The sequence below is a fragment of the Strix uralensis genome, chromosome 1 (assembly GCF_047716275.1).
Source record: "Strix uralensis isolate ZFMK-TIS-50842 chromosome 1, bStrUra1, whole genome shotgun sequence".
In the NCBI taxonomy this organism is placed as follows: Eukaryota; Metazoa; Chordata; class Aves; order Strigiformes; family Strigidae; genus Strix; species Strix uralensis.
The window spans coordinates 33,040,323-33,266,525 of NC_133972.1; the positions used below are offsets into that span (position 1 = coordinate 33,040,323).

General features: G+C 40.4%; 2 protein-coding genes across 3 annotated transcripts; both read right to left on the minus strand.

Annotated features, from left to right (window-relative positions):
• Positions 1 to 37,182: 37,182 nt before the first annotated feature.
• On the minus strand, positions 37,183 to 40,890 carry PRR15 (proline rich 15). 2 transcript variants are annotated; one of them, XM_074891866.1, is made up of 2 exons: positions 40,745 to 40,890; positions 37,183 to 40,189 (listed from the first exon to the last, which is right to left on the minus strand). In XM_074891866.1, the coding sequence occupies exon 2, from the start codon at positions 40,178 to 40,180 to the stop codon at positions 39,815 to 39,817; it is 366 nt and encodes a 121-aa protein (XP_074747967.1). In that variant the 5' UTR covers positions 40,181 to 40,189; positions 40,745 to 40,890; the 3' UTR covers positions 37,183 to 39,814. The 2 variants fall into 2 exon arrangements, with proteins under 2 accessions (XP_074747967.1, XP_074747958.1); XM_074891857.1 differs by having other exon boundaries at positions 37,183 to 40,192.
• Positions 40,891 to 50,271: 9,381 nt separating this feature from the next.
• On the minus strand, positions 50,272 to 214,154 carry CHN2 (chimerin 2). The gene is made up of 13 exons (XM_074861854.1): positions 213,750 to 214,154; positions 147,570 to 147,608; positions 140,279 to 140,334; positions 124,539 to 124,570; positions 121,282 to 121,395; positions 119,001 to 119,286; positions 75,888 to 75,965; positions 69,202 to 69,286; positions 66,622 to 66,795; positions 64,743 to 64,820; positions 57,756 to 57,893; positions 55,768 to 55,873; positions 50,272 to 52,143 (listed from the first exon to the last, which is right to left on the minus strand). The coding sequence occupies exons 1-13, from the start codon at positions 213,796 to 213,798 to the stop codon at positions 51,972 to 51,974; spliced, it is 1,407 nt and encodes a 468-aa protein (XP_074717955.1). The 5' UTR covers positions 213,799 to 214,154; the 3' UTR covers positions 50,272 to 51,971.
• Between the last annotated feature and the right edge of the window lie 12,049 nt (positions 214,155 to 226,203).

Here is a 226,203-nt window from a genome sequence, read left to right on the forward strand (position 1 = left end):
AGATTTGATTTTAGATTGCTAATGCTGAAATGGACTTTGTCCACCTTTCTGTTTCGATCAAAAAGGAACTTCAGAGGAACAAGCTTCAAGAATGCTGGAAAAAATTGGTTTCATCCTGTTCCTATGACTTTTCTTTCACTCACTTTCTTTCACGTCCCAACGAGGTCCACATAATGATAGCAGAATTTGTACAGTCCAACAGTGACCATTTCCACCTGTGAAGCTGGACTGACCTGCTACGAAGTTTATGCACTGGTCTGGTCTGAAACAATCAACTTTACCAGCAGTATATGGTTTGCATACATTTAATACATTGAAGCACGTAATACTTGCCTCTTGGCTAGTGGTAGTTACAGAAACCTGTTGTGCATTAATTAAAAGAGTCCCACGGGCCTGCACGCCTAGGAATTATAAAAGTCCCCTCTTTCTCTTTTGTCTTTGAGAGGCATAGGTGAAAAGGAAAGAAGTGCTCCCTTTCCGATGCTGAATTGGAATGAAGGCACTTCTGGAGCACACAGTGGTAGTGGAAGAGGCCAAAGATTTCCGTACAAACTGCAAGGAGCTCTGTGAAGGCTGGTGCACTGAAACCCCCATTTTTTTCTGGTTCCCCACATGAAGTCCTCCTCCTCCTCCTCACAGCTGCATCCAAGATCACAGAAAGGGCAATGCAGTAGGGACAAAACTGACCCCAAATTAGAATAATTTGGATGTGCCTTTCCTGGGTTTTATTAAAGATTATTTGAAGTGTTTCAAATACAGAAAACTTCCCTCAAACATGTTTGTAGCTAACACTGATATGTTTTACAAAGGATAGTCATAAATACAAGTTTATTTTCCAAACATTCCACCTGCATAACTATTAAAAAAATATGTTGTATACTGAAATGATATTTTTACTCTTGACAAATACATTTTAACATGTATCCCACAATGTATCCATTTCTCCAGAAGAGGAGAAGCTCTGCATCTGTCCTAGTCTCAGGCTACTGGTGTGACATTCTCTGTGGTTCCTTGGTACTGTGTTGCAAGCAACTGCAAGGCTTGCTTTGGGTTTCGCCACAGGTTGGGAACGTGTCTCTCATGTTGGTCTGGTGAGTACTTTCTGAGTGGCTGTGCTGAGCAACATAACAGCCCCAGTCTGTCATCTTTTTATTTCAGCACAGGCTGCTGCGATACCTCGTATTTTTCTCTTACATTTCCTTTCCTTGCTGTATCTTGCACAGCTGAACCCCAGTTCATACCTTCAGCCTTGACAGCCTAAGTGAGAAATTTTGCACCCTTCCATTTCTGGTCCTAGCCATTCTGTGGAAAGCCAAATTTGTTATGAGCCTATAATTTCTAAGAGATTACAGATGTGTAGTCTAACGAGTACAAATGAATGACAGCATAAACCTAGCCTAAAACAGGAAGGATACTCTGCCCACTACAGCAAGAAGCCATGACCATCAAAGACAGGAGAGGTACAAATGGCCTGTGGTGACCTGCAATAGGATGTGGTGGGTGGGTGAGCGATGCTTTATAGCGAGAGAAATTTCATTTTGATTCATCTGGTTTTGCTACAAACAAGTGAAAAGAAAATCAAAACAAATTTTAAAATCCATGTTACTTAGGTGAAGATTACTCCCATTCATATCTTGTTCAATACTAGATAATAATTATTCTTAGCAAATATATAGTTGACCATTTCTTATTTAAAAATATCTTTCTACACTACATGCATGTTTATGACAATGTTGTCTTCAAGGATCCTCGAAACCCCATGCAAGAAAGTGAAAAATACCTGAAATAAATGAAACAATTTAAGAGGCGATAAAGAGTCTCCCAAACAGAGGAAGAAGAACCAGATCTGCTATTGGGTGTATTGTTTCTGATTTTGAGTAGAACAAGCTGGGATCTTCACTGGCATGTGTCAAGATAAATACTTATACCCATCATAAGTACTTACACTTTTTTTCCCTCCAGACAATATAAGAAAAAGCTGAAAATCTTCAGTCCCTTACAGCATTTGTACCTTTGTATTTTGAATAAGAAGCACATATAAAGCTTTCTAGTCACCACTGAACATAAGTAAAAAATACTTAACTTTGAAATAAAAAAAGTTACTTTAAGCTTTGGTCAAAGCCAAATACATCTGTCAGAAAATATGAATTGGTTTGTATTTGTCATTATTTATGCATTCATTTTTAAGACATAAACTACTTATAGGTCAAGGCATTTGTGCATAATGTAAAAAGTAGGGTTTGAATAAAAAAGCAAGAAACTTAAAAGCTTAAGATCAGAAATAAAAAAAAGTTTCTTGCTTTTAGCATGCCATTTGATTACACTTCTGAATAGCTTTCAGCACTTGGAAATTCTGTTACAATAATAGTCTCAGCCATTGTGTTTGATGACTTGTTAGCTCTAATTCCACAATTAACTGAGACATTCCCATGTATGAGCAGCAATATTACTATATATTTGTCTTCAAATATTGATCTTTTCATTGTTATCTGTACAAATTCTGTCCTTTCCGTAGAGAGTCAATAATAACTCAAAACTTTAATTTTGCTCTAATACATTTTAGTACGAAATTCCTAAAAGTGACTGAGTTGCTTGTTAAGAGCAATGGAGTGATGTTTACAAATGCAGTTTAGACTGCTATACTGAAGAAAGCTGTAGACAAATAATTAGTAGAGATAATTTCCCTAGAGGGGAATATTAGTGTTTACTTTTTGCTGTGTTTTTAATCCAAACCCTAAATCCTTACTCCTGATCTTGTTGAGCAAGATGTTTGCTGAGTTCATTGGAAACAATATCTAAGTATGTTCAGGCTCATAGTAAATAATTAGTACCTAATGTCAATTCCTCCACTAATTATATTTCTTCTGCTTATTTCTCTTTGTGCTGTGGGATGTCTTAGAAAGTATCTCTTAGTAAAAAAGGCTTTGGATTTTCTTCAGTGCTTGGTTCTGCCATTCATTTTCTGCATGACCTCTGTGAAAGTACTTAATCATTCTTAATAGCGTGAGTGGAACAAGAATGCATTCATTAATATTTGTGAGGCTGCCAGATACTATGCTGTTGCAAGCATTTACAGTACCTTAAAAAAATTATAATTGCACTATCCAGCTGGTTAATGTTTATCCAGTTACTGAACGGCTAAACAAAAAGCAGAGAGGCAGACCTACTGTTTGCACTCCATCAGTATTGAATTTGAAAGGAATTTCTCCATGTTAAAGCTGTAGAATTAGGCAGTAGATGAAATACCATTAGCAGGACTCTGTAGAGAATAATGAGCTGAAAGCATGCCGGTGCTACTCTGCAATTAGGGTGAAAAGTGAAATACGGCAAGAATCAGAATACCATTTTCGAATCTCACTTTTCAGAGTATAACCTTTTCATCCCCACCAGGGGGAGTGTACTTGAAGATAATAATTAGTAGGCACAAATAGCGTGTTTGAAGAGGATGGTTTCCTTTGCTGCTTTCTTGAAATAGAAAGGTACTTTGTGATCTTTGTGAGCAATTTTTCCCCCCTCTGAAATTCCTTTTGCTTCAGCTATCACATTATAGCAAAGACACAGCATGAGTGTTTTTCTACATCCTGGGCTTTGAATGTATTATTTTGAACACTTCTTTTTTTTAAGCATTGATGTCAAGTACAAGATTTAGCTCAGAGTTTACCTAGAACAGGATGCTGAACAGCAAATGAAAGTCTCCTACATCATGGCATACACAGCTGTTAACGTTGCACGTGCTGCTTAGGTGTTAGCATAGTCAAGGAGAGGTGCGAGTTTCTATCTGTTCAACTTGGGTACAAGTGCCTAGGTAGTCTCTACTGCTCCTGACGGTAATTCAGGCATAACTGGCTATTCTCAGCAAATTATTATACTTCCCTTGTACTCTGCCTCTGGACTGCCCCTCTTCTCTGTCGAGTTCACCACCAGTCAAACCTGAAATACTGTTCAACTCTGCAGTCCTTAAAATCAGGCTTGTATAGAGGGGACCAGTCTACATTGTTGGGTAGCAGGAGATGGGCAGGCAGCAGGTCTCATGATTTGTTTGCATAAATAAATCTGCAGCTTTAGCATGTGGATATATTATTGTAAATTCTTCAGTTTTTCTTTGAAATAATTTGGTCTTTTGTATCTAAAGAAAGGTATAGCCTCATTTGAAACCAAGGTTTAAACACACTGTTAGTAAATGCCTATTCAGCTTTTCAGCACTTAACAACAAAATCTGAAATATTTTACAGCTTACTGCGCAAGAAAAATATTCATGTAAGTCCTGTCAGAACAAATAGACATATTCTCTACAAGTGGTGGTATCACCATTTTAATAGACATTTAAAGGTGTTTTTTCTCTTTGAAATATGGTTGATATCTCTCCCAGGCCATGAAAGCACTTAAAGTACTTTAGACTCATTGTAGGGATCTGAGGAAGGGAATGCCCTTTGCTGCTCTATATGCAGATAGGAGTTTCAATCAAATTGTTAAAAGGGGGAAGATTACACTTGAAGGACTATCATCAAATTCACTGTCAATATTCTCAGCAGCAGTTACTGATACTATCACTGTCTGGTTTTGTCCAAAGTGACATTATTATTTTCAGTCATTCAACAAGATAAAATTCAATAATAATTTACTGTCATGGACTACTTCTGAGCGGAGAATTTCTTCTCAGTGCATATGAAGCAAATGATACAGGTTATGGTGTGACATTCAGGTACTATTACTAGCCACAATAGGGCAGGGCTGAAAAAGATTATAATGGATAATTTCAGGAGGAATGGCTGCTAAGGGGGAAATAAATGAGAATCACTGAGAGTAGAACACACATCTTCTAAGTGAAAAAACAGTAGACACAAACTGTGAGCAAGAGGGAATTTTACAGCTGGGAATACAGTGCTGGGAAGCTATTGCCACTGGCCTGGGCAGCTCATCAGAAAGGCACTGCCTCTGCAGAAGGGAGTGTGTCGCAGTGGTGAGGAGAACCGGAGAAACAAGCCCACTGAGTGCCAGAGTGCAGAAATGCTGCTGGACTGGAGTCTCAAAGGGATAGGACAGCTCTAGATATTCCTGGGAGGAACTCGAGTGGTTTGCCTTGTGTTTATGTGGTTGCTGAAGGCACCAGGCTGGAGGAAGCTGTTGGGAAGAAGATTGTTGGGAAAGGGAAGCAATCAGATAAACAGATGGAGGGAAGTAATAGTTTCTGTTTGTGATATTCATTGCTTACTTTTCTTTCTCTGTAGTTATATCCCTGTCATACCAGACTTTCAAAGTACAGAGGTAGCAGAAAAATGGAAATGAGGAAATACAGCAAATATCTATGACCAAGAGTATTTCTCTCTCCCACGCCAATCTTGAGCTCACTCATGCTGTAGAAAGCACAGGAAGCAGGGAGATCAGTATAGAATGCAGTGCACTGCATGTTTTTTCCCATAAAACCTTTTAGAAAGTCTTCAGAAAAGGTGTTCCAAGCCTCAAATATGTGGCAGGAGCAGTGTAAATTTTACTGAAATTTTTATCTCACTGCATTTTTTTCAGAATAAAACTTGACAGCATATTGGCAATAAGCATCAAAAAGAGAGGGCTGGATTCTCCATTCTCTTTCTCCTGTAATCTTTTTTTTTTTTCCTTTCTCTTTTTTCTCTTTTTTTTAAAAAAATCTTTTTTTTTCTATTTATGGCAAACTGACACGATAATTTCTGGGAGTTGGTGGTGTTCCCATAGAAACAGCCTTGATTTGATGATATCACTGCAGGTTGCTGCTGTTATTCTGCTATGTTCTAATTAAAATAAAATCTTCCTAGATACATTGCATTTAAATCTTCAGACATTTTTCTAGGTAATTGGACTGGTATAATCTCCATTTTTCTTTTGACCATGTCTGTGCGGGGGCCAAAAGACTTACCATGATCAAGACACCATTCTTTTCAAACCAGTCTTTTTGTCTCAGTTCTCCAGTGTTCATAAAACCCAAGTGGGCTTTTATAGCTAATAATAGTAGTTATAAGTGGCTTTAAGTGATTTGTGGAATAAGAGCTGTAACTATTACATGCCACTGAGGAGCTGCTTCTTTTACTCAATGTTTAATACTTTGCAATAACAACTGTTTTTGTTTCAGAATCTCAATGTACTTTCTGTTATTATGACTTAAAGTGCTAACGAATTCTGCATTAAAAGCCACATGTTCAAGTATCTGGGATAAAACTCTCCAGAGAAGGAGCTCAGTTGCCTTGGAGTAACTGTCCTGGAAGTGTTGTAAAACGCATGGTGTGTCAAAACCACTCTTTTTCATCTTGTTTGCATCCACTTCCCCTGTAGGACATACAAAAGGCTTCATTGCCAACTCATCTTTTCTAGATATGGAGATGAAAATAAAATTGTGGGGTTTGTCTAGTTGTGAAGTGAATATTAAAGGATGGAAGGGAGAGCAGAACGTGGTTACTGGAACAGCAGGGTTGCTTTGAGTTTATGTGAGTTTCAGAGACCCACTACAGTTCTTACTGATGCAGACAAAGATGCCTCACCTTCTTTGGCAAGCGAAAACTGCTGTTGTGAGATTTGCTACCACCCTGTTTGAGGAGACAAAACACAAAGAAAATAACCCAGCTCTTGTTTTCTGATTTCTCCACCTGTGGCAACCTAACCCACATAACCACGTGCATTAGTACTTCTCAGTAGAAGGCAATGTGATTAACACTGCAATTTTCATCTCTACCTAGGAAAAATAAGATTAACCCTCTTTTGCAGAAGAGACAGTAATTTATAAAAATGTAGGTTTTCTATGAACAGAATGTTGGGTAAGATCTTTTTTTCCACTTTCTCTATTATAGACTTGTCATCAAATTCCCTTTCATTTAGTGCTATCATTGTGCTTTGTCATTTGTTTTTGATCATATATTTATCAAGTCACTATGGTCATCCTCAGATAAACTCTCATAAATAAATAAAATTTACCTGAATATGAGGTAAAAGCCAGACACATTCTTAGAAAAGACTGGGAGGTGAAATGTATCAAGGCAGAGATCACCTTTTTATTTTGAGGCTGAAATGTGTGTTTTACAGTAGGATCAGAGAAAGCTGTCTGAAGATCCTAGATGTTGCAAGAGTAAAAAAATATAAGTGTATTTGTTCCCTTAGAAAGTGTTGCAGTATTCAAGACTGCCCAATCAGTTCATCTTGTAAGCATGGCATGCACTTCAGCTCAAAAGCTAAATGAATAAATAAACAGAACAAGCCCAGATGAAATAATTTCTAATTGAGTTTCCAAGGTTTGCAAAGACATGCTGTGCAGAGGAGCAGCTTAGTACTAATCAGTCTGATTATTCTGGTGTTTAGCACGAGAGGACTGCAGAATGAGGAAGTCTTCCCCTGAAGCCACCCAGGTAGCCCACAGTTTCCTTTCCCTCTAGAAAACTCTGCAGCAGGGTGGGTGCCAAACTCTGCAGGTGCTCTGCAGCAGCAAACCCCGTGCAGCACATTTCACCAGCTGAATTAGTCTCGATACAAAGGGCAGAATGACCCCACTGAAAACAAGCCAGTGGCACATGGCTAGCAATCAGCCAACACCTCTGGGTTGCACTGGGCTGCCAAGTCTACCCCAGCCAACTGGAAAGTCACTAACAAAACACACTTTAAATGTTTCCAGGCAACAAGGTCACCATGTCTTCACCCTTTATGTCATTTACTTTTTACCCAGCAGGCAGCTACTTTGTTTTAACAGCTAATTTCTGCCTTTTCTTTGCCTTCTAGTACTCTCCAGCATATTTAATACCACTCTCTTCTCCAGCTGGGGGCCAGTTTTGGAGTCCCCATTAAAAAAGGAGGGATTTTGATGTAGAATTTTCTGAAATCAGAGATTTCACACCAAGTGGCTTCTACTACAGCTATTGCTTTTAATGTAGTTAGTGTTCTTTCACAGATCTTTTTCTCTACTCATCTTTGAGGTCACCTGTGTCTCTTTCATTGTGATTTATAAGAGAGTGCCCCTTTATTTCACTTCTTTCTAAAATTTCCAAGTTTTATTTGAAGCAAAGGCAGAAAAAATTCCTTTTGATTTGACTAGAAAACTACTTTTTAAATTTACAGTTCATAAATATCCTGTGAATTAAACAAAACTTTTCCTTTTTGGAGGATGGTACATTTCTTTGTGAGTTTTGATAAAAGTAGATACAGTTTGGAATAAAATGATATTTATTAGGCAAAAGTGTTGTGCTTACACCAGATTCAATTTAAGGCATCTTATCAGCATTGGCAAAAATTAATTTCGCTGCCTGGAGGAGAGGTCTGGGTTCTCCCTACCACAGGAAGGGAGAAAGGGAGGGAGGGGAAGGACAGAGCTATCTATGATGAAGAGCAGAGAGGACAGTTCAGGAATGCCAGACTTGCTGCTGCCAGGGGAATGGGTGAGGATGACAACTGCTTATTCTGAAATGGCTCATTCCCTGCCCTAAGCAACAGCTCTGACTGGGTTTTCAGGCTCTGGCTTTGACGAAGCAGGAAGCGGGACCATGGATGCCTGCTGCCCACATAGATCTCATTGTCTCTGCTCTGTTGACCCATGTACATATCTGGCTTTCACTCAGGGTACAGGAAGATGATGTTCAGATCTCTTCTGTGCTTAATTTGGAGCAAAGAATTCAGGTCTGATATTGTAGGAGAGTACCTCGGTCATTGACTCAGGGAGTGTTTGAACATCTGCTCTTGAAACTGTCCACTTTGTTTAACTCTGGTCATTGGAGCTGGCCCTTGAAGTCACACAAGTGCCTTGAACAGCACCATTGCTTGCTCTCTGACCCAATGAACATTTGAAGTGTATGATCAACTCCTGCAGGAAAGACTGTGAGAAAACAGCCTTTTTTCCATGACTGGCACTAAACCTGGATGTTGTTCCTGGTTCCCAAAGTATAGAATTATTCTTGATTCTCACCAAAAGACCCATTTCCCCATTCTGCTTTTCACCCAGTTCATCACCCAACTGAAATTTATGTTTAGTTTTACATTACTTTAACTACAATGTGCTTTCACAGCATCAGCTCCCACGCTTCTTGTAGTGGATCCCTTCTTATATGTCACACTACCGCAAGGTTAAGGTGCTGCAGAAATTTGAACTGAATCTACAAAAGACAGAAGAAAGTGGTTTTCTCTATTTCTGCATCAAATTCTGTTTTCTTTTCCTAGTGTTTAAAGTTCTGCATGTTTTTATGGAACTCTGCCAAACTGATCTAGTGTCTATTTCTGCAACTGTACGGCTCACACACGTGATCGAGGTATGAGAGCTTAAGAAGTTACTGCACATCAGCTAAGCCATGGCAGCTGTCCTGTGTTCAGGCTTAGCCCACAGCAAATGCGATGTAATGTGAGTTATCTTAAGCCTCTTTCATGATGGACTTATCTCTCCTCTGTACTTTCCTGGGTGTCATTATTCCAGTTACACTGATTTGTCTGTTTGGGCTCTCTATCCCCCTATCCTGTAAGTAATTAAATCACTTCCTGCTATACATTTAACCTTTAAAATCTTTCCTTTTTTACTTCACTTTAGTTGGCTGTTGCTGCAGATACCTTATCATACTTTGCTCTTACGTAGAAGTCTGTACTAAACATTACAGGCTGGTTAGAGGAAGGTTTTCTGTACAGAGGAAAGAAAGAAAGAACAAGAGTGGATGCAAACAAGTCTGTACACAAAGGCAGAGAATGCCTGCTGTATAACAGACATCTCATCTTACCTGACTGCTGATGCACGAGACTCCAAAGGTCTGATCAAAAATGATGAATGAAGAGGGAAGTGTAATGGGTGCATGCAAGAGCATGAAGCCGCCTGACAGATGTGAGATTGGGGTGTGCAGCTACTGCTTTGGGGTGACCTTGGTGCATTCCTCCTTTGGTTATCGGGCAACTCTCAGAGGTACTGCTGGGGCTGCAGGCCACGCATCAGGTACATTTGTATTGCAAATGCTAGAGATGCAGACTCTGCAGTGAGGCATAGGTTAATGCAATGCAAAAAGGGCCTGGAAAACAGCAAGTCTAATTATTACAGCTGTGCAACTGAAGTAAAGAGGAGAGTGCGACTGCTAAGGGCTCAGATACCAGACAAATGAGCAGAATGTCTGTAGTCCATCCAGGGACTAAGAATGGGCTACAAATGGCACCTGTGATATTGCATCTGCTGACCAGGACAAGTCCAGCTACAGCATTAAAAGAAACAGCCTGACCTGAGTAGCCACCATTTCTGAGACCTGGAGCTTGTGTGCCTCCTTAGGGGTTGGGTTAAATCTGTAAACATTTAGAAAGGGCATAATAAAAAATAATACACAACAATATGCTACAAGATATAAGGAACAAAATAAATGTATACAAAGGAGACTTGCAGTGTCAGGGTTATGGGATTCAGGTAGCTGGACAACTGACCACTGCTTGATTGACAGTAAACCATTGCTGTTTGTTATCCTGTCTTAATAAAGTAAGGCTAGTGATAAATCTGGTGTCAAGTTGAGCTCTGGGGCTACACAAAGCTGTGAGTGAATTTGGTTCCTCGAAAAAATAGGATTTGAAATCAATTTAGGAGCAGCCAATTGTGGCTTAGCCGCTGCACCCTGGAGAGCCAGAAGCAGGAGTGAGGTGTACCCTGGGAGAGCAGCCAGTGCAGGGAGAGCCTGTGGGAAGAATTCAGTTCAGAGGACTTTGTTCTCATGGCATGAAACATAACAGGTCTGAAATAAATGAACAGAACTGTTTTTGAACAAATGTCTTACCCATGTTTTCAGCCTTTGGGGCCTTGGCTTACTCTGCTAACACACAGAGGTGGAACTAAAGCAATCCCAACATCCAAGCCTCACTAAAGTCCAAACTCAACCTTCTTTCCAAAAATGAACTAAACATGGACCAAATGTGGATTGGATTTTTGCATCTCAGGGTCTTCCCTGCAGTTAATAACTTTAGAAATATTCTTCCCTCATCATTTGTGTAATGAAATGTAACAGTTATTTAGTAGCCTACTGTGAAATGAAGAAGACCACCTGTCAAAGGCTGGTGGAGCTGGGTGCAGCAAAATTGTCCTGCCAAATCACCAGGAGGCTGCCACATGTTCAGAAGAGATTAGTGCAATCATGGGACACCTACAAAATCTGCCCTGAATGTCTGCAGTCAGGTGATTACTTTCTATAAGAGTTTTTATCTCTTTGACAGATTGTTCATTGCAGCATTGGGTCTGTAAAGAGAAGACAGTTGGCCTACTTCACTATTTCATTACTTTAACATTAATGAAATTGTATAAACACATTATAATCAAGGGAGTTGCACAGATTAAATGGAAACAACCAAACATTGCCTTAGACCCATGAGCAGATCTTTATATTCTGAGACAGTTGCCAAAATTGTGATTATTTTCATCATGCTCTCCTACACAGAGAAATAAAATCTGTGCTAAACATGTTAAATTTCCATCAATGTATATGAATATGTAAAAAGAAAAAGGGTTTGTCTTGACATAAATATGATTGTCATTACTGTAGCAAAGTATGCACACATACCCAAACACAGGAGGATGCTGGAAAAGAAGGCTGATCCTCGTTTTCTGTTTCAGTCTCCCAACATGGCTTAAGCTGACAAAAAGATTAATAAACTTGTCACATCACAGAGGTTAGAAGTCACAAACTGACACGGCTTCTACTGCAATAACCATAGAAATGAGAGTAAAGACAAAGACACTAAGACACCATTTCAATAGTGTTGTTCATGGCTATTTAGTCATTAAACCAGTACAAGTTGAAACACACCAGTTCACCCTCCTGGCCAGATTTGCTTGAAGTAGGCAGACTTGGTTGAACTGAAGTGCAAACCCCTTGTGGTATGTGATACAGATCCCATCTGTGCTGATTCACAGAGGCATTTTACAGCTCACAGCTACGACGCCGTTAACTCTGCAGCTCAAACTGCAGCAGCACATAGATCCTTGAGGTTTTTTCCTCCAAGGTCAGTGGTTCATTCCTCAATGTATCAGTCAAGGCAGCAACCTGCACATGAGCTTCCATTGCAGAAAAGAAATTGCATGTGAGGCCTTGATATGATTGAGAAGATAGTCTAGTAAATATGGTTAGACAACATCACATCCTAGGCAGCCAGCATCAGCAGCTTTTGATGTATAAATTGTCCATGTAGTGGACTGGGGCATTAACTTTAAACGGTACCTTCACCAAGAAAAGCTTTACACTAATCAAGGATTTGCAATTGTGTGATCAATTTGAAGGCATAATTATTACAAGGTGCATAAATCAGGCAGTTTAGTCCAGCAACAGCTACATGAGTAGAGTACAGATAATACACTGATATTGAGGTGCTTTGCATCTTTATTCCCTACTGCTGCCCAGTTTACCTCTAGTTTTTGTACTTTTTAAACTGTATCAGCTTAAAAACAAAAACAATTAACATGCTAACCATCATCCTGTTAAAACAAGGCTGATCTAGTTCCTTGAATTTAGAATTTAATCCCAACCAGTGTTCATTTGCACCAAGGTCACAGTCATAATTTAATATAATCTTCACGCGTTTGTATGCACCCATGAGCAGTAGAGCCTTACATCTCCCACACTCTTTAGGACTGCATACTGCTCACTACACAACAAATTTCAACTGCACCCTGTTCCTTTAAGCAACAGGAAGCAGGAAAATACAGATCTGGCATTCCTCCCAGGTCTTAAGCAGACACATACCTAGCTACATGGTTTTATGAACATATTCCAACTCTGAGTAATGTTAATGTCATGCATGATAAAGCATCGCATAATTTAGGTTTGTCACAGTATCTTCAGGACATGAATTCTACATGCCATAACAGTGTGACTGTGACACCGGTAGTGCCATATCCTGAGCAGAGTCTGCTCTGATACTCATGGAGTGGCTGGAGTTGGAGCTTACTTTCAGGTTTGACTTCCAATGCAACTAGAAGAAGTTGGACTTAAGTATGTAAACTGTCTTGAAAGATAAAGTTATTTTTACAAACCAGCAATCTTTATGTAAAATTTCCTTTGTGTCTGCTTCCTGAGAGGCACTTGGTCCTTGCTGCTCAACAGGAAGCCTCTTGGTATCAGTGGTTTGGAGAACAGTCTTTGCTGAAACACAAGCCAAGGTTGTCTGTGCTGGATCACTGGCTCAAAACAGGGAACAATACGGTTGCAGGAGGCTCTTTATTCCAGAGAATGAGGGGAAAGTCATCTGTATGTGTGTGTTTTTCTGTCTTTGGAGCTGATTGCAATAGGTGATGTATGCAGTTGGTCACATCGCAATGAATTACCAACACGAACATTTTGTGATGATAAGGTTCATGGATCACTGGTGACATAAAAGACTTTCTTTGTTTAAGTGCCCAGAAAGAAGTTGCTCTTTGGCATTTTTTTCATTGAATAAATCATGTGAAACTAGAGACTAGTCCCCCACCTTGTGAGTGACATTTTAAAAAACTGGGATAAACAGGAGAGGATTAATGATTATGTAAACACTGCATTTCACAAAGGGCAGGATCCCAAACGCCCTTGCTTTTGTTAGGTGGCAGATCACAGCCTGCAGAAGTTCTGGGTGAAATTACTTCTCATGAAGCCCAGGAACATGAGAGGGACACACCACAGGCCAGGATCTGGCCACCTCTGATGGTGGATTCTGTAGCTGCACCTAAACATGTATTTCCTGAAGACCATGTTTTCCTTCTGCATAGCTGGCTTTTACAAGCAGTAAATAATGTGGGACCAGAGAAGGCCTTTTGATCGCAGAGCCCTCCAATGTTACTGTGGAACACAGAATCAAGTTGGTCTGAAAATACTATTTAAAGATGACTTTAAAGAAATTGCTAGTTGTGATCCCAAGCATTAAGATAATCTAAAAGTGACGTAACAGTATCAGTTTTGCAGAAGAATCAGTGATGCTAAATTTGTGTTTTTCTGACTTCTGTCATAGAATACAAAAAATATTTTTGAAAGGGCAAGCAAATAAGAATGGATAAAGTAACTGCAAAGTGATATTCAGTGGACTAAACACATTGACCACTATGTAGACATAGCATATGAAGTTCCTGTTCTCCCTTCTTTTAGCACTTTAAAGTTGACAGTTTCCTTTTGTGAATCAAGAACTCACTTTTAAGCAATAGCTTTTGGTAAGCTTGGTGTGGCAAATGGAGACAAACCAGATGGCTACCTACAACAGAATCACAGAATGGCTGAGGTTGGAAGGCACCTCTGGAGGTCATCTGGTCCAACTCTCCTGCAGGGTCACCTAAAGCCAGTTACCCTGGACCATGCCCAGACAGCTTTTGAATGTCTCCAAGGAGGGGGATGCCACAGCCTCCCTAGGCCACCTGTGCCAGTGCTCAGTCACCATCACAGAGATGGCTGGACTAGATGATCTTTAAAGGTCCCTTCCAACCCAAACCATTCTATGATTCTATGGAATTGTCCTGTGACTGGACACCACTGAAAAGAGGTCCAGCTTCTGTATACCCTCCACTCAGATATTTTTACATATTGATGAGACCCTTCCGAGCCTTCTCTTCTCTGAACAGTCCCAGGTCTCTCAGCCTTTCCTCATATGTGACATTCTCTGGCCCAGGATACTGTTGGACTCTTGCTGCAAGGGCACACTGCTGGCTCATGTCCAACTTGTTGTCCAGGACCCCCCTATGAGGAATCCCGTTTCCATTGCAATCATGCAGCTTACAAGTAACATTTATTAGTCCAGAAAAATTGTGACTAAATAATAGCACGCTAATTTTTAAGAGACTTAGCTACTTGAAACCCAGCCAGCTAAAGAAGTAGATGTGTTAATGCAATCACTTCTATTGAGTTTTCTGAATGGTGATAAGTCAGACTTGTGCAGTCCAGGTGGTTCTTGTCTTCATAATAACCAGTGTCAGTAGTTCAAATAATAAGTTACCTACTTAGGGCTGTTTCTTTTACAGCAGAGTATGGTAGTGAAAGCTATGTCATCTACATTTCAAATGGTTTACCTCCTTGATTAGTCCGCCCTAAAATAAGAAATTCTTTTGATTTCATGATTCTTAATATTTGCTTTGAATGTGTTATTATGACTATATTTTAATCTGCACCGTCATTTCTAAGCATTGATATGCACACTGATGCTGCCTGCCTGAGCTGAGAAATGGTATTAATTTCTTTTACCACTGGGTGGCGATCTCTTAAAAATTATGGAAGCTAATAGTATCTTGCCTGATCTTTTTGTTTCGGTGTAACTAAAGGAAAGCTCAGAGATAATACTGTAATACATCTGAATAGCAGCGGTAAAGTCAGTCTAAATGAAAACAATATCCAAAAGCCTACTTTCTAAGCATAAGACATTCCAGCAGATATGACTACATTGAAAACAATACCTTTATTTTATAATGTCACCTGTGCCAAAGTATTCAAATGCTGCAGCGTTTATTACAACTTCTTAGAAGAAGCAAAGGGCTTTCTACACAGCCAGATGTAACTCACAGCTTGGGAGAAATGTTTTAGGTGTAAATCCTCTCTGACTGACATGATTTTGAAGTGAATTGTAGTTGCTTTTCAATCACTGGCTGGGATTTTGTTGATTTACACATAAGCAAAACTTTTCTGCTTGTACCCTGAAGGGACTTTGTCATGTCAGCAAGTTCCAAATGTATACCTATTTAGTATAAGACTTAATAAAGATTTCAACACACCTAAATGACATCAAGCTCTCTAGGAGTGCAATGTCACATTAGCTAATCTATCTTTGAATTTGTCTTTCTTTTTATAGAGTTTTGCAGATTTTGTAATACTGAGAGTGAACTGTGACCATTCTCTCACAAAACAGCGCCGCTTCCTGAAGTCAAAGTCCTTCTGATTTTTACCATACTTTCAATACATGTAATGCTGCTGTGCTTGTTATTTACTATCCTTCTCTACATTCTACAGTCAGAGTAGTTGCTTAAAATACATGTATTCTCATTCTTTGATTATTGTCCAGATTAGGAAGCCACCAGGAAGTCTTTACCTTCAACGGTGGCGTACCAAGTGCACTTCTGCAGATACATTCATTCCTTTATCATGCCCTCAGACGTAAAAGTGGAGGAGCAACATGAGCAACAAGACAGACAAAAATAGAGAAACTTTTTTGAGAAACCTAGTAATTAGGGTTTTCAGTATACTGGGTATATGTATTGTCCATAATTTCTAAATGGGTTTATCATGTAGTCTTAAAATGGCACTGTCTGTATAGAAGCATTGCTGAATACTCCAAGTTCTCTTAACTAGTTTAACTAGCAAGTTTTTCAAATGAGAGTTAGGTTTAGGTTAGATACAAAACTAGCAGCCAGTCTTGCATCCCTAGACAAGAAATCTCCCAGGTTTGTGAAGGCTTACAAAAGTGATACCTCACAGATGTGTGTGTTATTGTGCTGCATCTATTTGAAAAAGTACTTGTAGTGTAGAAATAATTCTGATTAATGTTGAAATACGACTGAAGAAGTCTTTTATATATAGCTATACTTCTGTTAAAGTTTTTAGAGACTGTTTAAAAACTCCAGTGATAATCAGCTCCAAATTTGGCCTGGATGGCACCTCAGTCCTGCAGCAAAAAATTTAGATTTAATATAAGGTGACCACTACCTTTTCCCAACCCAGTCAGGAGCCACAAGACATGCCCATTTCCTTTCGACAACAATTAAATACAGAGATACGATTTTCAGTGACTAAGATAAATAAATTGAGCCTGGACTCTGCCAACTGCAAACAAAAGCACATGACCAAAGGTTGGCACCACACCTGGCTACCCTTAGCTCTTTTATTTTCATTTAGTTACAGCTTAGTTACAGCTGAACAGCTTGTGATATGCCTTCTTGCAGTTACAGGACATGCTGGAGAGGTCAACAGGATCAAATAGACAAGGGTCTTTGTGTGTCCACAATCTGTCATCTGTTGCTTATCCTAACAAGATAAGAAAATAAGTGCCATAATTTTTTGAGTTCGTAAGATAGTGTTCAAAGTATGAAACAATAAAAAAGCAATATCATAGAAGGGAAGAAAAAGCCCTTAGCTTAGCTTCAAGACTGGAGGAGTGTGGGTCCTCTACTGCAGAACTGTTTCCAAAATGTTTGTCCATATGTAACATGTTATTAGGATAGTAATGACTTCTGCCTTGCATATCACAGACTTACTTCTTCCTCGCTGGCTTTTGGATTTAATCAGGAAACTTAACCCTCTGGATGCCACTGAAATGCATAATCACCCTTCTGAGCAATCACTTGGCTTGCAGCCAAGACATTCTTGCCGTTGCTGAGTAAAATGGAAAGGAATTATGACCACAATAAAGCATTCAGCTTACTAATTGCTATTTAATTGCTGTTCAGCATTTCCAATGCATTAACTAGCAATGACGGTGTTACATAAACACTTGAAAGCACCAGCCGACTCTTTAGGACGCTAGGAAAAGCATAGTGTGTCTGAGCGTGCATGTGTGTGTGTGTTCACGTGCGTGTTTGGAGGCACGAGACATGAAAAGGCTTCTCTTTGCCACTCTGCATGACATAGCCATGAAGCATATGGATGTCTCCACCAAAGGAATAGCCACCAAGTCTGGGTGACTTTTTCCTACAGGCTTAATGACCCGGAGGATGTATATACACATTCCAATACTAGCTGTACAAGAGCTCTCTGACAACGGGCCTCCATTTTTCAAGTGAAACTCCTGGCTTTTTGCTTCGTCCCCCATCCAGAAACACCCCTCTCAAAATATTCTTCATTAGAAATGCAGTCTGAAAATGCAGGGTGAAAAAAATTAAAACAGAGGCAGAGAAGAATCATTTCCTCTTCTGTAAATAGGGAGAAGAAGGAAGACGGAGAAAAAATTCAAACCTAAAGAGATTAAATATTTTTAGGAATAGCTGTCAGCAAAAACCAGTTCCCTTCAGCTCTTGAAGAATGCTCAATTTTCCGTGAAAAATCTTTCCTGCATTGCTGCCTGCCTGCCTTGTTCAGGGCTGGTATGTGCCAGGCCGTCCATACTCACAGGACAGACCTGGAGCAGTTATCATCTCAGGATGGGTTAAAGACACTTGCAAAGGCCGTGCCTTGGGAATACATCAGATGTGCTGTGCTGGGGGCAAGCTGGTGCGAGCCCTCACTGTGTACCAAGCCCCTCTGCCCCCATCCCCTTTCATTGCTGTCAGTGCACAGGGAACAGCGCACACAGAGAGAGCTGGGGGAGGTAATGGGACTGGGACCATAGGGCACCTTGCAGTGTACATCCAAAGCTGAGATACAGTCAGTCTGACGCAACGGCTTCCCATGAGCAAAGTGCGGTTGTGGTTATAGTGAGCTGAGACATAGCTGCTGGGCTGCATTTCAAGTGCTTTCAGAGCAGTACAAATCCTGCAAATGTTCTCAGCTTTGTGAACATCAGCAGCACAGACCTGCATTTCCCATGCATCCAACTCTGTATCTCTGTATCTGGCATTGGCAGGTTAATAGCTAATTCACATTATGTAAATATTATTTTATTGTCCTCTGCAGGCTCTAATAAAAAGCAGGAACACCTATCCAGAAATCCTATCAGGATTGTTCCATCGGCAATGGTCGAGATGCCTTCCCCATGAACTGTGTGCACATGCCAGTATTCCTTGTCCCTTTCCTTCTGCACTCCTCCAGCACCGTTTTGCGGCACAAGGCGTGAGCAACCAGCCTGTGGGCATTGCAAAGATCTTACGAAGGGCACTCACTGTGTAAGCACATAACATCAGCAGATGTCTCAGTGAAACGTGGATGACATTTTGGTTAAGATAGTGTTAAGGACTATGTAGATTCAAATCCGTTTTCTGCCACAGGTTTCCTGTCTGATTTTGGTCAAATTACTTAATCTACAAAATAGGGCATAAAATAATTTCTTTTAGAACCCCTTTAGCACAGAGACTTTCTCTCTGAGACATAGCTGTGTAGTATTGACTACAAAGAAACATGAATTTTATTGACAGTCCGTTGACATGCTTGTAACATATAATGAAATAATAACGTAGTGGTGGAAAATTTTCTTAATAACCCATAGATTATCTGTTTTGAGGGATTATTTTGGTTATTGAATCTGATTTCATATATACCATGATTTAAGAGGTTTCATTAACAATTTCTTGCTTGAACTAGAGCCTCTTTTCTAGAAATAATTCTATTATTAGCTTAAAATGGCAATGATTTTATAAAAAAATTACATTTTATTTATAATCTGGGTTTGCTGCTATCCTGTCCCAGATCTTGTTATATCTTCATCTGCTAGATCAAGGAGCCTGAGATCAAAGTTTTGTCATGCTGTGGCTCCTTTGTTAAGCTAAATAGATTGACCTCCTCTTGTTTTACGCTATGAGGTGTGTTTTCCAGTGCTTTAATCATTCTTGTATGATCTTGTATCATCAGTCTTCTCTCTAATCATTCCCAGATAAACGAACTAGATGTTCTTTTAGAAGTGGCTACACCAGTGGAATGAGGGAGGCAATATGCCTTCCCCACTCATTCTCACCATTCTCCTGCTAACACATCAAGGTTTACAGTAGATATTTTGGCCACTGGAAGCTTGTGAAGAGGGCTTGCCCTTCATGGTCTGGGTGTCCTACGATCTCTGTAAGAATTAATTTTTGTTTGTATGCATTGTTTGATGTGACCACAAGACCCAGATTGGTCTCTATCCATGACACGTCTTCTTCGTTTTTTACCCGCTACCTCCAGTCTTTGTGTCAGCTCAAGTTTTCAGTATTTGTTAAGACTGGGAATTATTTTTTCTTCCATGTGACTGATGAAAAATGTTAAATGGCATAAAAATAAGAGCCAATTCATGTGAGATTTTACTGGCAACACAACCATGCTAACTTCCCACTGACAGTGAGATTTTTTGACCTGTCAAGTTGTAACTATCAAAAACATGTACAATTTTTTTTGTATTCCTGTGACTCTGAATAAAAAACTAGTGTCTATCCATGAATATTTCTGCATGCAGTGGTTTCTGTATCTTATAGGCTGTACTTTATAGTCAGGGTATTTAAGGAGCAATTTTTTTTTTTTTTCCTGCAATTTCTCCATCCAGTGCTTAAAACTGAAATCTAAACACCTTTGGAGGGGAGAGGCTACTCCCAGTCTCCTATCTCCTGTAGAGGGGCAGGGAGGAGTGAGGCAGGGGTGTACCTCAGCGAGCACCAGGACAGTGCCCAAATCCTTCTGTCTAGAAGGAAGCTAGACCAACTCCACATCAGCTACAGCAAGAGCAGCTGGAAGCAGGCTCTTCTTGCTGATGTTGTTCTCCCAAAGGAGCACCTTGGTCTCCCTGCTCCAGGGACAGGCTCTTTTGCAAGCTCCCTCCCACTTCACAGTTTTGGCTTGCTCTTGGACTGTCACTCATAGTGCAAGCAACTCCTCTCCCTCATTTTTTGAAGTCTTATTTGAAGATGCTGGTATTTTGGTATTTGGACAGGACAGAGGTTTACCCAGACAATTTTTTAACCTGCTCTCCTTTTCCCACAAAAAAAAAGTGAGAAATCTGTGAAACCTGTTGACAAGCAAGCCGTGAGAGCCTCTCCTTGTCTTGCTGTCAGGAGACCCAGCCACATTAGGCGAACAGCTGAACCTCCTGCTGAACCAGGTGGCCAGCAAATGCTGGCTCTTGCTCCATGCTCTAAAACTTCTCAGCCAAAGCCTTTTGGTGCTATTTAATCATTGAATCTTTGTTGCTAATCGCTAATCTGAGTTGGCAGATTTACTGCTCCAAGGCTGTGCTTGCTGCTGACAGATGTGAATGTGAATATTTGCTGTCTCCTCGGATTTGTGCAGCTTCAGGGTGGGTGGGCACTGTGTTGCCCGCTGTGAAAAGGAAGCATCCAGGGACTGCTGCAAGGGGCTGAGCTGAGGCATTCCCTCATGTTGATTCATGCCTGCTTTAGGGTTCTCTAGCTGCAGACCAAACTATCTGAACAGCATTTTTTCTTGGTTAGGAAACGATTGGCTTCAGCTCAGGCTGGAAAAGGTAAATGTTTGTGGGCACACTGTGAGAAGTGCTGGGAGAGTAAAGCACATGCGCTGGCATGAAATTTGGAATCCTCCCCATGCTGGTTTGCTCTGGACCCTGGAAACATCTGTGCTCGCCGGTTCTTATGGAGCTTTTATCTACTACTTCTTTATCAGAGCTACTAATTCCTTTTACCATGCACTTTGCAGAAGTCATTTATGACTTCAGTTTCCCCAAGGCCAGATGGCTGCATTCCTCAGAGTCATTCTGGAAAGGGCTGAGTTTTGGCATCTACAAGCCCTTACAAATCTTACTGCTGAGAAAGATCCTACATCATCCCCAGTAAGAGGCTTTTCTTTATATTACTGTACCTCCCTGTAATACATACCAGGTATTGTGAAGGTGGGTACGGGATTGCAATCATTCAGCATGTTTCCCAGGACCAAACAAATGTTTTCAGCAAGATCAGCTTAGTATAAATTTCTTTCCTTGGTGAGACTGCTTCTCCTGTGTCCATAAAACAGCCAACAGAGACAGCCAGCCATTATTTCTCTCTTTACAACCAACTGCTTGGAAGGCTGGAAGGAATCTGAAGAGCTCCCTGGCTCCAGCCTCCTGCCCCAAGGCAGTGTCAGCTATATTTCAAAGAGGCCCTTATCTTAAAGCCATGTATGGTGAAGGCAAGCCTTCCAAGCTTTGTTTTTTCAAATGTCAAATCTAAGCTCCCTTTTTGTAGTGCAGACCTATTACTCCCTGCGCTAGCTACCAAGGACACAGGAAGCAGATTATTCTTTCTTGCAGCAATTTTATAGGTGTTTCGAGACCGTTTCCTGCTCTTTCTTTTCCTTTCTAGATTAAAAAAACTCTAATTTCTTCGGTCTGTCCTCATATATCATGCTTTCTAGGCTTCTGTTCATGCATATTAAGTACCTCCTGTAGACTCCCTTTACTTATCCTCCCTCTTTCTTAATGCCTGAAGGATTCAAATCTGGATGCATGCTCCAATTGCAATCTCATCAATGCAGAACAGACATGAAGTATTGCTTCCCAGGCCAAGCTACTCTTGATTCAGTGCCTTTTATGCAACAGTTTAATAGCACTGTTGGTGGGTAAAAAATGAGACAGTGTTTAAGGGACTCCAAGTACCAACATGGCATTCTTGGTCACCAGGGTCAGAAAGCAACTTCAGGAAGAAAAGGACTCAGAGGCCTGGACACAGAAGACATAATCATTAATTACATAATCTACAGGGGTTTTTTGTTGTTGTTGTTGTTGTTGTTGTTTTGCTTTCAAAGAGACTTCCTGCTGTTTCTGCAATAAACTGGAGAACAGTACATCAAATGCATTGTCAGTAAAATTATAGGGTCCTTACACTCATTAAGGATATAGACTCTTTGGTAAATTACTGTCATTCTTCACTTTCATTGAGTTACTTCTGTGATGCAGTTCATCCAGACTGCAGCAATTCTCGCTGTCCTAGTTGTTTTGCTACTGCAGCCTGTCATTTGTATGCAGTCTTTGCACCACTTTCCTGGTAAGTTCCATACTAAAGCAAAGTTCTTCCTAACAGCCATATCCCCATGGTTCTGAACCGACTAGCCTTCTCCCTGTTTTCCTTCAGTTCCTTAAAGTCAGCGGGCTGCTTCATCTGAGGTCAACTGGAGGGGTTAGGAACATAGAAAGGAAATTTCAAGAATGGCTAGGGGAATTTCACACTCCTTTTTCCCAATGGAAGGCAGCAAAAGTTGCATGTCTAAAACTTATTAAAAAGTTCAAAAAATTATATAAGAATCTTGTAAAGCTCAGTTGTGAAGCACCCCTTGGCCTCTGGATTATGAGAAAGATTTTAAGCCAAGTGGTCAGTTGTTATTTATAAAAGATTTTTAATCCTAAAGGATGCTGTTTGTAACTCTCTGAAAATACTGTGATTCATTTCTGAATGTTTTGCCTATTCTCATGAGTAATTCCATGTTTCATTTTACAGAGAGCATAAAGTAGTCACACCATAAAAGGAAAAGGATTTTAAAGAGGGATAGGTTCACACTTTGTTCAGTCTTGCTCTGAAAGCACCTTTTTTTCTGTTGCTTTTCTTCATTGAAATGTTCTTCATTTAAAATAGAAGACATTGAAACATATCTTGGTACTTTGTGGAAAATACTCCACAGAAAACGCCAAGACATTTAAACAGATGTACAAATATGAGTTGATCACTAGCTAATGCAAGAAGCAGTGATTCATGATGTGGGTACTCAACTTGAAAAGTAGTTTAAAGGGACTGAATTTTCAAGGAGAAGCTCAGCTTTTCCTGAAAACCAGAACTGCCAAAAGAGAGTCAGAATTTAGCATTTTAGCCATCCCTGCCATCTCTGTGCCTGGCAATGTTAAGTTCTGGGATTGTTTTCACCTGCCTTTTAATGTCCCTTGGAAATATCCCATCTATTTGCTAGGAAGCCATGTTTCCCACCCACTTTGCAAAACTTGGCAGATGGCAAGTGAAGTATATGGCTGCCCAGGACTAGCCTTACCTCCATGCCCTCCTCCAGCTTTTCCTCCTTGCCCTTCCTTTACATTCACTGTTTACATTCACAAGCTATTTCACAGGCGCACAGACCATTTCCACAGAAAGTTTCATTGTGGGGTTATTTTGTTTGCTTTTGTGTTGGTTTTTTTTTTTTCTTTAAAGTAGAGTGATTCATTGTCTCTAACCCCAAAGCCTGTTTGCTAAAACATCTCCAGTTACTGATCCTCTAGGTGAGCCAAAACATCCATTTTCAGTAGCTCATAGCAAAGGGCAGAAGCAGACACCAGCTTTGCTCCACCTGAGTTGCCAGCTTCCAGCTTCCCCAGAAGGCCATACGCTCTCTCCCCTTTCCAAAAGGGAATGTAAGTTGATCAGTGAATAATGACTTTGCTATTGCGAGTATGTAAACTTGATCTACAGGGAATATTCCAGAGAAAGGAGTGATTTCTAAACTAGTGCTTACGATTTCAGAAGGTGGCACTGCTGTGAGTCACAAACTCATTGGAAATTCAATTGCAGAAGTGGAGTTTGCCAGCAGAAACAGAATTGTAGAGTGAAGTACAGTTGAACTCAACTACAGCTACAAAAAGGTGTCTTTTCTGACAAAATACAGTATTCTACTGGACCACCAGATATCCCTTTAGTAGAATATTTGGTCTTTTCTTAACTCAAAGTGCAACATATTAAAATAATGTGAAAATATAACACAGCTGAGACATGGATATAAGAGAAAGCTGTCTTCACAAAATTCACTTTTTGGTGTCTTTTGGAAGGGGAAATTTCTTGAAACATGTGAATTTTCTGCAGTGAAGTCTCATTCTAAAAAAGAGGTTACTCTAGTCTCTGCCTACTTCATAGCCCTTAGCTAATTCATGATTGTAAAGTACTTTGAGTTCCTCAGGTAATGAATGGTACTACATGAAGGGAAAATGTGGTTGATCTCTATTATAAACTACTGTTTAGTCTGGATTTCTCTATAATCATGGAAAAAAAAAATCCTTTTCTCAACCATCTCTAAGACATAAGTTCAGAATATTAATTCAGGTTTGCAATATTTTGTAAACTCTTAGTTCTTTGAAATCATGTTTTATTTTCAGAGATTCATCTAAAACAGTGAACTCTAATGCATCTCAGGCCTGCAGTTTAGTCATATCCTAATTTATAAGATGGTGTATATTAATTTATTGTTAAACCAGACCAATCAGTAGCAAGTCCTTGATCTCAAAGTAACCATCTGACTTTGAGAAATAACCTTTTAAACTATCATAAGTTCTGGCGCCAAGATTCTGCCATGACCTGTGTTATGAAAATAATATAATCTGTGGCAATACAACCATAATGAGTTAGTACCAGTGGTCTGATAGAGCCTAGATAATGAGCACATCATGCCATTTTATAATAGCTCCCTGCAATATATTTGCAAGAGAATGATAGATTGCTTGTATACTTTTTATGGGACTTTATAAGATAGCACGTATCATCCGGCACTATCTGACACATAAACTTAATTTCAGTGTATTTGCCTGTCAAGCAATCAGATTTATGGTGCCCAAGCACAGTCACACTGGATCTGCGCAAAGGTCCATCCAGGCCAGTAGCTAGCCTCTGTCAGTCCTTGGCAGATGTTTAGGAATAAAAATGTAAGAATAAAGCGAGTACAGAATTATACTTCCTGCAGTATATCCTCACAGACCGTAACAGTCTAGCTGGGCACTACCTGAGACAGAGATTTAATCTGTATCTTTGTATTGAATAGGTTTTGATGGATTTCTTTCATCTGCAAATTTATTCATAACATGTTTTTCAACTTGCTTATACTTTTTGTCTCCACAACACCCTATGACAAGGAGTTTCACAGCTTAATTCATTGGTTGTGAAGAATATTTCCCTATTGCTTTAAACCAGCTTTCTCAAGCTTTTGCATAGAGGGAGAAAATAATGGTGTCCTGCTCACCTTTCTTTGCTGTTCATGATTTTGGTTAGGTCTTTTCTCTGCTGAACTTTTTCAAAGCAACTCTGGCTAATTTCGTCTTGAACAAAAACCTTTCCGAACCTGTGATGATCTTTTCATCTTTCTCTATACCTTTTCTAGCCCTACCGTACTTTCCCTGAAATAAGGACTAGAACTGCCTTCAGCAGTCAAACTGTGGTCACATCATGAGCTTGCAGTTTTCAGTTTTGCTTGCTCTTCCTTTATTGATAAATCTTTTATCAATATCAAATTTTATTTACTTTTCTGGACTACCATGGAGTACTGAGCTGGCATTCTTGCTGGAATAGCCAACACACCAGTTTCAAGCTCTCTTTACTGAACAGTAATCATTTCTGGAGAGTTTCTCATTGTAAGGATTGTTTTCCCTGGATCTATCACTGTACTGACTTTGACTTTCATCTGCCATTTTATTTGCCAAGTATTAAGATCATAGTTTAAACTCTGACTATTCTGAATGATCTATAGTCTTGTCACCTCACCCTCCGCTGCCTATTCACTGAGAGCCACTTCCTGCACTCAGAAAATTGACTGTTTATTACCCTTTGGATGTTTTTTCTTGTTCTTTTAAACTATTATTGATTCATGAGAGGACTATTTCACTTATACAATTTAATAATTTATTTCCCAAGTAACAAGGAAATCATTCCGTTCAGGTCTGGTTCCTGTGGAAGACATAACTTTTTAATCCCACGCCCTTTATACATTACAGCCTCAGCCTTCACACTCCAAATTAAAAGGAAATGTCTTTCTCTAAACATAACAGCTCTGGATCCTGTAGTCAAATATGTATCATTTAAAAATACATACGGTGGTTGCTGCACACTCAAAGCATTGCTTTGGCTGTATAGTCCTATGGTCCAGTGATCACAGAATCACAGAATCGTCTAGGTTGGAAAAGACCTTGAAGATCATCCAGTCCAACCATCAACCTAACATTGACAGTTCCCAACTACACCATATCCCTCAGTGCTATGTGGACCCTACTCTTAAACACCTCCAGGGATGGGGACTCCACCACCTCCCTGGGCAGCCCATTCCAATGCCTAACAACTTGTTCTGTAAAAAAGTGCTTCCTAATATCTGGTCTAAAGCTTCGCTGGCACAACTTGAGGCCATTCCCTCTTGTCCTATCGCTTGTTACTTGGTTGAAGAGACTCATCCCCAGCTCTCTGCAACCTCCTTTCAGGTAGTTGTAGAGGGCGATGAGGTCTCCCCTCAGCCTCCTCTTCTCCAGACTAAACAACCCCAGTTCCCTCAGCTTCTCCTCGTACGACATGTGCTCCAGACCCTTCACCAGCTTCGTTGCCCTTCTTTGGACACGCTCGAGTAATTCAATGTCCTTTATGTAGTGAGGGGCCCAAAACTGAACCGAGTAATCGAGGTGCGGCCTCACCAGTGCCAAGTACAGGGGTAAGATCACTTCCCTGTGCCTGCTGGCCACGCTATTTCTGATACAAGCCAGGATGCCATTGGCCTTCTTGGCCACCTGGGCACACTGCGGGCTCATGTTCAGCCAGCTGTCAGTCAACACCCCCAGGTCCCTCTCTGACTGGCAGCTCTCCAGCCACTCCTCCCCAAGCCTGTAGCACTGCTGGGGGTTGTTGTGGCCCAAGTGCAGCACCCGGCATTTGGGCTTATTGAAACTCATGCAGTTGGCCTTAGCCCATCGCTCCAGCCTGTCCAGGTCTCTCTGCAGAGCCTCCCTACCCTCGAGCAGATCAACACTCCCACCCAACTTGGTGTCATCTGCAAACTTACTCAATCCCCTCGTCTAGATCATCAATAAAGACGTTAAACAGGAGTGGCCCCAAAACTGAGCCCTGGGGGACACCACTTGTGACCCATAGTGATGCCATAGTCTGAAAAACACAATAAAGGTCTCAGCATATATACCAGTAATTATTTGTTTTCCAGAAGCAGCAGGAAATATAGATTTTTCTGTGTCTAAAACTTGGAGAACAAAAGCAGAAAAACCTCAGAGTTGTTCTACTGTGGCTGAGGCCAGCAGAAGCCGTTGTTATACTCCACTGAATATCAGATATCAACAGTACAATAAGAAAGCTTTTCTGTCATTAGCAGCTTTTCTCAATTGGGAAATTAAATGTTCTTTCATCTAACAGCTACGGATCAGGATCAGCTTTAGTACATCACTACTTAAAATGCCAGTGTAGGATTTGTTAATAGGCATTGAGTTATGCTCATATTGAAAATAACAATAAAACACAGAATGAGTGTCAGCCCTTCTCCCAGTTTGTTATTGGGTTGTTTTCTCTGTCCACACCAAATCAGACTGCTTGCCCATCAAAGAGCATACAACATACATAAATATTTACGTCCAAACCTGTTTTATAATGGATGTCACTTCTGAAGACACACTGTCACGCCTTGTTCCTTTCTGGCAGGTTACCCTGCTGCATCTGTAACCAACACAGAGCACATTATGTCCTACTCCTCAGCCGCTGGTCTTCCTACTTCCTTCAACCTTTCAGCCCTGACACAATTTACAGTGCAAACCCAACAGCATTTGCAGCGCTCATTGCAAATGCACGAAGAATGAACTGTATTCCTCATGCTCTGAGTGGGGGAGAGAAGGACTTATCCCTGCAGATTTCTGGCTCCCCCTTTCAGGTGCCTTCTTGGACATTTTCAGAAGCAGACCATTGATCAGGTATTGGTCTTGTGCAGCATGCCATCACTTTCTGTGGAGCTGACAGCGTGTGTGAATACAGTGCGGGAGATATCCATTGATCAGCTTTTCTAAACCAGCAAAAAGCAGAGCTACGTAGCACGTGAAAGAGTCAGCTCCTCTCACATATGAGCTGTACATAGAAAATTCAGAATTTAGAGAGCATGAGACCGAAGGATCTTTCACCTATGCCTTAGCAGCTACATACAGCTGAGCAGAAGACAGCAGCAACCACACAATGTGAATGGAGTTACTAGGGAAGGCGACAGAGCAGAGATTAAAAACTATTTTGGTGCCCACTGATATTGCTCGGTGTCCAAGACAAAACAAGGCTGATATATTGAAATGAAGAGAGGCCTATGTTCTATTTCTTAAAGCTCTCCCTTCATCACTTTTGGCAGGGTGAAATGTTTGTCCCTTGTAATGCCTTGAGCACGCAGACATACTTTTGCATGAGTGTTAAGAACATCAGATTAACTCTCCCTGCCCAAGGAATTCAATAAAATTATAGGCTCATCTTACTTGTAATTTAGTTATACACAGTACTCTTAAATTTAAGCTAAATTAAGCTATTCCTACAGTGTATTATTAGTTGTGGATAGGAGACAGCTTTAGAAAACCTGTGAAAGCCGTGTCCTTAGCTGGGTCATCAGTCTCAAGAGGAAGGCCTGCAAACACAAAAATTAACATTTATACCCCTGTTCCTAATGAATAAAGCTTTAGGATATTTATGTTTAGCATAATTAAAAGCCTGATCAAAACCTCTTGGAATCCCATGGTTGTATTTTCCCTTGAAGTAGCAATCTGCAATTTCAGCATGCCTCTACGGACCTCGGAGGGCAAAGTGAGTGTTAAGACTGATGCGTCGAAGAGCAAAAGCTGTAAGTGTTACAGAAAGCTTAAATCCTCCAAGCAGGATCACTCCTGACAGAGAATCAGAATCAATAACAGCAGCTATTGTCAGTGCCCAACAAATAAAGCTTGCAAACTGCATGTTTTCAAACTGATAAAAGGGTAAGAAAAAACTTGTGTGAGCAGTAGATTGAGCCTGGGATTCACAATTCATATAGGTTAATATCTCAGTAGTTACTAAAAAGAGGGGACCTCTATAGTACAGTCAGTTGACCTCCTTGCCTGAAGCTGGTCATGCAAATTGCAATAGCCCTGCTCCAGAGGAACTTGTAGTTGCCTCAAAAAAAAAAAAAAACCCAAACCCCAAAACCTTGGAATTTTTTTCTTTTTTTGAACAGATCCTGAAGTACCTATGACAAAAGAAGCATTTTTAGTTATTTTTTTCCTGGGGCTTGTTACAATGGTGTACAAAGACAGCTAGTCTCTATCAGAGTGAGGCTGTTTCTAAAGAACATAAATTATAAGAAGCTACTATGTGCCAGCTCAAGAAATGATAAAAGTTAAGCAATTTTATGTATACACAAAAGGGACTATGCAATGGTCAGCCTTACACAGCTGGAGTTGTACAGGTAAAATTCTCACTCTTCTTGCAGATTAAACTTTTACAAGGGCGATCTAGATCATCATTGACACAGGGCACACCATAACTGACATAAAAAATACTTCACCTGGTAGGTGAGTTTAAAATCTGGAGGGTCACTAGAAAGTATGGGAGTGTAAAACCTGTCATCTACTTCAAAAGGAAAGCCCCTGGAGCTGACAGACTTGGATGTCTCTGTTGGGAAGGAGGCTGAGGATGCAAGTTCCTCCCAAAGGATGTGATTGAAAAGCTATTCACATCAACCCCTCCCTACAGCAGGAAGGACATTGTCTATTGCTGTGTAATTGTGAATATTTTATTGTTTGAACATTGGACAGTTTAACTGCTCAGAAAACAAGCATGCCATATCACCCTGCACATGCCTGGAGCTGGGTTGTTTGGTTTTTTCAAATGCTGAATATGACAAGGCATTTTAAAGAGACTTCATTTTCTGGTGCAGGCACAGGAACTCCTGCCAAGTACTCATTCACCCCTAGGAACAGAAAGGTCATCCCTTCTGCTCGTGCAGTTCCCATTCAGAGGAATTCAAAAGCATTTAGCAAATATTATCTGCCTAGAAATTAGTACATGATGTGCAAAAGTACAGCTGCATTTAGATAAAATATAGCAAAGATATAGCTTGTTGTAGCAGTTGCAAAAGGTGCCTGCTAGGTCTGAACCATAGAGAAATCAGCACTGACAAATGCAGACCTTTCTGTACTTCTGTGTAAAGGGTCCTTGCTCTGGCACAAATAAAATGCATGACTTTTGGCCTGCTAGCAAAGCCCAGATTCACTAAGGAGCTTTAGTTTCTGGACTCTGTTCCAGGCTGGGACTCCTCAAAGCTCAGGTGCTGGGCTCAGGTGGAAGTCCTGGGGACAGGAGTTTTTCATGTTCTCTCTTTCTGCTGGGACATGCTTTCATAAAGGCACACTCCAGAGTCCAGAATCCCCTCTTGAGCAGAGGAGCCAGCACCATTTCTTCCACAGAAGTGCATAGGACTTGCTTTTATGTTTTCATACCAAGAGAGACAGTTTTTTACCAGGTCAAATCAAACGTCCATCTAGTACAGTACTCTCTGACAGTAATTGATAGTAAATATTCCCTTTCCTTATCTCCTGAACAAGACTAACATGGCATATTTCCTCTGCTATGCTCTCCCACTTCTGACAAGAGATCAAGGCTTTCTGGTCAAGAAATTCCCATTGGGAGGTTACAACTCCATCTTTGTGTTAATAGCTCTCCATGGACTTCTCTCACTGGAATCTGCCTGATAGTTTTTGAGCCCCATCAACAGCACTGAGGTATCTAGCCTGACATTTAAAGCACTTACTAAGGAAGGTGGCTACCTCAATCATGTTTCCCTCATGCCTGCAGGGACTCAAACTACCTCTGTCAGGAGAGTTACCTGAGGCTGCAAATCGTCCCAGTCTGTTGGATGGGCAGGTTTCTCTAACTACCTGAGAGAGCAAAGCATCTTCATTCTCAGGCATATTTTTAATAGCCTCTGGGCAGATTCAGAGTGAAGATTAACAGCACAGAGTAACAGAGCAGCTGTCCAAAGCAGAGAGCAATTAGCTGGCCTAATGAGCAAACACTACAAGCAAGACTGATCAAAATGGCACAGCAATGGTACATTGCCATCAGCATAAAACAGGACTGTCAATGTGCCTTTCTTAAACCAATTATGTGAGTGAAAAGTCTGCACATTTCCTACACGTTGGGATCTGATCCATTAGCAAGGATAATGAGTCTCAGGTTTAAGGTCCCTCAGAGCATGCACCGCTTCCTCCTGGAGTGAAAGGGCATCTAGTCCCCCATAGTCAGCTGCATCTTCAGATAAGACCCTGCAGCTCTCATTCACAAGAATTTCATGGAAGTGTTTGTGAACAGATATGGACCTTAGACAGGGGGATTCCTCCCCATAAATTTAGCTTTATTTTATCACGTAAAAATGGATCTTCTCCACAAGTTCTTTCTTTAGTCAAGACTTCAGTGAATGACACTCCTTCTCAAATCTGTCAAACATATCCAAATGATATTACTGCACTACTTAAAGGTTGATGAAGGCAGGTGGGGGATCTGTCACAGCAATAGGAAACACCAACACAACTCCCACAAGCGAAAAACACAAGTAGCTTTGATTTGTCAAAGAACAGTAATTAAGACAGGCTCCTCCAGGATCCCTGTGGCATTAACTCCTCCAGCAGTAGCTCTTACTTTCCATTTTGCCAGTTGAGCAAGCCCTGTTTCCTCTGGAGGGACTACCAAGGTGCTCTAGGAGAGGTGTCGTAGAGTCAAAGCCTTCTCAGGTACGGTGCCACTGAGCAGTCATGCGGAGCATGCAGGGACACTCCAGCTGATGATACAATCCCCAAGCAAGACAGGAAGACAACATTTTCAAAATGCTTCCTGCATGTAATGGCCTATGTTGATTTGCACAGGTCCATGCCTAAATGCAAATCCTTCACACATACTGGCAGGTGGCATTGTATGTGCAGATACCAAAGGCTGGGTGTCACATACATCCTGAAAATACCCCATTTGTTAGCACACACTGGGCATGTTACCAATCTCAAGAAGCCCAATTTGCACTGCCATTTTTGCCTCTCCCCACATAGCAGACACTTCTTGGTATCACTTCTAGAAACCTTTATAAAGCATGCAAATGCCATAAAAGGCCAGCAAAGCCTTGGCAAGTGACCTTTCCCCAGCCTTGAGAACAAGCTGGGGATGTTTATGGTAACAGTTCAGAACCAAAAGTGAGTTAAAATTGTATTGCTGGTTTCTTCTCTGGATTGCAGGGTTTGAAAGAAAGGTGTCATATGACTGCTGCTTGACACGGGCATTTGTTGAAGCAAACATTTAAAAAAAGAGCTTGAATAGCTCTTAATTAAATGGGTTTGTATTGTGTTGGGTGAGTGTGTGCCCCATCCTGGCTGGCAGGTAAAGGCCAAAGCAGTAACTAACACCGAAACACAGGGAGGGATGGGGGGCTCCACACACCTCAGGATTTAAAACTATCTTCAACCTTTGGTCTTGTTCTCAACGCAGACAAAAAGCATGAGAGAAGATTTCGCTGAGCTTTATAAAGAAGCTGTTTAGCAGTAAAAGCTGATCTAGAGGTGGAGGACAAAAGAACAATGGTTCTGTCGAAATGCTACACGAGGCTGAGCCAAAACCACCTCACTGAGAGGTTCTGTAAGGAATAATTTTGAGTCAAGACTGGGAAAGATCAAATAGCAGCTGGAAAGCAAGAATATACCAGGGAGGAGGGGAGAAAGGAGCTACACTGCTTCAGCACAAACAGCTGAAAATACAGAATAAAAAATACATGTTATTAGGCAGCTCTTTTACATTGTTAACTCTATCAACCTTGGTAAATAAACCAGAAATGTACCTTTATAACTTCCCCATCTTAGTACAATTTTGATAGTTTCTAAGAGGTTTTCCTGAAGCTTAGATCCACAAAGGTACTGAGACACCATTGAAGCAAGCGGAATCAGACACCTCAATGCTTTTGTCAACGTGACCCTTTGACCACACTGGAAATCTGCAGCTGCACGAGGGAAGACACATACTCATACAACCACACTAGTTCAAATCCACATCTCAGGTTATAACTAAATGGTTTTTCCTGTGTGTACAAGTAGGATGCCAATGCCACAACTACAACTACAATTCCACTTCTGCCTGCCTCTGTGGTTCTCGTTAAAGTTCCAGCCATAGTTTACAATGCACAGCATCAGTAACTGTCCTGGGGGTAGCTGTGCAATGACATGTAAGTTTAAGTGATGTTAAAACTCCCATATATCTAAAGGTTCCTCTCAGGGATCTGAAACTTTTTGAATCTCTTGCCGCCACTTATCACAGTTTGGTTTTCTTAGGCAGTTTCACCATAGCCTGATTTCTGGTCTCAGACTAGATGCATCATTCTGTTCAGGTACCTACTTACGAGCCTTACTTTAGCCCTGTATCTTGAATTTCTTTTCTTTAAAGTAGGGATGATGCATGTTTTTTTTTCCAGGAAGATGAAAGGATCAGTCTTCAGCGGTGAGCTGACTTCTTCAGAGCTCTCCACAACTGCAAGGTATTATTACTAATTTGAGTTTAGTTTTAGGCATAGGTCATAGGAATATCTTCAAATTTTGTGGAAACATTTTTCAGGGGACAAGCCCAGACAAATTTCTGTCCAGCACAAAAAGGAGAAAACCCATGAATAAAACTGGAGAGGTAATATACAGTGAAAAAAACACTCATTAAAAAGGCAACTGCAAGGTAAATTATTATAGCAGAAAAATAAAAACATATGAATTAAGGAAGAATAGCTGTCTAGAACAATAACAGGTAATATTTTAAGCGCTTCAACTGATTATTTTAAATGGGACCTCATCTTTTCAAACCTGCTTTCAATCATGGTCAGCAACGTTTGCTGTTCTAATGTGAATCCTCACTTTCTCACCGTTTTCCATTTCAGATGCAATTCGGCAGATGTTAGTTAACACCTGCAATAGCTAATATATTACCTAGAGGCATTTTCATAGCTACTGTTAGCCAGTTGAGAACTGAGCCAGGAACAAACCATAGGTTCCTGGCCTTGCAGGAAGAATTAAACCACCTTTGAATGCCCAGTGTAATGTCTAGTCATTGGTTTGTCTCTTCCCCAGGAGAAAGCCATTGCAAAATTCTGGCCTTGTATATTCTGTACATCTGCCTGCTTCATAAATTCTACTTTTCTAGCTGCTTTAGGGTCTAGCAAGGAGACTGCTATAGCATTGGTATGTCAAGAAAAGAACCCAAAAATAGAGAAGCCAGAAAATATGTTTTTTCTCCTCCTCCTCCTCCTTGCAGAGGTCTGAGCTACAGCATTTCTAGGAAGTACTGTTGGCAGGATTTCTCTTTTAAGTTTACATCATGTTCCAAGTCCTGAACCTATGATGTTAAACAGGACAGGTAAACCAACTCTTGATTTTTGGAAACTTCTGTCACTGAAAGTGCATGCCAAGATAAACACAACCAAGGATGTACAGACTATGAGGCTCCTTCTGTTTCTCAGGTAGTGACATTTCCAGAACCAAGACTAAGGCTCAGTTCTGCTCCTGTTCATAAAGCTGAGCGGGAATGTTCCCAGAAGCACATGCACAAATGGTTTTATTGTAACTTTTCCTTTTTCCTTGGCCACTGAAGTGCTGCCCACTCTCCTGTCACTGGGCAGTTCTTGTGAGATCAGTGGACAGTTTATCTGCTCAAACATTTACAGGCTGAGGATAAAACAAAGACCTGGAAAGCAAAATGGATGGAAGTCAGCGGTGAAAAGAAAAAAACAGAGAGCCACCAAAGTTCAAGGATGCACAGTACCTCTAATTTTTCATTTCAGCAGACATACCTAGGTATGGTTACTTTCAGTAATGCAGAGGATCATGTTTTTTACCTCCATAGTGCAAAAGGAACTACCATGATAAACGGTAACTTTGGATCAGGGGAAAGACCCAAGGCATTGCAAACAGGCAGGGGAAGATTCATGCCACATAAAAGGCTTGCGTCTGAGAATCAAGCCTGCTTCACACTACCCAAACCATCTGATAGCCTGGTAACTAATAATACCCTGAAAAAACATTCTAACTCATTTTTACTCACATGAAACATGATGTCTAGACTTGATGAGAATTACTCACCAGAGTAAATTTTTCATTTAAAATCATGCCTTACAGCTATTGTGGAAAGCTCTTTGCTATCTCCCAAACACGTATTATCTAATGTTATATCGCTTTATCTAGATAAAATGGGCAGTAAATCAAATTCGTAAGCTGCAGCTGATAATCAATACGCTTTAGTTGAAGACTGTCTCCTAATATTGTTTCTTAGAGCTATTTGTGAATTTCAGATGTGTCATTAAGGATAAAACAGATAAACTACTTTGCTACTTCTGGTGTCTATAATATTGAGCAACTTTATCCCTTATGTTTTATTCTGAAATGAAAAATCACAGCCAGCAGGACTCCCATCTTATTTACAATAAATTAGTGATGAAGGGGAAAGGTTTGTTTTTCAAAATGGTGTAATTATATGGTCTCAAATATCATTCTATAACCAACCCTCTCTCACCCCAGCTTTTAAAAGACATCTTAGAAAATACCAGGTTTGGGTTTCTTTCTTTTGCTCTGCCAGAGAGGATCCCAAAAGGCAGCAAAATGAGCTTCCAGTTTATACCTGCAGTTGAAACCGGTTTTCTCCCAATTAGATATCAGATGTTTGAATGAGCTAAATTAAACATGGGCTTTTAACGTGAAGCATTCAGCTGCACTGGCCAGGCCAAGGCTGGGAGTTCTGTCCTTCAGATTTTAGCCCACATATGAGGTTATCTTGTTAATGGACAAGAGACTTGATATTTCAAATATAAAACTATCATTGGTTGCACTACAGTGGAGACAGAGCTTAAAAACAAAACGCAAAACCCCAGAAAAGACCCCTTTCCCTCCCACACCAGTAAGGTCCCATTTCCATTCTTTCAGTTCAGTTTAAGTCATATCCTGAGTTAACATCTGAGGTTAAAAGTCTTGAGGCTTTCAAGGCATTTTTTCCAGTTTCCAATTTAGGATCATTTTCTGCAGGTGCTCCCTATAATCTTTGTTGAGGTCCAGACTGACCAGCCTACAATAGCAGGGAATGATTCACCAAGCAGCAACTCAGAGATTTATTTTTAGTTTTGGCAAGAGCAGGAATAAGCAGGCATATACTTTGCAAGTTTATTTGAAAAGTTCACTCTATTTACTATAATTTATTTTTTGCCCCAAACCTGCAATCCTTAGTAGTATCTGGAATAATATTAAGAAAATTGCACTACAGCTGATGTAGCTGAGGCTGAACCTCTTCTGCTTATTTCCATTTATTTTGTCAATATGTCACTGCTTGCTTTTAAAAACAAACAGCAACTACTTTCTCAGCCGCCCTATTTCCTAAACTTACTTTGTGATGCATGATCATTATAAAGGAGATGAGGAAAATACCTATATTAAGAATGCTGACAGCCTTTTAATAATTCAGTGCACAGAAATGCACTATTGTTATAACTGAGCAAGTATTCTCCAATACAAAAGAAAGGTCGGACTTTCTCCACTTCAAGGGTTAAAAAAATAAATTCAGACGCTCCATAAAACACTGTCTTTTTCTGCATCAGCTTAATTAATTTACACGTCTATAGATTACTTAAAGCATTATCTGATGCTCAGACTGAGAAACAAGAGGACTATTTCTGCACTACAAGTTGGTTATGGCCAATGGGGCGTCTCACTCCTTGCTGTGGTACACAGGTCAGCACTAACCTAAGATATTGCTGTGTGGCCCTTGCACAGAGGGTGGGGAAAGTGAGACGAGGCAGTCAGCCAGTTTTCTCATGGATCTAGTTTTTCAGTGCCTGCTATCAAATTCATTGAAGCAAGGATTTGACTGAGCAGGAAGATAGAATTACGTCTCCTTCCCACAGCTCAAGGTCAGGATAAAGATGGAGGATGGCTGCGAGCGAGTCATTTTATGTGCATTTATTGACTTTGTATTCTGACCAAATTTCCAAGCTGAAAGTACCATGCACAAGGATTAAGACATGGCTAATGTTTAGACACATATTAACCAGTATTGATATCGAATTTTAACAGCAGCCATCTGAACAGCATACCAGACTTCTTCTCAAATAAACCCCAAACTGGTAGGTATCTTGTGCCTAGGTAAAGACTTGCAACTAATAAACCTGAGACATTTCCAAAGAGCAAATAGAGGTTCACTGTAGAAAGAGGCAGCTTGGAGGTACAGAAAAGGGGAAACTGGATTTTCACAACAGTGTAAGGCAGAAAAGCATCTGCATGAGATGTATAAAACACTAATCTGCATATTTGGGCCTCTGGATAGTTCTGAGGATCTGACCCTCACAGAGCTCACACTAAACGAGGCTCAGGAGTAAGAAATGCACCACTGCAGTATCCGCTTACTTGTTCTTCCATTTTGGGGACACACATACAAGAAAGGTTCTTTGAGCCCTCAAATACATCAATACAGGCAGATTTTTTTTTTGTCTGTGATAGATGTGATCATGTTGCCTTCCAAAGGTAGTATGACAACCCTGGCAGCAAAGTCACCGCTTTCTGCCTCAGGCTAACGGTAGCTGAAGTACAGTTCTTCATCCATCTCTTCACTCCCAGATCTAAATTTTCCTCCTTCTCTCTCACATGCCTTCATCTGGGGCTGGGTTTGCTCCTATTGCTTCTTCTCAGCAGAAGGATTTCAGATGCCCCTTGACTGGAGAAGCTCCACATAAGAAAAGCATCTCCAAGCAGAAACTTTTAAGAAGCTGCCCCCACAACCCCCCACCTCTCTGCTTGGTCAGCAAGTAGTCAGGAACATAAAAAAGCAGTCCAAAACCAGTACCTTGTAGCTTTACTAAATGAAATTAAAAAAGCGTATGCCTGAACATTGGGTAGAAAAAAGCTTTTATGGAAATAATTTGATGCTACAGTCCCCTTGTCCTTGCATTTCAGTCTGAAGGAGCAGCTCGGTGAAGGACCGGTGAGTACCTAAGCCAGCTAGGTTGTCAGAGTTTATTGCACAGGAGCTTTCAAAGTTCATTACATATTATTACACACATTGAACCATAAGGCACTTGCCCAGCATCTACTGCATCGTTTCAGTGATTGCCAGTGACTGGTTTAATCTGTATTTTCAACTGGAACTCAGCTCTCAGTTCTTGTTTCCTTTCAGGTCACTTTTTATTTTTAATTGACCTTAGATCATTAGTTACAACCAAACAAAATCATAACTGAGTAATACCTGCTAGGAAACAATTTTCAGTCCCCACCACTATGTAGTATCTTATATTTAGAAAAAGTCTAAAACCATTTTAACAATATATATTGTGAATGCATTTAAAATAAATAAATCAATTGTTGCTACATCACCTACTATCAAGAAATGTGTAATAGCCAACTGTTTTTAGCCAAGTTTGCTCTGTAAGGCACAACACCAGTACAAATCTGGATGACAGTTTACTTTTCCAAAAATCCAGGAGCTGTTAGAGGGAGCAGATAGCTGCTCAAGTTAAAGCACATTATCTTGCTATCAAAAGAAATCTTGGGAATCTTTAACCTTGCTTCACACGCATCAGACACAGTAAAGAACATTTGCAGTGGTGCCCAAGCCTACTTCCACGTTAGGAGTACAAACAACCCTGCCTGTGCTCTCTAGGGCTGGTCTCGTCTCCCAGAAGAGTATTTACATTTTATCACACAATTTCTTCGTTGGAGCTTCATTATGCCAGTTATCACCAATTATGCAAAAATCATGCGTTCCCTGCGTAAACAGCGTGAACTGCTAAGACAACAACAACCGGCCCCCCTCTGTAACAGAACTACAGGAGACCAGCCTCTGAAACACCTGCTTATCATTACACAGTAAGAAGAGGGAGAAAACCAGCACGGTCCTGTCTTTTGCATATTTAAATGCGATGTGGTGTGGGGTAGGGGCGAATGCAGGCGCCTGTCCCTCACGGTAACTCTCTTTTGACCCCCACAGGGGAACGAGGATGCGTTCATGGTGTGCCTGCTAACGCAGGGCATGGGCACACACAGCACCGCTGGAGGTCCTCGGCCCTGAAATTAGATAAGAGCACTTAGTTTCCCCCTTCCTTCGATAAGGCAGCGCGTGAGATGAGAGCAGCAAAGCGCCTCGTCGGCTGGAGAGCTGAGAGGGGCTGGGTCACAGGCCTGAGAAGTCAGCGCCTTAGCTCCTGGCAAGATACAGCGTCGGCCCCCGGACAGCACCTTCGAGTCCGCTCACCACAGTACAGGGAGTGGGGGGGTTTATTGGTGTTATTTTGTGAGGACAATCACATCGTCCGTCGTCGGGGGGGTTTGGTCTTGGCGGCGTTCACGTAACACAGCACGGGATCCCCTCGTCTGGCGCAGGTGCCGGGCTCCCCGCAGTGTCCGGTCAGGGATGGGGAGGCCACTACCACGCACCTCCATGTGGCCCACGGTGCCAAGCAAGGCCAACCAGCCCAGCCGCGGGGCAACCGCCGGCTCCGGCCGCCTGTCCTGCCGGCGCTCCGGACACCCGTCCGGTGGCGGCTCCTCCCAGGGCCGCGGCTCTGGGGGGCGATACCCTCCGGGGCTACTCGCCCCCCTGGGCGGCATGGCCGGGGGCGCCGCCGCCGTCGAAGACCTCGGGGCTGTCGGCCAGCAGCGAGGTGCGCACCTTCCGCCTCTCCTTGAAGCGGCCCGAGTGGGAGACCCGGAGGCTCCGACGGTTGCCGCCGCCCGCCCCCGCGGCCTCGCCGCTGCCAAAGGGGGGCGGCTGCTCCTCCCGGCCGCCGGGGCTGGGGGGGGCGGCGGGGGCCTCGCTGGCGGCGGGGGGCGGCGGCGCGGCCGCCGCTTCCTTGTGCTTCTTCTTGCTGGTCAGCGACTTCCACCAGGGCCCCGCCGAGCTGCCCTTCACGCCGGCGCGGGGGGCGGCGGTGGCCGCGGCGCTGTCCGCCATCTCGGGCTCCTGCTGTGGGGAGGAGTGCGGGGGGGGGAGAGAGCGAGGGCGGGCTGGCAGCCGGGCTCGCCGCCACCCCGCCCGCCGCGGGCCGGTGCCGCTGAGGGCGGCGGGGACCCCTCGTCCCCAGTACGGGGGAGGCGGGCAGCGCTCCTGGGGGGTGCTCTGCCCCTCACCCCGGCAGCTGCCCAGCAGGGAGGGACAGGTCGCGCACAGGCAGCCGGGGAGGGGGTTGCGGGGGGGGAGGATTCCGCGCTTTGCCCTGGCCGATCCCCGATGACCGGCTCTGAAGCGCCACCCGTCTTCCCGTGCGCGGCTGGCGGGGAGAGGTCAAGGTAAATAAAGCCCCGGAGCTGCTGAGCCGCCGGACCCGCTCCCTGCGCTCGCCAGCCCCAGAAGGGGACCGCGAGGCCCAGTGCCCTGGGGCTGCTGCCTCCCCGCGGGACGGGGCCGGGAGCCCGCGCAGCTCCCGGGGGCTCCTGCGATGAGGCGCCGCTCCCTCCCCCACCCTTCCCTTCCCCCGCCGGCTCCCGGCGCAACAGGTACGGGGGAGACGACACTGACCTGCGGCCGCCCGCTGCCGGGGCGCTCTCCTTCTCCCCCTGGGGAAGCGCGGCCGCTCCTCCCGCCGCACGCCCCTACGGCTCCATGGCCGCGGCCGCGGGGCAGGAGGGGAAGGGAGGGGCGGCGGGGAGCGGCGGCAGGTGGCGGCCAGCCCCGCGGCTCGGCCCCGGGGGCGGGGCTGCTCCCGCTCACCTGCCCGGCTCCGCCGGGGCGGGGGGGGGGGGGGGGCGGTGCCGGGGCCTTGGGGCTGCGGCGGAGGGAGGAGGTGGGTGACCCCTGAGGGGACACCGGGCGGAGGAGGAGGAGGAGGAGGGGGGTGTTTAGGGCTCGTCACGGAATCCCGGGCTACCGACGGTGGATGCGGTGGTGTCAGCGTGCGCGGCTGAGGCAGCGACGCGTTTCGTTGGTGCGCACGGTGGATGCGCGTGGGTGTATCTTTGGTAGCCGCGAAGAAAGTGGAATTGTCTTTAATTGCCCGTCTTTAAAAAATAAATGTAGCGTCACTAAGAGAGACAGTGCCGTCTAATATTACTGGCTTAGAACTGGGACTTTGAATTTCTCTGTGATGATGGATGTATGGCCAAACAAATGTCTTTTATTTACTCAGAAAGGAGAAAAAAGATTTGCGTGTACCACACTACATGTTAAAAACGGTGATTTGTTGTTTGGAGAACTATGCCATGTCACACACATTTGATCCCTAACACCCCTCCCGTCAACTGCACAGTCAGTTACTGAAGGATGCCTGTGATCCTGTGGAGGAGTTCATCAAAGCGGTGATATTTCAACCTCATCTTCTTTTGCAGATCAGCTTCTGCTGCTTGCACCTTCCCTGAATAGCCCATAAAGACAAGATGTATGGGAACTGGTGAATGCAGGTTACTGAGGGACAGGAGCCTGGGGTGGGCACTTACTCTGTAGATTGTTCCCTTCAAACCCAAAGGCTTTTGGATAGGGAAGCATGCATGCACACACACTTGAAAGTACTCTAGAGCATCTGTCATGCTAACTAATATCAGCAGCAAAAAAATATCTTCTATGAAATAAAACAGTGACTTCCAGTGAGAAAAGATGGCCTTTACATTCCCTCCTAACAAGTAAGCAACTAACATTTTCTAAGATGCACAGCACAAGGGTATCAGGCTCTGTTGAGCCAAGGACAGCAACAGGCCATAGGGTCAAGTTTCCCCTAGTCAGTAGAACCTACTGCTTTGTTACTCATTTGTACCTATAGAGAAGGAGAACAGCAGCATCTCTCCTCATCTTGTGTCCCAGGGAAGTGCCTGGGAAAAAGGAAATTTATGGAGGAATAAAGGTAATTATTATTTTTAAAAGCCCTTTTCACAAAAATATTACTGGTTGACATTTGTAGCTTTGATTCTGGTTATAGGCATATACAAAACATTTGCTACTATATTACCTGTTTATATTATTCTGATTATCATAGACCTGACATCTTCACTCACATGCCACTTACATCAAATCAGCATGCTTTTCCCAGTTAAACCTGTTTCAAAGAATCTTATAATGAAAGAGATTTGTCCTTTTTGACACTACTAAAAGCAGGGTCTACTGAAAAGAGACAGGCAGGTTGGAGGGCTTTGTAAGAGTCGTGAGAGTGGGAGGGTGTGCCTGCATGTGTATGTGGTGGCACAGGAGGACAGCAAAACCTGCTCTGCATTTGAAAGTCACTGCTACAAATCAGTCACAACATGCTGTTCCACAAGATTGCCACTGAGGTTAGTGTTTATATAAAAACAACTCTGACAGTGAAAATGTATGTTCTGCCCCTTTCTTACTGCAGCCGTACTTGCTGCATTCCTTCAGTATGCATATATTTACAGCATTGATATGAAAAGTAGAAGAACCCATTGACTCTTTCAATGCATGGAAGTTAGATACTATATTCGTTTAATAAGGCTGCTGCTGTTAAATTCTGTCTTTGCAGGAGGACAAGATAAAAATTAGTGGGGTTTTGTAGTCCCAACTGGGGTGACTAGTGTAGACTTCTAGCAGATGCCCCAGTACACTGCAAAATAAAACTGTAGGGCCTTTTCTCCTATATTCTAACATGCTCCTTTTGTGTAAGGTTGACCATACTGACATCAGGTCTCTTCATAAAGCTGCAGGCTCTCCAAAGTTCAGAAATACCCTGGTATTCTCAAGATTTAGATTCCCAAAGACTAACTTTAATGTTAGCTCTCAAACTAATCTTACTTGCAACACCTAAACTGTTACTGTCGGGGAAAAAAAAGGGAAAAAAAAAGGTGTTTGCTGCACTTCCTGCTGTCCTTTTTTCAAACTTCGCAGACCCTACTGTGTTCAAGTTGAAACTGGGCTCTGGAATCCTTAGATTACCAAACCACACCCTTACCTAATTGTGTTGAGGGGACCCATCTCTACTCGCAAGATAAGAGAGGCACCGTCCACTGCAGACATCAGCCTTCCTGACACCATGTACCACGCAGTGTCCAGCTGTGCTCTGGAACCTTTTGATTTCCGAAACGTAACAGCAACTTTAACCCTGATATTAAATGCAGTTATAATTATACCAAGGGGATCCAGTGATGACCTCAGAAGCATAAAGGGCACTAGTGAATATTGCTATCAGATCGCTTCTTTACCCTGAAGCCCCAGACCATCCAGCAAATATTCTGGCCTTTTGAAACTTGGGATTCTCAAATGCAAACCATAAGGCTAAGGACATGTTTAAGCCTCCTGTAGAAAAGAACATATGGCACTGGCACCTAGAAAGAGCAGAGCTCTTCTTAGGTCCATATGCCCAGCAATATTCAACAGCACGTTTGATTCTTCAAGTTTTGATTCATAAGCTCTAAGCCTGATCTGACATACAACTGAGCAATTGGCCCTTAGAAGGAAAACTGCAACACTGATACCCGCTGGCACAAGTGGGTCTTTTAGTATTCAGCAGTAAAATCAGTTCTTGAAAATCCTAGATCTCAAAGCTTAAATGTCACCTTAATTTAAACCAAGGGACCTCTGTGTACAGGAAAAAAACACACAAAGAATTGGCTCCCATCTGCATCAGGCTGTCTGCTCACAAGAAGCCAGCAGTAACTTCAGTTCTTCTAGCTTTAGATTTCCAAGTGCTAGCAGCATCTCAAACCTGAGCCTTTACCATAACCACAGGAAGGACTCCAACCATTTCATAAAGGGGAAGAACATTTTCCCTGTCGACACCAGGCTGCTGCTTAAGGCTGTGCAACTGCAGCATCCACACCCAGGCTATATCTGTCCTGCCAAAAAAACATAGAGCTGGGGAGTGAGTTTGAACCCTGCACCTGGTCAATTCGCCCTATTGTTAGTGGCAACTCCGTGCCATGATTTTGGCCTATGTCAGTAAATACCCACTGGTCAGACATGGTTTCAAGGCAGTGAGAGCAAAGGATTACTCCCCTTAGGCAGAACTGATGAAAATACACCAGTTTGTCCCCCTCCATAGTCCCAGCTTTATTGCAACACATTTTGCACCCTCAAACACTTCAGTACACAACCACTCTCATGTAACAGTCTAGGGACGTGCATTGGACCATCTCAGCCTCGGTGTATGAAAACACCAGTTTGATGGGCTGCAACACAGCCCTTGCATTATTACAGGTGCTAGATCTCAATTTTTGATTGAGTGCCTCTAGGAAAAAAAAAAAAAACTCTCAAAGGCCACAGGTGACACCACAGGCTCCTGAGAGGACCTCAGTTAAGTACAGTGTAATCTGGACAGGGCAAGACTGTGCCACTTGGCAGGGAAGAGGTCCTTGACCCCATTTTATGGACTGATACAGACGTAGTCATAACTTTTCTAATCTTACCTCCAATGCTAGCGCAGACAATATCTTTACTTACATGGCTCTACGAAGGGAACTAGTCCCATAGTGGAATGCAAGACATTAGCTTAGTGCTAGTGCTCATGCTCATTCAATGGGAAGTTCAGCTTCCTGAATAAATCTGTCTCAGAACACAACAGATTCTGAAACTTTACCTTAAGAATACCCATAAGGAAGGCCCAAAACTTCATCAAAACAGACCAGAAACACAGCTCCTCAAACTTTCAATTCCCAGCCAGCCACCAGCCCTTTTTTATATCCCATGTATACCCACAGCAGAAGCAAACAGAAGAGTATAGGCCCCTAACACCAGCCCTTTTCTTACGTTTGTATATCCAGCAACAAACTCCATCTGATTCTTTGAATCCTGAATTCTAAACCTCATCTTCTCTCTCACCATTATATTGTCTGAAGATAAAACTTAAGATCCTGTTCCTATAGCAGAACAGAAAGATACAGATATTTGTGACTGTTGACACTAGTACCCTTCCTAGCTCTGCAGGCCTTGCAAAAAAATTAGTTCATCCAATATCCATACTCCTAACCAGAGAACCACACACTGAATAGAAAGACAAGAGTTGATCATTGTTGATACCAGCATGCTGCAGTTTTTGCAACTTCAAGAACAACTCAGTTCTTTAGGTTTTAGATTTCCAAAGTCTGTCCCTAAGACCTACCTTAATTATAACTGTAAGACTCATGTCTATAACAACAAAAAATGTACCATAAATAACTGTCCCTTGTTGACATCAGCCCTATTCCTAATACTGAGGGCTGTGCAGCATGCAGTAACAATACCAGTTCCTCAAAATTCCAATTCCTAACCTAACCCTAACTGTTACCTTGTTATGAATACTTGTGGACCCCAGTCTCCTAATGTTCTTGGGCAGCAGCATGCGGTAAATAATATGGATCTTCATGCACATTGGTCATACTCATACCTGACCTACAGTAGAACAGAAAATAAGGTATCTTTAAATATTGTCAGCAGCAATTTATGTTCTTCAAGATCTACAGTTCCAAACCCTACAGCTAACCCTACTCCTCATTCTAGCCTTCATCTTTGTAGTAACTCACAGTTTCAAGAAAAGAGAGAATACTTTGCCCCCCACCTCATCAGGCCCTGCAGAGCCCTCCAATGAAGGCAGCTTCCAGTGGTAAGCTTGGTTCCTGCCATCCCCAAGTCTACTGCAAACCTAATGCTGACAGTTTCTCTACTTATAACCTGCTGCTCATTTCTATTGTAGCTTATAAAGCACTGACTCCAGCTGACATGAGCTTTCTTCGTAACTGCAGTCCTTACAACATCCTGCAGCAACCCAGGTCCTTCAGGCTTTGAACTCCCAGTCCTGGCTCTAGCAGTAGCATCAGCATAATTATATCCAGAATACCATGCCTTCAGAGAAAGATAATGTAAAGTATGTCTCCCATGTAAGACCATTGATGTCCTAAATCTGCAAGCCCTAGAGCATTCAGCAATAATCATAGTTCCCTAAGGTTCAGATTTTTGAATCTTAACCATGATCTTTGCTTTAATCAAGGAAATAATCTCTACAGCTAAAGAACATAAAACGTATTGATGCTCTCACTCTTATCTCCATGAGCCCTATAGTCTCTTCATTCCCTTTAGATAGCTGTAGGGGATCTAGCAATATAATTCTGCTTTGAAGATCCAGTTAGATGGCATTCTTCTCCTTGCCTAAGTGTTTGCGAATTGCCTTCCTACTCAGAGTTTTCATCAGTTCCTGGTTATTGGCAGGGGGGGGTCTGTTGGCACTCAAATCTTCTTCCTCCCTTTGCTGCAGAACCTGACTCTGTACTTGTCAATAAAGAAATAAGAAGGAGGCCAGTCAGGCTGCTGTGGCTTGTGCCCTTTGAGAAAGATTCAGGGGGAGTGCAGCATCGAGGGAAAATGTTGTAGCCTCTCCAGCTGCTGCCACTTTGGGGAGCTTGAACAGCTGGAGAAGTCCCCATTTGTGGATCCTTCTGTGATCCTTCCTCCCAACCCCAACCCCAACTCCTTTCTGTGCTCTCTGGGCTCTTCTCAGACAGCAGGGCAGCACCTCAGCAGCCATCAGCAGGATCAGGGGAGCAGGCTGCCTTTGCCCTGCCTGTACCCTGCGTGGGGGAGTGTGATACTGGCAGCAGCTTGTGAGGAACTGAAGGAGTTAATGCCTCAAACATTCATCTAACTGTTTGCTGCACTGATCTTCTAAGGAGGACTGCTAAACATTGGCTCTGTTGTATAAGTCTGATACTTTGTATAAACGATGCAGGCCTTGCTGGTGACTATGCCCTTGAAGAAGAGCTAGAGGTCTGATAAGCAGGCAGCATCTGCCCCGGAAGGAGCCAAAGGCTGGATGGTTGCCTGAGAAGCACAAAGTCAGTGAAAACTGGCAGTAACTGGGGAAAGGTAAAGGTGGCAGGGGAAGATCGTGACCACCAACTCAGTTGGATGAAAGGGTTAATGCACCCCATTCTCCCCTCAGCGCATGTGCAGAACCCATACTCCACTTTTCCTCGCCTCTCATGCTAATGAGTTTATGGAAAACCTGCCTATGCAAATCAGCTGATAAGACGAACTTAAAAAGGTGACAGAAAACTTTACTGGCTGTGCACCCACCACCCAAGGTTACTGGACCTGAGACAATGCTGGAACCTGGGGTGGTGATCCAAATTCTTTGACTCTCTTTCACAGAATCACAGAATCATTCAGGTTGGAAAAGACCTTTGGGATCATTGAGTCCAATCATCAGACCTACTCTCTCTCCTTTCCTTTTCTTTCCTTTCTTTTCTTTCTTATAGATTATCAATAAGAGGCCACATTGTTTACTATACCTTTTCCAAGTTCAAGTTGTTTCTACCACAAGTAAAACATTTTAACCGGTCATTTGGTTAAGGTGGTTGCCTCACCTTAATTTAACCTGAGGGGATCACAAAACCTTTAACGACTCCCTGGACTCCCACTCTGGGTCCTAACACAGCTGAAGGCAGAGCAGAAGAGGCTGTTGGCTGTCTCCATCTCCAGGTGGGAGGGAGGGGGAGAGAGCCAGAGTAGAGCTGGGTTAGGAAAACAGTGTGAGTCCAGGCAGGGCCCTATGCAAACAGTTACTCATCTCCCAGTGTCTCATTTGTACAGATCTGCACTGTGCAGTGACTGAGCTTATCATAAAAGATACAGTTGCTCCACGTGCTCTGCAAACTGCTCTCAGTACCTACCTTCACTTTCAGCTCCTTGCAGTGTGACTTTAAGCCTTCCTTCAGCCCAGCTATTTGTTACCCCAGGCACTGCCGGCACCTCTCCCAGGTCTTACTGGGAGTTTTGCCCAATACTACACCCACAATCCCTCCTCCCTCCTGTATCCTAAATTTGACAGTAACACACAGCTCAGGTCTTTCAAGCACCTTGTTTCAGAAGAGATCCCAAACCTGATACATTCCTTCTCAGAGTCTCAGGTCAAGTGCCCCTGCAGCCCTGTCTCCTTATTAAGCTCAAATGCTGTGTGAGCTTTGAGACTGTTAAGTGTATAGGAAAGTGTAGTCTTACCTCTTGCTTAGAAATAAAATGAATGTGGCACCAATTCACCCAGTTTTGCGCTCTGTTATACCCGTTCTGTAGCTTAAACTGACATCAGCTCACAGAGTGGTGAGTTGAGAGCAAAGATGAAAAAGCAAGATGAAAAAAAATATTAACAAGACATTTTGGCTTACAAGCTTTGTCTCCTTTGTAACTTCATTTTTAAAAAGTTTTCCTGAGGAAACAGTATCTGCACTTATGCTCTTTCTCTTTTTTTTTGCAAATTATTTTCCTTCCTCAGTAACTTCTACATCCTTTGTCCAATTCCAATGGTATTTGACAGCAGGAGAGAGATAATTAAGTTTCACAACTGGTCTCTGAGCAGAGAAGCCCCCAGTCGGTGTCTCAGTTGAGGAAACAGTTCCCTGTTTGGTCTTGCCTGTCAGCTGCCTTTTCAGTACACGTGTGCTTTGCTTTGGAGTCAGATACAGCACGTGCTGCCTTGTCTCCAGCGTGGTGTTGTCAGGAAACAATTCCTTTGCTCAGTTGCCCTGGCAGGCTCGAAATACTTAAACCTGACAGAAATGAGTCTCACAAAGACAGAGGTATAAAGAAGAGATTTCAGCTGGTCCACAGCACTTAGGAAAGCAGCCACCTTACAAAGCATTAACATCGTATAATGTTTTACTAATCGTGGCTAAGACACTTCTGCTTTATGGAAGGCAAGTCGTCTCACCCCAGCAGCTCAAGGACCAGCTTAAGGGGGTACAGAGTTGCACCCCGCACACCAGGAGATGGGGCTAGCTGAATGGCAGATGGAAATCACGGGTGGATGCCTGCAAGTAGGGTACTGCTGCTGCACCCGCAGCACTCCACCAAAGGCCTTTGCCAGTAGTTGGAGGGGAACAAGGTTCCGGCTGAACACCTGGCTGCAGACAGGCTCCAATGCAGTCACACATAGGTATCTCACCTGCTTCCAGAGGACCAGAGCTGCGTTCCACTTGAGATGAAATGACCTAGCAGGGAAGTTACATCAGCTCAAACACAGCCTCCTGGAGCATCTTTCAAATGACTCTTAACTACTCTCTAGTAGCGCCTCATGTGAGATAACTCATCACACTCTTGCTGAATGCTTTGAAGCAAAGGGAAGGATTTGGTATAATCCAGTCAGACCCATCTTTTTTTTTCTGTGTACTGGAGTATAGGCTTCCGTTAAAGATAAATATGCTTTTTCTTCTGTTTTAGCAGTCAGTTTTGCAGAGTCCTCTGCCCCTTTACTTCCTTGAATGGTGAATCTGGAAGAGTGACAATCAGATCTTGGAGGTGCTGCTCAGCCCCACGTGCAGTGGTGATAGTCACACTAAATCTGACATAAGAGATGAAGAGTGAGCAGCACAAGGTGGCACTAATGAGGTATGGAGGGGACAGGGTCCTTTTGCCTCCATGCTCAGTGTGCCCCCGATGATGTTGGACATTGGTTAATCAGTTAGCCAAGACGAACATGAACAATTCATTAGATATTTGTGTTTTAAGATGTGGATTCATACTTCTCCTTCTGTCCAACAGATTAGAAACTTCTGCTCTCCAAAGACACTAAGCGTGGGTATTTCTAAACACACTGCTTTGTACTGTCATCAAATCCTTAGGATGGGACATGTATTCAAGACCCCAGACTGTGAGACATGTCAAAGCTACCAGTATGCTTATGGTAGAGGGAAGGGAAAAGCAGAAGCAGAATGGCTTGCTTGTCCTCCTACAAAAATAACAAAAAATGGTACTAAAATACTGTTCCTGCCCTAAAAAAAATAACTCCTTACTGAACTGACCAGAAAAAATAAAGAAAATCATTGTTAGTCAAATGTCTGTGTTCAAGGGAGTGGAAAAGTGCTCTGATGGCATTGATTCTTGGATATTGACTGGATTGATATTGCGATTCATTGCTTGTTTGAAGTTTTACACAGAGGTGGTTCAGGGGGGCTGCAGAAAATAAATGTGTGCATAGTAGGCTGTGGTAGTATGGGCATCCAAGTGCCAATCTGAAACTGCTGACATTCAGTAAAACTGTTCTAAGTTTTCCAAGTAGGAAAATTTCCAGCAATGTCAGGATGGTAATTAGCGATTGATTTTCATTTGGCAGCTTGCCATGTGGTCAGAGTGACAGACACCAGAACTCTTTAACACATTTAATGGGATTTTTCCTTCCATTTACACTATCATAAATTACAAAGCATATTTCACTTCACAAAATAAAACCATTTCCAGATCATTTTTATGACAGTATTAAGTAGTACATAACCTACAACAAGTAGTCCTGTACAAGGCAGGAGGATCTATGGAAGTATTGGGAACTCAGACTATTTAGCATTTGCTCTGCAATCTGGGTTAATCTATCTAGCCCTTAGTTACTTCTCTAGAAGACAACAAATTTACAGTCATACCCTCCATCTCCTTTCATTATCATAGTTACACATATTTTTCAATTTGAATAGAAACATGTGCTCCCTGAAATAATTCAGGAAACTGCATCACTGAGTTACCAAGCATATGATACAAACAATCAAGATGAGGGATCATTAGAATTTTTTTTGTATTGAAAATTGAGTTTGGTAGTAAAGTGTATTGATTTTCTATGCTTGCAGAAACATCTCATGCTGAGAAACAGTTTTAACATTAGGAATAAGTTGCAGTTAGACTATGAACTCTGTAGGTCAATGTTTGTGAGGGGAGAAAAATATTAAAATTTGGTAATAATTAAATTACCACTCCCACATTTCCTACACATTCTTTTTTTTTTTTTTAACAAACCATCAGGAAACACATTCAAGATAAATACCTACATTTTTAGCAGATTTACTGTACGTTTATAAATACAGAAACATGACAAAACATAACTTGATTTTTACAGAAAAACCAAATCCTTCATAATTAACCCAAAAAAGTGCTAACTTTTCAACAAGGCCAGAAAATATCCAGTGTCCCAGCATCACTTAACTTACATATTACTGTAATCCAAGAAAAATCTGGCATGTGAAACTGATACTACCACCAGAACTTTTGAAAAATTCTCAATACAAATTCTCAATACCATTATTTTACATGGGAGTAAAAAAAAAAAAAAAAAAGGAAGAGAAAATACTATATGTTTTTGGAACTGGCAAATGGCTAAAAGTGTACATTCTTAGGATACTAGTGCCTAAATGCAAAGAAACCTAAGGAAAGCTGGAATACACACAAGAAAAGAATTCTTCTTTAAAACACTTGCAATGAAAGAGGTATGTCAGGATAATACTGCATTAGTGGTAATTGTTTTCAATATATCATAGCAAAAATGCAGGAAAGAATCACGTGGAAAATAATCAATGCACCGCATTGATTTATAGTTTGCTAAAATAAAATGCCATTCTTTCAGCTAGGTAAAGTAAAAATATCTTTATAATATAGGTTTTGTTTCACAATTGACATATATAATTATGTCTCATGGAAAGGGAAATGTATAGGCGTATACAAGTAACACTGATTAAGTACCTTTTTGCTTCTCTAGCCATATTAAAATATGTTTTGTGTTTCTTAATAAGTTAACAATAAAATTGTTTGCAACTTCTCAAAACAAATATACATCTGAGGCAAGGCAAAAGATACAAGGTAAGAGGATTTTTTCTGACCTTTTTTTTTCCCTTCTACAAAGAGGCATATGTCTATGAGACATAGGCTTTCCCTAAACGTTTTGGCATCCATCTGCAACTTTGCAGAAATTGAAGTGCAGTCAAGGAACTTTTCCTTTATGTTTAAAAAAATTTAAAGAAATGTTGTTTTTCCTTCAAACTAATTATTTTAAAACAAATGGCTTTGAAGATATGCCTCTCTTTGTCTAAAAGAGAACATCTTCGTTTTCTATTAAAATCTGCACAATTAACTTCTGGTACCGCATGTCATTCAGCGTAGCAAGGGTACTGTCCTCTGGAGGTCTCATTAAAGTAGGCCCAAACACTATTCCCAGGTTTTCAGCATTCATAAAATTCTCCTTTTCATGCAAGGTAACCCTAAAATAGAACAACAAAAAAAAGAAAAAGAAAAAGAAAGTAGTTGTTTACTTCCCAGAAGAAAAGAATATATGCATCTTAATCTGTAGTCCCGCTTCACATCAAGCATTGGTAGATAATGATTTTTTCAGTAACAATTTTTACTTTCACTCAGTATAGTAACTGTTTCCACAGCAAGTACAATGCAACTATGGTGGGGCTGTGATTGCCAGTCCCTTTAAACACCCCTTACGTGACTCTTAAGTGATTTTTCATGTGGCTATCCATTAGGGTACAAGAATTAGTGGCAATTGGTTTTCTGAAAAGCATAATCATGATTTAAGGGATGATGTATGAGCAGTCCCCTATGCTACAGTAACTACAGTCCTCTGGCACATTGTGCTTGGTGTGCATCACACGGGAGGTGGGGCTGTGCTTCCCGAATACGAACCCAGATTTTCTTTTGATTACCAATGACCTCCATGCTCCCAGACATGCTTCCAGCCTGCAGGAACCCACCCCTTCACACATTTCTGCCTCGCTGGCTTCCTCAGGCCAACCAACAGCTGAATGATTCTGATTACTTGTTATACTTGAGGAGTAGGCTGAATCCTGGAGCAGCCTGGAGAGGTGGCTTGCTAAAGTCAGGCTGCTACAAATGCTGCCTATACTTGACAGAGAACAGAGGCACTTCTAGGAAGCAGCCCAGGCTGTTCTGTTCCCTGACATGGGTCATATAATGTAAATACAAGAATAGGTAGACTGTGGCTGGAGCAAACAAAGACCACCAAGGATTGGCCAAGCTGGAGACAAGTGAGCCCTGATGGGGCCTGCTGGAAAATGCAAGATGTGCTCAAGGTTTTCCTCCAGGTAATAAAGCTGGATCTCATAACTGTTATCCCAGCAAGCCTTTGGCATTTGAGTTCGGTCCTGAGAGTGCTCTTGCACTGCAGTGTAGAGACAGCCATGGTCCCTTGATCGGTCACGGTCCCTCATGGACCAGACACATGCTGTTACTAAGTACAGCATGGGAGAAGTTTCACATCTCCTCCACACACAACTCCTCTGCCAGGGTGGAGCACATCTGGTTTTGGAGCCAGCTCTCCTGGCAACAGCTGAGACTGCCCCTGGCCATGGCAATTCCCAGCTGGGCAGCAGTGACTTCACTCATGCCATCGGGGAGCACAAAGAGGCTGAAACCAGAAGTAATCTGGTCTTCCCTTGTTTTCAAGGTCCTTATATGACTAGGTTTTGCTTCTACTATTAGCTCTCTGCAAAGAGTAGCTCTGTCACAGAAAAACTGTTCTTCTTTGGTTTCAGGACAGAAGTCCATTAGTGCCCCTACTCACAGACACGTCCCCATCTTCTAGCACAGATATGTTAGCTGTGCTTTGCAAGGAGAAAAGACAAACCAAGGCTGCCTAGCCCAAGCCACCTCTGTGCAAATGTATGTGTAACACTATGCTTTCCATCTGTGGATGTATGCAGCTCGGACGTTGAATAGTTTTGCAATGCCACATACATCTTACTAGCACCTCTGTGCAGGAGTGTGGGGCTTGCTGCATGGCCTGAAGTGAACACAGAGAAGATTCACAGCTTCAATGCAATGTTGGCATGGATAGAGTTGTACATATTTCACCACAGGGGGGACTGCTCATGCTATTGTATTTCCTTCAATTTTGAGCAAAAAGTTATCAGAAAGATAACTGAAGAAAATAATTAATTGACTAACTAATTTTTCATTGCTGACATTGTCCTCTGCTGGATTTTCCTGTCCTTTTAACAGTAACTCAGTGCAGTTTCTTTTCTTTTGAAAAACAGCACTGGTGTAGAGGCTGCGATCCTGCAGTCTTTCCATAGACTCCTTGACATCGGTGCATGTTTTCTCCATGCAGGAAGAGTCCTATGGGGCTGGAGTTGGGACTCCGTGTTTAATCTACAGAACAGCATAGTCTGAACCTAAAGGATCCTTCCCTCTTTTGCATTCAGATTTCTCCAACAGATTCTCCATAGGAATTGACATGCACTTGATTTCCATGAAGATGCTGAAAGCTACGATTTGGGAAAGGAGAGGAAATTCATTGCGTGACTTGCAGGTATTTGAGAGAGAAAGCTTAATCAGCTGTTTGGACTATTTTTGTCTCATCAGTAGTTCAGCTCAACAGCTGAACCAAAGCCTGTACTGTAATTCATGAAAAAGAAGGAAGGCGAGTCAATACTTGCCTCTTAAAAATTTGCTGCCGAGACATCAAAGTACAGATTCTGTATGCAGGTCGCTTGTCTACAGCCTCCACGGGCCTTCTTAAAAGCCAGCATGGTTCATCCTGAGTTGTCTAGGCATATATGCTGACAAGGGTGGATATTTTCACATCTCATTTCTGCAGAAAAGCTCCTGCATGCCCACATAATGTCTCATTGAAAGGAAAAATTACTCAGTTGTAATGACCTGAGCCAATTCAAAATGAGGAAAAGTCTCTCCATAATGAGAACCTGATTGAGCATGAAATGCACTTCACACAAGCTCTCTGATGCAATTTTACATGAGTTGAGGCCTTTTTCTTTTCAAGATGGCATTAATAGTGAAGAACAGTGCAGATCAAACCCAGAAAATACTCCAAATTTGCAACTGTGTTGCAAGTAGCAGAGGACAAAGAAGAGATCAAGGATTTACTATATAAAAGGTGAGTAGTCTTATTCCTCCCTTATCCCCTTCTCTGTTGTTTCCAAGTAGCACCATAAACTTTAACCAGAGACAAGGGACATCTTGGACAATATATCCTTAAATGAAGGCCTGCTTTGAGATAACAGTGCCAGTCTTTACTCAGCTTAAAAACTTACAAAGAAGACTTCCTGAGGCATGTAAATACCCAAAGTAGCAAAGTAGAGTCAGCACAGTTTTGAAAAACAGTTTTGCTTGAAATCAGTGAAAGTGAGTAACCCTCTTTGGAGCACTTCATAATTTTCCTAGGTACCTACCTGAAAACTTGGAAAACTTGGCAGTACACTCCCAAGTCACTTTCAGTAATGAAATTTAGGCAGTTTTGAAAAGTTTGTATGCCTTATGAAGCCCTGTGTATGCTTTATGTATGCCTTATGTATGCCTAAAGTAGCTTTGGAAAGCAAATGAGGCAGCGTGTATTTAAAACCAAAAGAGATATAACTGGTAAGGATCTGTATTGCTTTTACTAGTCATCAGGCCCTGCCTGATTCTTGGCTTAACTGTGATGTGAGCAAACAACTTGTAAGAGACAGCTCTTTCTTTTTAGGGTTATCATTCAAGAAGACAAATCAGGAGGTAAGGGGAGGCAGAAGCAAAGCATGATCAAGTGACTTACTGCAGCACATCTAGCACATCTCTGAAGTACCTACCATTCCGGTATTTTTCAGATACTATCTGCCTCAGAGAAGCATGACAAATCTCAATTAACTCTCTGAAGGTTTGCAATGATCTGCCAGCAAAAGGATATAGGCTATATATATGCATAGCTTATATGCACTTATACAAACATAGTTCTTCTGCTTATTTGTAACATTGTTTTAGTGGCAGTGCCCTAATGGAAACTTTATTGGTACTTTCTGTAATATCTTTCAAAGCAGAAAATTGTTAAGCTCTTCAAGAATTATCCTGCATGCCAATTAACTCACTTTTTGAGATGAATCATTAGGTATCTAAGTGTCTCGTAGTGAGCAGCAGGGAGCAACATCAACACTTCATGTATTGCTTCTAGTCGTTCATCAGGATTGGAGATTTCTGTAAAAACACCAAACAGGATTAATGTCAATAGGGCTTTCCATTTGTAAACAGCAATAATTCAGCAAGCTAACTTATTATTATCAAGTCATTTACAAGCCATTGACTGTGCTTGGAGGGATAAAAAAACTTATAAACATGGAGCTTATCAGCAACTTCTACAGCTTCAAAAAAACCAAAGAAATCAGCAACAAAGACCACCCAATAGTTGTCTCTATGGTCTGTAGCTCTACCTACAGGCCTGTATAGGTACAGTACCCAAGCTTCATTAAGTGCTTCATAATACTATTCCCAGAACTGACTCTTTAAAATCTTACATGAGATTACTTCCATTAGCCTTCAAAACCAGATGGCAGTGTGGATATATGCTTTTAGAGACTATGCCTGAATATGTAAGTTTAGCTAGAGATTGAAATGGCATGGAATTACATAAACAAAGATTTCTGAACGTATTTAAATATGTAGGTATCGGTGATCAGAAAGCATGAGTGCTTACTTAAGACTGTTTGGCAATCACTCTAAAAATCTGAGCAGGATTTACATGTATTTTACAGGAAAAGTATCAATTCCTAAGCCGTGAACTGAGTTGAGTTATATTTGCTGCATGACTTTTCATACAAATGGCACCAGAGGCCCAACATTTCAGAAGATTAAGAATCTCTATGTCCTACTTTTAAGAGATTGGTGTATCGACATGATAGGAACTGCTTCCTCTGGACATGTTCTTTAGAGGACAAGTGATGAGCAAGAATAATTTCTCTGCCAAGGAGGAAGAGGAGAGTGCAGGAGAGAGGTATCTGTGGTTGCATGGGGAGTGCAAGGTCAGGTTAAGCCAGAGGGGAAGGGAAGGCAGCAAGTCACACAGACAGACCACTCTTCCTGCTGGTTATCAATATACTGGGTGCCATTTCAAAATTACTAAGGATACTTTTTAAAGAAGAAAGTATGCTACTTAGATACCTCAGGTCTTCAACATTTTTCCTAATAATCTGATTTTGATCTATCTGGTAAGTTTTCATTAGGGACTATCATTATGTGGAAGGTTGTGCCCCAGAGAGCAGAATTTGAGGCAAATCTCAGCTCCCTCTGCCAACATTACGGCAATGAATGCTGCTGTTCTCCCTCTCTGACAGCGTGCACCCATGACCTGCCAGCTCTGGGCGGGTGGTAACTGCACGTGCCTCCTGTCTGGACATGGGTTAGATCCTGTAGGACTAATAAACAGTGGATGCACCTGAACTGTGGAGCAGATGTGCTTTGTGGGGTGTCTCATTGCTCTGATCCCTCACTGACTAAATGATGTGCTTGTCTGCAGTGCATATTTGGTGCCAAAGGAGGCCCAGATATGAGAGGTGGGAAAAATGGTGGGGAAATGGGATGCACCTTCAAGGCTCACACTGTTCATTCAACCCTGAACCCTCACTGATCACCCAGGCTTGCATGTGTCTGGCAGCCAGCGTTGCCGCCGTGACACTGGCCCTGGGATCCTCCCAGTGCCAGATGCAGTCCTTGCAATGACACTGGACGTTCTGCCTCTCGGCACAAAATTTGGGTTGTTTACAAGAAAAGAGCAAGCAATTCCATTCAAAACCCCATCCCAGGGCATGTCATAGCTTCACTGACAGACACTGAAACCACACTTTCTGAAACTGGTCAGTTATTTTGATATCCTACATTTATTTTTTTAATCTGCATGATGTCCCATCCGATTAGCAATCAGGCAAAAGTTTCACGTGAAAGAAGAACAAGGCAGAGAAGTAATGAACAGAACAACACCCTTGCTTCCAATTTGTTGTCTGTCTTTTCTTATTCTTTAACATGGATGGCTTTATGGATGGGAAATGTAATTAAAGATCTGTACAAATTACTATGCAATACTTACTTGCTGCCTCTATGAACTTGGAATAGGTGTCATAGGTGATCACGGGAATCGGTAAGTCTCTGAAGTATAGCTTCAGTGCTCCAGCAATGATGTTTATGTCTGGATAAATACTGGCAGAAATATCAGCCTTGTCACCATCTAGAAGAGGAGGAAGAAATCTTTTTGAAACCAGGCTAATTCTGACTGAAGCAAGGCTAGGCTTCTAATTCAGATTTATTGTGTCCAACCTGACAAGAAAAAACAACCTGAAAGCATTTGGAAGGCTTAAATGAGAATATATTGCTACCAACTTTACAATATATGAATGAGGAATGGTAGTTATTTCAGTAAACAATTTATTTGCTTACATCTTTCAGAGACAATATCTGCAGTGTACCATCTCACACATAATGTTTTAATGTTGGATGAAAAATCATGTTAATAATGTATTTATTGAATTTGGCCCATTTATTCAGCGAAAATAAGCTACTAATAACTTGTTCTGATGTTGTATTTTGTATTCACAGATCAATGCATAGGAGTATGAATGATTCTTTTCATTTTTACTTGGGGAAACAGAGGCACAGAGCAATAACATAAATTTCCAATGACCCTCAGGAGACCAGCAGGAAAAATCAGAGTAAACGTCTGAATCTTTTAAGTCTCGCACCAATCTATCTATACTGACTAGCTAATAAGAAAGCCACCTTACTTTCTGGATGTCCTCTAATGTCTTAATATTTGACTTTTTTATTTATAGCAGAGATCTCAATGTAAATAGACATGCTGTGGCATTTAGCTATACAATTTATTCTGAAATGTGGATTGCAATTTGTTAAATGAATATGGATACTTGTAATGGATGAACAGCTAAATAGATGAATTATGCAACTGAAATGACATACATTTTGTTTGCCACATATTATGACACAGTTAGAACTCTGTTATGGAGCACTTTTAATCACATGAGCTTAACATTTATAAGTGTGGCTGGTAAGCCATTGACCAATGCATGGCTTGCAATGAGTGAAATTACAAGAACTAGCAGAGAGGCTGGATCACTATTATTTTTCAAGTTCAAATGACTACATCTGTTCTGTACTACCTAGTACCCTCATACCCACATTTTTCTCCAGACCAAGAAATTTTGCTGCCCTCCCCTCCTGTGGCCTGTCCTTGGTAGTCTTCCAGTAGAAAGATGGGGTAGGACACTGGTCAAGCAGGGGCTAAGGCTGTCTAGATTTACCTCAGGGTACTCTGAGATCAGTTATACCCCATAGTCCTTATTTCCCACCTTTCAAGTGAGGATAATACCGCTTCCCTCGCAGGAGGTGGTGAAGATTAGGACCATACAGTGAGTGGGGCGATGTGAGGTTATGCTTGCTTGAACAGTGGACAGGAGTTTGCTTGTATCTGTCAGGAGGTGCAAGCACAAGCTTAGGCTGTTACCATCGAGGCACTGACATGCTGTATAGCCATTGCCTTGCTTGTCTCGCTGTAGCTAGTGCTTGTAGACATGCTCTGATACAGACAGATGAGTGGGTGTGCTTGATACATGGCATCTAAGATGGTGATAAAGGTTTTCACAGCAGAGTAAAAGAGTTTATATTGATTGTAGACATTTTATACAAACCTGTGGCATTGATCTTGAAGGGATATGTCCTGTCCAATGTATGCACATAATTCTCATTAAGACTAATAGCACTACATGTTCTCATCAAGAGGAGATTATATGCTTAAGTGTTTAAAACAAGCAGCCTTTCTTGATGCAGCTGAACAGTCTGAATATATCCATCAGCATTTAATTTAATACAGCATCAATAAGCCCTAGGAGGATGTTTACACTGCCCCAATCTTTTGTTTAATCCACACGTTCCAGGCACGGTAGCATTAGTCTTGTAAAGCTTTGTGTGGAGAGCTCTATTTAATTGATGGACACTGAGCACTCAAAATGCTCCACTGAAAACAGATACCTCCAAGGAGCCAGCAGCTGCATCAGAACAGATATAGCAAAGCAGAAGGTTGCATCTATTATCCAGGTCACCAGTACACTAAATGGAAGTGTTATTTATTTAGTACTTTTACAAAGCAGCCCAGCAAGCTTCCTTAAAGGGGCACTTCAGCTAGAGGTACTTTCAGCTACAATGTACTTCAAACATACCTCTTATTTACATATTCATTTACTGTAGGAAAAATGCATTCATTCCTGAGTCAAAGATTTTTCTCTTCACTTCAGAGACAAATATACATCCATTGGAAATGCTCTAAATGCTCTGAAGAGTATTTTAAAGTGAGTGTAACAATACAGCTGTTATAATATACCTACACATTTCTGCAGTGTGTATGTAGGGGAAGGCAGATTTTTATTTTCCTTTGGTAGATTTTGGATTCTCTTTTTTTTTTTTTTCTTCTCCTTTCAGTTTCAGCAATTGAAAGCCCTTGGCAGGCTGCACTTATTTCCTATCCTCATCAAATTTCTGGATCTATATTTTTATTTAAACACACTTAAAATTCAAAGCACTTAAGAAAGAAAAGTTGTTTCATTGCTGGTAAAGTCATGGCACATTATTTCACAGAGGATCCTCTGCGATATCATACTGTATGAACTACATCTATTTTATACGGTACCACAATAATTTTTTTCACTCTTCAATACAGCAATTTTCCTCAGATTGTAATTAGCATTTTCAGTGGCCATGTGTTAATACAATCCCTTTATTTTACTTTTAGATTACACATATATAGCTCATTTCAGCTTTAAAAAACCTAATCCTACCCAAACCCCATCATTTCTCTTTCCTTGTTACTTGACTCAACATATCTTATTGCATTATGAGTATCTCAAGACAAAGAAAGTCTTTATTCTGTTCCTTAAAGGTTTCAGCTGACTTTGAATACCATAGAAATAGTTTATTAGAGAATGAAATGGAATAAGTATTACATTCTTAAAGCCTCAGCTATGCCCTCTGCATACTGAAATACTTTTCTACTTAAGTTCCTTTTTCCTTAACACTTTGTTTTTATTGCACAACCTTCAGCATGCTAACATGCTTCTTTGTGTTTTTTCTTGGATTTGGCATTTGACAGGGTTTCAGCTACACTGGCAAAAGACTGAGTATGAGTTAGGATGCTTCTAAGTACTCATGTAATATTTAACAGCATAATATTTTTAGCAAGTGCATTGTACCAGCCAGTCATGCAAACAAGTAGGGGGACAGAATGCACTGGTGACAATGGCAGCTCTGTGGATAAAGCGCACAATGAGTGTTTTCTGGATGCCACCACGCCACAGCTTAACAATGCTGACAGAGAGCAACTGTCATTCTACAGCACCAACATTCACCAGATTAAATAAATCCACATTATTCCCCTCCTTCTCATTACAGAAATCACTAAAATGGAACATTGTCAGTGCCTCAGAGAGCCTAATGCTAATTTACAGTAGGGGTATTTACACTGCTTTGGAAGGGGGTCTTAGTTTAAATGAGACTTCTGCCTGTTTTAAAACCAGCTACCCCAGCTTCATTGGGCCCAAATATTATGTGGGATGCCATTCTCTTCCCGAGATGTTAACTTTCAAACCTGCCTTTGCTTTTCTGTTCTCACTATAATTCTTTGGAAGCAACAAGTGAGTGCCCCTTTGGCAAAGCAGAATTAGTCAGAGGGAGGGCTGGCTTCTCTTCATTGCACCCCTTCAGCTGCACATGAAATCAGCAGGAGAGGTACCCTACGGCCGAGTCAGCCCCTGCGCCTCACCCCTGTATCATACTGTCTTCTGGCTCCTATGGCTTGAGAAAGAGCTTGGGAAACCAGAAAGCTTGATGTCACTATTTGAAGGAGGCATCCTGCGCATTAAAATGGGAGGACTCCTTGCATGTTTATTTTCAAACCCTTTTATTAAAAGCTGTATTTCCAGAGATGCAAAAGCATACTGGCATTCCAGCCAGATGCCTGGGGACTGACTCGGAAATGACAGGCAGGGAGGGACCTCTGTAATGGCAGAGTGCAGTGCTCTGCTACTGCAGGCCCCACACCATCTAACCCTTCTCGTAAACCCCTCAACTTCCATTTTAAAACTAGTTAAGGTTTTTATCCCTGCTCTTATTAGAAGGTTGTTTCAGCGTCTTACTTTCAGATGGTTAAAAAATGGTCTTTAAATTGTCAAACTATATTTATTCCTGGCCAGTGTACACCCTCTAGTACTGTGCCAAGATTATGCATTAGATTAAAGAGTTCTCTTCTTTGGTTCATACCCCTGCTCTCAGCTTCTCCTTTGACAGCTAACTATCCTAAGCTCTTTTAAAACACATTTACCTTCTGCTATGCAGCATGCTTCAGAGATGTCTGAGATAGTTATGTGGCCACAGATAGGGCTGTTTCTGCTGCAACACCTATCTATTAACCAGAAGTGATTAGGAATTTTCCATTTTATATTTGACACAAATTTTCGTGGGTTTTTTTTTTTTACTTTTGCAAAAAAATCTGTTAATTTCATGTAGTGAATGTGGAAACAACAGTTCTGTAAAACTCCCACAAACTTCACTTTCTGAGCAGAAAATGACATTTGAACAAAGACCTTCCAGGCATTGCTGGAGGTGAGACCTGCCACCTGGCTCTCAGCTCCCTTCTCTCCCAGCTCTGTCACCTGGGACAGAGATCTGGGATATTCTACATCCTTGGGATAGTCCATTCCCTGCTGCTCTGGCTTATAGGGCTGAGCAAGGGTAACTGGGCAGCAGAAAAGCGATGTTCCTACCTGTGGGACTGGGATGCAAAAGGGAGGGTGGGGTCCCTGTCTCTGTAAACTTGGATATGACAGGGAAGCAAGCCCTGAGCTGTCAGGTTGGAGATGTCTTGCCAATTCAACCTTCTGCCAGCTGACAACCACCTTCTAGCTGCACAGCCCACAAGTCAGAAAAAAAACCAAACTATTTTGGTTTTCTTTAAATCCCTTCCTGCAAAAAACCCCTAACTGCTCCTGCTTTTCCACCTCAGTTCAGGGAGAAAACATTTTCAAAACTGGAAGGTTTTTAAAGTTCTCAGCTTCTGGTCTCAGCAATACTCTAGTCATGCAATTGTCATAACAAGATTTTGTTCACTGTTCTGCTGCTTTTAGCATTATACATGGCAACAACCTCTCTTTCCTTTCTTAGCCTTTTCCCCTCATGAGATTATTAAAAGAAAATGAAGACACAGCTCTTTATCAATTTATGCCCAATGGTTTTCCCCACAGCCTTTGTATGCAAACCCGGTTCTTGCCTTCTCTGCTTCCATGTTTATCCATGGTTTTTTTCCTTTGGAAATCCAACAATGCTAGTGACCTTACTCTTCCTGTTTCTAGGTGCTGCCTTCTTTGCTGGTAAATCACACTTTCTTCCTTGCTGTGGGTCTAATTGAAGCGTGTATTGCCACCAGATTATGCCATGAGTATATGCAATAATAAAAGATATGCTGCCTGTAAAACTGAACCGTATCCAATGGTTCGAAGCATTTGCAAAGGAACTACAGCTGCAGCAGTATTCAAGTCATGCTCAGACATAAATTTCCATCTGCTTTCTTCAAACTCTTCCCTCTTCAACCTGTGCTTCTCCTTCTGGGTTTCATTCAGGTTGGTACACTTAGAAGAGAATTAACACAGAATAAAAGGGTTTGCCAGGCCAGATCTACCTGCAGGGAGCAGAGTGGGACCTACGGGGACTGTAGCACTGCTTCATGTGGCACATCTGCAACATGTATCTTCCTATGATAGCAGTCATATCACTGTGCATCTCTTTCGCCCAAATCACGGCTGAGCTATGTGTGTATATGCATATGTTCACAACTGCAGCATCCAACACATTTTAAAATATTTATTATTTTTTAAAGGATATTTTGGTGTATCATGAAAACATTCATTTTGGAAATTCCTAGTTGGACTTTCTCTGCCAGTGATGTCTGCATGACAAACTGTCTCCAAACAAAAAAGTATTCAGGCACAGTAAGTGTAAGACATGCCACCCATAGACCTTACTGGCCCTGCTCAGCCTCCCCTGCAGCCTTCACACCTCCTGCCCATGGGCCCTCAGGGCCTTCAGTCCCTGCCTGAGCTGCATCGTAGCTGTCTTCAGCTGCGCCATAGCCATGCCTGTGCCTGGCCATGCACCCTTCTGGTCCCACTGGCTGACTTTCTGACTTGACCTGGGCTTGCGATCACTGGGCTATGTCTGTCCCTATTCCCTAACATAGCAGAGGTAATACCTGAAAAAATTAAGTAGGAAGGAAAACACTGTTTATGGGAAAGGAGAAAAATATTTATGTAACTTCTTAAATGTACTTGAAAATGTTTTCTGTTGATGAAGGCCCTGCTCGGCACCCATTTACATATATACTTAAAATTAGTCCTGTGTACAAAGACTGTGTGCACAACCAGAACCAATGCAATCAGCTACATCAATGCAGGAGGCTTACTAGGATGGTAATTAGGCAGTGTTTTAATTATTAGTTTTTCAATATGCTATACAAAGAAATCTCCTCAATGCTCCTCTCATCTGTTGTACAGATGCAATCATGTGCACAATGGTGTGGTGCTTTCTACAAGGCTACACGCAGAATGACTTCCCAGTTGAAGTTGCTAGTTCTTAAACTCATAAAGAGATTATTGTATTGTAAAGCACTGAGTCTACTAAAGATAGGACTAAGAACTTTCCCCTGGTACTACCTAGGCTCATGCTTGAACTAGGAGCCTAGGCTGTGCTTCTAGGTTGAGCAATCATCCAGTACCCCAAGCATTTAGCCTTCTGCTTACCATCACTTACTGTTTAATTATTCCTTCCAACTATGAAATATGATTTCTTCTTATGAAAAGCACTACAGATTAATTTAAGAACTCAGAAAAGACAGGTTGCTTTCTGTGCTTGTGCTTATATGCCAGTTTCATTACCACAGTACCTATAGAAACCCCAAAAGAACTGAAAAGTCCTAGAACTGAAAGTTTAGGTTAAAGTTGTACAAGATTAAAAAATGGTATACCTCGATCAAAGGCCATTTTCACATCTTCAATATGCTCAGTGAAGCCTGAGACTCTATAGAGGCCCTCGGACTTTAAACCTGAAACAAAAAGTTCTTGGTTAACTTTGCTTCTGTAAACAACAAATATTCAGGCTTAAAAAAAATAAAGCAGGAACAACAGATCTAGTAAGTGTAGCAAACTACACTTACTTAGTAATGTGAAACTCTGGAGCACTTAAGGAAGGATCAAGATAATTTTAAATTGTTTTTTAAAGGATTAAAGAATTTTAGAGTTTATACTTTCTGATTTTGTTAGGTACACAGTTGATTATGTTAGAGGAAAATACTGTAATTTGCTAATGGTGGGGCATGTGATGTTATCATGATTTATTAATTTTATGTGGGAGATTTTCCTGGATTTGGCTACAATTAATAAAGCTTTAGAGGTCTCCTTTCCTTTTACCAGTTGCTTAATGATAAATAGCAATGCAACTAAGAGACTGTCTTTCCCTATGAGCACATTTATTCTCAGTTTTGCTGTCAGCTTTTACTTATACACAGCAGACAGACAGATGTGATGGATACTGTTCTTTTCTACATCAGTACATCCCTTCTGCAGTTCTTTCAGCACAAGAGACCTGCTCACTTGCACAACTCTCCCCGCATTGCTCCACACCAACATGAAATGCAGGGCAGCCCAGCAGAGCAGGCGGAGCTAGCCAAGCATAGTTACACACATATTATTTATTTTAATCCCAGACTCCTTATTGTGACTATGCATAGTGCTAACCTACTTATAAGATCCAATACTCTTTGTTTTCTTAAGAATGAAATCAGTATCCTACATGGTTCTTTGGCAATAAAAGAAAGAAATTTAAAGCTGTTAAGAAAACAGAGAGCGGGCAGCAGATTTTATCTTAATCAATAAATGTACAAGTAAGTGATTAGATCCCAAATGCAGTGTATCTTCCTGCTATATCATCAGAGGAAAGCTCTTATGTCTTAGTCCAAACTATTCTTTCTATTTGTCCCTGCAATGATGATATAATCCTGGTAGAGCTTTACGGAGCAGTGCAGGGGATTTACTTGTAAATCTTTGATTCATTTCAGTAGATGATGAGAGGCTTTGAAATCCCTGTGGTTAGTATCAGGGTGTTGCCATGCAGATTACTGGGATGAATTCAACATTATGAAATTGGTGTGTGAAGCTATAACTAACAGGAAAATTTGTCTTATTGGGCAGCACGACATACACATTTGCTATCCAAAGCAAAATATGTGATCATTACTGTGTTGTGTTGGAGTTGATACAGTATTTCTTCAATCTGGCACGTGTCTGCGTACCAAAAACCTGTCACAAGCTGGAGTTTTGGCTGAGCTGCCTGAGCCACAGTATCCATCAGTCAGTAGCTGAGCATTATGAGAAACCCTGTGCAGTTTGTGACCTACCACAAAACACACAGCCTGTGACCTCACTTGTCTGAGTCACTTCCAGTCACTTGTGTTCTCTTGCTCATAATGCCTGGAAAGGTTATTAATAAGGGATTTAATTTAAACTGATTACTCTGAAATTGGAAGTGTCCCTAGGTATGTTAAAAGAAAATAATGAAAAAAGACACGTGAACATGAACTTAAAGTTCACTTTAAAGTTCACCCCTTTCAGAAGTGTAACGTAATACATGTTTTGACATGTTTTCAGAATGCATTTCAGGAAATTGCATTATGAAATGCCATGATTTAATTTTACTAGCTAATGCAAAGCAATGTATCACCTACATTAAAAAAACCCTTCTCTCATTTTGTCTTCAGTGTGCATGAGCATACTACCATGTCCTAGCTTAGCATGTAATGTAAGTTATCTTCATTTAATTGTGTCCGCTGCTTTCCTAAGCACACAAACCTCTTGCTTCGATCTCTCGAATGCACGAATCCACAACCATCGGCCTCTGGGTATTGTGGGCTTTCACTAGTGTGGTGAGATCACAGCAGTAGACTCGCTTTATCCTCTTGAGGTCTGGTTGGCAGTCATTGGGCACGTATTTGGAGCACTGCTTATGTACGTTCAACCCGCAGTCTGTAAACAAAGTTACCTGTTAATTAATTAATACTAATGCTGATAGGTCTTGTCTAACAATTTATTTCCTTGGGCCACATCAAGCAAGGAGCATAGCTTCCCCATCAGTCACCAAAGCTACAATAAATAAGATGGACATGAGAAAGACGAGCATGGGAATCTGTAAAAAACTTATGGTGGGCAAAGTGAAGTCCAGCAGAGTTGTTAAAGAGCTATAAAAGCTCTGGATGTCCCTCATACCCCTCTGAGATGGAGGTGACCACTGGTGCGGTCTGGGTCAGTTCACTGCCAGACGCGTAGCTCTAGGTGTTGCATTTGAATGCGTGGGACTTAACTTCTGGGTATTTTAGTTTAGCCTTTTATAAAATTAGCACAGTAATGACTGTCTTCTGCTGGCCAGCTTGTGGCTTAGTGCTGCTAATGCTAACAGGTGAAGGACCTAAGATTCACCTGAGCACTCAGACTGGGACAGTGCTTTCAGCTAGCGTACCTCCCTTTCCCTTCCACATTCCTGGAATGTCGCATTTTTGCTCGCTCTGCCACATCAGCAGCCTTTCCATTCCTGTCTTATCACTTCACTGGTGACTAAAGCATCCCCTGTCAGTTTAGGTCAGTTTAGGCATATAAAATGCTGAGAAAGGCATAATGTGAAAAAGGGACTAATTTTACAGATGGTTGTTGGTGTCCTACTCGAGTCAAATCCTACTTGTTGTTGCATGAGTGGGTTTTTATTAACTTAAACATCCGTGCTTGATATCCACAAGTTGAATTTTTCTAATAGATTCAATATTCAGCCAAATTAATTTATAAGCCTCAGTAAAGCAAACACCACCATTGTGAATCACATTATCTCACATAACTCTGATTCCTGTTTTAATGCCTTCCCAGTCATGTCTATCACTGACGGTACCCTTTGGGATAACTTAACATGTCTAATATCATCACTAGCAAGTCACTTACTGTTTTTTTGTGTTGATTTACTGCCTGAGCTATGAAAAATGTAAACATGACTATTATTTGCAGCACATTTCAGTATTATTCTCTATAAAATATTAATCAAGCAAAATCATACAATCACTACAAACACACCTACACATTTAATTGAATTGGGTGGGGTTTTGTCTGTTTCTCCATACAGTTATTACTGAATAATATATTATTGTTTTGCAAAATCTAAACAAATGTGAGCAGCTGCAGTTAGATCCTCCCTGTATTGTTTTCAGTGATGTTCTCCTAGCATGTGAAGTTAAATCCAAATGCATCTGTCTACTTAGAGTTAAATGTTGGTAATTTAATGAGGGAGAGTATTATGTTTCATATGAAATAAATAAGCCTTTTCATAAGTTTAATATTTTATGTATGTGAACAAATACAGTGCTATGCATTAGTAAGGTCAGTTTTTGCACACTTGTGTTTAAGATCAACTAGCCTGAAAAGCAAACTACTATTCATTTTCCTCTTTTTTAATGCCCTTCTCATATTCTTTGTGTCACCATTATTCATCTACAGGCAGACAAGATGTAGCAGTAGCTGAGACTGTGCTTAATAAAACTGTGCACTTGTGAAACATATGTGATCCTTCAAACTGCAGTCTAAAATTTCATCCTCTACTCATGAAAGGCAGATGTCAGGGTCAGATGTGTTTGGTGCCAGTCTGAGATCAGGAATGTCTCGAGGTCAGGGCAGGGAGAGGTAAGACAGAAGCATATTCAGGTGAGACATGGAAGGGATTGAAGGGCCATAGAAAGAAGTTATGAAACTCCATTTGCAATGCACCAAACACTATTTCACTTGCTGAATCCAAAAGCTCATGATGTGATGATTATTCCATTTTTCACAAAAGAACAAACAAATTCAAAATAATTAAAACACCATTAAAATGCTAATACAGCTACAGAGGCACCAGAAAACTAATCTTTCTAGGAAAATGAAGGTCATATTTTTTGCTTTCCCTTGAGGTAGGATACTTCAGACTTGAAGCAGTGCATAGTATTTTTATAGGAAACAGGTGACAGTCTTTTTGCAGACAAGGGCACTTCTCAGCAACTGGTGGCAGAAAGATGAGTTAAGAAGCCTAGTTGCTGAATGGCTCTGCCATTTCCAGGGCTTGTTTCTTAAGACATAAAAACATTCAGGAATAACAGCCATAAAGATCAATGTATACACCAAGGCACACACATGACCAAGGTACTACCGAAAGGATGTCACCCTCAGTGAGCAAGGGCTGGTGGCTTCATTTCTAAACCAGCTAATGGGGAAAATGACAATGCTGTAACTTGTGCAGGAGGATTTCTTGCCTTGTTCTGTAGAATAACCCTTACCCCCACTCCTGCAGGGAGTGCAGGCTGGGGGTGGGAGAGGTGTATGAGCATTTCAAGAGAATGACAGAAAATGTTGCAGGGTTACCTGAACACCTCACTCCCTGAGCAATGAGACCCCACATGAAGTTGGCGCAGTATTCACACCAGTGTGGACCTCGAAATGTATGGACCTGTAATACAAATGGGGAAAAAAAAAGAAATAGGGTCATTGGGAGGCAGATGGTCTGACAGATGGAACAACTGAAATGGATAAACAACAGAAGACTCAGTAGGAGTAAATCTTTAGCACACAGTGCCCACATCTTTCCAAAGTCTAGATGAAATAAACCACGGGGACAGAAATTTGCTTTGATCTTGAAGTTTATCTTTCAGTAGGCTTAACATAACAGAGAACTGGGCTGTGTACCACACCAAAACCAAATCATTTGTGCTAGCTGACATTTCAGCTACAGTGGAGGAGAGGAAACCAGGTTCATTAGACAAAAAAGAAAAAAGTAAAACTAAAAATCCAAGGAACTGTAATCAGTGCTTTTATTTGACTAGTTTAACAAAACAGGAATGTTTCTGAGATTCAAATGCTCTTTATCACTTGAAAGTAGGGGAAATGCAGTGACAGAAAGTCCCTTTGAATGCACCACATTTTGGTTCCCACAGTGATCACAGATCTGGTGCAAGACCCATGTTCTCAGAGCACCACTCAGGTTTGAATGCACTATGACTGTGATGTTACATGTGCATTTCTATGCAACAACACTGAACAAAACTCGAGGTGATTGCTGTAAATTTGTATCAGGGATGAATGATTTGTGGAGCCACTCCAGGCAGTGGTTGGGTAATGATCTGATTTTACACACTGGAATCCGTTAGTGATAAAAGCAAACGACAACCTTCCCCACTCTAGTAAGTAAACTGAACTCACATAGGGAAAAGATGTCGGTAGGCTCTTTTTCAGCAGACTAAACTTCATTTTGCTACAGTCCACACATGAGCAAATAAGGAGGAATAAAATGACCTGCATGCTGACAGAGCCCACAGCTCCCCAGCCAGGTTTTGCATACCACTGCTGCTTCCTCCCCTGCTTTTCCAAAGGCTACAGTGGAAGACCTTTTTATTTAAGATGTATGTTCTGGTAAAGTAAGCATTTAATTTTCATTGAAAAGAAGAGTAAATAGTGAGGTCTATGCCTGTGAATGGACATGGTATGAGCAAGTTCTGACCAGAGACTTAACTGAGCTTAACAAAACATAAATCATGCACGCTCTGGCTGCTAATGCTTCCTTTTCCTTTTCTCTGCTCTTGTTTACCCATTGGGTGGATGGCTGAAAGGCCACTTCCACCCCCTGGGATGGAGAAAGCTGCTCTTTACTTTTCATAGAGTAAAAAAATGGTCACTGACCTTTTCAAATAAACTTGGCTTTGTTTTAAGCCAAGCATTTGGCTTGCTAATAGTTTTGCCTCATTTGTCTGCAGGATCACACGTAAACAAGCCTGTACTCTTCAGTCCATTCCCCAAGAAGATGAAGTATTGTGATTTTAATACAGATCTCTCTTTCTGATTTAGTAATAAAAATGTGAGCCTGACCACAAATGACTCCTGACCAACTACTCACAGTCAATAGTTGTGTGAATACGCTTAAAGCAATAGTAATTCTTCCTCCCTCTTGACAGTAAAAGGTCAAAACTGGAATGTCTGACTGGTCATATTTATTTTTTGAAATGGTGTTTTACCTCTCAGAAAAATGTGTATCTCTGGGAAACAACACTCTGCGATAAAGTTTGAGATAGATAGATTGATAGATATAGACACATACTTCTTTCTCATTTCATCTTATTTTATTTTGCAGGGTGGGTAGCATGAATTTCAGACACGGCTTTTAGTGGGGGTAAATGGCCATACCTAACATCAGCTGGTGACCTGAGTTTCAGGCATATATTCTATGTGACCTTCAGTGGATACAAAACTACAGATACAACTAATTATGCCTGCATCTTTACCATTTTTAGACTGATAACCACATAATTAGTAGGTCTGCACCTGCATTTAATTGTGGGTAAAAATAATCTGCTGTGGGAAGACAGCTAAGTATGTCTTCTGCTTTGCAGTGATTTACAAAAGCTAACCTTGTGAGAAGTGGCTGTAAAAGCTCATTCAGGATTTTTAAAACTGCACCATTTCACATTTAAAGTCTATCACAGTTGCTAGGATATGTGGGGCCTACTTGCCCACTTTACATAAAGCTTAATTCACCTGAGCTCGCTGTGGCATATTTAGAAAATGGTAGAAGATTATTTCTTGGTATCTCCTGTCGTTAATGGGAAACAATCATCAACACTGACTGAGGGCTTCATCTGTGAAGTGCTGACTGTGCACCCGTCCCTTGTTCCCTTCAGCTTGGTGGTCCTCAAAGGTTTACCTCTCTTTATTCATTCACTTATATTTTTTCATGGATCTGCATTTTAGCTCAAATGGCAAGTTCCCAACTGAAATGCTGAGAAAAGCGAGTCTTGGTGGTTTCTGGTCAAGCTGAAACAGGGAAATACTCACTATCTCTAACTGAAAAAGGAAGATCTTCAAAAGTTTCTAGCTAAAGATGGAAAAAAATCTCTTAAGATGCAGTTTTCAACTAAGTCTCTTATGGCTTGCCATTAATTTTAAAGAAATAATGAAAGAAGTTTGTTCTTTTGAACACAACACTCAAATGCAGCCTGAAGCTTGCACGCAACACTTTTGAATGGTAAATGGGAATTCTGCCTGCAAGATTGGCCTGTTACAAGGAGAAGTAACAGCAGGTCTTAGTTTTCTGAGATGGGCTTTTAGGTTTGCCCCATCCTTTGTAACCACATCATTACAAATGGCCTGGGCTTAGGTTTTTGGAAACATGATCAAGATCTATTTATTATTGGTCTCTACCCCATCCTGCAGTCTCAGGAGACCTCTCTGTGTACAAACAGCATAGGCTTGGGCTGCTTGGGCTACAGCTGACACATAATTCCAAATTTAAGAAGAATTTACAGGGAAGCATTTCTTCATATAAGCCAAAACCATGACTATACACTGTACTTTTCCTGTTCAGTCTTTCATCTTCTTTCCACAATGTTTAACTCCTAACTTCTTCACTTTATTTCCTTTCCAGCTCTTTCAATGAAAAGTAATTTCTTAGATTCATCCTCTCTTCTCTGCTGGACAATCTCACCCGATACTAGACTGTATGTCTCTTCTTATCGCCCTCCTGCGCTCTCACCTTTGCCCTTCAGCCCTCTGGTGCCCTGGCTTCCAAATGGCAGAATTTCCCCTCCAGGTGCTATGATCTCATGCAGCTTTAGTCTGTGTCTGAGCTGTGTTCACAGAGGGAGAAACTAAGACCAAAGTTAAGGAGTGCCAATACAGTGGCAAACCAAAATAATCCCTTAAGCAATATTGCAGAAACAAACTAAAAATTGCCTTGAATTGAAACGCATGGTTTTTATTGGCATTATATGGTGCTGTTTCTGAGGCAATTTTATTGCTTATCTGACTGGGTTTGAAGACTTTGCATCCAAAGAAAATAAGAGATTTTTCAGACTTTCACCTGAATACATGCACATTTGTACTCTACTGTGGACTCCTGCTGAACCTGAGCTCCTTGCAAGAATGAAAAGCTGACTCTGCTGTTATTTTTGTTTAAATACATACACATAATCTTCATGATGTCTGTAAAAAATGCCTCCCCCAAACCGTTTGTCTCCCAGAAGCAGTGTTTGTCTGCAGTGATTAACACAAGGGGAAATTTATCCCAGAGCCTCCTTTCTCCCAGCAGATCTTCTGACTTGTCAGTAATCAGCTGCCTCCTCTCCACTCACCCGCCTGCAAATGGAATTTGCCCATCCTATAGTGGCAAACAGGCACAATATTGTGGTAAATGCACATTATTCAACTGTATTTGCTCACTTGAAGCAGCACAGAGGCCCTCTCATGAATTCCCAGCCTAGAACAAAACATGTGGAGCATCCCTAAACTCCACACTACCACCCTCGGGCACGAGGTGACCTCACCACCAGCTGGGACCCCGCTGAAGTTGGCAGGTAAAGCACATCTCAAAGAGCCTGGTGGATCCTAACTGTAACAAGATGCAAGAGGACTTTGTGATCCAGTTAGGCTGACGCCCACATAGTTAAAGAAATACCTCTGTGTTTTTCTAAACAGGGCTTCAGAGATTTATTCTCTTTCCTGAATTACGGTATGTCTACACTGGCTTATGCAAAGTTGTCCCGCCAGACAGACGCCAGCTCCAAATCTAAATCCATGTGACTGTGTTGTGTGCTCAGGACGAACTCAGCTTAACAAATCAGTCTGGATCCTAAATCTTTTTTTGCTCATTTGCCTTGAGTACCTTGAAATTTGGAAGAGAGGCTGAAGGAGAAAGCACGGATGGTCAGAATGGTGTAACCTGGCACCCTCACTCTCCAAACGCCAGCGTTTCTTTTTAATTTTTATATTAGCTTGGAAAGGATGGAGGGAGATCCACCCTTGCTCTGAATTTGTGCCTCTCTTCTAGTAGATAAGATCTTTGGTATAAGATCTACAAAAATCTCATCAGCTTCGCTAAAAATGTGCCCTTCATTTTTAAGATTCTTCATGGCTAAAGGACAAGAGCTGAAGAATGTCTGCTTGTTCATGAAGAATTGCCTATGACAAGATTGTGAGGGACACTGTGACACATAACATTTGTCCCTACGAACTGCGATGAATGATACAATACACATCAGTATTCACCTAAAAATGGGGAAGACAACTCTTTGAGTATCTGCAAAATAGCGTTCTCCTTCAGATAAATCCCATATCATCATAGCCTAAGTGCTGTCAAAAGCCATTAAGAATTTTCCCCAAGACCCGTAAAGCCATTCTTTCTCTTTTAAAGAATTTCTTAAGCCTTTTATGTAATAAATATGGAATATATTAAAGATATTAGGCTTCAATTTAGCCATCTTTTAAATCTAAATATTCTACTCTAAGCATTGCATCCACATTTTTTGTTCAACAACTAGACATGTTCTAATATATTCCTCTGGAAAGCTACCTGTATTTGCATAGTGAACATATTTGGACATTAAGTAAATATAACACTTTTGACTGGTTTCTCTGGACAATTTTTGAAAAAATATTTCTTCCCTAAGTTTTTTATTGCCTTTACTAGGATTAAACAATAATTTTCTGCTGTCAAGCCTTTGAATACATATATATTTTAATCATGTGATTTTCCAGTTAAACTATGACTCTTTTGAAATAGAATGGAACAGAGACTGTACAACAGTTAGATTGTGCAAACGCAAAGCTAACTGGGCACATGTCCAATTATAAATCAAAGCCAAAACAAGGGGAATTTTGAAGAGGAAAGAATGCATGGGTCAAAGTGGAAAAAAGTCTCAGTCATGAGAAAATATTTTCTGGTTAAATTAAAATAGTTTTGATATTAAAATGATAATGAGTGCAAAACCCAGAAAGAATGAAGAAAGCTGGTTTAATCAAGCAAGAAAACACAGAGTATTTCCCCTATTTTCTTCAGTGCTGATCAGTGAGATACATATTGACTTTTCTGTAGACTGGGTCGAGGAGGGGGAATGAGAAAAGGGATGCTATTATATGCTTTGCTCACTAATATTAAATTATTGATTTGCGAACTACAGCAGAAGCACTGCAGAGGGGAGCAATGTCTGCACAGCAGAATACGTAGAAAAGTAAGAAGTGAAGGTTTTTTGCTAAACCAGGAAATGAGTGAAATCATTTTGATCAGTGCTTCTCCTTTTTTGACAGGCCTGAGATGACTATCAGAAAATTCTTTCTGCTAATGAGTTGAACTATTCTGACAGTGACCCAGATCAGCATCCTCAAGGAGCATTAAGTAAACTGAGGTTTCAAAGCTGAGATGCATTCCTTTCTTGTCTTGTTACTGCCTCTTATTCTCTCTGTATCCATCCCGATAAGCATCAAACCGCAATTTGACAGCATTAGATACAGTAACAGCACAGTCCTTTTGGCAAAACATTTTAGTACAAGCTGCCTGGAAGGTCCGTTTCCAAAGCTGAGTCACTTCCCTGCTGCAGCATGCCAGACACAGCACTTGGGGAAAAAAACCCCAAGAATCTGATTTTGTGTGTATAAGACAGCAAAAAGATGATCCATTTAAACATCCTTGTGTTTGTCCAGCTATTTGGTTTAGTTTGTCAAGCAAATACAAGCTCAGATCCTATAGCTCAGTGGGACTCTGAGAGCATTTCCTTAGCATATGGTGGTGGAACAAAAGCTAGGAGACAATAACCACCACTGTGCTCTGCTTTATTGTTAGGAAGCACCCGAGCTCCCTCAAGTTCTTCTGAAAATAGAAAAGGTCCGAAATGCTTGCTGGTAAAATGCTACTGGCTTCTGATAAAAGCTACATTTTTGTAAAGGGGCCTTTTTTCTCATTTTAAAAGGGATACACTTTAAGATAAAGACAATCAATATGAAGTACTTTGTTTCTGAACAAAAAAGAAAAATGAATCTGGGCAAAAAGAGCTAAAATGTCAGTCAAGTAGCGCAGTAAGTAGCAAAACCGTTATTTGGATTAAGTGCCTATGTAAAAGCATATTAAGAATGCAGTCAAGGGAACTTAAAGTAGAAAGAAAAATGCTTTTTTCAACACTTTTCTCAGAGCTAATATAGATGGGTGCGTGAAAAACCCATCACAGCAAAAAATAAAATGTGAGGCATCTCACAGAACTTTTTAGCCAAAAATAATAGGAAGTTGTGCTTACCTTAAAATTGTGTGCTTTTTCATAGTTGAAGTGGTTGTCGTTTTGAGTTAAGGCTGCTCTTCTGACCAAGGACGTGATCTGTGAATAGGCAAAGAGTTTCAGAGGTTGCCATAAAAGTGCCCCCTTGACTCCCACCTTCACCCCCAGGGCCACGGCCAGGAGCTCTTGGCGCTTCCTTCCTCGCTTCGACTTGTGAACAACAGCACAGTTTTTCTCATTTTCCAGCCACAGATCCTCTGAGAACATAGCGCTGGGATCCCAAATCTTTTCCCTGTCTTCCTCGGCGCCTGGGAGCCTGACTGTAGTCAGTACGGTACAGTTTGTCCAACTGCTTCTGATGTTAGACAGCAGATTTGCAGCAGCTGCAGCCCATTCTGTTGAGACCTCTGGCATGTGACTTGAATGGGCCGTCTTGTGGGACGGAAGGAGCTTCTGCATCTGAATAAGTAACGGCCTGTGCCGTGTGATTTCTTAAGGCAGATGTGTGCCTCAAACAATAGCCTGAATTCACACACTGAGCAACCTTTTGCCCTGACCCTCCTCCAGCGGTGGTCTCCAGCTAGGTGCTGCCGAAATACTGGCCGGGGGGGGACAACGTTACAGCTTCATGCCCAAAGACATTTCCAGGGACAGATCGTTTCAACTCCACAGCGTGTTAAAAATGAACAAACAAACAAAAAGCCCCAGGAAAGCCCACACAACTGATTCTGATGCTGCATCTAATTACACTCAGAGACTTATCAGCCAGCAGTCTGCATGCCAGCAGATTAAGCCCTTAAAACCATGATGATTGTTTAATCTTACAGGGCTAAAAATCTCTCTTTTTTTTTTTTTTTTCCATATCCTGTACAAGGGGAAAAATCCAGCAGCACTCCAAGCATTAATAGCACTTTTATGCCATGTTTTAAACTAGAGCATTTTGTCAGTGTGCACTTGGTAGCACGGAGCTGGCTCACTGTCAGGGGAAGTTAAAAGCCCAGCTGGGACGATGCAGGCTCGGAAGCCCCCAAGCCCTGTGCAGCTCAAGTGAAGGCAGCAGGGGACCTTCACATGGATGTAGGAAGCCCATGCACACAGCCCTGCTTGCAGAACAGGGTCTGTGAGGTAGCAAAAGCAGCAGTCCTTTGCTCTGGTTACATGCATCTATAGATTTGGTGGGGGGAAACTGATTTCTAGTTAAAGCCCAGGGACAGGAGGGATCTGGACCCTGACCAGTCTGTGCTACAGCTTGCTCCTCTGGTGAGTATGCCTATTCTCCACTCACAAGAGGAGGACAGGAGTTACCTGCTCGACACAGCACTGTGAGATCTAATTCTCTAAGGTGTGTCTTAATGCTTGAGGTGCTGCGACAGAGCAAATAGGGGGGTTAACAGCACTACTGGGGAAACTGTCTCTTTGAATTAGAGACACTAAAGACCACATCAGCCTTTTACAGTCTGCCCCACTTCAACTTACCCAGAAAATATGTGAAATTAAATTATTTAATTAACTTACGTTAACTTGTGAAGTTGAACTTGCCTCTACTTTTTCAGTCTGCTTTTACCTCATGCTGAAAAGTCAGAAGGTTCATCTAATTTACTTACTAAAACCTCCACCATATAGACTGCATGCTCTTAGTAAAAGCTATGCTTTTCTGATTTGAAAGCCCGGGGGGACAGATGGTTGGCTGTCACTAACATCAGGCTGGCAATTTCAGATAGTGCCCTACTTAGGGTTTTCAAGAAGTTGTGCAACCTGCAATATCAGCTTCTCAGTTATAAAATGATGCACTTACTTCTATGTATAGCATACCTAATTCCTTTCTTTTCCAGGTAACTCACAGCAGCTCTTTTTACATGCTCCCATACTCCAAAGCTTCTGCTCCCCAGTAGGGAGGATTTCCACACAACCCCATTGCTCCCCGAGCAGTTGCTGCTCGCCCAGCTTTTCCCCAGTGCTCAGCACTGTTATCTGACCACCGGTGACAACCGTCTGTGATGCATGTATGAACACTGCTCTGCCTGGAGGAAATCCCTGCTGCTCTTCCATATGTTCTCCCACTAGTGAGTCCTGATTTCTGCCAGCTCAGGACCTTTATCTGCTATAGCTCCCTGGGTCTCTCTCAATGTATTTCAAGAGATGAAGAGCACCGGTTTTAGGGACATCACTGACCCCATTGTCGGAAATGGCTTCAGTTTGGGCCATCACGAAGGAAACTCTGGAGCAGCTTGAAGTTCTTATCACACTCCAGTTTCTTTCCTCAGTACCATTTTAAATGTATTTACATTTATCTGGAACAAAACCCTCAAACTAGCTCTGAGTTAAGACAGCTCTGAAGCTACAGCATCTATATCTCCATATATACATAAGCTACTTTCTCTCTGACTTTCAGATCTGACTTAACAGATTCGAAGTCAGAGAGAGGTCAGGTTCCTAATAATGTTCTAATATTTGTATTTATGTCACTAGACTGATAAAAATGCCATTATATAACCAATATTTTTTTACATAACATGGCAGATTTGATACTCAAGCTACAGGCTTATGATGATACACCTTGGAATTTCTATTTATTAAACTGTTTTCGGAATATCAGAGTGTCATCCTGGAATCAGACATACAATACTATATTTAATGGAAACTGTTGAGTGTTCACACAGTCAAACCAGTTCATATGACTAAGGCAGATCAGTATTTACTGTTTATCATATACGAAATTTTATTTATCCCCTAGGTTGCTTTTTCTGCCTTGCTTGGGCCCTGTTTAGACAGTTGTTTAATGGGAACCCTTGCAAACACAGGATGTGTACAGAAGGCCAACAGTGAGTGCATCCTCTTAAGAAGCTTAACCATACAAAGCCCTATCAGGTTTGGTGTCTAAAATGGTACTGTAAAACTGAGATGAGCTGGACCACATATATAACCCCCTCCCTCTCTAAATATAATGAAAACAGAAGCAACAACAAATTCCCAGCAGCAATCAGTTCCAACTTACTGATACCGTAGGCCAACCCCAGTGCTCTCTTTTATCCATTTTATTTTTCTTAATAAAAAATTTACTGTACATGGTGTCAACTCATTCAAAGAGCATCTCTTGATCAAGTTTGCAAGATAGACTGCAGTGGGAGAATGCCAGCAGCTAAAAATATTATTGCTGGTTGTCACCAAACATCTAAGCTAGTGAAAGCTGAAAGGCAAATATGGGTTGTCTGCGTTTTCAGACCAAAGGATTTCTGCGTAACATACGATTTTAGTTTACTAGTCTCTTTGTAAAACACATGTACTCTATAGCAAATTGAGCATTTACAGCAAAATAAATGTCACTGAACCAGAATAATAAAATTAAAAAAGGGAGGGGAAGAGGGTAGACTCAGCTATTGCACCATTTCCAGCATGCCTTCTCAGAGTGAGCTGAACCACACCATTGTCTCTCCCCTCAAACACTGGAGTCTTGTTTGCTAACAAAGGCCTCAGGGGTAGGAGAGAACAAACTGTAGTATGAAAAGCTTTTGGTTTTGTACATGTGGTATGATTTCTGCTGTAGTCATGTAGGAAGCACTGAGGACTTGCTGGAAGCAAGAGGTGGGGGAACTTTGCATGCTGCCTGGCTCCTCTGTGCCAGCTCAAGCATGGTGGGAAGAGATGCTGCAGGAGCAATGGCTCCTCTCCCAAGCTGCCACCGTGCCCACCCGTGGCTGGCAGGGAAGGGGAGTGGCAGGTCCTTGGCTCACCGCTCTGCCTGCTGAAGGGCACAGCTACAGTGGGCAGAGGAGCCGCACGGGCATGTCTCCTTGGGCAACACCACAAGCGAAAGGGAGATTTCTCCGTGATGAGGAATTGTGACAAATCCATGACTGATCTCTAACTAAATACACTTAACACCACACACAGACACAGTCATAGGTCAAAGAGAGGCCTGTTTCCTCGCAGACACGGCACACTCAGTTATCTGCCAGACAGATTATGTTTGCTCAACTGCAGACACGCCATGGAGATGACACACAGTGCAGGAATGTCACAGATATTGGGTTTTTCCTGGTTTTCTCCCACGGAGCTCTTCCCACGATGTGCTCAGGAGACAACACCAGAGAAGGTGGCAAGGCATGCAGTGGTCTAAGTGTGCTTTTAGCAAAGCACAGGGCACAGAGGGGAAACAATGGCAAAGGCTCGTCAGCCAAAGGCCTTTGCCATACCACAATGCTGCCAGCCCGTACCTCCCACTGCCACGGCACTGGGAGCTGCCATTAAAAGGCTTCTGTGCTGCTGAAACAGTTAGAGGAAACAAGCTCCAAGCAGAAAACGTACTGAACACGAAGCAGAGCACAATGCCTGCCAACCCAATCTTGCAAACCTCTTTCCTAAGAAACCCTCCCTCTGGTGGGAAGGCTCCTGATGTCTGTTAGGTAAACAGAGACTGCAGAGGTGAGCAGGGCTGGGAAGTTCCACAACACAAAGCTTGGGGTTAGAAAAGGAGTCAAGACTGCACAGAAACTGTGCTGCTGCTGCTCTCTGGTTTCTTTTTTGGGGGGGGGAACACAATCTACTTGCTCCCAGGGAATCAAAAATAGACAAAAAATAGTTAGTGTTAATTGGCTGCCACCCTCCTCTGTTCAACAGAGCTCCATCTGCGATTGCTGAGACTTTCCCCCAAACACAGTTCCATCTCGACTCCTCAAGGGTGCTGTCTTGCTCACTGAAAACCCAACAGTGTCTTGTTGCCAGCACAAAACTTCCTTTCAGGTGAGCTGGAGCTCAGTAAACTGGACACTGTCATAAAAAAAAAAAAAAAGTACTGCTGTTTTTTTTAAAGAATTAAGATATATCTATAATTTTGCTTTTTACTCCTCAGAGTTTCAACTTTCTTTTTTTTAATAACCACCAGTCCCTCTGCAAATCATGAGTCTCAGGAGCTGTCAATAATATGTGTGGTTATGGCAGCAGATTATCTATGCTGGGCTCCTACACTGGGGAGCCTGGGTGCACTTCCATCACCACCAATCACACCTAGCTTTTGAGAAGAACCCACTTCAGAGCAAAAGGAACTGCTCATTTAGGAGGACTCCTGTAGTACAATTTTAATCTTTACACCTCTCCTAACTTAATGTGAGTAACTGTTTATTAGTATCGCAGTGACCAGTTGTCATTTATATGCACTTCTTTCTGACGGGGTATAAAGTCCCCTCCCCCATAGACAAAAGACATAATTTACCTACAGCAAATGGAAATAGAATCTCCCTTAAACTTCAGATCCCCTTTCTAAATCCTCCTCAAACAGATTTTTCTGCATGCATCATGATTATTTTTCTCAAAATAATGTAGTGAACCAAACAATACAACAGCCAAAGGTGAAATGCTGTAGGAAGGCACTAGAGAGACTATTATTAAAAATAATAGTTGCTGTAAGCCTCTTATAGAGTATTAATATAATAAAGTATTGTCTATTTTAGGACAAAAACTGGAGGTTACATTAAGTGGTATGCAATTACATAGTCATCTTCAATTAAAAAATAATGGGTTGACTAAAACCTTTTATTTTGTCAAGCAATTGTATCACTTAATGCATTGTGTATTTTACATCTGCCATTGCATTTGTCTGAAATAGTATTTTGATTTCTTATTTTTGTAAACCGTAATAAATTTGCATTGTGTTACAATTACATTGTCAGTATGAAGGAAGAAATAGTCCAGGAATAAGGCAAGGATCTAGGTATAAGATGAACTAATTCAGTAATTCCCTCAAATAACCTTGTAGAGATTAACATGGTCACAGCAGATCCAGCCTATTTATTGCCTCAACTTCCTTTCCTCCCACTCTCTCTTTTATCCTTCCCAATCCATCTCCATACTTGTCAAGGTTATTAATGACGTTTTCCTGGCCAAGTTCATGATCCTCTCCTCTGTGCTTAATATTCATGACCCAAACAGTAGCAGAGGGTTGAAAGAGCGGGGGCGTGAGGGCTAAGTGGGGCAGATGAGAGCAGAGTTGGACACCGCTGCCATTGCTGCCACCACAGAGGAAGAAAAGCACCAGGTCCCCTGCGGTGGGGCTGGCAGGAGCCACTTCATCTGCAAATAGGGCTTTCTCAGGAGAACTGTATTGAATTTATTTCTGAATTACTTCTTGTTCTCTTTGTGGATACAACACACGTGATGATTGACTGAATTTGACTGTCTGCAATGTATGTGAATGAATACTGCTATAACACCTATAAATTAAAGTGTATCTATGATAACATCTGGTCTGTAGGCAAACAAAAATTCAAAACACAGTATTTATCCTGATATTTGTAAAAAATTTGCAGTGATCCCATTATTCTGTCAATGATGTTTTTGCTGACAAAAAAACTAACAGTATTTTTCTAACAAACAGACATTTAAGGATAGGATGGATGGATGGATGGATGGATGGATGGATGGATGGATGGATGGATGGAAGGTATCTAATCTAAACCAGTAATCTGGTCTCTCTTTATAACCAAAGGAGAAAACCAGAAAACTCCAGACAGTGATTCATCCTCTTCTATGACAGATCAAGTTTAAAATGGGTGAGCTTGAATTGCCTTTTTGCAGCTCATTTATGGATCATATAAGGAAATTAGATGACCAAGGCAGAAAAAGATAGCTTACTTTAAGATATGAAAAACTGGGTAAATTAATCTCTCTCTGAACTATTTTTTATTTCTATTTTTCTATTATCTATTCAATTTTAGAATAAATTAAAGAAGGAATAATTTATTTTACCAGCCTCAACCATACCTAAAAGTAATTATAGAATAATAACTGTACTGTGTTTTGGTTATCAGCACCTCCCATACTTTAGACCTGGCTAAGACTCATGCTCTGGAAACATGGAATACCCAGTTTACCATATCATTTGTTACACAGCTGCACATACCTTTATAGGTTTATTTGGCCTCATTGGATGAACTTTTTCAATACGTATAACTATAGAGGAATCAGTCTGTAATTAATACAAATTTCTGATACTGACTATGTAGGTAGCCAGTATTTTGACATTTCACCCAGAGAGGAAATAGCCTAGCAACATAATGAACTTAATATGATATACAATGGCCTCTCTAAATTAAGAGGGAAGTGACTCATGCTCTCTGCAAGATATGGGACTATTAGTCAAGAGACAGAGATTTAAAAAAATATCCTAAACATTATAGTTTTTATCCAGACCCCCGGTGAATGCTGGCTCAGCACCATGTAAGCTATACAGGTATATGACCTGTTCATCTTTTTACATTTTTGCTATGAAGCTCTTGCTTTGTGAAGAAACAGCACTTTGCTTAGGAAAGCCAGCTTGCTATTGATTAAAGCTGTCACTGCCCTGCAAGGAGACTGCAGAGCTTGAACTAGAGCCAAACCTCCTGAGCTACCACAATGAAGTGGAGAAGTTAACACACTTACTGCCTGGTCTGGGGAGAGAGAGGAAGGCAAGAACATCCCCTCTCAGAAAGGTGATGCCTGTGAGCACGGTGCAGTGTCCTTGAAAGGATGGGAAAGGGGCTAGAGGCACCACAAGCGCAGCAGTCCTGCCCTTCGGGCCCTTTCAGGTTCCTCGCGTGGGGTTGTCATTAACCATAACTGCTTGTGCGCTGAAGGAGCTGGTTGGGTGTCATGCTCAATCACAGGGTTAAATTGAGGACCATATTTTGTGAGACTGCATTAAGTCTGTTTAATGTCAGGCCATCAAATGAATGAGCTTGATAATAAATCCCAGGGCTATACAGCTACTGTGTTGTATAGCTGGTGGTTGTAAGGCCTGGATGTTTGACCGTGTGCCTCATCACACCTCCATAGGACAGTACACAAACACCTACCTCCACACAGGCAGGTGTTATTTCAAAGCAATACAGTAACAGGCTATCTGCTCCATACACAGTAAAACTTTACACAACAAAAATAAATACAGTACAAAAAATAAAATACAGAAAGTCTTCTGTTTCTCACTTTCAGTTCTGATACTATACGCTGGTGGGAGTAAGCTTCTCTCGGAGTGAGACCAGCTCAGCCTTCCAGCATATGCTCTAGGCTGAATCTTATGGACCACAGTCAGAGCTTCTGTTCATATAGAGAAGCAAAAATCCACCCCTTCCGGGATTATTTCAAAACATGGAAGAAAACAGGCTTCAGAAAAGTTTCCCAGAAACCACACAGTCAGACAGCAATGGCATTTATGTTTGGAGCCACTAACCGCTCAGCAGAGCCAGCTGATCTCTGGAGGGTCTGTAAAGGATGCCGAGAGAGCTGCCAGAATGTAAAGTATGCTGTGGCAGTCTTGGGAACCAACAGCAGCACCCTAAGTTTTACCCAAGCTCAAGACAGCTTAAAACAAGAGACTTTAATGTGGGTTAAAGAAGACATTTATGTAAGTGAAAGAGCACAAATAATTTGCAAATCAGTGAGTCATGAACTGGTCACCATCTTGTCTAAAAACTGGCAATCTATAAAATTGTTCCTAGACAGTAACAGTTCAGGAGTGGATTCTCAATGGTGCGATGCTCTGTTTGTTTAGTACTCACAGGGAGATGGAGATGATAAGCAATTTACAGGGAGGACAGTGCCAATATCAGCATGAAGCAGCAAAAGGATTTTTCTCTAGTTTTGGCAGTTTCTGGGTGGTGTGAAGGAACTCTACAGCTTCAGTCTCAAACTTACAAACAGCATGACCAAGTTACACTGCTGCTCAGCAGTCATGACGCCTTCAGGTAAGCTACACAGTGCAAAGACCTAGAAATGTAATCATGTGTTTTCCATCGTTAGTAATATTTTTGTCCACTTTTACTGCAGTATCTTGTGACTTCTTCCTGCAAAAACGCATGAACTGGGTAGGCAATACAAGATGAAAGGAATTATTCGTGACATTTAGGGCATAAAGGAGGCAGTTAGCAAATAGGAACACAACATGTTTTCAGGTTGGAAGAATACTTTTAGCAAGGCTGAGCCATTGCACTTTACCTAAAAAAAAAAAGAAACGTTAGTTTTATAAAAATGCTGTGCTTTATGACTGGGAACTTCTATTTCAGAGTTCTTTATGAAATGCATAGCAAAAAAGAAAAAAAAGAGGGCAATAGGGAACCATTCTCCATGTGCATAAGTGGAACTGTGTCATGGAGGGGATCTCTGGTTTTGGTGCTGGGCCAGCCACGGCTGTCTTATGACTTGTCTGAGCTCAGCTGTGTAGCCACAAATGCCTCTGTGTCCCAGGACATGGTTCCCTGAGGTGGGAGCATACGGTGCTTACAGCTTACCTGTTTGTGAAATACTCGCTTCTGTCCCATCAAACTTCAAGGAATGTCACCCTGTGCGTGAGAGACAGGGTCAAATCCTGGACTGTCATCCCACAAGAAGTGGTAAGGCTGTATGATCCCTGGTATATCACTAACGGCTCCAAAATGTGTGTTTGTTTAGAAACTGAGCAGGAATCCATGCAGACAAAAGTGATGTGAGGTTAAAGAAAAGATAGGAGGCTCTGTACTCAGCTGTGATCACTTATGTCCATGCCCATGGCAGGGGAGTTGGAACTCAATGATCTTTAAGGTCCTTTCCAACCCAAACCATTCTATGATTTCATTCATTATATGCATGAACTTTACCCCATATATTACATTCCCCCTTGGTATATAATAAAGGTTCCTATTGCTTAAACCTGTATCAGCTTCTGTTCTCCTTACAGACCCAGCACAGAAAGAGAATAGTTCGGCCAGGACTAGCACCACTTGTTGAAAAGTAGAAAGCCACCTGCAGGAGCGGGCAATTTCATCCTTTGAGTACGTACTCTCCTCCAGCTCCTTATAGTTCACCCCGCAGAAAAAGCAGCTCAAAGCATAACCAACTTCTTCTCCTGGATGAGGCTTCTGTGCAGCATTCGACCCTCGCTCAGCTTCCTTTTTCTGACAAAGAAGCCAGGGAACTACTGTATGCTGCAGCCTGCACATGAAAAGCATGGTTCACTGAGCTTTTATAAGGGTGTGTTACAGGATACACAAACCACTTGAGATCAAACACTTTGAACTTGTATAAAGTACCAGAATGTATCCAAGTTGTTTTATTTTCCCTTCGAAAGAATTGTTTTGTGTTGTGTTTGCTTTGCCCACTGCTTGAAGCTGGTTTTGTTACTCCATTACTTGGTGGGTGAGTAGAGGTTCAGCTATCCTTGAAAACACATATGCATTCCCATGTCCATTAGAGAAAAACTCACACAAAGACTGACCCTACTTCTCTGGTAGTGAATGAACACATAAAGCCTGTATAATCCCAGTTTTATTGTTCTATACAGGTGTCATTTGACCCTGATATCCTTATAACTCACTGCGACCTGCAGCCCGCTGCCCTCTGGTATGAAGCAGCAGCTTTTGTTCCTGATGGCACACCATGCACAGCTGCTTCCGTCATTGTTTGGAGAGGGACAGATGGCTGTTCTCAGCACAAAAAGGAGATTAAAAAACAACCGAGGGAATGACATCACTATCCAGCCTAGGATTTAACTCATGGGACCCGTGGAGCTACCACCAGTACGAACTCAAACTGCAGTTGAGTCTGCCCGTGGAAAGGTAAATGTTTGTATTTTGCAGAAGAAAAGACGTTTATTTTAAAAGAAGTAGTTGCTACCACTCTAATATTTATATTCTTTTACAGCTGTTTAGCTAATATGAATGAATATATTCTTATTAGCAGCAGCACTTTTAAAGTACTCAAAAAGCAAGACTTGTACTGTACCCTACCTCTATCCATACCCATAGTTCAACTGCAGTAACTTGGTTTACAGCTTATTTATTTTGTTTCACTTGTGATGAGGAGTTCATAAGAAATGGTTGGGGAAAGATGAAACAGAATAAATAAGTTTCACCATGAGGACCAATCCTGCTAAGACATTTTGTAGGTAAAGGATTTAATCTGTATCTCAGAGCCCCACATAAATGAATGGAACTAAATAGCACAAAACTTTAGTTCTGGAAGTAGTTAACTTATTCTTCTGCCTTGAATTCAGCTCCAGATCTATGAAATCACTCTGAATTCATCCCTTTCTGATCACCAGATGCCAAACAATGGCAGCTGTTGTGGTACTCTAGGACAGACACTCTGGGGAACTATGAACACCGTCAATGGACTGTGTATACAGTGATCTTGTCCACTGAAGTATTTTCTGCAGTTTACCTAACTAGTATTTATCTGAATTTAGATATTACCTTAAGTACCCTACCTGATTATTATTTGGAACAGGGGAATTTGGCCTCTGTATATGTGTGGTACTTGGTGACATCATGTGAGCACAAATTTTTGCTTTGCAACAGATGAGGTTTCTAGCAAAACCATACAAAAATCATGAAATAAAAATTCCAAAATGGAAATAACAGTGAGATCTTTCCAAAGTGTTAACCATCAAGAGAAAAGTTAGCATTACAAATAAGGCACAGTATACATAGTAAGTGTCATATATTATGTCATCAGCAGAGCACTATTTCTGAATTCTGCTTGTTGTAATACTGTTGACCTCACAGTCTAGGATAAAATAATTGACCTTTCTGTGCCTCTGTTTTTTCATCTGTAAAGCTGACATAATGCAAGCCTGCCTATGATCTGGGGCTTCTGTAAGATGTAATTAGTATTCTGTTAGGGTGTAGGGGGAATAACACAACAGAAGTATAATTTTATAAGGAATAGTAATAGTTTGGTAAAATTTGTAAAATTCAGCAAACCTCTTTTTAAAATATAAAATTCAAACAGGCATATGCTCGATCCACTGTGGTACATTTGCATGATGTTACTGCTTTTAGGAATGTCTCATTGAAGACACTCATCACCGTGGCCACGTAGCTACTACTACTCTTTATGTTACCATCAATAGACATTGCCAGAAGGACCAGAATTTATTTTTCTAAATTGTTTTATTTCACCCTCCCTGTGAAACAACTGACAGACACTAGACATGCAGGAATGCTGTCATATGAAGATGAAACCATTCCACAGAGAATAAAAAGCTCCTTCAAGGTGGGTTTTTTTCCCTGAAAGGAAAAAAAGGAAGGTATTGAGCACCTTCTGTCTCCTCAGAGACAACTGGGAGTATAACACATGGGCATTACCAAGATCAAGAAAGCCCCCAGCATCTTCTGTCAGTGAAGCAATTTCTTCTTTCCTTGAGTGACTGGGAACAGCAGAGAAGCACTCCTCCATGCAGTCTGAGTTGGGGCTGGGACCTGTCACCCAACAGTGCCCCACTGCAGCTCCTGCCCCAGCCCTGAAGATGGTTTTATTCCTAAATGCAGATCAGCATCTGTGGGAGACGTCACTGTCTATTTGTGGTTTTGCCTGAAGAACGAAGCTGAGCTTTTTTCTTCTTGCATCTAACCACACAGAGTAAGGTTCAGATTATTCCCTTGTGCACAGCTGTACAAACCAGCTCTATCCGGGAGATTTCTGGAGCAAACGCACAGCTTTCAGCAGATTTGCACAGCTGCAGCCAGTGGATGGGAGCGTAGAAAGCCATGATGCTGATGAGACGAAAGATGTAAGAGCTCCCATCAAATGTGCTCTGAGCTTTACTGTCTCAGCAATGCTGATGGCAGTACCAGTGTACACTGGAAGGGCCCAAACCAATAATGTGCTGCATGTCTTCTATTGCCACTAATTCAGACCTGAAGGCATTCAGCACACCATAGAGTTAGACCAGAGGTTATGATGAAAAAGGAGGACTCATTTGCTTCATAAAGTACCAACATTTTTTACTTTGCTAATCTGAAGAGTAGATCAGCATACCAGTCAGCAGGTTTGAATCGGGGAGGGGCGGGGCACTTTTCAGGGAAACATTTTTTGCTGCAGAATACGTGACTCATCAGACTGGGAATTTTGCACAGGGAAGTTCCGACCAAGACCCAGATTTCATTTTTTTTTAAACTGTGAAAACATTTAAGTTTGTAAAATTTTAAAAAGCAATTTTCTGTTTCCAGTGTGAAACACTTTGGGAAAAACAGTTAATAAAACATTAAAAATAGTTGGAACCATTTTAGTCAATCTAACTCCAATCTTCCGCCTTTTATCCTGCTTCCTCAGTGCTCAGTCGTGAAAAGTTGAGTTTTTTGCTTTTATCACAATTCAGAACAAAAACAAAAATGCAGAAATTTCCCACTACTATTATAACCCTCCACTATAGTGCTTTGATAAAATGTTAGTTTCAAAGGTGATCCTCTACTGACAACTGCCAAGTAAAGTTGTATTCCCCTGTATGAGCTCCATACAGAGACACAGGGGCTTTGCATTCATTTTCGTTCTGTTAATCAGTTGTTCCCCAGGGCTCTTTTAATCTGCAGTGACAGCCTCAGTCCTGCCGAGAATGGCTTTTCTGCTACTAAAACAAAAGGTACATCTCTAAATACTTTATCATTTCAAGCAGAAAAGAATCTTATTCTTCTAGTTGAAGAAAGCAATAACAAAAGACTCATGCCTTAGCAGGCTGATGTGAATCAATCATGGCCATCTTCTGCTTTCATTTTTGCTCTCTTGGGACTTCAACTGAAAGACAGACTTAATCTAGCCAGTACGGGAACAAGGAGCCTTGCCACAGCCATGGCCTTGCAAAGGCCGCCCAACAAGAAGCGCCCCTGAAGGAATGCCGTAGAAAGACTCTCAGCTGTTTGTAAAGTATCGCACTTCAGCCCTGGTGGAGGGAACACCCATACTTAATATAGATGGCATTAATGAAGGATTTACTCAGCCAGGAGCAGACAATGCAGTGTTTTAAACTCCACGTTTACACAAACTAGTCAAAGACTTGCCAGTGCAAAAGACAAAAGCTAAAATCAGACTTCACTGCATTGAAAGAAAACCATGTCTTTTTGGGTGGTACATTTTCACACCACACTAATTGCTTCCATTTATATTAAGTTAATTTCCAAATTAGACAAAACCTTAAGGTTTTTTTTATTGCAACATTAAAAATAACAGCGAGTCAGCTCTACAGTTTGAAAAATAGGCTGAGCACTCTATTGCCCATTCAGACAAAGTAAGTTAATTTATCACTTAAATGCATTTTCACTTCATTCTAAAACCATCTAATTTGCTTTAAGAAGTTTAACAAGTTGGTTTACTGTTGCTGTAATACAGGGAGATTTCATTAAACAACCTGTCATCTTCTATCAGCATCATCATGATTACATGCTGCCCTTGTTTTATTTTAATTTATAGCAATTTTTTGAACTTGCCAACATGGGTTCTTAGTAATTTAACAGAAGTACAAGATTGGCATGGAAAGCAAGCCAGTTGCTTCCATTTCCCCTGTGCTGCACATTTCATTCGCACCCCAGTTTCACAGCCTTCAGTGCTGCATGGTACGTGCAGGGCACCAGAGCTGGAGACATTCCTGATGTGTAAGGAGAGGTCTTCCCAGCTGGGGGCTTTTTGCTTTCTTACTAATCTTTTTCATTAACTTCAACAGTGGCAAAATGTTGCAAAGAGAAAGGTTATCTCTCCACAGGCAACAGTTCACGAATCACCTCAAGCTTCACAGGTCAAACCTCAACATCCTAAATTTATTTGCAAACGTGCAAACAGGCAAAATGTGCCTCACAACAGATGTACCACTTGCTCTGCAACGCATAAGCCACTGAAGAGGCTGTTGGTCTACACCAGTTTTTAGCTTGGTTTTTAGGAACAAGCAGCTGGTAGCAGCAATGGGACAGATCGTGGTGGCTATGAATGTTTCTAAAGGAAACCACTGCAATCCCCAGGTGGATGCAGGTTAAAAAAACCCCAGTTTTACTAGATACTACTGCCTATAAATGCCAAAGAGCAGCAGAGGGTGTAGCAATACCCCCAGCAGCAAGCTCTAGTAACATGCACCAGGCAAACACCAGGAGTTGAAGGAGCAGGTGTAATGACTTTCAAGTTGCTTCATCGCATCACCCAGATTCAGCTCCAAGTTATCTAGAGCTTGACTGTGCCACTGACTTCCACACTGCTGCCTCTATCCACATGATGCAAATGAACCAGATGTTGGCGAGATAAAGCCCTACACCTCTGCACTGCTGCAGCTGCATGGACTCTGCAGGGCAGAGGCGAGGGGGAACATCTGTCCCAGTCAGCCCCTAGAACAAAAAATGAGCACCTGGAAATGAACAAGTAGTTGCTCTCAGCTAACAACAAGGCCACTAAAAAGCAATTATAGCTGTTCCCCCAGCTGTTTACACTGACAGTCTGATCAATGATGGTCTCAGCAGTGTGAAAAACATATATGTTTACTGATAAGCGGAAGCAGGGGAAGAGTCAGGAACCATCCAGGTACCAGCTCTCTACACCCATCCAGTAAGGGCCAGGTACCAGGTTTTGGTACATTGTGTGCAAAGGAAAGGGAGGCATCACTTCTTAAAAACCGTGGCAAGTGCTTAGCACTAATGAGATCAGAAGGGTCTTGGAGATCAATCAGGGATAAGGAGATTACCTCCTTGGTTTCACACAGACCAATGTCATGGGAAGTTTATGCTACAGGTGGAAGTTGTGGCAGACTTTTCCCTATCAGAAAAACATCAGCTGGGCAATCAGAAAGCTCTCCTGAGCAGCCAGAGCAATCTGTCTAAAGCAATCCTCCCCCAAAAGTAGAATGTCAAAGACAACTTACAACTGCAGTACTTTTATTTCTTATTTTTGAATGATAAAAAAGTTCCTCTTGAAAGGAAGAAGAGTTCAGTGAATCTTCAGCTGAGACTCTTCTGTTGTTCGGCACCAGCTCTAAACAAGAATCTCTGCCATCTCATAATGACAGACTTTTACTTTGAATATTTTTCACCTTCTGCTTCCTGCCCTTGTGTAATTGCCTGTCTCATCTTAGAAGTGGGCCATCCATCCTACTGAACACATTTGGGCTACTATTTTCAATGCAGTTTTACATACGCTATCCATACTATGAATATTCCCATCATTTCCTGCCTATATTCATCTGAAATGACTCTGCTCCCATAACCACATGAAGCATCAAATGAGAAAAATACTTACTGAGCTAATTCCATTAGTAAAGTTCCTTTTTTATTCTCTGTCTGGAATCACTAATACACATTAACTCAATGCCTAGAGAAACTTTTTTTTTTCAGAAAAAATGAAATGTCTTCTATGGTTAGCTATATGGTAATTCATGGAGTAAATTAAATGATCAGACTCTCCAGATTTACAGATGTACTTTGCTGTATGCTTTAGCAATTCTGCAGTTTACAGTGATTTATATTTACAGAAGCCCTTTAGGATTCAAGGGCTTTTTAAAGGGCAGGGTCACAGAGTAAGAAGAATTTTCCTTTGTTTGGTAAATCTGTACAGTCTCACTCCTCATTGTTAACAAGAAATGTCATCATATTTATCATCAGCAAATCTTCTAAAGTCTGCAAAGTATCAACTAGCTGCACGACTGATTTATAAAACTCATTACTATTTTAAATTGTTACTATGGGCTAAAAAACCTACAATGGAGAGCATTGACTTTGACAGCTAATTTCCCTCTGTTCATACTTGGGTAAGACTCCAATTGACTGAACAGACTCTTTATTTTTCAGTATTGTTTATTATTTGCATTGCAATAGTGCACAGGAACTTGAGCCTTTGACCAGGTCAAGGCAACAGCGATGCTGTACAAACACAGAGGAAGAGACCATTCCCTGCCCTGAAGAGCTTACAGTCTAGAAAGCTGCCCCACCTTCGTAACAAGGACTTTTTTTCACACAAGAAAAAATATGAAATGGAACATAACCACAACAGACAAAGACATTCATTTTTAAGCCTGTGAAAAAAATCTGTAAATATTGGGGCAAGGACCCCAACAGAAAATTACCAGAGTGTTTTAAAAGTGCACTATATATAATACCCCAAGTAGTAAAGCTCCTGTCTCTCCTTTGCTTAAGTGCTGGATTACTGATTAACATGCAAATGAAGAGGAGGGAGGAAGTAGAAACCCCATTTTAATTCACAAGTTTTTCTCCTTGCTGTCCCTGTTTTTCCCAGAATAACCATATCCCTTATTTCTTCAGAGAATAAATCAGCACAAGATGAAGAGAGAAATATGTAGAACAAAGGCCGGTCAATTTATTCAACATTTATAAAAATCTAGAGCTCTCCTTGAATATTATCATGGGGTGTAGATTATTTTACAACCTGATACTCCATTTTGTAATTCCTAACAAACCCTAATCTGCCTGAGAACCAGCCCTTGCTATTGCAAAAGTCTGCAGTCCACAACACATACACAACTAAAATATTTTTAGAACATCTACTGAAAAAATACAAGTATTTTAGTTCAAAATGAGCCTCTCTTAGACTTTCCATTAAAATACATCTTTAAAATAACTTTCTATGTTTATAAATAGACTGCAAACTAAAACATTTAGAAGCCAAGAAATACCAAAGCTAAGAACTATCTGAAGAATTCCAGCACTGCCCTTCTGGGCACAACACGAATCTACCTACTTACAGACAACATATTTTGTCTAATTTTGTATATATATATATACGCACATATATATATGTATGTACTCATAGAGTCTGTCATTCCATGGACATAATAGAAAAGAGGCAAATATTAAGATAAAGGTGTTGTGGATTGACATGACGATTTATCAAAGAGTATGAGTGGACTAGACTTGGCTGAAAAGCAAGGGATTTGTTCCGTGTAAAATTTCTTGTCTTTTTAACAAAATTTTATACCCCAGGCGAAATGGTGGGCATTTGGTGGAAGGAGTTTTCTGGCAAAAATAACACTGTTTCAGGTCTGCTGTGTCTGGGGAAGATCTGCCAGACAGACAAGGGACTGTGTTTCAGGTTCTCAGTTTAATGGCAGACTGCCTAAAGCCTGGGGATTATTATCTTCCAACATAATTAGCCAATCTATCAGGCAGATTACACCAAGGCTGAGGACACCCAAACAAATCCAGGAAGTAGAGAGGTGTGAGTGCTGAGAATGGAGGTGTGGTGTGTGAATACATATGGTCACTTGGACTCAGTAAAACATTTTTTTCTTTTGAATGAAACATTTCAGGCTCAAACATACATTATCTGAAAAAAAAAAAAAAAAGAAAAAAACTAGGTGTTGCTGGAAAACTTCCAAATATCTCTAACCTGGACTCCTGCCGAAGGAGATAGACTGTGCTTACTGGAATAACCAGGACTAATTTAATGAGCAGTGGGTCTACTTTTTCAGCAATGAAGATAAAAATAAATATGGAGCAGCTGCCTACTTCACTATGCAGCAGCCACAGGCTTTAATCCATTTGATAAACCATAAATCTGCACAGAAACCAAAGAACAGTGGGAGTATTTTATATTTATGAATCTATTATACTCACGTAATATAACATTACACTATTTGTCTTTAGCACATCTGCATATGTATATATCTTTTGATATTCTACGCACATACAATATATATGCATATTATATGCATATCAATAGAGAAGCATTTCTATATCTAAATTTATCTAAATTTAATTAGTTGGCCATATTTGAAAAATGTATTGTAAGCAAAAGAAAGACTTGGCATGTCAACTGGAGCCATGCACAGTAAACACCACCCTCACATACCCAAAGCCGTCTCTAAACCAGACATCATTGTGCTAAATTGTGTACAGGTAAAATATAATTATCAGGATGTTTCATTAGAAATATGCAAATATTTAGACTTTCAGAATCATAATTTTGGATATTACAGTCCCACACAACTGTATTTTATAGTAGTGGATATATAAGGTGAAAAGTACAGCAGTTAGAAAGATTGAACACATTTTTTTCATATGGATCTAAGTTCATAGCCAAATCAAAAGAAAGCTTTTATTTTAAGCAAAATGTGTCACCTGTTCTTCCTGCATACCTTTCAAATGTTATTGTCGAAAAAAAGATTGTGCTAGGAAGTATACTATTAAAATAGCTTTCTATCACGAGCAGCTGTGTACATTTACTGTCAGTGAGCATGTTCAGTAAAGAAGAACCTGAGCTGTCTACCGAAGGATGATAAATCACCTTTCTCTAAAATGATATCAGCAATTAGCAGAATTTATTAGACCTAATATTCCTTCTCAGCCATCAGGGAAGAGTAGTGCCTTCCATCATTTAAAATGCCAATGAGGATGTGAATTTTTTTCTCTCATGCAGACTTTGCTTTACCACCTTCAGGGTGAAGGAACTTCCATGTCATTTGTTTAGCAGCAAACCTGAAGCACCCACCAGAAGCTCTGCATGACACAGGCCGTAGCCACCAGCCTCCTTGGCAGGGATGGGATGCTCAGAGCACCCAAAATCTGTGCTGAGGTCCCAGCGATTCACTTCTCCCCAGTGGTTCTCCATCAACACCAGGAACTTTGCTTCTCTCATTTCCTTCTAATACATAAATTCGGCAGGCTACAGAAACATCTACTTGGCTGAGTTTCTGAGATGGCTAGATTTTGGAGGGTGAGTGGGAAGAAAAAGAACCAGTCAAGATTGATCTGTGAACATCTTCCTTTTGGTTTGTTTTGTTGGCTTTTTTTTCCTTAAAATAACATTCCAGCTGCAGGTCATGCTTAGATTCTGCTGTGGATCACCTACCACATTTCTAGCTTTTGTAAAACAAGAGCTGTCACAGCCAGGCATGCAAGATAAATCGTTACAAGTAATAGATAAATAAATACAGCCCAGAGAGATTCATTTTATGCTACTTCAGGCAAACCCCTATTGATTGCAAGTTTCTAGGAAAACGAACTTGCTTCCTTGTATGTCTATAAAGTGCCTAGTACACATTGGTGCTTTTAGAGAAAATAGATATTAATAAGAGAAAATATTAATAGTAATCCTCAGGATATCTGTGAGACGAGCGGATACTTGCTTCTGGGTGATGGAAAGCAAGCGACAACTGAGGGAATAAGCGTGGTCTAGGGAGAAAGCCTCCAAAGCATTTTCTGAAAAAGCTGTCTGATTAATTTTCCTTTCTTTTTATTACAATATTGTGACTAAAAATTTTGCTTAACAACCACAAAGCTGGCAGACCACTGCCTTACCCATAGTGGTAAGAACTGGTCTATTCAGCCACATTAGGATCTTAAAAAAATCAAACATTCCCTGTGTTATTTGTTTTATTTGTTTCTTCCCATGACCTTATGGAACAAACCAGTGGCTATTTTTCCATCACGCTGACTTGCACTCAGCGAACAGCTGATTACTCACTATCATGCATGTGTATCTTTGAAGTGCAAAGCAAAGAAAAAGAACATCCCTATTTACTTCTAAAGTGAAATCCCAGCATTCAGCAGAATTTTAAAACTGATTTTTCTAGGGCATGACTTCTTTCATCCTCCCAACACTAAATATTAAAGAAGAGAGATCTGTCTTAATTCAAGCTGAGCTCTGACCCTTGAAGTCTTATGATGCTGTCTGCGTGTAGATGAGCACAGACTATTTTTCTCCAAGCCAGTTCACATCATGCATGTTCCTCTCAAACTCTCTTCTGAATCCTGAATGTTAATGTCCCTCCCTCACCCTCTGGCTCGCCAGGGAATCGGGAAGCTGTGCAGTCTGGATGCTGCACAACAATTTTCATCAAAAGGCTGGTATTATTCCCATTTCATTGACAAGAGGCTGACTCCTCATATTAATCTCTTCTCCTTTTTGGCACCTAATTGGAGTCACAGTTTGTGGTTTTTTTAATAACATTTAATAGGGTATATTATTTTCTATATTCAGATAACAGATCCCATTAGTTTCACCTGCATTTACTCAATACTTCTGCAGAATCTAATTTGTGCACTCAGTAGCAGAAGTAGCCTCATTAGCCTCTGAACATGTTTAAGCTACTTGCCAACATGAAATGAGGGCTCTGGGCAGGGATGTAATCCAGCCCATTGTGCAACTTTCAACTAGTTTCATCACTGCAGTAGACTTTTTTTATTCCTTTTCATCACATGCCTTTCACTTCCATAAATAGCAAGGCAAAGCCACTCGCCCACAGCCACCCACTCATCCACAGCCATGACTTAATAGTCATCAAGAAGCGGAAACAGTAGAAACTGTAGTCAGCTATAGCTGTGGCATTCAGGGGAAGGCAAAATCTGGAAATTCTTGTTGTTTTTAAACCACTTGAATCCAACCCAGGGAAAACAGCATGTTTAACTACATAACCATGCTGCTCTAGCTGAGCAAAGTTTCTCCAGTGCACTGAGTGAGGCAGGAGTCCCACAGCAAAGAAGTAAGATCCTGTAACTAAAACCAGTACTGTCATGTAAACATACAGCTGGGGTTGTACTGGTAACCCTCCATTTGGCATTCCCTAACTTCCAAATGCTTAACTTTGCACCTTCAAAGCTCTTTTAATGTTGACTCTTTTTCCTAATTTCTTTGGACTCCTGCAGCAATGTGAACCCCTCTTCCATTCTAAAAACATGAACTGAGGATGACTCCAGCATGGTTAATCACCCAGACTGCACCAAAAACCCAAGGACAGATACCTGTAGTATGAGCCAGCAGAGCGACTGTCAGCAGGGAGCAGGTGATGACTTTGGGGATGGGTCAGTCATGGGAAGAGCATGAGACATCAATGAATTTTCACAATTTTTTGCTGACAGAAGGGCATTGATGAGACTTTAGACCCAGAATTTTTAATCCCTATAAGGGAGAGGGTCGTGGGGTACAAACACCACCCTGTTGGGCACCAACCTGAGCCTGGCCTCTTCTACTGTGGGGTCCTTCAGGCTTTCTCCATGAAAATGAATCATCTGTGGAACTGACCCTCCTCCACAATGAGTTGGCATGTTTCACAGAAAAAATTCCAAATGAACTCAATTAGCTGGAGTCTTCGTGCTGTCAAAACCTTGTACTTCCCCTCAACTTCATCTAAGCAGTCTTCTACAGTCAGAGAAGAAAAGCCAGCTTGACACATGATGTGGAAACCTCCCAGCCAAATGGCTAAGGCTGAGCAGAAGTATTTTTTTGGGACCTTCTCCAAATGGAGGAAATCAGGCATTTATCCCTCTTTACAAGCGAGACAGTAACTCACTGGGAACAGTTTCATTAAAGAAGTGAAGGAAACTCAATCTCTCTTGGAATGGGAGCAGTCAAAAAAACCGAGGACATGTTTTAGAAGTTGCCTAATTGGAGATTTAAACCAAACCAAACTAGAGGAGACTGCTTGATGCATATTTTTGTGAGATAACTTTTTTTTTTTGTATTGCTGAGCACACATAACTCAGAGCACAATCAGGGGAGCTGGATTTTGCAAACCAGTTCAAAACAGATTGTCCTGAATGATACAGTGTCTACTCAGGTACAAAGAAGCGAGCCGCTCTGGAGGCCCTTCTTGCCATTGCAGCAAGGATACAGTGTGTGTTCCTCAGCCGGGGATCTAACTGCATCACAGAAGGGTGATGCCCCTTATCCACCCCCCAGAGGGATGGAGGTAAAAATGGGTAGTTTCTCAGGGATCTCTGCTAGAGGAAGACAGGGTAAGAGATCTCCATTTTATCCCCTGTAGGTTGAGCTAAGGGCACGTAATCACTTCTAAAGTGGTTATTCCCACGTGCCAAAGACAGCAGCAATTACTCTCCTCCCTTCAGTCCATCTGAAAAGAGAGGAGAAGGCTGGGAGCCACGTTACTCAAGAGCATGAAGAACAGCTACAGTGAAACCTCTTTTTTCTCCATCCCATAGAAAGCATCAGTCACTTTCTGGAGAGGCAGGAGTCACCCACCTCACAGTTTCAAATGAGCAGGTCTCATATGCTGTTGGTGAGGTGCCCAACTCACCCACAGTCACATCTTCTCCCAGCAGCCATCAAGTAGTAGAAACTGCAGTCAGCTACAGCTGTGGCATTCAGGGAAAGGCAAAATCTGGATTTTTTTTTTTAAAGTCACCTGAAGCCAATCTGTGGGACACAGTAAGTTGGCAAGTTGTAATGTAACTGGCTAGCTTTCTGTAAAACACACAGTAGTAGTCTGTGTGGCGCTGGTGGAAACCAGTAGATCCCCTACAGCCAGGTATTTTGCAGAAGAGGTATGTTTACAAACATGGGGGGCAGGGGGTAGAGGTGGATCTTATTGCTACATTTACACTTACAGGGAGGTAAAAAACATGTCTGGAAACCGTACCTATGGAGCTTAAAAAAATTATTATTTAAAAAAAAGGTAATATCAGCCTCAAATTAGTCTGGCTGCCTACAGAAATGCGATTGCAGTGTATGTGAATCTGTTTTGCCACTTGCTGTGTCTATCTTTTGAACCAGCTGACTAATTCTAGCTGAAGTTGATGGAACAACAGATGTCATGAGTTTTATGAAATTTGGTGGCCAGACTGAGGTGAGAGATGCAGCCTGTGGTCTGAGCTCCTGTGTTTTCTCTCCTGGCTGGCCTGGCAGCAATGTCTTCTGCCTCCTTTGCAGGTAGGGAAAAGGAAATGTGGAGGGGAGAAGAGGGTAGGAGGAGGAGTAGGGGCAAGGGAGGGATGTGTGAAAGGTCTGTAGGGATGGCTGGGCTTACTCAAGTGCGAGTAAGATGTGCAGAAAGATAGGCACAAATGAATAGGGAACCAGGCATCACCAATTCCAGTGCTCACAGGAAAAAAACCTCTATATAACTGGCTCTGAGTGTTTTATGTCAACCAGAAATATCTGGAATTGCAAAGATTTATTCTCTTATGTATTTGTAGATTTTAGCGCTTAAAATTTCAAGGCATTGCATATCTTTGCTATGGGACTTCCTTTAACCCCTTTGCTGCTGGTCCTTCTTGCATCTTCTGTGCTGCGGCAGAACGTGACTGTTTTTCTTTGCTGTGCCGGTGCTCTATAGGTAGAAACCAGGGTATCTGTGTTGGGGTTTCTGAAGCATAAAGTGGGAAAAAGCCAGAAGAAAGACTTTTTCTTGTCCTGGGAAGGCAAGAGGGGAAATAATGAGGAAAAATAAAGGTGTTATAGGGTGGTTTTTAGGATGATAGCTTAAATAAAAGAAAAAAAAAAAAAAAGATTGAAGGGAAACCACAGGGTGAGATATTCCAACGCAGTGTATTGGAGACGAGTCTGTTGGTTTCTCAAGTGAAGTTTTTACTGAGAAGATTCCTCTTTTTAAATTCTTAAGAGTTTTAAGACAAAATCCCTACTGGGGGATGCTTTAGAGAGACAATAATTTTATTTAACAATTGAATTTGCAACCTTTGCTGCACTTTCTCACAGCTGACTTAAGGCAAAAGTTGTCTTCAATGTAATTTTCTCCTATATTTCTCAGAGCAATGCCTGAGAACTCTGCAGGCAGAATCCCAACGTAGGACCCTGCCTGTGAGGGCTGAAATTTTGTGGCTCAACATGTTTGGTTGCTGTCAGTGAATGAGGAAGGCTGAGGAGAAACACAAAGGAGCCTGTGTTCCTAGTCATGCCAATCTTTTTGGCTCCCAGAGAACAGGTGCATTTATTCTTTTCATGGATAGCTCTAAATTGCCTTTTTTCCCCATCTGGATCCCTGCTGTTGCCAGTCCCCCTCCTCGCCCTTCCACACTCTTCCAAAAAAGCTTTCAAAAGCCTCAGCTTCAGGGAAGGACACCCAATATCGTACTGGGGTAAACAGCCTTTCATATATCTTCCCTGGGCATTCTTCTCTCCAGATTCTCAGGAGAGCTCCCATTTTCACTTTGACATCTGACAGGAGGTGGCAAGGGTTGAGCTACCTTGTAGAGACTGACTGTTCTGATGTTGCTCTGATTAATCCTGCTATGGCCAACATGGTGTGATGTCCATAGTTCCCTTTGCTAATAAGGGAAAAGTTGAGATTGCAACACACCTAATGTAAAATATTAAAATACTCCACAATGAGGGGTTTCCACAACCAGCCTGAATGACCTTACTGGGGAAATTAAAAAAGGGCAATGATGATGGTGCCAACACTTTTTTCCCCCTATTTGTGTACATGAACACACATTAAAAAAAAAGGTTGTTTTTTCAGAAAAAAAGAGAAATGTTATGGACATAGAATTCCTTAAAAATTATTGTAAGAAGAAAATTTTTTTATATATATATTTATATATTTACCATGACCATAAAAATAATGCTTTCAATTCTGCAATGCCTGTTTTTGACAAGGCAGATCTTACACCAGCCTCAAGCTGATGCAAGCTGTCAGAGAACCAGATCCAACAGTTTCTTAATCCAGAACTTCTTTTGCTTCATGTAATTTTCACATTCATGTATTAGCGATATTCAATATTCACATAATAGTTATGTTATACATTTAGGGCCAAAAAGAATTAGTTTTATTTCTTCATAACCTTGTTCTTTTAAATGATGGTAAGCACAGCATTTATTACCATTCACAGATATTTTAAAAGGGCTGTTCCTGAAAATGAATACTGTAGCTTAGTACTACATATTAGCTGGATCCAACCCTTTATTATATATTATGTACATATCTGTAAGATACGGCCATTTTGTTTTGAATTTGGAAGACTTCTTTCCACTTGTTGCCTTCAATGTCACTTAAGACTAAAGACAGATAAGAAGGCAATCTGTGTAAATCCTTCAATAATTCACAACTTTGATCGTTGACAGTTTGTTTAGAAATGTGTCTATGTTGCTTAAATGAAAAGAGAAGTGAACAGAACTAAGATCTGCCAATGAACAGATCCTTATTTCATATTTTTGATATTTATTTCTTCCCTCATCGCTTCTCTGGAAGTGATGTCACTTGTCAAAAGAAATTATTAATGCTCTGTTCCTTAGTAGCAGCAATAGGAAGCCACGTTTCTTATCATGTGCTTCTCTTTGCAACAGAATCTGGATAAACCTCAAGTCCCATGCTTGCCAAAAAGATTTGTCATTTCATCCCGTGTGAGAGATTCATGTTGCAGAATAGGGACTGAGGCTGACCTCTTGCCCTTCAGGGTGGTATCCAAATGGTCGGAAAGATTTGCACCAGCTCAGGAGTGCAGACAGGCTAGTTACAAATCACTTCCTCTCCTATCCCTCTTGCCTGATGGAAGAGGCTGAAGTGTAAATGGAGGTGACTGCAGTATGGGGAGACAGTATTAAATTTTATTGCTGCTCTCTTTGAATAGAGCAGCAGAACTTCTCCTGAAGTGACAGCACAACACCTGCATTTTTAGAAAGTCAGTGACACAGATTTAAAATACAAAAAAAATTGATTACTGAGGTGGGACATATACTTTCTTATACAGACCACATGGTCAGATTCAGCAGTACTTCCTTGTTTTGAAGGGTCTGCTTCAGAAGACGTGGAATCTAACCACATTAACATTTTTAAATTTTTGAGAGGCTGTATTTTAAAACCTCTCCCCTCAGCTTCTGGGTTGGACAGTATCCTTTGCCAGAACAAGTTCCCTGGACTCCTTTTACACCACCAAAAGTTCTCAAGCTTGATTTTGAGAGAAAAAGTAAAGCCCTGTAAAAGCAAATAATTAGACTGAATGGAAGGGACCAAAGCTAAGGAAGGTAAAGCTTGAAGCACCATTACCAGAGATATACCCATGAGGAGTTAGCAGAGCCATTAGATGAGAAAGCTGTGAAGTGTTTAACTAGGAAAAGGACACCCTACTTACTAAGACTCTCCTAAGCACACACCATGAAATTTTACTCACAGTTGCAAAGCTGAGGTAGTGGGACCTATTGAACCGAGAGATGAACTAAGAGCCAAAAGCTGCTATGTTCAAACCTGGGCTTTGCCCCTATCTCACTATCCACAGTCAATTCATTTAATGGCTCACTGAGTGCCTGTGTTGCTATGTTTAGATGCAAATCATATGCTTATCTACTCATCTGAGTGAAGCGTCATTAAAGTTACAGGAATTTGAAAATTCAGGCTTTAGAGACTAAATCTGATTAAATTTCTAGCACTGTCTTTTATGTATTTAATATTAGCTATATAGATGTATTAAAAATTCTGCAATTTTTAGATCCTATAGTCTCAACTATCAAGACATCTATAGAAGTGTGATTAAGGCAAAACGTTTTGTCTTTGATGTTGTGCCACAGAAGAATGTTCAAGGAAAAAGGCTGACGACTGAGAACAGTAAGCAATCTTTTAAAATGTTTTTTATGCCATTTCTGCTATTGTTTCTGTCTCTTGTGGCTCTGTAGTTTCTTCAGAGTAGCTGTCTTTTCTGCATTTGCCACTGAGATCAATAGACATGTTAATTAAAGGAAAATCTGCTGGAGGTTGTAATTTTCTGTTTGGGATTTACCCTGGTCCCTGGCTGCAACACCTCACTGGCCTTCAGTGATATTTCCACTAGTGCAAGTGTGTCTACTTAACAAGCCCCCACCAGACTCCCTCCTTTACAAAGTGACTTCTGAGGACAGTTAGTTATACAAAATACACTGTGCATCAGCATTACTATTCCAAATAAACCATCATGAGAACATATTTACAAAACAACCCTAATTACCACAGCCACCCCACTGCCACATCATTCTCAAATGAGACAGATCTGCATTTCTGTCCTAAATGCACTGTTTGTGCATCTTCGCCTTCCTATCTGTGAATCAAAGGAAGAAAGTATCTGGGTGTAAAGCCATTTGTGCAATGGCAGTGGAGATATAGACTTGGTGGAACCCAGGAGAAGGGACTTTACCAACTGCTGAGATGCAAACATTAATTCAGCTGGGTACAGCATTTAACCCTAAAGTGGTGAAGGGCAGATAGTGAAGGTTTTCCAGTTATTTTGGCTAGCAAATGCGAAACACAACAACTCAACAGGTTTTCAGTGTATCAGGCAACATGACCAGTGATGGACCAACTGTTCTGTGTAAAAATGGTGAGGCAGACAACCAGCTCAACAACACGGATTCAAGTTCAACAGAGTATGTGCTGGCAATAGAAGAAAAACTGAGGACAAAGAGCAATGACATGCTTTCCAGGAGCAAAAAAGGCATCCTCTGACGCTCTGTGTGACAACTATTTTCATCAGGTTCAGTGAAAGCAAGCCAAAAAACCAAAAAGGCTTCCTGCTGAAAATAGGCAGTTCGAGGCTTGTTATTGTGCATTTTGTCTGCACCTATGTGTGGGCTGAGAATCCTTTCTGCTAGGTTTCTTGCTTTTTAAATATATCACAAACACATGCACAGACGAATCGTGAGGCATAGATCTGTCAGGCAGCAGACTAATGTCAGCACTTCAGCCTCCTGGCTGTCAGGTCTGATTTCAAATAACCTTTTGTCTTCTTATTCCAGCTACTAAATTACAGATCAAGTGAAAAATGTAATTATACCCCAAAAGGCCATGGATACCATCTTAAAATACACTGAACTGTGAATGGAACAACAACAATAATAAAAAGATAAAACTACGATTACCCGTGGTGCATAGCTAATCCAAAATGCTCCACAGTCCCACATGGGTTATTATAGAACTGTTTTCTATTTGCCAATTTCTGTTTTAAAGGGACAAGTACCCCCCACCATTTTTAGTATAATTTTGATATTTGAAGTCTTGTGAAAAATAAATCTCCCCTGTGCTCTGTTATACTGTCACTGAATTCTATTGTATCTGTTTTCCTGAAGATGATGCAGAACGTAAGCACTTTCATTTTTTAAAGTAGTATCAAGATGGGAATATCGAGGCTTATTTTCTGTGCACAAAGTTAGCTGCTAAATTTCTACAGAAAGAAAAAATATCAAAAGCCTATAGGAATATATTCTTTTCTCAATTAGCTCTGAGTATGTTATGTTGGATTGGAAGTGCTATCAAATACTGAATTAACTTATTTTTTCATCTGATTATTGGAATATTAAATATACAAGGACTTTTCCTGGATTCTTGCACATGTCTATAAAAATATAGCTGTTCAAAATACTAAATTATTCTTAGCAGCACCTGGCAAGATAAAAATAGGTGGTGGTGTTAAGAGTGCAAACCTCCACAACTGTTAACCCAATCTACATACAATCAGGAAGGCTGCTGATGGCTGAAATTTTTTATCTCCTCTTATTAATGTCATGATTCTTACCTTTATTCAAGAATACAAACTCACGTTTTAAAAGGAAAATAGACAGGCAATAAAATGTGAAAGCATTAACATTTCAGTCACTGTCCCTTTATTTGCAATCTTCTACTTCAAATATAATTTGCAGAAGAATCAAATTCACCATTCCCATCTGTTTGCACCAAAGAGGGTTCTTCTGAGTTAGAGAAGATACGATTATTTATTACCTCATAGAAAGCTCAGGCACTAGCTGATACAGTACTCTGTTCCCAAGTCCAATCTTGAATTTTGCTGCAAGTGAGACGTTCTGCTTGTGTAGTAGAAAGTCTAGATACTAAATTGAACTAAATGGACTGATTTATTCCCATTACAAATCTCTACTTAAAAGATACTGAGCAAGTAGATGTCTGAACTCCATTTGTGTTCTAATGCGCAGCACTTTAATCTCCTGATTACTGTCATCCAGTAAGATGTACGTACCAAGATCTGCAGGTAACCTGGTCAGAGCAATGGCTCACATGCTCAGTGAACTGCACTGGAGCTGATGTATTGAACAAGCTGCCTATGCGGTACCTGTTCAGTAGGCTGGCTCCAAGGCACAAGGCGCTCCAGCCCCAAGGCACTGGACTCTGTGGACGTATATCATGACAGACTTGTCCACATTTCTAGTTCTGGGCAGCTCTAACGGGACACCTACATGCCTCGAGCTGTGGCTATATGGGCTCACTCTCACTTCAACTGGGACAGTATCATGCCACCTTCGTTGTAGAGCATACACTGTGACCTGCAAAGGAAGAAAAGGCTGCACGTACCCTACCCTAACTATTTATTTGCAACATAAAATTTAGTGAGAAATAGAACAAAGGAAATTACAGAAGGTTTTGTATTTTCTCATGAAATTCAATGTCTATAGCTAGATGAGACAGAGCTTGTACACTGCTCACATGTGGAGAATGAAACTTCAGCCCCTGAATTCGAGAGCTGATTGAAAAAACACAGATGGAAAAGTTCCCTACAAAGTATCATGTGGAAGTTATACAAATCCTGCATTGCACGCAACATCTCATAAGAAGCAAGTTATATCAAATGGTGACTTGACTTTATTCAATTGGGATTCTTCCAGCCCACAAAGAAACCACAATCCAGACTTCTCCCTTAATTCCTAGTACTTTGAGGTCTACAAGAAACCAAATGATGTGAATGATGTCCTTGAAAATACACTCTCTATAGTCCAGCCTCTGCCAGTATACTTCATTTTCAGCCATTCTGGAAGTGCCTTAAGCTTTGTCTGCAAATTCACTTGGCCTGACACTCGGCAATGCATTATAGACCAGATGGATTTAGGAAACTGCAGTGACTGAATTAATCAAATTAAAGTGAGGGGAGAAGGGAAATAAAAGGAAATTATTTTTTCCTCTACTTCCTAAAATATATGAGTAAATGGAATTAATTTATTTGAAAGAGTTGCCCAGGTGTCTCTCTGTGTATTTATATTATAAAACACAGCTTTGTGAATGCAGCCCAGCAGTGGCCAGGGATCCAGCCACTGTGTGCAGGGGACCAGGCTAGGCTCACTGTCTGAATTACACACTGGTCTACTAATACTTGCCTGAGAGCTGGGAAAACAACAGACATAAAAAAACCTTACAGAATATGAGCATCGAGAGATACTACTGAAAATGAAAATAGGTATAAATTAATCTGTGGTACAAACCTGACCAGATTCTCCTGATGCCAGAGCACAGCTGCTCTAGACACATTTTTGATGCCCTAAGGCAAGCTGTAAGATGTTCAGCTTTTGCCCCACGACATCCCCTGGCATCAGATAACACAATAGTTACGGCCTGCTTCTTCTGTGTGAGGATAGGACAGGAAAGGGAAGGGGAATGGGACTTTCTTCTATCCTTGAAGAACACAGGCATGTCTGGGGCACGGCGAGTGTCAGGCAAGGGAAGGATTTGTCCCCATAATCCTGTTCTCATAGCAAGGTCTACTTTCCACACTCCTCAGCACTGGCATAATGAGCACACCCCAGTTCAGACCTATATATTTAACTCCCTTTTTATACAGCCCACTTTGTGTGTAAGAGCTTGTACTGAACAGCTATAATCAGTTCTGTCAACTCAGAGGGCCATACATGAGTTACAGCAGAGCAGACTGACAGATGACGGGATTCATCTCAGAAATCCAGCTGGTGGTGAACGTGGGTCAACACCTACAACTCCCTTCCAGGGAGAGCTGCAACAACCTGCGCAGCCAGCACTATGGATATCTCCTGCACTAGAGAAGTTTATCTTCATGGTATATGCATTTAGTCCAAAGTATCTATCTGTCTTTGTAAATTATCAAAAGGAAGAATTAAGAATTTTTTGAGCAGACATATTGAACATGGAATTTTTTCAGCTGAGGCTAAGCCCCGGTGATGGCTGTGGCACTGCATTTTCTCAAGACTGCAGCATGTGAAAAGACATTTCTGTAAGCTAGGTATATTTATTCTTTCACCAATGGAGAAGCAGCAGCATATGGAAAACTGCAGCCTGACTGACTTAACAGGTGTCACACAGACACAGAATAAAGGCATATTTTCTTTCTTTGAGTATTTTGCCCAAACCACTGAATGCTATTACCTTAAAATACCAGCTCTGAAATCAAAAGCTGTGCTTTGTATTCACATCAGGAGAAATGTTAGGTTTCCTTCATTTGACATTAAAAATGAATTATATATTCCTACATTGAGCCTTTCAGACAAGTAAAATAAGTAAATCATACTATGTCTTTCCATATTAACCCCTCTCACTATTTACACAATTCCTCTGAGACTGGACCTTCTGTAGGACCATTGCCATGTACACCTATTCCTTACTGCACTGCATTTAATCATCTGTGTATTAATATAGAAGTGACTTTGAAGCTAAAGAATAACTTCAAGGTTTTGTGTCAAGATTTTTAAGAACAAGATGAATGCTTGTTGTTAAAAAAGGCATCAGCCAGTCACGTTCCCATGAAACTACACTCATCATAAAAGCACAAATGGGTGTCAGCAGTGTAAGATGCCCTAATACAGTCCCTGGAAACTGTTAAGTAAATATGCCACCTAGTGTTTAATTGGCACAATTTCATTTGTAAATCATCTTGATTGATTCCTTCCAAGCTCTTCCCTGCAAGTCTACGTGGTACAGAATCTGACAGAAGTATCTGGAGACACCTTCTCCACTTTCCCACCGTCCCTCCCCCAAAAAACCCACCCTATAGCTTTCTCACTGAAGATATATCTTCATCCTCAGGGACTGTTTAGCTCCTGATGGACTCTGCGCCAAATGGCCAAGCTACTCTCCCAGCCCATCTTTTTCATTTGAGGACCCCACACCTCTGACTGCTATGAGCAATCCAGAAGGCACTGAGAACTGACCATAGGGTGTCACCCTTGCTATGAAGATCCCAAAAAAGCCCATGGGACTTCAGAAAAGCTGCCCTGTACCACCAGCCAAATGGCACCTGGTCCAGCACCTGGGCATGAAGTGAAGGAAGCAGGGTCTTCCACATCTCCCTGCCTACAGGTGCTGGGCATAATCATTTTAAGAAGCAGAAACACTATTCCAAGCTCACAGCTTGCCAAAAGGGGACAATGAGTTACTGCAGCATAGGTATTGTTTAGATGGATGGATGAACCCACTGAAAATCAGGGAAAGAGGCTTTCAAAGTATAACAACAACTATTTCTCTTCACAAGCAGTGGAGACATAATTTCTCCTGAGGCTATGGTAATGTTCTCCTTCCTCACCTCTAGCCTCTGCTTAATAGTGGCGCACCTGGCTTAAATGCAAACAATCCTCTCACTCTCGACAGAAGAGATACTCCAGGTATGTACGTGGCTTGGCCCCTTTTCCTGTGCTTAAAATATGACAAACTGTCTTCTTACATTTCCTAATTGAGATTCTCTTGATGTTTCTGTCATGGAAACTCATTTCCAGGGATTAAATTCCTGTACTGAGTCACATCATAGCACAAACCAACGTAAGTTTACGGTAATGTCTTGTTTGCACTTTTTCCAGATCAATAGAAGTCCTAAATGAAACTCTCGTCCCTGCAGTACTTCATCAGGTACCTCTCCCCAGCTTATCAAGCCTCTGCCTATCTTTATTCTTTGCTTGAAATTCCTCTACCTATTTTTGGTCCATGTGACCGTGTTCATGCGTCAACCAATTTGAATTAATGTCAAGAGTATGATTCCATGAGACATTGTACTACTTTGCTAAAAAACCAATTATTCTGCATCTGCTGCATTCTTTTCATTCAGCACTTTTGTAAATCTATCAAAAAGGCAATCAAGTCTAACTGGCAGTATTCATTCTATATAACCCATGCTGACGACCGTGCACAGTCCCACTGTTCTCCAGGGCTGAGAATACATTACAAGAAAGAGCCCATTGTTACCATTTGTAGTTTTCACACCACAGCGTCCTCTTTTTCAAATATTAGCAGTTATAAAAAGCACTGGTTCCTGACCTTTGCAGTCAAGTCTCAGCGGAGAACGCTGTCAACAGCATGCACTTCACTGTGGTCATTACTGGTTGTCGTCCCGCCTAGGCTGCTGCCTTCTCCTGCTTAGCTGCCTTCTCTCTGCTAGCCCTGTGACTGCGACTGCACCTGACTGATAGCTGCTCACCCAGTCTGGAGGTGACTGGGGAGATTCTTGCACTTGGATTCCCAGTATCCCAGATGCAGGGTGAGGGTGCAGGCTGCTGAGCTGGCTCTCTGTGCCAAGAGGCCAGATCAAACAGAGGACATTTGCTTGGGCTCTGCACCTGATTTCACTTGAGTGCCCATATGCCTCAAGGGTGAGACCTTCTACACCCTGAGTATGGAAGAAGATGCTCAGTGGATATGACATACACGTTTTATGCTCAGAAAGGATAATATCTAGAGTGTGATAAGACATGCGCCAGTCAGTGTGGAGAGACATAGAAAGCTGGCCAAGACGTTCCTTGGCAGAAGGTTTGCAGAGCGCGCAGGATATAGAAGAGGAAGAACTTAGTGTGTCTTATCTAACATTAAGCATTTCATGGAAGTCTTGGACATTAGGATCGTAGATGCAGTTAATTTCTCACTAGTGAAGTGACGATTCAGGATTGAATCATAGAATGGTTTGGGTTGAAAGGGACTTTAAAGATCATCTAGTTCCAACCCCCCTGCCATGGGCAGGGACACCTTCCACTAGACCAGGCTGTTCAAAGCCCCGTCCAACCTGGCCTTGAACACTGCCAGGGAGGGGGCAGCCTCAACTTCTCTGGGCAACCCATTCCAGTGTCTCACCACACTCACTATAAAGAATTTCTTTCTAATATCTAATCTACATCTACCCTCTGTCAGTTTAAAACTCTTATCTCTCATGCTGTCACTACCCTCCCTGATAAAGAGTCTCTTCCCATCTTTCCTGTAGGCCCCCTTTAAGTACTGGAAGGCTGCTGTAACGTCTCCCTGGAGCCTTTTCTTCTCTAGGCTGGAATGTACTCTCCACCCTTGGGGAGGAATCAAATAACTGCTCCTTAGCTATGTTGGCAAGACATCTTCATCTATAAAGGATGATTCAGAACCTAAATAATATTTTTTCAGGCACAGAAAACCACTGAGAAATAGGACTAGAAGGTACTTTAGGAGGTTTTTCTCCTGCTTGCCTCAGGTATCAGTGCTACCTGTGCCATTTCTACCAGATGTTTTCTAACGTGTTTCTATGCCTTATAATGAGGGAGATTTTGTTATTCCCTCAGGCACTCCATTCCAGTGTTTCACTGTTCTTTCCTTTTTTTCTCCCTTAATAGCTAACCTGCAATGTTCATCACTGTATTTCAGGCCTATCATCTCTTGTCATGTCCAGCATGAGCACAGAGGACATGTTATCTTTTTCCTTTTAATGAGTCAAGCAAATATATGACCTAAACAAGCACATCACTAAACCCACTTATTTTCTAAACAAAATATAAAGGATAAATATTAAGTCACTATTTAAACACTTTCCTTTTCACACTAATTCCAAGTCCTCCACTAACTGAAATTAGTATCTATCTTATTCTTAAGTTGAACACTTGTCTTCCAAGATCAAAACGTGGCAGTTTAGAGGCACTTGTAAAAGTTTAGTGCCTATTCCTACACAGTGTCTCAAGATTCATGCAAGACAATCAAGTATAGATTTTATATTTAAAAAATGGCTTTTCATTTTCCAGTGACTAGACAAATGAAATGTTTACGCTGAAGGCTCCATCCCAATCCCTATGGAAGTTTGTTTATACTAATTTAATACCATCAAACCATGTAAAGAGCATAAAAGCCAAGACAAAAAAACCCTCATATTAAGGCTTTTATTTTTAATACATGAAACTAAGCATGGGTTTTATGCAAGAAACATTTAGAATTATTAATATGCTCATAACAGGAAAATAACCAAGAGGAAAGGATTAATTTATGTATTCAGCAGAGCCTAGCTGCAGATATAGTACTGTACTTGAAGAGCCAAGTGGCATTTGCTTTAGGACTACTATAAGCACTTCTGGTGTATCTACTCATTTTTCGTACTAATCTGACATTCTCATTTGAGAAAATTTCAATCTACAATTGTGGTATTCACACTGCTTCCATTTGGCTACCTTTCTAAAACACTGGATTGGGAAACACTTTGGTGGTAACAAAATTCATATTCACCTTTGCTCCATATGCTTAGCAGGGCCCTGAACTGCTCCAAGACCCAGTGAAACCTTCAAGGGTCTTTCCATTAATTACAATAGCATTTGGATCAGATCATATCTGTTGTATCATGTCATCTGTGTAAATCAGTGTTGTCTCCAACTTACAACCTCTCTTCAGGCATAATCATATCACTTATTCTGCTTAAGGCAAAAGTCATGAATCCTAAACTGATGGTAATAACATAACATAAACCAGGAACCTGGAGAGATGTTAACAGCTCAGGCAAGCAATGTAAGCAAATACTTTTCAATGGAAACTCTTTCTCTTGATTCCCTCAATTTCTATTACTGTTAAGATGAACGCAAATTATTCCTCTCAAAAATCCTTGCCTAATCAGGCAAAACATTAGGTATTAGTTAGGAACGCCACAGTCAGCTACAAAGCAGCATCCCTCTTTGTGTGCATAAACATAGACAGCCAGAAGGAAGGAATTGAAAAAGATACTTTCCACGATTTTACTTTAGTAGCTTTCTTATTTTTATTTCTTATATATTGCCAATTTCATATTTATGATGCTTTAAACAAAAAAGAAGCTGTAAAGAGACCCAGCTGGAAAACACAAAAGAATGCCAACATTGAAAGGCAAAAGAAAATGATCAGCTAGCTATATTTTCAGTAAGATGGTATTTGTCTCACTCAAAATATAAAACTGCTTACTAAAATACATATACTGATAGATCTACTGAATTTATCTAAACTCCTCCTTGCTGTGGTATAATACCAATGAGCATTCTGGATGAAATCTGAATTGCTAACAGTTATTCAAGAAGACATTTGGGTATGTAGTTAAGGACTCATGTCAGGACATGCTACAATTAAGTATGTACATGTGGTAAACTGTGTGTAGAATACTTGCAGGACAAGCCTGAATGTCTGATGAAAGGAATTCATTACTCCCAAAGTCATTTTGATGTATAAGTTTGTTGCTTCTAGCAGCAAAAATGCCACACACCTTTTATCACTGCATCTATTACTGAAATCTACAGATAAAGGCCACCTCCATGTCTAGGGTTTATGTTGCTGCTTATCAGTGTGGCGTCTGAGCATCTTCCAGGCAAAATCAGTACTGCCAGGGAGACGTCCGTTATGAATTCTATGGCTATGCATATAGGAGTGAGACTGTAATCCCTAATAAAAGAAGGTGGTGGGTTGTTAATGTCCCTGTAGAATTGAGCATTTTAATTTGTTCTGACCAAGCATGTTGCAAAAACCAGGGAGGTGAAGGCAATGTAAAACATACCATGTCAAATTATCAGTGTTGTTCCAGCCCAGAGTCTGCAGGAACAGATGTTTCTGCTCACTATCTTCTTAGCCCCATGATCGGCTGCTGGGACAGTGCAGTACCCTGCAGCCCTCGTGTGGAAGGAAATGCTCAACATCTGGATAGACATCTCAGCAGAGAGTTAAACACTAGCTAGCAACCTGTAATAGGATCATTAGAGGTTTAGAGGAGCTGCAGAATGGGAAGAATAATGAGTAAATGAAAGACTGAAAAGATTTCTTTATCATTGGCTAACAGCAGTACCTGTAGAAAATTCAATGAAGAGACAAAAATAGAGTGGTAAGATGAGGCTAAAAGGCCTTCAGAAAGGGACGTGATGTGAATAACAATGTAGAAGTGTAAATACTTACAAGAATTGAACTAAACCAGAAGTTGTCTTAAAATTGGTCGTCTCCTGTACAGCTTTGATGTAAGGAAAACTGCAGTGCCCCTAAAAAATTAGTTCCATAACCAGATTACATCTCCAATTAAGGGATGTTAGAGAACAGTCTTTCCTGGAAGTCCTGCATTTTCTTCTGTGGGAAACTGTGTGTGAGCAGCATGACTAATGAGGACAGTAATACCAACTACTAGGAAAGTTATTCCTCCTTTTCTGTCACCTTTGCCTTAATAGGAATAGCTTTCTTATCTGTCTATTGCTTGTGTGGGATTTTCTGTTGAGGAAACCTACAACCTTCCAGACTCCATAATATGCTTATCATTTCAGCTCTTTAGTTCTAGCTGCAGTATTAACTATGGGCTGTCATTTGCACTTAAATGCCCCATAATGAGTTCCAGCAAACCAGATAGGGAGGTTACCATGTCAGGCAGGAATACACAGTTTTCTGCACTGTCCTGCTGTTAAATGAAGACTCCGCAAACAGCTCGCTCTTGGTTTAGCGCAAACTGCACCACTATTCTTTACAGACCATCATTGTTAAATGCCTCTTGCTGCTCCTGGCATGTACTTGCAACCAGAGAGCAGAACAAGCACTCCAGCCCAGGCTCCAAGCAAACTCATATTTCATGTACAACCAGTATGTTTGAACTGATTGAACCAGATCCCACTTGGAGAGAAGTTGATGGGAGCTTTGCCAGGATCCAAGTAAGCGGAGACCTGGCACTGACAAAACCTTCCTTAATCTTTACTGCGTTTACCAACAGTTTGCCCTCAGTCAGATAGGTTAAGATCATTCTTTTTGCAAATACTTTAAGCTCAGTCACTGCCAAAAGTTTTCTTTAACTCCAGACTGCTGTTCTCATTGCGTCCCTCATGCTAACATGAATACTTGAGAAGTTATAAGGCAACCCAAACTGAGGAACTGCTCCTGCATAAGACCAGCATAGCAAAGAAACAAGGTGCAGCACACAGCCTTTGCCTGACACAGGGCACTGTGTCACAGTGTCCAGGTCCCACCTGAGGCACAGGGTGGCTGCGGCAGTGCACAGGGCAGGTCACAGGAGTGGGAATGGAAGTGCAAGAGCTGGGAACCAGGACGGTTACTCATCAGCAACCGTGCCAGATTTTGCCTGATCAAAGCAGTCATGAAACTCCAGCTTGCATTTACTTCCAACATTTCAATTCATTGAATATATTTTCCCAAATTACACTTGCCGATGTAGGATTAGACAATGAGAATTTTTTTCTCCTTGCCTGGGACACAAGGACCACTGACGCAGTAAGGCAGCAGTTGTAGAATAACATGGTATGTGATAGCAATAAATGTTTCAGAACTACATATTTTACTGACAGACTACTGCAAAGTTTTCACTCCTACACGTGAAGATTAATTGTTTACAGCAAGTTACACTTCCCCTACATTCACCACTAACGTGAATTACTGGTAATTAATTACAGTACATACCAGTACTGGGTACTTATCTGCCCTACATCTTCTAGTATACATTCATTTGCCCCAAGTACAGCATTCCATAAGCAGAGCAAACACAAAGCAGGCAATCACACTTGCTCAAGCTTAAATTACAACCCTAAACAGACAACATACAATCTTCAAATGTTCTTTTCACAAAAAACTATTTCTCTACTCAAAATCCCTTCTGAAGCTGGATCCTGCTAAAACGACAATTGCCTACACTGCTAAGAAAGTATTTACAGCATGCTGTTCTCCCACAACACTTCATTCCTAAAAATGACTGCAGCTCCTTTCAGATTAAAGATTTGTTAAAACTATTTGGATTAAAATTTGGAATCTGTGTCTACAAATCTAGCACCTCTTTAAAGCCAAACAGAAACAACTTTCGGATGAAATGTTGGCATAAAGTATCTTAAAGCATAAATGTTTTCTTAGGCCTGTTACAAAAAATGTTGGATAAAAAGGCATGAACAACAACAGCTTAATCCAGCCCATGAATCACAAGCCCCTTCTGGAATGGGCATGACTCCACTAATTACAACCTCAAAGAAATTATCATTATGGGAAAAGACAGGTACCCCAGGCAGTACCAAGACTTTTCATCTGAATGTGTGCTCCTCCCGCCAGCCCGTGCCTTGGTGGCTCCCTTCCATCGACCTACCCCATGGGGAGTGGCGGTGCTGGAATGACTGAGACGTTGAATAATCTGCTGTCAACATTGGAGGTGACAGAATGAGCAGACTCCCCGGATGGTGTTAACAAACCCGCTAAGGAGACAAATGCCTTCAGATGCATTTTCACACTCTGGAATTGGTTTCAGTATAAAACAAAATCTCACTTGTAAAAAGCCTAATCTGTAAGAGGAGTACTGATGCTTAACCTTAGAGTGCTAAATTCTCACCTTCCTCTTGAGAAATAATGGAAGTTTCTCTCCTGCATGTATGGCTTCTCCCCATCGTTTCTGAAACATTCAAAATACTCCAGGCAGCACTTTCAAATAAACCAGCTCAGTTACCAAAAAATTACATTTTACCTGTTCAACTGGCCAGAGAAAACACACCTTATAAAAAACTCAATGATTTTTCACACATGCAGAAAAGAATATACTTTACAGAAAAACATCATACTGAATATTCATTCACTTATTTCTATGGGTCTGAAATTTATTGGAGTAATTGAAGTGGGTGAAGGTTTTGATTTGTGGGCAAACCATGGCCTTTGTCTAAAATACTGTACAACACATGACAGCCTCAAGCAAAACATCTGATACAACTCTCACTGAACTACCACTTCCCCATATTATTTTTATATTTTAGAGGACTTCTGAAGTTTATATAAAAACAAACATTAAATTCCCTTTATTCTTACCTTTGTCCCTACATGCTATTACTGACAAATGCTTGATATTTCACTGGTTTATTCCAAAGCCCAGTCCATACTTTATCTGAGGTTACTGTGAGCAACAAATGGGAATGACAACCCCTGAGTCTTTGTCTGCTACCCAAACCTCTCATGAGCTTCCCCCAGGAAGATATGAATCAAAAGCAACCATAGTAGGCTTCACCATATAGACTTCTGTGAATTTCTTTCAGTTCCTAATAATTTAGTTGACATAATCTTTTTTTTACAGAGATTCGCATGAGATGATGGAAAACTACCGGTGCCTGTAGAGAAGCCCACTGGGAGTCCTAATTATCAATAGTGAGGCTTCAGCTGCTACGGCAGGTCTTCAGCCTGTGAGCAGACCACCTTGCCTATTTAGTCCCACTACTCTTGTAGCTGTGATTGCTCCTACTCCTCCTGGCAAGAAAAGTATGTTCGAAACAGCTGCTATTCCTCCTTCTGTTGCTTCTCCTCAGTGGGAGGAAGGCAGAGAGGGTTGCCAAAAATGTAATGGCTTAGGTGAAGCCAGCTATTTTTACACAACAGTGCAGCCACACAGCCCAGTCTTGCAGGCTGCTACTGCCTGCATGTTTGGAAATCTGGATGAGCACCAGTCCTTGTAGGGTAAGGACCCACGGTACTGCCTTTCACGTCATGAACCACCTCAGAGGTAAGTAATACTCTAAACACTTTAATTTCATTCAGCTGCAATACAAAAGAAGACCTAATCCTATCACTAATGAGATCCAGAGGTGTATTTTCACTATTGACAGCAAGTTACATCAAGTCCAAACATTTTCAATCACAGGTATCTGGAAATAGGGATGCAGCTCTCCACTCACTTTAAGCCAATAACATGTTTTTGAGCTGTCATCAGAAAAAAGTGTTGGCATCCTCTCTGTGCTGCATTTCCACTCATATGAGGTGGATCAGGTAGCAGATCTGGCTGAAAATTCACGTGGTTTTTCTTCTGAGTTAATTTTACCCTGGAGCCGTTTTTTAGTGTCACCCTCTGTGTAGCTGCATAAAGCTGTATGTCAGCAAAAACGCAGTGGTGAAGGAGAAAGGGCAGCGGTTCCTTCAGCAACAGTTTGCCTTCTGTTGGTTTAAAAGTTTTTACAGTACTCACTCGAAACTGCCCAGGCTGAAAAATGACATCCAACCCCAAGCATAACAGAAAACACAATCTGTTCGGAAATATCTGGTACTAGAACAAACTCCTCTGAAGTCTTTGAGAGCCCTTTGAGAGACACAAAAGACCACTGCTCCTCAACTGGAAGAACTGTAAGTAAAACTGAAGACAATTTTGAAATTGTGTCTCTCCTTCTACAAAAAATATTCTCCTGATTTCCTAAGAGAATGTATTATGATTTTCAACTGTCATGATTGCTTTATTATACTACAGTCATGTAATATTTACAGTCATCCCAGTGATGGTCCAGTACTTTCTCGATGCAAAAGAAACTTTTCCAGAACATCCTCTGGACTGCTTTCCTACTGACACAGAAACACCTACAAAAAAACGTTTGTCACACTGCACTATGTTTATTTCTTAGTGGGCCTCAGATGAAGTCAATATTCACTTTCTCGTGACTGTTAACAGCACTCAGAACCAACCAGTTTCCAATCACAGGAATCAACTGAACAAGCACGAAACCCTTCTCTATGGCATCCGCTCCTCTTGCATATTACAATACCATCCAATTGAACCAAACCCTATTGTTATCAGTGGTGGATTAATTTTGAAATAAAACTTGAATGGAGGACTTGTTGCTGTGCCATTCTCCAAAGGACTTCCCTGCAGCAGTATGCCTTCCCTAAAAAATGTCATTGTAAATGGAATTAATTTGTTATAGAGGATGAATAGGTTTACATGACAGGTCAGTTACTCGAGCAATTATTACTACTGTGAAATCCAAACCAGTATATCAACATCCGATGCGGATATGTGAACCCAACAGACAATAACTATGTTAGAAATGTCCTACAGTGATGAGGATACACACAAAAAAGCTGATCTCTTTTCATGTTCAGTATTACTATATGACAGCAAATTCACTCTCTGCTTCTCAAACACAGTCTCCAGTTCCCAACTAGCTACCAGCACACAAGCACTAAAATCATCAGGCACACTGCGGAAGTATGCTTACAAATGTCAGTAAGTCAATTCAGCACAAACACCGGACTCAAAAAAAAGTTTTGTTTGACAGTTCTTACTGCCTTACCACCTGGGAAATGAAAATATCCACATGTCACTGCTTACAAGACTGTTTCTCCTATGTAAAAGATTTTCTAATTTTACATCTTCAGATGGATGCTAACTGCACAAAATTCTCAAATTACCATCATGTAAATAAGTCCTTGTCCATACAATGCTATGGGTACGGGTGCATGTGAGAAGGAGATCAAGGAAAGGCCACTTCAAATGAGAAGAGCGAGAAGAAAGGGAAGCAAACACACAATATCCCAACTTCAGATCCATGAGAAAAAAGGGAAGAAAACACACAATATCCCAGTTTGAGACCCATCCACCAAAGACTTAGCAGAAAAGAGGAGCTTTGCACTGTCAATGGAATGATAACAAACTTGAGCTGTGGTGAAGGATCAGTGAGAACCAGTTTCATAATCTTACTGTGGAATATGCTTGAGTATACGTGGACAAAGAACATAACTTGTGAACAATTTTAGACACAGTTCCTAAGTTAGCCAGTATATATCTATATATATTTACACAGTGAAAACATTTGCATTTGGTACTTATTAGAAAGCTTTCGTCATAAGCTCCAGTCAAATATCAGTTTGGAGCCAAGATCACATTAACAGGATATAAACTTTTCAGTGGGATAGTAATACTTAATGAAGTATAGAAAAATAGAAACAGGTCTTTAGACAAAACACTTTTTTCTCTCAGATCTGCTAGAAAGACTGGTATTAATTGCCAAAGTTTTAAACTGAATACTTACCTTTTCAACTGGGGTATTTTCTTCACTTGTTACACTTGCTTTTCTTGATTCGTTTTTTGTTCTGCTCAGCCGCCGGGACACTTTTTCTCTAAGCAAAGTGGCGTATCCAATGTGTTCATAGATGGGGTTTGTTGTCATTTTGGAAATATACTCAGAAGCCTTTGTTTCTATATACAATGTTATCAAGCCATCTGTAACTAGATCATGGATTGATTCGAATCTTTTCTCCCCAACAAAGTGCTTCCCATCATAGAACAACCTGTAGTTTAAGGTCTGATTACCAAATCTGCAAATACCAGAAAAAAAAGGAGGGAGAGAAGAAAGAGAGAGAGGGAAGAGTGAGAGAGAGAATTCATATTGGCAAAACACTCAGGAGGTTTTGCTGAAGAGTCTGTATATCTGCATTACATATGAAATATGCACATGGTGCAACTGGATCTCTGTGGATACACCAACTCAAGTTCAAACCTAAACCTGACTGCATCACATGAACTGGGCTACAGAACCAATTCTCCATAACAAGCCATGCAATCCAAACGTACGTGGTTTAAATCTAAATCCTAAAAGGACTACCGCAGAGATTGAAAAGGCATGTTTGCACTGACCAGATTTTATACCGGGATGCTTAGCTTAACTGTGTTAAGGGGTTTTCCATCCTGAAACGTGTCTGAGATGCAGAAACTGGCTGCTTAATCACCATGAGTATATTTACAGTCAGTGAAGAGACAAGGGCATCTCTAGCAAGTAATTCAAATCCTAAGGGTCTCAATCACTCTCTGGCAGGAAGCCAGGGTGACCGAGCTCTTAATTCAGGGGCCCAATTAAACATCCAAAGTTCTGTGGGATAACTCTTGCCCCATGCAGCTATTTATGGCAGGTGTAATCTATGGGGTTTTTAAAAGAGTTTTAAAAAGCAAAGTGCTGTAGTAGCACATTCAGTTTATAACACCAATGTTGGAATCCCATTCTTGATTAAAGGATTAAAGGATATGACATTGGGTTAAACGGTTCTTACATTGCATCAAATGTGCACCTATCTGCATACTTTTTTGGGCATTCAAACCAAACTGTTTAAGCCTCTTCTTTTTTTTTGTCCACATTTTTGTATGAATTCCCAATTTACTATCGAATTCAGTTTATGATTTTACAAATAATTATTCAGACGGATTTAGAAATCATACTGTTGTGTCAAAACAACAGGCATTTTGCCATAATCCCCATCCCTTGGTCGTTCTTTTTATTCTTTATTTTGAAATCTCTTTCCAAAGCCCTAAAAAAAAAATCACATTTGCTCTTTTTCAGCTGACAAAAGTTGCTTTTAATTTACACCACTTTTTAGTTGGCATGACTCACCAGCTTTTCCAGCTCTACCATCTGCACATCAATACAAATTCTGAGGATGATTTCAGCACTGTATCACAGCTACTTGGGATAACTCCTTAAAGGATTTTTCCTACTGGCTTACCAGCAGAAGGGTAAAAATGCAGACTTTTATTTTGTGGATATCCCACAGAAGTAATAATGCTATAAAGATTGTAAAATATTGCCATGGAGTTTGCTTTGCAAAACCCAATAGAGTATCTGGTCGTCTTGCCACTAACCCATAGCAGCTTTCAGACTGTCACGTGGGCAGGTTTTGAATGGCACAGCTAAGCCAGGAGTGGTGTATTTTCAAGGAAAGGCACCTGTGAGGGGCAGTGAGGTTGTTGGTTGGGCTCCCGCTATATTTTTCATTCAGTTGAATAGCAGACTCTTACTTTGAAGCAGCAGCATCCCATGCTTCACACTGTATTTCTACAGCAAGCTTGAATTCCAGTTAGGGAAGAAAACTGAAGACCAGTATACTGCCTTTGACAGCTGGTCAGCCACTGGACTTCATGATTTTCCAGGTTTATCCAGGTTGCCGATATTTGTGTACCACACACCACTGAGCTCTGTCCTCTGTTGGGACACTCTCCTGTTCTGTACTCCCTCACATCTCTTACACAGTTTTCAAGGAGAAGCTCTATCTTTACAACACTCAACTCCAGGTAGCAAAAATTTTGAAAATGGGCACAGTCTGCTTCTGAAAAGGGACTTCCTAGCCAAGTGCTAGAGGAGTGACTGAATTGCTGCCGTACTGCAACGGTCAAACTGCTGACAAGAGGGTATAATCATCCTGACACCATGAAGTGTATTAAGTAACAGTGGACACAGACTTCACTCAAAAGGGACTGATATAATCCCCTCCATTAAACACATTTAAATGTGAACTACAAGCATCTATTAAAACAGCATTTACCTGAGAGCAAGAGTATAGCAGCCGGGTTGTCGCTGGCTTTCTCTAAGAATATATGCTCCTTCTACGCCAGCAAGTATTTCATCTGCTTGCTCCCGAGAAATGATCCCATGAAACCTAAGGGAAGACACTTGAGTGAATTACAGAACAATCTGACCAGAAACACCTCCTCCTCCACCCCTGAAACCATTTTAAAACTTCCACACTGCAGAGCATCGTGGTCTAAGCCATTAGGACAGCGCCCAAGCATCTAAAAGTGGTGGGACAGTCATCCAGCTTGGGCAAGTCCAGCATAGAGGCAAACCAAAAACTACACTGTATATGCAGTTTCAGTCAGGCTAACACTCAACTGCACCCAAAGATTATTTTCTGTAAATGCCTCATCTTTTCACAACTCTTCTTCTCTACCAGTCTATGCCCCTCTTCCTTGTTTCATTTCTAGAGGCCTTACAATGGAATTGAAAACTAGGCACAAAGGCATTATTTTTTTTTAAATGGAAATGACTTAAAATGAGAGATCATTCTTGTTATCAGTTTACTTTATTTTTATATTAACATTGCTTCCTCAATTTTGTAAGGGAAACTGACATAAGCAATGGCAACAATTATTCAAAATTCTATTCTGCATATATTAAAATAGAAGAAGATACAGAGTAGCCTTGAGAAAAATACTGTTTTCTTCATTTCAATCAGTTCCTCATTCAGTGTTGGAAAACAGCAATACTTCTCTGACTCTTTTGTCATTGCTATTTTAAGAAAGAAAGAGACCCTAGGATGCACAATTAACCTTACGATAATCAACTTAGTGGTGATCTTTCCATAAGTACAAATGCAGCCTTTACAGCAGTTTGAGTCTTAACTCCTACACACATTTTGCTAGCTGATAAGTCTCTGAGGGTCTCCTCAGAGGTTTTGAAAATTTCTATTTTTGCTGCTGTCTGAAAAAAGGCACTAAAATGTACTGGCCTTTGGCATTTTCTCTTTTCTGACAATACATATGAAGTGGCACATTTCTAATGCTGCCTCTGGCTCGGTAGTGAAAGAGAAGAAAAACACACTGGATGTAAATGCAGTTGTTCCATTCTCTTTATGTTGTCCTTTCATAACTAATATATATTGGAAATATTAGGTTCAGCTGATCTTTACAGAGTGACTTTCTATTCAGAATGATGTAAATTGAGTCACACTTTCAGTCTGTATTGGTGGGGGACACACTCATTTACTGCCACATCCAAATTGAAATGAGCAACCCCTAGATGACATAATTTAAGCATGTTTTTGCCAATAAACGCATGGCAATTCATAAGTCTAGTTAAAAACAATGGGCCTAAGCTATTCACCACCAGAAGCTCATCATAAAATATAGCAGGCTTTAGGTTAGATATTAGGAAAAAAGCTCTTCTGGTGACCAATTTAAGAAATCACTGGGACAGGATACCTGGGATACCTGTGAAATTTCTTTAACCATAGGTGGTAAACACTAGGTAATCCAAGCTTTCTCATTGATACTTTTGGTACATTTTTATAAGGGCATAAAACCAGCTTGTACGTGGTACAAGATCCCCTGAACTCAAGGTGCCTGCTTCTGACAGCAGCCAACAAGAAATGCTTATGGAAAGAGTACAGGAAGCAGTGACATATTTCTCTCACTTCACATCCCTGTCCATCCATCACTGGTTGAGTCAGAAGTTGTGTCCGATCAGCTGTGACCTTACCCTTCATGAATCTGAGAATCTCACTTATAAACCCCTTAGTATCTTTATGCTCTTGGCATCTGCAGCACCCCGTGGCAATGAACTTGAGAGGGACATGGTGCATGTCCGTCTCTTGGACATCCATTGACAAGACCTGTTCATCTTCCTCCTATGGTAGGAGCTGCATCCCTTTGCTCCACTGCTGTTGCACTTCATTGTACCTTTCAGTTTTTCTATAACTTTTCTAAGTTTTTCTATAACCTTTCTAAAAAGGAGGGAGGAGGAAGGAGTAGAGAGAGACCAGAACTACGTGTACTATTTAAAATGCAGCCACATCACAGATTTATATAGTAATGTAATTATATTTTTCTGTTTCTTTCCCTAGAAATTCTTGATTCTCTTTCCGAGCACCTACTGAGCGCTGAGTCAATTGCTTTTATAGGATTGTCCCAGTGATTCTGAAATCTTTCTGAATGATAGTAACTAACATGATCTTGCCTCGGCAGGTTCACCGAGGTGACTTCTTACAGTTCCTGCCAGCCCTGCTGCTCCACGGACCCGGAGTGTGTCAACAGCCAGGCAGGTTCCTGGATATGAGATGGCAGTAATCATTTTACAAGTCCTGTTGTAGGAAGCTTGATGGGTTACTCAGCTAGGTACTGTCTTCAGCTCTGTTGTACTCTAGTGGCTAGATCTGAATCCCCTGTTGTCAAAGATAATATTTAAAAAATGAAACTTCAGTAACTAGGGACAAACTTACTGGCTCTTGAGGTTTTTGATGGTAGAAAAGGATCATTAAACACAGAGGATATGTCTGGGATGGAAGAAAAAGTAGAACATGGGATCTAAGTAATTTAGCTAACGATAAGGGCTAGGGCCTGAGCAGATACTCTAGCAAAGGCCAAATGCCAGATCTGGGTGGTTGCTGCAGTGGCTGTGCCCTTCAACTTCACCTGCCCAAATCACCATGCCAATGCAGGATCCAGCTCCTTTCAAGATATTTATTGGCAAGAAGACTGATGAGCACAAAGGAATTATACTCTAGTGGTCTGCTATTTTCCTCACAACAAAAATACACCTCTTCTGTGGGTATTTTGGACTTCATGACTTTAGCAGGGAAAACAGCATTTACACAGGCAGTAGTATACATGCATACTTCCACAACCATGTAGGGTGGTGAAAGTATAAGAACATACACAGAAAGGCACTGAGAGAGGCAAGCTGCTTCTCTCCTCCCCAGGGCATTGCAGGACCACTGGGAGGTTTAAGCGACAATCAAAATAAAAAGAAGAAATACTCCAGACAATATTTTTTTTCCCCAGCTGTCCTGAGAAAAGCAAAATAAACATGCAGGCTCACATAGCAGCACAGTTCATGGATTACGAGCAGCAGTACTGGACTGTAACATAGCTAAATTATTAGGCTTTCAATATATTTAGTTCAGAGTGTAAGTGAAAGGTAAAATAAAATACTTTATTAGACTTTCATCATGTCTTTTTTTTTGTAGTTCTAGAACAACAACTTCTGGATACACCCAACGGATACTTAGAAGAGGAAAATACTTACTCTCTTCCATAATACTTTGGTCTGTTCTCCACCTAAATTTTGAAAGAAAGGAAAAAAATATTAAAATCATACTCGATTTTAAGTACATAAAAATAAATGATGCTGGTTATTAATGAGGACTACTGCACCCATTTAAGTGATGAAATTCTGCAGATTCAAATCTGTGACTGGAACATGACTACACAGAACAGAAAAATGAAAACAGAAGAGGTGGCTTTATTGATGGATTTTGGGAAGAATAACATGTCTCAATGGCCAAAAAATAGAACTACACATAATTGTATAAAATGTGATCAAACGGATAAAGAATAGTTTACTGCAGTTTTGCCAATCTAGTATTTATAATATAAAGTAAGACTATTTTTGTTATACACCCTTTAGCTTCTTGAAACCATTTTATGCCTATATACGGCAACTGACTATAGATAAAAAGTTTAATATTCTTGGGAAAAACAAGGTTTCTGGATTTAGACCTAGTCTTAAATTCTTCGAAGCCTGCAGCACTTGCAGGCCTGATCCAAAGTACACTGAAAGCTGCTGGAAGGACTCCCAGTGACTTCAGAGAGCTCCGAACCGACTTTTAGGAAGGTCACGTTCTTATCCAGACACTCAGGAGACGCCCGCCACTCCGACCTCGGCAGCCTTCTGTCAAGTTGTGCCAAAGCCAGCCCCCCCCCCCCCCCCCCCAGCCCCCAGCCCGGCCGCCCCCTGCCTCGGCTCGGGCCCTCGCTCGCGCCGGCAGGGGGCGCGGCTGTCCCGGCGGCCGCGCGAAGGCCGCCGCGCGCTTCTCGCGCCACCCGCGCGCGCCTGCTTGCCGCCACCGCTCCCTGTGGGGCGGACGCCGGTTCCTTCCCAGCGCGTCCAGCCGCGTCCCTCCCCAGGCGCTCCTCCCCCGCCTGCATGAAGAGATGCTCCCCCCCCAGCTACGGCACCTACCACTAGTGCCCTCCTACCGGGCCGCAACTTCAGCCGGCGTTTTCACCGTGTCAGCACGACAGAAATTAATACAAGCCATAAAGTCTCCTGATTATCAAAACCCCCCACGTATCTGAGTGCACACCTGAGTGAAGCTGTCCATATTTGTGGAATTACTGCTTCATACACACCGACACGGGCATAGAAAAATCGTGGTTTTAAGACGGTTTCATCCTTTAGTATAAAACCCATGAATTGTCACCATTTTATCTGACTGGAAATAAGCACCCTTGTTCTTGTTTTGATTATATCTCACTAGTTCACTCATAAAAACTTTAAACTGATGAAGGTCTTTTATTTCTGAATAGCAGATCCATAAATGTCACATTTTTGATTCAATAGTCTACACGCCACGCACTATACCGAAGCAGCTGACTTTCTACCCTGCAGTCACTAAGGCTACAATACTGCGCAAGATGAACGAAAGTCCGTACAAGATAATGAGAATCTTCAATGGAAGACCTATGGGAGTTCAATCAAGTCCTTACTGTGCTTCTTTCCCAGCTTGGCATTATTTTTCTAGCATGGCACTAACAATAGCAGCATCATACCCTTGAAACTCCTGCCTAGGAATAATACCTTGATACAAACAGTTTTGAGCCCCGAGGGGCAGGAATAAGAGGAGAAAGCAAATTCTGAAGCGGAGAGAGAGCAAAATCAGAGGAATTGCCAAGTGCAGGTGCTGTGTTCCTATGTGCATATATGGCAACTCAGAGAAGAAAGTGTATGAATTCATTTTTTTAACTTTATATTTTTATAAGTAAAAAAAAAAATCAAGAAAAAGCTGTATTACCTCAGAAAGGAGGTTGTTCATCTGTTCATCTTCAGTAGTGCTACATGACTTTATTATCTTGGAACTGTGCTGCCTTCCTGTCATCCTTATAGACCTTAATGACCTCTCAAAGCATATATTTAGCTGGGAACTTAATTAAAAAATGGGTAAAAGAAGCTGGGTTAGGTAAGACCATCACATCCAATCTTCTTTTTCATGGAAACAAAGGCCACTCAGTACACTGAAAATGATGACAAGGAACAAACAGATAAACTTTCATTCCCACAGAGAGCCAAATAAAACCTTTACACCACAGAAGGTAAAGCATGACTTTCATCTAGGGTTCAGAATCTGCTTCTATTTAAAAATATAGATTTGCCTTGATTTTATGCATACACAGAATAAATCTCAACACATTCAATCTACCTCAGAAAGATAAAAGAATTAACAGTACTAGCAAGCACCCTCAAAATTACCTGTAAGCACAAGTTCCCCCACAAATATAAATATAAAAAAATATATATCTATATAAAACCTCCTATAAAGTATAAAAGCAAACTGGAAATAACTCCTTGAGCAAATGGAGGCACACTTTCTATCCTTCTCACAACACCATTTATAAAAAACCACAAATTTATCTGTGAAATATTTATCATTTAACTAGCAACTGACTGAACTGCCCTGGACACTGAGATTTCCATTTTTCTTGCTGTTCATGAGCTAAAAGATTTGCTCTTCTGAGAATCCACACAAATCCTATATTCTTCCTCCTCTTCCATAAAACAGAAGCCTTCACTCCAGCTTCTTTTAGCATTCTTGTGTCTAAAATAGCCACAACTTCAGCACTTGGCTTTAGGCAAAAAAGATACTGTAATATTTCCTGAAATGAAGCTCCAGATCTGCCAGACCATCCAGGTGTCCCAGAATCTAAAAATCCTCTCCAGTGCTCACAGCAACCTTTAGCCTGAAATAATCATTTCGCTCCTAACCAACTTCACCACTAGGAACAAACACAAGGAAACAAAGTTACAGCAAGATAAAAGATCAAAATAACATCAGGGTCTCTAGATCAAAACCAGAATGTTGGACTGAACTTGGAAATAAACCAAAAGCCTGCACAATTGATGGAGCAGAGGCTTAAAAGTATCAAAGAAGCCAGTAGGTCTGTTTTGTGCTGACTGCAGACTCTGTACAAACTTCAAGGGAAATTCTATGTATCCCAGAAGGCAAAGGTGACTGAAATTCAGTTGGGATTAGCCTTCTCTCTCCTGCTCTAAATGGGCTTGCACACACAGTCAGGCCGCCTAAGAGAATTCTTAGCGGTGGAAAGAACAAAAAATCTGCAGTTAGAAAAGTGACTGTTTCCTAGTGGTAGGAGCCCAGAACAATCGGCCTTATTCTAAGGACATATACACTTAGGTTTTTTTCACAGATAATGGCTATGAAGAACACTTTCATCACTTTCTGTATAACCCTCACAATTTCCTTGTTGAAATAAGGGCCACCTTTCCCAGGTGACCAGTTGCTTTTCTCCATCACTCTGGCCCATCTCCTTAGACATTGAGGATGGGGAGAGATCAGAGAGTTTGAATCATTTAGGACTCTTATGCTAATAGACAAAAACAAAGTACAAAACTGAGGAAAATTATGTAAGGCAAATAATAGGTCTTCGCTAGTGAAAATAGATTTTGCTTTAAAGAGCAGCTTGCTTTTACTACTCCCATACAGGGGATAAATTAAATGGGTTCTTTCTCTCCACTAAAAGTAAGTAAGTGGCAGCTTTCAATTCAAATGTGAAATGGTAATTTTCTGGCTTAGAAAACGGTACTACTGCCAAACTCAAACCAGAAATGTTGTTGCAGAGCAGGCATTTCTGGTCGCTGCTCTGGAAACCATGGAGAAAATGCTGAAAATTACTACTGAAATTCATAGTTGTATTAATTATAAATCAGCAGTGAATGCCAAAATTGTTTAAAGTCAAGTTGATCAGAAAATAAGATGTATGGTGAAACAGCCTAAATCACTACTAATCCAGTACTCTTAGAAAGTCAGCAACATTTAATGACATCTAATCTTGAAGCATGCTCAAAGAGAAATGAAACCCAGCACAGCTCTCCTGGCACTCTCCAAAGGCCTTTGGAAGCTCATATTTGAGAGATTCTGCATACTCCAGCCTTGACTCCCAGCCTGCCAAACCTGATTGCCTCTCCCCACCCCAATAAAAAAACCCCGACTTGTACACTTAGTCTAGTTTTACAAGTTTTTTTACAATGTTACAGCAAGGTTACTTCAAGGTGTGGAGTAAGTTGTACTGGGGTTTGAAGTCAGCACTGAGAAGGAAAAGTCTTCTTCAAAAAAATACAGCAGCTATCTAAGCTAATTCAATATGTTACGTTTACATAATGTTGAAGTTTACTGAATTTTAATGCCCGGGGATTTGTGGCTCCTCTTTTGGCCAGGATGGTTTGGCCCTGGCATGACACACTCCTGCTAATGTACAGATTATTGTATTAAAATCCTACACCACTCTGCAAGATAACTCATCACAAAACTACTGGGAATCATGCAGGCAGGAGGTGAACATCCCCTAATGTGATAGATTTTCATTGCAAGCATTGACATCCAAGCCACACTGTACTGCAGATTTGAAGATACCCCAAAGAATTCTTTCTGCGTAAGTACTACCACAGAAATAAGATAACCCTAATTTCAGAAAAACATTATTTTCTCTTTGGCTTCATTGCACAAGACTATTTCCTTATCCAGTGGCCAAAGCTGAAATCTAGAAATGTTAGAATGAAAATTTAGAAATCCCCGTAGGACAGTAATCTGTCTGTAATTCAGAAGGGCCAGCATGTATATCTATCTGTTTTAACCTGCCTTAACACAGTCAAGAAAAGAATATAAAAGGGGAAGGGAAACAATGAGGTGGGTAGTTGCACCTGCCACTCTGTTCTTCTCTCTAGTACACAGAAAGAGCAGAGCAACAAGATCCAATAGTTAATAATGTCGGTGTGTTTACTCAGAGCAGGCAGTGAGGCATTTTCCCAAAGGAAGTTTAATCTGATTTATTTTCTGTTTGGAACAATCCTAATTATTTTTCAGTAATTCTAGTTGACTAGATATAAATACATTTTTCAGCTCAGTTTGACATAAAGAGAAATAAAAGTGTTGGAAAAGAAGCTTTCAAGACAAGTAAAAACAGACTGTACAGAAAAGGAGTTTATTGTCCAAATTGTTCTGCTTTTGGCAGAACTGTCATAAGCCAACTGCAAACTTCAGCCTTCCAATCAACAACCGAATAGGATTAAGGAAGATTGTAAGCCCCCATTAAATGGAATGAAGTAAAAAAACTATGTTGTATTTCATTACTTCTATAATTTTCTTGCCTCTAAATTCTTCTTAAAGAAATTTCTCCTTAGATCAATTAGAGTGTCTAACTTTCCCTTCAAATAGGACAAATTATTTCACACCAATGACTCTTAAGCAATTTAAACTGGGAGAACATTCTTTTTGAAGGGAAATATGCATCTACCTTTTTAACTACCTTTTTACCACTTTCTTACTATTACCTTATCCGGCTCTCTGGCAGCAATGTTTTCAAAGAGAGGCAACTCTTCGTTTTGTGAAAAGTATCATAACATAAAGCCTGTTGCTAATTTTGTTAGTAGCAGCAGCAATGTAACATCTGTACTCTGAGGCCAAGGACAGGCCAATTACCTCACTATGTGCACATATAATGGTAAGACGGTCTTCTCCCATAAGATTTGCAGTCAATGGCATTCAGCATGACTGATGGGACAGGCTTCATATGACAAGCCTATCCAGCACACGTAACTTCATGAGTATGTTCACGTACTTTGGCTGTGTGATGAGGGAGGAGCAAAGACATTTCTGAGAAAGAAACTAGTAATGAACAATCCTCCAGAACATATTCTGCCTGTGTTGCCCATGCTTCTGAGGCTCTCCAGAAAGGTGACATAAACAGTTTTGGAAGTCTGCGTCTCCTTTTGTCATTCTGTCAGAGCCATGGGGATGCGAGCATTAAGGCCACTCAATGGATGCATATTCAGCCACGTGATGGCAAGGGGCTACGGTGCCTCCAGGAAAGTAGCTGGGAACGAGATGTCAAAATAATTCAAAATATCAGAGGGGCAACGACTAGACAGGTCTCTACAGAAAAGGATCCTGGCATCATTACAGATCATAAAATGAACATGAATCACTGATGCTGCCTGTTGCAAAAACTGCCAAAACCATAATGTCATACTAGGGTATAGAAACAAGAGTGCAGCCAACAAGACACCTTAAAGTAATCCTCTCCTTGCAATGTCCACTCAGAAAACCTCTAGCTGGAATACTTAGTGTGCGTTTGAGCACCACATCTCAAGAAAGACTAGAGCAAAAAACTGGAGTGAGCAGGGATTTAGCAACTGTGAAAGTCATGAAAAGAGACTGGCCTAAAGAAAAGACAGAGAGGGGCTGTAGCAGACAGGTAGGAAAAAGGCCACTTTCAAGAGGAAATAAAAGAATCTGTTCTCTGTGTGCTTACCAAACATGACAAGTAAAGGCTTAAATTGCAAAACAGACAGAGCTTAGATCGTAGGAAAGAGTTAAAAATAATTAAACACTAAATAAATAAGCAGAAGTAGTCATGAAATATTCAACCTTGAAAGGCTTTAAGAAGAGGATGTGCAAACATCTCGACACAGGGATGACAACCTCTTGAGTTTCTTCTGGCCCTGAGATACCATGATCCAGCCTATTCCTCATCTCTGCCTGGACTGCTCTCAGGAGATAGGCATTAGCAGGGAGCAAACTGAATAGGTTGTATAAATCACATATAAATCTGCAATAATACCATGTGTCTGCCCACCTCTGTGAGGCTCTCGAGAGAAGGCAACAGGGAGAAGGCAGTGGACTGCGTGAACTGTTCTAGAGAAGAAAGCCAAACATTTAAGTGATAAACTGGTCACCGCTTACCTGAATAAGAAAACTCAGTTTAAATCTACCAGCATAGCATAGAGCCAAATTGTGTTTGATACCTTCTAATAAAATATTCTGCATTAAAATTAACAGTGCTGGGGAGAAGGCAGCAGTGGAGTTCTTCACCACTAGGAAGAATATAAAAGGAAAGACAAAAGTGAAGAACACAAAGAATGCTTTTATTAACTGCTGCTCAAAGCCCCACAACTTCGCTGCTCTGATGGTGTGCTGTAACCTATGGAGAAGGTAAGATGCATAATGACCCTTTCGCAGAAGGATAACGCGTCGCAAAGAAACACAGGAAGCTCAGCAGCTCTGACTCTTACTGTGACACTGACTGTGGGAAAGAAGCAACTCAAGGTTATTTCTACCATTTTTAAAAACAAAGAATTTAAAAAGAATTGGGTTTGCTTGTTTGCTTACTTGCTTGTACCAAACTTTAAAAAGAGCTGCTTTAAGGAATCCTTTCTGAGGCTATTTTTAACTCAGTTTTGTCTCCTATCTATGACCTTGAGCAAACTGTCCAGCAGTCAGTAATCAATATACCAGACAAAACTCTATAAACTCCAGAAGGTGACAAAAATCTCCCCTAACACAGACATCTGTTACTGCTATTAAACAAGAATATATTTCTACATATATCCAGCTCTAACAGAGCAATATTGAACAAGAAAAGAAAAATAAAATATTTGCTCACCTAGTAAGGAAAATAATGTGCTCCTGAACATGAGCTAACATAAATTGAAATAAATCTTAATCAAGAAGGCTGCTGCTAAATAGTTAGGGGAGACAGGGTCAGGTTCAAACAACTTGAAGAGCAAAAGCAGGAGTTTTTTATGCAACTTCCATTCACACAGTAAGGACATCACTAAATGTAAGAAGGAACATCAATGTTACTTTGAATGCAAGATGAAAAATTTGACTATAGCATTTAAACTGTGCTCCCTTTTTTCAAGAATGATGTGTTGAGTCATTTCAATGGGAGGGAAAATATCCCCAGCAACGGCAGATAAATGCAGTAAACCCTATCAGTGCTCTAAATGCTGCTTGCGATTCTGTAACCAGTGAGAAGCACTAAAACATTCCTATGACACATGCCACAACAGTCCACAGTACATCTGCACAAACCTCTTGGTGTTGTGTCACCTACCCTAATGCATCCCCCAAAGCCATGCTTCCTAAACAGCTCACTGCTACAATTTGATGTAAACATGTAGCCTTTCAGCAAGGTGCCTAGTGAATGGCTTGCAAAGTGCCAAGTGAACATTTACAACCAATCCGCTGGAAACTGGTCGTAAACTCGACTAGGGGCTGGAGGTGTGGAAGGAAAATCAGGAAACAACCCATTAGAACTGACAGTGGATGGGGTAGGTGGAAAATGAGGAGGAGGGACCTTAGACAAACCCCTGCATAGTGTCGTGGGGTGTGAGATGCACTGCCACTTCATCACACTGTGAGAAATTCTCTGCATGGGGAGAGGGGAAGGATGAAAGCAAAAATCCAAGCAGGAATAATAATATTAATTCAGTTTATGTCCTGTTGTTGATTTTATGAATACTTCTGCTCTGTCCTTGGGAACTGCAGATATTTCTCTTCAATCAGGCTATCTGCAAAATCTGAACAGGAATAAGGAAACTTAGATAGTGCTAGCTATTTCTTGAGTCTGGAAAAGGTGGAGATCCTATTTGCTTCTCTGCAAAATACTAAACAGGAGAATATTTATTTCCCAAATAACGAACAATATGGTAACTTAAAGATGCTTTCATTTCAACAAAGCTGAATATTTTGATAACTATTTATGAGACATACTATTCATAAAAACATCTCTGTCACACACACCCCCACATTCTTACCAATTTGTACAGGGCAGTTAAAATGTGTCAGTACATATTAGTTAGTCATGGTGGTATTTCAAACAGATATGTAAATATTTTGGAAACAAAGGATAAACAGAAAACTACACTGAAACCTTCTGAACCCTGAGATTCAGGAGTCCTTGTCTGAAAACCATACAAACTCTATCATGTTCATTCCTACTTCTCTTCAGCATTACAAAAAGATGCGTGTAACTGGCTGACTTGATAATTCTGTGTGTGTAGCTATACATACATGTACAGAAAGTACAGGAAGCAAGATAGACAGATGTGTAAAGTTTCTATATTCATATTAGGAAACAGAAATTCATCAACTGCTCAATACTCTGTTTCTCATCTTGAATCTTGAAAAAAGACACCAGACACCTCACAAAGTATCAGCCAGAGCAGAGACAGTAAGACCCCCTTCTACATACTATTTAACTAGACACAAGGAGTACTGGCCTCAGTTGGAACAGATATGTAAATCTATACAAGCACACAGAATTTTCACCTACACATAAGCTTACTGATAAACTTTATCTAGGTCAAGCTATGAAACAGGCTTTCATTTATTTTGGCTTGAAAACTACTTATATTCAGCATCATGTCAAAACAAAAAGAACTAGCTGAAAAGACTGATACGTAACAAGGATAAAAGGAAATAAAAAATCAGGAGAAGAGCAAAATCACACACACAGACGTATACACACATCACCTACTTCCAAGGAAAAATGGAGATGAAGGTGAAACTTCCCAAAGAAGCTTTCAAGCAAAGCCAGAGGGATAATTAGCAAGTTCATCAGTCCATAAAGACAACTACATACAGTTTGTGCTCATTAGCCAGAAGTTGCCCTCTTGTCTTCCAATAAGATGACTTTAATGTTTCCATTTCACAATGATCACTAAACGCAACATATGATATTCCTCTGATGAAGGTGAATACCAGTCTAATTTGCAAATCTTAACCCAGAATATTAGTAAATCAAACTTGATGAAATTCAAGTGGAACAGACAAACCTTTTTGTTTAGCTGTAACTACTTAAACGAAATACTTACTATCATGTCTGAAGAATAATTAGAAAGCTTTCCCCTCCGTTCGATAGTCAATGGACTGTTAAAATGAGGATGATGTGGCTTCATCTGAGTGTTTCACCACCCTACTACTGCAACAGGGTAAGACTTCACGGACTCCAGGAGAGGTAAGATTTCCTGTCAGTCCTTAAAGTGACTTGGAAAAAAACACTGGCATCTTTCCCCGATGTGATGAATACAAGGGAATCTTGGGCAACGTTCAAGTCTCCCTTCTTTCTTTCACCCACTGCTGCAAACCACAGGCATTCTGTGGGGCAAAATTCACTATGGAGATACCACAGAAAAATGACACTGGGTGTAAACCCCCATTTTAAACCTAATGGGAAAACCTGCATGTGGCCAGTTTAGATGGATGGTGGATAAAATACATTTCGACATTCCACAGGTCCTCTGCACCAATTTAAGCAAAAACCCTTCCTGGCCTTCAACTGTTTTCAGCCCCCTCCAGTGCAGCCAGGCTTTCTACTTTCACTATAGATTTCAGCTGAAGAACTTTCCTCCTTTTGTCTATGTCTATTCAAAACTGCTCTTCAGCTTCATTTGCAACCCACAGACTACTGCTGTGTCCACCTTGTTTCTTTTTGTTTCTATCATAAAGACAGGATTATAAAAACACAATTAAAGCAGCAGCAATATTATAAGAATTTGAAGGTATAGGCTCCATTAAGTCTTATATGTACAAACATTTTCATTAATGAAAATAGGTTTCAGAATAATTCTGCTCATTTTCACTTAATTGCTGGCTAATGGGATCTCTCAGTGTGTCACTGTGTGTGTTCTGAGGTTTCTTTCTAAGAAAAAGATAATATAATATTCTGAATTATCTGAGATAAGCTCTCAGGACTGACAGTAAGAGACACCTTCTCATGGTGGTGTCTGACTATTTGCAGCAGAGTGATTTGAACAAGTGCCACGAAAATTCCCATTTACTCCCATTATTTACCACTAGTTTTATGGCCAATTTCAATGCCTATTACAGCTCTCTAGTACTTTACCACAGTATAGACATTGTTCTTAGAAAGATGAGAGCAGAGGGAAAGAGGAAATACTCAGCTTGTAAAGGTCACTAAGCGAGCAAAATAAGGGAATTCATGGAAGACTTACTGCAATGATTAAATACTTATTATCCAGTCGGATATACTCTGCAAATGTCTTACTAAGGCTTAATTTTAACAACCTTGCTCAAGCTTACCTAATCACAAGCTTTTTCTTATGTACAAATATAAAACATTTTTGTACCTGAAAGAAGGACTGTCAAAAGTAACCAGCATTTTCAAAGCACTTTTCAATATTGCTGTTGTTTAAATGATACTCTGCTAATTGCATTCTTCTTAGCTCAAATCCCATGCTTCAGAAGAAACTTTGAGGGTAACTGAGTAAAGAATAATTTGCAGTGGTTGAGTTCTGGAGATAAGCAATGATCCTCTATATTCTCTGTTAGAAATATACAAGATGGCAATACCATTATAAACCTGCTAGTGACCATTTTAACAGTTAAGCTCTATGAAACGCCACTATCTATACACTTGTTTTGATAAATCTGGGTAATGGATACCCAGAGAATCAAAACAGTTCCTGACTCTCCAGATGGTTAGAGTGAAAGGCTCTCAGTGTTGCAGTCTGAATATGCCATCATTATTTTAGTCTCTTACAATCACTTAAGCAAAAAGAAAAAGGGATTTTTCTTTTTTCAGAGAAAAGTCTCCCTTTCGTAATCATATTTGCTTTTAATCAAGAAACCGTAATTTTGATGCTTTTAAAGGCAGAGACAATAATTTCCTACCGTTTTTGACATAACCTATTTAGAATTCAGAATGACAAGAAAGGCAATTAACTGACATTTTTCTATATAATAATATAAGTTAGGGCTCTAAGGCTTTGTCTACACTAGGGAAATTCAGACAAGTTTCTCCTGTTGCCGACACTGGCTTGGCCAAGGCATTGTTAGGAATATGCAAGGTCTAATGCAGACAAACTCACCAGCCTCAAAAACTGCTGTCAGCAATTAAGGGTTTCTTGGAACAGAACAGGAATAGTATTCACAGGTATGAATACCTCGACACAAGTGACCCAAAAACTCATGGGTAAGACTCACTCCTTCTTCAGAGGAATTTATAACAAACCTATTGTTTAACCAAAAATATTCCCAAATAATGTCACCATCCTTCCTGAACTAAGGAATTTTGCTTTGTTGAAGCCTCCATTTCTTTAAAAGATATTTTAACTTTGATTAGTCTACTTCTGAAATATTTCTTAAAATTAAGAATTCTTTAAAATGTTACTTTTGAATAAAACCAGGAAGTTGAATGCTTGAATTATTTTCTGAGAATGTAATTTTTTATTAGCATTTCTGTAGAATAAACCCTAAAAGATTCTTTATAATATGACTTCCTCACAACACGAATCTGATTCTTTGGTGCCTATCACCACACTTGCACAATGTTTAAAAGCTACTCCTCCACCTAAATGGCACTTTTAAATGAAACTTTTTCTATTTAAAAAATAAATCATTAAAACATTGCTGGAAGGAATATGGTTACAAATGAGAATATTGGCAGAAATCCAATGTTATTGGGAAAGTAGGATATTCACACTAGTCCCACTGCCAGTGGTGATTAATTAAAAGCCGTTGGATACCTGAAGCCCTAACAGTTCATTCAATAGGATTCCCATTGCAGGAATGACCTGCTTTCACTGACAAGATATTTATGCAGGAAAAAAAAAAAAAGAAAAGGAAAATCATGATAGCAAAGCTCAAAGACACAAACATATAAATGTTCAAATTTTATTTACAGTCCCAGCTTTTAGTCTGGTGGTTAGCATATCAGGAGAGGTGATTTCTGTGTCCATGGCATAGTTATTCAAGAAATCCACACAAAAGAGATGGTAGAACTGCAGAGATCTGAGGCTAAAACCCCTGTGATTATGGAGTAACAGAGAGGTAATGGAAGAGCAAATAAATACGGAGAATGTGGAAAATGGCAGTGGAAAAGATGGAGGAATGATGAAAATGACAAGTGGTGAGAGCAAAAAAAACAAACTCCAACCCTTGACAAGTTTCTCTGTTGGTTACAGATTTTGTTTGCAGCAGATCCTTCAATTTCCCTGCGAACAGTGCAGAATTTGGCAATTACGAATGAAAGGCATCTTCCCATAAGCAGGAAGGGTTTAAAATTATCTGCAATTTTTACATTTGTCTGAAGCAGTCTGAATCCTAAATTATACAAAAGAACACCATCAACAAAGTCCAGTTCCTATAATACGCACACGAAGAGATAATTCTTTCCCCTGTCAGTCACACATCCTGCTGACACCTGCTCTCCAGGTGTTGGATGAGCATCACGTTGCATACTAAATACGTATCGTATTGCCAATTAATATACATAACATACATAACACAAAACCAGATTTTGAGATCTTTCTATGTAACTGACAGAAATTTAGGGTTAATAAGACACCATCTTTAGTGAGGCAAGCCTATACAATCATCAGATTACACTGAAGTCAAACCAGAATCAAGAAAAACAACCCCAAAACACCCCCCTCACAGTCTGTGTGCTAAGGAAAAGCTAATAGGTGCCAGAGGAACATAGTGCTGAATTTTCTCTCTAAAATAATCTGTGATGCTCTATGAAACCAGTATGTAATTCTACTTCATATAAAACTGATAATATGAACCACAAGGAACAATCTAGGTATCAGGACCCCCACCTTCCCAACTATATGTAAAATGTAAAAATAAAGCACATCATCAGTGTTGTAGTGGTTTCTGTTCTTGGGTCAGAAGATCTGTTTCTAGCAATCAGGTTGTGAACACATGCAGTTGAGCTACACAAAGATTCAAAATCCAAGTAACAAGAAGTCAACCAAAATCACATCTGTGGGAATTCATACTGCTTTATATACCTACCCCTGAATAAAGTCTCTTATTTTCAGCTGTTTAACTAAATAAAAAAAAAAAAAAATCAAACCAAATCAAAATAGGACTCTCTTCGGTCCATGAAGTGAGCCATTAGTCAGAACCAAACACAGATTATGTGAATCAGACACTTTTTCTTTAGTTATGTACCGCCTTGTCAATTATATATTAATTTGTCAATATAATATGATCTTAGCTTCTTTCTACAAATCTTTGGAAGTGACCTGAATGGCCATTAAATATGTATGGCCTTTAAACATCAGGCAAAGGGAGCAAAGGACAACTTCAGTTGATGTTCTTGAGTCTAAGGAAATAAATTCAATACAGCACACTGGTAAAGAGTTCATAGCTGCAATTTACTCCACCTGTGTGGATAATCCTGTTTCTAGAACAAGAATACAATTGCTACTCCACGTTAAAAGCACATTTTACCTTGATGCAAATTTTCACTCATGGAGGCAAGCTAAAAAATTCTTTAATTTGAGTTGCCATAACAAATTTTGGATTAAACTTATTTGACTAAGTCACTTGTATCTCCACAAAGACGGCTTTAAATTGTAGACAAAGGTTCCTAAGCATTCAGTGCTTATTAAGCAGATTTTCACAAGTTCTTTCTCAAAGTATGAAAAAGATAAATAAATATTAGATAAACTATCATCTCATACAAAGTGAGAAATTCCTCTAAGGCCATACTGAAAGTAAATAAATTGCTTACCTTAAATATTTTCAACTATGCCACTACTGATTTAATACCTGTTATGTGATATTCATTTAGTAAAAAACTTAATGTCCTCTCCTTTAGAGAATACCAGTCACAGAGACCTACCTGTCATTTGTTTGTGTGAGAATTTCAGAGAAGCTCTTGTTAAAACCCTTCAGCACACGTGCACTGAGGTCTCACAGGGCTACAGCGTGCTATTTATCCCTGAGCCTTGTCTTTGACAGGGAGAAAGGATGACACGAGAGTTTGCCCACTCTGGTGTTTTGCTTGCCCTTCTTAGCATCCTGCGTAAATGTCTTGGGACCATCCCGAACTGACAGAGCTTGAAAACTTCCAGTCTGAGGCTAAGACCCTGCTCTCCCTGCCCTGAAAAAACTGGTAGATGGCACTTGAGAAAAAAACGCAATGGTGTTTTAGTTAAGGTGCTGGGTGAACTCAGGATTTGCAATGGATCTTCTTCACAACCCTGGGCAACTACCTGTGCCTTGATACAAAACCTCCTGCCCACACAAACCTGTTTTGAGACTGCATCTGTTAATACTTGACAGACGCTGTGCTAGGGCTCTACTTCAAGGTGTATACAGTGTGGGAAGCAGGTCAGAGCTCAGGATGATGTTTGAGTAGAGCTATACATCACGCCGATGAACCACACTTTCTATCTTCTTTCACATCATCATTTATACCTCGTGCAATCACTTCATGCATTTAGTATTTCTATTACTAGTATTACATGTCTATTTTAAAACAAATTTGTGCCTGACATAGAAGATAAAACTATCACAGTTTTATTGATTGAGCAGAGACATCTACATATGTTTTCCATTATTATTATGTCATACAGGTTGAGGAACTGACATATTTAACTAAGTAGAAACGGAGAAATACAGAAAAAGAAAACAAGGAGACAAGACGACTCAGCGAAACCTGCAGCCCTGTACATTTCTAAATATCCTATAATCTTTACATTTTCTGTGACAGAACTGAGCTCTCTGGCTATCACTTCAGTATTTTAACTTGAACATAATCCTTGGCAGAATGCATTCACTAAACTGGAGCTGAATGTATCATGTTGAAAGGTATCACGCAGATGTTAATATGCAGATGCAGGAAGAAAATACACCTTCATTATGACATGGAAACACAACGCTTTAGGTAGTATACATAAAAGCACACTAAGCAATGATTAATGAGCATTTGTCTAACGAAGGGGCTTCTAGTCATAGAATGAGGCCTCCATGCCTAATTAGCAAATATTAATCTGCTTTAATTAATCAACCTTAAGAAAAATGATTATATAGAATGATGGCTTAGAAAAATTAAAGAAAACACTACCTGCAGACTGTACAAAATAGTTTTTGGTAATCATATGCTGCTGACAATTAATCAGATTTAACAAGGTAGAGCGAAAGAAGAACTGACCTCCCGAGGACAGATAATTCTCTTGGGACGTGGTGCCTCTTGTTGCAATTGATACACTGTCAAACACAAAAATGTACAGATCATTAGAAGATGGCAACATACACAAACTTTTATTCAGATGAGTCTTTTTAGCCAGAGGCTGCAGAGAAAAATGCAAATGTAAAGAAAAGGACAGCAAACAGAGGTATTTCAGTGTATCTAAATCATTTATATGAAAATTGGTTGTTGACCTGCAAACTAACTAAAGTGATCATTGGTTTGACTTTCAGAAGTATTATTTCCTTTTGTACTTGTTATTACATTTCTATGCCAGGGAAGACTAACTTATTAGGTATATCTCAGGATAAAATCTCACTTTTGCATATACTATGCTGTAACAACTCAAGAACACATTGCTTACCAGTAACACCAGTGTTTTTTGGATAGGCCAAGATAAAGTTCAACACGTTTGAAAGGGTTCACCACAGTCTCATAATTTATTTCAAGATTTGCTGGCAATTACTGACAATCAAGCAAACATTCCTTTCAGAGCAATTATGCCCTATTCAAATGGCCCTGGATCAATTTTGCGAATCTTCTGAGGGCTGAAGGAGAGAGACCTGAGGCTAGGGGTAGTCACTGAACCCTGGCCCCCAGACTCTTCACTGCATGTATTTAATGAGATCCTCTCCTTCCTCTCCACTCCAGAGTCGTGAGAAAAAGCTGACATGCAATGACAGTAATCAATTCCAGTGCAGACAGACTGTCTCTCTGTAACTCCAGTAAAAATCCCAGAGGTTTGGATTACCTCCCTCGAGAAAGGCCTTCTGTATGCTGACCTTCTTGTATTTGGAAAGATCATGTTGTGTCTATGAATTTTTTTAAAATACCAAGTTTCTAGGACAGGGCTCTTCATAATGCTTGTGAAGCTCAGGATTATGCCCTGAAAGGTGGCAGATTATGGGAGGAATATAAATGCCTGTAGGTTTGATAAACACAGAAGCCCTGTTGCAGAAATTGAAATGGTAGGTGTTACTCTTCAGCACTTTCTCCCATATTCTGCACCTTCTCTTTAGGGCTAGGAGCGATAAAATCTGAGATGTGGGGAAGTCCTCAGCTTGCACCCAAGTTTGTCACTCAGGGGATGTGAGAGATTTGGGGGCTTCTGTTCTCTGCTAATGTCAAAGTGGAAAAAACCATAACCTCTCCTTTTTCCACCCCAACCTTCATCCCTGGTTCCTTGTAGGGGCACAGAAAGAGAGTTCATGATTTCTTATATTCCCCACCAGTTTTAATGCATATGGATGTGATCCAGCTCAGAGTACTAAGGCTTTGGATTTAACCTGCATCTGCCATTCAGCACTGCCAGATCTCCCACTACTTTTGCACCAGATTCATGATAACTTGTGGTCTTTCTTACCTCTTGCAATTGTCTGACCAAGATTCAAAGTCTTCCTTTTACTCTTTTGTGACCAAATGGATTGTGTATCCAAAAGAATTGCCAAGAAAAGCATGAAAATTTTGCTTCAAAAATCAGAGTTTTTTAAAACGCTGATTATTCTGAAGCCCAATATCATGATTTTAGAGTCCATTTCTGTGAAATCAGCATAACTACTGATTCAGCAAGTTACTGATACTTAATACTAAACATAACCAAGAGGAATAGTAACTTTTTTCTTCCCCCATACATTTCCATTAGAGAGAAGGAACTCTAAGGATTCAAAATATTGAAAGAATATGATTGCTTTCTATTTAAAGATCTATTTCCTCAATTTATTAATTTCAATTTTAATTGAAAAATCATACTTCATAAAAATTCTATTTTTCAATAATCAAACCTGTTAAATATTAACTGACATAGCAAACTAAGCTAGTGGAGCTGTTTCTAAGATAACCTTGATAGCTGTGGTACAAAACAAGTTGGTCTGAAGAACACATAGGAAGCCTATCTTGTGTTGTGCTGCATTTCTACAAAATGAGAAAAGCAAAGAGTTCTTTGAAATGGCCAAAAGGATCTCTGTGGCTGATAGCACTGGAGAAGCAAGGGTGGGAAGAAGAGTAAGCATTTCACAAAACAAAGGAAGAAATGACTAACAGGAGAGGGCCGATATATGAAAGACTTGAAAGCAAAAACTGGATGCTGATAGGATGCAGTGGGATGAATCAGTGCAGGGATTCATGATGAATGCAAGGAAGAAAAATCATCTTAACAACTGTATTTTGAATAGACTGGAAAAGGTTGCTATCATTCTCAGAGAGGCATGGGTAATTAATCTGCACAATAATCTAACCTGAGAAAGATATCCGATTTAGAAATACAACAGAGGAAAATGTAGTAAAATTATTACTGTACAAATAAATTATTATTATCATTAATATTCATTAATATTAACAATAATACTGCTACACTGCCTTAAATGTGCAGGTTGAGAAAATGTCCCCACATAACAAGCATGATTGAGATCGTGAATGGTGGTAATCACAGAAAACGTCATGAATGGGAAATAGCTTCCTGGGAAAGATAAAGAATTCAGATGTGGCCATATTACCTTTAAATTGAAAGGCATTAAACTGACAGAAAGACAACTCAGTGGAACTGCTGCAGAGAGATGCAAAACCATTAGATGGAGGGAGAAGAGAAATCTGGAACAGAAAGAAAGGACTGAGAACCACCAGTGGCATCGTGGTAAGGGACGCCAAGCAGTTCAGCAGGAGACAAACAACAAAGAAAAGACAGATAGGCACACAGCTGCCAAGGACACCCAGAAAAGACACAAAGCAAGGCAAGGGTGGAGGAGGTAAAACAGCAGTGAAAGTGCAGTTAAGTGAAAAACTAGGAAAAGGTACTATCTCACAGACTAAAGTATTAAGCAGCAAAGCAAGTGTGACCCTACGAAAAGCTGTGTTCTCTAGAAAGGTTCTCTCCTGTTTCTGCTTCAAATGATTGCTGTATGAAAGCCTGCTAATGGGCTATGAACAAAAGTGCAATATTATGGCTAAGGTGACTTGAGAAAAATGTGCCCTACAGCTAAGTTCCAATGAGCGTAGACACCTCATTAAGTGACCTCATTTTCCGAAGTGCTGAACATCCTGCAGCTCTGTCCGACTTCATTACATACTTTTTCCAAAGCACTGGGCAATCACACTCTGGCTGACATTGCTGAGACCCCAGCAGAGTCCACAGAATGGTCAGAAGTTCAGAAAACACATGCCCCTCACTTGCTCGAATTACAAATAAGCTTTGCCTTTCTGCCTCATCCTCCCCTCTCCACCTCTGAAAATCTTAAAACAGAATCCAGTGTATAAGGACATGGCTAACTGAAATAATAGAAAAACACACTTATTTAATACAGCGGTAAGCAGTGATCGACATCTGACCCAGTCTCTTCCAGCATTTAGAACTGACAGGCAGGGTAGAGACAAATCCACTGTGATCGTAAAAAAGATGACACTTGAACATAATGATGCATTTTAGCCCTGAGAAAATTAACCTTACAAAAAGTCAACGGCATGAAAAAGGAAAATGTATTGTTACTGCTTAGAGAACAGCATGAGACTGGGAGTAGCTTTTTGTTCAGCATCAGATGCAAACAAAATGAACGGCAATAATACACTCTCTGCAATAGAAAAATGCAGTAGCTTTTAATTGGCCCTTGAACATCTTTATTAGTTTCGTAATTCAGATAGCTTGCCAGCATTCATACTATCATAATCACCTGGGAACTTACAAAGTTAACAAAACTTCAGTTTATTATTGAATTTCTAGCGGAACATTTCTTTGAGATGTAAAGTAACTAGTTAGAATCTCTCTGTTTTGTTCCTGCTAGAGGACAAGTCTTGTCTCATGGTATGAATAGGGGAAAGTCTACAATATGTTTTAGAAAAAACTGTTTAATTCCAAAATCTGATGTGTCTAAGAAACAAAGAGATGACATACAAAAATCAACACTTACTCCTTTTGTGCTAGGTAAGAAGGACTATCACCAACTTCTTCATACTTTTTCCATTCCACAGTGTGTCAAGCTTTCTCAAGCTTTCTCCTTTAACTCACCTATGACTAGTGTTCAGTGATGTTTCAGCAGAGAGAAAAAATTCCTATCATTGCTTTTACAAAGCAGCAAAGAAACATACTGTTTTCTCTCTGAGAATGTTTCATAGAGTTCCTTAGTTTTACCTTCTCGGCCTCATCTCAATCAGGCCTTTATCCACGTGCTGAGCTTGAACAATACAAGCTGTCCTATTTCTGTGGGATTACTCACATGCTTAATTAGGAACCTAAGTGCCTATCTGAAATAAAGCCTTAATTTCTAAAAAAAAACGAGTCTCAGACACTGCGCTTATTATTTGATGAAGGGCAGAAGGCAGGGAAATTTCATGAGGAGCTGAAGCATGGCATCAGCTGATGCTCCACGCTTTGCCATGTTGCTTCACATCAGTATGCTGATCTTAAATAATGCAAATAAACATGGAAATGGCATTGCCATCAGACTTACTTAGCACATGACAATCTCAACAGTGGTAAAAGGAGAAAAAGAGTGGTTTTATATCTTTTCAAAACTCAAGCACATACTTGCTGTACTGTGTTCCAGCAGTCAAACAAATTGCCTACTTGTCACATGAAGCAGGTAAGATCATCAGTTCAGCTCCAAGAGGGCAGTGCAGCACTGCAGCAGGTTACCCACAAAGGTGGCAGAGGCTCCATCCCTGAAAGTTTTTGGGACTCAGCTAGATAAAGCCATGGCTGTTCAGCTCTAGAGCTGACAACAGACATCCTTCAAGTGGGAAGCCAGATCAACTCACCCCAGAAGTCCCTTCCAACTCACATGTCTGTGATTCTTCCTTTCTTTCCCCCACCTCAGTGATGGTAAAAAGGAAAAATGCCATTTTGTATAATATTCCTAACATAAAAAAGAAATCTGTTATAGATATTTATTTGTTGATCTGTTACTCAGGTATAAATGCAATCACATCCACTGCTTAGAGACTGCTGGCTGCCAGTAACTTTCCAGACTTTTTCCCCAGTCCCTTCCTGGTAATACAAAATTATTCTTGACATTTCTTTTACTCTCTGTGTCCCAGGGCTACCAGAAAAATCTGAAAAACCTTGTAATCTGTGAAACCTATGTACCTTCTAACAATTCTTCATAAGCAAGTGAGGATCTCCTACACTAGAAGTGTCCATCTTTTCCAAAACCAGCTGAAACAAGCATGTACCTTATGCCAAAGAGTAAGGCTCGGATTCTGAAAGCTGTTCCACTTTGATTGGCATTTTGCCATGGATATGTGCAGTACTGTTTATTTGAATACCTTACATGCATAAACAGGAAAATCTGCCTTTGTTGAGAAGCTAGGAGGATTGAAGCCATGATCATAATGTCAATAAAAGGCAACACAGTGCACCTAAATCTACCCAGGACTTAAAAACAAAATCAAAACTGTATGCAAAGTATCTTAATAGTCTGTTAGCAAACTTCAAAAGTTACTACCTAAAATACAGTGAAAATAATTGTTAAATAGGCAGTAAACACAAACTGCCAAGAGGGAAATATACATACTAAGTTAAAACTGTGATGAGACAGGACAGTAGACTGTATCATAGACTAATGACATCATTGGACATAACCTCTATAATTAATTTACCAGATTGGGATTTTTCTGGCAGTGTAAAGAAACATTTATTATCTAACATCACAATGAAAGACATATGTTTGTGGCTAAGCAGTCTCAGCAGTAAACCTCTGTAAACTATTTTCTGTGTTTTGGAGCGGTGTAACTTTTTCCAAGGTCATTCATGCATGGGGTTCAGACGCTGAGGCCATGACTCCATCATTACCACAATATTGGCATCCTACAAATATATGAATAGGAAATTATATATTAATACTCTTTTAGTTCATTCTGGGTTTTTTTAATTTTAAAAAAGTTTCCTTGGACTATGTGAACTATCAGGCAAAAGTAACCAAACTTTTTCACTGCACGCAGTCATCTGCTGCACCAGTGGGGCAACTAAGAGAAGGTAAGTAAAGGCATGTGCTTATTCCCTGACTTTTTAATGAAAACTTCCTGCAAAAAAGAAAACATCTGTCATTTCAAACCCTGGTCTCATCAGAGTCAATGGGAGCTTTTCCATTATTTTGAGTAAGCCAGGTTCCTCTTCTAAAAAAACTCGCTCAAGTGTCTGCTTCTTTCCAAGTACTCAGCAAAGAACACTGGAATGGTCCAACTCGAATCGATACACTCTTGATGACTTTTAAGGAAGTTTTTCTTGCACATTGAAAATATTGCAACAAACAAACAAACAAAAGTCTCTAGAAAACAGTGTTCTGAGAAGCAATTTTTGTAATTTAATGGCATATTCAAATTTTGGTTGAAAAAATCCCAGTCCATTCTGAGGCAGAATGTCATTCTTGGGTAACACAGAAGTGATGTCTTTGAAGTCAGCAAGGTAGTTTAATGTGCATATAAGTGAAGTCAACAAGTCTATTCCAGTCTTTAAAATTATACATGTACATGCATGTAACTGTTGTGATCCTTGTCTTTTTGTAGTTCCATTTTGGTAACGGCACTGTACTGAATTTGAAGTTGCCACGATAAAAGAGAGAACTTTTGCTTAGGATAGTTCCGTATCTGAAAACAGCAAAAAAACCTCTGTCCACACCCAAAGCTACATTTTCATTAAAGTTCCAGTAAGGGTTTAAAATAAAAAGATCAAATTTAAAGGCCATCTTTAATAAGGGTTTTAAAAGCCAATATTTTGTCTTAGATCTGTGCTACTTCATTAGAAAATATATTTGGAACAAAGCAAAAAGAGCATAAAATATGCACTTCTGCACTGCACTCTATGTAAATGATTTTTCTAAAGGCAGACAGGAAGGTTCAAAGAACTGATAATGGTGTCTCCAACTTCTAAACCACCACTTCAAAAATCATCTTCTATTGCTAAGGATCAAAAATATTATTATCTTAAAGTGATTTGGTGACCCATATAAAAAGACAAGTATACTCAAGCCTGACCTTTAGTAAACACGTGAAGCATTACCTCTGGAATTCTTCCTGAGAATCTCAGCAGAGAAACCATGAAACCCAGGATTTGCACACTTTTAAGGCAACCCAAAAGAGTCTGGCACTCATAACCCTGCTGCACTTGCTCCACGGAGAACCAGAAAACTTCAGATTTCATTGCTGTCCCATACAGTAACTTCTACAAGCACCTAGCACATTTATATCTTTTTTCTAAACAAAGAAAGGGAAAAGACCTAAGAGGGACACCTTGGTAAGGTACTAAGATTATTCAAATTTCTCGTATACTCACAGTATGATTTCCATATTGGAGGCTGGTATTCTTCAGCATCTGGAATAGAAATAAAGAGGGGGAAAGAAATCAGTCAATTGGCCACTGGGTCAAACTGTCAGCATTCATTTTTCTGCCGAGAGACCTCAGCTTGTCAGCAAAATTCACATTTATTTCCCAAGAGATATGCTAGCTCATTTAGAGTACAGTTTCTTATGTGAGAGAAGAATATAAATTTCAACCACTTGTGGATCCAATATGCTTTTTCCAAATCATTCAAATGTAACAGGAATTAATTTATTACCAATTTGCATATAATTTCCTGACTCACCAGTATTTTTAAAATAATTAACTAGACTGGTAACTACATTATTTATTCACTTTATTTGGCATGATAAACCAACAAATCACTACTGGTTTTCAACCAGGCTTATAACTCCACTATTAAGATTTTAGAACGAGCATCAATGAATAACACACGCCTTAGCTAAAAAGATACACAGCTCAGGCTGGACTCCAATGCACAGACCTGACAGTTCCAACAATGAGATTCAATTACACTTCTTGAACCCACTAGAATATGTAACTGTCATATTTTGCAGAAACTGCATCAGCAAAAATAATAATAAAAAGTTAGAAAAAGTGAAGACTGCAAAACCTGCAATTGGAAGCAGACAATTACTGATTGACTGAAAGGCCACAAAAAGATTTGGTTCTTTTGTTAGTGCCAGAGTTATACAATGCTGCTGGGCAAATTTTTGGCAGAGGGAGCAGAGCTTCTGAGTATACTTATATATACATAAACTTGTACTTATATATATGTACTATATGTATTTATATATACATAAATTTATAATTATTTATATGTACTACATATATATATATATATATAAAAACAAATTATAAGTTTGTAGAGCCTGAGTTAACCGCCCCCGCCTCCACCCCATGTTAAGAACCCACCAAGCAAAGGGCTCTCCAGGCTGGGAAGTAGACAGGCGCAACTGGAGGGCACAGCGAGTGTACGGTCCCACTCCACAAGGAGGTTTCCAGCTCTCTGCAAGAAAGGCTGTTGCTTCAACCTCCAGAAATCCCAGCAGAGGCCAAGCTTGAGCGGTAGGAGTTAGATAAATTACCATATACCAGTCACAAAGGGTGGGGTACTGGGTACTAGTCTGGCTCTAAACTGCCATGTTGCTAAACACTTTGAAGAGTCATTTGCAGCGGTATGTCATTAACCTCCTAATACTGTGCAAGATAATTAAGGTGTTTGGTATTTACTAAACTTCTACTTAAGTTATGCTAATGTAATTCAATTATAGTTGCATAGCTCATGCTCCTTGTCTATTTATATACACACAACCACTTGAAATATATCCTGGCAAAAGTTTGTTTACTAGGAATGTTAATCATTAACTACCATCTGCCGCTTTAAACTCTATTGTTTTAAAAAAGGATAAATCTAGCAATGATCACAGTTAGTGCCTGGAATAATACCCTGCGACAATTTGCAGATATATTGATCGGGAAACCCATTCAATTCCAGTTTCAACTGTATCCACTTCACAACTTTGGCAAAATTCAAAATGGTCCCAGACTGACAGAGTTATACCATGCTGTGGCAATCCAAGAGTAATTAGCTTGCAAGTTCATTATACAGAAGGATTATTTTAAATTATATGAAGCCGTTCGTGAGACCAGTGAAATTTATTCATGCAAGAGCTGACTAATTTTTTCTCCTCTCGCATTATAATGGTAATATATTACTTTTTTTTTCCTTTACATCTGTTGCTCCACATATAGTTTACCATAACACCATAATATTGTGTATTAAATTCCTCTGTCGTACTTCTGCACTACTGCAAGAGAATTTCTGAATTTGCTTGTTCACTTAATGTATTTTTCCAATAGGAGAAACATTGAGACAATGCAAATATCTGATTATCTATACTTGTGAATTCAGAAAAGAAAATAATAAGTGAGAGAAACAATGAAAAACCAACGAGTATCAGCTGTTGCTTTAGCCTACCAAATTATTAGAAAGAACACAGTAAATTGAACAGTGAAAGCTGATCTACAAGTGGCCATAAAGTGTTTCATTAGCTTGAGACAGACTGATGGTGTGGAAACACTGCAGCCTAGGTGGAGAACAATCATCCAGGAGATAGTCATAAAACAAAACTCCTGATGATTACATTAGATTTGTCACAGTTATGAATCTGTCAGCCCAGGAAAGAGTGGACAAAACCATTCCTCAACAGTTAAAATAATTCTTAAGGGCAGCACACTCAGAGGAAAAGCATGGGTCACTGGCTCCACATTCACCCTTACGAGGTGCTGCAACATCCTCTGTGATACCTTCAGCTGATAACACATCCCTAAATCACAGGGAACAAAACTCCATATAGGTGATAGTATTCATATTGTTTATTGTCATGCTAGTATGCATGACATTTGATGGCATCCATCTGTAGGGAAATAAAGAATCATTAGTTTAAATACAACCTGGAGACAGAGGTCATGCTTAAGGATCAGGGAGATGTGTAATGGAGCCCAGATAAAGACCTCTTGCTCCCTTTGTGGAAGTAGGCCACTGGGCCCCTGTCTAGACACGGGCCATGTACAGCCAAAGATGCCATTCTACACTGCTGTCGGCATGGAAATTAGCCTCAGGACAGCAATCACCACTCCTGAGTGACCAGAGAAATTCATTGACTCTCCTTCTTGTATGATATAGTTTTAGGACTCCCATCCTGGATGACTAGATTAAACTAAACTTCAGACCTTCTTAAATCAGGGCTCAAATGAGATAAATCCTACCTGAGCAGACTGGATTACTACTATTTGCTCTTTTTTGAGTTTTCTGTTCTGCTTCTCTTTTTATTAGTCCTATTTTATTATAAGGTAGCTCTACTCATTAAATCGAGCTCCACTCTCCATCACTAGACTTAATACAGCAGGTTCACAGAAGTTGCTAGTAACAGTTTGGGTGCTTGGCTCAGTTACTACGTGACATCTCAGTTACTACTACAGCTTCTGCCTTCAGTTATGCATGTGGTAATGGTCTCAGCAAGGACCACAGACCTCACTTTTGAGCCCCCTAGCAAAAAACAATCTATCAATCAATCAATCAATCTATCAATCAGACTTGGCACAAATGACAAACACCCCGCATTGATCTCTCATTAAATTATATTCCTAATACAAACTTTGAGCATAATGCCTGTTACAACTGTGATTTGCAGCATGGGAAGAAGACTTGACTGAGGTACTCTTTAGGTGATAAGACAAGGTCTCTCCTATTGCTGTCTTCTTGAAGGGTTCATACTTCTGACAGTGACCTCTTGTCTAAATTCAGAAACTGAGCCAGCTAAGGTTGAAAACAGTTGTCACAGGAGAAACTCAAAGCATAAGATGAGTACCAATCCTAAAAAACTCTACAAAATGTGCCAGGGCCAGCTATGATAGACCTTTCTGAATCTAGAGACTCACTGTAAAAGAATTACAGAATGTGCAGTTCAGGTTTTACTATTTCAAGTCTTACCAATACTTTATCAGAAATGACCTGAGCAAAACCAGAAAACCTAAGGTATACTGACTGGAAAAACTAGAACTGGCAAAAAAGCATGAGAAACTTCCACAAATAATATTACAGGCAATACTATTAAGTAAAAGCTTTGAAACCTATCAGTTGAGAAGGTTAATATTTATTAGACCTAAAAAACTAATTAGAAGTTAGATGTACGCTAAACAGAAAGGCTAAAAGAATGGTGAATGCTGACTCTTGGGGACTATTACAGCTACCAGGAGGTTTCTCACTGCATGCATAATTGACACAAAAAGATACTGGAGAAAACTGTCAAACCAAAATTGATACTGTGGAATTGGAAAGTGGGAGTAAGGAAAAGCAGGTTAGTTCTTCACTTTATTTGCTTTACTCTTCACAGAGAGGATGAAAAGCGTCTTAGGAATAAAATATTTTCATAAAGTGGATACAGCACTGTAAAGCTGAGTAAGTGTAAAAAGACATAAAAGGAGTACTGAAAAGTTGGTAAAGCTTTAAGCAGCCAGAGAAAAAGTAAAACTCCATAAGACTTTTTTAAAGAAACATGAAGACAGAAGACAGTATTTCTGTAAATAATGGCTGGTAAATGGTTAATACATCACTCAGAGCCATTCTTAAGCAATTTCTGATAAATGGGCTTATATTAATTATATAGTAAGTAAAGTTATCCATGGACTTCAAACCCTGTTCTTCACTGCTCTGTACCAAAGGTGACACCTTTCTGGCTGTAGTTGTGAAAGACACAGGAATGACTGAATTGTTTTTTACTACTTCCTTGTACTCTGTGAAGATGATGATGTAATGCCAATGCTTGTGGTTTTGTGCTGCCAGCACTGGGACTGACCTAGCTAAAGCAGTTCTAATAAGATACTGACTAAGCTAAAACTTTGGTGCTTCTGACTACCAAGACTGGTAATGCACTGGAAAGAGGAAACTTTGTTTTACAGGAAAGATCACAAGTCACATGAATCAAATATTTCTGACTTGTAAGTGGCATTTCTGATTACAAGGGGAACAGTAACAAATATCCATTCTGTAGCTATATGACATGCCCAGTTCTAGATATTTTAAAAAGTACTAATGATTCCTATAGTAGTAGAGTTATGCAGACTAGTAGCAGGACAGCTACCAAAGCAGGACCATCATTCTTTGTTAATTCCTTCATAGACACTATGAAAGAGGAGAAAAGATTTTTTTTTTTGCCTTTGTCCTTACTAAAGGATTATAAAAAATATTCTGCAGTTCACCTTGGAAGAACTGCCTCAGCCTGGATTTTCTGCCACCATTGTCTGAAGTTCAGACTTCCTTTCCAGTAACAACTAATTTTAAAACTATGACCTGTGTGGTGTGTGCAAGAAAAGACACTTGTGTGTGAGGAGGAGCCAATTTGGAAGCCACTAGCTTACTGGCAGTGTGCAGATAAATGATTCACCGGATGATTAAGTCCAGATACTAATTTTTTCATCTTTTATTGTTATTTTCAGGACCAAGACTAGTAATTGTTAGTATTTTAATGCCTTTTGTATATTTCCTTTAAAGAGATTTTTTACAGTTTTACCATATACACTTTCATATTTACAGCTTTGTTTCCAAAACATTGTTAGCGTATATTATTAAATATTTTTATTTTTATATATGTAATTATATATATAATAATAACAACATATAACTGTTGAGTAAAAGGCTAACTGAAAGATGAACAGTGTTTGTACTCTGTAGGTGCATGTATTTTTCTTCATACAGCCAGAATTATATTATACAATTGACTATAATGGGTAAGGACATCACAGAATCACAGAATGGTTGAGGTTGGAAGGCACCTCAGGAGGTCGTCTGGTCGAACTCCCCTACTCAAGCAGGACCACCTACAGCCAGGTGTCCAGGACCACGTCCAGATGGCTTTTGAATATCTGCAAGGATGGAGGCTCCACAGCCTCCCTGGGCAACCTGTGTCAGTGCTTGGTCACCCTCACAGTGAAAAAAGGTTTCCTGATGTTCAGACAGAGCCTCCTGTGTTTTTGTACCCATTGCCACTGGTCCTGTCACTGGGCACCACTGAAAAGATGCTGTCTCTGTCCTCTTTGCACCCTCCCTTCAGATACTTATATGCTTTGATAACAGCCCCCTGAGCCTTCTCTGTTCCAGGCTGAACAGTCCCAGCTCTCTCAGCCTTTCCTCATAAGACAGATGCTTCAATCCCTTCATCACCTTAGTGGCTCTTTGTAGGACTCTCTCCAGTATGTCCATGTCTCTCTTGTACTGGGGAGCCCAGACACAGGACTCCAGGTGTGGCCTCACCAGTGCTGAGCAGAGGGGAAGGATCACCTCCCCTGACTTGCTGCCAACACTCCTCCTAATGCAGCCCAGGATACCATCAGCCTTCTTCAAGGGAAGGGTACACTGCTGGCTCATTTTCAACTTGGTGTCCATCGGGACCCCCAGGTCCTTTTCTGCCAAGCTGTTTTCCAGCGGGGTGTTCCTCAGCATATGTTGGTGGATGGAGATTAAAGTGAAAGGGTAATAAGGGGGCTTCTTTGATAAGGTCAGTTCTTTTTCAACACATAAAACATCACTGCGTTATTTAATTTCCACCTCGTGTTTAAAACTTATCAATTACAGAAGCTCATTTTCATCTCATCTGAACCCCTAATGGCTAATCTTGTGGATGGTGAAGGGCTATTTTCATTTATTTTGCCCTCTCACCAATTAATATATATGCATACACAACTATCTCACATCGCAGTCATTTTGCAAACTATTTTGAACAGGCACTTTTTTCTGTGTTTGACTGTCATTTGGCATATATCTTTGGGCGTTTTGATTATTTCTATTACATACAGCAACTGTCCTTGCAGGCTTGTCTGACTACACTTTGAGAAAGAACATTATTATTTTTTAAGTTGCAAATAATCATACTGTCAAACGAGTACCTCTCTAACTCCTGAAAAGTCACTGTTCCTTTGAAAAGCAAAATTAATTCTCTTGCAGTTAATAATTAGCAATGTAGCTGTTGAAACATTTCAGCATGTCAAAAGCTCTGTTTAATGTTTCATTCACAACGCACAGTTGCCCATGGAGGAGCAGGTAGTTGCCAACTTTATCACTGAACTTTCTTTTCTTCGGTACATGGACAGCTAAAATATGGAACGAGACTTCAGCTTTTGTTTTAATGAGACACTTCAACTTTCAGCATAAGGCATAGAAACAGAAATGATCAAACTGTTTATTTGCAACATAGTTTATAATTGGTATATTAATTCAGATGATGGGTGCTTCCCACTGTGCTATTCTCTTTTAAAAAAAAATTCAGCAATAGTGTGTAATTTTAAATGTCAAAAAATGCTCACAAAAGGGGTGGAGTTCTCTCTTGCACAGCAATTAGACTGAAACAGTAAGCTTTTAATAACCACAATATAAATTGACAGCTATTTTGTATCTTTTGCTTTTGCCTACCACAAACTTGCTATTAAAAGCCGGTGCTGTAAAGGTAGCTCATTAAGTCCATTCTACAATTCAGTCTTTCCAAATTTTGCTCTCTCCTGCTTTCGCTTCAGATTTCAAACCAGTATCTTTCCACTAGTAGACAGGTGGTCAGTCCATGGATAATATTTTTAATGCATCTCTGTTTTACTAAAATGCAGATGGAAGATTATGAAATAGGTAAATTTAATAATTTAGAAGAATTATCAAGTGTCAAATAAAATACGGTTGTGAAATAAGTGAATAATATTAGGGACCTACTACAAGAGATCACAGGAGATTTGAATTATTTGAATCCACAGCTAAACTTGCAGAACAAAAGCTTAAAGAGCCATGTTCTGCTGTTGGTGAGTGGTGTTCAGCCAGCTATGACCATGCAACTGGAGCAATATCCCATTTAATCAAAAAATCTGCCTTTCTATTCTGCACAGATTTAAAGAGAATTATAAGTGTTGAAAATATTATTCAAAATTTGGAAATGGAGAGAAGGAGTAAGAAGTGTTCTCAATAGCAATCTAAGAAATATAAAAGGGAAGGGTATCTGTACAATTCCAGTTTTAGAAGTCTCTTTAGGAGACTAGTCTTTCTTAGAACTACTGCATGGGGCCCAAGAAATAGAATTAAACAGATTTTTCCAGAGAGCAAATCCAAGAACCCGACAGGGGTCGAAATAAGCTGATGCAAATATTCCCAACACTTTAGATATTCTCTGGAAAATCCGTAAGATTTAAGAGTGCAGAGGGGTATTCACACTGCCTAATCTTAGGAGGGTAGGTCCCTTTTAATGCTGAATCACACTGAATCTATTTGACCTTGGATGGCATTTAAAAGCCTCCATGATTTAGGTGCTTTGAAACATTTTGTTCACAGAGCAACAACGAAGAATTTCCTCATGCAAGTCATTAAAGGTTTGTGTCTAAAAACTAGAAAGGTAGACAATGAAAAAAATCACAGAACATCTCCTTCATGCTTGATTGCCAAAAATCTGTTTAAGTTAATAGCTGCCATTATATTTAATCTGGTCATTAAAAGTTACGCCCCAATGCTTGTTACCATTCTCTATTTGAACACTAATGTCAATGTAATTAAAATGTAACATGTTTATTTTCGCATTTTCATGTTTTTAATGTATAAACCAGAGGTATCAAGACATTAAAATGGCACAATCAGGGCTCTGCCTGCCTGACTGACTGAGAGAATGACATTTCTTTGGTAGGAATAAACACATGACATAAGTTAAATCACATCACATTAGCAGATCTCCTATCTTACATAGTTATACTTTAGCTTCTAACTAATGACCAGTTAGTTCCTGGCTGAAAATCAAGACCGGATAATCAGTTGGCATATAAGAGAATAGCGCTGCTGAAGTAATTTTATCGCTGTGCAGAATGTGGCAATGCATTTCCAGTCATTTACTTATTGCATCCTAACAAAACCACACCCCAACCCTCCAGCCAATGATCCCTGGACTCAGCAAAGCAGTCCAGGCACTGTATGAAAAAGCATGTGACTGAAGTAGCTGCAATAATGCCAAAAAATGGCATTAAAAGGGTCATCGTGAAGTATTTCAATTAGAGCATTTATGTTGAAGTAGTGTCAGCACATTCCCCATTCCAGAAATGCACTCATACATTGACATGGTGCCCGTTTATCTGTCTTGTCAAAGGAGCCAGCACATTCCCTGAAAACTTATTAACCTTTAGCAAAATTCAAGTCATTGCTTTTGGTAACTCTCTTATTTTTGACATGTGTTGTTTTATCATCTCTCTAAGCAAGGGCGCAAGTGTTTGCTTTTGACTATTCAAGGGTATAAGGTGGTCCTAGTCCTGCAGTTCACTGTGGAGGCTGTTCAACAGCTTTTCAGAGATCGTCTCAATCTTCCCCGTCTAGCCACGCGTTTGCTCTTCTCTGGATACAGAAACATAAGTATCTTTAAAGGCCGAAACTGCAGGCTCAGAATCAAGTGGAAACCCTGTAATTCTTCTCTCTCAGCAAAGCCATGTGACTCAGAGAATTTACACTGGTAACTTAAAAAAAAAATCACAAAATGTGTTGTACTCGCCACAGGGGCTACTCATACTAGGGACCTTACTGAACTTTGCAGCCTAAACACAATTTCAAGGCTCAGGCATCAGAGATGAGAACTACTCTGCCATCCAGAGTATGGATAATGACCTGCAGAAGAATAAAAATTTAGCGAACAAGTAGACCTTTCTTTGCCTTCTCTCACAGGTCCTGCAGTATTGCTGCAATATTTGCTTCTATACATTAAAGCATGAAAAGCAGGAAAAATACCACCCACCTGCAAAGCGTATTAATCATTCCCACAGCTCTCTGATAAAACTCTGAATAATCAGGGCTCCTAGGATAAGAAGCAGTACTGTACCTGTGTACTTCCCCTGTTACAAAACCACGACTTTTTTCTTTTAATTACATTCTTTGGTGGACAGTTTTATCTAAGTGTGTCAATTACATTCAAGGCCAATTGAATTATTATTTTATGTGACGTTAGTTTCTGGATCTTCAATTTATGTCTTTTAAAAATAGCTTTGATTATCAGTGTCAGCTATTACTGAGGCACCTATGTTCTCTTCAAATATGTTGTACAAATGGACAAACACTTCACATGTCTTTTCTATTATATTGCCACCCACCATTTAACTGCTCCCCCAGTACTGCTATTCCTGCAGTTATTAATTTAGATCTAAATAACAGAGAAATGTTTATCTTCTTAAAATTCAGATCCATGATAATATGTTTATGCTGACAAGATTCTTATGTCTTAGAAATGTTTATTTAACTACACTTTCCTCCCTGCAATCTCAGCAATAAAAGAGTTACTACCAGTATTTAAAATTGCTAGAAGACTATCATGCACTATTTCCCCTCAGAAGAATATGGTTTATGTATTGTTTCCTTACACAGGAGGAACTTTAATTGCCCTGTAGAAGTCTGTAATTCTTCCAAGAGCTTTTTACTACAGTTTGGCACTTTTACAGTTGATAATGACTTCTTACAGGATCATATATTTGCAAAATACCTTGTATGAAACACTATAAAATTTAAAATGCACTTAGGTCTTCCACAAGTTTTATCAAACTAACCAACAGGGCTGTGCAAAATATCCCAGTGCCTGGGCATGGGGGACAATTTTGCTTTGCAAATTGCAACATTGACTGCATTTTCCCTAAAGAAACACTCGTTATGTTTCTCTAGGGATGTCATATGAGGCATGTCATATGAGGCAAGTCCCAGGTCTCTCTAACATTTTCCTCATCAAATTAAAACAAATCCAAACCACAAACCAATGCTCACAGGACACATGTATGAGTGCCTCCAGTGGCAATGAGTGGGAGGACAGAATTTAGCCACCTGTAATGTATAAAGGAAAATGTGACTGCAGCCTGGCTAATATCCTGATTTCCTATTCTGCAAATTTTAAAGATGCGTATAACACAAGAATACTGTATTTAAGTGTCTCAGAACACATGAAGCTTCTTTATATGTGGTAAGTAAATCAAACCAGTGAAAACGGTAATTCCCATATAAAAATGGATTTTGCTTCTGTATAATCAGAGATAGGGTGGTTATTTTTACATAAGTAAATTACAAAGGAAGGAGAAAGCACAGTTTTTCTCAGTAACTCTTCTGGAATTGTTTTTCACCCTTGTAGAAATCACAAAGTAAATTTGTTTTTACCCCACTACACTCCGCTGATCTTGCAGGTACACTCAGAAGAGAGTCAAGGCAGTACTTAAAAGCTCATTCATCAGATCTTCGATCATAAAATCAGTACAGTAAGAAAAAAATATCCTCTTCCTTGGAGTTATTTTTAAAGACACACAAAGGTGCCACAATTTGGAACAAACCCTCTAACTCATCCCACTTTGTGTAAGGTCAATTAATTATAAATAAGGCCATGGTTTTGGCACAATAATGTATTTGTCAGATCATCCTAGTAGCTAATCCTCCCAAAATATAGATTTTCTTGAGAATCCAGAGGCTGAGGTTGCTCGTTGTCTGCAAGTTTATCGGCAACGCCAAAGGTTTGTAACTAATGACTGAGACAGTGCACTGCCCTACAAGCCACCCCAACTGAAGCTGAGTTTTTGCCAAGTTTTTGCTTCATTTCATCAACATTATTTGATGCTCACAGAGAGATAGTGAGCTACTGTATCAGCTTCATGCACCAGGAACTATAAAAATATTCAACAATTATAAAATATATATTTATTTTAAGCTTTTACTTCTTGTGCTTGTTATTTTCAAGGATAGTTAAAGGTAAACCAGCTGAGAGAGTAAATATGCTTGCTTATGACAGCAGAAAATAGACCTGAATATTAAAAAGAAACACATCTCAAAAGGCAAGCACAGTGAGACTTAAATCCAATTTGTAAGATAAAAGCTAACCAGAACACTTACTATTGCCATCTGATAGCATTCAGTATTGCTTGAAATTCGTTAATATACTAGGTAACATAAGTACAGTGCATGTATACAGAATTAATTCTATTAATTTCTACACTAGAAAAATCTACTGAAAGAGGAGGAGAATAATTATAAGGCAGTCTTACCCATCTGTGGAAAAGGCATAGCAAAACCAATCTAAACCTCAGAAGAATAATTATCCCATGAGACTCCCACCTCCTGGGAGTGCCCATTATTGTGTTAGGAGAACACAAAACTGACAGCTATTCAGAAAGACCTCCAGAGCAATTTCGGCTTAGCTCTACCACTTATCTTACCTTGTCATCTTTTTAGAATATCTACAAGCTTCCAGCTAACTTACCAATATTATATTTTATTTTTACAAGCAAGCAATAAATGCTTCTTTTACAGCATATACTTTGCCTAACAGACCAAATGTTGGAAAAATGCTTATGCATCTTAAATAAAAGGCTATTCAAATTTAAACAGTTTTATAGAGTAATAATATTTCATTTAGATCTCCCTACTAACTGCTGATTGCTTACTCAGATTAGGTGGAACTCCAAATGAGACAGAAGCAAAGCTTTTATTATCATTATTATATTCCCATTATGGTAGCATTTGGAACCCAAAATCAGGTTTGGTGTTATGTCCAACTGCTAACAAGTGCAGTTTAAAAATAAAACACAGCAGTTGCTGACCTAAAAGTGCTTGTGATTATAATGTGCGGCAGGCATCCAACAGATAAAAGGAAAAGGGATGGAAAAGCAAAAGGATAACAGGAGGGCTATCTGTGTCAGAGTCATAAGTACCAGTCACAGCATCCTCCCCTAACTATTAAGAGAATAGTTTCATCTGAATGCAACACAAAGATAGCCAGAAAACCAAAGAAGATGCTGTTAAAAACAAACAAAAAAAATTTAAGAAGCACAGAACATCACACGAACACATTAGGGATAACTTCAGCTGATTTATTACTACATTAGGAAGCTTTGCTTATAAATGTTAAAATGGTGGAGATTTAGTTCCTTCTGAAAGCTTGAGAAAAAACAACCTCAATACATTTATGTTATATTTTTATTGAAGTGACACATCATGTCAGTAATAAAATTATTCTGGATCAAGGTTTTGTAATAATTTATTTCTACTGAAGAGTGAATTATTCAAAAGCAAACTGCAGCTCACCCTGAGCATATTCTTCCCTGCTTAAGGTGCACCAGAGAACAGCAACTGACTTCACTGTATTTTCAAAGACATGTCTATACCCTAGTGCTCGGTACTTTGATTTTACTGCATCATTTTATCTGATGCCAGTCAATTTACTTACACCACTGCTGTGCAAAGTCTGGTCCAGAGTCCACAAATGATAAACATTTTCGATACAGAAATGCTTCTTTTCTGAAACTAATTTATTGTCTAGAAGAACCACATTTCCTCACAGCTTCTCACTCATTAGGGTCCAAAACTCAGTCCCGACCGGAGCGAGGAGACCAGATTTGAGAGCAGTCATGTGTATCTGATGAGGTCTATGAGGCACATGGTTGGTGCCATTAGACAGTGAAATTCAGGAGAACGCCAAGTTCTGCCACAGACAATTTATGATGACATAACCCTTGGCTAAAAGGATCTGTGAGATGCAAACTTCCATCTAACAACCCACTGGTTGTGTGCAAAAGCACTAACAAAAAATCAACATGAGGCGGTGCTTCCTGATCATTAGCTGCAAATCACACCTCCCCAAAAAATGCATTGCAGGCACTTTTAATATAGCAGGAGAGCCTTGTACAAATGCTTATCTCAAAACACTCACTTGAAAATGCTCCAATGGTTTTATAACAATGGAAGAGATGACTGATTAGGTGCCAAAATGGTTCGATGCCAGCTCTGAAGAAAGTCTTTGCAACTCTTATGATTTCTCTTAAAACAGATTCAACTTTAAGTTGCAATGTCCTTCAAAGTACAGGTGTCTTTTTGCACCAGTTCCAAATGGGATTTCAGAGCTGTGCCCTGACTGCTCCTGTTGCTGTACAAAAGTGTTAGCCTAGCAGGCATATTACTTTTTGCATATCCTAGACGGGTGCACTACATTCCTGCACCACTTATTCTGCATCTCAATCACTATCTTTATTGTCTTCTGAACAATAGTGACAAATACTCTCACGGTTTACTTAAAAAGTGCTACAAAATATGTACTACCTTTAAATTTATCAAAAAGTGAATGTAAGTGGGAATAAAGTAGCATAATCAGTACTAAAGAAACATCTCCTAGGAGGTAAAAAAATGAATGCAGCCTACAACTGAGTGAGACCCCCATGATATTTCAACTCAATAAAAATTTTTATATCAGAGTGCGCCAAACTTTGATTTATAAAACTTACAATTGCTCCATTGATTTCAGTAGGGTGGGAGTGATTTATTTCAGCCAAAGCACTGTCCAGAATTATATATGAGCATCGTGAGCTCAGAAATCCCAGTAGTCATGGTGTTAAGAGCAGATGGTTCCCACGCTCCTCTCGGTAAGCTCAGTACCACTGATGGCAATGTACTCTATTTCACACTGATGTATCAAGAACTTAGGTTTATCAACTACAATAATTTTATTCATGCACTATACAATAGTAGCCAGAGCCAGCCACTCTCTGATTTATCCCTTAGAGCCCAGAACTCTTGCCACTGAAAGGGCACTTGATTTTTGCACCCATGTCCAGATCTACAGAAGTATTCTCCTATGACATAATTTACATGAACCGCTAAAGTAGGAAAGATTAAAATGACCTACAGAACTACAGAAGTATACTCCTCAAACTATCCACTGGATGAACACAGATTCTGCTGATCACTGGAAAAAATATCTAACCTGATGAAAAAAAACCCTATCAAAAACCTCTTTAAAAGCTAAGCCAAAAAAATACCAAAAGCCCAGGCTAGAAGCAGTATCAAACACTTTTTAATTCAAATCCAGTTCAAGTCCAATTCCTTTATCTATAAATATTGTGAAGATAACCTTACTTCAGAACTGAAACATGAATCTTTACCTATAACAAAAGTAAAACATAGCAACCTTGACCAAACACCTGTACTATACAATCAGATTTTAAAACGGATGAGTTCCAGTGGCTGTATCCTAATAGCTGGAAAGGTCCATCTTTTTTCTGAATATGCTCATGTACATTTACCAGCATATATAGATCCAGATTTCTCTACCTTATTTACTCGTTAAGATTCAGTCTTTATTTTTACAAGTGTGATCTCTGTACTCCATCTCACATACTCACTACCACTTCCGATCACTTCAGGTTTCAGTGGATTTTTCACAAAAGAGTATATGGAATGATCAGTAAGTTTTCCTCCCTCTTTGCACTGACTTCCAAAATAAATTTTGTGGGTTTACCGATTTTTTATTTAGAGTTTCCACAAGTCCAGCTAGACAAAAGACAAACCAGTGACACAGCTCACAGACATATCAGGAGGGAACACCCTGACATCTAGAAATGACAAAGGATGGGTTTGCAATTTAAGGACAGTATTGAAACTTCAGACATTGAGTTTAATTTCTAGCTCTTTCAAATGCTCCCTGTGTTATTCTCCATACCTTTAAGAGAGAGAAAAACAACACAGTCTTTCTCCTAGCCTCTCTGAGCTTTCCTACGGATTGAGTCGCCGTGCCCTGAGCCTTGTGCAGCAGCAGAATCCCAGTTCAAATCTGGCCTTTAGACATCATCGTAAAATGAACCACAAATACTTCTGCTGCCTCAAATAACAGAGCACATTTCAAAAACCAAGGGGCCTTCTAAGCTGGCACAAAGCAGGGGCAAGGTAGAAAGAGGGAGACGAAAGTAAACAAATCAACTTTTCAGTGCAAAGTTCAGTGGAACAAATATTTCTAATCCAACACAAATAGCCCTGTAGTGCTGCAGTGCACCACACAGGGCACCGAAATCAGTGGTTGAGAGCATTGTTGAAGAGAGGTATAGGGAAGAAAACTGTTGTCGCGTTATTAGTCAAAAGGAGTCTTGGGAGCTTTCCTTCAACATTTCCAAATGGAGATCTCCATAGCAGGCAGCAGGAGCTGAATTCCCTCCCTCTACTCTGATTTCAGCTGCAACCCCTCCATGGCGGAGGAAGTAACAAGTTGTAGGGTGTGGATGTGGAAGGAAATCAAGGAGCTTCAGTTGCTGTGCTCGCACCTGGTCACACATCCCAAAAAGTGATGGCTCCACAGCTGCCCAAAGCACAGCAGGAGGCTGAGCAGGAGAGAAAGAAAGGGACTAAAACAGCCTGCCTTGATTCCCTGCCCTCGCTGTGGCCACTGCGAGAAGAGCCACACGTCCGTGCCAGCCAGGGCGCAGCCCCAGCAGCGGCAGCACAGCGCAGAACAATCTGCTGGATCACATTGGCATCTACCAGCTACCCTCTAACCGAGTGCTTTAATGTGGTTTCTGCTCTCTCACACTACTTGTTCCGGATAAAAAAAGCAGGTCAGGTCGGACAAACCTGCTGCTGAATGTTTATCTTGGCGGCTGTTTATTTATTTATTTTTGGTAGTGCAATGGGGCCTCAGCGGGCACTGCTGCCTCTTGGGCTGATCCCCTAAGTGCTTCTGCAGGCTGGACTAGTCCCATGTCACCACCTGCCTCTGAGGGCCTTCAGTTCTGACCACTGAGGTGAGTATTTTCAGACGGCATCCTCACTACATCAAACAGTTATTACCACTCTGAGCACTCTTTTCATTAGCCAAATATTTCTCTACTCTCTTTTAAGCTGAAACCACCACTTCTACTTAATGGAATAGCAATTAACTTGAAATACTTGGCTTTTTACTGCAATGCATCACTCTTTCACAGCCTGATATGCTAATAAAAATTGTATGCTAACATAATGTATAAAATATCATCTCTGATTTTAAACTAAACCAAAATTTATTGGCTCCAACAGTGCAATACTGATCTACCCGATGAATATTAATGTATTAACTTAGGTAGCAGTCTTACGCTATCGGGAAACTAAATCAGAGCGGAGCAGATCATACAGTGCACTGGAGAAAGTCTCAGTTTTTCTGTTTCAATAGAATTTCAATTCTACTCAAACCTGAATACAGCTCCAGACTGAAAAGTAAACTTCAAATGATAAGGTATTTTTTGCTACATGGCAGCTCTCATACTCCATAAAATATTCCTTCAACCCCCCCAGTAAACAAATTAATTGTCAATCTTGCAAACAAAAATCCCAAGTTCTACTTCTTCTAAGGCATCATTAGCAATTATAGGATGTTGGCAGGACAAATTATGCTCTGAGTCATATCTCTACAACCCACCTCTCTCCTGCTCATGCTCTTAATCCTTACCCAGCTCCACTGAAAATGCAGATCTTTACAATTATGACTGTAGGGATAATGGTACATCAGCGCAGTAAAAATGCCCATTTACCTCAACGGTGCTTAAACTCCAAGCCTTGCAAGGGCAGAGATAAACATAAGTTAACTGCAACGTCTAAATGTTTAAGATATTATTGAGCAACCACTACCCAAAAACAAGCCAGCAAACAGCACTGCTAGACTCTATAGAGAGCTACACCCATACATTTAATCTGAAAAAGGAAGCTGATGCAATGCAAGATGACATGAGAAAGCGATGATTGATTTAGTTCCTCATGAATAACAAAGTATTCCCTAACTCCACGAAGGAGCAGATAAGTGCAGGAAGTAACTGAAGTACTGAGACAAAAGTTACCAACAAACAAGAAAAGAAAAATCCAAGTATGGTGGGACAGACAGAATTATCCAGGAAAAAACAAATCTCAAATAGCTGTACAGTTCAAGTGCCTCTTCTGATTTCAATTCGTGTACCTTTTTTTTCCTGTTCAAATTGGACAAGGACATGTCTACCTTACCCACTTCTAAAAGTTATTGTTAGATATCCAATTCCAGCTCTATTCATTATTCATTTACTGATTTGGAATTTCATCTTGAAAACAAGCTGTTATTGAAAAACTTTCAAGAAGTGTCTCTTGTGACCTTTGAGATGTCTTCTTAAAAGAAACATAATTCTGAAATACAATTGTGCAGCAGACCTTACACACTGATGTCTCACTGAGTAAACTGAATTAAGGTCAAAGTCAACTGCTCTTTTGTTACTCTCTGGTACCAGGAACTAACCCAGGAATAAGCCATTTCAGCTTGAATAAGAAATACAATTAATGAAATAGTGGACCTTTGTGCTATCACTAACGCATTACAAAGCAAACAAATGCACTGAAAGTTTGACTTGAAAAAGCTTTCATGACATTATTTATTTATCCATTCTATTGACAAATTCTAGTTACTAATAAAATGTACTAGAAAACACACATTCACTTGAAATAAGCATGTATAAGAGAAAGTTAAAAGTATCAAGATATAAAAGTCATAATAACAAAAAAGTGGCAATACCAAGGGGAGACCAAATGCCTGTCTGACCCAACAGGCCATTTCCAACAACAGCCAACAACATTAGCTCAGGGGAAGAGTTTGAGAGCAGAACAATCAAGCTGAGGGAGGTTCCTTCCCACATGACACCGTCAGAGCTACATCATACCCACTCACTCTGGAGTGCTTTGGAGATAAACAATCCTGTGGCATACATCAGTACCCACATGGAATAACAATGGGAAAAGTTTTATGTATGCATCGCTTTTTCTTAACTTTAAAATACAGAATGTAGCCAACTGCCATTATTTGGTCTCTTAAGTAAAAAATATGCCAACTGTAGACAGGTTCACTTCCTATATTTCAATTTTATGACACTTTAACTGCACTGAATTCATAAACAGTAACACTGTAGTATAACTGTAAAAGTATTATGTTGAACCAGAGCAATTCTTCTGAACAACATGGCCATTTACACCAGTATCCTAATATAGTACATATTTATAATAGAGGACCTGGTGAGATAAATTAGTCATACTGTAAATAGCCATCAGGGATATGGAAAGTAATAGTTTCTCATGACCTGCCACATGTGTACAAAAGCAGGTGTCTGAAATGTTGTAAATATTAAGATGGTATCTTTAGCAGGCACTCCTCTGCCCTGGAGGGAGAGTGACGGGAACACCGCCTGTGCACTTCCAGCTTCCCCGTGCTTTAATGAACACCCAAGCTGCAGATGCACATCCTCTCCAAGAAGCAGTTCTGCTGGTTAAAAAAGGCAACAGAGAAGAAGTATAAACACATTGCTCGGTCACTAGGGGTTAACATCAGGAAGGTCAAAGGTCTGCTACAGCTGAATTAGTCAGCTATGCAAAGGGAAACAAGAAGGGCTTCTGCAAGCAATGCCACCAGCAAAAGGAAGTTCAGGGAAAATGAAGGTCCAGAGATGAATGGGGTAGACAACCCACTGGCATGCAATATGGAAAAGCTGGCTTCCAGACCTCTGCGTGTACCTCTACAGTTTGGGAAAGAACAGGTCGTTGACAGTGGGGAAGTAACTGGTTAAGGACTTGTCAGCAAAACTAGATGTATTTATTGAAATACCTGGGCCTGGATGGGATTCATCCAAGGGTGCCAAAAGAGTTGGCTGATGTGATTGTGTTGCCATTATGTATGAAAAAATGCACATGATCAGGGTAGGTCCCCAGCATCCAGAAAAATGCTGATATTATGCTTATTTTAAGAAAGGTGAGAAGGAGGACCAAAAGAACAACAGGCCAGTCAGTCTCGCCTCAGCCTCTGGGCAGGGAAGGAAACATGTTTGTTGGAGTCCACTTCATGGTGCACAGAGGACAAGGCGTCAGTCAACACAGGCAGACCATGCTTGATCGAGCTGACTGATTTCTGTAACAAAATGACCTGCTGCGTGGATGAGGAGAGAGAGATGGATGCAATATACCTTGACTTATTAAGGTTTTTGACACTGTGCCCCACCCATAGTCATTTGGGAGTTGAGGAAGTAAGGGCTAGAAGAAGAGACTCTTAGGTCAGTTGAAAATTGGTTGGTTGAACTGTGAGTCCTAAAGGGTGATAATCAATGGCTTTACAACTGCTTTGCAGCTGGTAATGAGCAGAGTAGCCCAATATCAGTAGCAGGCTGATATTGTTCAATGTCTTCATCAACCACTTGAGTGGTAAGAGACCCCTCAGCAACTTTGTGGACAATAGTAAATTACCATTTAGCTTAATCTCTCCCTGAGAGATTCAGGTCAGAAGGACATTGATAAACTGAGGACTGGGACAACAGAAACTTCATCATGTTCAACAAGAAGTGTGAAGTTTGGTGTCTGAGGTGGACTAACTCCATACATCACTGAAGGCTGGGAATTGACTGGTTGTGCAGCAGCCTTGCTGAAACGACCTGGGGGTCATGGTGCACTCCAAACTGAGTATGAACCAACAGCATGCTTTCTTCACAAATAATACAAACACCATACAGAAGGCACATTATCCACAGTGAGAGGTTAAGGCAGCTAGGCTTTGTTAGTGCGTCAAAGAGGAGGCCAAGAGGCAATCTAATAGCAGCCTACAATTGATTAAAGAGCAGCTGGAGTGATGACAGACCCAAACTCTCCTCAGTAGCAGCAGACAATGCAACAAGTGGCAAACACCACAAACTACAGCTTGGATGGTTCAGATTGGACAAATATGATTATACAAAATTCTGGGCAGCAGTGGAACAAGCTGCCCAGAGAGATGGTGTAATATCTATTCTTGGAGGTTTTCAAGACTAAGCTGGCCAAAGGCCATGGTTCACCAGATACAGTGCTGGAAATGGTTTTGATTCAAGACCTCCAAAGGTCCCTTCCAACCAACTTTTCTATGATTCAATGAAAAGATTATTGCCCAGCTCCCTCACACAGCCCTTCTGCCAGATGTTTCAGGTCCCAAAAGTGTAGCAGGTAGGGTTAAACAAAGACATGTTTTTTAGGCTGCATAAATTAACCAAGCTTGTTTTGGATAGAACAAGGTCAGGGAACATCTTAAACAAGCATATCTGTGGGAAGATCTGAGAAAATGGTTACTTCCAGCAAGACAGACACGATAAGCAATTGAGGATGGGCTGGAAAAAAAGCTGCAACATGTTTCAGTGTTGGCAATAGCTACTATGTAAGTAGCTGCACACTTCTTAGCTTCTGCCAGGATTGCTCCCTGAATGCACCAAGAACCCTGTTCATACCTTCCTCATCTCCCAGCAGTGGCTCTACAAACTGCTGCAAGAAGTTTCATGTCTTGTCCTCTTTATTCCTGATTTCCAACCAAACAGGCAGGTCCAGCTCACTGACACACATCACATTTCTCAAACAGTGAAACTCATCAGATCTGGAGTTCAACATTTATCACGCTACATCCAAGCAGAAATGCCAACCATGCTGAACACAGTCTTAACATCTCAGTCAAAAGTCTCCAATAAAAGCAGTTTAGAAGCTGATTAACAAGATCCAATTAGCTGATTAGTCAAGATTCAATGCATATAGGTATAGAATGCAAAGCTAATAAAATGGTGTCATGATGGTGGATGAAAAGGTAAGAACAGCCTAAACTTTAGCTAATAGCTTCTGATGGTGTGGCACTGGCAGAGATGATCCAGTGGCTGAAAGCCTGTCAAAAGCCACAAAGAATAAGTCAGGGTACCGCGGGATGCAGTGCTTGGTATATTCTTTCCAAAGAAGATAAAATCAGTATTATCTTCTGCCTGAATCTGACAAAGAAATGATGGCTCAGACTGACATGTAATTTATACTTATTTGAAACATTCATACGATCCAATCTCTATCACACTTAAGACATACCTGTGCATTGGGACATCTGGACACAAACCCACTAGTTACTGGTAAGCTGCTGAGTCCAACTGGTTTGGTCCCTCCATCAGGCCTTGGATTGTCCAAAGACTAAGCCTGGACAGAGGGAGCACAGTGAAACATTTCTAGGGATTTGTCTTAACTTAGCCATTTAGAAGTTGTACATCTAGTCTCAGCTAGTCATTTAGGCTACTTTAATTATTAGTCTAGAGTGATGCTTCCAGGTGTAAGACAGATGGAATAAACGCTGCTTTCTGCTCCTTTCTCCTCCCACCAAGGCAGCTACATGTCTCTGCTCCTACCAAAGAAGCCATTTCATTACAGTATGACAAGTGGTCCACCACGGGGGTTTATCTGTACCTCTATAGCACAGAATCTGCTATGTGACTGTGTGCTGGAAGAGAAGATAAACGAGAATTACTAGATAAAAATATTGCTTAACTAAATTTTCGAGACTTTTGTAAGGGCAATTATTCTCAAGTCAAGAATTTCTCATCCCAGGTTATGAAGAGGTCTTGAATGTGTCTGTGCACAAAGGAGATGCACAACACATATATGCATATACAAGACTTTATATAGCTCAGAGCAAGGTTGCACTTTCAATCATCTAAAACTGAAATCCTATTGCCCACATGGATTAAGAGAAAGCTGATAGGGAAAAGATCCCATGGGATCAATTTCAGTCCCTGGATGAATACACATACATCAAACTGAATTCAGGGGAGTGCAAAATTTGCCCCTCAAGAGTTTTAATTTACATGAAATCACCATAGGAAAATTAATTTCCCATCCACAATATAAAATTTTTCTACATATTTTGCTGTTGCTACATAGTCAAAGTTCCTATTAACATTAGGACCTCTACACAACATGCCAAAGGAATTTAACATACCTAATGTAAAGAAAACACCCAAAAGCCTCCTGCAACTCAGCCCCACTGTCTGTTTTATAAATTAGATGTTGGCTGTTGTGTAGCTCTGCTCAAAAATTATCTGTATCTGTACTTATTTCAACTAAGGATTCTTTTGACCATTTTTAAAACAAAGGTAGGAAATGGGAACAGAATTGTAAATAATTAAAATGATTTCTTTTGACAGAGAGACAGGAAATCACTGTTTTAGTTTCTAAATCCTGAGTTTAAGAAATTCCCTTCATGAGGCCATTGGCTCATTTTTTAGTGGGCACATGCTTCAGCAAAGAAAATTGAAAAGGGTGACTCTAAATGACAATTAGCAACACCCATTTTGATATCAGAAGTTGTTTTTGCCTCAAATGAACTGAACAGTGACAAAAATGAAGTTTCGCTTTTTCCTCTTCATGCGATACCCATTTACTGATGATGTTCTCCTCTCTGTCAGGCTACCCTCACAAAGATGGCGCTAGCAAATGGGAACTGCCACACAACCCATTAGATACCATAAAAGCATTATCAAACACTAGCCTTTCCCTAGACTGGATACTTGGGGCTGGATCTGTGGCACAGCTTTCATTTTATTTTCCAAGAAGAATGCTTCAGTGAAATAAAATTCACCAGCCTGTAGCTTATTGCACTCTGTCAGGGAGGAAAACAAAAGGAAATGCATAACTCTCCTGAAAAGCCATTCAGCGCTCAAAGCCCTGCTAATGACAGGGAAGGAAACAGAAGATTACTCTCATTCCTGACCCAAACTTAGCTTTAAATGGTTAGGATGGCAAAAATAAGAACAATGACGTGCTGCTTCACTTGACACTTAACACAGTACAATGTTTGGAGCAAGAAAGAAACAGAGAAAATAAAATACTAAAGCACTGTACCTGATCTTGAATCAAATCCCCTGTCTTTCTTACAGCTCAATTCTTTCAGTCTTATCTAGTGTTTCTTGCTATGTCCTTTACTATTAAATAGAACAGCCTTTTAGTCCTTTTTGTAGAGATCAGTGTGCAAGGGGTAGAGGTCGAAATGCAGAGCCGATGTCATTAAAAGACTGACAAGATACAGGGTCCAGAACGTGTAAGAATCACTCCCGTGACTGATTATTTTCAGATCTGAGTACAGCTAAAATTGAGGGTACTTAGCACTCACTAGAATCGAAGCTGCATACAAAAATATAGCACTGCATTTAACTACAGCACTCGGATCCTTCTGAGGAGGGTCCTAATGACCTGGTATTTTGTATGCCAAGCTATGTCCCTCTCCTAGCAGGCATCAGCTGTACTCCCTCAATTGACCTTTCTTTGCAGCCCCGTTTAAAGAAAGGAAAAGGCCATACAGTTAAGCAAAAGAATCCCTACCAATTACAAAAAGTTAAATCATATTTTAAAAATCACTCTGACCTCTGCACTGCTACTGAAGAGGCTTCCTCACTCCTAAAAATAGTACAGTAAATTCTATCAATTTACACCTCAAAGTCCTATGTCTTTCCTGAAAGCCTCCTTCAGAAGAATATTAACTCAGAATAAATAGCGGCATTTAAAAAAATTCTTACAGTTGCTCTAATAATCATCAGTATTGATCCTGTAATCATCTAGCCCTAAAATACCTTTTGAAATGTTTTTGTCTAATGCTTTTGAAAAGCCCATCTCCCTCCTGCTTTCCCTTCTCCAATCCCAAGATACTCCTAAGGCCATACACTTTTAGAAAAATGGCATCACACACTTTGCTCTGCATCCACAAGGCCACTGCCATTCATTCAACTTAAGAAAAGCAAGTAATTATTGTGAATTGCAAATAAAACAGTATTTTACCCTTCCTCTCTTGGCTCTTCAGCACTGTTTGCCTACGAATGTTTTCAGTATCATGTGTATACCAATTAGTAATGCTGCTCTACAAATAAAAATGTTGAGATGGTAAGAGGTTTAAAAGACAAACAGAAATTGTTACACTGAAATAAATTAGTGACTAATTCTCACCATGAGCTCAACTACTGAAGTACTTCAGCACTGAAATAGGTCAGTGTGTAAACCAAGCACCTTAACTGTACTTATGTACAGGCTTCTTGTGGATTAACCACTACATTGGTGTCTTCAGCCAAACTGATCTGGTCATTTTATTAAGTTTCACAGGACTGCAGGCCCAAGACTGTATAATGCGCTATATAACAAACACACCCTCATTTTTACTACTGTTTTATGAAAATGCAGTCAGTGTTGACTGGAAGAAATCAAGGAACAGAGATGCACCATCTCCCTCGCTCATTCATCCTTTCTCATATTATTTCTACTTCAACTTTATCTGGTTTCTGTTTCTGACTATTACTCATTTTCCACTAAATTAAAAAAAAGCCTTTAGCACTCCCTATCTCCTCTCTGTGCAGGAATTTGTATGCTGCAATCAAGCTCTCCCTCAAACTCCTTTTTGATAAAATGAGCCTGATGAGTTTTTTTACGTTTACTGTATAAGACACATTCATTACTCAGGCCCCGTATCACTCTGGTGTCTCGTTTGCCTTTTACAACTTCCTTTTCGAAGGAGATGAGGAGGACTGACTCAGTACTCTAGTACTAATTCCACCAGTGACATGCATACTGTAAGTCATTGGTCTGCTCCTGATGGTTACTGCCCTACTTACGTGTTCTCAGAATTTAGGAGCTCATTTTGTCAAAGCCTCTCTCAAGTAGCGTTTTCACTATCACTCTTCAAAAAAATACCAGTCGCTGCTTGCTGGGACACTGTAACCCCATTCTGACATAATCAGAGAACACCCTTTAAAGCAGAAACTATGTTAAGGTTTTTTGGGTTGGCTCAGCTTGTCCAGACGAGCATACTGTTCCATATGACTGCCTTTTCTTCCTCATTATGTACATCCACTAAAGATGTCAGCAGCAATTTTGTGTACTTTAAGATTATTGATCAAAGCTTCATTCCTCTACAACCCAAACAGCCATAAACCCAGTTCAGTCTTTATTTCCCACAAGTATGTTGTGGTAAATGACATATTACTTTTTGAACCTATGTGGATCACCACACTATCATCTGTTTCATATTGAAATTACATTGGAAAAAATCTGCAGGAAATCAGCAAAGAAGCAAAACTAGGGCCAATGTCCTGTTTCATTCCAGCTCTTTTCATCACTCAGGCTATTTGAAAAGTCACAAAAAAAGGCAGAGCTCATCAACACTCACCAAGTGACTCAACTGTCATAGAACATAAATCAAAACCAGGGAGAAAGAGAAATGCAACTGTAGTGCACCGAAACAACAGCAAATACTGCCAGTGCCGTAACCTTCCTGATAGATTTACTGTGAAGTGCTACTGCAGCTAAAAGCATGTTGTGCAGGAAGACTGTCCAGATTCATCTTAGTACTCTGTCATCTTGCAAATGAGTATTTTGCAAATCCTTCTGGTCACAAAACCACAAGAGTGTACCTCTCATACTATCCAGCACAGGCATATTAAAAGAATTTTCCTAATTCATTATGTAGAGAAGGAAACAAGTTACCAAAGAGGTGGTAAAACTTAAATGCCCATCAATAAATATATAATTAATAGAAAGGATAACTCTTCACTTTCCTCCTAGGTGTTGGTGAGAGTTAATCAGAGGTCAAGGGCCCCTCTGCATCTTAAGGACTAGAGATTTTTAAAAGCCAGTGAGATCCTTCAGTCCAACAGATATAAAATACGGCTTCAAGCTGCAAAATTTCAGTCTGAATTCAGACTGAACATCTCAAATTTTTTTCCCCAACTAAATAGTGTCTTGAGGTTATCCTTACATTTTATCAGCTGCATTCTCAAGAATGAAGGTAAAATTTATGACTTACCAATGTGAGAAAGGGCACAGCAGGGATTTAAGAGTTTGGTTTGTTAAATTTAAGAGCAATGCATACTGCCTCCAGTCCAGCTGGCAGTTAAGGGAGCATGAGGGGAGGAGGAAATATTATTGGGGGAAAAGCACTGGAGATTGCTTTGAGGCAAGGGAGCACTGAAGACCATGGGAACGCAGCTGCAGATACTGGGGTGAAGTACATGGTTAGGAGGTGAAGTCATGCAGCGCAGTGGGTATGTTACAAACCCATAGGAAACCAGGCTTCATTGCAGTTCTGCTCATGGAACAACTTGTTCTTGATCATGATGATTGCCCAATCGAGGAAGTATTATATTCATCCTCTCTGGTGCCAGGCCTCTGGCATAACTGTACATCTAGCCAAAGACTGCATTCATTGTCCTTTTATTCCTGCAATTGTGAATCATCTCCGCCGTTGCATATTCATGCCTAAGCCTGCAATTAACCTGCCAGCCATGTTACTCATGGTTAGAAATTGCCAGGTTCCTTTCTTATTATTTATTTATTTTTGTTTGGGCAATGAAGATATGGTAAATACATATAAATTTAAGTGGTATTCTATATACTTTCTAGCCTACGCCTGATTATTAAGAGCAAGTGCCTCTTATCACACTGAAATACAAAGTCAACACCCCAGGACAGAACCGCCTATCTGAATCAGATGCTAAAAGACATTTAAGAACTAATTAAAACTTGGAACCAAATAAAAGGAAAAGCAACATGCAAATCTTTCACCAAAAAGCTTGTGTGATAAAGAATGAGCGTTTACTTAGCAAAATACATGTAAATACTTGTGTTCAGGTATCAAGTATTAAAAACTTGGTTTTCTCCAAGTTCTGTCTTCCTATCAGCATTGGCACATTAACTGTTCATACTTCTCAAATACTAAGGACTTAGCACTGTAAATTTGATGTTAGCTGAGACTTTGGCCCTGTTTTCAAAAGGGATTCTGAGTCCTAACTTTTCAGCTTTAGAAAATTCCGATCAGGTGCTCTCAGAGTACCAAGCTGTTCACCTAAAATTAGGATACAGTAATTATCAGTTGTTATTGGAAGTCATAGGTTTACATCAAATTTTCATCTCCTTTTCATCAAGGTAAAATCTCCATATACATTCAGTGCTTAGCACTGAAGTTCTTCATTGCATGCTGATGACCCTAATAGTTCAATTGCTTAGTTATTCGAAATACCCATGCAACAGAACCACTGTGGGCTTGCCAACTGCCTTACCTTGGATGCTCCTCACTATCAAAGTATACTCAATTAGTCTTCAAAACGTATTCTGTATTTGGCCTTGATTCTTTTCAACCTTGTATTTCAGGCATTTTGAATTACTGGGGACACTCTCCACCATTCAGATCTCTTGAAAAGAGGTGATCTGAAAGTTACAGGTAAGGTAACAACATTCTCTTACACTATCTATGAACATTTTGACTACAACCCTAATAACATTCTCATAAATGTGATTACTACACAGAGTTGAAAGAACTTGAATGGCTGTGTTATATGCAGACTAACATTATGATGTTACAGACTGAAAACAAAGAGCAGCTTCAAACAACCACACTGCCGGAGGAAAAAAAGGCAGAGGGAGGCTCCTCTTGTACCTAAGAAGCTTTGAAGCTAGCAGCATTACAGGCAGGTCTAGACTAGCATCAAGCCCATAAAGTAAACAAAAAACATGTAGGTAAAATTTGGGACTATCAGCCTTTACAGTGTCTCTTATAACAATTATTTCATTGTTTATATGCTCCACTGCTTTCAGAATCAAGCTTCCTTTTAAAAATCCTCATGTGTAGCATAAACAAAAAACATAGGAAGCATGATATAAAGAAAAGCAATTAATAGCTCTGAGTTGGTTATTTCACTACACATACACTTCTGAGCTCTCAAAGTCATATAGTCATGTCTTGCTTCCTTATAATAGACATTAAAGAACAAATTATAGACCTAAATGTAAATTATAGTTGCACAGGGACATGGAATTATAAGTCAATCTATTATAAAAGGTGTTCTCCTGACTGCACTGCACGTAGGGTGGGAAACAAAAACTTCACTCCTGCAGTAACACCATATGAAGGGGTAAACCAGAATTTGTGAGACCCAGTTTTGGCAAATTAATAAATTACCCAGATTTTAAATTTTCAACCAAGAATGAAGTATTCATTTCCATTTCTTATGTCCTCTAAGGAAAATTATGTAATAGCAGCCAGGGATTTCTCATGGTCTTGGCACCTTGTGCAAGAGACCCACGGTAGGTATACTGTTATGGCTTCACATACCCCCAAACAGTAAGCAAGTCTGTCAGTAAATCACTTCTGAACACAGGATGAGGCTGTACCAAACTGTTCTAAGTTGGGTTTTTGAATCTGGAATGCTTGATAAAGCTGGGAGTAGTGCTGAGGCATCTGCCCAGAGATGGGCAACCACTGTTTCCTTCTGCCCAGTTTTCAAGCACAGCAGTATCCAGGGAAGTATTCTTCTAGCAATATGTACAGTGTACATGATGAATTCTGAATTCTTACTAAAAAAGTTCTAAACTGTCATTTTAAGATTGTGTTTAGCAGCCCCTCCCTGATGAAAATTTTGTTAATATTGAAGTTCATTATACCAGCCTCATTCCTTAAGGCATTATGTCTGAACTTATGGAATAAATACATGTAACATAAAAATCACTTTCCACGGCATGCAAATGTATGTTATTGTATAAAACATTCAGGTCTTACTTCATTAAAAGAAAGATAGAGTCTTTAACACACCCAGTTCTAACAGGTCCTAAAAGACAATTAATCTTCAGAAAGGACCCTTCTATTTTGAAATGTAACACTTTTTGTCTCTTAAACTCTCTTCTGCTCTGTACCTTTTGCCATTTCCCAGTGTCACCCACCACCCTATCAATTAAGTTCAAAAAGCTGGAGGCACTTTCTTCCCCTGTCTAAGCACTGTTCATGCTGTGCTGCTTTGTCTCTAGGATCATCTCCTTTCCAAAACAAGATGAAAATTGTTCTTTACATCCCACCAGATTCCATCTCTATTACTGATCTATTCAACAGCTTTAAGTCTACCTAGACCATATGAGGGAAGGCTGCTTCAGCATTAAGATTTCTGGAGTGCCCTGGGGTCTCAAATGCTCTACCGATCTCTGACTGGACAAATATAACAACTTGTCTTAGCCTTTTGTCCTCTAACAGCATTTAAACTTGCTATTGGATAAATGTTCTCAGAAATCACTGTATTTTTTTTATACAGAAAGTTACCTAATTACATCAAGTACAACTAACATTTTTCCCAAGACTAAATTTGCCAGAAAATGAAAAGGCCAAAACCTAAATACCATCCATGTGGACTAGACAGCTTGCCTAAGCCAACCTCATTCTAATTCTGAGGACATCAATGATGACTGCAGCTTTCCACAGACCTTGAGCATTTTCTGTCAGTGGAGATCCGATTCAAAGTTTTATGTACTTTATTTTCAATATGATCTGTGCAGAATGGTTTTGATGTGTATTCCTTGCACTCCCAAACTGTCTACTGCCATCCACAGTCACTCCTGGAGTAAAGGCAACTGGTGAGCCATTTCTAAAAAGCACCTTAACACACAAACCCCATGTTTTCCATGGGGAAATAACACAGCTTGTGCAAGCGAGCAGAAATCTCAACATATTCTTTGGTTTCAGTCACATTCTTGAAAAACCTGAAGCATTTGGTAAATAATCTTTCCTCTGCAGAAGAATTATGGCTGACTGAAGCCACACTGTACAGTTCATACCCAGGAAGTTTGGCTGAGCAGAGAGCAAATGGAAGCAAGAAACTGCATAAAAAGGGTAATCTTTAAAGATGGCATTTTAATGTCCTGAAGTCTGACGATCACTCTGCCAGCAAAAGTATTCTGTAGTACACAGGACATAGACTAAGAATGAATCGGGCTTTCTGAACTGGTAAATGGTGGTTTGTGCAGTGATTACCTCACAAGATTCCCAATCCCAGCTCAAACTTTATGGGCTGTATGGCAATAAAGCATCTGACTGTAAGACATGGCTACTCAAAACCTTTGCTAGTCCCAGAAAAGACATGCATGTTAAAATATTTTTAAGCAAAGCTAAAATACCACACCTTCCAAGTTCTGTTCTTCTGTGAGACATTTAATCATTACCTGTTTAAAAAACAGGATGCAAACAAAGTTTATACTGGGATTGGAAGCGTGCGGGGCTGCACATGATCATTCCTGTCTGGCTTTACCAGCTACTTCTGTGACCTGTGCTAAGCAAGAATCAGAAGTAGGAAATGCTAAGAGAATTCAAAGCAGATTTCTAATATTAAACACCAAATCCAATGTATTTATTTTGGATTCCAATATTTTGTAAGTTGCCCTCAATATTATTAAAAATTTATGCTTTTCTACTACCTGAGATTTCTATACTTGCTGAAATCTTTCAAAAAATTATGAATTTGGAACAACTGACCCCTCTGGAGGTAAAAAAGATTTTCATCTGGTAATTAAATTTCAGTAAAGAGAATATGTTTCTGAAGATTCTTTTCATTATGGAGGATTTTCCCTTTAGAATTTAATCTGTAATTTGCATTGTACAATTATTACTATATATACTATATATTCTCCTACTAAACAAGTAGGACACACATACATGGGCCCAGGAAGTGCCAAGGTATTCCATGTAGCTTTTCCTCTTGGATAAGGTGTTATTTTTTCTTTTTTTTTTTTTTTTGTTAGTTCCATCTGTGTTATAAGAAACTTGATAGTGTAACCCAAAACACCAGTATTTTGTCATCAACAGGCTTGCAAAACAAAGATGACTAAGGCATCAAAGGCACAGTTCCGTTCACTGTAGTCAGGTGCTACCTTCAAAATCTGTCACTAAACCCTACCAGTGGTGTATGGGTCAATGCACTAAAGAAATCTAAAGTAGTATGTCAGCATCCAAGCACCTACTCTGACTCAATCTGGTACAACTCTCATAGCGCTACTTCAAACCCAGTCCTTAGATTTTAAATGTATACAGTCTAATGCTGCAGCAGCTGCTCATGTGAACAATACCATTAGTGGGTTTGCATATTACAAACACTGTTTTTCCAGAATGACTTCCCTCATCTTCAGGATAGTGAACAATGAACTCTATCCCACATCACAGAGTATTCACCTTTATTCATTAACTTTCATTATTTATGAGAGCAGGGCCACTCTGCAAACTACCTTTTGCAGCATCTTCCCTAAAAATTCAGAATTGGACACTAGGAAATGCATAAAACTTTGAGCTAAAGCACTTGTAGATTTTAAAGGAAAACTAAAATGTAGGAAGCCCCCCAAAAACCCGAAAAAGGCATCATGGGCTTGGGATGCTTTGAAAGTACATACCAGCTTCCTAAGACTAAAATGATAGGTTTCTTCTTTTATTTCTTTTACTCCTTTCTGCTATTTTTCCCTTCTCTATACTCTCTCTATTGGCTTTTTCTTCTACAAATAGTTACATCCACTCACAAGTAAATTTTTTGCTCATATACAAACTCCATGTGTTCACCTTTCACTTTTCCATACCCCTAGGTCTCTACCTGCTCTTCCCTTTAAATTCTCCTTAAAGCTGGTGAGCCTACTAGCTCAATGCTGCTGCTGATGGAAAGAAGCTAAAAGAAATTAAGGAGTAAAATTACCTAAGTTTGAGCATTCCTAAAAATGCTGTGCTTGTTAAGATCTAAGTAATGCAGGTAAATGCAAAAGTCCCTTATTTACATAAACAGCAGGAAGAATGAATGAACATTAACATGCAAAACATCTATCCATGAACTGCAATAGCTTACAATATCACTTACCAACTGAAATTACAATCAGAAGAATGAAAAAGATTGGGACATGAAGACATCAAAAAACCCAGTAAATTCCAGAAAGTGGGCCATAGTCCTGTAACTTTTCTGCATCCTCAGTATTTCTTCTGCTCACTTAATTACATTCCAAACTCCAAATTTTGGCTAACACATTTGCATACACTTTGTACTTCAAAGGCTGACTTGCTTATTAGCATAGCCTAGTTCCTGTTACTTGTATAAATAACTACGAACAGGAATCCCATTGATCTAGCTGCACTTGATTTCCATTGTCTGTATTGGGAATTCTTCAGATTCAAGCTCCCATGGAAATTTTTAGTTGGTTTGGTATAATCAATTTTTGATTATGTGCTTCTATGGGGAAAAAAAAAGATTTTTATTAATAGAAGAAATTTATTTTGTTGGGGAAGTTACAAATGCTTGCAGACTCAGTGGTAGTAAAATGGTGATGTCAAAACAAAGAAACTAAGATACAATGTATAAAATACAAAAATTAGGAGAAGACACAATTTGATCCAATTTTCAAATACTTTGGGAAAAACTTCATAGACACAGAATTTTATCAAAAAAGAGTTCAATTTTGACAGAGTTAATTTTACACATTTGAAAAAGTATTAGAAAGTTTATTTAGCGAGACTTTTTTTGCAAGTATAACAAAACTGTTGAAGTATAATCTATGGTACATAGGTCAGGTAAAGTGCATATACAGACTTGCTCAGTTCTAACTCACAGCAGTACTTAGGGCCCCAAGGCTAAACTTCAGGTGAGTATTATGGCCACTGAGAAGCTGCTGAATCAGACCTGTTAAAATGTCCTTTAACAAAACACAGTGAAGATTTTTATCAGGATTTTTCCTCCTCAATCTATTCAGTCTATAGTCACTCCTACCTCTCCCTTGGCAAGGAATCTTTCTTCTGAGAAATTAAAGTTGTGTTTTTTCCTGAAAGAGCGTGTACTAAATGCTTTCTGATGGCATCACCACTTCCTGCCATTGACCATAAAGGCTCCTTAAAAGGGAAATTTATCTCTCTCCCACAGGATGATCAGAACCCCTCATGATGGCAAGCAGAACAGAAAAGGAGCTAGAACATTTTCTCCTGGGGGGGAAAGGATGAAATTAATTTTCTGGGGTTTCAAATTTTTCCCTATGACAGGCATTTCAGGAGTCCTAGAACCTCTCTGGAACTGTCAGCCAGTCAGGACTTACTCAGAGCCATCATTCAATGACAGTTCATTGACACTGCCCTTCTTTAACAGGAGAGCACTAAGGATGGTGGACAGATGTGGCAGGGCCTGTGCCATCTACAAGTGCCCAGTCCTTCCTCGGCATCCCAGTTTCCTCAGCCTATTCTGGCCAGCTGTGAACCCAGAAAGTCCATTCAGATGAGGTTGATCCACACAACAAATCAGGACACGTTCTTCTTGGTAATGTACCCAACAAAGTCTGGGCAAAGCTGGGTGTTTTGAAAAGTGTGCTTTCAACTTTCTTCTAGCCAGAAAACAACATACAATTACTCATTAATTTTAATACCGTAGAACCTAGTTTGTATGAACCATATATCCCGTGACAAAACAAGAACAAAGAGGAAGTTCCAGTTTCTTCATAGCTTCTACTGAGCATGCAGTCACCACCAGCATCGTTATGGAAATGAAAAACTCATCCTTTTGGAAATGCATTGACAAGTATCTCTTTGAACTGAACTCCAAACTCAAGAAGACTAATGGCAATATGCCCAACACGTTTCTGTGCTAAGCCGGTAAATGAGCCTGTCATCCTTGCATTTTCTTCTGTGCCATAGTCCCCTATGCCCCGGCTTAGAAGTGATTTATTACTAATCAACTGAGAAGACAGAGCAAGGAGGAAAAAGAAATAAACTTCAAGTGTTCAGAAATTAGCATATACATCGCTTGAATGGCACTACCTTTTCTGCTAATCCTACTGTAGGTTTTAACAGGAAAACAGCCTTGTCTGACATACGCTCATTATTTAAAAAAAAAACCCAAACCTCTTTGCTTTTTGAAGTGCAATGCAACACCTTATCATTCCTTAACATTTTTGAGCCCTGGTTTAATTTGCTAAGTTTTTTATCCTTACATGAGTTTTTGTATGTAAATACTGCCTTCAGCATATATATGTTCTTGGTGGTCTAAGAGGAGAAATGATCTATATATGGCGAAAATGATACTTGAAAGGAAACAAATTACTAAAGACCCAAATACAAGAACTAGCAGAAGTAGATGGATACAATTTTTTCTTTTTTTTTTTTTTTCTTTTGTGATATATCAATTACATTAAATGAGATTTTCTCCAAAATATTTTTTTTTCTATGGGAGGGCAAAGCTGCTTTTAGAAAACAAAAGTGTGCACTTCTTCACTTGATGTTACTTATTTTGGAAAATAGCAAAAATATACTGAAGGGATGGATTGTTTGTTCCTTGGTTGGTTTGCTGCTAACAGCAACATATGCAACCCGACCACAAACTCAAATCATTCTTAAGATACATGAATTCTTGTCAAATTAATATTTTCTACATTATAATTTAGTCATCACTGCCTGTTAGTCAATTTCTAATTTATTAAGTACATGTTTACAAGAAGATTCATTCCATAGAAAATTCCCATCAAAAAGTTAATCTGTCAAAATGAGTAACATAGAAATAGCTGACATAGCTACCACATACTCATCAGAAATATCAGGGGGAAGATTGTGTTCAGCTGCATCTTGAAGAGAAATGCACTACAGATTTTACTACAACACCACCAGATGCTCAGATTTCTTGTAATGGAGTTAAGTGGAATAAATTTCTAAAAAAAATAGTTTTATATATGCTGAACAAGCATTCCAGAAAACACTGCATTTTCTAAGAAGTTAGGTTTTTTCCCTCAAATAAACACAAGTCAGAAATTTTTTTTAATATATTTCATATATAACAAACATTATATTCATAAATAGAGATTTTAGTTCACAGGCTACCTTTTCAACCCCCTTGTCTTGGGAAGCCTTATTTATATACCTGGATTAACAAAATTGAATTTGGATTTTTAATTCCTCCTGCAGTTCTAACACTTATTTCCTTCAAAAGGTGGTCACAACATTTATGCCCCTCAGTAACTCAGTAAAGTGAGTGTACTGATACAGACCTCACAGATTTCACACGTCAGTTAAAATGCTGTATTTGCAAAGGCTTTGATAGCCTTCACTGAAATATATCTGAAAAATGGTACTATTTAAATTGTTAATTTGTACTGATGTTGAAATGGCACTGGGCACATATGAGACATTTTCTGAGGCCAGACCCTGTTGTCAGCACCCAGCCTGGACAGAAAGTTGTGTGCTGCTTGTTCCAGGTAGCTGGCTCCTCCACCACCACTGCTGCACGCCAGGATCCTGGTAAGCCTTCCAGTCCCTGCTTCCCTTTGTCACAGGGGTTTTGGCTAAATATACACACAGACATTTATCCACCCTTCAAACATTTCCTCTTCAGATCAGTGCTTCACTGCACACAAGGAAACACTTCCAGTCACATCCTGCCCCTCTGTGAACTTGACTAGCCTTTACCACTTCAAGCTTTTTCCAACCTAAAAAGAGATGATAGAAGCAACTTCACTTTCTGTAATTAGCAGTTTGCCTCAGATTGAAGCCATAACCTAGCTTATTTCTTAAAACCAAATGTAAAATTAGAGTAAAACAGACTCAGTCTAAGACTATACTCCATCTATATAACCTGAGCATTACACTTGCTTTATCTACGCTTAGGTCTGCCTGCTTTTCACGTTAAACACATTTTCTACTACAAGTGTGTTCCTACCAACCCTTCTGAAGACTTCCTTTATGTAATCTGTGAAGCATGACCTCTACAGCCCCACTTGCTCCTGATCTATGGACCACAATTCATTTATCCTGCTGCAGATGAGGCTTTTATCTCAAAGCTCCTGCTCTTTGCTCTCTTCTGAGCTTCTTCCATAGGAGACTGACTCCACTACACAGTCAGTATCTCCCTATGAACCTTTCCTTAGAGGTTCTCTGTATTCCTAGTAGATGCCTGTTGTTTCTCTGAATGACAACAAATTGCCTTCTTCATGCAGGCCCAGACTTTCTTATGCTGGATAAATCTCACGTTTTGTCACCTGTTGTGAAGGCCAGCTTAAAGCAAGGCCAGTCAGGCTCTAACACTACTGCACAAAGCATCAGGTCTGAAGGTGGGTCCACAAGCCCAGATGAGATCCCCACACTCAGAAACAGGGTTACAAGGGATGTCGTAGCTCCAGAAAAGCACTGCAACTTGCAGCTGGAAACTGTGCTTCAAGATTGGAAGACAGGAAAGAGTCCAAAGCAGGTAAGTTTAGTAACGACTGATAAAAAAGATGTATCAGCTTGAAGAAGCACTAATAAAAGAAGGTCATGAAAACTGCAAGTATCACCGTAGCATTTTTCAAAGATACTCCTCTACAGTTCTGTTTCTAAAAGTGACACATCAGACATGAAAGAGACTTGCTTGCATTACAGAATACATTGCATCATGCTAAAATAACCTCAGTGCAGTCAGAAAAATTTTTTGCAGTGAAATGACCCAATTATGGGAAAGAAATTTAAACACCAGCTTTCCCTCCTATGCCACTTAGTTTGTGAGAAGAAGAGCAAATGCTGATTATGCTTATATATCTCAAAGACAAGTTCACAGATAAATTCAAAGATGTATAAATTTCACACCCCAACAAGCATTCAACAATTGAAATGGTGTCAATGAAATGACTTTTTATTCTCTTTACTTTCAACTTTTGAATGTTAGGGTACATTCAAAATTTGCCTACATAATAGGCTTATCTACACAAAAGTGTAGTCTTCTTAACTTGAGGTCTAGCTCTCTGGCAAGACTGGATGAATAGTTTAGAAACAAGGCCTGGCACTCCATGGTAGTACTCTCTGTAAAAAAGTGGGCAGAACTCAGGCACCTCTTGAACATACCTTGTCCAGATGAAACTCAACTGGGCCCAACAGTGGTTCCGTGCCATTCCCCATAGGTAAGGAACTGAACTGTTTCCAAAGAGAACTCCTTCCCATCCTCTATCCTGCTGCACCATCCCAGCCACCCAGTAACCTCAGCGTATGGGACTGGCATAGACTGTGAGTCAAAGTGCACGAAAAAAAGGTTACTTTTCAATCATCCACCACTCAATGCCATCTGCTGAGCCACCCCAGCAGCAGGTAGACGGCCTTGAGGAGAGTCCATTTCACACCAAAGGAATCCACAGCCTGCAATGACTTTGAAGGATTCACATCTTCCTAAGGGAAGAACACGAAACTGTTCTGAAGGCATTCAGTCTTACTACTTTTAAATCATGGGAAAATGTAGCCATTTATTGTGGTTCTAAGAAAGATGAGATTGGTTTTTAATACTAGAATAATTGCTTGCCAGCTAACAGGACACATCTCATTGGAATGTGAAGTTTGGATATTATTTTCTGATGTTTCTATTCAATGATTGATGCTCTTCTCCTACACCATTTCTACTGGAGATTCAGTCAATGTCTCTGAGCTAGAGACATCAGCAGAAAAGAACCCGGCTGGGAATCACCTACGGATGATTTCTCGAGTGGAAAAGAAAGCATTTTAGAAACATACAAATACTTAATCATACAAAACACATATATTGTGTAGTAATGCCAAGAAGTAGACTTAATCCTGAAACCCTTAAGATGCCAGAGCTCAATGATGCTGAATGCTATGGTCCCAATTAGTAAAAATACTTATGCACAAGCTTTGTGTTAAGTATCAGTGTAATCCACTGAAGTTAATGACAAGTATGTTGCCTCAAACAAGCAAAACTTGAATACAACAGGAGCTCTGTCTGTGTAAGGTGGAGAGGAAAGGCTAACTTGAACAAAAGTCCAGTATGTGAGGGCAATACTGGGGTTGAATGACTAATCTCTCTTATTCACATAAACCTTATTTCCTGTTCAGAAAATTCTGTCCCACCTTTTAAGGTGTTTTTAGTCTGGTGGATGTAATAAAGTTAATACTCCATCCATAGATTTCAGGAGATGAGATGTAGAGCATTTAATTCTATTACAGTTTTATCAAAAGAAGTTCCTTTCATTCAGTTAAGGATCAGAAAGAAAGCACTTCTAATCCAATGACTCTTCTAATTTTAGTAATGGAGAACTAATTTAATTTTAGACATGTAGAGAAAAGGATACTAAAAAATGAGACATATCATTGAAGGTGTTGTTACAAGTACTATAAACAATTGTTTTCTCTAATCTGTCTTAAAGCCCTGTGTGAAAATGTCTTCACTGAAACTGATTCCTTCAAGAGCAAGCAAATCATGTAAAAATACAATAAAGCTCATAGAGACATACTAATGATCCACACTCATGCTCATAATTTCAAAGAATGTCAGGAGCAATTACCTCATTTACACTAAATCTTTAAAAGTGACTTAGTTTCAAAACAAAACAGGAAAATCCTAGTGCTATGGGATGAAATCTAGTGCCCATTTTCCTTTTCTACATGTCCTACTCGCAAGAGACCACCTCCACCTGTCACTGCTGTCCCAAGTTAACAGAATTTTTGATGCAAATTGGCTTCCCACATGCACACACCAGAGGAAAATCTTGCCAGCAGCTTGGAAGACACCATCAGACACAGAATGGCAGCACTAGAGCTATCTATGATGGTGGCCCAGCATCCCAGCTCTTGCACCTGCTGTTCACCATCCCAGGTGAGGTGCCAAAGCCCTAGTGCCCTGACACTGCTGAAGCTACATGCACATAACACTTCACTGAAGCTGCACAACTGCTTTTCTAATCTAATGGGCAGGGTGGAATTAGGGACTGTGGTTCAAGGAAGGTTGTCCCATCCCTCCAAACAGTGTGACAAGACTTGTCACCCTGTGCAAGAGCATGTAGGCATGGTGAGGGGCAGAGGGGGGAATAGTACCAAGCCGATAGTAATACATCACTCTGGTTGCTATACCACTTGTATTCATCAAACATGTAAATGTGCTAAGAATGTACTAATTACTGCTTTCCCAAGTAATTTTTCCCATTAATATCTTCAGTTTGCACAGTGGTTACTAGTAGCAGCAGCTGCCAAAACAGCAGCAGCAGTAATAGGCATCAGTAGTTTACCTGTGAATTTTTAGGCTACCTATACCTGTCTTCTGCATTTATCTGAAAACTTGTACTATTTCACTGCCAAATGCTGCTGATTTGGTACATCCAAAATATCCTAACAAATGACTTACATTCTGCATTTAGACATTCTGTATCATAAAGATTATGTTAACTCTTACATTCTGCATTTAGACATTCTGTATCATAAAGGTTATGTTAACTAAGCATGCTCAGCACCCAGCCGATTTCTAAGTATGGTCAACCAGTAACCTGTCAACAGGAATTCTCTTTCTATCATTAAAATCAAAAGATTTTTTATCAGAGCAGGTAACACAGAATCAGGTTTATTTTCTAGCATAGCATTGATCTAAGATAAAGCCAAGAGCAGGAAAACAGAAACTTGTCTCCCTAATAAAACAACGTCCTGCTAAACACAAATTGTTATTTAAGAATGTTCATGTACTTCAGATATACAGATATACTACTTCAGAGCACTCATATAAAGTAACAAATTTCCTCTTAGAAGTCATACAACAATATACACTCCAATTCTCTAACACATACTTGCAGAGACAACCCAAGCATGAATCAAAATTGTTTCAAAAGTGTTTAGATTCTTTTGACAATCAGTAAGAGGGAAACAAGCAACTAGTGATCCAATTAATTGTTCATATGTCAGATTTTAATTTTGATACTCTGATGTAAGATCATCTGCTTTCAGTATTTTTCAAATCTGCAGAACAGAAAAATGGACTTTCAGCTTCCCCTTAACTGCTGCTATTGAATGATTTTACACCATTTTGCAAGCCTCCATTTACTCAAGCTTACTCCCTACAGTCAATGGTGACTAATAAGGAAGGACTAATGAGCTTAATTCCCTTTCTTTTATGCTTTTAAACAAACAAAAGCCCATGCTTTCTTCCTTCTTTTCAACAGCAGAAAAGGAGGGGAGCACTGGCAGCCCAGGACCAGGGTAAGAACAGATGAAAGAATGGCAGATGGAAACCTAATCCCTAGCAACTTTCACCCACCCCAGCCCCCTTCCCTCCCCAATTCCCCATCCCTCTCCTATTAAGACCTGCTGAAGCTGACAACCTGCCTCCAACACCTCCTCCCCTCCCATCCACAAAGGCCAGGCAAGTCTGGGACCTCAAGAGAGGACAGCGGAGGCAGAGGGACCCGCGTAGCTGAACGCTGCGATTTCAAAGACAAGGGAAAGAGGAGAAAAGGCATCCTGGCAAGAGGGATAAAATGAAAAGAGAAGAGCATGAAAGGCAGGCAAGGATGGATGCTCTTTAATTTCTGAGCAGACCAGGAGACTAATGATGAGATTTCTGGCAGAATATGGGAGCAAAAATGCACTTATAGTAAAATTATTTGGAGACTGGGAACAGCTTGGTGTAGAGTTAAGAAAATGTTTTTGACTATGGGTAAATGGCAGCAAAATGATCTCCAGCTCTACCAATCAAGATTTTTATTTCAAAACACAGACTAATATCTATTACACTTAATACCTTTTCGTATTACTGTAAGAAAGTTGTCAGGATCCTGAAACATATAGCCTTGGGAAGGATGGGAAATAATTTCTGAAACTTCACCCTATGCAAACATCTCTTCAAATGGCCCTAATTTACACAGACATTTGCAAATGTACATAAAGAATAATAGGAGGGAATAGCCAGAAAGCAAGTCCACTCCCCCTCTGTGGGCCATGGCTTCACTCCACTTGTGTCTGTCAATACACCAGGCCTCATTTTCATCTAAAATTGGTGTCATGCTGCAAAACGTAGTCATTCACTTTGAGAACTGCAATTATTGCTGTGCTCACATGCAGCAAAGCACCATCTGGCCTGTTCACAATGCAGGCACAATGCAGGAAGAGTGAGAGCTGATGTAAATGGTTTTCCAGGAATACTGAATTCCTCCATAAAAAAGCAAGTACACTTGGATTTCAATAATTACTCACAGAATCAAGCACTCTTAGATTTAAATGAATACTCAAAATTCTTGAATGAACCCTACTATCATCTTCTGTTACGCATCAGTCAATATTTCAGGAACCTGAAGAATCACTGAGTATTAGAGTTTGTGTCTATCTGGATGGATTTCTAAAATTTCTGGAGGAATACATGACTGGCATTCCCTCAGGCATACTTAGGTTACAAACGTATATTCCTATTTTTCAGTCGATGCAACCTATGGATTATTCAAACACACAAGGAAATAGTACCAATCCATGTGATTCCTCCAGTGAAAAATTACACAGCTAGTAAGTGCTTACCATTTTTTACAACTATTAGCATTTAAATATACATGATCTAATGCTCAAGCTAGTATTTCAGCTATGCCTCTATGAACAACGATAATAACATTTAAAATGAATAACAGCCCGCTACATTCACCGAATGCATTACTGAGCATATACTGAATTAAGTTGGTCACACAGATGGTGGTTCCCCCTCTGTCCTTCCCTCCCCTCCACTTTGGAAATATATGAGATCAATAGTGATGTGATAACACAGGCAAAGGTATGCTGAGAAGCACTAGTTTGGATACAGACTTTGGTGAGTTTTAGACTGGTTTAGGTACGGATCAAGCAACTGCTTTAGCAGCAAGAGCAACCCAAGGTGCTAGCAAAGGTGGTAACTCTGAAAAACAGCTGCCGCCACATTAGCAGAAATCTCACAGAATTATTTGTTCCAAAGACGTCATCACCTCTCGCATTGAAATCTGGTAAAAAACCACTGCTCTTGGCAAAGCCTGATGCCTTCCCAACAAAAACCAAGAGAGATACTCCATGGATTTTGGATTTGTCCCAGACCAAAATGCAGCAGTACTTGGGAACAAAGTTTCAGTTTGGGGCCAAAACTGATTATATTGCTTAGCAGAAAGCAAGTGGCAATTCACTTACCAAGCTGCCACATTTTAGCATTTTGTTATAAAGAATTAAACTTGCAAATTTCAGCATAACTGTGCTGTATACATGAAAAACAAAATGATAAAGATCACCAACCAAATAGATAGTGATTTATCTAAGAAAATTTGTGTTCAAACTTGGATTCAGCTCACTTACCCCGAGCCATCTGACGCTGTTACAAAATCACTGAACGCAGCTCTTGAAGAAACAAGTACTGTCTCTTACCGAGTGATGAACCTTCACATCAAATACCAGGGAACATGGATGAGACTCCAGCTGTTAAAAAGCTCGAGCTTGAGGCTCAAGGGGAGAGGAGAAAGGAGAGAGGGACCCTGGGGGTTCTGGCTGTGCCAGCCTTTGTCCATAGAGAAAACCCAGTTAATGACTATTAAACCACAATACATGCCAAGGTACTCCAAAAGATCTCATTTGATAGGGGAAAGCAGCCAGCATTAAACTGAGAACAAGTACAACAAGGAACAGGCTGGGGAAATGAATCGAAAATTTTAAAAGATAGTGTATTATGTGTGTCCAGAAGCACAGTGTAAGATGTTGGATACAGCAGGCATGTCCACCATTGTTCAGATGATGTCTTTGTTGTGAAAGTAATTTAAGTTTTTGTGTAGGATATAATATACAACCAGGACAGATAAATGAATTTCATATCACCTAACTTAATTGTCTGCAACTAGTGGTAATATAAAAATTAAGCTTGTACAGAATATTTCCAAATACTTCCAACAAATATTTACACATATTAGAATGCAGCTACTAAGTTTATGAAGAGACATTGGAAGGCTAGTAGAGTTATTTTTAAAACATTTAAAAATGTTAAGAAAATAGTATTTCTGGAACAATGGCAATACATCTGCTAAATGTCAGTGCATAATAGTGACAGGGTAGAACTGCTCACATTTTGCAGCAAGAAGGCAGAGAGTGCATGCAGTCCGAAGGATGATTTACAAGTGTGCTCTGTTATAACCATAAAAGGAGGAGAGGAAATCTGATGGCCAGGAATAGAACCACTGTAAATTAACTAGGGGGAAAAAATGCTAGAGAAGCACACGATAAATGAAATGGTTAGTAAAAAGATGGGCAAGTAAAAACAAGGCCAAAGAATGGAATATCAAATTAACAGGCAGGGATACCATGCAAAAATGCTCTGTAAAAGATGGTGTCAGGCATGAACTGACTGCCAAGATCAAGGAAGCCCAGAATTACTGGTCTAGTACTAACCAACTCTCTGTGAAGGAAGGATCAAGTTATTTCATCTTGCTATCTTGGTCTGCAAATTAAAGGTGATACTTACACACCTCTTGAACAGGGCAATGGAGAATCAATCCATGTCCTGACAGGGCTTTGAACACTGCCTGCAAAATCCTGGCTCTGCTCAAGCCAGTGGAACTTTTAATGCTGACTTCAACAGCACTAGGATTTTATCTAGAATTTACTCTAAAAAATGTTGGCTGTTATTATTTAAAAAGACTTTGAAGCCTTTATACCTAGTCTCAGTTACTTCCCAAATCAAACTTGCTTAGTCCATAGATCAGGAAACAAGCGAGGATGTGGAAATCCCACTCCCATCCTCCTGCCTTGCCTATTGCTGCTGTGAGCAAAGAATCAGGATTTGACACAAACTGACAGTTTTGCTTTCTGTGTTAACAGAGAAGCACCCAGTTCATTGTTAGGCAGCTAAGACGGATCTTAATGTTAGCACTAATAGAAAACTGCAAAGAATTATCTATGAAAAATGCTCACAGAACTTGAAGACTTTCAGACACAAAAAGTTGGCATTTCTATATTGCAACATTTCCTAGAAAAGCTATTCTTCAATATCTGCCACAGAGAACTTACTAGAAACATATAAAGGAGCCAGAATTAAAAAAAAACAAAACACAAAAATCATGAAGAAATATTTATGCTATCATTATCCCTTTTATTAGACATTTCAAAATGCAAAAGAAATTGTCAATGTTAACATTATGAATCCAAAAACAAACATTCAGAAAAGCTGAAATTACAGACAAAATGTGAAGCAGTTTCCTGTGTTAAACAATGCCACAAAATAACACTCTGCTGGCACTATTACCAGGAGATAGCTTCATGCCAACATCACGGCTTCTCCATATGTCGGTTAAGAAGACAGAAGTTGTTAGTGAAAACTTCCAGAGTGCTTTACAGAAACTAGGGGGAAAAAAGGAAGGAAAAATCCTAACTAATATATGCCAAATTCTTTTCAGAATAAATAATACCTCTCTCGAATACATTACATCATGCTTTGAGTGCATTTGCAAAGTATTAAGAGTTCAAAAATGTATGTAAAAACAGTAACAGGAGCTTCAGTGCCCATATTTATCATTCAGATGTATATTACAACCAAGAAGTAAAAGCGCAGAGGAGAAAGAAGGCGTCAGCCCATGCATTAGCATCAGCCATCAGGTTCTGGTTTTATGTGTCCCAGTCATGATCAAATGGTTATGCAGTCCCTTCCCACCATGATATCAAGACACTATCTGCTGTATTTTAATTTTTACAAATCTATGTTCCATTATTTCAAGATGCTGCAGCTAAAAGCATGTCTAGACAGAAAAACGTAGCAAATTCTACCTCTGCCATTTAAGTCAATGCATTCTCAAGTCTTAAAATGTAGCTCCTGTGTGATAGACTTTGATGATAATCACAGCTGCTCCTGAAACATCTGGAGTGAGAAGTGCCAAGTCAGGAGCCAGACTGTGTCTTCGGTTTGAAGGCGACAATAATGTCGTCCTTTGGATTTGCACTGACCTGACTCCCAGCACAGTGTGCAAATTCTATGGGTTGTCTGTAGTGGCAGTTTTTAGAGAAAGCCATAAACCAGCACACTGGATGGTTCATTTCATGACTCATTTTACACCAGAGGCAGCAATGACTTCAGTATTGGTGCCAAGTTCCCCTTGGAGTGCTTGCAGACCGCTCACCTACAAACTCTTTTACAGCAGCAGATGCTTCCTAACTTCCTCCGTTGACCTGTTGACCTTGCTCTGTGCTGAAAAGCTGGGGGAGCAGTTAACCCCCAAATTATTCTTCTAGTGTATTTGAGGCAGTGAAGTGCTTTAATTTCCTGACTGATTAAATGTCTTCCATGAACATAAGGTATCAGCATCATCAATCAAACCAGCTGGTAGTGTCCGACCTGGTCCCAAACCTGGCACTCTCTTGGAAATGAACGGATGGCTTAAACTTTACAAAGTAGATATAATTTAAAGATACTTTAAATTATAAGTACTTAATTTATTTTAAATATTTTAGATAGATACTTTATTATTGATAGGGTAAGTCTCAAGATGAAAGGGGAAAATTCTGACTTGAAGTCAAAGGAAGCTGAAATTTCTCGGTGTTTTAATTAATCACAAAGTTTATTAATACTGATATTGTTTCATCCACAGACATATTTCGAATTCTAATGAATACATTTTTTCCCTTTTTTTAAATGTATGTAGCTAATCAGACTGAAAGGGATCACATTCAGTCACTCAGACACAATTAACCAGCTTTCACATCTCTAGAAAGTTGAATTTTGACTTGGTATCAGTTCCAAAATGATAGTCCCTGCTTCTCTCACAGGCAAATAAGATTTACTGTAACTCATCACCCGATTACCACACAGACACCCCTTCTGCTCGCCTGATGGGTAAGAACACCTTTCCCAACCTGTAAGTGCATGTATAACTAGAGACTAACAAAAGGACACGGTGGAAAGAGGGTACTGCATACAGAGAGCTTACAGATTTGGAAGGAGGTAGAAGAAACCACGAATGGCTGCAGGGAGTTGGGTAGAGAGGGAAAATATGAGCATGTGTGAGGGAAAGGCAGAAAGGGACTGTGCCTGGAGTGTTACCGCTGGGGTCTCACGTTGGATGCAACTGGGACCTGGTGTCATGGCAGTGGGTAGTTTAGCAGACTCAGGATAAAGAGGGTTAAGACGCTCGTCTATTTTCAGAATTCCTTATTTTAGTCCCCATCCCTCAAGTCGTCCACCAGAAATTCCCCAGAAATTGCTGTTAGGACTAAGTGGTTTCAATCCAAATCAAAGCCTACGCCTCTGTTATCCCAGACAGTAAATAAAGACAGTCAGAATAGCTGGATGAAACACACAATTGAAACAGCTAATGGAAACAAAATAATCACAGGTTTTATCCTCATGATCAAGAATATCACACAACATTTAGCCAAACAATTGAGACATGCTGTCACTTCATTTTGATGATGCAATCAGCTCCACACAGTTGATCCATGTACTATGTGGGGACCTGCTGATAAAAGTGATGTTCTGCAAAGGCAGAAATGTCTACCCATATGGAGCTCATTGCAAGAACGAGCCTCTCTTTACACTCCTGGTTGGATTTCTCACTTATCCTCATTATCTGTTATTGAGCATTTGCAGGAATCTAATATTCTGAACCACGGAGCCAATTCTACTTTTACTGCTCTCCAAAGCATTTCTACTGTTCCACCAAAGAGGTTCCAGAGATTTAAGTATAAGGGGCATTTACTCTGTGTTGAAAAGATGTAAAAGTTTGGTTTTGAAACTATTTTTCCAAAAAGTTTAAATTAATATCTGTGTTATCTCTGAATTCCATACATGGCTATTTGATGTATAATGAGCTGCTTCCTGAGATTCAGTGGGACCAAAGTATTTCATGTAGATAAAGATTTTATGTTCCTTATTGTATTATCACATCACTTAAGATCATCATGCATCTGAAAATTTAAATTTATCAAGTTACTGACAAATTAAAAAAAATGTTTGTAGAGTGTGTTTAAGATAGAGGAATCTGTTTATCAAGTTACTGACAGATTAAAAAAAATGTTTGTAGAGTGTGTTTAAGATAGAGGAATCTGTTTTCTAAAAAGACATGACTGATAATCTGTCCTCTGCTTTTAAAGTTATCTTAGTCTTGGTTGTAAAATATTTCATATATGAAAGAAGTTATTAATTCAGCATTTGAAAGCTGCAGTTTAAAAATTCTCATGGTAAAATATATCCCCTTGTAGATGTTACTTATCTAGGGCTGCTCAAGAGGACAGTTTAGGTTAAAAAAAGGAATCAAAACAATCAGAAAACTTTGACTCCGAGGATTAATAATTAACCAGTTGCTAGTAATGGCTTTATTGAATCGGAAAGACAAACTGTCAGCTGCACAGAAATTCACAATATTTTTACAACCGAGGTAGTATGAAATATTGAACCTGAAAATTGGCACTATTTCTCCAGACAGAAAAGTTTTCTTGGCACTAGCCCAAGTTAATACAATAGGTTACAGAACATCTCTGTTTCTAGTCTGCTGTTTCAAAGGAACAGGGAAAAAATAATGGTAGAAAAAAGACTGCATCCTTAGAAGAAAGAAATCAAGTCTTTTCATGTGGACAGCAAAACATGGGTCTAAAATGTTCATGTACGAGCACACTTCTCTCCCCTTCTCTCTTTTTTTTTTTTTTAATCATTTGGTGTATTGCTATCTCTGTTGAATAAGCACATATCATCTAGATAGTTTTCTTGAGTTCCAGCTCACCTAATAAAACACAGTGTTTCAGAGATGTGCCAATATCGTAAGCTCAAACTGTATGGTGTATTTTATTTTTTGAAGAGTAACGTTTCATCATATGGTTGACAATTACATTTTAATGTTGATGTTGACAGCAGCTCATGAAAATGTGCACCCAGACTCTCAACTTTGGAATTTTATGGCTTCTCATCACTTGGTAACAGACTCTCCTTAGCACCGTTTTTGCTTTTTTTGTAATACTGTCCTTTTTTCTTTCCTCAGAAAGCTCCCAGTATGGTCAGCTGTGCTAAAATGCCAAAAAACATCCAAAGATGCTCTATCAAAACCTAAGAATGGCTCAGATACTAAGGAATTAGCAAAATTCATGTACAATTAATGTTGTTTCCTATATGAAAGGAATGATACAGGCACCAGAAGTTTTTACAGTTATGAATGAAGTGGGGGCAAGAGGAGGCACTGAAGAGAAAGGCATGGGCAGCACTTTGGAAAGCCTCTGAACAGCAAAGCTGGAAGGAGTGACCGACATGCCATATACCTTAAGAGAAAGAAAAATCAGATTCTGGGCGATATACGCTGGGATAAGGAGAGGAGCCCCTTGCCAAGCAAATGCTTGAGTGAGATTTCTGCTTTCCACCGTCAGCCCTGTTTCTGACGCGGCGGCGGCTGCCAGCCCACAGAAGGAGGCGGCGAGTGCCAGGGCTGCGCCGGGCGGCAGCAAGGGCAGGGCCGGGCGCGGGCAGCAGGCCGGGACACCCTCTCTCCGGCAGCAACAAGCTGTTCACTCTGTTCAAGCTGCCTCCTGGATCTTCACCCTGTGGCTCCACACTAAGTCAGGCTTAATAAATATCCCCCCCCCCCCCCCCCCGCCGTCTTCCTACACATCTTCTCTAGGGCTGGGGATTACCGTGAGGGAAGTGCAAATGGTGAGCAAGGGCGCAGGGCTGGCTAAAGCCGGCGGGGGGGGGGGCGCACAAAGCAGGGCAGATGCACTCCGGAGGAACATATTCCCCAGGGAGATGCCCCAGGAAAGGGAGAGGTGGGAACACATCATCCCAGTCGGACGAAAGCCTCTGGGGTGGTGCCTCTGCTGTTTCGGGAACAGACCTCCCTAGCCATTAAGAGGAACGCAGTTCAGTAGAAGCTTTTCCTTACTCAGTTCACACAGAGCCACTCATCTTAAAATCGTATTAAAAATATTAATAAACTATAAATAACCTGAAGCCAAGTGAGGACTTTGGCGTGCACTCTGTAGATGCTCATGTCATGGGCAAACTGAAATCAAGTGCAACCAGCCAAGAAGAGATGTTTCTCAGAGAGGGGTATTTCCAGGCTGTTCAGTCTCTGCATCTTTCTCATGCAGCTGAGCTCTCTCTTCCAAGCTCTAAAAGTAAATCCGCTTTCAGATAAAGCTCAATGTTGTAAAATTCAAACACAGAGAGAAAGGTTCAGAAAGACAGCATGGAAAATATTATGTTATCATAAAGAGAGCTCATGTTTGAAGTTTAAAGAAAAACGTTCACAGAGTGCATGTTTCTTACCTGGAACAGGTCAGATCAAGATTAATGGCTGGATAATATGACAGCTTTTGAGTGCATATATATGTATATCGACTCTACTATTAAATTTAAACAAACTGCATCATTTTGGTTTAAAGGAAGAATGCTGTTTCATCTTTTCTGAAAGTCTTTTACCTTTTTCTATTACAGTATTTTAAAATTACCAATCCTGCTCAGTTTTTCTTCCCTTTGAGCAGCAGAGTGTCAGTGATGTCTTATTATACAATTCAATTACTCGTAGGTTTTCTGACTCTTTAAAAAGCTTTTTCATTAAGAACAATACCACAGCTAAGTTACAGGACCTTACTAAGCTTGTTTAGACCACATCAGTCCACACTTATTAAGGCCCTTCATTAATGCTTCCTGACTCCTCAGCTGAATTTATCACAGCTGTAACAAAAGCATGCAATTTTAGGGGAGTGCTCCAGATTCTTCCAGGAATAAAGTTTGCCTACTTTGCCTCCAAAAAACATGTCTAATCATACAAGTTGTCTTGCTAAACCATCTCGATCCGAATTCCAAACCGCAGTAGCTCAAAACTGAGACCTCACTTCCCAGACTCCTTGGGTGCAAAAGCAGCTTGGCTGGCCCTCAAGCAGCCACAGGTGCCGAAGATGGCAGTGTTACATCTGAAGGGACAGTTTCCACTAGTTTAGAGCCTGAAAACAAACAAAAACCAGCTCTGACTGCCTAGATTCTATACTTGGAATTATTCTTCCTGTCAAAAACGATTATCTGTTCCCTATCTATGATGAACAGACAACCATGCTTACATATTCACACATAGTTTTTACAGTTTGGACATTTTTAATGGGTTTGTAACTGTAGGTAGTGTTGATGCACATACTAGGAAATTTTGACAGGACTGATAAAACCTTCAAAACCTGATTTTTAAGTCACCCTGGAGGATACATTAAATCTTGCTAAAAGGAAGCTAGCTAAATGGGGAAGCTAAGAGAGTTAAACCTTCCTAGGCAGTATGGTAAACAGAGATACCACACTGGAAGCTGAGAGCAAATACACGCCACAAAGAAAAAAAAGGATTTGAGAAAGTGGAAAAGGAAGGCAGCATAGCTGAACAGAAGGCTAGGAGAGGTTATCAGAAGCAAGAAAACATCCTTCTGAGAGCTGGAGTTGTGTCCAAATTAAGGAAGTAGAAAGACTCATGAGCTATTGCAGGTTTAATACATAAAAAAACCAAAACCAAAGCAAACTCAAACCACAATAAGGCAAGCCAAAAGACAGCCTGAGAAATGACTAGCAGAAGACATAAAAATTAACAGCAACCCCTTTTTCATGCCCAAATACAAAGACTGCCAAGTCTGACCAACAGATGATCAAGGCATAAAAGCAGCACTTGTGGGCCACAGCAGAAAATGATCAAGTATTTCGAGCTCTGCTTATAGAGAACACAGAGCTTGGAGAAGCCGCCACATCAGAACATTTCTTTATGAGGGACTGGCTGGATCATCCATTTCAAAGGGAGGTTTCGGTGGAAGAGGCTACAAACATATGAACAACAACAATTTGTACAGATATTATTTACAGGTATTTATGAAAGAGTTCTTAAGGAACTCATGGATGAAGCAGCAGCATGACCAACTGTCTCTTTTGAAACTGCCTCAGTATCAGAGGACTACAAAATGGCTAACACCACGCCAATTTTAAAAAGGGCCCCAAGGGAAAGCAAAAAAATTCCAGGTAGCCTGACACCTGCACTGGGCAAATTTGTAGAAACTATTAAAAAGAACAATTCTAGCAGACACATGATAATATGTTATATTAGGCAAGTCAACCAGCTCTCATAAAAGCGTGAAAATACTGTGAATGAAAAAGAAAAGCAAATAAGGAACAGAGAACAAAATGAGAACACCCTTGTTCCTGTGCAATAAATATAAGATGCATCCATCCCCTGATGACTGTTTTCACTTCTGGTCCATTCTTCTAAGATTACATGAGAACTGGAAAAGAGTAATAGAAGACAATGTGGATGACCAAAGGTACGTAGGCTATTCCATACAAGGATCAGCCAAGTACCCTGTGACTCTGCAGGCTGGAGAAGAGTTGACTGTATCACTATGATAAAGGGCTCTACACCACTTCAGACTTCACACATGTACAAAAAAATAATCTTCACTGTTTGTTCCCATAAAAGAGGTACAGTGTATGAAATGAAACTAGCTGATGACAGGTTCAAAAGCAAGCAAAAAAGGTTATCTTTTTGCATAACACATTCAAACTTCAGAGCTCTCTGACACAGGATGTTCCAAGTTTACAGCGGTCCACAGAACAACTAACCAAAATTCATGAAATAAAATATAAGAATAAAATATATGTTTTAAACTTAAGTGCCCAGCCCTTTGTCTCAGAAGTTCCCAAGCCACAGATTTCTGGATGCCAACAGAATATTCCGTGAAATTTTATTCCACGCATTTGTCCTATTCTTACACTCTCTCCTCAGCATTTGCTGGTGGCCACAAGTGGGAGGAAGACACAGGGCTGTAGCTGAGCCTGGGGCCAATGCTGTACGGCTCTTCCTATGTAAACATGCTCCAGCTACCGTTCTGCGTGCCGTGCTTTAGCCAGCTCCCCAGCACGGGCAAATATCTTGCAAGTGACCGAGAAGAGGGAAAATATAATGGCCACAAGGTCATCTTACAGCAATATTGGTTTTCAGCTCACCTACCTTCTGCTGCCTTTATTCTACTATTTCCAAAGGCAGGGAAAGAAGGAGAAGCATGAGTGAGGTGTTTTGAGACAGTGATGCTAAGAGTTGCAGGTAGTCTCCTCATACTTGTACCATTGTAAGCTGATTTTTATTCTCCTCTTACTAAGGCTGTCCAAAGAAGAATTATCCCTGACAATACAAACCCAAGAGGACAACTACTTAGTAGCACTTCTGGTTTGATTCCCGTTTGCACTGATAGGAACTTTACACTGCTCTGACAGGTCAGCTAGTCCTGGAACTTAACTTCTCTTACAAAACTTAAAGACAGACTCTCCAATGGTGCAACCCAGCTGACTTTTCCCAAGGTTAGATTCCTTAGGATCACAGATTTTAAAGACTGGTGTGTTTACTGGGCAGAAGGGCTGTTTCAGGAGGAGCAGTGGGAATGAGATGAAGACAGACTGTCCTAAAATTTGGTCTGGTTTCAAGTAATAACCTCACTACAAAACTCTTTTTTTCTCAGTATTTCAGAAAGCTGGTCCAGGCCTGAAGGTGAGTTTCGCATTCTTTCCTATGAGCTCCCTCAAATGAGAGCTGGCATCTCCCATTACATGGACTGCAGGCTCCAATAAATCACAGGATACAGTAAACTGAGCTGACTACTGAATCTTACCCATAAGATCGTATTTCTTTAAGTTTGTCACAACCTGGCAGGTAATCAGAAAGAAAATGCCCTTACTCATGCGCTTATGGGAGCCTTAGATACACAAAAAATCCTGAAGTCATTCCTGCTTGACATCACACAATCAGACTCAGTATGTGCAAGCAAGATAAACATATTCATGGTGGGAAAAAAAAAATCTGTTAAAATAAAATATGCAAATGCTTTCAGGCTTGCATGTCGTTGATACTTTGGAAAGGTTTTGTGCGCCCACGATGTTTCTCCTTTCAGGGTAGTAGGGGACACGTCCAAATCGTTACCTCAGCAGCTGCTATTCCAAATGGTACTCAACAGCCTCAGAAATGAACAGCATCAACTTCTTTAAGTACATATCAATGAATAAATCTGTTCTGAAGTGTTTACTAGGGAACAGTCTGATCATCAAGGATGGGTAAAGTCAGTATCAGACGAAGTAACTGTCAGAACATAAATCCAGGATAACACTGTTCACATCATTGACATTACTTGCAGTTACTTAACTGGTTTAAGCATAACTCTAACCTAACCCCAACTAACTGTAACAAAGCTTTACATTTGGAGGGAGAGAGTACATACAAGAAAGGAGGTAAAACCAAAAGAAATCTAAATTCTACCGAGACAAAGCAGGTCCTAAACTGATTTTATAATGAGAACCAAAAATATGTAAGACAAATTTGTGACATACTATTACATAAAACAAAAATAAGGTAAACTATACTAAAGGGGGAAAAAAAAGTCCTAAATACATCCCTTGTATGGGCCAAAGCTCCCAATGAGGTCCAAGAGGGGACCTCAATTCATCCTCTAAAGAATTGAGAATGTTTCCTTAAAAAACTTCTATTTTTACTCCATGTTGATTTTAATTTTAGGCCCTGGTAATAGCTAAGTGGTTCCATTTTTCTGCCCAGTTTCTTCCGAGTTATGAAACAGGTGCTGTGACGATTAGTTAAGCATTTACAGAATGATGAAAAAAGCCTTTTTTTAAAAAAAAATCCTGCTGTTATGTTCTTTATTATATATTATAGTATATCCAGTACTTTTAAAGTTAACATACTTACAAACCCTAGACAGTGATGGAATTTCTTTCTATAAAACACCCTGTTCAGCTGGATTTGTGTACACTTATGTTTTCTAGACACTCTGGATGCTTTGAATCAATACACTACTGCCAGGAGTCAGTGTGCAGTTTTCTAAAGCAGCTTAAGAGGTGAAGCTGAAAGCCTTTTCCTGTAAAGTGAAAGTAAATTATACTACTCAATTACACGTACAATCATTTTATATTGAGTTTTTCTTCTTTAATTTTTGAGAAGTCTGTTTTGATAAGCTTATTATGCATATTGATAAGACAGATCAATTATTTTAAAAAAATCAACCTGAACCAGACTCCCCCTCATTTTCACCATTTAGGCTGCAGTACTTGCCAATAACTGTGAATAATATAAATTTTAAATTATACTCTTCAGTGAATATATTTATTACTGTCATATCTGAGCAAGAGGAGGCAATTGCAATACCAAGTGATGACATGTACTCATCAAACCAAAAGAGATCAAAGGATCTGAAACAAATAAAAGACAGAAAAGGCTTTCACAAGCCAAAGCCCTCTGCAGCAATTCTTTGCAGACAATGTGCCTCCTCCTTCTTAGTTAACAGAATTAAAGAAGAAACAGCTCATGGGGGGTGGGAGGCACATTCCTACTATTTTCCTAAACGTTCTTGTTCCTGTTATTTTCTTAAACATACACACACATTTTGATACATGTAATTAATAACTGTGTGGCAATTCTTCACCATTTTTGGCTGTAGTTTACACCCCCAATCCTCATGCTTCTAGCATTCTTCAAGTTACAAGATTTTTGGGCCCCAAACTGTCATTTATTCTATATTTTTATAGCTACCAGCCTCCCTGTGGCCTTTTCGCACAATCTCTATATAAATGTATGTCAGCATAAATGAAACAACAGTAATTATAATATCCTGTTCAGCAACATTCAGCAAACTAGACCTCCAGTCCTGACTGCACCTCTTACGTGCATGATATTAATGCTTCTAACTAATAATGACCTGTTCTGTTTAGCAAAGTTTTACTCTGAAATGAATCATCTTTATCTTCACATTGTTTTATCCTTTTATAGTTTAACCATCATGGGATCAGCTCCTCTGCTAAACAACACAAAACTAAATAAAAGAAGAAAAAAAGCTTGAAAATGGCAGGTTCAGGTTTGAGTTTCTGATGTCAAGAATACATTATGTCTCTGAAAAAAGGGAGGAACAAGCTTTCAAGAATACATCGAGCAGAAAAGAAAAAGAAAAGATAAGCTTAGCGTTACTCAACAAATGAGTATATTTAATGCTATATTTCTACACCTTTCAAGTCAGTGATCTAGATTACTATAACTAAACTGAATTGTGTCCAGGAGTAGTTGTTCCAGAATAACTATTCCATAGTATTTCCATGTCTGAACATTTTTTTTCATTATAGCTCTTAAGACCTTTTTTTGAAATAATTTTTACGTGCAAACAAGCCCATACACATTCAAGCCCATAAATCTGTACACATCTGCCAAATTTTGCAGTTCTAGAGAAATCACACAGTTGATTTCTTAAGTTGCCAGTGCTTAAAGATTTACTGTTACATTAATCATTAAAAATAATACACTTAACTCTTTGGTTTTGCACTTAAAGTTCATTTTTTCAGGTTTATGTTTAAAATCAATGGTATAAGGCGATCTAATGGATTTGGGAGGATAATTTCTTGCTTTTTCTTTCTTGGAGAGTATTGAATGAACTAATCCATCACTTCTGAAAGGAAATAAAACAACTGTTTAGCAATGCACAATAGCACTACCCAGCAATGCTACCTACCCAACAGCATGCCCAGAAAACCTCTTTGTTTTATGTTCACGGTACTTTTTCAAATTGCAGGAGAAATCACTCAAACTGCAATATGGAAAGCCACCACAGTGGTCTCTCCAGGCGCTGTGTCAATGGAAATGCAGCTCTCAGAGTTTCATAAAAACCCGAAACCCCCTATCCGAGAAATCACACTGTATCATGTGTGTACCTAAAATTCTACCACAGCATAGGATGCTTCTTCACTTTGGCAGTCAACTGTTGGTTCAGTCAGAGAAAAAAAGGTTACTACCTAATTTTTCATGGCCAGTGACTGATGCTTTCAGGTATGCCTTAGAGCTCCCCTGCTTGTGCGCTCACTCAGAAACATCAGATAAGGCCTGAATCCAACATTCAACATTTTGTATCAGACCTAAGGCTTTTCTGTCCCACATGCTTAGATGTACTCATCTGGTACCAAAATGACCAGAGGTTCTACATTAAAAACCTATAAAATTCTCCTTCTGCTAAATAACATGGTCTGATACAGCAACTTGCTTTATAGAGAGTTCAGGATTCTGTATTCTTCTCTCTATACAACCTAAATAAAAACATCTCTTTTTCTTGTCTACATAATTTCATAAATCCTCCCCAATCTGACATCTACTTACCTACACCCTCCAGTTCATCCATTTTATTTCTCAATGTTTTACTGATATAACGCTGTTTTTAGTGTCATAATGGAAGAGGAGAAAAAAGCATGCCTGTCAATCACTATTTCCACAGTTTGTCTCCCAGCCTCAAGCACTCACTCAGGAGCACTAAAGTTTCATCCACAACAGCCAGTTCTATTTAAGTCATTATTTACTGTTATTCTCTAAACTTAAGCAAAATTTCCAACATACACCAGTGTTGCAAACAAATGAGCATGAGGAAGCTTAGAATTGAAATTCGTCTTTCCATTTTTGTTAAGACATCAAAGGGTTCAATATTTTTTCAGTAAGTAAGTTCGTCCACACAAAACAATCTAACTACATGCTTCAGATTGCAGAATAAAACAAATACAGAGCTATCACAGCATGATGCTAAAAGCTGTCCATCATCTTGGTTTGCCTGGCAGGAGATCAGGAGTTATGGAGAGTATGGTCTCTCAAGAAGCAGGTATTTATACAAATTATGTATAATTTAAGTCTTGTACATAATCCTTGGAAATTTATCACCAATGAATTGACATGTTCTCTCTATATATATGATGTGAATGAACTGAATATTAAATATGTTATGCACCAGTACTTGGAGGAGGAGAAGTTTACCATGTAGCCTATAATAATTTGCCCCGTCATAATAGCACATGCTGCTTTAATGGAAGTTGCATAAAAATACTTGGATAAGCAACTACCCAGTCCTGTAAGCTGCTGATTTACTACTCAATGCAGTAGGAACAGAAGGTACCAAGCAGCTTGAAGGGTCAGAACTTAATAACTTGTGCTCATAAAGAGGTTTTCATTTAAAACACAAAATCTTTTACAAATAATTAATTCAGCTTTATGACACTCCTGTGCACTACAGAATTTTGATTGCCACATTTAGGCTTTTTGTAAGGCCCTAAATCTTGGAACTTTTGAGGAAACATGTTTGGAAAACTCTGCTTTAACTCTTAAAAGTTCATTAATTGCTAGTCTTAATATTGGAATCAAAAAGAATGAAATATGATCCAGCTGCAGCTGGATCATAAATCCAGCTGGGTCATATGTTCATAAAGCAAAGGAGAAGGAGAAGGCTTTTCAAAGGAAGAAAGTGGGTTTGAGACAAATCTATATACTGTTCTGTACAGCATGCTATTCATAAGATTTCCCTATCAGATCTCCTTGCAACGCAGGTGTGGGTTTTGTGTTTGGGCTTTTTTTAACCTGCAACACAGAATGTCAACATCCCATATTTCAAACCCACACCAAATTTATCCTCTCTTTTAGGAGCTCTTGGCTGTAGAAAGCAGGACCAAGAAGTCATGGTGTGCTGACTCAGAGGTAACTCTACCAGCTATATACATAAGAACAGCAACGACGGGTCAGATCAGTAGATTATCTCCCACAGCAACTATCAGTGGATGCCTAAAGAACTGTAAAAGGATTCAGCAGGTGTATAGCGTATATATTTCACCAGTTTCTCCACCTACATATGGCTGAGGGACTTTAGACAGAGGTGATACCATTGTGTTTTAGCAGCAGTGGATTTATCTTTCTCCTGTAAAGTTATCTAAACATGCTAACAACCCACGTCAGCCACCAGCATCCCTAATTTTCCATGCCAAAGAGGTCCACATTTTATATATGTCTCTGTGCTAGTAAGTACCTAACCCTGAATTCCTAACCAGGATAGGATATGGCTCCCTATTAAGCTATACATGCTCACACACAATATAACTGCTTCAAAATGGGAGATACAAGGGCTGGCACTGTCTGTGGGGCCACAGCACTGTAAAACATGCAGAAATAGTCCAGTGCTACACGCACACAAAGGTAGGGTTCAGCCACACAAAAAAACCTTACAACTGTCTTTAACAGCAACCACAGAGATGCTTTGGAAAAGGTGAAAATGGAGGATCTGTCAGGGTCTCTCATGACCCCCTCATCCTCTCTTTCCTTTGGGGCACTCTGATCTAGTTTATTGGGGAACTAACGCGGAATCAGTGCAGCTTCACACAGTAGAAAAATATTACAACAGATACTCCACGTCTTTTGAAGGCAAACTTAATGCTGAAAGAGCTGTTAGACTTGTGCTTTTGAGCACAGCAGAGGCCCTCTGGCACACTGCATGTTGCTTGAGCAGAAGAACCACTTTCTCCCAGCATCTTCTGCCTGCCTTTGCAGTGGCTGTGCCCAGTATGCCCGTACATGATGTGTGCTTGCTGTTTTTCTTCCTTGCCATAACACGAAGCCAAACATTTAACCAATTGATCTGTCAAGATAAGACAAATTTTTAGCAATTAAACATCTGCTCAACAAGCTGAACCTCATTTACAAACTGAGGTCTCCATCTCTTCTAACATTCAATTTTCTTCTTTGATGAAATAAAAAACGTAACACCACAAACACTTCATAACATGTTGGGTTTTTTAAAAAGCTACAAGCGATGTTTAAACAGCCAACGGGAGGGTGAGAAGGAAGGAGAGGTATAGCTACATGACAAGCTTGTAAGAAGAAATTGAGAAATGTGACTTGACACACAGGTCACAGCAGGTGACACGTGATTTACTTATGATGAGAAAGGGCCCACCTAGTACTTTCTACACTGTCAGTAATAATACCGTACTGAAGACACCTTGTCTCAGGGGAATCGGACTGTCTGATAAAGATATCCTCAGAACAGATGTCTTATTTACTGAACTAATTCTTTTGTGATGACCTTGATCAATAATACCAGAAGCAAGGCATGCGACACTTGTGCATTCTTCTGAATTTTAAAAACCTTTTAACCTTTCCTTACCTTATCAAACACATCAGCCTGTGCTGTCAAGTTTCAACCTATTCATCGGCAACTTTAAAGCACGTTAATGTTGCAAGGACACTATTGCAACATCAGTTTCCTTCTACCAGGATACGCTCACCCTCCAGCCCTGGGATTTGGGTTATTGCTGAGTAAAACAGGGTGATGAAACTATTATTTCTGAATTGTGCATGATTCATAGTTGGTAATAACCGCCTCCAAATGTAAAATTCAAATTTACATTCTCATAATCAAAGGTCAGAAAAAGGCAGCAAGAATGGGTCATTATTCATAGCAGTTAAAACTATACATTTACACTAGGTACTGTATATAATTCTTAGACGAACTGTGACTACACCTGTAAAGAATGTGATATATACAGAATTACAGATTTATAGCTTCTTGTATAAATCCTGCTACATTTCCCCGCAACAAAAGCTTTTTCATGCAATATTAATATGCCATTCCTTAACACACAGTTCTCCAAATATTTAATCTCCTAAATATCTCCTCCTTTTGTAGGAGAGAAGAACAAGCAACAACAGACTGGCTCCCCAGCATGGGAACACCTTCTGCCAGCACTCAGTGTTGCAAGGGAGGTGAATCCAGCCACTGTTGCCCTTTAGCCAAAAGGTATGTATATAAACAAAGCAACTTAAAAAAACCCTAAACCATTTCTTTGCTTAAAATACCAGGTTTAAGACTTACCTATGCACCGTAACAATCAAATTATTATCTGAAACATGTAAAACATTATGGGCATGGACATACAAGAGGACTGTGTATAATACTAATGAAAAATATTCCTGCCTACAATCGCTCAGCATTTGGCATATCTTAAGTCTCCTTAGAACCATCAAACAGAAGGCAAGAACTCGTCAATTCAACTGGTATCCAAAAAGGTCATCCTCATGACAGCATGAAAGACTGTTAGTTTGATCCTCCACATATGTCTTTGAGACAAGCAGATCCGTAAGAAGAAGACTTTAGCTTTACTGAGTACCAGTAAAAACTAAATTGTGAAGCAGACATGCATTGTACCAGTTTCCAGGCTATTTTATTCTAAGTAATCACAGCCTACACATTCAGTAACTAACTGTTGAATCAATCACTACATCAGAATGGGATACTCTGGCATTCTTCCCTTTTGAATTTTTATTATTTTTAATAAGAATGGTGAGTTCTTTATAATCATCAAATACAAAAGGCTTCAGTTTTAATTTAGAGCAAGAACACCCTGGCCAGCAGAAGCTTGGCATGAGGAACAGAAATAAAAAGAACTCTCATTGCCCTTTTAAAAATCAAAAGTAGCACCTTATCAGCATAACAGCAGCATTATTTAAATAGCTTTCATGTGCCATTTTCACAACACTATTTCTATTAAATCATTGAGAATAAACACCTATTTTCATTTACTAATCTTTTTCCCCAATTAGAATCTCCCTGAATCTGTGTACAATAGTAATTTCAATTCTTCTCACTTGCTTGCATCTTAATTAAAATCAGCCTATGTTGACTTTCATTTTTACAATATATCTGCCTATTTCACATCATAGCACCTTCGTGACCCCCAGAGAGTCACAAGCCTTTAATATTTTATTTTGACCTTGTTAAGTTACTGGAACCATCAAAGATTTTTCTTCTTCCCTCGGTAAGTGTTTTTTAATCCTTCTCCAAATGCAGAGTGTGTATGAAAACATGTAGTAGAGAACTATGCTGCCTTTAAACAACATAACTGTTTATTTACTTTAAAAAACAATTTGTTGCCTTTCAATTTATTACAAGAATTAGTTTATGAACTATAAACCTCATTATTAACTAAGGGAGGATCGCTGCTTAAATTATATTTAAAGGCCTTTTCCGCTGAGCTTCAGGACAGAAAAACAGTTTTTGATTTTCAATTTAAAAAAAATCATCAATAATTGGTGATTTTAAAGGAATTTATAGCTGTCTTCTTCTACAGAGGTATCTGAGTTTACAAAAGCAGGGGGGGATGCACAGAGAAGCAGTATCATTTATTACAGCAGCAGACACAGTTGAAAAGTAAAAATACCTCGACAAGACACACAAGCCCTTCTCCAGGCCTGCAGCAGAAAGCTTGCCTATGTGTTTCAACTCCATCATCAGGTCTAGTAACAGATATTACTTGAAATGCACACAGCACATGAAGAAGCATCAATTCAGATGGGAAGCAGAAAGGTGCAGAGCTATCCCTTCAGCCTAACACCTGCAAATTCATCTTTGGAGCTCATAAAAACCACAAAATACTGGGTACACTGGCACATATATTTACATGTTTGCCTTGAGTTTCCATCCAAATTCTCCCAGTCTCACAACACAGGCTCAGACTCAGGCAAAGGTTTTGGCAGTCCGAGTCCTTCTGGAGGAGAAAGCCTGATTACACACTCTGATTCAGCAGACTTGTATCTGCATTTACCTTCAGTGCAGACCCTTACCTGATAGATAGCTCAAGCTATCCACCTGCTACAGGGAGGTTATCTGGCAGAAGACTTTTCAAGCAGAGCTCAAAGCCCTAAAGGCAGCTGGGATTTAGAGCCACTTCATATTAGCTTTGGACGGCCCAACTGTGCAGAGACCAAGACATCCAACGCCCAGGAATACCACTGCATAGAGCCTAGCTGGGAAGCATGCTGTATTATTTGTTCTTGAGACAAGCAGAGCAGACATGGCCACAAAGGTCTCTTCACTCAGGACTGTATTTATATTCCAGCAAGCAGAGCGTCAAGTTCGTCAGTTGTGTACAATTGGTATTTGGCTACTGGGTGGAAGAAACTGGAGGCAACTGGTGACAAAGTGGGAGAGGTAAATTGTTTGCCAGGAAAAAGCTGAAAAGTTTCACCAACAACAAAAGTTTAAAAAAAAAGGAAGATCAGAATGAGTGAGAATAAGGGTCAATACTAAGATGGGGAGCAGCAAGGAAATATGTCTATTTTAAGGAGAAAGCAGCATGAAGGAAAGCATAGAAACATGTACAGTCCTCTTTAGAGGACAGGAGAGAAAGAAAAGATGCTGCTTGTGGTTGAATCAACACATCATCTAGGGAGAACAAAATGTAGGGGCTTGCAAGGAATACAGCTAATAGATCACCTGGGCATGTGCTACGGAAGAGATTACAGGAAAGTAAAGCGGATTTCCCAGTGGAAGTAATTACAATTTCAGCACTTCATATGCTGTGCAGATTTGCCCAAGGTCCAAAGAAGAATACTTAATTTAACTCCTTATCATGGCCACCTTCTTCCCTCAGCACAGAATACCTCTTTCTCCCCCAGCCACCTTCAAACATACCTGCTGGTAGTCAGAGCAGCTTAGGTTCTGTCACCAAAAGCAGAGAGTGATATATGAAGAAATACAATACAAATACCCCCAGCTCTCTTGTAGATTTTGTTACCAGTGAGTGCTAGCTTACTGAAAAAAATCCTTCATAGGCTCCTGTCAGATGGGGCCCATGACAAGTACCTAATATTACTGAGCCTATAATTAGCAGCCTCACAGTGGCTGTTGAGACAAGTACATATAGACCACAGACACGAACTCTGAAGGAGGGACAGGTTCTCTAGCTGTGAAAACATAGGAGCAACAGACTCCTAAGTACAAAACTTGCTTCAGTTTATAGCTGGAGTCATACCTTTCCATGAATGTTAGCTCCCCATCCTTGCAACAGCTACAGCTAACCACGCTGCCATGTCACTGTGCAGGTAGTGCTTATAAATGACAAAATTCTGGTCTTCAATGTAGGCACAAGTTCAAGTGAAGACTATAAATTCCACTTGCACATTTACAGAAACACAAGTGGGCAAGCAGAATCTACATCATAAAAATCTTGGGCAGCAAGCAGAGTATCTACACCATAAAATTCTTGGGCAGCTTCCTCACATTAAATATATCTGAACTGTTTAAAATGTATTTGAACTGTTTAACATTTTTTCTCATTGATATGAATTGGCAGGAATTGAAACACAAATGTTGCATCGCAAATGGTCACTTGCAGTAACACATTCTCGGGCTTCGGCAGTCAGCATTCATGAGCGGACTCTTCCTCCCCTGGGCCTAATGTGACTACTTTGTTCCTGCAACACATCTGTGCTCACCTGTAAAGAAGAGTAGAGATGGACACTGTCTAAGGAAGGAGAACTGTCTTTATTTTAAGAAAGGTGGGTACGAGAGAGAAGAAATCATCCCTTTAAAAAAGTGAATGAAAATCCCCATCTGCCACTCAGACTCTAATTTCCACTACTATCACTCAGTCAATAAATCTTTTTACTCCTTGTAAGACAGATTCTAGCTAACCCTTGCCTTTCCATACAGGCAATAGAGGCTAACCAAAATCTTGATGTGACCAGAAGGAACCTGGAGATGCTCTGCACCACACACCATACTGTGTTCAGATGGGCCAGAATCTGGCTATCAACCAGTTCAGCTTGTATTCATGCATATGCAGGTCAGCTATTACCCCCAGAAGTTCTTAAAACAAACAAGTCACCTATACTTTCTGAAGTATCATGTCCTAGTGCTCAAACCTAACCATGTATTTGGAAGTTACAGACACTAATTTAAGGACAGAAGCGAGGCAGATCTGTTGTTACCTCAAACCAACAGCAAACCCTAACAGTGGTCTCAAACTCGCATTATTTATATGGCTTCAAGATGAACAGTTTTCTTTCTTCTCGCAATGTTTGTATATGAGCATATTTTAAAAAAACCTTAAAAATAATAGACGTTTTGCTGAAGCTAAAAATGCATTTGCAAATATGGTAATTGTTCCTAGATTATTTCAAGATCTGAAAGGATTTTATGAGCAGTGCTTTAATTTGGTTCAGAAATTCCCTATGAGATGGACAAACACTAAACTGCTCTTAAAGATGGCAAAAAGATCCAGCAACACATTACACAGCTTGATCAAGGCCAAGCATCAAGTCAATGGGAGTAGGGCTGAGTCCTGCAGCGTGGTGTTCTGCTATCAACGACAAACTTCACTTCCTTTGTCCATTTGTAAAATGTATTGGAATACTATAACCTTCTCTCTTCTGTGGAACAGAAATAATTATACTATTTTGAAGTCTTCATATTGGTAAGTTAAACATACATACAAATTCTACCAAATTAAATTTAAAAGCAAGACTGTTTGCTTAGATTATATGTAAACAATATGCTCTAAGACTTGCTGAGTTCTGAGAACCAAAACCACAGACAGCTAAAATACAGCTGCACACAGTCAGATATGGCATGTCTGCTAATATTGGAAACTTTATCATGCTGCAGCAAATTTAACTTCTGATTAGTATGTGCATAGAACAAATGCAGACTGAATGCACCAGAACAAAAACAAAAACCACTCCAAGGCTGTAAGTTATGAAAGCCAAGGGCACTCAGTTATTTTATGAAGCACTTGACAATATTTATTAGTTGTACTACTGTGGCATCTAAGAGCCCCAAGCATTGGCCAAGGCTCAGCTGTGCTCGTCCTTGCAAAAATACAAACCAAAAGATGAACCATAAACTGCTGTAGGCTGTAGCTAAGGGCTTCATACAAAGCAGGGTGCTGTCAAGTGCCAAAACCCCTGACTTATGTGTGTACATCTAAAGCCCAGAGCTCAGTTACTCAGCTAGATGTTAAGTTTGGTGCTAGATTCACCTGCTGAGCAGGAGGCTATCTGGAATTCGCTGATACCAACTGCTCGGACCGAGTGTGCCTGAAGTCCCACTCTTCCCTGCAGTTCAGGCATTTGAACCAAGACTGCAAGGGAGACACATCTGCCAATTCAGGAGAGAGATCCTGGAGCCTAGATTCAGTAAAGCCAGCGGGGATTCAGAGGTATGCACTCAGCATCCTTCCTCAGAAGCTGGAACACTATACAGGAAAGATCTTGAGATTGGCAGAGCAAGGAAGCTACGCACATGGGGGACACGTTTCCCCAGCTCAATGGTCAAAGCACCAAGGAAGAGAGTCCCAAGTTCCAGACCGGCCTTTTAGGGTTGTTTCTGGTTTTATCACATAACTTAGATGTAAAAATATACAAATGATTGATACAACAAAAATCACATTGCCCAAATGAGCACCTTAACTAACAAGCTATTGAGCTGGGTTGACTCTTGCTTGTTCTCATTCTGGTCTTGTAACTCTTGCATTGCGAACAAGAACACAAGGCAGAATTTCTCATGCCCACTTCTTTCAAGTGCTTTCTAGTTAAGGCAACAGGGCTCGCCATGTTTGTGCTTTTTATTAACAGAGTTGGAGTAAATATGCATTTTTAGGACCCAGTTCTTTCCTTGGATCTGGCTGTAAGTGTCGCACGCTGGAACAGTGACCTAGAATAAGTTGTGTAAGTCACATACGCCATCTTTAAAAAAAACATAGCTGCTCATTGCTTTTAAAATGTATTTATAATTTCCTACAGTGGTACTGATAGTCAAAGGAGCTTATCTGCTTTTCACAGCACATACTGCTATGTTTAAGAAGCGCTCTTACAAATTCTCAATCTGGCACCTCAAATAAAACACTTGAGTCACAAGTCCCTTGAACCCCGAAGTTGTTCATCCTTCTATTTACTTCTTCAGCCCTCTAAAATGCCAGGATGTTACTCTCTACCAGCTTCTCATAACTTAAGTATTAAAATAACTGCTGGGCAGCTCAGAAGCAGGCGGTGGGTACTGTTCTATCACTGCTTTCAGTTTCAGGCTGCCTCGCTCAGAAATGCACCGCAACTTTCCTGTTTTCCTGCGGCTCTGCAGCGGAGCCAGCCCTCCCCGTCGGAGGGGCAGCAAGCCGCCGCGCCCCGCCTCCCCCGCCAGCACCCCCAAAACCCAGCGCGAGCCCAAGCTCCTCGGACCAGCGCAGGGTCCCCGCGGCCGAAACCTTGGCGCCGTTTTTCACCTGGAGCATTTTTTTTTTTTTAATCCGGATCGGGAATTTAACCGTTCGCAATATTGCAAAAGTACTCAAAACGCCCTGTGTGTGTCACGACGCGCTCCGCGGGGCACCTCCGCCCGGCAGTCTCCGGGCCGGCGGGGCACCCCCGCGCAGCACCCGCGCAGGACGCCGCACCGAGGCGGGGTGCGGGGCCGCTCCCGCTCCGCGGGGACGACGGCAGAGGACGCCCGTCCGCAGGGCGAGGCGGTCTCCGAATAGCCGCGGCCACCCAAACCCCGCGGCGGGGGCTCCCGGTACCGTGCCGGCCGTGGAGGCGCGGGGGGCCGCGGGCGCGCCCCCTCCTGACCCGGGGCGGGGGGATGCTGCTCGCCCGGCCAGGGAGCCGGGCGCGGGGCTCCCCTCGCCCCCGCCCCACACAAAGGCACGGCAGGGAGGCGAGCCGGGCCCCGCCGCGCCGCCCCCGTCCCGGCTGCCCCGCCTGAGGGACCGCCGGCCCCGGGCAGGGGTATCGCCGCCCCCCCCCCGCCCCCTGGGGAGCACCGCGGCGGCCGCCGGCGGGGCCGGGGGCGCTCGGGACGGCGAGGCGCTCTGCAGACAGGTAGCTCCCTGCTAAAATGGAGGGAGGGGAGAAATGCGGCGCTCGCCGGAGAAACTTACCGGAGGAAACCGACGAGCCGGACAAACTGGAGTTACTGGAAGCGGCCATGGTCCCTCCTGCGAGCCCCTTAGCTGCGAGCCCCGCGTCGGCACCCGCTGCTGCCCGGCCGCCGCTGCTGCCAGCCCATCGCAAAGCGCCGGAGCCGCGCCGAGCTGCGCTGAGCCGCCGCCGCAGCCCGCGCTCGGCTCCCCGCGCCGCCGGGGAACGGGGAGCGGCGGCGCCCCGCCGAGGCGCTGCCGGCCGCGTTCGGGGGCTGGGCGAAGCCGCCCGGCAGGTCAGGGGAAAGGCCCCGCGGCGCTGCCAAGTGCCTCTCTCCGCCCGGGGAGCGGGGCTCACCTTGTGACGGGGACGGGAGAGCCGCCCTGCCAGCGCCTTCCCTCGCCTCCTCCCTTCCCTTCCCGGCCCTTCCCTTCCCCGCCTCCTCGCGGGCAGCGCTGACAGCCCGCCGGGGAGACCCGCCGCCGCCGCCCGCCGCAGCTCCCCTCACGCACACAAAGGAAGCGGCGGCGCTGCCGGCCGGGCTGCCGGCCCCGGCTGAGCGGGCAGGGTGGGTCCCGGGCGGGCGAGCCCCGGCGGCGCGGCAGCCCCGCCGAGCGGTGGCCAAGCCCCTTTCCGCCCGCCGCCGCCGCCGGGCACGGGGCTGGCGGCGAGCGCGGCTCCTGCCATGTGCCGCCGCCTGGCCCGGCGGGGCGGCAGCGCCTGTTGAGCGCCCCGGCCCGGCGCCCCCCTCGGCTCCGCGCCCGGCGCCCCGCCGACCCCGGCCCTGCCGCCGCCCGCTCGCTCGCCCCCCCCGGGCCGCCGGGAACCGCCGCGACCGCGCAGCTACGGCTGGAGCGGGGCTGCGCACCTGGGGCAGGGCTTCGCCCCCCGCCGCCCTTTGTCCTCCGCGGGTCGCCCTCCGTTCCCGCGGCTCTCCTCCCCCCGCCTGGCACGCTCCCATCCTCACTTTTCTTCCCTTTTTTCCCTGTGTGTGTGGGTTTTTCCCTCCCTCCTGGCATCCGCTTTCTTATAAAAACCAGGCCAGCACCAGCACCGGGTTCTCCCTGCCAGGTGCACAGCGGGGACCGCGGGCGCGGCGGGGCCCCGGCACCGCCACAGTTGGGGCCTCCCCACCCCGCCCGGGGCCCCGCGGCTCTGGGGGGACACGGGGGGGCCCGCCGGGCCGGCTAGCAGCCGCGCGGAGGGGGTCTGTGGCCCAGCAGCCTGGACCGCTGCCCTGTGTCTTAACGGGCAAGTGGGAAAGAGGAAGAGCCGAGAAAGCATCCCTCGGAGGCTTCCTCCTGTTGACTGCCCTTCGTGTTTCCTTCGCAGTGCTTTATCGCCAGCCAAAGCTTCCATCTCCGTTTATAAAATGAGGCTGCAGGAAGATGGTCGGCTGCCATACGCTTGTCAAAAGCCGAGTGGCATGGCAAAGTCTTGCTGGCACGGGATCCATAAGAAGCCTACAAACCCATTTGCCTTGATGATTTACGAGAGCCTTCCGTGTTTCGTAACAACGAGTCTGCCATACAAAGTTACTTCGGGACGAGCGAGGAAGCACGTTAAAGTTTTTTTGGCAAACCAAGCCTTACCCGCCCAGCTACACAGCGTCCCGAAGGAGCGTGCAAGCCGCCTGCCCTCTCTGTAACCCACACCCAGCCGTTCCCCTTCCTCCCGAGGCCAAAATCCAAGCCGGGCTCCCCAGACCCTCCTGTCGGTTCCCATTTTTTTTGCTCGGGAAAACAAGGTACCGCCGCCCCCTCTAGCGGCAGAGACACCGGGAGCGGCCGGCCCCGCCGCCGCGTCCCGCGGGATCCCGCCGGCAGCTTTGGGGCCGCGGCTGGGGCCAACGCGCTTTTCCAGGTTTTTTTTTGCGATGACGGCTTGCTCGGTGTGAGGAGGAACGAGCTGCAAACCAGGCTTTAGCACTAAATCCTTCTAATCTGTAAATTGCCACGTGACGGGCACAAAAACAGGGCAGGTGTGTCATCGCTTTTTGGCCTTTGGCCAAATATTTCATGCCACACATCTTAAATATTGAATGCTGGGGACAAAATGAGAACAGCAGAAAGTTCTTTTATCTTCTGGATTAGGTCATGAAACCAGGCTGATACCTAGGATGTAGGAAAATACTGTAGTAATATGGTAAATAGCAAGATTGTAATAGTAAATTTTCCACTTGCAGAGTATATGATGTGTTGAAGTGGTATTCGCTTGTCTCCTACATGTTTGGGTTTTCTGCTCCTCTTGCTATATCTTTCTTTCTAGTATTTGTCTTCTTGTAGTCTGTTATATGTCTTCGTGTTTCCCTCCATAATCTAACGCTGTCCTGCCCTCATGGCTCTCCAGGAACTGTCAGAAACCTGTCTGATATGATTCGGTGAAATACGGTGGTGTTGACAGCACTGACAAAATCTACAGGGAAAGAGGTAAATAGCCTAAAAGAGAGAAAACCCCCTCACTCTGCTGAGATTTTGCAGACAGAAGAAATTTTCATAATTAATTTTAAATTATTTTTCCAGCCATAAATCTGAATAAAGCAAGAGAGGAACTTCTTCAGAGAATGACTACTCCAGGTATTCCAGTAATTGCAAATGAAGTATTTTGTGTCCAAAGTCGGTGAGTCTGAACATGTCTGGTTGTGAACATACGTACCTTTGGAAGACAGGCAACTCTTGATAATCTTTGTGATAAGAGCAGGTGTGAGGTTGTGTAATCTCAATTTCCACAACATTGGAAGGTAAATTAATAAAGTTAAGTGAAATGTACTGTAGGTTAAAAGAAACATTTCAAGACAGGATGGCCTTTTTCTTGTTAGTAGCAAGGAACATAAAAGCCATGAAATTAGAGGGGAAATTACTAGATCAAAGGGGAAGCAAATTGAAATGAAACAAAAGTAGCCTTCTTACGTGTAAAAAGTGCAAAGTGAAGACAGTGTAATCAAATCTCAGTTCTATTTTATAAAAACTGTAAACAGATTCTGTCTTACTGTAATTTGTGCAGAACCCAAATAGAGCCACTACTGATAGTGGAAATACTCAGGTAACAAGAATGAACTTTAAATTGTAAACTAGATACTCTCTTTGATGTAGACTATTCCTGGGCTTTCCACAAGTGTATGCTTCGTATAACCCTGATAAAAATCTTCCACTTCACACACCCTATGGAACTAAATGTAGTACCTGTTTTGTATGATATCTGCACTTTTATGAGAAGTCCCAGCTTCCAAAAGTTTTGAGGAACTCAGAAAAATCACATTTCCCTAGGTAGGACCTTAGAAATCCCCCATGGATGGACACTGCCATTAACATTAACAGTGACTTGCAAAAGAAAAATACCAAACTGTATGCTTTGTATTACGCATGAGAAAGATCTGAAAGCTTTTCTGGTTTTCATTCCTGGGAAAGATTCCTTGAAGATTTCCTTGCTTCTAGCTTGGTTCAATGAAGTTTTTACTGACAGAGTTTCAATGTTTGTTTTTTAAGGCATTTTTTTTGTCTTTTTTTTTTTTTTTTCTTAATGAAGAGATTAGGCAGTTTGTCAAAGAACAAAGATTTAACAAACCAGTCCTCAGTCTATTCCTAAATTCCAAAGAAGTGATTGCCTGCCTCATGCTAAAGCCCAGCTAGCAACATGATATTGGAAGTAAGATTAAACTCACTGCTCAAGAGGCTGTTGTATTCCAAAAGCTAATAGATGTGGGAAGCCCAAAGTAATAGTTGGAAGATTAAAGGAACCCAAAAGCATTGCTTCTTGTTTTCAAAGAGATCTGTGAAAATATCTAAAAAGTTTCTCCGAACTTTCAGTGTGTTGGGTTATTTCTATATCCTAATTAACCACTCCCATACCTCTGCGTGGTAGGATTCCTATTCAAGCTGGATCTTACACACGTTTTGTTCTCCAATAACCAAAAATGAGTAAATACCATGGAATTACAGCAAATAATAAGTCTTACAGCCCAAGACCTATTGAACCCAACAGAAAACTAAGTCAAATTACATTTGGAAGTAACTCTCTTTCACAGTGTAGTTCTGAACCTGTTGATGTGTAGGTACATGCACAATTTCATTGTCACAGGAACTCTGGTGGAATGATGTATTTTGGTAAAATTATAGGTATGAGCAGGATGAGGACCTGCATTTGGAGAGCCATTGGTGTAAATTGTAGTGACTTTGACAGGTGAGGACATGTCTGTGCTGCTATGGAGTGGCCTCTGGAGTGGCCTTGGTTCCCCAGCCAACTGGTATGTACTGGTTTGTGTCCTTATTTCAAAAGAAAGGCTCTGTGGGGCAGACAGGCCACCTGCCTACTGCACAGTCATTAGTATCATAGCTAACTTGTTATGACTTTGTGAAGGCGAGGCAAATTCTAGCTGATAAATAGGTTTTTATGTTCCCATGCGATAAAGCAAGCAGAAAGTCACCCTTCCCCCAGACAGCAGGATGAAAACCTAGAAACAACAAATAAAGGAAGGCAAGCAGAACTGTGCTGCTTTCCTTCAAAAAGCCAAATTTTTCCCTTTTGACCAAATTGCTTATTGCATATTGAAGTATCCACACATATTTAACATCCTGGTTTCCTCTCATTCAACTTTAGACATAGTAGGCATTTTCACCGTGGAGGCAAAGATCTCTGCTTAGAACTTACTTCTTTTTACTGGCTTGGCAGAATGCTTCCTGCTGCAGAAAAAGAGATCTGAAATACAAGTATAGATGAAAAAAAAACCAGGTAGGTCACTAGATAGGGCCTGTAGCAACCTGAATCTCTGCATCAGCCTGGCTTACTCAGTCTGAAAAATTCATCTAAGGCAGGCAATCATTTATATTGCTATCGTCCGCCTGTTGAAGTCTCCGCTATACAGGAGACATTTCATAAGATCCCTCCTAAAAGAATCTGGCCTGAAATCAGTGCACCTTGAGTCTCCTCAGCCGTAGGTCCTCCCCATCCAATACTACAGCTTCATGTTGACTCCTAGCAGCAAAGCCTCTGTAGATGACTGCTGTACAATCCTTAAAGCCCTTCTGGTTTTGCAGTCACGGCATCTCAGATTATGTTTATGGAATCTGGCATAATCCACTATATCAGACTGCTGGGTTATTACAGCAGAGTAGCAGTGGCTTACTGTGCGCCATAGACTTTTGCCTGGCAGGGAGGACAGGAGTTTGAAATCTAGTTAACGAATTTATTTCAGGATGAAAACTGGCAGTTATTACTTCGGTGTGAGTGCAGATAGCTTGGCAAAAAAATGGGGGTTTAATTAATTGTGCAAATTAGAGGAAAGTAAAGATGTTTGGCCCACTGCTTTGATTATGTAATAAGTATAGAAATATAAATGTTCTGCACAAGACAGCAAGACATATGACACAAAGATTTAGTGTTGTCAAAGACCTAAAATGCTAATCCTTCCTTTGATGTTTATATTGCTCAGCTGGAAAGGGAGGAAATGCATTATTCATTCTTTGATGTTATGAAAGGGAAAGGTCTTTATAAGCAATATATAATCCATATTTATATACTCTCCACAGTGCTTGGAAATTTTACTCAACATAAGCACAAGCCATAATAAGCAAAATAAACCAAAATATCAATAAATAGCAGATGCACACTGTATTTGGGTATGAATAAATTATGTGAGTCATAATGGTTGCAACAGCAGGTGGTGGTGTAGTTCAAGACTCGCTGTGATTTCTCCCTTTTTTCCTCATACTCTGAAGAGGAAGGTTTGAGACCCCTAACACCTGGTGCAATTTTTAGCTCTGCACTTTTAATTGGTGAACAAGCTAGAGGCGTCTATTGAATTTTATTAGCTCTGCAAAAATCATACAGCAAATAGGCTGGTCATCACTTGTGAGTGCTAAACCTGCTGCTATGACTAATTTATGAACATTCATCCTATTTGTCCTTTCATCTTTCTTCCTGTCTCATACATCCTATTTTAATTAAATCTCAGATTGAGAGTTCACTGGGGCAGAGAATTTCCCTGTTACGTTGTTTTCAAAGTTTTTTATACAGTGGAGTTCTAATCTGTAATTGGAAGCTGATAAAGATATTGAAATTACTAGCATCAACTGCGTAACTGCCATTAGACCTGATTAAAAAAAATTGTACAGAAAAATTTCTTGTGAAATTAAATTTTAGTGTGTTTTTTCTTTCTTAATAATAAGCAGCAACTTTCAAATCCTTTGCCTTAAGAGAACAGAATTTGAAAGTCCAAATTACTTGCAGTGTAGTTCTCCTTTACATCGTGATCAGGCTCTTACTTTGAAACATGACAGCATTTAGTTTAAATTTTTCCAGGGATGGAACCCAAGACTACTAAATATTTAAGCAGATAATTAATTTTTTACCAATCCATAAACACTTAAAATTTTGGACAGTGTAGCCTTTTGTTGGTCCAGGCAACAAGTATCAGACAAGTTCAACATATACAGGAAAAGACGAATTTTCTCCACGTTTCTGTATTGCCTTTCTCTGAACAGAAGGGATCATATTTTAATGTGAAGGTCATGTTTGTATAAAAGCTGCTCTCAGCCTCTCTTCTATAATTACTGGAAACAATAGCACTACCACATAATTTGATGTAGGTGAAGAGGTGGAAAAACAAGACTAGAAATAATTTTGAAGAACCTAACAACAATCAGTCTCCTTTTCTGAGTATTCTGATTCTCATGTTACTCCATATTAACAAACTCAGTATGAAATATGGGCCTACTGGTGCTAAACTGAGATTTTCTTACAGAATGGTTCCAAGTAGATCATACTTAAAATGAAGCTCCATGACATACAATGCATAGCTTTTATTAACCTTTGGCCTTTTATCTAGACTGACATTTAAATAAATTCTTTTCCTCATAGTTCAACATCTCTTTCTTGAACCTACAGTAAAGTCATCATGTTGAATTCACAGCTTCCCAATTACCATGACAATGCAGTGATATCAAAGCCTCAGCTTTACTCTTTCATTAAGATGGAAGAAAGAGCAAGGCTCAGAGCAGAGCTGCTTTAACTCTTCTGTCATTTTTTCCCTTGTATGTGAATTGTATGAAAACCTACAAAGATTTAATTAGTGAATTTATTTGCTATTCCAGCATCCTCACTGCATTTCTTGGTACTGACAAATTTTGGCTAATGGATTTGTTTGACAACTGTTCAATGCAAAAATGTATTCAGATACTCAAAATTCACAAATAGAGGTGGAGCTGCATGATTTGTTATCTAAGTCATGTCTTATGAGCCTTTAGAAATGAGATCTGCAGTTGTCCAAAATAAATTTTATTTCAGCTACAGAACCGAAAATTGCGTTCATCAGACTCTTGCAAAAACAAAGCCTTGCTCATTTATTTGTCAAAAGTAAATTAGTCAAAATATCTATTTAGAAGTTATTTACTTCAGATGTTCATGAATTATTTATCTCAATATTTCCCCTGTTTAATGGGGATACCAGATTCTCTTAATTAGCTACAAATATTTTAAATGATACAGGGTCAGCTACTAGAGGAGAATTCCCATCTTAATGTGTTTTCTATTTATAAATGTTTTCCACCCCTTTATAGAAGTCTGTCTAAATGTAATTTTGTGTACTTTGCAATTTACTGATATAGGCTGGGGTAGCCTCAAGCTTGGCTGTTTTATTCTTAAATATGTTCAGATACGGATGCTCTGTATTACATATATAAACAGAAATTTTACAGGCTATAATGGTTTTGCAGTTGGGTTCTTTTTTCCACATTTGTTGACTCAGAGGTCAAATGTAGAGATTTTTGGATATTTCATTGGACCAACATACCATTCAGCTATGTAATGCAATTTCCTAAAGGCGTCCTGGTATTAAGCATCCTAGATTCCAGATGAAGGCATTTCTCTTCTCTATGGTTTTACCTAAGAGATAAAATCAATGTACAGCTCCACATTTCTCCCCTAATGCTTGGGCTGAAACCTTGCCTCTGCTGAAGGAAGTAATAGTTTTCTCACTGACTTAAAAGAGGCCAGTGTTTCACCCTTCATTTCCCTGCTGGATACTGCTTTTCCCTTTAAGCTACCATGTATCATAAAAAGTGATGTGCTTTGGAAACTATAATGCACCACAGTAAAAATTGTAATGCCACAAGGCAATGTCAATATATATTTTCATGTAATAGTGGGTGGAGGAAATAAACCAGGAGAGACAAATATTCCTACTCACAAAGCTCAGAGCTTTTGTAGTATTTATAAATGAAAATACATCCTTTCAAGCAATAAACCCCCCATATACCTACTGAGTACCATTCCACCAAGGGCAGCTGTCAGGTAAACACAGGTTTACCAACAAATCTATTCTTATAATTTCTCAGTCACAAAGAGGGTTGGAAATGGGATTTTGAGCTCTAATGGGTTTGTGAGAAAAGGGTCAGTATCAAAGAAGTTCTGCAGATCTTAGGTATTGAAGCATGATCCTGGGGAATTCCAGATTTTCATAGGTTCAACTTTATTCTAAGATACTGCGTCATGGATTACCTTGTTTATTTAGTTCAGTTTTTCCAAGCATATATCTTCTGGCTGACATCCTTTGCTGTAGTTTTAAGCATCCAGTCCAAAATATATAAAGGATGGTATGATGGAGTTCCACCAAAAAGTTAAAAATAAAACTGCCTGTATCCTGCAACCAATTCTTGTCCAAATTCCCAGGAAAAAAAGATAAGCTGTCTTCCACTCAGAACTGGATAAAGTTACCTTGTATGCAGAGTAAAGAGTACAAACTTATAGAGATACTGAGCAATAGGGACAGGAACTCCTACAATTTGGGCTGTTGGGCCCTTTTCATTTCTTAAGTCAGGTCCATTTTAAGTATGTGACAGCCCTGATCTTGAAGGGAGGGCCAGGTCTTGGTCCCAGTGCAGTTAAAACCAAACGTTCATCAAATTCACCATCATCAACGCCCCCCCCCCCCCCCCAACCTCCCAGTAATACTTTGATAAAATCTGTATTTCTGAACCTGTTATTTGTGATTTTGGGGAGCATATTGGGCCTGCAAAGATAAAAGCACAACAGGGAACATTTTAATGAAAAGGTAATAAAGAATAAATCTATACCATAAATAGCTCACTATAAATATATATATGTGGTCTGTAGCATAAGTAGAACTTTGCTAAGCAACTATCTAGGACTGACAATGGAAAAAGCTGACAAAGTAAACTGAGACAAAATGAAGTCTCCAGTTTAAAATCAGCATCAGAGGTAATCAGCCATACCAGGAAGGGAAAAATTCTCTCCTGATAGTCAAACCAGGAACCTATCTGCAATACCTGTCATGGCTCTTCTTTGGTTTGTTTCTGGTTGGGTTGGTTTGTTAGGTTTTTTTAAAAGAAAAAAGAATGCTTGATTAAGCCAATTCTTTGGCTTACTCCATTTGGTGCATAATTAATTGAATATTGAATACTCATTTTGCATGTTATATAAAATCAGCTTAAGTGAACAGGAAAACATTCAGAGTACAAATGAGCTTTCATCGGTGACTGAAGATCCTATTGTCTATGACTCAACAGGAAAATAAACAGAGGTGCCCGTGCCCAACCTGCCTTTCATTCCACAGATCTAAAAAGAAAACAAAACCTCGGAAGTCCTGCTCTCATTATTATGCTGACATTTTGAAACATACAAAAAGATTGAGTGAAATGCAAATTCTAGGGAATTTTATCAGAGATTAGTGCCTCAAATGGTATGATTCTAAAATTGCACATTAAAGAGAAAATAGGATGAAGGGTATGTAAAAGAGCCATAAATAAGTATCTGTGTGCAAGTAACATTAACACATCATGAGCTTAGCTGGACAGAATGGGGGCTGTAAATGTGTTGATGATGATTTGGTTCAAGACTTCAAGCTCTTGGCTACAGAGAACATACAGTGCAGGATTTCAAGGACTGGGCAGCTCCCCATTAGTGCTGTGAAAAGAAAGTTGGATGTCATTCAGTTAAATGCCTGCTGTGAACACCAATAAAGGGATGACCTTTTCAGATTCTGCAAAGGTCCCATTTAGTAATAGTGGGTTTGCCCAAGAGCATTAGGAGCACTGTGCTCTCAAAAAGTTCAGAAAATGAAGGGAAACAGCTCCACCACAGAAACAGCAAAATATTTGTACATCTTCAGAAGGAAATGCCTCAGAAGAATGAAGAATTAGGTGGGATGACTTGCTAATGATGACCCTCTTGTATCAAATCTCATCCTGAAAAGAAAATGGAAATGACTGGTACAAATGTTAAGGATGAAGTCAAAGCACGTCCCTCTGTGGGAGTGCCACTGGGCTAACCCAGATTAACCCTCCACACTCACCAAAGCTAGTAGAATTAAGGCAAAATGTGGCACAGGGCAAGTAAGGTTATTCACCAGCCTTTATTGGTCCTGTCAGCTACCTCTGACAGCACATTACACACTCAGATTCGAAAAATATGACTTAAGCAAAATTTATCTTCTTTTATCCCTAGTTGGGAGGAGCAGCCAGTGAGAAGACCAGCAGAATTTCAGATAGCCCTGTGCCATGGATCAGCCTGGTTGGAAAGAGGCAACGACTGAGAAGGATGTGTTTGTGTGAGTCTTTGAGACATCACCCATGTACACATCTGTGAGCGTGTGTATGTACCACTGCTCACATACATACAGCTTTGGGAAAGCCAGAAACATTTCATGACTGACTGGATATGAAGCTCTTTTTCTATCTCCACTGGCATAGAAAAAGAAATAATTTCTGTGGTCATTAGAAAGCTGCAGATAATTTTCTTAAAACATTTTGCCACATCTGGGGGCCTATTTTCCTCTCCATAGGCTGCTTAACTCTTATTAATATCAATGGGGGTTATGCACACATGTGGAGAATAAATTAGATTCTTCATTGTTTCCTTCTGATAAAATTAAATGTTCTTTCCACATGTTAAAATTAGCTCACATACTGTTGTTCTCATGGTGTTGGAAATAGAGAACATTAGTTGCTAAATGAATCTTAAATTTTTTTGCCTCTTAATAAAAGCCCTTATCCTACTTCTTTTAAAATCAGAAACTAGTTGTCAAAAGCTTCAGTCAGAACTTGAGTAGAGCATCAGTATTGGTATGGTTTTGTGACTATTGATTTCATCCTTAGGCTGGACGGAAAACCTTTTCTCCCAGTACGGTGCATTATACAGACTAGATCTGTCAGTAGCAGTTGCTTCATACTAATAAATGACTAAACTCTTATCCAGTCAAATTTTCACTGATCAATACTTATTTCCTTTTTTCTTATTTACAAGCATTGGAAGACAAATGTTTCTGTCACAGCCTGTATCAAGACTGTCGTAACTCATTTTCCTCTGATGCCTGTAAGTGAAAAATACTAAATGAATTTTCACAGGCATGAATTTGGGTTGTAACTTAATACCATCATTATACGGGGAGTCATTATTGTGCATGATTTGGTATATATAAGATGCTGGGATGGATTTTATACTCTTTGAAGTGTTTTTTTGTAGGGCAAATGCTTATATTTATAGCAGACCTATTAATAATTATTCTTGACATTGCATCCAAGAAATAGCTACAGAGATTATTCTGTAGACCTTCTGACATTTTTAGAATATGGAATGCTGAACATTAACATTCAACTCAGTCGCAAATGCAATTCCCCGAGGGATGATGACATCAAACAAATTGGCCCATCTTCTTAGAAACTGCATCCCCTATGGATCGCTCAGTAGCAGAGAATGATTAAGCATTATAACTTCCTAGGACAGAACTGGAGATGCAGCTCCATCTGCAAATGGAAAAGGAATATTGTGTTGGTAACTATCTGCCTACCTGTCTCAGAAACGGTGCGAGATAGGTGAATGTCTATAACTTGAGAGACTGGGGGAATTTGTAATATTAGAAACTTCTTGTAGATACGCTCTTGGAAAATAATTTGACAGAACTCTATTGCATAAAAATCCGTGTGAACTCAACTTCAAGCTACAGCTAAGCAAAGTGAAGAAGCCAAAAGAACTTGTACCTGTGCCGTAGATGGAGTCAAGAAACGGGAGTCAGTGAAGTTACTTGACCCAGGAATCAAGCCAGTATTATCAGAGAAAAAATGATAATCAAATTATCAGAGAATAAATTGCATAATAAGAAACAGATTTGTCAAAATCCAGAATCAGCATAATTTTTTCAGTATTATTTCTTTTAATGTTTAGTAACATGAACAGTAGCTTTTCACTGCAATTCATAAATCATTTAGACTTTGATTTTTTTTGAACTATAGTTAGCTGTCCTAAGCTATAGGAATTTGGTTTTTGTCCTAAACTCAATATGCCTCAGAATGTCTTTGAAAAAAGATACAATCTTTTTGATATCTTGTTGTACTTACTATTCAGATTTTTCTTTCAGTTTTTATTTCTAATTGCAATAATATATCTCAAAATATGTTGAAAAGTCAAAACTATAGTCTGTGGCTAAACAACTATAGTTTGTGATATTTATTTTTGCTCCTTGAT

Coding starts and splice junctions, on each gene's coding strand:
- CHN2 (XM_074861854.1), bottom strand. CDS start 213,798: ATGGCCGCTTCCAGTAACTCCAGTTTGTCCGGCTCGTCGGTTTCCTCC. Junction 121,396..124,538: donor CCAAAGTATTATGGAAGAGA/GTAAGTATTTTC, acceptor GTCTTCCCTTAG/GTTTCATGGGATCATTTCTC. Junction 69,287..75,887: donor AAAAAGCACACAATTTTAAG/GTAAGCACAACT, acceptor TTTGTATTACAG/GTCCATACATTTCGAGGTCC.
- PRR15 (XM_074891866.1), bottom strand. CDS start 40,180: ATGGCGGACAGCGCCGCGGCCACCGCCGCCCCCCGCGCCGGCGTGAAG.